Source organism: Myxocyprinus asiaticus, chromosome 29, assembly GCF_019703515.2.
Source record: "Myxocyprinus asiaticus isolate MX2 ecotype Aquarium Trade chromosome 29, UBuf_Myxa_2, whole genome shotgun sequence".
NCBI classification, from domain to species: domain Eukaryota; kingdom Metazoa; phylum Chordata; class Actinopteri; order Cypriniformes; family Catostomidae; genus Myxocyprinus; species Myxocyprinus asiaticus.
Genome location: NC_059372.1, coordinates 23,485,493 through 23,773,850, shown reverse-complemented (window position 1 = coordinate 23,773,850; position 288,358 = coordinate 23,485,493). Strand labels below are relative to the sequence as shown.

The 288,358-nt window shown below is 40.0% G+C and overlaps 2 protein-coding genes across 5 annotated transcripts; one reads left to right on the top strand and one right to left on the bottom strand.

Moving 5' to 3' along the window:
* The first annotated feature begins 85,937 nt into the window (after nucleotides 1–85,937).
* Nucleotides 85,938–210,230, top strand: samd11 (sterile alpha motif domain containing 11). 4 transcript variants are annotated; one of them, XM_051662998.1, is made up of 14 exons: nucleotides 85,938–86,629; nucleotides 87,584–87,675; nucleotides 113,610–113,782; nucleotides 136,440–136,549; nucleotides 151,205–151,393; nucleotides 152,950–153,042; nucleotides 182,262–182,417; nucleotides 191,163–191,307; nucleotides 199,661–199,776; nucleotides 202,603–202,681; nucleotides 203,067–203,764; nucleotides 206,541–206,617; nucleotides 207,089–207,199; nucleotides 208,565–210,230. In XM_051662998.1, the coding sequence occupies exons 1-14, from the start codon at nucleotides 86,173–86,175 to the stop codon at nucleotides 208,805–208,807; spliced, it is 2,739 nt and encodes a 912-aa protein (XP_051518958.1). In that variant the 5' UTR covers nucleotides 85,938–86,172; the 3' UTR covers nucleotides 208,808–210,230. The 4 variants fall into 4 exon arrangements, with proteins under 4 accessions (XP_051518958.1, XP_051518957.1, XP_051518960.1 ...); XM_051662997.1 differs by having other exon boundaries at nucleotides 85,941–86,629; nucleotides 206,541–206,665; XM_051663000.1 differs by lacking the exon at nucleotides 85,938–86,629 and adding an exon at nucleotides 86,681–87,380 and having other exon boundaries at nucleotides 206,541–206,665.
* A 9,182-nt stretch (nucleotides 210,231–219,412) lies between these two features.
* noc2l (NOC2-like nucleolar associated transcriptional repressor) lies at nucleotides 219,413–287,953 on the bottom strand. The gene is made up of 19 exons (XM_051663001.1): nucleotides 287,886–287,953; nucleotides 287,257–287,382; nucleotides 286,910–287,111; nucleotides 286,570–286,695; nucleotides 280,280–280,400; nucleotides 280,085–280,178; nucleotides 279,873–279,951; nucleotides 279,348–279,458; nucleotides 279,099–279,212; nucleotides 276,638–276,826; nucleotides 276,398–276,537; nucleotides 275,916–276,027; nucleotides 266,096–266,209; nucleotides 261,429–261,530; nucleotides 256,094–256,237; nucleotides 236,814–236,927; nucleotides 231,568–231,688; nucleotides 221,477–221,566; nucleotides 219,413–219,757 (listed from the first exon to the last, which is right to left on the bottom strand). Exons 1-19 carry the CDS (start codon nucleotides 287,903–287,905, stop codon nucleotides 219,627–219,629), a joined length of 2,250 nt encoding a protein of 749 aa, XP_051518961.1. The 5' UTR covers nucleotides 287,906–287,953; the 3' UTR covers nucleotides 219,413–219,626.
* Nucleotides 287,954–288,358: the final 405 nt, after the last annotated feature.

Here is a 288,358-nt window from a genome sequence, read left to right as displayed (position 1 = left end):
GGAACCAGGTTGTTGCACTCTATTAAACGTGATGTCAGAAGGGGAAATGTCACAGCATAACAGAGTTAGGCAGAAGGTGCAGGGATAAAGACAAATTGTGTATTTTCTCAGAAATGCATTTTTTTTTTATATAAACTACAAAGACTGAAAGCACATTTTAATTTCAATGAAAGTAAAATTGTAGAATTTGATTTTGTTATTATTTCTTATGCAAATTAGTTTCCTTTGAATATTCAAATGAAAAATAAACATTTAAAATCAAATGAGCGTTATTTTGCATTGTACACCAAACAGATGACACAAATGTCACTGTTTCTTGAGAATGACTCATCTAGTCATGACTTTGATAAGTTTCAAAACTGAACTAATATAAACCTGTGCCTCCAACTGACTCCCAGAGGTTGTGTATCTTTCATTACTTGCCACTTCAAAGCCAATAAGATTTGGAGTGGCGATTTCAGACAGCTCTTGGTCTTTAAGTTTTGTGTGCAATTTCTATCAGATAGTCTGTGAACATGCTGTCTGAGACTACAATAAGGGTCACCTTTTGCAAACTATTAATTAATGTCCTAATCTTTTAAAAAAAATAAATTAAAAAATTATTGCATGATACCAAATGATCTCTCTTGATATTTCAAGAGATTTGTACTTCTTTTTTTTATTTTTATGTTGCTATACTATATTGACGCCACCAGAATATATAGGCCACCAGTGGTCTTAAAGTGAATTTTTCCTCTATCAGAACAGGGAAGTTGTGAGAGCTTTAAACATATCAAGATATGCAGAGTGCATAGACATAATTTCCACTGGAATTGTTAATGAAATATCTGTGTTCACATACTAAGGCTTAGAGAAGTGCCTAATTTTATTTTTTAGGAAACATCAAACTAATCATCACAATTCAGGAATCTCACTCTTCCAGAAATATTTTTATTATGTGATATCAATTTACACTTAATACTCCTGTGCTCTCTAATGCAAGACAGTATTCCAGTTTAATAACTACATCCTAGGATTAGAGGTGGCAAAATTGCAGTGATCAGATGCTGTGTTTAATCCATGAGATGATGTTTTTTTTCACAGCCTCAGTGTAGCAGATCTGTGGCCACACTGCACACCAAACCCCAGAAGACGTGTGAGTCAAATCTCAACAGTCTTGTGTATTCAGAGGGAGGATGGCAGAGTAAACATCTGCTTTTGAAATGAACACTGAGCTCTGTGCTCCCTGTGCAGCCTGCAGAGAATATCATTTCTGAGTGAGGGGCTTCCAATTGGAAATTCAAACATGCACAGGTTGCTTATAATGTAGAGAAGAATGAGAGATCATAATAATCACTAATCAGGATTATATGCAGCATAGATCTGTCCAACCCTGACAAAAATTACTAGGGTTTATTATATTATAATAGGGGTTATTATTTATTATAATAACATTAACTGTGCTAGCTATGGTAATTTGCTGAAAATATTGTTGATTTATACTAAATATCATCGTAAAACAGGCCAATCACTGAATAGCAGCCAATTGCTGAACGCACTGCCAGTGCTACAGAAATAAGACACTCAGCTTCGCCTAATTCAAGCAGGTGGTATTGATTATCATCTGCCGAGTGTGCGGTTCCTTGAGGAGCTAGCAGAATAAAAATTGATTTATTAGTTAATGTTTCTTTAATCTCATTGTGAGTGTTGTGCATAAATCACAAAAACCACACACACACACACACACACACACACACACACTCACACACAAACATGCCCTCTGTGGACTTTATGTTGATGATAATAAAGGGTTAAAAGAACTTCAGCTGCATTCTTATTGTCTCTTATTTAATTTTAATTAATTATCACACATTATACACTTGCACATATTCAGTGAAATTCTTTTTTTTTTCACATATCCCAGCTAAGCTGGGGTCAGAGTGCAGGGTCAGCCATGTTACAGCGCCCCTGGAGCAGATAGGGTCAAGGGCCTTGCTTCAAGGGCCCAACAGTGGCATCTTGGCAGTGCTGGGGCTTAAACCCCCAACCTTCTGATCAGTAACCCAGAGCCTTACCCGCTGAACCAGCGTTGGTCAAGGCTGATAAAGCACACCCAATCTTACATGGTCCTTCGAGCCGGAATCAGAGCTTTCCACAGTTAAAGATATGCAGCAACTAGAAGAACTTCCAGTTCTGGAGACAGACAACAATCCTGCACATCTACATGACTATGATTTGATTGGTTATACCCTTATCACCACCTACCTATTCCCACGCCAGTGCTGCTTCATCAGATGAGGATGTCAGAGTGGATTTTCAACAGACAGCAGCATATGGCAGTGATTAACATAGTCCACCTCAGTGGTACATTACAGATCAATGGGATTATCACATGGAAGACCTTCGTCAAGAGAATGCTAATTTGAGAAAACTCCAAGAGAGTCTGCTTACTACAGATCAGCAGCTAAAGGAGGAACTTAAAAAGGCTAACACTCAGAACATGTCCAAGATAGCCCAGCTCCAGTCACAAGTACAGCTTTTACAAAACGGTAAGCCCAACAGCAGCAGATCACCAGTTACCATCTCCAGTTCCATCACCTCATCAGTTTAAGATACCTGACTGTCCAAGACCTGTGCCAGCCCCAAGGAGGCCACGACTAGTTGTGACCACTCCAGGAGATAATAGTTCCCGAGCACAGCATGGCATATCACCAGTTAGTAGTTCAACAGGAAGTCAAAGTAGCATCTCCTCTTCAATAGAGGACAACATGAGAGACATGTGTCTCAGCCCCTTGCAGCACAGAACAGTTAATGCCAGTTCACACAACGTGAGACAGACTAACTTGAGAAGAGATGGACGACATTGAGCCAAAGCAGGAAACAGTGGTGATGTCCCATATCCTTCCATGCAACCTCAGTCTGTACAAAGGCATAATCAGTCACCCAGAGGTAGGAGGCAATACAACTGTCCAAGTCCACCTTCTACCAGCCAAGAGAGAATTTATCACAAACCTACTCCTACCATACCAAACTTAATCCATCCAAACCCCAGAGAGTTTACACATCTTAAGATTGCTCTGGACGAGGGGTCACGTGATGCCATGCAAGGAGCGGACATGTGATCGACGAGCTCTGCGCACTTTGTTGAATTTTCGATTATTCTCATGTTATAATCTGGTGAAATTTGATACACCCAGTTACACATTTGCCCTTTGTTGCAAAACATGGCAAAGAAGTCAAAATCCTCGGGCTCTGGAGACATTAAAAGACACTTACGTGTTCAGGATGAAAGCCCCGACAGGCCTGTGGACCAGGGACTCAATTTGGGTGGCGCGGTGGGAGAAGGAATCCAGCGTCAGTTGTCCAACATGTCGGTGATGTTGACGAAGATTCTTGCTGACTTGGAGGATCTCGCTGTAATACGTCGATCGATTACGGCGATGGAAACAAATTCTCTGAGTTAGCTACAAGAGTGACTGATGTTGAAAAACGAATCGATTTTCTGGAATCTTCCGAGAGGGAATTAACCGTTAATCTGCCCGTGACCAAAGTTGATTTGGAACATCTCCTTGACAAGATTGAAGATCTTGAGAATAGAAGCCGCAGGAATAATGTTCGAATTGTTGGAATTCCTGAGCATGAGGAGGGCAGAGATATGGTGAAATTCCTAGACAAGTTTTTCCCGAGTCTGCTCGACATAACAGGCCACAAGCTGGAAATCGAGCGAGCTCACAGAGTGCCGGCTTGGAGATCTGCTGAGGGAGAAAGGCCCCGATCGATTCTGGCCAGATTTCTGAGATCATCCGATAAAGATCTTGTGTTGCGCCAGGCGAGGAGCAAAGGGAAGCTTTCTTGGAAGAACCATAATATTTTCTTGTTCCTGGACTTTGCGAGTTCGACAAGAGAGAAACGCGATCGGTTCAAGGAATGCAAGAAACTCTTACATCAGAAAAAGATCTCGTTTGCTCTAATGTTTCCTACCAAACTGAGAATAGAAACGAAGGTCGGTCGCAAAGTATTCACATGTCCAAATCTGGCAAATCTGGCAGTGTCTGAGTAAACCATTGGACGTTTCTCATGTGAGTGAGCCTGACTCGCTGTACTTACTCTTGAGGAAGCTGGGTGACATTTGGGTTTTTTGCGTTGGCTCCGCCATGCGGCTGGAGCTTGTTTTGTGAATAACACTTTCCTTAAAGAAACTTTTGCATTTAAGTTTCCAGACAGATTGAGAGTGGACACTATGGATGACCGCAAAATATCTACATGCTCACACAAAGGATGTCTTTTATAAAGCTGACGGATTGTGTAAGTCATGGTATATACTTTTATGCAGCCTCTGAGTGAATTGACTCGATCACCCGGGGATGATTCTTTTTCTATTGGTTCCGCCTAGCGGCTGGAGCTTGTTCTGTTGAATAACATTCCTTTGGAACAGCTGTTGATTCATCTGTTCGTTCTTCGTGCTTATTCCTCCTGCTGGCTGTGGTTTGTTTTGTTGAGTTTTTTTTTTTTTTTTTTTTTTTTTTTTTACGAGACATTGGAATGATTACGTCATCCGTTGAACTCATAACAGCTAGCTCACTGAACATTCATTTGTCTGTCCGAGGATTCTGAATGGTTTTATATCAGCTGAAATTTGTTTTGTGGAAGATCACACCTTTGAGACTTTGAGAATCTACACATTCTTTGTGTTCATTCTTCCTATTGACTGGGTTTATTTCACAAAGTATTTTCTGTTATGTAATTAAATTGAGCAATCCGATGGCAAAAGTTGTCGTGGGGACTCGAGGGCGTTCATGGACCTTTTGAGTTTAGAGGGATTGTCACCAGTTGGCGCTGTCGTGCGCGGGATTAATGCGCACGGTTTTCTTTTTTCTGTTTGTTTTGTTCGGGGGGATGTTCGGGGGTTGATTGTTTCACTAATGGGGAATGTGGTCTTCATAATTTTGTTTTTGGCACACAATTTATATTTTCTATTAAATCAATATGTCAGTTGTTAATATGAGTGTACTATCTCTCTCCACATGGAATGTGAATGGGTTGGGGCACCCCATAAAAAGAAGGAAGGTTATTTCTTTTCTTAAACGTAAGAAATATGATATTGTGTTTCTTCAAGAAACACATCTTTCCCCGCAGGAAGCTGAAAAATTTGGGAAGATATGGGGTGGACATGCTTTCTTTAGTGCTGGCTCAAGTAAGAGCAAGGGAGTCATTATATTGATATACAATTCAAATGTCTCAAACAGATTAAAGATAAATTAGGAAGAGTAATTATTGTTTTAGCTGAAATTCAAGGGCAAAGGATGATTTTGGCTAATATTTACGCACCTAACGCTGATGATCAGGGCTTTTATATAGATCTTGAAGGGATGTTGCAAACCGCTGGCACCCCTCATGATATAATATTGGGAGGAGACTTCAATCTTTTGATGGATTCAGTCCTTGATCATAGTGAAGCAAAATTATGTAAGCCCCCTAGAGCAACACTGACGCTTCACAGGATGTGTAAAAATCTTGGTCTTTTGGATATTTGGAGACTTTTGAACCCATCTGGTAGAGACTATACATTTTTTTCATCAGTCCATAAGATTTATTCTAGAATAGATTTTTTTTAATATCCAAATCCCTAATTTCATCTGTTGTTGATTGCTCAATTGGAAACATTTTAGTCTCAGGTCATGCCCTGGTGAGTTTAGAGGTGATGCCACATATAGAGAAAAAGAAATCATATAGTTGGCGCCTTAATGTATCCCTTCTGCAAAATCCTGATTTCCAACAAATGTTAAAGACTGAAATCAATGTTTATATGGAGACAAACTGGTCCTCAGTATCCTCTGTGGGCATGGCTTGGGAGGCACTTAAAGCAGTTCTTAAGGGCCGGATCATACAGTATGCCTCATTCATCCAAAAATCCAAAGCACGAGAACTCGTGGAATTGGAAGGAAATATTAAAAGTGCAGAGGCAGAGCTGAAGCGCCGTATGTCAGCTGATGGCCTCAGAGAATTGACCCGATTGAAATATAGATATAATACTATTTTGTCACAGAAAGTGGAGTTTTGGTTATTCAGGGCAAGACAGTCATACTTTGAGTCGGGTGACAAAGCAGGGAAGCTTTTGGCTAGATATATAAAGCAGAGAGAGTCTTTTTCTACCATTCCCTCAGTGAAATCTGCTGGTGGTGAAATATTTACCTCAGCCACTGATATTAATAATGCCTTTAAAGAGTTCTATATTGATCTTTATAGTTCCACGTCTTCGTCTACTGATGAAGATATACTTTGTGGAACCATTAGATCTTCCTAAACTGACGATTGAGCAAAAAACTCTCTTGATTCTGAGATAACCTTGGAGGAGCTTGATGAGGTAATTAAGTCCCTACCTACTAGCAAGGCTCCGGGGCCAGATGGTTTTGCCGCAGAATTTTTTAGATCCTATGCTACAGAACTGGCTCCACTTTTGTTAGAAGTTTATACTGAATCATTAAAGAATGGAAAGCTTCCTCCAACCATGACACAAGCCCAGATCAGTCTGATTCTTAAAAAGGACAAAGATCCAAGTGAGTGTAAAAGTTACCATCCAATTTCCCTGATCCAATTAGGGAACAATTTTGGCTAATCGATTAAGTAAAGTTATGACATCTCTTATACATGTAGATCAGGTGGGGTTTATTCGGGGCCGCAGCTCTTCTGATAACATCAGGTGTCTCATCAATATCATGTGGTCAGTAGCGAATGATCAATCACCAATCGCTGCCATCTCACTTGATGCTGAAAAGGCGTTTGATATGGTAGAATTGGATTATCTTTTTAAGATTTTGGAAATGTACGGGTTCGGGAGTACATTTATTGGTTGGATTAGGTTGCTTTATAGACACCCTGTAGCGGCGGTACAAACAAATGGATTAATCTCAGATTATTTTACTTTGAATAGGGGCACTCGGCAGGGTTGCCCTCTTTCCCCTTTATTGTTCTGTCTTGCCCTGGAACCATTAGCAGCTGCGATAAGAAAGGAGGATGATTTTCCAGGGGTGGCGGGAGGTGTGCCGCATAAGCTTCTGCTTTACGCAGATGATATTTTGTTATTTGTCTCTGAGCCTACTGGATCTTTGCCTTGCCTCCACAGAATTATTAATTCCTTTTCCAAGTTCTCAGGATACAAAGTCAATTGGGCTAAATCCGAAGCTTTGGATTTGACAGCGTACTGCCCAGTAACGGCTTTTCAGCCAGGTGCCTTCCAGTGGCCCAAACAGGGCATTAAGTATTTGGGGATTTTATTCCCAGCAAATTTGTCTGATTTAGTTAGTGTTAATTTTGACCCTTTAATAAAAAGGTTTTCGAGCGATGTCAGCAGATGGGCTTCGTTACATTTATCGATGATTGGGAAGGTTAATGTTATTGAAATGAATTGTATTCCAAAATGTAACTACCTGCTACAATCTCTCTCTGTAGATGTCCCCCTCTCTTATTTCAAGGAATTTGATAGCATAGCGAAGTCCTTCATTTGGAACGGTAAACGTCCCAGATTGCATTTTAATAAGTTACATAGGCCGATAGACAAAGGAGGGCTAGGCCTACCCAAGATTTTGTTTTATTACTATACGTTCAGTCTCAAACATTTGGCTCATTGGTCACTTCCACCTGAGAGAGCCCCTCCCTGGTTTGATATTGAACAGGCAGTTCTTGCTCCTATTTCGCCATTACAAAGCATCTCTATCAAACTAATCGTAAAAGTTAAGTTACACCCGTTATTTCACATTTACACTCGGTATGGACTAAAGTGTCCAGATTGTTTAAATTGGACACTTATTTAAATGCTGCCTCAAGCATATGGCAGAACCCAAGACTATGTATTGGCAAGTCTCCTTTCTGCTGGCCGGAGTGGATTGTGAGGGGGGTTGCTACACTCGGTGACCTATATGAAGGTGTTGTGTTGAGGTCATTTGAAAACTTGGTCCAACATTTTGGGATCCCCAGACCTCAGTTTTATAGGTATTTACAACTGCACCACCTGCTTTGCACTATTTTTATCTCCCTAAGGAGGCAGATGCTTTGGGAGAGGTGATTGCGGCTTTTGGAAATGGTCATGAGGCATCAGTGTACTACTCCCTGTTAATTCAGAGTATGGGGGACGGAGCCTTAACTTCTCTCAAGAGAGTATGGGAGAAAGATTTCAACTTGGCTTTGGAGGAAGGAGTGTGGGCTAAGATTCTTATAAATGTTAAGTCTGCATCTAGTGATGCAAAGGTGCGTCTTATACAATTCAAAATTTTGCATAGATTTTATTGGACCCCCTCTAGACTGTATAGGCTTGGTCTTAAAGACACACCCACCTGCTGGAGATGCCAGGACATGGAGACATGGCCCATGTTTTTTGCTGGTGTATTGAGATCCAAAGATTCTGGTCGAAGGTTCAGAATTTTGTGTGTGACATGGTGGGCACTCAGGTTTCATTTTGCCCCAGACTTTGTGTTCTGGGTGATGGGGCGGTCATCGATGTGGGGGATGGCCATATAGGGAACTGGGTTCTGACATGTGTGATGATCGCCAGGCAGGTTATTTTGAGGGGTTGGAGGTCAGCTGGTGCGCCCCCATATCCGGAGTGGTGCACAGAGGTGGGGAGGGTGGCAGCTTATGAGGAGGTGTCATCTAGAAGACGGGGTGGCTTGGATAAGTTTGTTCGGAAATGGGGCAGGTATTTGGAGTTTTTGGAGGGCTCTTGGGTGGGGTGTGGAGAGAGTAGTGTATTATAGTTTGTATGATTATTATGTGTGTATGTATGTATGTATGTGTATATATATGTATATGTATTTATGTTTGTATATGTATGTATGTATATTGACCACAGGGTTGTTTTTTGGGGGGGGTGGGTTGGGGAGCGGGGTTGTGGGGTTTAAATGTTGATTTTATGTATATATATATATATATATATATATATATATATATATATATATATATATATGTTTACAATTCATTGTCAAAAAAATAAATAAAAAAAGATTGCTCTGGACAACCTTCTACCAGTTGATGCGACAGAGTGCTTTAAATTCCAAATCTTGCTAGATCATGTCAAGCTGGAGGAGGTGCTGTTAATTGCAGAATCTTACAGTAGTTGTTGTCATCCTTATACTAACACCATGAATGCTATTAATCTACAGTATGGTCAACCGCATCAACTAGCATTACAGCGTATAATGGAATTAATGGATGGACCAAACATCCTTTCTGGGGACATTAAAGCCTTTAGAATGTTTGCTGTAAGAGTAAGGTCACTGGTGGGCATGCTGAGACAGCTAGGGAGTCCAGGTATGGTGGAATTAAGATGTGGATCTCATGAGACTAGACTGCTGGGTAAATTACCACATGATTTAAGATCCAGTTTCCGTATATATTTGTCTACCCACTCCAGGTGAATATCCCTACCCTTCTCGACTTTGCAGACTGGTTGGAATATGAGATCTATATGCAAGAAGATACCACCCAGTATTTAAGCAGTTCTAGTAAGAAATATCCAAGCAAGTCATCTTGGGACTGGCTGAGAAATGTGAAGATCTCAAGCAAAGGAACGACAGTTCTACTTGGCACTAAGAAGGCATCTCCAGCTCCTACACCACTTGTCATTACAGGCAAAACACTGGCCAAACCTTACTGCCCCTACTGTGAAAACAACAAGCACTCATGAATAACTGTACAAATTTCTCTCAACTTACCAAATCAGAAAGGCAGAGTTGGATTAAGTCAGAATCGATGCTGGTGCTGTGGAAGGAGCCATCGATCTTCAGAATGCAATCTCAAGATGTGCTGCAGGATGTGCAACAGTCGCCACTTACTTGTTCTGCATGAGGTTAATGAAAGCAACTGTGTGAAATCTGTGAATATGGACGACAAGGACTCACCTGCTAGCCCTTACATGGGAGAGACTGCCAATGAAGTGCTGTTCATTGACAAGCCACCAGGAAGTCAAAAGGTTTTATTGAAGATAAGTAGAGTCATTCTTAGGAATGGAAATCAAACCATAAATGCTTACGGCAAAATAAGGCCAAAACAGCTAAAATTGGAAGGTCAGCCAGAGGACCTGCCCCTACGCACAGTCAGACAAGAGGTAAAGGCATGGGGTGGCTGTCTCCTTCAACCTTTCACTGGCTTGCCAGCCAAACAAGGTGTATTGCATTAATCGGGCCTTCACTGCTACAGAGTTAGGACTTACTGTACACTCACACCCTATCAAGGCATTACAGAAGCAGTATCATCATCTTAAAGGACTTCCGTTACAGCAAATTGTAGAAACTTATCCAGTCTTGCTCTTTGGATCAGATTGCCCTCATCTAGTTATCCCAATAGAGCCAGTCCATTTAGGTCCACCAGGTGGTCTGGCAGCTATTAGGACTCGACTTGGCTGGACATTACAAGGACCGGTCCAAGCTTTGCAGCATAACTTAACAGAGCAACAATGCCTCTTTACCACAACCTTGTCTCTTCCAGTCTCTCCGCATGAACATGAAAGTCTCTGGCAGATGGATGTACTTCCTTGGAGGGATGAAAAGACCAGTACTCGGATCACATCAAGATCAGCAGTCACTGCAACTACTGAACCAGAATACGATCAGAGTTGAAGTTGATGGTGTCCAGCATTATGCAACTCTATTGCCCCGAGTTCAAAACATGCCCTCTCTGAGTGCACCTAAAGAAGCAGTAATGCCACAGCTAAGAAATACTGAGCGCCATCTCCGTAGGTCTCCTGACCAAGCAGCTGCTTACCAGGCCGAGATTCAAAGACTGAAGCAGGCAGGCTACATCATCAAATTGCACTCAGGAGCTGAAGACACTCAGAGGAATTGGTATATTCCTCCTCATATAGTCCAACATAATGGGAAAAACTGTTCATTCCAGTTTAAAGGTAACCTCAATGAGTTGTTACTTCCAGTACCCTCACTAAGCTCCTCTCTGTTGGCCATACTGTTACGATTCAGAGAACATTCTGTCGCCATCAGTAGTGACATTAAGGGAATGTTTCACCAGGTTAGACTTCTCCATGTTGACAAGTTGCAAAGGATCTTGGCCAAAGGAGGCTTTGAGCTCAGACAATGGGTCAGTAATGTACCCTCAGTCATCAGACATTTACCAGCGGTGGCAAAATCAGATAACGCAGAGCAGTGGATAGCTCAGGGTCATGTCGACACTCAGAAATCAGTACTTGGACTTCAATGGAACTGTCAGACAGATACAATGACTTACAAGTTTTGCCATTAAGTCACCATGCGCAGTATCTACAAAGTGCTCGCCAGCCAATACGATCCTCTTGGCTACATCATCCTGTACACCACTTGTGCCAAGATAATAGTTCAGGGGCTGTGGGATAAAAGGAGAGATTAGGATTATCCCAAATTGCCTGAGGATTAGTATAAACCGAGGTCCTTGAGGCATGGCCTGGTGAGACAGGGTGTGGGTTATGGCCTGGCGAAACAGGGTGTGGAGCATGAGACCAGGGTGGAGCCAGTGGAAGGTGGAGCCGTGAGAGGCTCAAGGGGCAAAACTGGAGAACTGGGAACCCGGAGAGTAGCCAAAGACTCGTAGGGCCAGGGTGGAGCCGAAGGCTCGGAGGACCTGGACAGTGGAGCAGAGGCAGGCCTGGACTGTGGAGCAAACTGAGGCATGGCTGTGACATGGCATGGAGCAGGCTGAGGCGTGACTGTGACATGGCATGGACCAGACTGAGGTGTGGCTGTGACATGGAGCAGGCTGAGGCATGGCTGTGACATGGCATGGAGCAGACTGAGGTGTGGCTGTGACATGGCATGGAGTAGACTCAGGATCCGGGGCAGAAGGTGGTGCAAACTCTGCGACCATGATGTGGCACTCTGGCTCGGCGATCATGACGTGGGACCCTGGCTCGGCGACCATGATGTGGGACCCTGGCTCGGTGACCATGACGTGGGACCCTGGCTGGAGCAGACTGAGGCGTAGCTGTGACATGGCATGGAGCAGACTGAGGCGTGGCTGTGACATGGCATGGAGCAGGCTGAGGCATGGCTGTGACATGGCATGGAGCAGACTGAGGTGTGGCTGTGACATGGCATGGAGTAGACTCAGGATCCGGGGCAGAAGGTGGTGCAAACTCTGCGACCATGATGTGGCACTCTGGCTCGTCGATCATGACGTGGGACCCTGGCTCAGCGACCATGATGTGGGACCCTGGCTCGGTGACCATGACGTGGGACCCTGGCTGGAGCAGACTGAGGCGTAGCTGTGACATGGCATGGAGCAGACTGAGGCGTGGCTGTGACATGGCATGGAGCAGGCTGAGGCGTGGCTGTGACATGGCATGGAGCAGGCTGAGGCGTGGCTGTGACATGGCATGGAGCAGGCTGAGGCATGGCTGTGACATGGCATGGAGCAGACTGAGGTGTGGCTGTGACATGGCATGGAGTAGACTCAGGATCCGGGGCAGAAGATGGCGCAAACTCTGCGACCATGACGTGGCACTCTGGCTCGGCGACCATGACGTGGGACTCTGGCTCGGCGACCATGACGTGGGACCCTGGTTCGGTGACCATGACGTGGGACCCTGGCTCGGCGACCATGATGGGGAACGCCATGACGGGGAACTCTGGCTCGGCGGCCATGACGGGGAACTCTGGCTCTGACGGTGGACGGCTCTGACATGGCAGTCAATGTAGGAGTGCATAGTTCCTCCTCAGCCACTCCTACAGTGAAAGATCAATGAACTGAGCCAGACTGGGGGTAATACGACTGTCAGGCATCAGGGAGGAGACCGGCTCATTCAGCCCAAAATGGAAAATGTCCTTGAGGGCAATATCATTAAAGTCCACCTGGCAGCAAAGTCCACAAAACTTCTCAACATAATCCTCCAGGGGACAATTGCCCTGACGTAGACACAGGAGCTGGACTGCTGGGTTCATAGTTAGGAGTCAGGTATTCTGTAACGATCGCTGGCAATGACAGGCAGACGAAGACGATGATGATGTGAAGAACCCAAGCGCAGTTTACTTACAGTGGCATCCAAACGTGAAACATAACAAAACATAAACATGTACTTGACTATACTTGACTAAACTTGACTTGACTTGACTTGACACGACGCTATGCAAACAATACCTGACGCCGAACAATGGCAAACATCAGGGCTAAATACACAGACACGGGTAACAAGTAAACAATACAACCAATCACAAGACTGAACTAATAATAAGACAATGAAACATGAACCAATGACATAACAGAACTGATAACAAGATAAAAAAACTCATGAACACAAACCAATGAGAACAAAACACATGGAACAAGAGAGGAACACATGAGGGAACAGATCACATGACATGGCAATGAAACAGGAATTAAACTTTCAAAATAAAAGACATGAACACAAAACATGAACAAAACACATAAACGTGACACCTACCTTATAGCCCTCAGGCGTTTCATAGCTCAAAGAGGCAAGCCTTTTGAGCTTTTATCAGATCAGGGCAAAATGTTAAAGGAGGAGAAAAGGAACTGAAACAAACATTCGACGCACTAGCTCCAGAACTGCAAACCCAACTAGCAAGCTAGCAAATCTCAGATGCTTCAGACTTGGACCCCATTACCCATAATTCGCTCTTGGTGGGGTGGCCAGATTCTTCACTTCCTCAAGTCATCTACCCTCAAAGTGAGCTACTTAGTCTACATAGATGGTGTCACAGCCAGACCCTCGCAGATCACTTCTGGAAGCAGTTCATTAAGTTCTACTTACCTAGTCTCCAGACTCGCAGTAAGTGGCAATTGGAATCACCAGACATAAAGGTGGGGACTACAGTGATCATTGTTGACCCTCAGCTCCCTAGATCACTCTGGCCAATACGCCAGATCTCATGAGTGTTTCCTAGGGTGGACAATTGAATCAGGACTGCTGAAGTGAAAGTTAGAGCCAAATTTTATGTACAGCCTGTAGCATGTATTGTACGGTTGCCTGCAATACTGGACTGAAAGGTAGAATTTGGCCTTTTTATTGTACAGATTTCTTACAGAAATCTGGGGGCGGCTGTAAAAAAGGCCAATCACTGATTGACTCTGTGCATGAGACTTGTGCTGATTAGCAGCCGATTGCTGAATGGGCTACCAGCGCTACAGCAATAAGACACTTAGCTCTGCCTAATTCAAGCAGGTGGTATTGATTAGTGTCTGCCGAGTGTGCGGTTCCTCGAGGAGCTAGCGGAATCCAAACGGATTTATTAGTGTCACATTTATGTGTTTTGTTGTTGTTTTCATGTCTTTTATTTTCAAGTTTATTTCCTGTTCAGGTCATGTGGTGTCACGTCATGTGATTTCCTGTTCCCTCATGTGATCTTGTCATGTGTTTCCCCTGTTCATGTGTCTTGTTTTCATTTGTTCATTATTTGATTACTTTGTTATTAGTCTTGTCTTTTCATTGGTTAAATTTAATTTAGTCTTGTTAACCATGTCCTTGTATTTAAGCCCTCATGTTTGCCATTGTCTGGTGTCAGGTATTGTGAATGTAACTTTGTTGTTTTGTTCAAGCCAAGTCAAACCAAGTCAAGTTTATGTCTAGTCCAGTGTAATTCAAGTCAAGTTTTGTCAAGTCTAGTTTTAGTCAATTCAAGTTCATGTTTATGTTTAGTTCACGTTTGTAGTCAGGGTTTTGGGATTCCACATCTGAAAAATAAACTGCACTTGGGTTCGTCACTTCATCATCATCGTCTTCATCATTGTCTTTGCCAGCATCATTACAGAATACCTGACCTACACAAGATGAACCCAGTAGTTCAGCTCTTTCGTCTACGCCAGGGGAGTCGTTCCGAAGGAATTCTGCGCTCTGGCCTGCATGGTGGATTTTAATGAGGTGGCCCTCAAAGACTGTTTCCGTTTTGGGCTGAAAGAGGCGATTTCCTCTTTGATGCCTGACGGCCGGTGTGCTGACGGCCTTGCTCGGTATATCGAACTTGCCCTACTGATGGGTGGTTCTCCATTCACCGTAGGGGAGTCACCTGCCACGGCCAATGAGCCAATGCCCACGACTGACACAGCCAACGAGTTGGAAGCCTTGTCCATCCCAGACCCGGCGTTGCCAACCTCATCTGTCCCAGAGCCAGCATTGCCAAATTCAGCCATCCCGAGTCTCTGTCTATGCCCACGACCACAGAGGTCATACCTGAGTCTCTGACTACGCCCACGACCACAGAGGTCGTTCCTGAGTCTCAGTCCATGCCCACGACCACAGAGGTCATTCCCGAGTTTCTTTCTATGCCCACAACCCCAGAGGTCGTTCTCGAGACTACCAGAGCTCTGCCTTTTACGGCTTCGCTCCTTGAGCCTACCACGGCTCCGCCTGCCCCAGCTTCATCCCTTGAGCCTCCCATGGCTCCGCCTTCCACAAGTTTGCTCCAAGTCATGGCCGCCAAGCCCGAGTTCCACGTCATGGCCACCAAGCCCAAGTTCCACGTCATGACCGCCAAGCCAGAGTTCCACTTCATGGTCACTGAGCTTATGCCACCTTCTGCCCTGGATCCTCAGTGTGCTCCAGGCCATGTCACAGCCATGCCAGAGTCGGCTCCAGGCCATGTCACAGCCACGCCAGAGTTGGCTCCAGGCCATGTCACAGCCACGCCAGAGTCGGCTCCAGGCCATGTCACAGCCACGCCAGAGTCAGCTTCAGGCCATGTCACAGCCACGCCAGAGTCAGCTCCAGGCCATGTCACAGCCACGCCAGAGTCAGCTCCAGGCCATGTCACAGCCACGCCAGAGTCAGCTCCAGGCCATGTCACAGCCACGACAGAGTCAGCTCCAGGCCATGTCACAGCCCAGCCCCAGACTTATCCATGCCATGTCACAGCCGATCCTCAGTCTGCTCCATGCCATGTCACAGCCGATCCTCAGTCTGCTCCATGCCATGTCACAGCCGAACCTCAATCTGCTCCATGCCATGTCACAGCTGAATCTCAGTCTGCTCCATGCCATGTCAAAGCCAAGCTTCAGTCTGCTCCATGCCGTGTCACAGACAAGCCCCAGACTGCTCCATGCCATGTCACAAGCAAGGCTCTGCCCCACGGTCCAGGCCCGCCTCTGCCCCACGGTCCAGGCCCGCCTCTGCTCCACTGGGGACCTCCATCCCTGCAGCTCTGCCTTGGTCCTCATCCCCATCGGCTCCACCCATCGAGCCTCTCAGGTCCCCACTTTCCCTGTTCCCATGCCCTGTCTCGCCAGGCCACGCCCCATGTCATGTCTTACCAGGCCACATTTCAAGGACCCACCCACCCCCCCAGCTCCCTAATTAACTTTGCTAATATGTTTTGGGGCATCAGGAGCCGCCCCTAGAGGGGGGGGGGTATGTCACGTTTCTGTGTTTTGTTCTTGTTTTCATGTATTTATTTTCAAGTTTAGTTCCTGTTCAGGTCATGTGGTGTCATGTCATGTGATTTCCTGTTCCCTCATGTGATCTTGTCATGTGTTTCCCCTGTTCATGTGTCTTGTTTTCATTGGTTCATTGTTTGATTACTTTGTTATTAGTCTTGTCTTTTCATTGGTTAAATTTCATTTAGTCTTGTTATCTTGTTTATAGTTTAGTCTTGTGATTGGTTGTCTTGTTTACTTGTTAACCATGTCCCTGTATTTAAGCCCTCATGTTTGCCATTGTCTGGTGTCAGGTATTGTGAATGTAACTTTGTTATTTTGTTCAAGCCAAGTCAAATCAAACCAAGTCAAGTTTATGTCTAGTCTAGTTTAATTCAAGTCAAGCTTTGTCAAATCTAGTTTTAGTCTATTCATGTTTATGTTTAGTTCACGTTTGTAGTCAGGGTTTTGGGATTCCACGTTTGAAAAATAAACTGCACTTGGGTTCGTCACTTCATCGTCATCATCTTCATCATTGTCTTTGCCAGTATTGTTACAATTAGTTAATGCTTCTTTAATCTCACTGTGGGTGTTGTCACAAAAACCACACACACACACACACACACAAACACAGAGATACATGCACTCTGTGGACTTTATGATGGTGATAATAAAGGGTTAAAATTACTTCAGCTGCATTCTTGTCTCTAATCGGACATCTATGGTGAGCTAGTCCCCAAACGGCTTCCCTAATTGGTCAAGGCTGATAAAGCACAACCAGTCTTACAATCATATAATCAGAATCAGAATCAGAATGAGCTTTATTGCCAAGTATGCTTACATATACAAGGAATTTGTCTTGGTGACAGGAGCTTCCAGTACACAACAACACAAAAACAGCAACAAGACTTTTAAAAAATAATTAAAATTGAATAAAAAATAGATAAATATTGAAAAGAAAAAAGTGTATATATAGAATACACAATAGACTATATATACAGGTGCATCTCAATAAATTAGAATGTCGTGGAAAAGTTCATTTATTTCAGTAATTCAACTCAAATTGTGAAACTCGTGTATTAAATAAATTCAATGCACACAGACTGAAGTAGTTTAAGTCTTTGGTTCTTTTAATTGTGATGATTTTGGCTCACATTTAACAAAAACCCACCAATTCACTATCTCAAAAAATTAGAATATGGTGACATGCCAATCAGCTAATCAACTCAAAACACCTGCAAAGGTTTCCTGAGCCTTCAAAATGGTCTCTCAGTTTGGTTCACTAGGCTACACAATCATGGGGAAGACTGCTGATCTGACAGTTATCCAGAAGACAATCATTGACACCCTTCACAAGGAGGGTAAGCCACAAACATTCATTGCCAAAGAAGCTGGCTGTTCACAGAGTGCTGTATCCAAGCATGTTAACAGAAAGTTGAGTGGAAGGAAAAAGTGTGGAAGAAAAAGATGCACAACCGAGAGAACCACAGCCTTGTGAGGATTGTCAAGCAAAATCGATTCAAGAATTTGGGTGAACTTCACAAGGAATGGACTGAGGCTGGGGTCAAGGCATCAAGAGCCACCACCCACAGACGTGTCAAGGAATTTGGCTACAGTTGTCATATTCCTCTTGTTAAGCCACTCCTGAACCACAGACAACGTCAGAGGCATCTTACCTGGGCTAAGGAGAAGAAGAACTGGACTGTTGCCCAGTGGTCCAAAGTCCTCTTTTCAGATCAGAGCAAGTTTTGTATTTCATTTGGAAACCAAGGTCCTAGAGTCTGGGGGAAGGGTGGAGAAGCTCATAGCCCAAGTTGCTTGAAGTCCAGTGTTAAGTTTCCACAGTCTGTGATGATTTGGGGTGCAATGTCATCTGCTGGTGTTGGTCCATTGTGTTTTTTGAAAACCAAAGTCACTGCACCCGTTTACCAAGACATTTTGGAGCACTTCATGCTTCCTTCTGCTGACCAGCTTTTTAAAGATGCTGATTTCATTTTCCAGCAGGATTTGGCACCTGCCCACACTGCCAAAAGCACCAAAAGTTGGTTAAATGACCATGGTGTTGGTGTGCTTGACTGGCCAGCAAACTCACCAGACCTGAACCCCATAGAGAATCTATGGGGTATTGTCAAGAGGAAAATGAGAAACAAGAGACCAAAAAATGCAGATGAGCTGAAGGCCACTGTCAAAGAAACCTGGGCTTCCATACCACCTCAGCAGTGCCACAAACTGATCACCTCCATGCCACGCCGAATTGAGGCAGTAATTAAAGCAAAAGGAGCCCCTACCAAGTATTGAGTACATAAACAGTAAATGAACATACTTTCCAGAAGGCCAACAATTCACTAAAAATGTTAGTTTTTATTGGTCTTATGATGTATTCTAATTTTTTGAGATAGTGAATTGGTGGGTTTTTGTTAAATGTGAGCCAAAATCATCACAATTAAAAGAACCAAAGACTTAAACTATTTCAGTCTGTGTGCACTGAATTTATTTAATACACGAGTTTCACAATTTGAGTTGAATTACTGAAATAAATGAACTTTTCCACGACATTCTAATTTATTGAGATGCACCTGTATATATACATACATATATATATCATATATATATATATATATACACACACACACACATACATACACATACACATGTACATACATATACACACACTCACACACACACACACACACACACACATATATATATATATATATATATATATATATATATATATATATATATATATACATACATACACACATACATACACATACATACACACAGAGATACACATACACACATACATATACATATACACATATATGAATATATATATACATACATATACATACATACATACATACATACACACACACATACACATACGTAGTGCAAATCTAAATACAAATCGGTTATGTTCAGTGCAAGGGAATGTAATGGCAGAAGAGGTAGGATGTGTTGGATAATATAAAAAGACTAAGCTGTGTATTGCACATTAATTATTGCTCAAAGGGTCAGTTTTAACTGTTCATGAGATGGATAGCCTGGGGGAAAAAACTGTTCCTGTGCCTGACGGTTCTGGTGCTCAGAGCTCTGAAGCATCGGCCAGAAGGCAACAGTTCAAAAAGGTAGTGGGCAGGGTGAGTGGGGTGGGGGGGGGGGCAACCAGTAATCCTCTCAGCAGTCCAAACTGTCCTTTGTAGTCTTCTGATGTCTGATTTCATAGCTGAACCAAACCAGACAGTTATTGAAGTGCAGAGGACAGACTCATTGGCCGCTGAGTAGAACTGTATCAGCAGCGCCTGTGGCAGGTTGAACTTCCTCAACTGGCGAAGTAAGTGCAACCTCTGCTGGGCCTTTTTCGCAATGGGGTCAATGTGGGTCTCCCACTTCAGGTCCTGTGAGATGGCAGTGCCCAGGAACCTGAATGACACCACTGCTGCCACAGTGCTGTTTAGAATGGTGAGGGGGGTCAGTGTTGGGGTGTTCTGGGGAGTCCACTATCATCTCCACTGTTTTGTGTGTGTTCAGCTCCAGGTTGTTTTGACTGCACCAGCCAGCCAGCTGTTTAACCTCCCTTCTGTATGCAGACTCATCGTCATCTTGGATGAGGCTGATGACAGTGGTGTCATCTGCAAACTTCAGGAGCTTGATAGAGGGGTCCTTGGCGATGCAGTCGTTGGTGTAGAGGGAGAAAAGTAGTGGGGAGAGCACACATCCATGGGGGCACCAGTGCTGATTGTACAAGTGCTGGAAGTGAATTTCCCCTGTCTCACAAGCTGCTGCCTGTCTGTCAGAAAGCTGGTAATCCACTGACAGATAGACGTGGGAACAGAGAGTTGGTGTAATTTAGTCCGGAGAATAGCTGGGATGATGGTGTTGAAAGCCGAACTGAAGTCCACAAAAAGGATCCTTGCATATGTCCCTGGTCTGTCCAGATGTTGCAAAATATGATGCAATCCCATGTTGACTGCATCATCCACAGACCTGTTTGCTCGATAAGCAAATTAAAGGGGATCTAGAAAGGGTCCAGTGATGTCCTTCAGGTGGGCCGACACCAGTCTCTCAAATGACTTCATGACCACAGACGTCAGGGCGACAGGTCTGTAGTCATTAAGTCCTGTGATTTTTGGTTTCTTTGGGATGGGGATGATAGTGGAACGTTTGAAGCAGCATGGGACTTCACACTGCTCCAGTGATCTATTGAAGATCTGTGTGAAGATGGGGGCCAGCTGGTTAGCACAGGATCTAAGACATGCAGGTGAAACGCCATCTGGGCCCTGTGCTTTCCTTATATTTTGTTGTTGAAAGACGTGGCTCACATCATCTTTACAGATCTTAAGTGCAGGTTGAGTAGCAGGAGGGGGGAGGAGGGGGGTTGCAGGAGGTGTTGGTGTTTGTGTGAAGTGAAGGTCAGAGTGGGTGTGGGGTGTGAGATTGGGCCTTTCAAATCTGCAGTAGAACACATTCAGGTCATCAGCCAGTTGTTGGTTCCCTAAAGGGTTGCGGGTAGGAGTCCTGTAATTCGTAAGTTGTTTCATGCCACTCCACACTGATACAGGGTCGTTAGCTGAAAACTTGTTTTTCAGCTTCTCAGAGTATCTTCTTTTAGCCACACTGATTCCCTTATTCAGTGTGTTCCTGGCCTGATTGTACAAGACTTTATCCCCAACTCTGTAAGCATCCTCTTTGGCCTGACGAAGTTGCCTGAGTTCCACTGTAAACCATGGTTTGTCGTTGTTAAATGTTAAATAAGTCCTAGTAGGAATGCACGTATCCTCACAGAAACTGATATATGATGTAACAGTATCTGTGAGCTTGTACAGGTCTGTGGCTGCAGCCTCAAAAACACTCCAATCAGAGCAGTCAAAGCAGGCTTGTAGTTCCAGCTCTGCTTCGTTGGTCCATCTCTTTACAGTCCTTAATACAGGCTTAGCAGATTTTAATTTCTGTCTGTAGGTTGGAAGAAGATGAACCAGACAGTGATCAGAGAGTCCCAAAGCTGCTCTAGGAACAGAACAATATGCATCCTTTATTGTTGTGTAGCAGTGATCCAGTATATTTCTGTCTCTGGTTGGGCATGTAATGTGCTGTTTTTATTTGGGCAGTTCACATGTGAGGTTTGCTTTGTTAAAATCCCCAAGAATAATAATAACTGAGTCCAGGTATTGTTGTTCTGTGTCTGTGATTTGATCAGCCAGCTGTTGCAGTGCTGTGTTCAAACACGCGTTTAGCGCGATATACACACTCACCAGAATAAACGAGGAAAACACCCGCGGCGAGTAGAAAGGCTAACAGTTAATAAAGAGCGCTTCCAAATTAGGACAGCACATCTTCTTTAACACCACATCTGTACACCAACTTTCATTGATGTAAAAGCATGTTCCACCGCCTCTCGCTTTCCCTGTTAACTCCACGATGCGATCCGCTCTGAACAGCCGAAAGCTCGGCAGATGTAACGCGCTGTCCGGAATGGCTTCACTCAGCCAGGTTTCTGTGAAGCACAAGGCAGCAGAGGTTGAAAAGTCCTTGTTTATGCAGGTGAGGAGAAGTAGTTCACCATCTGTAGTAAATATAGTGTGGTAAGAATGTTGTAGAGTAATATTAATACTATTAATAGGAATATTCAGGGTTCAGTAGAACTTAAGCTCGATCGACAGCATTTCTGGCACAGTGTTGATTACCACAAAAATGTATTTTGACTAAATAAATAAATAAATAAATAAATAAATAAAAAATAAAAAACCGGCAAAAATCTCGGTTCCAGTGAGGCACTTACAATGGAAGTGAATGGGACCAATCCCTAAATGTTAAAACACTCACTGTTTCAACAAGTCATAAACAATATGCATTTTAAAATGTTTTTATTGTGATAAAATCACTTCGCTTACTTACCTTTTCTGTCTAAAGTTATAACCTATATACTTTCTTGCCATGAGGATGTAATGTCAACAAACCCTAAAACAACTGTAAAAATTATGATTTAAACTGTACAGCTCAAATAATACATGAGTTTTAACAGAATAATTTATGTAAGTGCTTTTGTAAAATAATAAGCTTCACATTTCTGCCTAAAATCCCATTTTTGTGGTAATCAATATTATGCCATAAATGCTGTCGATTGAGCTTAACTTGAACCCAGAATCTTTCTTAAATATATATCTACTGGGGGAGTGAGTGAATATAAGGTGATTAGAGGTAAAGACACTTTCTGATATTTTATAATTTATGCTTTTTTTCCTGTTTTGTTTTTTAATATAATCCAAATATCAATAAAAAGCAAAAAATACTAATATCATCCCATACTATTTATTTTTTTATTTTTTTATTTTTTCAAATTTTGTACATAATAATGAAATGTTATTTTTATGTACTGTAAGTAGTAATGTACAATACATACATAGAGTACACAGACTATGTGATAATTTAGCTTAAGTGTTCCACTTTATCAGTTTTCCCACTTTACATGTATTCACCATATTTAATTTTAAAGTTTCTAAATGTAGTAAGATTGCTGTTTTTCCATTAGAAAAGAAAAAAAAAACTGTTTGTTTTATATCATAGTTATGTTGATTGAGCCATTGTAATTAAGAGTCATCTGTAATTTTACCTGTTGTTGCAATGGTCATGTTACAAATAAAAACATAGCTAAATGGTTTATAAATGAATTATGGTACTTTTTTTTTTTTTTTTTTTTTTAAATGAACAAATTATTTGTCATCACCCACAACATAAATAGTAATGGTGTTCAGTGTGGATGGTAAAATATGGTCATGTGCTGGGAATATGACCTAAACAGACAATATATGCGAATTCATCAATTGTTTACATTGTGCCTGTACAACTGCTGTTAAAAATCCACTTCTAGTGTCAAGTTACAGCTTTGGTTTTTATTCCACAAAAGCCACAAATGTTTGTTGAGTTTTGCGCCCTCTGGAGACCGCTAGAGGAGCTGCATCGTGTGTTACTGTAATATGGATCTCTTCCTGTTTAATTCTGTAAGCAACGAGAACTGACATGCGCTTCTGTCTGAGCAAATAACATTCTCACAGTCTGACAGGAAGCTCAACAAAACACAGTAGCAGCACTCGGGATAATCTAGAAAATCGCACAAATGCTGCCATTTATGCCACTTTTTTAAATATAAGAACAAAATCCTTTGTGCTATCCTTGTAACTGTCACACTCTTCAACATCTCGTCAAATATGATTTCATTCTGTTAGACACTTCACGTGACTGCATTTAAATTGGACTGTGAGCGCCCTCTAGTGGATTATAAAACACATGGCAGATAGATAATAATGGATGTAATGATGGTCATGTATGATAAGTTTTGTTATATTATGATTATAGCACGATTATTAATGCAAAATTATGCTGAATTTAGGTCAAAATGGTGATGGTTCACCACAACACCTCACCACCCCATAATACTGTTTTCTTTTAACATCAATACTCATTGAATTTGTATTTTGATATGGTTTAAAGCACCTTTGTCTCATTGTATGCTTTTGCAAGTGCCTGGGTTATAACATACTGTTCATGATTCAGTGTGGATCTCACTATTGTGTAAACTATGTTGTACAAGCAGTAATCAGACTCACTCACACCCGTCCAAGTCTTTGAAGCCAGGTGGGTCAATATTGAAAGAAAAGAGAGCCTGTAGATTCACAATAAACAGAGGAATTTGTTTTACCATTTTCCACTTTACATTTGACAATAAGGATCACAGGAACCAGGATTCCTCAACAAAATGGTATAAAAATATTTAAAGTTGAAGTATGTAAGTTCTGCGACACTAGCGCAATAAACAACCTTTTTAAAACTTCTCTCTGAATACACCCCTCATCTGCCGTTGGTCACACAAAGTGATAGTTCTGCCCCCAAATCATGCCATTGGTTGAGTAATGTTGTTGGGGTGGATCTAGGCGGGTCTCTCAAAACAAACAGAACAATTTTCATAGCGCCACAGAGACACAGTGTTTACAATTTTCGAAAAAATTAACTTCTGAATGCTTAACTTATAGTTGTTTCTGCATATTAAACTGGAATAGGTGAAATTATTTTAACACAAAGTTACATACTTCAGCTTTAAAGGGATAGTTCACCCAAAAATGAAAAATTTATGACCCACATGTCGTTCCAAACTTGTATGACTGTTTTCTTTTGTAGAACACAAAATAAAAAGTTTTGAAGAATGTTCACACTGCTCTTTTCCATATAATGAAATTGAATTGGGACAAGGAACAATCAAGCTCCAAAATGGACAAAAACGCATCATAAAAGTTAGAGGTCGACTGATAGTGGATTTTGCCGTTACCAATAATAACTAAGGTGATGGGAAAGGCTGATAACAGATTAATTGGCCGATAGATTTTAAAATCTATTTACAGAATGTATATATATATATATATATATATATATAAAATTGTTTTTTTGTTTTTTTTTTTGCCTTCCTTACTATGATGGTTGGACACAGACACTGAGGCTACAAGAGTCCAAAAATTAATACCCAAATCCCAATAACTAGAAGAAAATTCAGATTTGGTGCATAATGCCTGACTTATACACACTGGGGACTCTTATTTTGAAATGACAAAGACTTGTTCCCATTACAATACTCTATATTAAGTATTACCCATATTAAGCTTTTTATAGCCTATGTATTTCACCAGATTAGGTTTAATAAGTTAATTATTATTTACAAGATATGAAGTTGGAGATATGATGTATGTGCTAATGGAGTACATTTCCATAAGTCCCATATTTCTTTGCATGCCCTCGCTTCAGCTTAATACACTTGATTATCTAATCAAAATAACAAAATATGCATTGAACTGAGGATAAATATAAGATAAATATTGTCAGTGATTGTTTTTATTTCACCTCTAGAGGCCGCAGTTATTCTGTAGAACCAAGCCGTTATAACTGTCAACTCTTCCAGCACCGGCCACAGAGGAACACAAAGGAAAAATAAAAACCTATTGGCATAGATTTTAGTTCCAAAAAGCAACTATCGACACAGATTAAACGGTCTACATCTAATAAAAGTAGTCCATACAACTAATGCACTTTATTCCAAGTCTTCTGAAGTCAAATGATATTTCTGGTATAATCTTTATTATACCAGAATAAGATCAGTAACACTTCAGATTCACGAAATCTATTTTCAACATTCTCATCTCTTCTCTATCCTCCTCCACCACATCCCACTACTTCTCTGACTGCTGATGACTTTGCCACATTTTTTACTGACAAAGCAGCGAGCATCAGCTGCCAGTTCTCTACACCTAACACCCACAGCAACTCTCTTCCAACATCCCATCCTCTGTTCTCTTCTTTCTCCCCTCCCTCCGAGACTGAAGTCTCCAAAATGCTTCTTTCTAACTGTCCTAACACCTGTCCACTTGACCCTATCCCCTCTTATCTTATGCAAGCCGCCTCTCCATCAGTCTTACCCGCTCTCACACACATTATCAACACATCTCTCACAACAGGAAACTTTCCCAATACATTAAAGCAGGCTCGAGTAACACTACTGCTCAAAAAACCAACACATAACCCGACAGTTGTCATCAACTACAGACCAGTCTCTCTCCTACCTTTCCTGTCTAAAACTATTGAGAGGGTCATATTCAACCAGTTGTCTGCTTTTCTCACACAGAACAACTTACTCGACAGACATCAGTCTGGCTTCAAAAAAGGACACTCAACAGAGAATGCCCTCTTGTCAGTAGCTGAAACCCTGCGACTGACAAGAGCTAACTCCAAATCATCCATCCTCATCCTCCTTGACTTGTCTGCTGCTTTCGACACAGTGAACCACAAGATTCTCCTGTCCACCCTCTCTAACCTGGGCATCACAGGAACAGAACTTAGATGGGTTGAATCATACCTCATTGGCAGATCTTTCAAGATCTCCTGGAAAGGAGAGGTGTCCAAGTCACACCAGCTGACCACTGGTGTTCCTCAAGGATCAGTGCTTGGACCCCTGCTCTTCTCGATATACACAACATCACTCGGACCGATCATTAAGGCACATGGCTTTTCCTACCACTGCTACACAGATGACATGCAGCTCTACCTGTCATTCCAGCCTATTGAGCCTACTGTTTTAGCTCATATCTCTGCCTGCCTCTCGGACATTTCGGCCTGGATGAAGAAATGCCACCTTCAGCTCAACCTTGCCAAGACAGGACTCCTCGTGATCCCAGCCAACCCATCTGTTGACCACAACCTCACTAATCATCTTGGTTCAACTACACTAACACCAACCAGAACAGCTCGGAACCTGGGAGTTGTGGTAGATGACCAGCTTAATTTGACCGCCCACATCTCATCAACCGCCCGGTCTTGCAGATTCACTCTCTACAACATCAAGAAAATCAGACTTTTTCTGTCTGAATATGCTGCACAGCTCCTGGTCCAAGCTCTGGTCATTTCAAGACTGGACTACTGTAATGCTTTGTTGGCTGGCCTCCCAGCTCACACAATTAAGCCACAGCAGATGATCCAGAATGCAGCAGCACATCTGGTCTTCAATCAGCCAAAAAGGGTTCATGTCACCCCACTCTTGATTTCACTTCTTGTGGCTGCCCGCATTAAATTCAAGACTTTGACTCTGGACTTCAGGACAGCCAATGGAACCACACCCTCTTACTTCAATTAACTTCTCCAGGTCTATGCTCCAACTCACTCTCTGCGATCTATGAATGAGCGGCGCCTGGTGGTCCCATCACAAAAAGGCTAAAAGTCTATTTCACGATCTTTCACTTTCTCTGTTCCACTGTTGTGGAATGAGCTTCCAACCTCCACACGATTTGCTGATACCATCTTAACATTGAAGAACCAGCTGAAAACACATCTGTTCCGAGAGCACTTAACCAATCCACACTAATTGCACTTACTATTGAACTTAACTTGCACTTATTGTACACACACACAAAAAAACAAACTTCTGTCTCTTTCTTCGGCGCTAGCACCTATACTACTCCAGCCACCTTAAGAGCTTGGCAGTACAACACTGTAGAGGTTGTTGAACTTTGCATGACTAATGGCTTGTGATGTTCCTCATTTGTAAGTCGCTTTGGATAAAAACATCTGCTAAATAACTAAATGTGAAGAATAGACTGAAATTTAAGTTGTTATTAATTGAAAATCTTGCCTTGAAAATTTTGCTTAACAGCCGTGGTCACCATTCACTTTCATTTTATGGAGAAAAAAAAACACCTTAATCATTCTGCTATAAATAACTCTTTAATGGTCCATGGTACAAAATCATATAGGAATCGATAGACATGACGGTGATAAAAAGATTTTCATTTTTGGGTGAACTATTCCTTTCTCCCCAGTCCCGCAATGCCAACCCAGATAGCACACGCACATCTCCGATATGTCTGTTTTAGATCTTTTTATCTGGAAAGAATCACAATCTAATTAACATCTGCTAAACATCTTAAAAAGACAAAAATTACAAACATTCTAAATCATAAACGTCTTAAAGACATTTGCTGAATGTCTTTTTGACAACCGAGACATACTTATTGGTATAGGTCTTATAGACGTATTGCAGATGAGCAAACAATGTAAAAAATACATCTTCCAGATGTAAACACACACACATACACACACACACACACACACACACACACACACACACACACACACATCAAATAGACATCTGGATGATGTACGTATGCTATCAGGGAATCAACAAATAAACAAAATGTATAAATGTTAAACCTTTACAGACATGTTAGCTATGGTTAGACAAGTGGATACAAATGGCCATGATGAAGCTTTTCTTGTTGCTGAATCATTCATTTAAAAGCTGCTTGTGTAAACACTGATAATGGCTTCTCAGTTGACTAGACCTTGAGCAAACAGAGAGGAGATGTGTGTACTCTGTGGCCGGTTATTATTTAGCTCTGCTCTGCAGATCTCTGTGTGGGAGGTTAAAGAGACATGGTCCTCCATTTTGAATGTGCTGTTCTCTGAAAGGTGGGAGAGAGAAGATTCAAGCACATGTTTACTTTTCACACCAGCGAAGTTTGTCACTCTATGCAGATTTTCACTCCGCTCCATATAGTTACATAGAAATATCTACAGTGAATATAAATGTTTCTTGTTATGCTTTGCTCTAAAATATGTAATTCGCTAGATATTGATCTTGTGTAAAGCTTGTGTAGAGTAAAACTTCGTTGTGACTGTGACAATATTTTTACGTGTGGCTCCTTGCATTTATCGCTGCAGTTCTGATGTGAAATGTCCACTGTACCCTAAACCTTAAAGGGATAGTTCACCCAAATATAAAAATGCTCTCATCATTTACTCAAGATTTTTAAATCAAATCAAAATCAAATCACTTTTATTGTCACACAGCCATATACACAAGTGCAATGGTGTGTGAAATTCTTGGGTGCAGTTCCGATCAACGTAGCAGTCATGACAGTGATGAGACATATACCAATTTACAATAACATCATATTAACACAGCACAATTTAAAGTATAATATATACATATTTTAGAAGAATATCTCAGCTCTTTTGGTCCTCACAATGCAATTGAATGGGTACCAAAACTTTGAAGCTCAAAAAATCACATAAAGGCAGCATAAAAGTAATAAGACTGAAGTAATATGATAGGTGTGGATGAGAAACAGATCAATATTTAAGTCCTTTTTTACTATAAATCTCCATTTTCACATTCTTCTTCTTCTGTTTTTGCCCATTTGCATTCTTTCTGCATATCATCACCTACAGGGCAGGGAGGAGCATTTATTGTAAAAAAAAAAAAAAATGTGGATAATGTATGTATCGCCTTACAAGTCATGCACTATAATAAAAGTGTTTTGATGTTACAAGATAGCATTGTGTGGGAACAGGGCTAAAAGTATGTTTTTTAATCGATAATCTGCCGTTTTACACGTGATTTGTGTGAATAGGAATAAAAGTCATTGTTATTTTAATGGCTCTTGTAACGAGCCACGTATAAATCATTTAGCAAATATTTAGGCATATTAATGTGACTATGAGACCAGGCTGATTTTTTTTATTTGTGAGCAATTTTTTCTTTTGAGTCGGTTCTTTTCAATGTATCGATAAAATAGATTCACAAATCGGTCTGAATGATTCATTGGTGGGTCAGTCTGAATTAAAATGACTAAAAAAAAATCTTTATCCAGTAATACAAATGACTGGAAAGGTAATTGAAAAGTCAAGGTCAAAAGTAAAAAAATTCCTATATAGCTCAAAACAATTCAGTAAACAACAAAAATAGAAAGTTAATGTATAAAAAAAATTCAAACCATTGTTTTGGCAAACAAATATTGTAATTACTTAATTTAATAATGACATTTAAAACACATGTGACAACCTGCCCCGACCTGACATTTATGAAATATCTACCTTCATTATACAGCTGACCAGTGTCGTTTTGTTGTGTTCATTTGTTTATCCAACAACTATTACAAAAATATAATGATATTGAAATTTTTGTTAGAATTTACAAAAATGACTCTAATTCAACAGCATTTTGAACTATGTTGGTATGAAACCAACATACAAAACCACTGCTAGAGAAAACACATATTTGCGCAATTGAACTTTTGACACAACACAATATAATTACCGAGATCTGATTTTGTCTGTGTGCTCATCTCTGCGCAACACCACTATACTGTATGTGCGTGTTAACATCTCGGCCAGTGCCATAAAATACAAGAGAGGATGTTCTTCACATGCCGTACACTCACTGTGTGTTTGTGTGTGTGTGTAAGTGTAAGTGGGAGTGTGTGATGTGAGTGTGTTTTTACTGGGTTATTTCCCTGGCTGGCTGATTTGATTTGATATTGGAGGGTTTGTGCTGTGTGAGCACATTGCTTGAGGGAGGATAGGCTTGTAATGAGAAAGTAGTATGGGCCGGCCCTGTAAAACAGCTCCTGATGGGTCTCCTCAGCACATTTAATGAGGCCTGGACTCCCTCTGTTCCCTAGACAACACGATTCCCTGCAAAACATGGAGAGGAACCATGTCCTGCTGTGCCACAATCCTCCCCCTTTGTATCTATGTGTCTATTACAGAAACTCATCCAGATGCTCTGATTTGAAACTACTTGTGGAGGGACACAGGCTTCATGTTTTTATGGTCTCAATACAGGGATGTTTCATTTGAATTTGGCTGTATAGATATACTCTTGAGGGTTCTGGCTGACTGTGCTTTCTCTGTGTAAACAGGTGTAATGTTTATGGTTTTGGGCCTCTGGCGGAAGGCATATTTGTTTAAAGTATCACTGTGAACCATTACCTTAAATGTTTACTAAAAAGTGAGGTTTGGAGGGGCATTAGTATGTGATCAAAAGTGAACAAATCCATGGATTGTATGCCATGTTTTAGAGTGAATGAAATCAGGTTTCCAAGTATTTGATACAGTGCTTCAAGCATAGTTGGAGAACTAATTTGCATAATAATCTAGGGAGTAAGAATTTTTAAAAAGTGTATGCAGCTCTGTACTTACTTTACATACAAATATGGCTTCTTTTAATTCTAAGGGTCATGAAAAACTAAATTATGATGAGTTTTCAATGCAAAACATTATACCATTATAAGTGGACCTCATGGGAAAAATATGTAATAAGAAATGTATGATATGAGCCCTTTAAATAAAACTTGGATAAACAGAGATTGAGACAGTGAAATACTTCGCTGCAATTCGAAATCCATAATAAAGTTATTCAATTATACCTGTTATTTAGTCAACCTGATAACAAACAACAAACAAACAACAAAATAAGTTTTAGTCAACCTGAAAGGGATAGTTCACCCAAAAATGACAATTCTCTCATCATTTACTCACCCTCATGCTATCCCAAGTGTGTATGACTTTCTTTCTTCTGCTGAACAAAAACAAAGATTTTTAGAAGAATATCTCAGCTCTGCATCCATTCAATGCAAGTGAATGGTGACCAGAACTCCAAAAGCAGATAGTCAGCATAAACACAATCCATCAGACTCCAGTGGTGACATCAATGAATTCTAAAGTGATCCAGTTGGTTTAGGGTGAGAGCAGACCAAAATATAACTCCATTTTTACTATATAGCTTGACATCAGCAATCTCCTTGGCGATCATGATCACTTCCTTTAGCGCCATCTAGCACTCTGTGCATGCGACAAGCACTAGGGAAGTGTAATCGAGCTTGAACTCATGATTGTGCCTAAAGACTTCAATGACAAGATGTACATTAAAAACAGGAGTTATATTTTGGTCTGTTCTCACCCAAAAACAACTGGATCGCTTCAGAAGACATTGATTAAACCACTGGAGACTTATGGATTACTTTTATGCTGACTTTATCTCCTATTTGGAGTGCTGGTCACCATTCACTTGCATTGAATGGGACTGCAGAGCTGAAATATTCTTCTAAAAATCTTAATTTGTGTTCAGTAGAAGAAAGAAAATCATACACATCTGGGGTGGCATGAGGGTGAGTAAATGATGAGAGAATTTTCATTTTTGAGTGAACTATCCCTTGAATGTTACAAACTGTTATAGTTGTTTGCTGCCCACATACACATTCATTTACAGCCTTTTTGCAATCTTGAATTACATTATGACAGGTTCAAAAAACAATCTACACTAATGTGCCACACATTATTACACTGTTATGGTCAGACTGAAATGATCAGGGACCTTGTTAGAAATAAACTTCCGTCACTCTTTTCTAATGCTTACTTTCTAATTACTTTCCGAAGTATGTGTAGAGCTGTAGGTACTATACACACTGCCAGGAACAGTACAAGGGTTGACAAACCCACATTTAGTTCTTCTGGGTGGGCTTTCTGAACACAGAATAGGCGTTATTGACATGTAAATGCATAAGAAAATGTGTGTGTTAATTCCAGTCTCTGACTTTAGAAGGATTTCAGAATTAGCCATATTTGCAGCTCAGTTTCAATAAATGTTCATATATATATATATATTATTTTTTTTTTTTTTTTCAATTGTCAATTACTTTTGTCTCAAATTTACATAAATACAAATAAAGAAACCAATAATTCAAATATCTTCAATATGTCTTAAGGTTGGCATGTGTGTTCTAGTTTTCTGGTATACCAAAGTAAGGCCACCAGATGGCATCATATTCAAGGAATAAAAAAGAAAATATGACAGAGGCATATGCCTCAGAACTTCTTTTCACCACAAACTGAACTGCTGAACGTGTCCTCATCTGCTCTCTGACCTGACTCTCACTATTACCTTTCCCTTACTTCCCAGACCAAGAGCAGACTGTTCTGTCATGTCTAGAACAATGCTGCCCCTTGTACAGTTAATAACTATATTTTTTCACTTTTTTTGTGACTGTACAAAAAAAAAACAAAAACAAACAAACAAAAAAATACTTCCCCAAAACAAACACGTTTGTCAAACTGTCAAAATGCTTATGTACTGTGATTGTTCAGGATGTTTTTTTTTCCCAAGAAGAAAAGGAAAAAGTTAAACTAAACCTACATTACAATAAACACATTTTACAGAAACAATAATGTACAAATAAAAACAATGTATAAAAAGGTGTGTAGCCAATTACACAGGGATTTGTAATAGGATACATATTTGTTTGACTTTTCAAGATTTGTTCTAATTTCCTGTCTTAGTTTACAATTTATTTTATATCTATAACTAGATGGCGCTAGAGACACATGCAGCATCTTCCAATCTAAATCTGCGTTTACATTTGTCCACACCAAGTAGCTTCTGTGCCACCATGCTGACTGGAAATACATAAATCTTTATTACATGGTTTTCTTGTACCAACGGAATAAAAATAGAAATAAAAGAAATTTGAAACATTGTGACCACAAAAAACATTTAAGTGTATATAGAAGCGTTAAACAAAATGTTATGAGAAATATGAAGATAAACTTAACTGGTGGGTTGGATCCTTCCAACTTCTGACAGGGCCGTTTCTAGCTATAAGCAGTATATTAAGAATATTAAGGCCCCCGAGCCACCAGGGGGCCCCACAAAGTAAGATCAAAATTATTATAATTGTTTTTTTTAATATACTAAAAGCCGCGAACTGTTCATTTATAATTACATTTTTGTGTTTTGTGTAGTTAATATATTCCAATTTTAAGTTAATATAAAAAGACTGTATTGTGGTGTCATTCATGGGATCTCAAAGTAGAATTTCGCTTTGGGGCCCCATATGCTCAGAAACGGACCTAGGTTCTGATATTACCCATGTAATGCAATATCATCAGTATTTGATGCACACTGTTAATGCTTACACAAGCTATTAATTAAACACATTAAAATCATGTCATTATTTTGTCTTCGGTCAAACAGTTAATAATATCAGAGTATTCAATAACTAAGAGCTTTCAAACAAGATATGATAGCAAGCTTACATGCTGATGGTAACAGTCACAAGTCCTGACTGCTTTATGTAAACAAAGCACAGAATGCTAGTGTTGTAAGTTCAAGATTCAATTTTTTTTCATTCAGCATTTCCACAGGTTTACAAGAGATAGAAATTGTTCAATAAAGAGCTAAGATGGCAACAGAAGAACTCTTACTAATGGGAGAAACGTCAGGTAAACATTAGTGTGCCAATAGCCATTGGAGAGAGGAGGGGGCATAATGATAGTGAACGGAGTTTGTGTTACAACAATCTGTGAATGACTGATGAATGCAGTTATGATGGCTAGATAGCGTTGATATCCGATCAATGCGTCCCCGACTACCTCGGAATCAGGACAAGCAGATCAGAACACATTCCGATCACAAAAGCATTTACACTTGTCTATTCAATGCATATATGGACAAAATCCAGATACAGGTCGCATTTTAATGGCAAGTGTAAATGTACATCAGCAGCCATTTGATGCATGTTGTACATTTTACACTGCGAAAATAGCGTGTATTCGACCAAAATTCCAATATTATCAGCAAGCTGAGTAATATGTAAAATGGTGTCAAAAAAAAAGTTCCTCAAGAAATATGTATGACTGAACCTGGCGTCATCCATGTTTCCTGTTCTTTCTGACAACAAAGCACTTGAACGCGACATACTTGTATTTACCACTTAAGAAGTCAGAAGTAGGATAATTCCGATAGCACATTATTTGAATTCAAGTGACTTTGCCCTGCACGCGGGTATCTGTGTGTGTGTGTGTGTGCGTGTGTGTGTGTGTAATTTCTCCTCGGGGCTTGTCATAGTTAAGATGTGCATCAGCTTTGCTCATTGTAAGTCTTTAGTTTTAGTTTCACCAGCAATCTGCATCACATAAATGAAGAAAGAATTTCTGTCTCTCCTTCAGCGTGCACTGTTTCATAGTTTATTATTATTATTTATTCTGCAACGTGAGCTCTATGCAAAACTTGGTAGCAGCTGTTATATTTGTCTTTTTCCTTATGCTGAGATTGCTGACGTAGCACTGTTTGGGTGGAGTAAAGTTTACATGTGTGGCTTGAACAGCCATATGCATTTACACTTGACCGAGTTTCGTCTGGAATGCGTCTTAAACCACCTCCGGAGGTGGTTCATGCAAGAAAAGATTCTCACAGTGCTTATTTCACAACAAACAACTTTTAAACTGACAGTTATAAGGTGAGGTCCTCGTGATGTGTGTTACCTGTAAGAAACAATGTCCAACAGGTGCAGTTTCTGGCCATGTAATTGATAGCAAGCTGGTAACTTCTTGGATCCAGGTTTCGACATTGTGAACCCAATTTGCATATCATGCAACTGTTCCATCCATATGGTTTCCTTTAATATAATTAAATTACCCAGTGACATAATAATGAGATAGTAAATACAACAGGTACTTATACAACAGTTTCTGCTCTCTAATCTGATTGGACAAGCTCTGTTATAAATCTATAATAATATAAATTATGTTAAATTTAGGACCTCATTGTATCTAAAATGTACTTTTTCCTTGTTTGTATAAAAGCAATTTCACTCAATCATGCTGTTGTACTGAATATCAGCACAACTGTGTTTACTTAAGGCCTGGAGCCTACAGCTGAATCACACCTGTGTTAATATTAGTCCAACTGCACTCTTACTTGTGTGATATTAATGAGACCAATAGAATTGAATTATGCAGAATTTCTAATTTCCTGGAGTTTAGAGTTCGCTTTATAGATGAAGGCCTGATGAAGATGGGTGCAAAGAGAGGGAGTGAGGATGAAGTGTTTTAGTTTGGTGGGTGTGTGTGGGAAGGCTGGATAAATGAGGACTGGAGCACAGGTGTGGGGGTGAGATTAGGTTCCTCGGGCAGATCGGTTCTCTCTCTAACAGCCTTGTGTTGTTCTTCTTTTTGCTTGTGTGGAAGTTGTGAAGGCACCCTCTGGATTGCCTCACTGCCGGAGCATGCCGGACCCTGTTATCTGGCTATCCATCTATGCTATTGATTTTCTTTTTTTCATCTTTCCCTTCCCTGGGCTGGTGTTTGAGAGCAGAGATAGGAAGCTGTAGAAAAAGGCAGGGAGAGATCTAAGAATGTTTCCAGGGGGTCGGGGGCTGAGACTGGCAAGGTTTGCCTGCCCTGGACGAATCTCTCCAAGCAAATGTGTATGTGTGTGCGCGTGTAGGCCTGTGTATGTATCTATTCTCTTCCTCTCTCTTTTTTTTCTTTACTCCCTCACTCCCTCCAGGGAGTAGCCGCCCCCCCCCCACCCCCAGAGGCACCTACACCGCACACACTCCTGGCGGTGCTTAACCCCGCCCCCCACCACCTCGCTCTCTCCCGCCCGCCTGCCTGCCATCTCCTCTCCCAGGGGGCGTCAGTAGTGCTGCCGGCTCATCCCGTGATTTTCAGAGATTTGTCTAAGTGAGAAGCAATTAGTGTGGAAGGCCATTAATGTATGCATGCTCCTGCCGACCTCCGGCTTGCTCAGGGAGAACCGGGGGTGGCGTGACTGCAGGGCTCTGCAGTCCTCTCCCATCGTTTCATTGGCAGGAACATACCAAGACACCAGCATTCCACATTGCCACCTGCCTCCTTTGATTTCTATTAAGGAGATAATTGCTGTTTGTCTTGTGCTCTAAACTGTCTTGTTTCTTTAGAGCCACAATTGCATTAGTAAAACCTGTCTTTTGTTTAAAGATGAAATGTGTAATTTTTTTAAAGTTAAAATACTTCCTCATATCCCATCTTAATATGCAGGGACAACTATAAGTAAGCTATTCATAGGATGATTCTCTTGAAAAGTGTAAACACTGTAGCTTCGTGGTCCAAACAAAACATTGCTCTGTTTATTTGAGCATGGCCCCATGATCCGAAAATATAACGCAATACTAACTGCAAACATTTTTTTACTCCGGTAATGTTAAACAAGCACAAGGAACAACTTTTTTAGTATGTGTAGCACTTTCAGTTGAAAAGAGTTGTCCGACTTGCGGTTCTCTGACATTAAATTATTATTTATTTTTTTAAATACAGTGTTTAAAATGTGACGCCTCCTCAGCTCCCCAGCCATTATGGGACAGTAAAGTGTTTAGTGTATGCGTACTTTAGAATCTCGCCGGAAATGTTAGGTCATAGGATTTGGACATTCTACTCCATTGGCATACTATATAATAGGGAAGTATGCATATTCAGACACAGCTTATGATTTATTTATTTATTTATTTATTTTGCAATTCCTTAAATGTAATGCTTTAAAGTCACCTATCTGCCAATGGTAGAAAAAAAAAACAGATAGTCCCACCACAAACTCAAGGCATTAGTTGAGCCAATATTGCTGTTTCAGGCTGGTTGGTACGCTCAAACCACAGAGCCACAGTCTTTATACTTTTTTGGGGAAATCAACCAACAAAAGGTTTACTTTTAGCTGCCTCTGCATAATCAGCTGGGATAGGATAGAGAAAGTATTTGACCATAGTACAAATTGCACACCTCACTTTTAAGCATTGACTAATTGCTTTGAGCAGACTGTGTGTACACTCAAAAAATAGCTCTTTGGCTGAACATGTTTTAATCATGGACAGTGGTTGCACATGTTTAAAATGAGTTTACTTCATTTAAAATTACTAAGTAATCTCAACACAAACACTATATTTTGAAAGAACCTAGTTTAATTGAGTAAACACAACCAAATTAGGCGTGTCAAAGTGAAAGTTAGCATGCTAAACACATGCTGGTTGGAAGCACTACAGAGTGTATTTTAGTAACTATGCTATAGTTACCACAGTCTTTGCTCAACAAAGCAAGCAATCCATTTTTTCACAACATCTACCTGTTCTCATCATTAGCTCAAGCTCCACTCTTCGCCGTGATGGTAACCCCCAAAACCCCAACATAACAGAAACTCTTCTAAATCTCAACATTACAAAAACTGAAGCACTTACAAGTATCCCCATTTATATTAATCTTGCACTAAAACACATAAAATAACACTTAATTTGAACATTTATTCTCCTTATCGAGTCCCAAGCAAAGCTCATTAACACCGCAAAAAGTATTCATGTAGTTCCAACTCAAATGTTCTAGAATTGTGTTGCTTTGGTTCATTGTAATCAAGTAAAATTGAAAAAGCAGCAAATTTAAAAACATTTTGTGTGTGTGTGTGTGTGTGTGTGTGTGTGTGTGTGTTTCATGTTAAGACAACCTGGCACAATAGTTGAAGGGTTTCCTGCAAGCCCCCACACACTTTCCATTGCAGATGATTATCAGCAGTAAGCAAGGGCATGGAAAAGCAGTAGGTGTGGACCGTGTACGGGTGGTGGGAGGGTTCCCTCTGAGACCTTTTGTGGTGGTGTGTGTGCGTGGGGGATATTCTTAGTTCTGGTTTCGCTGCCTTACGTGTCTGCAATACAGGCAATAGTTCTTGAACACATACAGAAACAACACACTTTCGAATATATCCAGTGAGCTCAAGGCCTCTTACTGAAGTCAGGCACTGTATCTGTTAGGAGCATGCCACTCCTGGGTGGCTGGGCTGAAGTGTTGGTTAATTAAAGATAGAGTAATTAGTGACAGTTCTTACAGCAGCTTTTAGGAGATTGATAAGAGGGTAATCCTTTGAAGTAAGGCTGAGATCGAACCAGTCCTTGGTGAGGCTGTTCTCCCCTCGCTCAGTTGGAAGTGCAATCTAAAAGAGCAGGATTTGCCTTTTAAATGTGTATGGCAGGACATGTTAAGGAAAACAAGCTTTTTGTAACTTGATCACTGTTAATTTATTGAACAGAAACCTTTACAAATTAGTTTAATTATTGTTTGAAAGAGTTATGATAGTTGAGATTTCTGTAAGCCCTTTTTTACTATAAATTCTCCTACCTGCCCAGCATGTGCCGATATGCACGAAGAATGCATATCACCAAAAACAAAAGAATGTGAAAGTGAAAGTAGAGATTGATAGTAAAAAGACTTTTGATCTGTTTCTCACCCATACTTATTATATAACTTCTGAAGATATGGATTTAACCAGTGGAGTCATATGGATTACTTTTATGCTGCCTTTATGTCCTTTTATAGCTTGAAAGTTCGGGTCAACATTCACTTGCATTATATGGACTTACAGAGCTGAAATATTCTTTTAAAAATCTTTGTTTGTGTTCAGCAAAAGAAAGAAAGTCATACACATCTGGGATGGTAGGGATGTGCCCGAAGCCGAATACCTTATTCGGAAAGGCACAAATAATGACTTCAAAACGAATAACGAATTCATCCGAATAATAGAAAAATATATGGAAGATTGATCATCCAACGAGCACAGGAATTACGCAATATTTTAAATAAAAATATAGAAAATTACAAAACGATGAGTCTGTGAAACCAATATTACTACAATGTAAATCTTATGAATGAAAATGCGCACATCTTAATTGTGCACGTCTCAGAAATCTAATCTTGTCATGAGTAACGTTTACTAAGACACTATATTATACACATTTTCCACTTTTTAAAATGCCTGTTAATACATAAACACCAAATGTTTCACACAATTCACACATAAGGATTCATAAACCAACCTGAGCGCGATGTTGAATTCCTGACCAGAGAAGTGATGATTTTATAGCGGAGCTCGTCTGCCTGTCTCTTAAAGCTGACCACATTTACATCCATATCGCCAATGAAGGTAATTGCATGGTTTATCCTTCATCCCCAAACAGTTTAAATGCCCCACAGAGATTTAAATACTTGTAGGCTAATATCTGTTTCAGCAGATATTAATCTCAGAAATACCAGGCGAAACCAAAGTTAAAAACACATTCCACAGTTAATGTAGCCTACATATTCAGCTTCATCTGGTGAGACAATATAAAGAATATATCAATAAGGTTCACGTGACGCCATGCAAGAATCGGACGTGTGAATGGCGAGCTCTGCGCACTTTGCTAGTTTTAACACTTTTAATGACATAAACCTGATTCTATACACTCTGTTCCATAACTGTTCTAGGAGGACAATATGTCAAAGAATTCAAAATCCTCGGGCTCTGGAGACATTAAAAGACACTTATGTGCTCAAGCTGACGCCCCCGAGCAGGCCGCGAGCCTGGGAGTTGACTTAGTCGGGGAAGTGCGGGAAATGCAGCGAGAGATGCTGAACATGTCGGCAATGCTGACGAAGGTCGTTGCTGACTTGGAGGATCTTGCTGTGATACATCGATCGATCAGTGCCATGGACGCAAAGTTCACTGAGGTGGTTACAAGAGTGGGGGATGCCAAGAAACAGATCGATTATCTGGAGTCATCGGATAGGGAATTATCTGCTAATCCGCTAGGAACCAAGGTGGATTTGGAGCGTGTCTTGGAGAAGTTGGAGGACATGGAGAACCGTAGCCAGCATAATAACCACCGTATTGTCGGAATTCCTGAGGCCGAAGAGGGACAGGATATGGTGAAATTCCTAGATGGGCTCCTTCTGAATCTACTTGACATAGCAGCCATAAGCTAGAAATCAAGCGAGCTCACAGCGTTCCTGCTCAGCGATCTGCAGAGGGAGACCGGCCCTGATCAATTCTGGCCAAATTTCTGAGATCATCCGATAAAGATCTTGTGTAACATGAGGCGAGGAGTAAAGGAAGGCTTTCTTGGAAACACACCTTCATGGATGAATCTACATGCATCTTTATTCCACCTATTGGCTGCAGTTTGTTTTAGAGATTATATTTTGCCATGTAATTCTGTCTCACAGAATTTGTATAGAAACACCGGACTTGAGTAATCCAACAGCAAAGTTGTCGCAGGGTTTCTCGTAGGCGTGCATGGACTGTTTGAGTTTGGAGGGATGGATGCCAGTTGGCACTGTCGTGTGCGGGGTTAATGCGCACGTTTTTCTTTTATCTGTTTGTTTGGTTCTGGGAGATGTTCGGGTTTTGATGGGTGCACTAATGTTGGAATGTGGTCTTTATAGTCTTGTTTTTGACACACAATCTATTTTTTCTTATATGTCAAAATGTCAAATGTTAATATGAGTGGATTGTCTCTCTCCACGTGGAATGTGAATGGGTTGGGGCACCCCATAAAAAGAAGGAAGGTTATTTCTTTTCTTAAGCGTAAGAAATATGATATAGTGTTTCTTCAAGAAACGCATCTTTCCCCACAGGAAGCTGAAAAATTTGCGAAGATATGGGGTGGGCATATTTTCTTTAGTGCTGGCTCGAGTAAGAGCAGGGGAATCATTACATTGATAAGAAACATCTACAATTCAAATGTCTCAAACAGATTAAAGATAAATTAGGAAGAGTCATTATTGTTTTAGCTGAAATTCAGGGGCAAAGTCTTATTATGACTAATATTTATGCACCTAACATTGATGAACAGGGATTTTTTTATAGATCTTGAAGGGATGTTGCAAGCCACTGGCACCCTCATGATATAATATTGGGAGGAGACTTTAATCTTTTGATGGACTCAGTCCTTGACCATAGTGAAGCAAAAGTGTGCAAGCCCCCTAGAGCAACATTGACGCTTCACAGGATGTGTAAAAATCTTGGTCTTACAGATATTTGGAGAATTTTGAACCCATCTGTGGGGGGACTATACTTTTTTTTTCATCAGTCCATAAGATTTACTCTAGAACAGATTTCATTTCATCAGTTGCTGACTGTTCAATTGGAAACATTTTATTCTCAGATCACGCCCTGGTGTGTTTAGAGGTGTTGCCAAATTTCAGTAGTTTGTATGTTAATGTAATCTTGTGTTGAAGCAGTAAATGTATTTGGCTTGCTGTCCGTATACTGGAGGGCTCGGAGCTCGAGACTCGACTCGAGTCCTGATTACCGCCCCGGACTTTACTTATTTAGATAATGGATCTAGAGAATAGGTGGAGATGGGGTGGAGGTGGGATGTCAGGAGAGTTGTCACAGGAAGCAGGTAAGCAGTAGCTTACATACTCCTGCTCATGGGCTGTGATTTGTCAGATTAAAATTAACATGCTCCTCCCGAACCTCTGTTAATTAACTCCATTTCAGTAGTTCGTATGTTAATGTAATCTTGTGTTGAAGCAGTAAACGTATTTGGCTTGCTGTCCGTATACTGGAGGGCTCAGAGCTCGAGACTCAACTTGAGTCCTGATTACCCTCAAAAAGGCGTGAAGATGAAACAGTACCATGACTATGGCAGGAAGTATTTAGGACAGCAAGCAAGCAACAATTCCATTTGGTAAATTGGCTTGGCGGATGCTCCTGAATTGTTCCCCCCCCCCCAAAATAAATTGTACAGAGGGAGTGCTTTAAGCATTTGTTTGAAGGTGCATTCTTGAACGATTGCTGGTTGAGAGGGCTATGCTGCGATTCGAACGAGAGACCACCACTCGTCATAGAAGTGGGTGGGCTCACGGTATGCGAACAGGGAAGGTGAAAATGAGAGTTGGCTCATGCTGCGTTCGAAAGGGAGGGCTCACACTGCGATTCAAACAGGAGACTGTTCTAAGAGAGAGAGGTTTAGCTCATGCCGTTTGAACGGGTAAGCCCAGCAAACAGTTGAACGGGGAAGGTGAGAATGAGAGTTGGCTCGCACTGTGTTCGAAAGGGAGGGCTCGCACTGTGATTTGAATGGGAGACTGCTCTATAGAGAGAGAGAGAGCGCTCACGGCATTCGAACGGGTAAGCCCAGCAAGCAGTTGAACGGGAAGAAGGCTTGTGCTGTGTTTGAAAGGGAGGACTCACACTGCGATTCGAACGGGAGACTGCTCTATAGAGAGAGAGCGCTCATGACATTCGAACAGGTAAGCCGAGCAAGCAGTCGAACGGGAAGAATGAGAACAAGAGGTTGTTTGCGCTAAAAATGCTGCTGCGGCAGTAAAGTGGGCCTCCTGCGGGAGCAGAGTTTAAAGCACCTCTGCGGCAGTGGATTGAGTATTTGGGGGCATAGTGAAGGAGCTCCTGTGGGAGTACTGCTGTGTTTCCATTGCTGTAGATGCACTTCTATGAAAGTATGGAACTTAGACATTGAAAGCGCCTGTGGAGAAAATATTAACAACTGTGTACACACAATTGGTATGGGTGGGGCACTGTTGCTGTGGTATCGAGTAGGACACAAAAGACTTGATTAGATTTATTAACACTTGTAATGGAAGCAAAGGTTAGTATGTACTTACCTGTAATGGAGCAAATGGTTAGTTAGGAATACGTAAATGTATTACCTTTATATACATCTGTATGGGAAGCAAAAGGTTAGTTATGGAAAACGTGTCAATTACGTTCATATGCAGCTTTGAGGAAAGCAAAAATGTAGTTAAGAATACAACTTTATTACATTTGTCATGGCGGGGCACTGTTGCTGCAGTATTAATTAGGGCACAAAAGACTTCATTAGAATCATCAACACCTGTAAGGGAAGCAAAGGTTAGTTTGTACCTACCTGTAGGGGGAGCAAATATTAGTTAGGAATATGTACCTTTCTATACGTCTGTAAGGGAAGCAGAAGTTTAGTTATGGAAAATGTGTCAATTACATTTATATGCAGCTTTGAGGGAGGCGAATGGTTAGTTAAGAATACAACTTTCTTACGTTTGTCATGGCAGGGTACTGCTGCGGCAGTATCAAAATGTGAAAGGGGTGATGCTGTAGCATAATTGAGAGTATGTGGTCAATGCTGCGGCAGAATAGAGCGTGGGCGGCGCTGCAGCACATTATCTGGTGGGGCACTGTGGCTGCAGTATCAAATAGGGCACACATAGTTTATCACATTTAGGCACACCTTATTGTGTGTCGGGCTCATTTCGACCATGAGCAAAGAACATGCCAATGCCACGGTTAACGGGAAAAGCTAAAAGGCTCTTAAGATTACTGCACCACCACTGCACTCGAACAGGAGAGCTCATACTGCGTTTCGGACGGGAGAGCCCACGGAATGAATGACATGAAATCTCACACTGCATTCGAATGGGAGAGCCCACCCTGTGATTCGAATGGGAGAGCCTGCATTGCGGTCGAACGGGAGGGCCCACACTGCAATTCGAACGGGAGAGCCTGCGACCAATGCGCTGAGGCTCACATTGCATTCGAATGGGAGAGCCCACACTGCAATTCGATGGGAAAGCCTGCATAGTGTTCGAACGGGAGGGCCCACACTGCATTCGAATGGCGGGTGGCACAGAGTTAAGAACATTTCTGAATTGCTGTTTGTGATGGGTATATATTTATGAGCAGTGCCCCTCGAGTTTTAATAAGAGGAAACATAAGAGGAAACAGGAAACATGATTGCAGTGTTGTGGGAGATTTAGTGGCAAGGCCTGAAAGGTTTCACAGTTGCGGAACCTGGAAAAAACACATTTGCGCTGCTTTGCGGTGTGGTGGAAGTTTGTTGCACAGTCCGAAGGACACCACAGTTGCGGCACCTGTACAGCATGTTTGCGCTGCTTTGCGGTGTTGTGGGAGTTTGTCGCATGGTCCGAAGGACACCACAGTTGCGGCACCTGTAGATCACATTTGACTACTTTGTGGTGTCATGGGGGTTTGTTGCATGACCCAAAAGACGCCGCAGTTGTGGCACATGGACAGCACATTTGTGCTGCTTAGGGATGTGTTTTTTTTTTGTTTTTTTTTTAGCCGAAGGCAGAAGCACCACAGTTGTGCTTTCTTAACTAAAATGGTTGCCATCTTTGGCTCCTTGGTAGGTAATGGTGAAGTCTTGGAAAGACTTTATTTGTTAATAAAGATGCATTTAGATCCTCATTCCTCGCCTGCCTTGTCACAATAATAAAACAAAATCTTGGGTACGCCAAGGGCGTCCCCCTGCGGTGACTGCACCTGCTCCGCCGCAGCCCGCCCCTTCGGCCCGGCCATGGCGTGGAGCCCACCGCAGGAAGCAGATGCCACCCTTCTCACGACCGGCTGCCAAATACCCACGAAAGGCTTCAAAGTGCCCCTGAGACGGGCGACCCAGGGTCGATGAAACCCACTGCCTTGGAGCTGGTAAGAAGACCACTCCATCCCCCGGTGGAGGGCTGGGAGGAGAATCTTTTGTTGCCTTTTCATTTGATTTCGCCACATGCCCAAGTGGCTGCGGTACCCAAAAGTTCAGCAAAAGAGCGGTTTCCTCGTTCCCCGGGTCACGTACCCGGTGTGCACGGCCGTCATCTTGACCACATCCACCTTTTTATCCTTGCAGGATTGGCGCTCCAGCGGCAGTCTACCCGCCCCTGCGCGCCCAGCTGTGGCACAGATCCGCCCCCGATGTGACAGTCTCCACGGGTTGCGAGGACAGTCCTCTTCCTCCCCCGTCCCAGGCTGTTCCGGGGGTGGTCACAAGGAGCCAGGTAAGTGCTTCGATGTCTCTAGACTCAGCACGGCCACGACAAGGTGTGGCACCTCGAGCTCTGCCCCGCCGCGAGGTCCCACCTGCCGGTATGTCTGATGAGATTGTCCCTTTGTTCCCCCTTGCACGGAGCTTTGATGCGTGGCTTGCGCTTTCCAATCCATCACGATGGCTGATCCGGACTGTCCGACTCGGCTACGCGATTCAGTTCGCCAGGCATCCACCCAGGTTCAGCGGTATCCACTTCATCTTGGTGAAGGACGAAAACACTGCTACCTTGCATGCGGAGATCGCCACCCTCCTACGGAAGGGTGCGATAGAACCTGTCCCTCTGGCCGAGATGAAGAAGGGGTTTTACAGCCCCTACTTCATCGTATCGAAAAAAGGTGGTGGGTTGCGGCCAATCTTGGACCTGTGAGTACTGAACTGGGCTTTACACAGACTCCCGTTCAAGATGCTAACGCAAAAACGCATTCTGGCGAGGGTCCGGCATCAAGATCCTCCCTTTCGGTCTGTCCTTATCCCCTTGCTTCTTCACGAAGGTCGCAGAGGCAGCTCTTGCCCCGTTAAGGGAGGTGGGCATTCACATTCTCAACTATCTCGACGATTGGCTAATCCTAGCTCACTCTCGGGACATGTTGTGTGCACACAGGGACTTGGTGCTCTCGCATTTCAGCCGATTAGGGCTTCGGGTCAACTGGGAAAAGAGCAAGCTCCTCCCGGTTCAGAGTTTAGAGTTGGACTCAGTCTCGTTGACAGCACGCCTCATGAACGAGCATGCACAGTCAGTGCTGGCCTGTTTGAAGGCTTTCAAACAGAAAACAGCGGTTCCACTGAATCTCTTTCAGGGGCTCCTGGGGCATATGGCATCCTCAGCGGTGGCCACTACGCTCGTGTTGATGCATATGAGACCGCTTCAGCACTGGCTTCAGACTCGGATCCCGAGATGGGCATGGTGCCACGGGATACATCGCGTGGTCATCACGCCGGTCTGTCACCGCCTCTTCAACCCTTGGACCAACCTCACGTTTCTACGGGCAGGCGTTCCCCTAGAGCAGGTCTCCAGGTACATCGTGGTCATGACAGATGCCTCCAATACGGGCTGGGGCGCCATTTACAATGGGCACGCAGCTGCCGCCTTGTGGATGGGCCCACAGCTGCATTGGCACATCAACTGCCTCGAGTTGCTGGCAATTCTGCTTGCCCTGCAGAGGTTCCGGCCGTTGATCCAGGGCAAGCACGTGTTAGTTCAGAGAGACAACACAGCAATGGTAGCATATATCAACTGCCAAGGCAGTCTGCGCTCTCGTTGTATGTCACAACACGCCCGCCGTCTCTTCCTCTGGAGTCAGCAGCACCTCAAGTCGCTACAAGCCACTCACATCCTGGGTGACCTCAACACTGCAGTGGACACACTGTCATGGCAGGTTACCCTCAGGGGAGAGTGGAGACTCCACCCTCAGGTGGTCCAGCTGATCTGGAGTCAGTTCGGACAGGCACAGGTAGACCTGTTCGCCTCCCAAGAATCCTCCCACTGCCCGCTCTGGTACGCCCTGACCAAGGCACCTCTCGGTATAGACGCACTGGCACACAGCTGGCCCCCTGGACTGCGCAAATATGCGTTTGCCCCAGTGAGCCTACTTGCACAGACCCTGTGCAAGGTCAGGGAGGACGAGGAGCAGGTCGTCCTACTGGCCCACCCAGATGTGGTTCTCGAACCTCACGCTCCTCGCGACAGCCCCCCCAGGTGAATTCCACTGAGGAAGGACCTTCTTTCTCACCATCTGGCACCCGCGACCAGTCCTCTGGAATCTCCATGTCTGGCCCCTGGACGGGATGAGGAAGACCTAAGCGGTCTACCACCCGCAGTGGTAGACACAATCACTCAGGCTAGGGCCTCCTCTACGAGGCACCTGTATGCCTTTAAGTGGCATCTGTTCACTAAGTGGTGTTCTTCCCGATGGGAAGAGCCCCAGAGATGTGCAGTCAGACTGGTGCTTTCCTTCCTGCAGGAGAGGTTGGAAGGGGGACTGTCCCCTTCCACCTTGAAGGTGTATGTAGCCGCTATAGCAGCACACCACGACACAGTGGATGGTAAGTCCTTAGGGAAGCATGACCTGATCATCAGGTTCCTGAGAGGAGCCAGGAGGCTGAACACCTCCAGACCGTGCCTCGTTCCCTCATGGGACCTCTCTGTAGTTCTTCAGGGTCTACAGAGAGCCCCCTTTGAGCCTTTGCAGTCAGCTGAGCTTAAGGCACTCTCCTTGAAGACTGCCCTCTTGACTGTGCTCACTTCCATCAAGAGGGAAGGAGACCTGCAAGCATTCTCTGTCAGCGAAACGTGCCTGGAGTTCGGTCCGGGCTACTCTCATGTGATCCTGAGACCCCGACTGGGCTTTGTGCCCAAGGTTCCCACGACCCCTTTTAGGGACCAGGTGGTGAACCTGCGAGCGCTGCCCCAGGAGGAGGCAGACCCAGCCCTGTCGTTGCTGTGTCCGGTGCGCGCTTTACGCATCTATTTGGATCGCACGCAGAGCTTTAGGATATCTGAGCAGCTCTTTGTCTGCTTTGGTGCACAGCGGAAAGGAAGCACTGTCTCCAAGCAGAGGATCGCCCACTGGCTCATTGACGCCATAGCTATGGCATATCATGCCCAGGACGTGCCGCCCCCGGTAGGGCTACCAGCTCATTCTACCACTGGTGTAGCGGCCTCCTGGGCCCTGGCCAGGGGTGCCTCTCTAACAGACATTTGCAGAGCAGCGGGCTGGGCAACACCCTACACCTTTGCGAGGTTCTACAACCTCCAGGTGGAACCGGTTTCATCCCGTGTAGTGGCACGCAATACAAGTGGATATGTCCGGGATAGCCGGCCGGGTGTATCGCTTGCACATAGTGCCTTTCACCTCCCCTGAGCTGAAGACGTGCACCATTAACTCCCAGTAGTGTTCACAAACTATGTTCCCTGGTTAACTTCCTCCGAGCCCTGTGGCAGTCAAGTATTCGGAGAGACTCACTGCCGGCCCAGTACATGTGCTAACTAAAAGCCCTATTCTGGGGTAGGTGCTCCGCATGTAGCGGTTCCCTGTAGGTAACCCCATGTGATGTATATCTTCCGCTAATTCGTTTCCCAGTTGGCAAACTGCATCTTCTTTGGGCAGAGGCCCCTCTGCCACAGTCTTCATGTTTGTAGTAACTCCTCCCCCGTTGGGTAGGACCTACCATGAGACTTCTCCACATGACATACTTCCGACATAGTTCGGCAAGACCATGTGACGTATTTTCCACTTAAATATCCCCCCTCTCTCTGGGCGAGGTGTGGTCTCCGTGGTGTTCTCCCCTTGGGAGGAACACCCCCCGACTTGACCTGGTCGCCCCAGTCGGATATTCCCTCTTTTTTAAGGGAGTGGAAAAAAAGAAGGGGAAAAGAGGCCACGACTGGGCTAGCCTGTCTCTATCTTTTGGGTAGTCGACTTGTCCCCAAAGGGCCATTTGACACTCATAACTATGTTGGGGGAGGTTACGTGTCGGCCTGGTGCACTGGCTACGAGGCACACAGTTGTCTGCCCATCACACACCGCCAGTTCATGTAACACAGTTCAGCCAGTTGCGGCGTTTTGTGTAGGGACCCCTAGTGTCACTACATCGACAGAACGTTGAGTGAGTGACAGATAGGGAGCGTCATGGTTACTTGCGTAACCGCCATTCCCTGATGGAGGGAACGAGATGTTGTGTCCCTCCTGCCACAACGCTGAACTACCCGCTGAAATGGCCAGACCCTGTCTCGGCTCCTCAGCATAAAACCTGAATGAGTGGTTGCACGCCAGCTCCTTTTATACCCGTATGTCCGGGGGAGTGGCATGCAAATACCACTCGCCAATTTTCATTGGCCTTTTATCAAAGACCAGAGGTGTCTCGGGCTCCCAAGAGTGACCCCTAGTGTCACTACATCGACACAACCTCTCGTTCCCTCCATCAGGGAACGGAGGTTACGCAAGTAACCATGATGTTTTATTATTTGTAAGTATTACTACTAACTGCTACCCTGTATTTAATAGTAAGTCTATGACTTTGTCATACAGGTTTGGAACAACATGAGGGTGTGTAAATGATGACAGAATTTAAATTTTTGGATTAACTATCTCTAATACTGTTTTATAAGTAAAGCCATGTTGTCTTGACCATGATTATTGCTTTGAAACAAGTTGAATGAGGTGTGGAATAAACAGCTATGAGAGGTGCAAGCAGAAGACAAACCAGAGCGGTAATGAGTCGTAATTGGCCTAGAGGTGTGTATCCCAGGTGGTTCCTCACCTTGCCATGTTTTTAAATGCTGTTGTACCTGAGGTTGCTAGTGGGGCTTGGTGGGGGGCGAGATCTGCTCCGGCACCATCTATAAAGCAGCAGCCGCAACATGACACATATGCTGCGGGAGGGATTTAATATAGTCCACACACACACACACACACACACACACACAAACAAAGAAACCAGAGATGTAAGTATACACTGCCAGCGTCTCACAGTTAGGGGATCTGTGCAAGCATGCCTGTACATGTTCACCCTTGCCATGCTCACCTCAAACATGTGAAAATCAACACACATTAGCTCACTTATCATTTAAAGCTGAAGTATGTCATTTCTGCGTCACTTATGCCACAAAACGGAATTGCAAAAATAAACGTTTTCAAAACAGCTTTCTGAATACACCCCATCTGCCACTGGTTAAACAAAGTGATAGTCCCGCCCCCAGCTCACGTCATTGGTTGAGTAACGTTGTTGGGGCGGGTCTAACCGGGTTGCTCAAAACAAACACAGCAATATAAAAGTGCCATAGAAAACAGTGCTTAAAGATTTTGAGAAAATTAAACTATGAATGGTTTGCTTATAGTTGTCTCTGCATTTTAAGCTGTGATAGAAGTATTTTATAACAGACAAAGTTACATTACTTCAGCTTTAAGGCAGGCAGTCATCATTACAGCATGCACACTACGTTTCACTAAATCAAGAAATGGCCAATTTAGGTGAGAATGAGAAAACCAACAAATACACATTAAAGCATTCCAATTAATATAGAAATTAGGGCTGTCAATGGATTAATTTTTTTAATAAAATTAATTACATGACATGACGATTAATTAATTGTATTAACCGCATATATAAATATTTGCTGAGAAATTACAAAATATAAAAAACAGAAATTCTGTATATAATTATAGTTATTTAAATAATTATAAATAAAATTTATATTATAAATATAATAATTCAGATGATTAAAATGCACTACATTATTGTGGCAGACGAATAAAGCAATGATAAGAAAATACAAAAAGTGTCTTTAAAAGTCAATATATTATTTATTTCTGTATTATATTGAACATGAGCCTATCATTGGCCTACAGTTCACAGCAATCCACTTTGCACTTAAATTCGTAAATCTGTCTGAGATAGATTTATTATAAGGACTTTTCTAAGGATGCCGAAAACAGGAGGTACTTCTGAATATTCCTTATTACAATCCTGGTACATGATTAATTGCGTGAATTTTTTAACATGTTATTTTTTATATAATTTTTCAGACTAAATTAATGGGTTAAATTGACAGACCAAATAGAATTGTATTCAGAGAATATAACAGTTAGCTTTGGTCCACTTATCTGGACAAACAGCGTTCCAAGAGTACTGATGTTTAATATAACAGCACTGGGTCAATTCACTGTTTGTATCTCTCTGCTTGCATTCTTGCTTGTGTGATATTGTTACATACACTATAGAGAACATTAAACTGAGTCTCAGATTTTGTGAAGGTCATGTGCACATAGGGCAGGAGTTGCAGTTCTGTCCCAGCCAGTGAGGAGGTGATCTGATCCGCTAAGAGGAGCGGAGAGCCGCCCTGCCACACCACACAATATTGACAGGTTAAAACCTGAGGGCTCCTGCAGGATATGAACATCGCTGGAGGGGGGTTACTACCATGTGCCGTTTCAGCGTGTGTTTATGTGTGCGGGTAAGGGAAAAAGAGCTAGAGAAACAGGACAGAGGAAGGTGAAACCTCTACGGTTAACTTGATGCATGACACATTATATTTGGGTTATTCGAAGGTAATGTGTTTGAACAGGCTTCTTGGCAGAGAGTGGTGGTACCGCCACGGATCAGACAGAATGCCGTGAGGCTGCAGGTTGGGTGAGGATGGGTGGTGCTGAGCAGCATGCACCGTTGTGCTTGTTGATGTTCAGATGGGGTTGACCTTTCCCTGACTCCCCCCACCGATCAATGACCTCAGCTTAAATTTTAATGAGTTTTCTGCCTTGTTTCAAGAGAGGAAGGAAAGCAAAAAATATAAGGTGCCTTGACTTATTGTTATTGATAATAGCAAAAATATGAACAGATTTTTTTTTTTTTTTTTTAATATGGGGGGGGGGTGGGGGGTGGGGGGGATGTTTGTATCTCCACTGAGACTTTTACCACCATAATTGGTAAATACACACAAAAAATAAAATAAATAAAAATAAAAAACACCACACCTGATATATCATCAGCAGTAGGAACATACACTGAAGTAAATAAACAAGAAAAACATCCCGCACACTGCTGCTGCTTGTGATTAGTGTACAATTTATTAAACAATGTGTCGGTAATGCAGCCTTCGTCAGGATTTTTTCTTGCCTATTTACCACCATAATGGTGAAATTGTGTTAAAAGGCACTTTTAAAACTGTGTCTGTGTCTATTATTCTATGGCAAGGTTTTTCAACTTGAGGTCAGCGGACCCCTAAGGGCCCATGAAAGTAATGCAGAAGGTCTGTGAACTGATAAACATATATGTACATTTCTAAAAAAATAATGATAGGGGGAAGAATTCTGGAAACCTGCATAAAAACAATAGTTGGTTTTGCAATTCAGCTTTAATTGTCAAACTAGGTCAATATTAGTTTAGCATAATGTTATACAATTATTTAATATAATAAATGGAAGATATTATGCAGCAGGGCTATTCAACTTCATCAATAACTGGGCCAAATGGAAAAATTATTTGGGGCATGTGGGCTAAACCAGAATATTTTGTCAACAAAAAGCTTCTATCGACAGATAACAGTTCTATATGTACACTGGTGGGCAAATGTTTGGAATAATGTACAGATTTTGCTCTTATGGAAAGAAATTGGTACTTTTATTCACCAAAGTGGCATTTAACTGATCACAGTGTATAGTCAGGACATTAATAACGTGAAAAATTATTACAATTTGAAAAAAATAAATTCAGAACTTCTTAAACTACTTCAAAGAGTTCTCATCAAAAATCCTCCACATGCAGCAATGGCAGCTTTGCAGATCCTTGGCATTCTAGCTGTCAGTTTGTCCAGATACTCAGGTGACATTTCACCCCACACTTCCTGTAGCACTTTCCATAGATGTGGCTGTCTTGTTGGGCACTTCTCACGCACCTTACAGTCTAGCTGATCCCACAAAATCTCAATGGGGTTAGGATCCATAACACTCTTTTCCAATTATCTGTTGTCCAATGTCTGTTTCTTTGCCCACTCTAACCTTTTCATTTTGTTTTTCTGTTTCAAAAGTGGCTTTTTCTTTGCAATTCTTCCCATAAGGCCTGCACCCCTGAGTCTTCTCTTTACTGTTGTACATGAAACTGGTGTTGAGTGGGTAGAATTCAATGAAGCTATCAGCTGAGGACATGTGAGGCGTCTATTTCTAAAGACTATAATGTACCTATCCTCTTGTTTAGTTGTACATCTGGCCTTCCACATCTCTTTCTGTTCTTGTTAGAGCCAGTTGTCCTTTGTCCTTGAAGACTGTAGTGTACACCTTTGTATGAAATCATCAGTTTATTTGACAATTTCAAGCATTGTATAGCCTTCATTCCTCAAAACAATGATTGACTGATGAGTTTCTAGAGAAAGCTGTTTCTTTTTTGCCATTTGTGACCTAATATTGACCTTAAAACATGCCAGTCTATTGCATACTGTGGCAACTCAAAAACAAACACAAAAACAATGTTTAGCTTCATTTAACGAACCAAATAGCTTTCAGCTGTGTTTGATATAATGGCAAGTGATTTTCTAGGACCAAATTAGCAATTTAGCATGATTACTCAAGGATAAGGTGATGGAGTGATAGCTGCCTGTCTAGATTTGATCAAAAATTACTTTTTTCAAATAGTGATGGTGCTGTTTTTTACATCAGTAATGTCCTGACTATACTTTGTGATCAGCTGAATGCCACTTTGGTGAATTAAAGTACCAATTTCCTTCTGAAACATCAAAATCTGTACATTATTCCAAACTTTTGGCCACCAGTTTATATATATATATATATTACTACATTCCTTGCACCTTGAATGCACGAGAGTGTTCACAACTTAATAATTAATTAAAAAAACAGTTTTCAAACATATTTTGAAAATGTATTTTAGAGGTAAAAAATATTTTTAACAAATATCATGATTTTTTTAGTCAAGAATATTAAGTTTTCACAGTGTTGCACCAAAAGTCCTCAGGGTTTTTAATTTTTTTTAAATATATATATTTTTTTTGCTTTTACAAACAATCCTAAAGGAGTTCTCTCTGTTTTATGTTTTCTTTTTTCTTTTTTGGTCACATGATGACAAAATGGCTACCTACATGTTGGTAACACCACAAGACTTTGATTTGGTTACAAGATTTTAATACAATTCAAGTAATTGTTTTGTGTGAGTTGCATTTGTAATGTATTTTTAAACAAATTAATAGATCTGGACCAAAACAATTTTTTGTTTTACATCACTGACCCATAATATATTATTTACAATATTTTATATAATACAGTAAATCGTCTGATTAGTATGGCAAATACTAATGCAAGAGTATTGCAACAACAAATAGCGCCTCTTCACATAATTCTTTCTTTCACTATGGTTATAGTCTTGTTGCATAAAAAACCCACTGGTTGAGATCGAGTTGCTTTCAGGAGTTCACCACAAGTACTTGACTGTCCATTCTTGTTGGAACTTCTTTTCATTGGAACAAAAAAATATTTTGTGTTTGTTTTTTGTTTTTTGTTGTTGTTTTTAAAAAAACAAAAAAAACACTGATGAAACTTCCATCAATTTGACAGCGGAACAACATATCTGGTCTGTTTCTTTACTTTTGAAACATTCCCGCTGTAATGTATGTTAGGTATTTAGAAGTAAGAAAATTACATTTTAAAGGTGCAATCAGGGCTGCGTTACACTTCAAAATTGTACCCCCTTCACTTGCTAACTTTTTTATTTATTTATTTATTTTTATTGCCAAGGTATCATAGAAAACATACATGAACAGAGAACAAATATAAATGTACAGGCTTAACATAAATAATACATATAAATAGGAGTGAAAAGCACTAGTTATAAGAATATAGAGTATTACATCTCGACCTTTAACAAAATAATTAAAAAAGGTAGCACAGGTTTACTGTCTTAAGGGCTTTGGAGTTATTTGAAGGTGAAATAGTTGGAATGTACTGCTCGATTTCTTTTTCAAAAATAATAAATAAGGGATTTTGATGACTGAATTTAATTCGATGAATGTGAAATTTGGCAAGCAACAATAAAAGATTAATAATTAAGTACTCATTCTTTTTTGTTTTGTTGATGCTATAGAAAGCAAACAACACATCCTTAAACAATATTGAGAAACTCAAAAGCAAGTTTCGGTTAATAAACTTACAAAAATCAATCCAAAATAATTGTGTATAGCCTAAGGACAATCCCAAAAACTATGAAGTGCAGTTTCACTGGGGGCAACACAAAAAGAGCAATTTGTGTTTATATCTATTTAAACCTTTTTAAATATACTTTGACTGGGTAAAATCTATGTAATAATTTAAATGATACTTCCCTTACTTTGTTAGTTATTATGTATTTAATAGGCAATGTCCACACTTTTTTCCAATCAACATTGCTAACAAAGTTCTCCCAATATGACACCACAAATGGAATTGTTACAAGATCTTTTTGGAAAAGAGACCTAATTCCAAAATTATGTGATGAAGGATGTGATAGAAAGCACAGTTTCCCAATTGGGGTTTCAAGTGGATCAAAAGGAATAGGTGAAAGGCTTGGTGATTTAACAGTCTCCCGTAGAAGCATAACAACTCCCTTAGGAATAGCATCCATAACAATGGAGAATTCTTTAGGAGATACCGGGAAATTAAATTTAGATGAAAAAAACTCTGTATAGTTTAAAATAAGACCTTTTGAATTAAGTAGTTAGAAAACAGTCAAAACTTTTTTCGTTTACATATAAACGGTCTAATCCAATTGATTTTGAAAGTGTTATTCAGAGATGAAAATCAAGAATATTCAACCCCCCGTATTCATTGGTACATTATTACAGACTTCTTGATGTAGTGGGTTTTGTTTTCATATAAAATTAAAGAGGATTTTATTGATTGATCAACAGTACATATTTCATTGTCTACATACAGAAAAAGAGCAGCATAAGTAAACCTAGCGATGCCCTCAGCCTTAGCAAGCAATATTCTACCTCTCAAGGTTAAATCTCTCTGCAACCACAAATTTAATCTTCTTTGGGCCTTTCTTTAACCGGGTTGAAATTCAGGACACATCTATTATCTTGATTTTTGGTGATCACAATGTCTAAGTATGTAACTTGAGATTTAACTGGAATATTATAAATAGAGGGGGCTACACAATCTTTTACAGCCATAAACTCACATTTATTTATGTTTAAATTAAAGCCTGAAGCTTTAGAAAATATTTTAATATGATCAATTGCTAAAGGGATTTGAGAAGCATCTCTTAAAAATAAGGTGGTGTCATCTGCTAATTGACTAATACCCTCGCTAAATTCACTCTGTCTCGGATGTACGTCATCGCTTACGTTGCGAGAGTGTCCACTACTGGCGGAACCAGTGCAATGGGTTTAACTGGAACACCTAAGCCCTTGATCACTTTGAAGGCTTGTGCCAATTTGTGGAATTATTTAGTGATTTGTGCACTTGAGAAGACAAAGTTTTTGGAGATTGATGCAATCACAGGTTCAGGTAAAATTTAGTCATAATTTCAGACACTTATGTAGAAATATTGTCTGTTAAGAAAAAAATATCTTTTATTGGAATTAATGTTAGAAAGGATTAATCAAATTTTATAAATACGAAATGGTAACATTACAATGAACATATAGGCTATGGCTGTGAATTAAACAGTCAGTTTAAGGTAGCTACAAGTGTTATGCTGTTAAATCTCAGTATAACTTTTATAAACTGCTTAATTGACCCAACTTTACTTCCATCATACATTAGAGTTGTTTAGTGGTGGGGAAGTTTTAGCGGATCTGTGCTGTGATGTCACAATCGAGTTGCACTGTGGAATATGGAGCTCCCTGAAGCGTACATCTGAGCTCGCTCCCTCGGGCAAAATTGAGGGGTTGAGGGTCTGTCAACAGAAACTTCTCTCGGCCACTTAAAGGATTAGTTCACCCAAAAATTATAATTTTCTCATTATTTACTCACCTTTAAGCCATCCCAGATGTGTATGTCTTTCCTTATTCAGCAAAATGGAAATGAAGATGTTTATAAGCACATTTCAGCTCTTTTTGTCCATACAATGAAGGCGAATGGGTGCCATGATGCTGCTGGCTGTTTGACGGTCCAAAAGGCAAATTTAGGCAACATAAAAGTTATCCACACAACTCCAGTCGATCAACGAATGTCTTCTGAAGCAAATCGATAGGTTTGTGAAAAAAATAAATCAACTTTTTTAACTTTTAAAAATGCTTCCTGCTACCAGTCGACCCATCACGGATTTGTCGTTTGACAAAAGTGCAATGGCACGTTCACGTGAGGAGTCGAAAGCGTGCGCTTTTTATACAACAGAGGAATGAATGTCACGCAAGAATTAGGTTATTTCAAACAGGAATACAATGCTGGCAGGAAGTAAAGATTTAAAGTTAATATATTTTAATTATTGAATTGTTTCTTACACAAACCTATCGATTTGCTTCAGGAGACAATAACTGATCGACTGGAGTCTAGTGGAGTACTTTTATGATGCCTAAATATGCCTTTTGGACCGTCAAACAGCCAGCAGCCTCACGGCACCCATTTGCTTTCATTGCATGGACAAACAGAGCTGAAATGTGCTTATAAAAAACGTAATTTCGGTTCTGCTGAAGAAGGAAAGACACATTTATGGGATTAAAGGTGAGTAAATCATGAGAGAATTGTCAGTTTTGGGTGAACTAATCCTTTAACTAAATGGAACGGACTTCAAAAATGGCGGCAGGGATTCCCCTGAGGGAAAGTGATTAAGGGAGTTAGCGAGTGGATGTTTAAAGTGAAGTGGAACAAAGCCCATGAATTCTTTTGAGTATGTCGAAGTGGCTTTCATTGGCTTACACTGACACCTAATGGCTTGGATGCTGCATCATTCAAACACAGTAGTTTTCAGTTATCAATGCCATTGTAGAAATTCACTATGCACAGTAAACCAGGATTAATTTAATCCATGAATGAAAGTGTCCAATAACAGGGCAGTTACTGAGATTAAGTGAGTAGTATTTGTCTGGTCATGTGATTCTAACATGACAGCCCCCATGAGGCCCTTTGCCTCATGTAGAATAAAAGCTTTTATAAGGTTACTGATATGACTGAACTCTTCATCTCATGAGTGGTCATGATTTTAGACATTATTTTATATATATATATATATATATGCACACACTACCGGTCAAAAGTTTTGAAACACTTACTCATTCTTTATTACAATTTATTTATTTATTTATTTATTTTTTAACATTTTAGAATAATAGTAAAGTCATCAAAACTATGGAATAACATAAATGGAACTATGGGAATTATGTTCAAAACTGTGTTATATTTTAGCATCTTCAAAGTAGTCACCCTTTGCCTAGAATTTGCAGACATGTACTGTTGACATTTTCTCAACCAACTTCTTGAGGTATCACCCTGAGATGCTTTTTAAACAGTATTGAAGGAGTTCCCATCTATGTTGGGCACTTATTGGCTGCTTTTCTTTATTATTTGGTCCAAGTCATCAATTTCAAAAACTTTTTTTTAATCACATTTTAGATTTATAATGAAATAAATTAATATGGTGGCACAATTATATTTTTGTCTACAAAACTAATTTCAAACATTTAAGCATACGCCTTCAGATCAAAAGATTTTTAAGATCATGAGAAACATTTCAGTCAAGTGTTTCAAAACTTTTGACCGGTAGTGTATATGTTTCAAAATTACTGTTCATTTCTTTTGAAGTAAAACTTTTTAAATGAGGAAAAAAATTACTGAGTGAACCTTTAAATAGTTCCTGCAAAAACAGAACAGGAAGAGAGAAAGGAGTCAGGATTTGGGGAGAGAAACGAAAGATGTCAAGTGTTGTCCAGTGGAATATTTCATGGAATACTATTCATTAAATCCAGTGGCGGGCTGTGCATTTATAGTCTAGGCCTTCAGTGTAATTCATGCTGTTAAGAAAACACAGTTTTACAATGAATAAGACACCCTATGCCTTTGGGCATCATACATTATGTTGCAGCTAACTAATAATACCAACTGACATTTTAAAAACACGTCCACGCACGAAAGCCAGAACTTGAAACAACACTTAATGCTCAAGCAAGCCTAATGTTAACTGAAGCATGACTGTTTTGTGAAATTAATGTCTCTTGAACAGACATTCAAAAATCATAATTTTTCATATGAATCTACCAAGGAGGTCTATAATACCTGGAAAAATCGATCTAATAATATTTGCGATTTAAATGTTGCTTGCAATAAATGTAGTTTCATCAGGGTACACAGTTATGCTGGGTTCCATTCAATTTGGATGAGGGATATTCCTATTTGATATCTCCGACCATAAATGCATTCCATTCCTCGGTATTCTGAAGATGACGTGTAAGGAAAAAAAACTGCAATGCTCCCGTTAGCTTAGCAGGGGTTTGACTCTCATTAGAGATGTCTCCTAGCAACCCAACTGATAAACGATGCTGCAGCGCTAGCATATGTGCTTCAGGTGTATGATTATCAAAAGAGATTATAATGTTTTATACACCTGTTTCTGCAGGCATTTGTTAAACAAGCTTTAATATCATGTAATGTGGAAATTAATTCATTTATCGATATTACTTAATAAAGTGAATGTTTACTTACTTTGTATATCTTCCTGAGTGTCGACATTTTTGTGTGACATCATGCACCTGCATCTCAGCGAAATCAGAGTTGAGAATTTCTGCATGAGCCTACAAGTTGTAATTCTGACTTAAAGATGCATTCCATTGCACTTTTCCTAGTAAGAAGTTGTAAAATCCGACTTTCCGAGTTGAATGGTACACAGCACTACTTTTTAAAAACTGATTCGACACTGAATGCTCCAGCAGCCTAATTTACACTTAGAAAACTCCTGATGTTGCTATAACAATGCAAAAAGCACTTACCAATTTGCTTGAAGTGAAAATCAGTCCTTCTTTCCTGTTTAATAAATTAAGCAATCACATGGTCATGCAGAACATCTCCTGTTTTTAAATCCATAAGGATATCTTTCTCAGTGGTGATGTGGCAGTGACAACGCTGTCAGCAAGATCTCGTGCTCTTCGCTTTCAAATTTCGTACATCACTTAAAGCATGATTGCGTCACTCAAGGCCAGCTAGAAGGCCTCAACTGGGACATATCCTAAAGATCACACCCACCAAGAACAATAAATCAGTCTGATTGGATGATGAATCTGACAATCTGACTTTAGTTGCCCATTCATTTGCACTGTTGAGGGATTCTGTAGAAATTCTGTAGGCCTGAAGGGGTGGAGCTTAGACTCATGCCCTTTTTCGGGCATGCGATTTGTGAAACAGCTGTCACACTTTGCTTGTAAGCATCGAGGAATAAATTCTGACTGGATAAACTTTTCATTTTTCTCTATTTGTTTGTAGATTAATTAAGAGTGGAAAGCGGTTAAAAATACATAGGCAAAAAGGTGATTGAGAATGAAATTATGAAAAATATTTCTTTACTTGGCATGTTAGGCCAGCAGAGAAGGCTTTGCTGGCCCTGAGAATTCGCCACTGATTAAATCGGGTGACAAGATCACAAGACCATAAGATCACAGAGAAGAGTAAAAACAAAATGCCAAGAATCAACAACACAGTGCTTGGTACAAGTTCTTTGTGCAAAAGGAATGCAGGCTAAGAGAAATAACTGACCACCTCACACGGGCCACTGAAATTTTCAAACGGGCCGGCAGTTGAAAAGGCCTGTTAACAGTGTTACCAAGAAAATCTCTCATAGTTTGGATGGGGGGTCCCTGAATCAGAAAAGATCCCTGGACTATTTCTTGTAAAAGATATATAGTAGTTCTGTAGATGCAGACTTTAAGTCCACTCTCTATGTGCTAATAGCTCTAAAATGTTGATTGTGGTGGAAATCATGTAGATCAGTGGGAGGCTCATATAGTATGAGAGTGGTCTATGTGGCCATTGAGTTTTTTTTGTGAGTATTTTTATTCTTTGTTTTGTACTTCATTGTACTGCTGATGCAGGTGTGGGTTGCAACGTGATTTTCCATGCACCGATGGAGATCTGTGTGTGTATGATAAAAAGACTCCTCGCTTCAGCAGTAGGCCTCAGCAAGCTGTGGGGCAGACAAACTGGCTCCTGAGCAATCAAAGGAGAGTGCAATGCATTCGTGGGGGTGTTTAAGTGTCTCCACCGACGCAGGCAAGCCCTTCTGTTGCCTGCTCGTGTTCTATTTATACACTCCTGACATTTTCACTTTTACGCTTGTCTCTCCTCCTCATTCTCACTTTTGTTACCCACAAGCCCCAGCCATGGTGCATGTTTATAACATGTGTGTGTGTTTATGTGTCTAAACACGCACCCACAGACTCTAGGGTTTCCCTCCAGAGTGTGTGTAGGTGCAGCGCACATTTTGCATTCCACGCCCTACATTCTCGAGGGTCACACTTTTCCACTGCTTATCGCTGGGGAAGCTCTTCGCGCAGAAGTGCGATTGCTCAATTACGAAAACTGTGGTTGCGACATCCACCGAGTGCAAACGCACTCCGCTCAGTGCTAAACGTGGCTTTTACATTCACTGCTATTTAAGGACAGACCAGTGAAGTCCTCTTTTGTTTTTAAATTTACATTTATTCATGTAGTAGACACTTTTATTCAAAGTGACTTAGAAATGAGAATAATACAAGCACGAGCGATAAACCAAAGGAGAGCAAAAAAACAAACAAAAAGAAAATTCTGTAATCTCTTACCCTAATATTGCTTCAAACCTGAATAACTTTCTTCCATGAAACACAAAAGGAGATGTGAGGCAGAATGTAAGCCCCAGTCACCATTTACTTTCATTACATGGAAAAAAGATATGGAAAAAAAGATGCAGTGAAGATAAATTGTGACTGAGATTAATATTCTGCCTAATATCTTATAAGGGTGAGTAAATGATGACAGAATTTTCATTTTTGGGTGAACTTTCCCTTTTAGGAGGTCCACTTTTTTCTGAAAGTAGTAAAAGTGATTTACTGTGTGCCACTATAAAATTAGATGTTATGCAGTAGAACATTTACGTTAAAGCCTTTCTGCTGCGATTAACTGCTGTAGTAGTCTTGGGAATAAACAAGAACTATCTTCACAGGTGGTTCAGACCTCTTAACCACACACACATGCAGATGATATTAGAACAAGTGCCACATGTGTGTCTGTGTTTTTCTCCTCAATCTTTCTTGAGCGGCGTTTGACTTGTGAACCGTGGCCCAGGCGGGCAGGAAGCGCGTCATGGTGCTAACTGGAACCAGATGTCAGAGGCTGCTGGGGATTCTCACAATGGAACATGCTCGTCAAAAGGAAACTTCTCTTTCCTCCTTGCTCTCTTTCTCTTTTTCTTTTTCTTTTTCTTAGCAAGTATCAAAAACCCTACTTGTTTGGTTTCTGATTGATCACTAGAAACTTGACTGTCACCACCACCATGTAGATTTGATGAGAGGGAGAGAGAGATAAAGCAAGATGGTATAAAGTGGTGGAGGTTTAGCTGGTCCAGTTAGCTTAGTCCAGCTGCTGGTTGATATCATAACTACATCATTATGTGGGCAAAAAGTATCTTTCTCCATTCAAAATTAGCAGTGTATTCTGTCTAAAAAATTTGCTTGCAAGCAACAAATATATCACTAATATTTCAGTATATTATGGTAGATGTTTTACCTTTTTTGCAATTATTTTTGGAGGGCTCTTTAAAATGTGAAATGGACTTATATTTTAATTTTTTTTATTCAGAGTGACTATTTGCTCCTGCAACACAGCGCAACTATTTGCACTCCAATAGTCTGGTGGAAACACAGAAATTGAAGACAAACTGTGCTCGTTGCAGTGGCGTGGGTTGTTATGACGGTGTGGATGTGTTTTTCTCATACAGACGACCCGGGTTTTAATCTGCATTTTGACACAATTTTTTCCCATGCTGTTTCCTGTTTCCACTTTTAATATTTCCTTTAATACTACTTATAATAATAAATCAAATGAATATAAAGGTTGATTTCCTTGCAGTGATATGGTACAAGGTCAGGGAGTTTAGAGAAAGGTTTGATCCAGGTAAAATTAACTATGATTTTACTTTAGTACTATGGTAGTAACCATGTGTTTTGGTGGAAGCCATAGTTTCAATGCAATTAGCCATGGTGTTACTACAGTAATATGGTGTTAATATAGTAACCATGTTTAATATTTCAGTAACTATGATTTTACTAAAAAATACCATGGTGATACAATGGTTACTGTAGTAAAACCATGGTAATCATTTGTAAGGTAAGGTTAGGATTAGGTTTATGGGTAGGGGTTGGTGTAGAGTGTCTGTGGGACTCTTAATAAACACAATAAGCACACTGCAGTGATGCCCATATACTGTATGTTAGTATTTCATTAGGGGTGCAAATAGCATCTAACACTATTTGCACTTAGTGCAAACAAGATGCTTTTTGTTGCTATTTACTCTTAGTGTAAATAGCTGCTGCCTTATTTAATTCCTGTGGCTCCTGATAAATTAGTTGCATGGCATTTACAGCTCAGATGAATGGCCTTCCACATTTCCCTTGTGCAAAGATGGCAGATTTCAAATTGTGTACTTCTGCAGGGTCCTGAGCAACTGCCATTAAGAATGGGAATGCGAACAGATATCTTTCTCCAGTAAATAATTAGGAATTTTCTACCGTCAGGCCGAATGGTCCTTATTCCGGGCTCGTTGACTCTGTTACGGTTTCTTTTTCCATTGAGCTGCAAAATCAGCATTAGAATGGACTGACTGAACAAGTGAACAATCGTGTGTCGCCATGTCACTAAAACTGTTCCACCATTAAAGCTTGGTTTTCTGTTCTGAATATGGTTATCTAACCATGCTGAGACATCCGGAGCCAGGAATGGTTTGTAATCGTACCATACCGAACCATGTTCAAGTGGAAATACTACTCGAACTGTCACCGTGCTCAGAAATGTTTGGCCCGATGGTGGAAAAATGCTTACAGATTTCCTCGGATGGGATAGGGGAGAATGAAACCACGCAGGACTGGAAAATCAAGGAATATTTGCCTGACCCCTCTCAGTGATAGACCATAGGCACCAAAGACCTGACACTTGATTTTAATTATTTATACTCTATAATTTGAAGACACACCAGACTAGAGAGTGTAAGAAAGGATGGCTATAGGAATGGATCAGACATGATTTATTATTTTTAATGGTTATGATTTCGTCTTTACCTCCCGTGCTCAGTCGCTCAGCATTATGTCATTTCCTGTAAATGTTTGGACATTTAGAAGTTTTCTTCAAGTTTGAATTTCGCTATCACTGTCTCTCTCTGTGGGCCTGGCTGGTCAAGCAGTGAATTGGCCTCCTCTCAATGCCCCAAGGCATGGCCTGCCTCCACTCCGCCTGACTGCATACATAGCCGCTCGCAGGCATGCTGCCAACTGTGTCCTCGGTTTCAGCCTTACCAAGCTGCCAACCTCCCATTGCTTCCCTAATGTCCTGCAATGCAGTTTTCCAGAATTAAGGGCACCAGGAACATTTGCATCTCAGCACAAAGAAGGTTATTTGTTCTGTGAATATTTTAATTGACAATACATTCAGAATCCTACTATATAACATAGAATGAGTGGCACATTTTGTGTGCATCTCAGGCTAGTTTTAATACAATACCTGTAAGAATATTAAGAAGCAAAATAGTATTTTAAAATCTTAAAGCAACCTGCCATTACAAAAATGTACCAGGGCAACATAGTTTCTGCAAGGGGGTCAAGGTTTGGCTGGTTGGGCAGTTAGCCCTTGCTGGTAGATGCCGTAACTACACCATTTTATGGGCAATAATCATGTTTCTATGTTGACAGCCATTAAGCTGTAATCTGAAGAAATAAAATGGTCTGCAAGCAACATATATACACTGCCTGGCCAAAAAAAAAAGTCACCGTTTGGATTTAAATAAGCAAATACTTAAGAGCCTATGATTGGATTATTATTGCAGTGACCAATATGTTTCAGCTGCCAACAATTCTTTTAACCCTAAATGATGCAGTCTGTAGCTTCTCATTTCTTAAACAACCATGTCGGAAGACGTATCTGATGGTTGTGGAAAAGATGTTACTGTGTTTCAGAAGAGGCAAATTATTGGCTTGCATCAAGCCAAGAAAACAACTAAGAAGATTGCTGAAATCACTGGAATTGGGTTAAGAACTGTCCAATTCATTATAAAACCTGGAAGGATAGTAGTGAACCGTCAGCTTCACAGAAGAAATGTGGATGGAACAAAATCTTGAATGATCATGATCGGAGATCACAAAAACGCTTGGTGAAGTCACATCTTAAAAAATCTACAGTAGAACTCACGGCTATGTTTAATAGTGAAAGTAAGAGCATTTCCACACGCACAATGCGACGAGAACTTACAGGATTGGGACTAAACAGCTCTGTGGCCACAAGAAAGCCATTTGTTACTGAGGCTAATCTGAAAAAACGACTTCAGTTTGTTAGGGAGCATAAAGATTGGACTGTGGAGCAATGGCATCATGTGGTCTGATGAGTCCAGATTTACCCAATTCCAAAGCGATGGGCACGTCAGGGTAAAAAGGGAAGCGCATGAAGCAATGCAACCGTCATGCATAGTGACAACTTTACAAGCCTCTGGAGGCAGTGTTATGATCTGGGGTTGCTTCAGTTGGTCAGGTCTTGGCTCATTAGCATTATGTGGCAATAAAATAAAGTCAGCTGACAATCTGAATGTACTGAATGACCATGTTATCCCATCAATGGATTTTTTCTTCCCCTATGGCACTGGTATATTCCATTACAACAATGCCAAGATTCATCAGGCTCAAACTGTGAAAGAGTGGTTCAGGAAGCATGACGAATAATTTTCATACATGAACTGGCTACCACAGAGTCCTGACCTTAACCCCATTGAAAGATTTTGGGATGTGCTGCAGAAGACATCATCAATACAAGATCTCAGCCAAAAATGTATGCAACTCTGGATGAAAATAAATGTTGTGACGTTGCATAAGGTTGTCGAAACAATGCCAAGGCAAATGCGTGCCGTAATCAAAGTTAAAGGCGGTCCAACGAAATATTGCAACTTTTTTTGGCCAGGCAGTGTATTTTTATATATGTATTTATATATTTTATATATTTCATTATATTATAGCAGATGTTTAACCAGTAGCAGAGGGCTTTTGGAGGGCTCTTAAAAGAAATACATTTGTCCCTGTCTGCTGCCTTTGACATCAGAGCTCATGCACTTGTAGGACAGTTGCTAGTGAATGGCCTGGGATTGCGGTGCCATAACCCAATCAGCATTGTCAGGACATAATTTTTCTCCTTTGATATCATTAATTCCATAGTTATGGTAATACTATGAATATCAATATTCCATAGTTCCTACAGTGATTGTTACTAAGATAACATTACCTAGTGTTGCAGTTTGTTGTCGCTGTTGAATAGCGGAAGAGAAGCACAGAGGCAAAGCTCTTGGGAGCGCACATAAACGTCACATCCTTTGGATTTTTCCGGCAAAACCGACCTGCTCCCTTCGTATGAAAATCAGTCTACAGGCTTTAATAGGCAACCTAGGAAGTCCGGGAAAAGCTTATTTTTTAAGTTGCGTTACAAGCCGTTCACACATTGGCAAAAAAAAAAAAGGTGAATATTACATGAAACTTGTTACATACTGCACCTTTAAGGGAGTAGGAACATTTTTTGCATACTTCTCCATGAAAGAAATCTCTTACAGCTCCTTTAAGTATATTGCATTGCGTGGGGCGCGTTTTTATGGAAACAGCGTATTTACAATGCAAGAAAGTGAAAACTTCTGAAAGTGAAAGTGTAGATGTACTGTATAGGACTTAAATATTAATCTGTTTCTCACCCACAACTATCATATGGATTAAACCACTGGAGTCGTATGGATTAATGCTAACTTTGTGATTTTTGGAGCTTCAAAGTTCTGGCCACTATTTACTTGCAATGTATGGACCTACAGAGCTGAGATATTCTTCTAAAAAACTTTGTTTGTGTTCAGCAGAAGAAAGTAAGTCATACACATCTGAGATGGCATGAGTATGAGTAAATGATGAGAGTATTTTCATTTTTGGATGAACTACTCTTTTAAATATATGTTCTGGATTAGATTATTCACTTCTTCTAGAATAGATGTTACTGCTTCTGTTTGTGCACTGCTTATATCTTGCAGTATAATTTTTTTTCTCGTCATATTTTCGCCAACAGTATGTTTTAATTAAAACTGTTTAATTATCGTCATGATGCGTCTTTTTCGTCTCGTATTCATTATCGTTGACAAAATAAATAAATAAAACATTGCCAACGTACATTTTCTTCAGTAATTTCATTGACAAGATTTTTTTTTTTTTTTTTTTGCGTCTCATGCAGGAGTGCTGGATTTGTTAGGCTCTGTGCTAGTTAAAAGACTTTCTTGGATGCTTTTACAGTAGTAAGACAGTAACTGTTGTAACTATGAGATTTTGGCAGAAACTATTTTTGTTAGGGTGTTCCTAAGGACTTAATTATTGTACTGTTTGACCATGTGTGTTTGATTGAGGGCAGTGTGTACAGCTGTACAGCCTTGCAACATTATGTATTAAAATATATAGTATATTGTAGGTTTAGTCAGTGATTTAACCCTGTAGAGTTTTATGAGGTGTTAAAAGTTCAGTGAATGAATGAACTATGCTCTCTCTGGCCCTACTCTTTCAGACAAATGCTCCATGACCTCTGTCTCCTCTTTTCTCTGCCCAAGGCTGATCTGTGGGCAGCCTGCCCTGTGGAACGCTTCAGTCCCTTGTCCCTCTAGATCGATATTCATCTGCCTACAATGAGCTATGGCTGACCTGTAAGTGACCTCACCATGTGTTGAAACTGGATTCATTTAATGTATGGAGCAGAAAACTGGGAACCACGTTGGTTGGCTTGGTGTGTTTAAAATGACATGTTTGTGTGTCTGTAAAAATGCAGCAGTTCTGGCTGGTGGAATATGGTGAGCATGGTTGCCCACAGAAGGCTGCATGTTATGGTGCTAAGCAAAGTGGAATTGAGCAAACAGTTAGAAAAAATTAACATTGTTTTGGCAGTTCAGGGGCTGGACCCAGCACCAGTGATAGAGAGGAGGGGGAGAAGGTGAAATAATCTTTGAGGGAGGGGTTTAATGGGTGGTTCAGTATGTAGCCACAGTGGTGATAGCTGTACCACTCTGCACCAGACCTGCAGCTAAATCCAACATTCCTTCAGGCTGTATATCCCTGGGTTTGGCATTGTAACCACTTTTCAAGGCTGTATAAATGAGCAGGTATGAGAAGAGTGATGGTGTCAAGGCAAGGATAAATGAAAAAGTATTTTGACGTGTCTGTGTTTAATATTGTTTTATGTGTTTTTTAAGTGTTCTTATTTGATAGATAACTAATCGATTAGTCAATTATTTCTTCCATTAGTTGACACACTGGGTCTGTGTTGACTAGTCATAGGTCACATGATTTACAGTTGCGTTTGTACTATGGCGACAGCAGGAGGAAAATTCCTCTTGTCCACAGAGTGTGTCCCAGTGTAACGGGATGTTATTAATTTGAATAATAACTAGTTACAGCCAAATATATTTGGAATTATGCCAAAGCGATTTGCATTTACAAAGCACATTATGTGCATTCCACACTTCGTGTGTTGTGGACATCAGAGATGGTCTGAAGTTAGGGATGGGAATCGTAAGGAATTTTAATGATTTTGGTTGCGATTCCAGATCCTTAATGGTTCCATCAACGATTATTTTAGTACTTTTGAGGAATAAATATTTGGAAATAAGAAATGCAATTTTTATTGAATTTACTCTCCTTAACAGCCTGATACCAAGTGATGAGATAATTTCATATTTTAACAAAACAGATTCTTGCCAAAGATGTGTTTACACAGACTTTTTAATTAAGATTTAAACAAATTCATTAATTTTATTATATTTAAATCATATTCATTTTGATAAAATACAACTAATTACAACAAAACACATAATGTGTAACTTCAACTACACATTGTAAACAATCAAAATCACTGATTAAAGTCTCACAAGCATAACACATACAGTTGAAGTCAGAAGTTTAATAATAATAATAATAATAATAATAATAATACGTTTAATTTATATAGCACTTTTCCCGAGCTCAAAGGGCTTTACATGCAACAACAAACATAAATACATCAAAACAAAACACAAAAACAATAGTCCACACAAACACAAATCACTAAAACAATACAGTCCACAAAATCACAACATAACAGTCCAGTAGTAAAATGTATAGTCCAAAGTGAAAATGTGGATGTGCACAAGTCCGATCAAACAGTTCAAAAGAAATGAGCAGAGGGGGGAAAAAAATGACATGACCCGATTTGTCCCTCGTGGAGTGGATGGAACCAAGCAACCCACATCTCCCACACCACAGAGCCAAGATAAGTACAAACTCCAGGACACCAAATGGCGAACGGGAATGCACAATGATGACAGGCACCGTGCCGCAAAATACCTCTGTAGCAAAGCACAGCTGCGCCGTCCACAGCAACCGCGCTGCAAACGCCGCCAGGTAGGCAGGCCGGTGGAATCAGGTAGACCGGGTAACACACTTTACCAGGCCGGTGAGCAGAGCAGCCCGCCCCCACACACCAGCAGGAACCATGAAAACTGGCGAAAGTCCATTGGAATTAAATAAAAAAAAAATCAATTTTATAGGTGTGTGAAACGAAAGGGAAAAAAGTGCATTTAAGTAAATACAACAATGAGACGAAACAAAACTAAAGACAAACAAACAGCTCCAAAGTGAAGCGGCAGCCAAAACGCACACAGTGTACTCACACTGGAAACACAAGCCATTAAACACAAGTGTTTAATGACTTCAACACTTAGGCTGAAGTCATTAAAACAAATTTTTTAACCACTCCACAGATCTCATATTAGCAAACTATAGTTTTGGCAAGTTGTTTAGGACATCTACTTTGTGCATGACACAAGTAATTTTTCCAACAATTGTTTACAAACAGATTGTTTCACTTTTAATTGACTATATCACAATTCCAGTGGGTCAGAAGTTTACATACACTAAGTTAACTGTGCCTTTAAGCAGCTTGGAAAATTCCAGAAAATGATGTCAAGCCTTTAGACAATTAGCCAATTAGCTTATGATTGGAGGTGTACTGAATTTGAGGTGTACCTGTGGATGTATTTTAAGGCCTATCTTCAAACTCAGTGCCTCTTTGCTTCACATCATGGGAAAATCAAAAGAAATCAGCCAAGACCTCAGAAAAACAATTGTGGACCTCCACAAGTCTGGTTAATCCTTGGGAGCAATTTCCAAATGCAATTTCCAAACAATAGTACGCAAGTATAAACACCATGGAACCATGCAGCCATCATACCACTCAGGAAGGAGAAGCATTCTGTCTCCTAGAGATTAATGTAGTTTGGTGCGAAAAGTGCAAATGAATCTCAGAACAACAGCAAAGGACCTTGTGAAGATGCTGGAGGAAACAGGTAGACAAGTATCTATATCCACAGTAAAACAAGTCCAATATCGACAAAACCTGAAAGGCTGCTCAGCAAGGAAGAAGCCACTGCTAAGAGTTTTCTTACGTTTCAGTGTGGACGAAGAGCATTTTGAAAATGAAAACAACGTTTTCAAATGTTTTTGGATTAATGTGAACGTAGCCTAAATGTTCACATACAAGCCAAAAATATTTTCTGCATCAGGCTGGCAGAAACTAGAATCGAGTGGTACAGGACTGTTTTTGCACCGTTTATGACAATGCAAGCTGCTTAAATCTGACAATTGAGAAATCCGTGCTTTCCCATCTCACCTGCATCTTCTCAGCTGCGCAAAAGTTCTCTACACTCACACACTCTCCGTTAACACAGCTATGGACTTGCCAGAAACAAAAAAGACAGCTAGTTCTGTACAGTGAACTGTATATAAGGTGAACACTGACATACCAACTGGTCGACTACTTTTTTGGATGAATAGTGAAAAGCAGTAGTCGTGCAAGCCCTAGTGCTCATTCATGAAAGATAAGAGTTTCTAATGTTAGCATGTTAGTGCGCGTGTTCAGCAGCAATAGGCCTCTAGTATGGTGTGGTGATTTAGACTTATCCTGTTCCCTGCTGCAGGCTCATGGTGCGAGCTGCTGTCACCGCTAATTGAACCCTGTAGGTGAAGTAAGGATGGAGGGAGGCAGTTGTAGAAAGGAAAAAGCCGGGACAAAAACCCGGGTGAGGCTGTAGTGCCCCTGGGGTTTTGGTCCCTGCATGCCTCCTTCCCTCGGTCTAAATTTCTTGCCTGGCGCTCCAGGGCTTCCCTCTGTCTCATCTGCTGATAATTGGGCGCTGTAGCTACACAGCACACTTATGAAATATAGATTTCTTCTAAAAAAGAAATTGTACACAAAAAGCTCCCTTAACTGTTAGTCTGAGGTTGTTAGAAACCGAGCATCTCTGCACTATACACATTGCTTGCACATAATTCTGCTACACAAAATAACAAGATTGCAAAACAGAAGCAATGCAGACATTACTGTAAACTAGTGTCATTGTGTAAAGTGTTACCATTAGTCTGGCTTGATTCACAAGGGGGAACTAAAGCTGGTAGCTTATCTGTATGGATTTTTTCATTGAAATTGCATTTAAGTTAATTTTAATGTGCCTATTTTTCCATAAATCTGCATACAATACAATACAATGGCTCATTAGCATCTGACACGCAATCCTGACACTAGTGTGCTCCCTGTTCTTATTGGTCCACAATGAGATGATCGTGTCATACAGTGATGTATAGACCTTACAATGGATACTTTGAATACATTTTCTCAATTTCATTTTCTATGGACCACCAGGGCTTTGGTCAATATCAATTGCAATGCCTGGCTCCGGGCAGACAAATTCATTTAAATTACATTTACCATCGTAGCGACGTTGATTTATAACGTTGTTTTCTTTCCAGCGCCTTCCCACTCCCATTAATCACCACTTGCCTACCCGTATGATCTGCAGTTCATCTACTTGCCAAGCAGGATTGCTCCGCCGAGCATTCCTCCGCCTTATCCCCCACCAGCAGCTCCTGAGACCACAGGGAATATTACTGTCCTTAATTCGCACCCCATCTTTCCACATTTACTCACAACAATGCTAACTTTCGGGAATGCTAACGTGACGCAGTTCCTCACTTCCCACATATCTCAGTCTGGAGGAGATATAAACTTCATGTGATATAGTGGACTGGTTGTGCTAAACCGTACAGCTGACAAATTCAGTCCTGTTGAGCTCATTTTGTAAACACCAAAAGCACACTGAATGATTATGGAAAAACATTTATGAATGTGTTGGAGCTGCTCTAAATGGTATGCACACACAGACACATACTGGCTTGGTCATGTACATGCTATGTTACTTTCACAGATGTCTCCTTTCACTAGATATGCATGAAATTCCCATTCCCAATTCAATAGCCATCCAATAAACAACTTCATTACATATTTATTAGGTTTGGCTATTTGCTTTGCCTCATAAATACTGTAGATCTTGTTATGGTTTGTTAAAACCGCATACAAAGTGCTACCCTCTCTTTATTTACCATTTGGTAACAATCAGTCTGGTACAAACTGCACCTATTTTGGATTGTCTGGAAATGTTAAAGACACTGTCTCTCTTTTCATCAGTGCTTCCTCCTCTGTATTTCAGGGTGAGTCAAAGTCTCAGAAGTTGTCTAAATATGTGAAAGGGTGCCATTCCAGGACGAGTGCTGCTGAGCTAGGCTGCCACTGGCAGTGCTCTGTTTACAGAGTTCAGGCTTGTCCCCACAGCTTGGCAGCTGCAGCCGGATCCTGCCGCGCTCTCCCGCTGCCGTCCTGTCTCATACGTCACGTGAAAAGTGGAAACTGCGTACACATTTGCCGGCACCCCAACAGTTTCCAGAAAAGGCTGTGATTCAGGCCTCCAATAAAACAAAATGCTGCGGCCCAGACTGGACAGATTAAAAGTCTTGGACAACATTTTGATTACTCTGTTTTGGGTGTTGTGGGAAAAGGATCAGGTTTCAACCAACATTAGATACTAAAAGAGTGTTGGAGTAACCCGAGTCATTTGTCACTGGATACATGTACTTAAGATAAAGTTATGGGAATCCTTTAAAGTTATTTTGAGTGTACTAACGATTGCCTAGTCACAGATGGGAGAAAAAGAGGTGCACTGAATTTATGGTTACGAAGACCTTGGATCATCTTCCAAAATGAAGTTAAATAGTAAATATTCAAAATAATTTATTTCCTGGAACTTTCTGTGACCTAACGTGCCAAACTGCTTCTTCTTTCCGATATATTGCTTCCTTGTCAACTTAAATCAAAAAATAGATTCCACTGAACTTTGGCCTACGGACACCTAGCTTTTCTTACTTTGGAAAAAGATTTTGAAAATCTATATTTCACCTGAACCAGGGCTTAAGATGCTAATAAGATATGTATAAATCTGATCTGAAAACTCCCAAACCATGAGCCATGAAGGTTTTTATCCAGTGCTCGAATTGAGGGGCCGGGACCCCTCTTAAGAAGTCAAAAATAGACTTGGGTGTTTTGTTGTATTTGTACTTTAGTTGAGATAATAATAACAAACACCATTTAATTTACGCAGTTGGGATACGGTACATTTCGTGAATTATTTCTCTACAGCGCAAGCGTTTTACTCGCATTTGTGAGTGAAAAGTATTGCTTGCGAATGTAGAAAATTATTTGGGTGCACTAGCGTGAGTAACAGCTGAACTAACGCCCAAACCACCTGAATTAAAACTCCCAAATGTATCTTCCCTCATATACCAAATACATTTAAAAGAGGTGCGTTAGTTATTTTTGCATTAAAAGCGCTTTTCTTTCACTCTCACATGACTGAGATCGCTGTTCTCTCCCTCTCTCTCTTTCTTTCTCTTGCAGGCAGAGACCGAGGGAGACATGTGAAGATGGTCGAAGATAAACATTTGCAAATCCATAAAATTCGCGATAACAGTAAACAGCATGCCAGCATCCTAGTCTAACTCAATGTGATATGCAAAATCTCAAACATAAAAAAAATAAATAATTTTTTTTTTTTTTTAAAAACATGAAATGTCACTACCAATAAGAGTCTCTTTGCACAACTGCGTGAGGATGAATTTACATCCAAATTTACAGTATTCTGCTTCTAAAGGCGGTTTTACACGGGACGCGGTGGGCGGTAGGCTTTCTCCAATCACATTAGAAGCGGTGCGAAACACACCAGTAGAAGTGCAATAACTGCTTCTGCTCAGATACTGGGTCTATGAGGCGATTACTGTAAATATTGTATTAGATTTCATGTAAGTGATTGCACTTAAATAAAATGCCACTTTTTTTTTTTTTCATAAAATGCGTTATAACTATAAATATTGTAATAAACTATTTTTTAGATTAATGTAAAATTATAGTATCAAGGCTAAACAATGTAATTGTAAATATTGTTGGCGTCTTGCCACCTGTCTCCAAATGTTATGAGTTCCTAATTTCTTTATTTTTTAAAGACTAAAGAAACAGACTGCATTTTATTTCATATTTGTATTGGCAAATTGATATAGTATAACATCACATCAATAATTAAAATGGGAGGGCTACAAATGAACATTCAAAATCAACAAAACACTCTGCCAATCACCTGCCTGGGCAATTGTATTTTGTTTATCTAAAGTTGATGTTTCAGACACCTGTTGCAGAACAGAAAATTAAAGTATGGTCCATGACCCATTCGTATACATCGCACAGTCGTCTATTTTCCAAACATAAGCTATACATGTTTCCGTAGTCTGTTTTCACCTGGTACACCGACTCGTCCACTCACAGCTTCCCATGAGGCTCTTTTCCTATTTATGTCTATATAAACGCTCAAAGAAATGTTATATAGCTCAGGAAATTCAGCAACAGCGAGTATATTCGTCTCCATGTTGTTTTTGACTATATAAAAGTTAAATGTCGTTTGATTGGTTGTGAATAAATTCAGCTCTGATTGGTCAGTGACAAGCGGCAGCCACGGAGAGATAAAATATTTTTATTTTTAAAATACTTTTTTTAGTCGCGCGCAACAAAGTGACAGGATTCTCGTGAACGAGCTTGGCACCGCTTTGGCTGCCGCATCCGTTTTGCCGCCTACCGCGTCTCGTGTAATACCGCCTTAACGCAGGTGCGCTGGCTGTCGCGTGGGTGAGTCACTCAGCACGCCCTGGATTCAGACTCGTGACTCCAGAGGTTACAATGAGGTGTTTACAATGGATGTGAATGGGACCAATTTTTGGAGGGTTTAAAGGCAGAAATGTGAAGCTTATAATTTTATATAAGCAATTAGATTAATTAATTCAGTTAAAACTCATGTATTATTTGAGCTGTAAAGTTGTTTATATAATCATTTTTATAGTAATTTTAGGGTTTGTTACAGTATAAGTTGTTAAATTGGCTATAACTTTACACAGAAAAAGTTGATAAGAGATTTTATCACACTTAAATCATGTTAACATGCATATTGTTTATGTCTTGTGGCTATACTTTTGAAATACTGAGTATTTTAATGTTTATGTATTGACCCCTTTCACTCAATTTTTCCTTTTTTTAAATACATTTTTATTTTTATTTTTTTTGGTAATCAATATTATACCACAAATGCTGTTCATTGAGCTTAACTTGTATTGAACCACTATTGAAAATTAACATTCTTATTATTATTTACTTGCCCTAATGTTGCTTCAAACTCATATGACTTTCTTTTTTCTATAGAACACTAAAAGCAATCTTTTTACGGCTTTTTGCCATGTAATGAATGTGAATAGGCTGTCAGACTCCGGGCTGTCAAGCTCCAAAAATTACAACAAAAATAAATAAAATTAAAATAAAAACCCTCCTTAAAACCACAGTAAAAGTAATCGATACGACTCCTGCACATATGTCAAGTCTTCTGAAGCCATGCAATCAACTCTGTGTAATGAACAGACTGAAATTTAAGTCACTATTCACTCTCAAATCATTGATGAGCTGAGTATGTGCTGCCAAAATCAAATAATTCGACTACCATGCAGGTATGACATCATGACGTTTGGTCACGAGACAAGCAAGAACCAATAATGTTTGATGTTATTGCCTTTCCAACCTGGACCATAGTTGCCATATTTGATTTTGGGACTGAAATTTCAGTCTATTTAACACACAAAGTGATCATATGGCTTCAGAAATATTGTGCATGTGTCATATCGACTACTTATACTGCGTTTTATTTTTTTTATTTTTCTTCCCAATTTGGAATGCCCAATTCCCAATGCGCTCTAAGTCCTCATGGTGGTGTAGATACTTGCCTCAATTTGGGTGGTGGAGGATGAATCTCAGTTGCCTCCATGTCTGAGACAGTCAATCTACGCATCTTATCACGTGGCTTGTTGAGCGCGTTACTGCGGAGACATAGCGTGTGAGGAGGCTTCACGCTATTCTCTGTGGCATCCACGCACAACTCATCTCGTGTCGCCCCACCGAGCTTCGGAACCACATTATAGCGACCACGAGAAGGTTACCCCATGTGACTTTACCCTCCCTAGCAATCAGGTCAATTTGGTTGCTTAGGAGACCTGGCTGGAGTCACTCAGCATGCCCTGGATTCGAACTCGTGACTCCAGGGGTGGTAGTCAGCATCTTTATTCGCTGAGCTACCCAGGCCTCCTATACTGCCTGTTTTATGGTGTTTTGGCATTATTGGAGCTTGACAGCCTCGAGTCACTTTCATTATATTGCAAAAGCCATGTTAAGACTTTTGAAAACATTTCCTTTTGTGTTCCACATAAGAAAGAAAGTCATACGGGTTTGGAATGACATTAGGGTGAGTAAATAATGACAGAATTGTAATTTGTTTTTGTGAGCTATACCTTTAAGGAAAATACTGTCATTCAGTATTTTTAGGACATCATGATCAAGATCAGTGGTCTCTCTCTCACCATGGACTGCTGTGCTAATGCTGGGTGAAATTATTCCCTATTCTCAGTTTCTATGTATTCTTGTATTAGATTCAAAGCAAACACCAAATGTAAGAGACGTGGCCTATTGGTTAGTGCACATGGTCATCTGAGACCTTGAGCCATGGTGCTCATGTAGACAACCCAAGTTCAAATCAGCTATAATTCCCAGTTCTGTTTCTGTCCTCCCTCCATTATCTTTATCTTTAAAAATGGCAAAAAATCAAATAAATGAAAAATAAATGAAAAATCTATGCCACTCAATGTTTTTATGAGTGAAGTCTGGCAGGCAGTTAGCCAGTCTGTGAGAGAGAACCATACCCAGCTCACTCAAGGATGGACTAGGGTTTCTTCAGGAAGTGCAGCTTCTCCCAACGCTGGACAGATGAAAGAAAAAGAGCTCTATCGATCGGCTTCTGGTGGGAGACTGTCCTGCGGTGAAAGTGAGGCCGAGCCGCTGAAGAGGAAGAGGGGAACTGGAGGGGTTCTTAAGACCTCTAAGGGCAGATGAGCGGGGATGTGGGGGGCATCAACCCCCTCTCCTCTTTCTGCTGCTCTTGTCTACTTCCACAGGGCTTTGGAGTGTGCAGTGTAGTGTTGCTGATGAGAACTGTCGGCGCTGAGCTTAACTGCTGAAGGTCAGAGAAACGGCTGACCTTAGGGATGCTGTGCCTACACACCCACACATGCTGGCCTCACATCAGAAAACACTCACTACACTAGCTAAACACAACTTGGGTACAATTCTGTCTTGAGATATGAACCTTTTTATTCCTCACGCAAGAGTTGTTAAATATTGTTAAAAAAAAACATGTTGTAGAATTTTTTTTAAACAAGTTTAAAAGTTTAATATTCTATTAAATTTCTACTGTATATTTTAATATAAATATTATTATATTATGAAAGAACATATTTTAATACATTTATTCTTGTAGCATTAATAAAATAATATTTTAGAATAATTTTTTAACATGTATAATATAATAATAAATAATTAAAATATTTATGTATTTTTTAAATAGATACAAATGTTTGTGAAATATCACAATAATATAAAAATATATTAATGTATTTTACATTGTAATATTTTAAAATAATATTAAATCTGACTAAATATTATTGTGTGAAAATGTTATTATAATAATAATAATATCATATTTTGTGATCTTTGTGATTTATTTATGAATAAAAAATATCTATATAATAAATACATTTAATATTATATAAAATAATATAAAATAAAGTTATAAAAAATATTTTTACATTTGCAGAGCTCAATTTAATATGTCTGCAATGTATACAATAAACTCGCTGTCAGCAGTCAACGAGGCTATTTGGGCCTTTACCTCAAATGTTTTATTTACTTATTTATTTTTTTGTTTGTTTTTTTGTTCAGTGCTCTACACCAGTCTTTTGTAAAATTACAAGTAATTGGGAAATGGGAAATTACAAGTAATTAATTGTTCATGCTAACCATTATTTGTTGTGATGTATGGTGATTCAGACTCCACACAAAGTGCACATTTGTGTGCCTGAAAAGGCACTTTATATTTTTATTTAAAGACAATAAACTTTCTTAAACCTCTCAGAGTTATAGCTAATATTTTCCAGTGCATTACTTGGATTTAAATATTATGATGTCACTATGTATGATATACCTTTTAAAAGAGGATTTTTTTGTTGTTGTGTTGAGACCAGGGACTAAAAATGAAATATTTTTTATTTTGGTCCATTCTGATCAGAAACTATATGTTTTCATTCTGTTTCTGGCATTCTGCAGCCTCGTTTCCAAATGGTAACCGGTTAAAACGAAACAAAAGAACCGCGTGCCTAATTTTTTTCGGGCAACAGAAAGTGGTGTAATTCCGAAAATTTACTGTGATAAACCCTTTCTTTTTTGGTTTCATAAAAATTATTGGAACAAAACTAACCGGTTATTAACCGCTCACCAGTATTTAAAAATAACGTTTCACTGTGGGACAATTGAAAGGAACTTTATTTCCATTTTCGTTCTGTAAAAAGTTTCATTTGTTTTCATTTTAGTTCCTCGAACCGTTTTAGTCCCTGTTAGACATTGCAGACCTTACAATTCTGTACAGTAGGGTCCACTATTCCTCCATTACCCTCTGCAGAAATGTAATTAAAGATAAAGAAATGATTGAGTTGACTAGAAACCAAATTACCTCACCCTCATTTTAGTGGCAAAACCAAAACATACACTCACACACATAGTGAATTCATTTACCTGCATAGCCCTTTCTGATATTTCTCAATATCACGTACCCCTATGTAACATCTCTCCTGGCGTGACCAGCCTGCAGAGCCAATGTGCCCCGAGGGACAAATCGGCCTGGACGGCATGCTAATTGAAATGTGTCGGCGACTCATTGACGTCTTGGCTCTTGTTTCAGGGCTATTTCAAACCACAATGCTGATTGCTGGTTTCAGATCACGCAGGGAAAAATCAATATGGCCTGAGAGATCAGGAACTACTCTTTGCAGGTTTAACTCTTGCCAATAGCATACAGATGTGCCAGCCAGTGTTATGTGCTAATAAAGTAATACTACCCGTGCATGTGTCGCCACAATCTTATTTGGACATTTCAGAGACCTTTTCAGTCCTTCGTTGCAGAAACATAAAGTGTATCTTTCTTTTAAAGAAATGTTCAGTAGTAAATAAATATACAATTTTCGAACTGTTATGCTTTTGCATGTGATATGAAACCAGGCCTACAGTATCTGTATGAGCATGTAGCTTTTTTCCACTAAATCTCTTAATGATATTTTCCAATAAAATTTTTAATTTAAAGCTGGATTTCCTTCTTGGTATAGTGAAAATGGCAACAGACAGCTTGTTGCCCTACTGGTTATCTCGAAGTAATCCTGCACATTTTCACACTATTGGTGTGGCCTAAATAAATGGCCCATAAATGCAATTTTGTGGAGGGCTAACTGTTGGCTTTTCTTTGATACCCTCCAAATATGGTTGGACCCTTTGAAAAATGGATTGCAGATGAGATAAGAAATAAGTTATGTTCTTATCACAGCTTTGCACAAGCACAGTAGCCTGTGAAACTTGTGTCCATAAGTCCCATAAAACTCCCAGAGTCACATAGACTTTTCCAGAACAATGACATGGATACTCAAGCCATGCATGCAAACCTTTGGCTATCATTGACCAAATACTGTTGGTAATGGACGTTAACTCGTGAGATGATCTGTGAGTATATTTATACACTGTTTCAATGTAAAGATCACATTCACAAGTGAAGATTTTATGCATACTGTAGCTAATTTAAATGAAATAAAATGTTTTGGCATACAGCTGTGACCATAGTAGATAATATATAAGTAGATAAGTGTCCCAACCTTGATAACAGAGCTGGTGTTTATGTATGTGTAAGTGCTTGCATTTGCTCTTGTCCACGAGGAAGAGTAAAGGAAAGTGTTTAGGTAGGACAAAAAAGGAGGTGGGGCCACTTCTGTCGCAGTTGACAGCTATAGACGCTGGTCTAAAATAAGTATCCTCCCGGGTCACCACCCTGTCCAGCATGGAAATAAATCCCATGTGGAATAGGACCGCCGGTTGGTATCACAGACTGATGACTCCTGGCCCCCTTAGATCTCCAGAGAGCAGTGCAGGGCGCCGGCACAAAAGCACAACCCTGAGGAGAGGCTCATGGTTTTACATTACACAGCATCACTTTACTGGTTCTAGAGGAGCTGGTAGCTCTTAAAATCCAATAGAAGCCTCCTTTTATTATAATGAGTAGAAAGTCCAGATAAAGACCAAGCATCAGACTCTATAATAGCCTACTATGCAGTATTTACTTTTATAAAGGCATAGTGGCATATTAGTAGATTATAATAATTAAAATGAAAAGCTATAAATAAATAAAACTATAATAATTTAACTTTAAAGATGTGTATTTAATAACTAATACAGTGTGTAAAGGAAAAATGTTGATCTCTTTTTTATAACCGTTAATTAATAAAAGAAGTTGGATCTTTTCACTATGGAGTTAATTACACTCGCTGCCTTTTTTGGCTGTTTTAATGTTGAACGGCGGCGGAGAGAGAGACGCCGTTTTTTTCCCATATGGGCAGGCCTATATATTTTTCAGCTCATGTCTGAAAGGCTGGCTCCAAGCATTAGGGGTGGGCTCTCGCTCTCTGATGGTTTTCCAGTGAGTATTTGTCAGGTCAGACTGTGCACCGCCCGGCGGTCTCCGCTCCTCTCCCCGGGTTATTTATTACCTCTCTCTCCCGCCGGCAGAGCTGTGGCTCCGGGGCCGCTGCCAACAACGGCGCGGAGGCGGGGAGTATTACAAGGGGGTTCTATACAGACGACAGATCTGTGGACATCGACCTACACTGAGACAGTATAGAGAAAACAATTTATTTTTAACATGACACACTGAAGATTTTTAATAATAAGCAAACCAACAGAAATGTTTTGATGTTTATTTATTTATTTATTTAAACTTAACCAAATGGCAATTAAAATATTTTCACAAACGTTACAAATTACATTAGTGTGTTGATCAAATTGTCAAGTGCCTCATATTGCTGGTAGTTATTTTACAAATATGTAAAGCAGTGCTTCTCAAACAGGGGGCCTCAACAACTTCCATGGGGGCCACAAGATGACTCAAAAGTTATGCTAAAAATCTAAATCAAGAGGCCTCCAGCACATTAACGGACAGTTACTAAAACTTCTGTAATCACAAAATTAATTGTGATTGGGGCCTTGGGGTCAAAAAGGTTTAGAACCACTGATGTAAAGTATATACTTTTTTTGCAAGCCCACATATTCCTTATTTAAGTGGTAAATAAATATTCATAACATGGTCACATTGTATGACTTAAGAAATTATTACTTATGATTAGGGTTTCATAATTTCTGTGATTAATAGTTGACTGTTTAATGTGTTAACATAATTAATGCAGTATCCTTTTTGTTTTGTTTTTTTCACTTCCTGAAGCTTCACTAATGTTTTTCCCCATTTCTGGTGGCTAAAATTGGCATATATAAATTTCCAGATGTACACACTTGACACGACTGCACATCCTAGCATAGAAACTGATTTTGCGGAGCAGTGCATGCTTATTCATTACTGGTGATGCATGTCCTGGGCATAATAAACATGGAAACATATTTACTGTATGGAGAATGGAGACTTCACCCGTAAGTGGTGAGTCAGGTGTGGGAGAGATACAGGCAAGCTGCTGTATCCATTTGCATCATCTAAAAACGCTCACTCACTGTCATCTGAACCAGTGTTAGAAAATGAAACTGCGTGAGAGAGACCAAGCGTGTGCGTGATAGAGACAATACGGCAGCCAGAGAAAATTATTGTTTTGAGATTTTAAACTTCAGCAAATTAAACTTCAACATTCAATTTGTTTTATATCTGTATGTATAATGTCTAATAATCAGTGTTGGGTGTAATTGAATTACAAAGTATTTAGTTACTGTAATCAAATTACTTTTAGGCACAAAAAGTAGTGTAACGCATTATATTTTAAATTCTTGTAATCAGATAACAGTTACTGACTTTCTACTTGGGTTACAAATATTTCTATAAAAAATATTATTTATGTGTTATACAATTAAAATGTGAATTCATATGTTCATATGTTTTTGTGACAGCTGAAGTGTCTGACAATGTCCAAGGAGAAAATATAAATTATTTTGAATTTGTTTAGCAGAAAAAAACAAAACAAAAATGTATGTGACGTGTTTAAGAAAGTAACTTAAAAGTAAAGTAATTTTTTTAGTAACATACCCAACACTGCTAATAATGCATTGGCAATGTACAAGTTTATCTTGTCAGTAAAGTTTGATAGGAATTTTATCTGCCGATTTGATCCTATTACTACACTAGAAAACACAGAAGATTTGCCAAACTTTTAATTACAGTTGTGCTCAAAAGTTTGCATACCCTTGGAGAATTGGTAATATATGTACCATTTTTAAAGAAAACATGAGTGAGCAGGCAAAACACATTTTTTTTATTTCTTATGGGATTCATATTCAACTGTAGATTATAACAGAATGGCACAATCATAAAACAAAACATGGCAACAAAGAAAAAAAATGAAATGACCCCTGTTCAAAAGTCTGCATACCCTTAGTTCTTAATACTGTGTATCCCTTTAGCATCAATGACAGCATGCAGTCTTTTGTAATAGTTGTCTATGAGGCCCTAAATTCTTGCAGGTGGTATAGCTGCCCATTTGTCTTGGCAAAATGCCTCCAGGTCATGCAAAGTCTTTGGTCGTCTTGCATGAACCGCACGTTTGAGATCTCCCCAGAGTGGCTCGATGATATTAATTAAAGTATTTTAATCGATTCACAGGCCTAACAATAAAAGGCCTCTTAAAAATGTATTAAAAACTTTGACACCAAGGTCGACTTGATGAAGGCCAGTATGATGTAAAGAAATGCTTGAACTACATTATTGTAATATCTATTATCTATACAGCTATCTGAAATTTTGGCACATTGCTACAGTAAATGAATAGGTCAGAAACCAAAACTATTATGAATAAATAAAAGTATCTACACATTTACTGCTTGTCTCGAATGTATATACTTCTCCAACTTACAGTTTCCTTATCATATTCTCTTCTTGTAAATGCATAAATGGGTTTCAGTCCTTAACCCCCAGGAAGATTGAAAATCAGTTCTTTGGGCCTGCATTTACCTGCATTTACCTGCTCCTAACCACCATGTCAACTCCACCATCTCCTGCTTAAGTTATCATTGCCATAACATTACCATAATTGTTTTTTGGAATACTGTGTAAAGTTGACAACACCCCCAATATCTCATGATTGTGATAATGTTAATAACTACACTTCTGTGCTCCCGTAAGGCTTTTCATACCACATCTACTACTTACAGATTAATAAATATAATTGATATCTTACTGTATTGACAACTTTATGAATTTTGATATGTAGTTATTTCCATGTAAGAAACAGATGACCCAAACTTTACATAATAAAAAGCAGAAGTAGCTTCAAAATCCATGTTGTGAAAGATGAAACTATAACATGCACTGTGTGAGTGGGTGGCACTTTCATTTTGATGAGCAAGAGGAGGATGCCACAGGACTTATTCTGCTGAACTGTCGATAATGTGGGTGCTGAAAGTTCAGGGGAAGCCGTCCTGAAGCCAAACTGTGGGCTGAATGCTACGTTATCATTTGTAAATTTAGGGGAACCCCTCCTTCGTAAATACTGCACTTTGAGTCCCTCATGACTCACTGGTGGTTATAAAGTAGAAGAGAGCAGGTGTGAGGGGGCAGGGTATCCCCATGGGGGATCCTCACACTTGGGGTTTAAGGGAGCTCCTGAGGTCTCTTAGAACCTTTGACCTTTAGATTGTTTCCAGTTTTCTTGTGATTTGTCTCTGTGGGGGCGATTTTGATTTCTAGATTTTAAAAGTGCATAGAAAGTCTTGGTGTATTCAGACATCAGTGTAAAGTCAAATAGATATGATAAACACATTGCCACATACACCTGCATTGTTAGTTGGGTAACGTAATTGAGTAACATACGATTCCACTCTAAACTTAGCTGTCTATTGTGATTAGTATGCAAGTTTCTTTCTTTTTTCATTCTTTCTTTCTTTGCTCTGCTTGTTTTCTTAAAGGTTGACAAAGTTTATCAACAATAGCAATAATCATCACATTCTTAGCCTAAAAATATTTAGGCAGTATATGAAATTATATTTTGTTGATAGAAATTATATTTTAAAATTATACAAATCATTATCGACTAGTTTTTAACTAGTTTCTAATATGTAAAAGATTACATATTGTAACTGTAAAATGTAACTTTTTTTTAATGTTGTATTTTTATTTTTAGATAGATGTTTTACAGAAATAACAACTTTCATATAACATAAATTTCTGACATGACTTAAGAAAGCAATTCATTTTATATTGCATAACATCTCAAGTTGATTTTGTTTGAGAGAGTAGAGCAGGGGTTTTCAAACTTTTTGATGCCATGGACCCCCAAATCTGATGGTCCCCTTGCGAGGGACACCCTTCCTAAAATATAAAGCCAGCTATATATTCCATGTATAAAGACCCATTTATACTGCATGAGATAAGTAGTAAGCATGATAAAGACATGTTGTTTTCAAAATTAAATAATCAGCTTTTATATTTTCATTGTGCTAACCCCAGCAAATGAAGCATATATAGTTTTTTTTAATATTATCAGGAAAATATTTACTTTTATTAAGTTGACAGTGTATGTGTTTTAAACCCACTATTGGAATGTATATAAAACCGAAGAGAAATATTTTAAATTAAAATGTATTTGTATAGTGCTTTTCACATTAAATACTATTCCAAAGCAGCTTTGCAGAAAATATTGTCTTTCAACCCCCAGCAATCAAGCTAAAGGCAACAGTGGCAATATGCAGATTTGTTTTGATTTTTTGCTGTTAAAAACAATGCCTGTCAATGCAAAAAATAAATAAATAATAATAATGATTAACCCTTAAATGAATTCCTCAAGTCTTTAGTGACCAGGGACCTCATTCCATCCCCTTTACCTCGTCCTGTTTTGGGTTATGGCCCATACCTCTTTACAATTCCTCAAAGTTTCTCTTGAATAGTGTAACAATAATAAAATAAATAATTATTAATAAAAAAAATATAAATAAAAAAATAAATGCCAAAATAAAATAAAATAAATAAAATAAAAAAATGTGTATACCAAAAGCCCGGAGATATGTAAAAGTGTTGCGATATAAATATGCGCATCCATAAATCATAGTTGAGAAAATGCATATGTGCAGCTTATGTGTTATGTGTAGCTCAATATGAATTTAACAGTAATAATGCAGGTATGTAATAATGTTTGGTGAAACACCCATGCATTTAAAGGAATATTTTGGGTTCAATACAAGTTAAGCTCAATAGACAGCATTTGTGGCATAATATTTATTACCGCAAAAATGCATTTTTCATTTATTTTTCTTAAAAAAAATAAAAAAACCACAAATCTGGGTCATAGTGAGGCACTTACAATGGAAGTGAATGGGGCCAATCCGTAAACGGTAAAATACTCACCATTTCAAAAGTATAGACACAAAATGTAAACAGTATGTGAGTTGACGTGATTTTAGTGTGATAAAAACGCATACTAACCTTTTCTTTGTAACGTTATAGCCAATTTTACAACTTCTTTGCTATGACGATGTGAAAAACCCCCTAAAATGACAGTAATCGTTAAAGCATGTTCACTGTTAATATCTGTTGGAGATGTCAGGTATTAGTCCGATTAGATGTGGTGGGCAGGAGCGCGGCGAGACCCGTCACGCGAGTAGTGCAGAGAGGAGAACAGTGAAGTGGTGAATGGCAATCTGTCGCTGAACTTAAGCGCTCTGCTGTCAGCCAGCGACGTGGGAGTCGCGCGCAAAGCACACCGGCGCGAGTGGAAGTCTTGAACTCGCCAACTCCGCAAAGAGGGACACAAGTTGGGACGCATGAACTGCTAATCACTCGTTACCGGCGCTACGCTTCGGGTAATATGCCTGCCATCAAAAAGGAGAGACTGGATGGAGAAGACATGGCATTAGCCGCCTTCAACCAGCCCGAATATCTGGCCCCTTTAAATGCCACTGCTATCCCCGTGGTGACCCCTCATCCGCCGCCGTACGACCATATTTTCGCCCATCATCACCGCGCGTACTTGGGGCTTCAGGACAGCGCGCTGCATCAACAGCACCTTCACCATCACCCGGACGACTTCATGCTGGAGAGGTTCTCCTCTATCCCGGACTTTCAGCCGTTTTTCGACAACGGGGAACCTTGTATCGAAGTGGAATGCGGGGAAAACAAAGCACTATTGTACATTAACAAACTGTGCCAGGGCAGCAAAGGGCCCTCCATCAAATACCGGGGTGAGTGGCTCACCCCAAACGAGTTCCAGTTTGTCAGTGGAAGAGAGACAGCTAAAGACTGGAAACGGAGCATAAGGCACAAAGGTAAGTCGGGACAAAACCATGTGCTGCCTTTACTGGTCATGAATGGACATTATGTTTGAACGATATGGAATGCTATTTTTTATTTGTTGCGTTGTTCTTTACAGTGTTTTGTAAATAAAAGGGGTACTACTTTAGTGATAACGAGATATAGCGAACACTTTTTCCTGAATGTCGAACGCCACATTCTAAATATTCTCGATATTAGATATTCTAAAAACGTATCGACCTAAAACTTACCTTAAAACACTCAAACTGAAATATATGTCAACATAAAGTTGTTTTTGTAACGAAGTGGAGTAGATACAGCGGCACAGTATCAACCGTTGATACGGTTTGATTTTATTTGTAACATTTCTGAGGTAAAAACACAAGTTCCGAACGTGTTACATCATGTGAATAACGGCTTTTATTTATTTATTTATTTTGTAATGTTTACATGGTCCGTTTTTGTAAGGTTGCTTGAGTTTACTTTCGCGGGTGTCAAGTCTCCTTTCTGACGACAGTTTATTTTCGTTAACAGACTCATTTTGGACTCGTGTACTCAGTTAACTCTGTGCCAGTAAAGAATGATGTAGTTTCTGTGTATCGCTTTTGGTCACTTGCATGAGAGGATATTTTTTAAGTCTTTTTTTTGTTTTTGTTTTTTTTGGACATGGCGATATTGTCCCGCCGAGTGTCGTGTTGTGGACGGATGAGTTTGACAGATGTATGAATGACCGGTAGAGCTGTGGAAGTAGTCATTACTGAAGAGGTGTATTTGGCGCATATTGCACTTTTTGGATGATAATCTGCAAGAACGTCCATTACTGAAGGACTCGTTTGAAAAACTTTGAATTTTGACATTTTCTTCTCTTTCTGTCTTTTGTCAGGGTATTAGATTCTTCTATAAGGTACTTTTCGCATGTGTGCATACATTCTCCAGGAGTTTTAAAAGCTGTATTTCTGTATTTTTAGGGAAAAGTCTAAAGACGCTTATGTCCAAAGGAATCTTACAGGTACATCCTCCAATCTGTGACTGCCCTGGCTGTAGAATTTCATCTCCTGTGGTAAGTGTTCAATTCAGTATGGTCCACATTACTTATTATTATGGATGGTGTGCACTGATTTTGTGTATTTTAAACATGTCAATAATTTGTTATTTATCAATCTGCCACTTTAAGTCGATTATTCAAATGCTCTATGCAGTGCATTACAGGATGACAGAGTTTGCAGGCTAAAAATGTCACACATATAAAGCATGTGAAAGTTACTCAATGGAAAGTCAAGCAGTGCATGACTGCCTGCTGCATATGAATTATGCGGTTTGATGCTTTTCTCTGAATTATATTAAAGCTGTTCAGAAAGACAGTGACTTGCTGTTTCGCGCTGTCACGGTTGTTTCTCGGAAAGTAAATAAGGACCAAGTACAAGGAAATGTGAAATGTTTGGAATTGTTTGTTTTGGCTGCAATGTAAGGTCATAGATTGTCTGTAGTAGATGTTCAAGCAAAATATGCCTCATGCTTCTTATTTTCACTTTTCCAGGGATGCTTCATCGATCATGTAGACGACAAATCTAATTCAGTGTCTATGAAGATCAGAAAGAAATTGGGAGTTGTTGAAAAATTAATCCTTACTAGAGGGCATTTTTGTGGCATTTTTGGTCTGTTTCTTTGGCTTGCGTATGACAGGGCAAAGTCACGGACAGGGATCATGTCCTAAGTTAATCAGTAATATTATTAGCTGATATATGGACTTTCATGTCACTTTATTACCACTCTACAGCATCTCCCACCTCTAACAGAAAAATCAGCATTGTGCATTGTGTGTGTGTGTGTGTGTGCACCAAGCGGGCTATTGGTTGTCTGGTTGCTGAATTTGTCCACACAGGTGCTCTGTTTTTATCTAAACTGTGCGTGTCTGTTGCCACCTCTAACAGTTAATCTGGAGGGGAAGGGTGTAAGAAGCTTACTGAGCTACTGAACCTAGCTACCGGTGATTACCAAGGCAGCCGCATGCAAAGTGAAGACACTTCAGATAAGCTGGAGGTGTTTGAGGGATGCAGGTAAATTACTGAGGAGGGCCTGAGCCATAGGGGATAAAAACCTAATGGCTTAGTTGTTTGGGGCACTTATAGTACCTCTCTCTGTGGGCATTAGAATCTCATGGAAGCTGATTTTGGAGATGAAGTAAAGGAGGGTTGTCACTGGTTGCGTCTGATGAATGTCTTATCATTCACAAAGTGAAAGGGTTATCCAGTGTACTGTGCTGCCTTATCATCTGTTAATGCTGCGATGAATCAAACCCTAACTTAATTTTTTTTCCATTTAATTTGTTTAACTGCTATCTGGGATCAGATTATTTAGAATTACACATAAACTCTTCGGAACTTTGAATGTTTTACTTTGAAAACATTAAAATTTTAAATGCTGTGACTTGATCTGCCATGTTTCAGATTTGACTGCTTTGCAAGGAGGATTTGTAATTGATCTTCTGTTTGCACTATTTAGGTAACCTTTATTGCCCTTTGACTATCACTAGACAAGAAAAGTATTAATACATCATATATGATGTTTAAAAAATAACTTACCCCAAAAGTAATTCTGTCATCATTCAATCACCCTCATGTTGTTCCAGACTTGTATGACTTATGTGGAACACAATAGGACATGTTAATTGCATTTTTTTTTCTCCATACATTGAAATTGAATGGTGGCTGAGGCTAGCATTCGGGTCATACAGCTTTGGAACAGCTTGAGGGTGCATAAATGATGACGTCGTTTTCATTTTTGGATGAACTATCCCTTTAAAGCTGAAATTTGTAATTTCTGCACCACTGAATGGAATTGCGAAAATAAACCTTGTTTTCTAACAGCCGTCCAAATACACCCCTTGTCTGACAATTATCAAACAAACCAATAGTCCCACCCCAAACTCACGCCATTGGTTGAGTCCATGTTGTTGTGTTGGGTTGGACAGGTTGCTCAAAACAAACAGAGGAATTTTTTTAGCACCACAAAGACACCATGTTTACAGTTTTTGAGAAAATAATACAAATGGCTTACTTATAGTTCCTTTACATAATAAAGGAATAGTTCACTCAAAAATTAAAATTCTTTCATCATTTACTCACCCTCATGCCATCCCAGATGTGACTTACTTTCTTTCTTCTGCTGAACATAAACAAAGATTTTTAGAAGAATATTACAGCTCTGTTGGTCCATACAATGCAAGTGAATGGTGACCAGACATTTGAAGCTCCAAAACATAAGGCTACATAAAAGTAATCCATATGACTTCAGTGGTTAAATTCATGTCTTCAGAAGTGATATGATGTGTTGGTGAGAAACAGATAAATATTTAAGTCCTTTTTTATCATAACTCTCCACTTTCACTTTCAAAATGTGAAAGTGAAAGTTGAGATTTATAGTAAAAAGGACTTAAATATTGATCTGTTTCTTACCCACACCTCTCAAACTTTACCAATTACATGCTGTTTTAAAAGGAAAGAACCGTCTGATCTGAAAATTTGATAAAGTGGATACATATATAAGCTCGAGAACTTCACAGATCTTCTTCAGTGTGTCTAATATCAACATGTAGAGAGCCAGATGACTAGCACACATATCAGAAGCTGAACTAAAACAACTGATAATTTTGCTCTCTTTGTTTTTTCTGACTTCTTCGCGGTTTATTATCATGCAGTAACACAATGACAGTGATTGATGTATGATGTCAAGATATCAGAGACACTCCCCTCCAAATCCGAAATCCTAAGTGTTAAAGGAATAGTTCTCATCATTTACTCACCCTCATACCATCCCGGATGTGAATTACTTTCTTTCTTCAGCAGAACACAAATTAAGATTTTTAGAAGAATTTTTCAGCTCTGTAGGCCTTTGCAATGCAAGTGAAAGGGTGCCAATATTTTGAAGCTCCAAAAATCACAAGTCAGCATAAAAGTAATAAAAAACTTCAGTGGTTAAATCAAAGTCTTCAGAAGCAATTTGATAGGTGTGGGTGAGATAGACATTATTCATGCAAAAGCCCACTACTGAGCAGGGAAAAATGGACTTCAATATTGATCTGTTTCTCACCCACACCTATCATATCACTTCTGAAGATATGGATTTAAGCACAGGAGTCTTATGGATTACTTTTATGGTGCCTTTATGTGATTTTTGGAGTGTAAAAATTTTGGCACCCATTCACTTGCATTATGTGGACCAACAGAGCTGAGATTTTCTTCTAAAAATCTTAATTTGTGTTCTGCAGAAGAAAGAAAGTCATACACATCTGGGATGGGATGAGGGTGATTAAATGATGAGAGATTTTTCATTTTTGGGTGAACTATCCCTTTAACAGGAGATGCATTTAAGTGACCAGGTGTAAACAGCGATGTGTCTTGCCTGACCACATGTGATTGGATCACCCAAACGCATCTTAATACTAGGTGTAAACAGTGCCTTAAATTCTGTGTGTAAAACATACGGGTCAGGAGTTCATTCATTTGTTATTATAGCCTAGTACTCTCTTTATGTAGCCATGGAGGAGCTCTGTAGAATGCTAATGACTGTTGTCAAACAGGTCTTCCATTGGTTGGACAAACAGATAGTCCCACCCCCAAACTCATGCCATTGATCATATCACTTTTGCCATATCGTGCCGCGCAAACAAACAGAATAAAACAGAAAGCGTCACAGAGCCACAGTGTTTACAGGAAACTTCTGTGAAATTAACTTTTCAATGGCTTACTTATCTCTGCACTTTAAACTGAGATAGAAGAAAGAATTTTAACATTGAAAAAATGACAAACATAATTTTTAAGGGCCAGGCAGGTTTCTAACCAGACAAACACTTACAGTACACACACACTTTCTCATAAAAGTGCTCATACTTTCACACAATACACTACATAAATCTTCACACGTATTAATGTTTCTGTATGAGAGAAATACTGAACATTAAGAATACAATTAACACCCCTGTATTAGATAGTGCACTTACGTTTTTTAATGTACAGTCAAAAACTCACACGTTCATGTTTTCAAATAGAAGAATTCTTCCAAAGTGAACTTAAAAGGCTGATATGCACCTTGTGTCTTATGTTTCTTATGGCATCCTTTGATTTCAGTACATTAGTAAAATAATACATTTGTTTGCATTGAAGGGAAGAGCTCAAAATAATTACCACAGAGTATATAAAGTTTTATTTCTGACATTTTGACCTACCAAGACTTTGAATCATTCTAAAGAGCTCAGTACCATCTTTCACCTCTCATTACTCTGTAACCACATCTTCAGCAGCTTTTTACCCCTAATCAGAGGCAGGACATGGTGAAATGTCTATCAAGTTATCCATCTTGGCTCCACTCCGAGTTCATGAGTTCATCACAACAGTTAGCTTAGGAGTTATATGCAGGCTGTGGACTGTTGTGAGGTTCTTTATAACCTTCCTCTAACAGATCATATTTAGATATGCCCTAATGCAGAGTGCTTGATATCATTGAACCATTGTTTGTATGTTTCAGTGTGGACTGATAGATGTTCACGTGTTGGTCCCTTTAAGTGTCAGAGCCACTCAGCTGGCCTGGCTGTTGTCTCCCAGGAGAAATGTGCTTCCTTTCCCCTGTTTTTTCAGCGGAACTAGTGGAGGCTGGCAGGAAATTACGCTCCGCTCCGTCTCGTAAATATCTCTTCGAATCAGGGCTTCCCCCCACTGCGTACTGGGTCATTATAAAAAGTTGTCAGTGGGGGGTTGGGAATACGGCTGGTTAAAAAACATGGAGGATAGTGATGTTGCAGTCTAAACATTTCAGAGTTGGTCCTTCAAAGAGAACAATCTTAGCTGTTGTTGATGTATTCATTGTACAGCTAACAACCCGCAGAAGTTACCCAAATATACTAAATAGGTCCACTGCGTAGTTAGAGTGGGGGGAAAATTTGATGCTTCAAAGAATTTTACCTCACAATACAGTATCAATATTCTCATGCCAAGAATTAATATTTTTAGTAAAATATTTTTGAGGAAAAAGGAGAGTGACCACCATTCTGAGAACATGTGTGAGAGGACAAAATATACTGTAGCATTAAAGGAATATTCCAAGTCCAATACAAGTTAAGCTCAATCGACAGCATTTGTGGCATAATATTGATTACCACAAAAATACATTTCGACCTTCCTTTTCTTTAAAAAAGACAAATCTGTGTCACATTGAGGCACTTAGATGGAAGTGAATGTGGTCAAAACATTAAAATGTTAAAATACTCACTGTTTCAAAAGTATAGCCTGAAGATGTAAACAATATGCATGTTAACAATAACATGATTTTAGTGTGATAAAATTGCTAACTAACATTTGCTGTGTAAAGTTATAGCCAATTTTTACCACTCATTGCCATGAAGATGTGATTCAACAAACCCTAAAATCCTAAAATGACCGTAAAAATTACATGAGTTTTAACAGAATTAATATAAGTGCTTTTACAAAATTATAAGCTTCACATTTCTGCCTTTAAACTGTCCAAAAATTGGCTCCATTCACTTCCATTGTAAGTGCCTCACTGTACCCTAAATCTTTGCCTTTAAAAAAAAAAAAGGGACGATTCGAAATACTTTTTTAAATACTTGTAATCATCATGCCACAAATGCTGTCAATTGAGCTTAACTCGTATTGAGCCCAGAATATAAGTCAACATACAGTCAATTATTACTATTCGATCAAAATCCAAAGTCTGAATGAGCTAACAAAATAATTGTGCAAAGCACCGATGAACAATGCAGATAAAAGTGAGTAAAACATCAGTTTTCAATAACTACACATTAAACATAGAAATCGCAATATTATCGTATCGTCCGGTCCATGCTGATTCCCAACCCTACTGTATAGTGAGTTGGCCAGGGAGGATATATTAACATTTACTTTACTTGCCACTTTTCTATTCCACATATTCCAGATCTACTAAACTAAATGCATGATGACATGATAGTGCGTTTGTAAAAACTGTTCGTTTACTAAGTAATTTAGGTGTTGTTTGTTCGATTTAAATTCACTGTCGGCAGTGTACTTAGACTGTAATATTTTTGCTATAGAGTGTGTGGTATTAGCTGAGGTTTGTCAGCGTTGGCAAACGCACATTTGGCAAAGCGTTGCTGGAGGGCTGGGTACGGGCAGGAATGGGGGCTGACGCCACACAGTCTCACAACAGCTCCCTCACTGTGGGGGGTTAGACTGAATGTGTGCGTGTGTGTGTATATGCCATAGGAGGGTTTGTGTAGTGGTGTGTTTGTATCCCTCATGGAACCGAGGCTATGCTGCTATGGCAACGGCAGGATCCCTCATCAGGACAGAAGCGAACAGCCAGGCAGACTCTGCAGTGTGTTGCATTCATGAATTACAGCAAATTAGAGCCCACCAGAAAAACGCACCAAACACACAACAGGCATTTTCCGTTTATTTTATTAGCCATTTTCGCTTCAAACTGTGATTTAGCTGCCGCAGAGATAAACGTTTTGAAGAGCACTAACAATTTTTTCCTAAAAACAAACAGGTGAGACATTAGTTTCTAATTTAGTTTGTGTAGCTCTAAAACCATCAAAAATCCTTAAGATCATGTAGAGAAATTAATCAGGAAATGTACAATCACTAAAGCTGGTGGAGTCAGTTAGGGGAACATGGTGCAGGAAAGGTTTACAGGCAGGTGGGGGAAGGGTGTGTGTGTGTGTGTTTGTGTGTATATATATATACTGGTATCAGAGCTTGGTGTGTCTATGTGGGTGTTGGTGGGAAAGGTACACGGCTTATCTATCAGCTCATGCAGCTGATCATTACAAAGCCACTAGGGCTATATAAGAATACACGCTTTCCTCCCAAATGTCACTTTTTACATACAGTACAACTGACCCTGTTCTACTGTCAGCTAAACAAATACACTTTGAAACACTCACTGTCTCAGGTTAATCCAGCATATATTTTTCCAGCATAAGTTATTTTTTTTAAATAATAAATTATAAATGATAAAAGGGCTATTTGCATTTATTCATTTAGCTGTCACTTTTATCCAAGGCGACTTACAAATTTAACATTAAGCAGTGTCCTGTATTGTGACATGCTTTACACCTTCTAAAACTACAGAATTTTTCAAATTCTTGCATAAGTATTATTAAGGATGAATGGGAATTGTAAGGAATTTTACGATCCTGGTTGCGGTTCTGATTGCTCTTAACGATTATAATTCCTTAACGCTTCCATTTGAAATTCTTACTTATGAGGAAGAAATAGGCCTATTTGGAAATAAATGCAATTTTAATTGCATTTACTGCCCTCAGCAGTCTATTGCCAAATGATGAGATCATTTCAGATTTTACTGTAAACCCTAAAGTTGTCATTACGAAACATATCAAGTTGTCTTAATTAGGTATTACTTGAAATGTCAAGTTTTGGGCTCATAACTCAAATATTTGAGTTCATTAAACTTATTTGTTTTAAAAATCCATAGACTTTAGATTTTAATTGTTAAAAGTGCTGTAAGCGATTTTAGCCGTGCTAAAGGTATATATGCATTTATGTGGAGAAATACGTTTATTTAATGACTGACCTAGAATCAGTTATCATCTTTACTTGAGCTTTGCTATTGTTTGATCTAAAATGTAATCAATTCAATTCAAATTATTAACAGTAGAAACAACAATATTTAAATAGCAAGTCTGAGTTAAGTCTACTTGCATCTTAACTCAACTTAAATATTTAAGTTCACTCTACTTGAACATCAAGTTAATTGAACTGAAATACTCAAGTTTTGAGAGACCCCCATTACTTAGTGGAATTAATTGAGGGAACGAGTTTACTCAATCAGATGAGTGTGATAGACTTATTAGGGTTTTCAGATATAATGAATCAGAGAAAAATTTAGTAAAATTTTTGCAAAAGGAGTGTTTTTAAATGACTTTTTGTGATTAACATTTTTATTGATTCATACAGTAAATATAAATAAAGAAAAGCAAAAGGTATATACATAAAATTAACATTTAACCCCCATTATTACCCCTCCCCATCCCAATCCCCAACCCCGTCCTGACCCTCAACAAACATCCCTGTGGACACACATGAGTATATACACACAAAAATACAAAAAACAATCAAACAAACAAAAAAATATTTAAATAATAATCACACAAATTTATACCTATACCTCTCCACTGCCCCTCCCCAAGAGCCCTCCAAAAACTCCAGATAGTTGCCCCATTTCCCAACAAACAAATCCAAGTTACCTAGTCTTCTAAATGACTTCCTCAAAAGCCGCCACCATCCCCATCACCGTGCACCACGCCTGAAATGGGGTGCTCCAGCCGACCTCCATCCCCTTAAAACAATTTGTCTGCCGATCATTACACTGGCCAGAACCCAGTTTCTTAAATGTTTATTCCCCACACCGCCTCATCGCACAAAACACAGAGTCTGGGGCAAAACGAAATCCGAGTACCCAATACGTCACACATAAAACTCTGAACCTTCAACCAGAATTCTTGGATCTTAACACACCACCAAAAAACATGGGTTGTGTCTCAATCTTCTGAATGACATCGCTAGCAGGTGGGTGTGTCTTTAAGACCAAGCCTATACAATCTAGATGGGGTCCAATATTATCGATGTAAATGATATTATCGGCTGATATTAGCCTTTCACCGATATATCGGTATTAGCGTATATTTTACCAATTTTTAGAATTTGTTGACAATGTATAATAATAATGTCAAATATTATTTGATAAAAATATTTGTTTAAGAAAACAGACTTCTGAGTACCTTTGCATAGTCATATCGGTGCAAAATCGGTGCACAATCCACATAGAAAATGTCTGTTTTCATTCCAGCTCAGAAATTAGCTATATCGGTCACCATATCAGTAATCGGTGAATTTTCCCCCTCTAAAATCGGTATCATATCGGTCTCAAAAATCCCATATCGGTAGGGCTCTAAGGCGGACTTGACGTTTTTTTAGAATCCTAGCCCATACTCCCTCTTCCAATACCAAGTTTAAATCTTTTTCCCATAATCTCTTGATAGAAATTAAAGCTCCATCCCCCAGACTCTGAATTAGCAGGGAGTAATACACTGATGCCTCATGTCCTTTTCCAAAAGCAGTAATTACCATTCCCAGAGTATCTGCCACTTTAGGGGGGTGTATGCCACTCCCAAAAATAGTACAGAGCAGGTGGCACAGCTGTAAATACCTAAAAAACTGAGATCTGGGAATCCCAAAATGTTGAACCAAATTTTCAAAAGATCTAAACACTCCACTATCATATATGTCACCGAGTGTATTAACCTACCTCACAGTCCCCTCTTACCAGCAGAAAGGGGACTTATTAATACATAATTTTGGGTTCAGCCATATGCTCGAGGCAACATTTAAATAAATGTCAGAATTAAACACTCTGGACACTTTTGTCCATACCGAGTGCAAATGCGAGATAACGGGGTATAACTTAACTTCTCCGGTTAGTTTAATAGAAAGGCTTTGCAATGGCAAAATAGGGTCAAGAACTTCCTGGTCAATACAAAACCAGGGAGGGGCTCTCTCAGGTGAAAGCGACCAATGAGCCAAATGTCTGAGACCGAATGTATAATAATAAAACAAAATCTTGTGTAGACCTAGTCCACCTTTGTCAATCGGCCTATGCAACTTACTGAAATATAATCTGGGACATTTACCATTCCAAATGAAGAACTTCGCTATGCTATCAAATAGCTTGAAATAAGAAAGGGGGACATCTATAGGGAGAGACTGTAGCAGGTAGTTGAATTTTGGAATACAATTCCATGTTTTAACATTAACCTTCCCAATCATAGATAAATGTAATGAAGCCCACCTGCCCACATCGCTCGAAAACCTTTTTATTAAAGGGTCAAAATTAACTAACTAATTAACTAACTAAGGAATTAATAATTCTGTGGAGGCAAGGCATAGATCTAGTAGGGTCAGAGATTAGTAATGAAATATCATCTGCATAAAGAAAAAGCTTATGCGCCACACAAATCATCCTCCTTTCTTATCGCAGCTGCTAATGGTTCCAGAGCAAGACAAAACAATAATGGGGAAAGAGGCCAACCATGCCGGGTGCCCCTATCCAGAGTAAAATAATCTGAAATTAATCCTGTCTTTTGTACTGCTGCTACCGGGTGTCTATAAAGTAACAATCCAACCAATAAAAGTATTCCCAAACCCATACATTTCCAAAACCTTAAAAAGATAATCCCCTAAAATAATCTACCATATCAAAAGCCTTTTCGGCGTCAAGTGAGATGGCAACGACCGGAGTCTGATCATTCGCCACTGACCACATGATTTTGATGAAACTCCTAATGTTATCAGAAGAGCTACGTCCCAGAATAAACACCACCTGATCTATATGTATAAGAGATGTCATAACCTTACTTAATCAGTTAGCCCAAATTTTTTACAATATTTTAGTATCTAGCTGGATCATGGAAATTGGACGGTAACTCAAACACTCGCTTGGATCTTTGTCCTTCAGACAAATCAGACTGATCCGGGCTTGTGTCATGGTTGGTGGAAGCTTTCCATTCTTTAATGATTCCATATAAACTTCTAGCAAAAGTGGAGCCAATTCTGTAGCATAAGATCTAAAAAACTCAGCAGCAAAGCCATCTGGCGCCAGAGCCTTGCCTGTAGGCAAGGCCTTAATTACCTCGCCAAGCTCCTCCAAAATGTTTTGCTCAGTCGTCAGTTTATGGAGTTCTAATGGTTCCACAAAGTTACTAATATCCTCATCAGTAGACGAAGACATGGATCTATAGAGATCAAGATTATTAATATCAATGGCCGAGGTAAATATTTCACCACCAGCAGATTTCACTGAGGGAACGGCAGAAAAATACTCTCTCTGTTTTATATATCTAGCAAGAAGTTATCCTGCCTTGTGCCCCGACTCAAAGTATGACTGTCTTGCCCTGAATAGCCAAAACTCCTCCTTCCAGTGTTATATCTGTATTTCAATCGGGACAATTCTCTGAGGCCATCAGACGATATTTGGGGCTTTAGCTCTGCCTCTGCACTTTTAATATTCCCTTCCAGCTCCACGAGTTCTCGTGCTTTGGATTTTTTGGTGTATGAGGCATACTGTATGATCCGGCCCCTTAGAACCCCCTTAAGTACCTCCCAAGCCACACCCACAGAGGATACTGAGGACCAGTTGGTCTCCGTATAAACATTGATTTCAGCCTTTAACATTTTTTGGAATTCAGGATTTTGGAAAAGGGATACATTGAAGCGCCAACTATATGATTTCCTTTTCTCCATATGTGGCAGCATCTCTAAACTCACCAGGGCCTGATCTGAGACTAAAATGTTTCCAATTGAGCAATCAACAAAAATGAGGGTCTTAGATATATAAAAAAAATCTATTCTAGAATAAATCTTAAGGACTGATGAAAAAAATATGTAGTCCCTACCAGATGGGATCAGAAGTCTCCAAATATCTGTAAGACCAAGATTTTTGCACATCCTATGAAGCATCAGTGTTGCTCTAGGGGGCTTGCACACTTTTGCTTCACTATGATCAAAGACTGAGTCCATCAAAAGATTAAAGTCTCCTCCCAATATTATATCATGAGGGATGCCAGCGGCTTGCAACATCCATTCAAGATCTATTAAAAGCCCTGATCATCAACGTTAGGTGCGTAAATATCAGCCAAAATAAGACTTTGCACCTGAATTTCTGGTAAAACAATAAGGACTCTTCCTAATTTATCTTTAATCTGTTTAAAACATTTGAATTGTAGATGCTTACTTATCAGTGTAATGACTTCCCTGCTTTTACTTGAGCCAGCACTAAAGAAAACATGTCCACCCCATATCATCCCAAATTTTTCAGCTTCCTGCGGGGAAAGATGCATTTCCTATAGAAAAACTATATCATATTTCTTACGCTTAAGAAGAGAAATAACCTTCCTTCTTTTTATGGGGTGCCCCAACCCATTCACATTCCACGTGGAGAGAGACAATCTGCTCATATTAACATTTTAAATATTGACATATGAGAAAAAATAGATTGTGTGTTAAAAACAAAATTATAAAGACCACATTCCAACATTAGTGCGACAAGAAAAACGTGCGGATTAACCCTGCGCATGACAGCACCAACTGGCGTCCATCTCTTGAAACTCAAACAGTCCATGCACGCCTACGAGAGCCCCAGCGACAACTTTCCAGCCGGATTGCTTCTAAAGTCCGGTGTTTCTATACGAATTTTGTGAGACAGAGTTACACAACAACAGATAATCTATAACACAAACTCCAGCCAATAGGTGGAATAAACACAAAGAACATGTAGATTCATCCACATAACTGTCCGAAGGTGTGTTATTCCACAAAACAATCTCCAGCCACTAGGCAGAACCAGCACAAAAAGAAACAAAAAAGGTGCTCAGTTCCTTGAACAGTCAAGTGAGTTCAGTGAGTCGGTCCATTCGGCTACAACGTGAGTACCACAAAATAACTTACTCCATTGACTTTATGAAGGACATCGCTTGCTGGGGACATGTAAATGTTTTATGGCCAGCACAAACAAAACAAAACAAAAACAAAAGGGGCCCTCAGTTTCCTCGGACAGTCAAACGAATGTTCAGTGAGCCGGCCCATTCGGCTGCTACATGAGTGCAACAAATTACCTAATCACTCCAATGTCTTGCAAGAAATACTCCACAAAACATACTCAAGCCAATAGGAGGCATAAGCACAAAGAATGTGCAGATTCATCCACTCAACAGTCCCGAAGGAGTGTTACTCCACAAAACAAACTCCAGCCACTAGGCAAAACCAGCACAAAAAGAAACAAAAAAGGTGCTCAGTTCCTCGAACAGTCAAGTTGAATGTTCAGTGAGTCGGTCCATTTGGCTACAACGTGAGTACCACAAAATAAATTACTCCATTGACTTTATGAAGGACATCGCTTGCTGGGGACATGTAAATGTTTTACGGCCATCCTTAGCATCTATTCTCAATTTGGCCAGGAACATCAGTGCAAAAGCGACCTTCCATTGATGTAAGAGTTTCTTGCATTCCTTGAATCGATCATGTTTCTCTCTTGTCGAATTCGCAAAGTCTGGAAAAAAGAAAATGCTGTGGTTATTCCAAAAAAGCCTTCCTTTTACTCCTCGCCTTGCGCAACACAAGATCTTTATTGGATGATCTCAGAAATTTGGACAGAATTGATCAGGGCCTCTCTCCCTCAGCGGATCGCCGAGCCGGAACCCTGTGAGCTCGCTCAAGTTCCAGCTTATGGCCTGTTATGTCAAGCAGATTCGGAAAAAGCCCATCCACGAATTTCACCATATCCTAACCCGCTTCGGCTTCAGGAATTCCGATGATTTGGACGTTATTCCACCGGTTACGGTTCTCCATATCCTCCAATTTCTCACAGACGCACTCCAAATCCACCTTGGTCGCTAGCGGATTAGCAGCTAGTCCCTTCTCCGATGACTCCAGATAATCAATCCGTTTGTTGACATCCCCCTCTCTCGTGAATTTTGTCTCCATGGCAGTGATCGATCGACGTATTACAGCAAGATCTTCCAAGTCAGCAACGACCTTCATCAGCATTGCCAATATGTTCAACATTTCTCACTGAATTTTCCGCACTTCCCCGACCAAACTCGATTTGTGTATGGCCTTCTCAGGGGTATCAGCTTGAGAATGTAAGTGTCTTTTTTTCTTTGATTTTCTCCCTTTTTCTCCCCAATTTCGAATGCCCAATTCCCAATGCGCTCTAAGTCCTCGTGGTGGCGTAGTGCCTCGCCTCACTCTGGGTGGCGGTCTCTGCGTCTGAGACCATCAATCCGCGCATCTTATCATGTGGCATGTTTAGCGCATTACCGCGGAGACATAGCATGTGTGTAGGCTTCACGCAATTCTCCGCGGCATCCACGCACAACCCTCTACGCGCCCCACCGAGAGCGAGAACCTCATTATAGTGACCACGAGGAGGTTACCCCATGTGACTCTACCCTCCCTAGCAACTGGGCCAATTTAGTTGCTTAGGAGACCTGGCTGGAGTCACTCAGCACACCCTGGATTCAAACTTGCGACTCCAGGGATGGTAATCAGCGTCTTTACTCGCTGAGCTACCCAGGCTCCCGCTAAGTGTCTTTTAATGTCTATATATGAAGTTCAATGGAAAGGAGGAGGAGAGAACCAGCTTAACAATATAAATAATAGTTTAATGATTAACTTAAACAAAAACACAAACACATGCCGGGCAGCTGCCCATAACTCTCTCTCTCTCGAACCGCTGTCTCTGGTCGCCTTTATCCCTCTCGAGGTTGATCAGCCTGATTAGGGACCAGGTGTGCAGAATTACGGCCTGGCCCCGCCCTCCGCCCTGCCACAGTCTCCAGAGCCTGAGATTTTTGAATTCTTTGACATATTGTCCTCCTAGAACAGTTATGAAACAGAGTGTATCGAATCTCACCGGTTTATACCATTAAAAGTGTTAAAACTAGCAAAGTGCGCAGAGCTCGCCGTTCACACATCCGAACCATGCATGGTGTCACGTGACCTCCTTTTAAATTATTTTTTAAAGATTTTTTAGAGGCATGCAATCCAATAATTAAAATTCTAAATCAATTTGTGCTAACATATTTTATTCATTCAATTTTTAAAATATAAAAATCCATTGATTACAACAAAACTCGTAAACTTTAACTACACATTGTCATATGATCAACCAGTCAGTAACTGCACTGCCTGATTTAAGTCTAGGAGGCTTGAATAAAACATTACATAACACTGTAACAGTTCTTGGTTTATTTCAAAGTTGGACTTCTAGGTCAGTGAGATTAATTTAGGAACTTCTCTGACTAAAGTGTTTTTGATTTACTAAAAAGAACCGGCTCATAAGAGTCTTTCTTTCGGGAAAGGCATTACACTGACTGCGCTGTGTGTTTCGCGCTATGGATTCTAGAAAAGTACAAAAAAGCTAAATGTTGTATATGTGAGGAAATTTTAACCTGAAATTGCAATGTTAATAAAACATACATGCCCATGTAAAGGGCCTTTTACAATGACACATCCTTGTTCTAAAAATTCTAGACACAGCGCCACAATTAGAGCAGAATGCAGGTCTTGAGATGGGTTTTTAACAGTTAAAGTTCTTTTTAACTCAACACAGTCTACAAAACGTGCCGCTCCTGTGCAAGATGCTGAAATAACTGAGACACGGCACAACGGTCAAAGACATCTGTCTAGCACATGCTTACATAGGAAAACAAGTGAAAAACAGGATGTCCGGACACAGAAACATGGTGTGAACAGCCCCTCACTTATCAATTACCCATTATTATTAATACAGTAAAGCAGTAAAGTTGGAGAGGAGCAGAATGTATGTTATACTGGTTATACTGTGTTTATGATCAATTTATATAGTATGATTTAACTTACTTTATTTTAAATGTGTCCTACAAAATTCCATCTTTCTCTTAATTTCTCCACTCCTCATTCATCCATACTTGGTTCCAGGTCATATTTGTGGTCTCTTGGGAGTGTGGTGGGGTTAGTACCTGTCCATAAAGCTCTCCTGTGACTGTCTTTTTTTGGGGGGAGGGGGGTGGGGGGGGGGGTCTCAAAACACAGGCAGAGAGATCTTGGCATGCATGGCTGGACTGTCACTGACCTGCCCGCGCTGGTGAATGCTTCACTGAGCTGACATGGCCCACTCACCCTGTTGGTCGAGGGGAAGTTGGTGGGGGGTTTTCTGGGTTGAGGGTGGGTGGGTTGGTAGCAGAGTTGGTAATGTTCTTCAGCTATCTCTTATTTTCCTATGAAGGCCCAGTCATGCTACATAGTAACACTATATTTCTGTTGTTTTTTCTGGCAACAAAATAAACTAGTGTAATTTTATAAGCTTTAACATTTTGGGTTGGTTTAAATGGGGATGGGGGGGTGGTGTTTAGCTCTGTTATTGTTTGGCAACTGCAAACATGCAAAAAAGTTGATTATATGCAGTCACATGGTTGTAACAGAAAACTATGGCTAATTTGTGGCAATCTAGAAGAAGATATGCATGTGTTCCCAGAGAAGTGTGCACAAAAAGTACATCCCCCACTTGCCCCCACCCCCAGCTTGTGCCAAATCTGCCCAGCGTCCCGCCTCCACACTTACGCACAGCACGGTAGCGGCACACACACAGAGGTTAGAGCAGACAGACGCATGTCTCATTAAGCATTCGTTCCCCAGGGACAGTGCTGGGGGAGTGCGCCACAGCTGCAGGAATGTCATGAGCTGCTACTGCTGTTTGTGTGTTGTGCGTGTGTACCTCAGCAGAAGACCAGTGCACATTTAAAAAAACACTGCGCCAAGAAAGTTTCTCTCAGCTCTTCCATAACATCCTTACTGTCATCCCTGAGCCAACAAGAAAAACTTGAGAAAGACTTCAGAACTCAGAAATCATATTAGACTAAAACATATTATACAGTTTGTTCCGTTCCTTTGTTTTGAGTGGACAAGCAGTGTTTCTAGAGTGCTGATATTTATTATAAAAGCACTGGTATGCTTCACTGTTTGTTTCACTGATTGTCTGTGTTTGCCACATACCAGGTAGACCAGTCTGTGCATTTCTTGTAGTTTCTTGGTCCTAGATGCTGAATAGTCTATACAGCATTCTAGCCGTGTTAAAGTGCACAGTATAGTTACAGCTATAACGTGAAATACCTGTTCACATAGATTTACCCTGTGTCAGAATATGCATTCTTTAGTATTATTTATTTAGTATATATACTTTAGTAGGGCTAAATAAAATCGAAATCGCAATATGACAGTGTGATTATCAAACTGCACGTGCTGCGTTTACTGTATGTGCGCAGGTCTGTGCTCTGTAGTGTTACACCTATTCAAAGCACGCATGAGACTAATGAACTGAGCGTGTTAAATTTAAAGCACTCTGGATTCACTAATTGCACATTTGTGTAATTCCGAATATGCTTGGCTGCTATAAGTTACACCAGGTATGTGTGGACAGAAGAATGGATGAGAGAATTTCTCTTCCTTCATGTTTTCCGTCATTGTACTGCCAAAATAAAAGCTTCTGCCTAAATAAAGTCCTGTTTAGCTATACCGCATGCAGGTTAAGAAACTATTACATAAATATGGTACTGTTTTATAATAATAATAATAGTTGTTGTTGTTAATATTATACAAAAATATATTTCCATAATAATTTCTTAACCTCTTATTGGATTCCAAAAATTAATGACGAAAACTGGGCTGAGACATTATCACAATAAAACAGGTACACAGTGAATAGATACAGATGTTTTTTCCTCTCTATGTTTCACTGTATTTTTTACTATTTCCTTTTTTTTTTTTTTTACTATCTGTTTTTTTATTTTTTTATTAAGAGGACTCAAGTGTGAATACCTTTTTTTGAACAGTAATTCTACTGGCAGCAGAGCATGTTTTCCCATGACTTAATTTTGGTCAAAAGAAAACACTTTCTAGGTTCAAATATATTTTTTTTTAATCACATCACTGTTCAAATAGCAATTGAAATTAGGCTTGGGATCGATGCCTTTTTTATGCATCAATAATCGGAAGAGTCTTTGTCTCTTCAGACATATTTCTCAACACAACTTTTGTAAAGTGTGTAATTAAAAGGGGTTGCACACCGGACGCATCTGGCAGACGACATTGCGCGTTCTAAAATTCAAAACTATTTATTTTCTACAAAGGTACGAACACACCGCCAACGTTCAGCGTCAACATTCTGCAGCGCCACGGAGCTCAACTCACATAGTTTTCCATAAAATTAGACCAAAATCTTTGTCAAAGGACAAAGTTTAGTTACTCAAGCCATCACTGGATGATCTATTGAGCCTACACAAAGTATTTTAAGTTACAATTATTTCGTTTTGTGGTTTGACAGCTTGAATGAAAGATCTTTTCAAGGCTACATACAGAGAAATTGGATAATAAACGTCGCCATTTCTAATCATTCAGTTTGCGCAGTTACACCAGTTTCACTAACCTGCAAAATCAATGTCACTGTTCACTCTTGAAGAAGTACAAAAACCTTTGTGACTTTGGACTGTAATCTCCTGTGCTGCATCAGCTCATCCTGTGTGTGTGTGTGTGTGTGTGTGTGTGTGTGTGTGTGTGTATGTGTGTGTGCTTCAGTAAATGGTTTATCGTCCTCTTGTGGTCTCCCAATGCAATTACACCAGATTGTTAAACAGATGGCCAACTGAGTGAATGGGAAAGCAAACAAATTGGGCTTCTAATTTAAATGTCAGCTAGTTTAACCGATGCCTCAAAAATATATAAATAAAATAATGTGCTGATCAGTAATCAATATATTGATAATTTATGACATTTCTAATTGTAATATTATCCAAATCGTTCAGCCCTACTATATAGTATGCCAAAAGCAGTATATAAATTGAGTAGTATGTCCAAATCCTCAGTATTCATAAAACAGTGGGTGAGAAATACCCAAATGACCTACTGCATCCACCAAGATTCTGAAGTACGCATCCAATTGACACTTTACCTCATAATACCACTAAAGCTAAGGAGACGAAAATGCTGAATTAAAAAAACAGCTGAGAACCGCAAGTCAGACAGCGCTTTTCAACTGTAAGTGCTATATATAACAAGAAAGTTTTTCCTTATGTTTGAATTGTTAAAATTGTAAAAAAAAATGATCAAAGCCAGTGCAAATTATTTTTCTATATTTGAGTCACAGGACAATGTCCTCTTTCCCATTTGAAGTATGGGAATGTATTTTTTAAAATTTATTTATTTTATCCCCTTTTCTCCCAAATTGGAATGCCCAATTCCCACTACTTTGTAGGTCCTTGTGGTGGCGCGGTTACTCACCTCAACCCTGTTGGAGACTACACGTCTCAGTTGCATCCACTTCTTAGACAGTCAATCCGCGTATCTTATCATGTGGCTCGTTGTGCATGACACCGCAGAGACTCACAGCACGGGAGGCTCATGCTACTCTCCGCGATCCATGCACAAATTACCACGTGCCCCACTGAGAGTGAGAACCACTAATCATGACCACGAGGAGGTTACCCCATGTGACTTTATCCTCCCTAGCAACCGGGCCAATTTGGTTGCTTAGGAGACCTAGCTGGAGTCACTCAGCACACCCTGGATTCGATCTCGCGACTCCGGGGGGGAATGTATTCTTATTACTCACCTGCATACCTAAAGAACATACTTTTTTATGGCCGTGAAGTACGTTCTTCATCAAATGCATTACATACTCTTGACAGTTATGCGAATTCAGATGCAGTTCCTTTATACCTGCATTTCAGCGCAACACCCATAAAGGCCAGCTATTAATCGTAGTTTACATGAAATGGACTATATCTTCCAGTGAAAGGATGGCACTTTTTTAATTGGCTTAGTAAAATAACGTTTTCATTCGTGTCCTGCATTATTTTATTATGTAGTAACTGTTTTTAATAGCTAAAGGGTGTTGTTTGGCACAATGCAAAGGGGTATGCCTGCAACCACTTTTAGCCGTGATTATATTCACATTATAGCTTGGCCTCTTGTACCTTATTGGTTGGTTAATTAAAATTCTGCATCAAAATGTTTCTTTGTTCTTCCTCTGCTATTATTTTAGTTAATGAAAAATGATAGTTTGGTCTTGAACAGGGACTTGCATCTCTCAAAGATTTTACAGTGTGTCTTCTTACAGTAAAATTTGTCCTTGCTCTGTTACAGCCCAGTATATCATTAAGCAAACTTTTTGGCTTGTTTTGACTTATCTGAGTAGAACTACTATGTGGTAATTCTGCTGTTTCTTTACTCCCTCTGGTGAGGTCTTATCTGTGAGGACACCTCACACAACATCTCTCATAAGTTTAAATGTATTGACTCATGAGTTTCATGGGGCTTAAGACAACAACCAACCAAGTTCATGCCTCAGTTGTATCAGTTTGAGTTTACGTGTGTTGTTTTGTATTTGAGTGCGTGTGCTTTTTGTACGAATGTAAATATAGCTTGTCTCATTGAAGGGCAGACATTAAGTGTGGGAGGGCTTATTCATAGAAATGGTGCTAAAAGGAAATTCATATTCAATATTTTTTTCCATCCCCGAGTGACAGTGTGAGTGTGTGTGAATGTGTGTATGCACATGTAGGCGGGAGTTGAAGCCCAGTTTTTTTATGTTTTTGTTTTGAAACACCCTCCCTCTGTGCGGAAGTGTTACCGGAAATAGTGCACAGCCGCCCCCGGTTCTGCGTCAGTTACGCTGAATAAAGTGAGGGGGTTGGAAGGGGGCTTTCCAGGAGGACATTGAGAAGGGTGGGGGTTGCTTAGGCGGAGAGGATGAATGGGGGCAGGGAAATTTGTGTGGAGGCCTGTCTCGGCTGAGGCCATGTGGGTAACAGACGTCTATCAACGCTGACTTTATCAGATAAAGCATCACTTGTGCGGCTTACAAACCAGCACACTTCATACATGACTACCAGTGGCTGTTAACAGCTCCAAAACACTTACCGCAGGAATTCAGTGTCAGAACATGAAGTTAATAGAGTGTGTTTGTTTGTTTGTTTGTTTTTTTCATCTCGGTTTAAACAACATTTAAGTTTAAATAATATTTGAAAATCGTATCTGTCACTTATGGCGCTATTACACTGGAGCATTTGGTGTAGACCCACATGTACATTTACATTTATTCATTTAAAAGACACTTTTATCCAAAGTGACTTACAAATGAGCAACACAACATGAACAATTCCCGTTTGACATAGTTTCATTTGGTTGAGGTGAAAGCGGTTTTCCGAACTCAGGTACACACCAACGAATGGTTCCATAACAAACATATGCTTGAAACCATAGTCTGCGCTATGTTTCATTCAAGGATGCACCAATACCACTCTTTCTCTTCCGATCAGATTCCGATATCGGAAATCTCAGTATCGGCCGATACCGATCCCAAGCCGATACCAGTGTTGTTTATTTGCATAATCAGTTTAGAATATCTTTACATTATTGTGTGGAACTAATTCTTTAATATGTAAAGAAACACAAACCTCTAACTACACATTATTTCAATATAAATGTATAGCTTAAGAAAATCTTTATTATTAACTAGTATACTGGATAATGTAGCAGCAAAATTAACAGTAATTCCAGTCTTCAAGTCTTCAGTAGAAAAGAAACCAGTGTTTTCTTTTTTGTTTTTCAAAAATGTTTCAACTTGCATCTGGACTTTAAAGGATTCAGATTTCTTTTTTGTTCAATTTAGTTGTAAGACATCAGTCCACTTTTCATTCACACAGTTCTTCTTTGGAACCCATTCAACTTAAATATTGTTATAAATTGCAAACAAATATTAATGATGACAATAATAATAATAATAATAAATTATTATTAATATTATTATTATTGACTTTTAATTTTAATTTGAAATACAACAGTAATACATTTAAATCGTGCACTTTTTAAACCCTCACGCTCTTATTTTGACATTCTAAATTCTCCAGGAAGTCCTGTATGTGTCTGTTTGTAGGCAAGTTCACATTAGTGTAATTCGCTTCTTATTCAAATTCTGGTAAAATGCACCTCCGGTGCCGTTCTAAATGCATAAGTGAACTGAACTATTGAGCATCTACATCTGAGATGCTGTTCTTGAGTAGCGCTCAAATATTGCACACCGCTGTGAAGGCTAAAAATAGCTGCAAGTGCATCACCAGCCTGTGCGTGAGTTTGTGTCAACAGAGCAGCACCATTCACTAATGCGCTGGCGCTGTGCATACTGTATATTTACTTATTAAACACAGCCTTTTGTGATTCAAAGAGCTATCGCACATCTTCAAGTGGCTTTGAATAAAATGCACGATTCATATGAACTGCTTTAATTGTGGTTTTTTGGTTCTTTTATGTCATTTTTGGAGCTTGAAAGAACATGACTAACACACAGTATCGGATATGGATCGGGCTTGTCGGACCGATACCCGATTCATATAAAAGCTTCAGTATCGGAGCCAATACCGATCCAGGTGTCTTTTCCTGGAGTAGTTACCTAGATACAGTGGTTCTCACAAATGTACCGCAGTTCGGAATCAAATAATACAATATGAAAAGAGACCATCGGGGGCAGGGCAAGGGGGTGGAATCTAACTCGAGTTTGGACCAAGCAATCGAAACAAAGTGTGAAAACATCCTCAGTGTTTTGCTAAACTGTGATAGATCCAATTTTCCAGACTACAACACAGATAGCGAGAAAAATCTGCTTTCTCTGCAAAATGAAAAAAAAAGAAGACTCATGGAAAAATGTGTTTGCAGCCTGCCCATCCTCAGGGATGTTTTCATCTTTTTCTCCCTTTTTTCCCCTCTTTCTTTTAATGTATGCCACTTGAGAGAATCCGGAGGGGCTGCACCTGTTTGCCTTTTGGCTAGTCTCTCCACCTCCTGCCCTGGCCTGCCACTCATGCCTCGGCTCTTGTGGGATGCTCTGCATATGTGTATGCGTGCGTGTGAGCTTTGGGTGTGGAGGAAGGATAGCTGCAGGGCTCTACAAAGTTTGACAGAGCTGAGATGCAGTCATGCTCACACACACGCATACACCACCCATTCTCACATACACACTTATTAGAAGGATTTCAAAGCGATATCCATTCCTCTGGATCTCTGAACAGTCCTGTAGCGTTTTTCCCTATCTTAGGCTATGTTGGGAATAGCAAACTGCTATACTACTCTTACTATTGCTGCAGTATATACTGCCTTTCAAAAGCAGTAACTACAATTTTTTTGTCAAAATTTAGTTATTTGGGTGTCTTAGACTACGATCTGTCCTTTGACAGATGGGTTTGGTTCAACTATGCTCAGATTCATGTAGTTACTGTGTTTTGGATTGGTAGGGCAGTATAGTATATATACTGTGTTTCAGGGTTGGGAGTAACGGAATACATGTAACAGGATTACGTATTTGAAATACAAAATATAAGTAAATGTATTTCACTACAGTTACAATTTAAATCATTGGTATTTAGAATACAGTTACATTCAAAAAGTATTTAGATTACTGAACAGATTTCTTTGCATTTTGTTGTCATTTGTTTCATTTAATATTTAGTCCTTTCAGATGGAAAACATTTATCCATATAAATGATGCGATCCAAAGTGCATTTGAACAGCGGTGAAACACTTTCTTATGATGTGTTACATTCATACGAGCAGACAGAGAAGTAAGTTTGAAGTAAATTTGGAGCAGAAGAAATAGAAATAAACCTTGTGTAAATTGTCAGCTTTACGCTAAGCTAAAATGCTATTTCTAGCCATTTTACATGCACATGTTACCAGGCACGATCATATTTTTTTTAATCAAGAAAATTCACGTTGGATCATAATTTATTTTTTCTAGTAAGACCTTTGATATTAGGGCAAACATTTTATTCTTGATAATCATTTTTTTTTATTGTTTTCCTGTAAAAATATCAAAAAATCCTTAAAACAAGATCAATTTGATTAATCTTGTTTTAGAAACAACACTGCATAAGATATTTAGGTTTTTCAGAGAATGTATTTTTAACATGTGTATTATGTCTTACTATACTGGCAGAGTTCTTATAGTCAAAACAAGCGAAAAAATCTACCAGTGCTGAAGAAGTAATCCAAAGTATTTAGAATACGTTACTGACCTTGAGTAATCTAACAGAATACGTTACAAATTACATTTTACAGCATGTATTCTGTAATCTGTAGTGGAATACATTTCAAAAGTAACCCTTCCAACCCTGCTGTGTTTACAGTATATACTTTAGTTGTATACTGTGCACAGTATGCAAAATTTCTTTATTTGGACTACCAAATTTTAAGACAAATGTAAGTTGATAACTGGACTCCACTTGTTGTGACAAACATATTGAGTTCATGTGATTAAATTGTAGCATACTACTGTTTGGAACATTTATACTGGAATAATGCCTACTACTCACTATTTTTAAACAATAGTAGGCAGTACAAGTATACTGTGTACTGTATGCTGCGCAGTATTCAGTAAATAGTAAGCTAGTATTCTATTCCAAACATAGCCTTTCCCTCCAGATCCTCTCTCTTCCTCTCTGTTCACTCTTGAAAAAATCTGCACTGACCCCTTCAGGTCACATTAAAGGTCGCCCAGCTTCACACACTAAACCCTGAGGGCCCCTCATCCTCTTCATCCCTCGCTGTCTTTAGATGTCTGATGCGGGGAGAGGAAGAGAAGGAATCACTATTACGGCTCTCTCACTCACCCATCCTCCATCTCCGATCTTGTGGATCAATGGTCTTTCCCTCTGCATGGCTTTCTCTGACTGTTATTTCCATAGTTCAGCGTGTCGTGCATTTCCTCCCTTCATTCTGTCATTATTTCCTCATGATACGTGACCCATGATTCATGATTCATCATTGTTTATGAGATGGCTTTTGAATCAGAAGTGCCTGCGATGTGTGTGTGACCTGTGGGGCTGAACTGCATGGTTCACATGACAGTGGGAGTAATTGGAATGACAACTTGCTGGGTTTTAGTGGAAAAACAGTCAGGACTAACTAGCATTGTGCTCTGGCGTGGACAAGCCTCATAGCTTTTGATTGTCATTCTCTTCTTATAGACAATATCAAGAAGCGCTGAATTTTTGGGTGGTTTGATGTAGAGGAGTGGTCAAAAATCTGGGTTACAAACTAAAAAGTTGCAAGTTCAAATCCCAACAAGGGGCGATCCATGAACTTTCACCTTCTTTCCCTGTAATAAGGCTGTTTCTGTGTGGCTTTGTTATGAAAGTGCTACTTTATAGTAACTATGAAGTCAATTTACTATTCTGCTGCACTAACTGTTGCTAATTGTAGTCTTTCGTGAATAAAATAAAATGACAACAAATATAAATACAACTTTAATCCTTTCAAAATGTTTTTTTAATGTTTTAAGATGCCATGAAATCAAATTAGAGTTTTGTGTCCACGTGTGTTTTCTTAGAGGCCATGTACACTCACGGAGCACTTTATTAGGAACACTATGGTCCAAATAAAGTGCCCGTCATGGTCTTCTGCTGTTGTAGCCCATCTGCCTCAAGATTCGACGTGTTGCGCATTCTGAGATCCTATTCTCTCACTACAGAGTGTACAGAGTGGTTATCCGAGTTACTGGAGCCTTTCTATCAGCTCAAACCAGTATGGCCATTCTCTGTTGACCTCTCTCATCAACAAGGCATTTCTGTCCGCAGAACTGCCACTCACTGGATGTTTTTTGTTTTTAGCACCATTCTGAGTAAATTCTAGAGACTGTTGTGTGTGAAAATCCCAAGAGATCTGCAGTTACAGAAATACTCAAACCAGCCCGTCTGGCACCAACAATTATGCCACGGTCATGATTGTTTTTTCCCCATTGTGATGGATGATGTGAATATTAACTGAAGTTCTGGACCCGTATCTGCATGATTTTATGCATTGCACTGCTGCCACACAATTGGCTGTTTAGATAATCGCATGAATAAGTAGGTGTACTGGTGTTCCTAATAAAGTGCTCAGTGAGTGTATATGCTAGTATACTCCTAAATGTTGACAAAATTCACTTTTAGTAGATATAGCATATACATTTAAAATGTGCATTGTTTCTCTTCCAGTAAAATAGACTGAAAATATCGATGAGACATGTTGCACTACACAGATTTTTATCCAATCAGATGCTCTTTAGAATGAGAATGCCCATCCTGAAACCGACAAGCAAGTAACAAATTATGGTTCATGGCTGTGATGTAAAAAAAGCCTATTTGAAAAAAGGGATAAGCCCTTCAATATGTTCTGCCCAAACTTTGTGTTAAAAAAAATTTCAACACTGGACAAAAAAACAGTTGATGTGATCACCAGGCAATTTTACTGGGTCTTAAAATTTAGAACAGTGTATGATGGATCTTGAGCATCAGCCAGCAAGATTGGGTAAAGCTGTTCCCAAAATCTCAGTCTGTCTGTCCCTTCTGTGCTCCTGCAGAACCGTGGGCGACTGGCAGAAAAACGCACCATTCCATTGCCACCAACACGAGTGCCCAAAAAGGAGCTGGCATCCGTTTTCAGCAGTGACGATAGCGAGGGCAGCGATCGTGCCAGTGGAGATCATGCAGACATCAAACAGGAAGAGCTGCATTACTCTATCATGAGAAAGAGGTGAGATCTTGTGTACAGTATGAGTGTGAGAGAGTGTGAGTGGGTGAAAACCGAATGCCAATCCTAATGCCAATACCGCCAACCCTGGCCTGCAGGAAAGGGGTCGGCTATGCCTGCTAAAAGACCAGTATTTCTATCAGGAAGACTCACAGACTTGAGTAATGATTAAATGACATTTATTCGATGAATGTGAAATAGGAATGTAATGTCTCTCTTTGGCATAAGCCCCGTCTGGCAGTCCGAAAAAGTTGTACTTGGAACCGTTAGATTCTGCCGGAGATAGGAGGCAGGGGAGAGGAGCCTAACCCCGTGCAGAACGGGACTAAACCTGTGGTGGTGGGGTGGTGGAGGTTGCTGTGTTAGCACACTGAAACAGCAGTGTGATAGATTGTAAGCAGACTTATAAAGCGATGGCTGACACATGATTGGCTAGGAGTTACCTAGCTAATGGTGCGATGATGTACAGCTGCGAGTCTTCCCGCTAGAACTATGCTGCGCTTACATTTCTGGTCACCTGCATATGTTGTGCTTGGGATGCTGGTGCCTAGCATGGGATGCCCACCCAGGCTTCTTAACGAGCTTCACCAACAAGCTTTCCTTGGCAAACCAGCTTCATTAGTGTACAACATGGCAATGTTAGACCAGCACCAAACCAGCATAAATTATGGAAATTAATTCTGGTCTAACCTGGTCTTTTAGCAGGGATATCAGACATCACTGCACCACAGAAAAGGATTTATAGACACCTCAGGTCTTTACCCTTATAGCCCCCTATTTTCACACACACACGTACAAACTAAGACACCCAAATATACTCATTGGCACTATACGGATGCACAGAGGGTGTGCCAGCTCTAAATACTCACGCCTGTGAACCCACATAATACATAGACAGAAATAAACATGGGAACTTCTTACCAGCTATGTGAAAAGTGATATAGTTGAAGAGGTTTTTGCAGCCATGTGGCCACTTCTTAATGCCACAGGTCTCTGAACAGTTTAAGAACAGCCACCTGATATGTTCTCCCTGTAAAAATTATGTTATGCAAAACTTTAATGTCAATTTATGTCTGCTTCCTAGACACATTCTGCCTACAGTACATCATGATATTGTGACCCATCTTTGTGAAAGACTCTCAAGTTTATTTACCGTAAAGGCTCTGTTTGTTTCAACCTACCACTAACAAAAAAGGACCATCCCTGCCGAAAAGATGTATACTGGTGTGCTGGTGTCCCCACCAGGCTTCAAAGCTTGACCAGCAAGCTGAACTAGCTTTATATGGTAATATGTATATGAGCTGATACAATATATGCTTAACAAAAGCATAAATATGGTATATACTATATCATAGTACCATGATTTAGCCACCTGATACCATTACTGTACCATTGTACCAGCAGAATACATTAAGCCAAGTCATTGTGAGGTTTACACTATAACTGCCTGGCAGTTTATTATTAACAAGCTAGACTCACAAGATCTACTTTCCATGAAAATAAAACATATCTGGTTATGTGTTACAAGTTCCACACCTTCATCTCCAATCAGTGCAAGGGAAATTAAGGAATTGAGTGTTCATTAAATCTTCATGAGCTGTGTTTGGCCTCTCTCCTCTCTGGCACACAAGTCTGAAGAAGCTTATTATCCTGTGGTCAGTACAGCAGTGAGCTAAGTGCAGTGGCTAAAGTGATCAGGTTTTCCGCCTTCATTTCCGCTCTGCCTAAATGCATTACAGGTGATAACTAGCCAGCAGATGTCAGCCCTGGCAGGTGAGTCTAGGGAACTGCATTTTTGTCAAACCATCTTTGCTCTTCTACTAAGGAGCTTGTTGAAAAGCGTGGCCTTGAGGTTCTAATCTATTATTAAGTTTCCTTTAATCACTACTAGAGCATTCCTTTCAAAGTGAGCTGTTGTTTTGAGACTGTCTGAAAAAGGATGCTTTCGGTCTTCGGAGTAAGGTTGCTCCAATACCAAAATTTTGGCTTCGGTACGATACCAGCCCTGGTAACTTGATATCGATACTAACGCGATACTTAGGCAACAAATAAAAAAAAACTCTTTTTGATGAAATTACACAGAAAATGACTTGTCTAAAAGAACTGCATAAAGTATTATAGATACAAATTATGTCTTTTCTGTTTTCTGGATTCCACGTTAAATGTTTTATTTAAATGTTATGATCAAATTATATTTAAAATACATACTGGCCCTGTCCCATACCCACACTTGCAGTTTTGGCAACTTGAGTGTGCGTGTACGCAACAGGAAGTAAGTCTTCAAGACTGTTCCATGTCAAAAAGCATACCAAAGCTCAGTGCACTTAACCCACAATAAATCCACACTAGTGCGAATACCACTTCAGAGCGGTCTTTCAGGATAAGTGTATCCCAGAGTTCATCACGATCAGGAGCCACACCCCGCCTACCCGAGCGATCTGTGTATTTACGCCATGATGACGTCAAGAGAAGATTTTCAACATAAGTTATTATAATTAGATAGTGAAACGTAAGTGAAGCATATATTTATTTTAGTATAAATGAAAGTATTCAACATTATATAACATGTTTGGGATGACTTAATATCAGCATCATAATTACAAAATATTATTTATGTGTATATTTATATACCTCTTTGTTATCCTTCTTGCCCAGTAATCACCTTATTTTGTTTGTTCTTGCCTAATACTGCTGGTCATTTTGGTCATTTATCAGCCAGTGTGGCATACAATATACAGTCTAGTATATTTTTAAAATTAAAAAAGTATCAGCTACTACCACAGGTTCTTTCTCATCTTTATGTATTTAAAATACACGTTTTAATGCTTTTTATTTGTTGTATGAAACTACATATTGATAAGTTGTGTAAAGCAGTCTTAGGTCATCTTATATAAATGACAAGCCAAAGCATATAATTTAAATGGTTTGTATTAGTAGCTATTAATGGATCGCAAAGGTTTATAGAATAAAGTTTGTTTTTAAAAAAAATCTTAAAAACATTTTTAATGCAGTGTATTGAGAAACAAAAGAAAATAAATTGCTTATATTTCATATTTTACAGCAGTTATGGACAACGCAATTTTACATTTAAAATGATTTTAATTGGCAAAGTATTGAAAATCAAAATGAGTAAAAATAATTATCTTTTACAATTATTTTCACACAATAAAACATTATAAAAAAATTTACCTACATATTTTCTACAGCACAATACACTTCCAACAACCAGTATGTATGTACCAATGTATTAATAAATGAAAAGATGGGTAAAATGTTCAGGTATTTATTATTTTAAGTAGGCACTGTTCCCAAAAACAATCAGTCTTCAGCTGAGTGAAAATACAAAAACAACTCTTAAGTCTACGAGTGTTCCAACATGCAATCAAAAGTCATACACACACTCACAGTCTTCACTTCTACTTGCACACTAGTGGCCAAACACTGGAAATACGAAAGACAAGTGGTTAAGTAGGCAAGACTAAAACCGCAAGTGGGGGGATTGGGACAGGGCCACTGTACAGCTTTAATTAAATGAAAATATAATACTTTTCAACAATATATATATATATATATATATATATATATATATATATATATATATATATATATATACACACACACACAAATGTTTGGAATAATGTACAGGTTTTGCTGTTTCGCAAGGAAATTGGTACTTTAATTCACCAAAGTGGCATTCAACTCATCACAAAGTATAGTCAGGACATTACTGATGTAAAAAACAGCACCATCACTATTTGAAAAAAGTTATTTTTGATCAAATCTAGACAGGCCCCATTTCCAGCAGCCATCACTCCAACACCTTATCCTTGAGTAATCATGCTAAATTGCTAATTTGGTCCTAGAAAATCACTTGCCATTATATCAAACAGTTGAAAGCTATTTGGTTTGTTAAATGAAGCTTAACATTGTCTTTGTGTTTGTTTTCAAGTTGCCACAATATGCAATAGACTGTCAAAAATGGCAAAAAAGAAACAGCTTTCTCTAGAAACTCGTCAATCATTGTTTTGAGGAATGAAGGTTATACAATGCTTGAAATTGTCAAAAAACTGAAGATTTTATACAAAGGTGTATACTACAGTCTTCAAAGACAAAGGACAACTGGCTATAACAAGGACCAAAAATAGCCAAGAAAAAGACACTTTTGAAACAGACAAACAAAAAGAAAAGGTTAGAGTGGGCAAAGAAACATAGACATTGGACAACAGATAATTGGAAAAGAGTGTTATGGATCTTAACCCCATTGAGCTTTTGTCGGATCAGCTAGATTGTAAGGTGTGTGCCCGACAAGTGCTACAGGAAGCGTGGGGTGAAATGTCACCTGAGTATCTGGACAAACTGACTGCTAGAATGCCAAGGATCTGCAGTACAATTGCTTATGTGATATTGCTTACAGATAATAATCTAATAATATAACCATTCAGGATGTACTCACACTAGGCGATCTGTACCATGCCCGAGCATGTTTGACCCCCTAAAGTCTAGTTTGTTTGACTAGTGTGATCGCTGTGTACTGTGACCAGGCATGGTATGCTGAACTGTGCCTTGGCCCGCTTGAAGAGGTGGGCTCGGGCACGGTTCAGTTGGCTCAGGCATGGTACGCATCTAGTGTGATTGCTAACCATGACCGAGCACGGAACTCGAAACATGACGGCAATGATGAGACTGGGCATAGGGATCACTTTGGTCTATGGCAGAGGTGCAGTGTTTACTGGAAATTTGGGTAGACGAGAGTATACAGGAACAACTGGTTACAACACACAAGAACACACAAGAACTCAGAGATATTTGGTAAAATTTGCGACTATCTTCCTGTTCGTGGATACCAAAGAACCATTGAGCATTGACGTGATAAGCTGAGGGTTCAGTATCTGAAGGTACAGGATGCACTCCTTCATGCGGTGGAGCCATTGGAGCAGGGCGTGGTCCGAACAGAGGGTGAATGCTTGTCCCAACAAATAGTAGCGGAGAGTGAGGACCGCCCACTTGATTGCCAAACACTCCTTCTCTGTGGTGCTGTACTTAGTCTCTCTCATAGAGCTTTCGACTAATGTACAGCACCGGGCGCTCCTCCCTCTCCACCACTTGGGACAGAACAGCACCCAGCCCCCTATCCGATGCCATTCCAGAGCTTGGTCCGTGCACTCGAAGAGCTCCAGAAAGGCCTCTTTGCCAGCGTCACATGGGGGTTCACTGCTGCCGGGGTCGCAGCGTGCATCCCCCCCCGGGGTACCAAGCTCCGCAATGCCCGTCGGTCCTCTTTTTGGCCTCGAAGGAGCGCCTCGAAGCGCTGTTGCTGCTCCACCCGCAGATCAATGAGGGCCTGATGTTGAGCCTGGTGGATGCTGGCGAGAGATCGGAACACTTCCTCCAATGGTGAAGACGACTCCATAGCAGCATACCTTCCTCCTTATCCTGGGTTTCGGCACCAGTGTAACAGATGTTTGTATTTGGATCAAAAGAAGGAAGTGGGACACGGCGATTCCAACTCAGGAATGTCTTTTTATTAACAGAAAATAAACACGTTCCTTTAAAGCGCAACGGTGAAGCTTCAATTTAAACACTCAAATGTTGAAACACGTCAGCGGCCAACAAACAAACAGATTCTCAGCTGGGCTCTGTCTCTTTTGGTGGACTGGGCCGTCTTTTATCTCCCCCGACTCTCACTGTGAACATGGAAATGGTAATTAGTCACAATTCATCTCAGGTGGATGTCCTTACTGCTTTCTCTCTCCCAAGATGGATGCTTGACCACACCCTCACCTCCACATATTGTTACTATGAGTATTATTGCGACTGCTTTGAATATCACACTTTTATACAGTAGTAGCAATTTTCTGTCGAATTGTCTTATATTTCACGCAATCAGTTGAACAGAGCTCTCATTCCAGTGGGACTTTTATTTTGAAAGATCTTTGAAGTTCTTCCTGTTTGTGAAGAGTTTGTTATATCAAGCTTCCTGTGACTCACAAGCTGTAATCTCTGAGCTGCAATGGAGAAAGAATTCATTTGAGAGTTCATAGCCTTTTATACACTCAACACACTGATCTGTGGTTCTGCAGATGGATACGTTTGGACACACTGCATGAAAATCAAGCATTAGTAGTGTGCGTGCCTGTTTGTGTGTGAAGGAGATGACAGGGCAGAGAGGCACTTTTTATTCATACTGTTGCGCGCTGCACATGTGACTGTATATTATTTCATTAAATGACATCCTTCTGCTGTTTAATTATCACACTTGGCCATATAGAGGCTTTTATATTATTATTTTCAAATGGTCTTTGATTTCATCTCAAAACTCTCAAATTACATTACATTTTGCTAATGGCAGCATCCTTTAATATGGTACCGAAATGAACAACAAGATGATATCGTACCATTTTAAATGTTTTGGTATCGCAATATTTCGTTAGTATACCAATAAAAATGTCTGCTAACTTAGCCCCTGCCAGACTTTCTTAGAGCTACCATTGATGCATATAGTGATAATATGGCTCATTTGGTGGTGTTTCTGTAAATATTTATTGTAATAGCTGTAACTGTTTAGGTACAGTGGCCTCAAAAAGCATTTGAACACTTTTGGACACTTAAGTTACACTTTAAATGCTGGATATTCATTGTGTCATCTGCAAGCAAATTATGCTAAAGCTTTTCTCAGAACTAACTTTACTTTTCCAAGCAATTTTTGCAATGAATTTTAACCAACTGGTATCAATGCCTGTTTAGTGGATGCATAAAGTCACTTCCCCTTAGGTCCACACAGGTGTCCCAGCAGAGTAACCACAGGGGTTGTTAATCACATTAACCATGGACATGTTTCACTAATGTTTGACAACCATAAAGTGTCTGAATACTGTTGTCCTAATTTTGAGCATTATATCCATTGTTTTATCATTTGAAATGAGCTTCATTTTGTTTAAACGTTTTGCTTAAAAAATATGCTTCATACATTTTTAAATAGCTTTTTTTAATTTTACTTTATTGGGACATTTTATGTGATTTTATTCCCTGTGGTAAATAGGGACTGAATTCCAATGGTTGAGTCATTTGTGTAAGAGGCTTGGGTTTATGCCCATTGGTGTTAAGTAGTAAATTTGGGTCAATACACAGCACTGTCTAGGCTGAGTATGATTACAAATACATACTTTCAGGTCAGCATAGGGAGGTCATAGCTGGATCAGTCCATTTTGAGAAGCCCAACAAGCTAACATGGGATGTTTTTGAAATAAGGGTTTTTTATTCTCATTAAAACATCATAATCAAACTTTTGGCCAAGAAGTAAAATGAAGGAGCATTTGCTGTGCAGATACCAGATGTTTCTAGAACAAATTTTGAAAATGATTATGTTCTTGATCTGTACTTCTGGAATAAAGGAGGGCTTTTAGCTCTTACCTTGGAGTGGATCAGCCCTGAATGCCCAGGCACATACATAAGCCCTCATCTGGGGCAATCTTCAAGGCTTTCTTGGTCACTTTGTGTACTCAACCCCGAACCACTGGCTCCCAGCAGCCACTCTCTCTGTGACAGTGAGGACGGCGCGGAACCAGAACGCCAAGCTAACCTTATTACAGAGAGTCTCCCCCCAACACTTCAGATACCCACTCATGAAGATGCTAATGAATTTAAAGAACACTTATGACTAATATCTAGGGCTTTTACCCTGTTAAAGGCGGCGGACTGCGAGGAGCCGAGTCTCTCCTCTGTTCCGGGGCCGCTCACCTCACCCCTACTTTACTCAGATGAGGATCTGACCGAAAGAGATAATGGGATGTTCAATCTATGAAATTCAATTTCCATTGAGCTGGACTGGGTAAGTGAGTTGTGGAGGGGTCTTAACAAATTGGATTTAGTCAATGGATGGTGAAGGATTGGGAATTATTTTTTACGTTTGAGCTTATTTACGCCTCATCATTGCAGTTTATATAAGTGTTGTGATAGAATTGTACATAGCGTTTCTTTAGTCCAAATGTATAGCCTATACTTTATTCAACATTTTGACCAACGGTAGGGTGAATTAGGGTAATCAGGGACATTGGGTAATATGGGACACCTAAAATCTGATATGTACAATTTTTGTTCCATCACAAGCAATTATATAGACATTAGTATAATTTAGCTAGGTTGTCATGTGATTGAGGTCTCATTTGTTGGCCTGAAGTGTTGGAGTGACAATCACAATAAATTCTAGAAGTTGAAAGTTAAAGAATTGACCAGATTACCCTAATTCACTCCATTTTAAACAAACAGTAGAGAAAATAATAGCAAATTTACCAATTCTAGTAAAGTTAAGTGAATATTCGGTCACACTAAAGTGCATGTTCAGTTTTCAAGGGATTTCCCTCCCCTGCCGTGAGAAAAGCCTGTACACTTTGACACCTTAAAGAAGACTCTCTATATCTTTTAACCAGATTAATGTTAATGGCCAGCAGGTTTATCTGAGATTAGTCCTCAGTCCTTCTGTAGGGATTCAGACCTTTCCTGCTAAGCAAACATGTGGCGCATAGGTTGAAACATAGCCACTTGGCTTGGTCGGTTATATTCCTTTACCTTAGTGATTTTGTTTGTGGAGAGTAGGGCCATGAGTAGAATATCAATATAAATATCATAGAACTGTGTTTCCCAAACTTCTTTGTCTTAAGTATCAACACAGCCCCATTAAGTACCCCAGCAAACACTACATGCATTCCTTTAACTAATATTATACTGGATATTGTTCAGCATTATGATTAATATTATTATTAAGTCATTGTGTGAAAAACAGACTCTACAAGTAACAAGTATTCTGATATGAGTTTCATTCACATAAATTTATAAAACTTAAATTACACACATTATTTTGTTTTGTTACTTAAATAGGAACTTTAAAAAATCCTGAGATGAATCCCAATTATTTATTTTAATCTATTGACAGCTCTAATATTTTTCTTAAGATTTGCTTTATACTGTAGGTTTAACAAAGTAAAATTGTAATCTTTCCCCTAGGAGTACCCCACGAAACCTGCAAGTACCCCTTGGGTTACACATACCCGTGGTCGGGAATCATTGTCAATTGACCACGTTTACATGCACTTATGAAAACTGATTATTCCAGGGTTTTTGCTGTAAACGGCATTCTGAAACATCATTTGATAAGGCAGTTTTCTTTTCGCCGCTTAAGGGCTTTAGACAAAGCGATTTATCTCACCTGAGTTTCTCCTCGAGAACACTGCTTATGCGGTCATGTAAACACATAAGCGGCATTGTGATGGGTGTTTGAAAAGTGCACGTGTGTGAACAAAGCAAATAACAAACGTCATAGAATGGAGCCCAACAAAAAGTCAACACAGCGTAAAGAATTCAACATTTCTGGGAGTACAGTGTGAAAAGCACATACACTATAAAATATAAACATTTGTAGACACCAAAGTAAAATATCGACTGTCCCTCACATAAGCATATATGCGCTTGTACATTGGGGGAATCCCAGAGTTTTACGTAAAAGGGAAACCCCACTATTGCAGCACAATTCCGCTGCATGTCATGATAGAAAGTTAAGGAAATTAACACAGCAACAACTCTGGAATATCTGGAAGTGAAGAAACAGGAAATAAAATAGCAAAGACTTCATTGGATGCCACGTTTGTTATTTGCGCAAGCGTTGCAGGGAAATTATGTTGCTGTGGAAAAATCTGATTCACTGACCGCTTTAGAAGTAAACTGCGTAAAAATGACGTTTTGTCAAATAATTAGTCCTCAAGGTTATGCCAATCATTTCCTGAAGCCTACCTGTGCGCAGGTGTGTCAACACTAGGGCTTTGAGAAGTGCTGACTGCTTGTCTGGGTAATTACTGAGTAACCATCATGGATTATATAAGATAGTATATGTACTCAGAGGACAACCTGCTAAGAAAAGCCTCCAAAAAAGATTACCCATCCCATATTACTGAGTGAAATTATACTATGTAAAAAATCTGGCATGATCTTTTGTTTAAAGCTGGCTGCAATTTAACTGTTGATCATCTTTTGAATGTATCACAATTTTTGTTGATTTTGATTATTTACCACCCATGGAAAAACTTAAGTGTAAAAGCATAAGTGGATTAGATGAAGGAGTGGAGGAGGAGGCAGGTTGATTCCAGAATGACAGACCCTCCCCTTTGTGCATGAGGGACAGGGAAAGGAAATAAATCTGACAACTGTTGCACCTGTCTGGATAGAAAAACAGTTTGTCCTCTCCCGGGTTTCTGTGGCCTCTACAGAGAAAGGCCTGACCTGTCTGCGTTAAGCATTAGAAACGTTTGACCAGCAAGGCATGCCGTCATCTCCTCTGGTGGCTGTCTGGACCTGAATGTAAGCACTCAGTTAGCCAGAAGTGGGAATCAACTGGTTCAAGCTTCAGGACCGAAGCCAACCCAAACCAGCTTCTTTTGTACACTGTGACTGGCCAAGGTCTTAAAATGCTGGTATGTACAGGGAAGGGCATTTTCATCTGATGGTTAAACTGTTTTTGAAATTATTGCAGTATCTGTCGGACACAGTGCCAACAATGCTGCGACAGACAGTGTTTGTAGTGAACATGTTTCATATTTTGTGAAATTTTAATGTACAGCAGAAAACATACAAGACCCACATGTAATACACTTACAAGGAACGACTAGTCTCCAGGCTGTAAATCATTTTCCTGTAAAGGTACAGTATTTTTGAGATTTCAAAAACAATACGTTTATGATGAAACTTAGCTTCACAAATAAGTGGCACATAGGCTGAAACAGCTCCTATGCTTGGTCGTTTAGATTTCCTTTTCTCACAGATTTCATATGTGAAGTTTGAGGTTTTCAGGTCTTGAGACATTAAAATATTTATAAAAATATTACTGAAAATCAGGTTTAGTTTAGTATACTAGGTTAAATGATGAAGCCTAGCAAGCAAGAAATGGAGTGAGCATCAGGATACCTTTCTTTTTGCATGAGTTTTTGATTTTTGGTTGGTTGGTTTTTAGATGGTCACACAGGTTTAGAAGGATCATTCCTAATCGACTCATTTGTGTGGTCCACCGTTGCTCCAAGAAATGATGTGTACTCAAAATTTGACCTCAAATGATGTGTTCCATTCATTCATCTTTGTTTTGTTAAGGCATTTCCTTGTGCAGTTCTGGAGCACTTGCACGACACACTGCTGGGAAGGGGACGTGATGCTGTAGGATTCCTGGAAAGAACCTTCTCTTAAAGCAATAATTAGTGGTTGGGTTCCAGTTCTAGAACTTTTAGAATGTTTAGGGCTCTTCCCAAGAAACAGCTGTGGGCTTACTTTTGTACAGTTTACTACTTTACAGAGAAACGTGGGTTCTTTGAAAGCATCTGCGAAGAATGTAAATGTATTGCAGTGAATGTGCATCTCAACTCACTGCAGTTCCATTGTCTGTCAAGTCAGTGTATGTAGTTAAAACAGTGAAGATGTTTTAATCAAGTGTTGTTTTCCTGTTAGCATCTTCTTTGATTGACTTAGCATCAACCTTAAAATCAATGTCATTAATGTTACATCTGCAGAGGCCAGCTGTCTTTAAATGGATGTTTCGCTAGACATCGCACAGCTCTCAGGCTTTTTCCACAGTTCACATTCTCTAATTATACGTACAACACCGCAAAGCAGTGTTCAATGTGGTGAAATAATATTTTGTTTCACTGCTACTTTTCTGGGGTTCCAAAGGCTTATCGACCTCCCATCAGCTTTTATAAGGCAGAAACAACAGGCAAAGCTCTGGAGAACACACTGCACTCTCATTTATTTATGTATCTATTTCGATATTTATTTATTGTCCCCCTCCGCTAGCTGAGGCCTGGCTGATCGGCCTATATGTGAGCAGAATAACAACAGATGTTTTTTGTTTTATTTTATTTTTTTAAAACAGAGAAATATTGTTTTTTTGTTTTTTTTTGTAAGTTTTGATTTTTCTGTCTTCTCGAGAACAAGTTACTTTCATAAAAGTATACCATATTCATTATATGTGTGTGGACATGAGATTGGCATCCACAGAAATGCACTGTCAAAATGTTTTCATTTAACACCTTTGTTTCCATCGATTTAACTCGTCACAATAATTTATTTCATTTTTACTCAATTTTAGGAGTTTATTAGAGTTTCAACACGATTTTCTTCATCAGTAATTGCATTCAAAGTGGTCGAAAAAGTGCAATGATCATTCCTGCAGTTTGTAACAGTGGAACCACTTTGGTTATACTTTAAAAAATAATGCAGCATTAAACTAAATATATATGTATATATATATATATATATATATATATATATATATATATATATATATATATATATATATATATATATATATATTTAATGAAAGGTTTTAATTTTGGTGGGTAGAAGTTTTTTTTTTAAAGTAACAGCTACATTTGTAGCATTTTTTTAATTTTTTTTATTTTGTTTCCAGTGCTAAATAAAAGTGTAAAATGTCTGTCACTTTATGTAAAAAGGAGGTATGCTCTCCTCATGCCCTCCCACTTTCTGCTTGGCACCACTTGTTTGTGTGTGTGTGTCAGGGTGAGACTCTCCGCACTGTGTTCAGTAATGGTGTAAGCCCTGGCGTCAGGATGCCCGGTCTGCCAACTCTCTGTGTGACCTCTATATCTGGCGCCAGCTCTTGTCTTCCATGTAACTGCAGGGGCACTTATGCTGGCACTATCTTTCTCCTCTGCCACGAGGAACTCCAGATCTGTCTAATGGGCTGCCACACTGTTTTAAACTCAAGTCAGTTGTGAAATACCTGCCATTTAGCAGCCAACCCTATGTGTGAATAACAAATAAGCAACAGACAAGTAAGAAATGTCTTAAAGGTATAGTTCACAGAAAAAAAAATTATAATAATTTCACTCTCACACAGTTCTAAACATAAAGCATTGTAATGTTTAGCACATACAGCTACCTACACTGTGAAAATATTTTGTCGGTAACCTAAAAGACATATCTCATGTGGTAACATCTAAATTAAAAATATTATTTAATATGACTGAACTAACCTGACTATTTTAGGTAATCCAACAAAAGTCATTTTTAAGTGTTAGATCAGGTAAAAATACCTCCTTAAGGTAACAACTGCATGTTACTACTTTTTACAGTGTGTAGAAGGATTGCATCCCTTTAGCAGCATTTGAATCTCAGTTCAGACTTAGACAAGCAAAGCTCTATGCAGGTGTGCAGCTGGTTTTCTCCACATTCAACCGGAAATCCTACTCCTAGGCCTTGTGCTCCTACAGCAGACACACGTCAAGAACAGATGGAAGTGTTTTCAGCTGTGTATGTGAGTGCTGTGGTGAGGAAATGCTTCTGCTACCAGTAACAGCACAGTTGATGCAAAAACCCATATCTTTTTGGCATCAGAAAGACGTTGTTCGTAGTGGTATCACAGATTTTCATTTGGTTGTAAAGAACTGATTCTGAAGCTGCTCTAAATGTTCTGATTTATTTTTTGCCACTTGCCAAATATGGGGATTTACATAGAAAACATCTCTAGCACAGCACCAAGTGTAACTTTTTAGACAGGTATGTATTGAAAGAATTGTTAGATCCTTACTGGTCCATCACATCTATTTCCTCTTTACTTTTGCTCCACCCACATTTTTGTAATATTCTGCCATTTTTCACTGATAGAGTTAGAACTGTTTGTATAACGGGATGGTACACCCAAAATGGAAATTCTGTCATCATTTTTTTACCCTCATGCTGTTTCAAACCTGTATGAATTACTTTCTTCAGTCACCATTCACTTTCAATGCATCTTTTTTCCAAACAATAAAAGTGAATGGTCACTGATGCAAACATTCTGCCTAACATTTTGTTGGAGAACTGTAGCTTCAAGAATTAAATAGACCCTAGTGTATGTGTGTTGTACATGTATATTAAAGTTATAAGCCCCCAGAGGCTCTGCATTACATTGATTTTATCACAGGTAAGGGGTGTTTTTAAGAAACAACACTTGTTCCTTATCCATGGTAAAATCACTGTATCTGACTCAGTTGGCTTATTGCTTTTATAAAAAGGCTAAAACAGAAATATGATAAAAGTAGTGCTGTCAGTCGCTTAAAATTTTTTATCACGATTAATGGCAGATTTTAAAAGTACTAAAATTTGACACTAGATACTTTTCTTGGCAAAATTAATTTATATTTAGGAAAGAAAACAAAACAATATGTAGCAATATAATGCTTTATTAACATTTTCCAAAGAAAGCCTTCCACAATATACACCGCGTGCACAATTATTAGGTAAATTGTATTCCATTAATTTTATTGTTGAACAAACAACAATGCTCTCAGTCAATCCAAAATGTTATTGAACCTCAAACCTGAATGTTTAACAAAGAAAAAGTGAGTTTTGTCTTTCTCAGGGGGATATATAAGTGTGCACAATTAGGCAACTATTAGTGTGCACAATTATTAGGCAACTAAATTACAAAAATAATTTCTCCCAACTCAATTGTTTATTTTCATTTTTTAGAGTAAGTGCAACAAATAAGTAACACAAAATGACAATTAAATAAAATTTTTGGCCTTTCAAAAATATTCAGTGACCAATATAGCCACCCTTCTTTTCAATAACTGCCATGAGCCTTCCATCAATGGAGTCTGTCAGTTTCTTGATCTGTTCACGATCAACTTTCGCTGAAGCAGCAACCACAGCCTCCCAAATGCTGTTCAAAGAGGTGTATTGTCTTCCCTCACTGTAAATCTCACGTTTGAGAATGGCCCACAAGTTCTCAGTAGGATTTAAGTCAGGTGAGGAAGGGGCCAAGTCATTATTTGGGCATATTTGAGGCCCTTGCTGGCTAGCCAAGCAGTGGAGTACTTGGATGCATGTGATGGAGCATTGTCCTGCATAAAGTTCATGGCCTTCTTGAATGCTGAGGACTTCTTCCTGTACCACTGTTTGAAGAAAGTAATTTCCAGAAACTGGCAGTAGGTTTGGGAGTTGAGTTTCAGTCCATCTTCAACTCGAAAAGGTCCAACTACCTCATCCTTATTGATAGCAGCCCATACCGGTACCCCTCCTCCACCTTGCTGGCGCCTGACTCGAACTGGTGCCCTGTGTCAATTAGTGATCCAGCCATGGGCCCATCCATCTGGTCCATCAAGAGTCACTCTCATTTCATCTGTCCATAAAACCTTTGAAAAATCTGTCTTCATGTATTTCTTTACCCAATCTTGACGCTTCAACTTGTGAATATATGCAGTGGTGGTTGTGTTTCAGCCTTCTTGACCTTGGCCATGTCTCTGAGCACATGACACCTTGTACTTCTGGACGCTCCAGGTAGGTTGCAGTTCTGGAATATGGTGGCACTGGAGGATAATGGGTTCCTGGTTTAATTCTCCTCAAGTCTTTGCAGTTAATTTGCACCTTTTCTTCTCCATGCGTTTTTTGCGCCCCAGTTGACTATTCGCAACAAAAAGTTTGATTGTCCGGTGGTTACGCCTCAATAGTTTAGCTATTTCAAGAGTGTTGCATATGTCTGAAAGGCATTTTAACATTTTTGACTTTTCAGTGTCAGTTAAATCTCTTTTTTGACCCATTTTACCTTGAGGTAATGAAGCTGCCTAATAATTATGCACACCTTGATATAAGGCGTTAGTCACTTTTGCCACACCCTCCCTCATTACACAAATACATATCACCTGAAAATGATTGAATCCAATAAGCACTGAAGTTTATATGATTTGGAGTTGGAAAATGTGCATGAAAATAATGATAAGATCAGAATACTCACTTGCCTAATAATTGTGCATGCAGTGTAAAGAGAATGCACTAAAATATAATCAATTCAAGCAACAGTAAACATTTCCCAAAGTCTAATTGGGAGGTTGACTAATTGAAAGAACTAGTCCCCACATAGGTTGCATATTCATTGCAATGGACATTAAATCCCATAAACTGTCATCCTCCAAATATTAATTTGCTGGTAGACTGTGGCTATCAACTTTGTTTGAAGCTGCGTTCATGATTCATGTCAAAGCGACAATGTCAGCATTGTGCACCGCTTTGAACTCACTGTGAAAAGCGCTGGCAAATAAAAACGTCTCATTCTGCATTTTGGTGATAGTTAAAATTTGGTGTGCTTCTGTGGTAATTAAAATATGCCTTACAAAGGCTGAAAAATACTTGATTTCTATCACAAGTCTCTTCTGGGCTTGTTTTGTACATCAAATAGTGTTAAGAGCTCCTTTCTCCATAATTTTATCACTGACAGGGAAGCACTGTCAGAGATTATTTAATTTTTTTTCGAGATAACAACCTCTACGGCTCTATCATAGGAGAGAGCATAATGGTCAAATAGCGTGTTAAGACAGGTCCGCCCATAGAATGTATATGGATCCGCCGCGTTATGCTATTTTATCCTAAGCTTGAATTTTCTCCTAGGTAGAAGGGCATCAGTTTGCGCATCAGTGTAATGACTCATTACAAATGGACACATTACAAAGTTTAATCACAATTAAGAACAATTAACGCGTTAAACTTTTTAAAAGAATCGCATGCGTTAACGCGTTTATTCTGACAGATCTAGATAAAAGACATCCATGTTCAATCAGTTGAAATTAATCAATTTCACCTAACATAATTAGTAAAGTTTAATTAAAATTTAAATGATCACAATTAAAAACTCTTCTGCCAGGTAATATTGTTAATTATCCTAATTCTAGGCTGTTTGTAGCAACTTGGTGCATTAACAAAAAATAAGCAGTCACAGGTGTAGGAACTGTCTGTTGTATAAATTGTAAATTAATATGCCAGACATAACATGATTAGTTTTTTTCCTAGTTGTCTGCTGGTGTTATTCACATAAAGTGTATCAAATTGAAATGAGGGGATTAAAGTTTGGTTATCCTTACTATTAAGCATTACTTATCTGGGTAGCATCAGAAGGATCCAGTTTATAATATTGCATGTATTTTTTATTTATTTTTTTAATCTGTAATGCTCAGATGAGTGTGTGTCCTTTCTCAGTGGGTCATATCTGGGGCAATGTGTCTGTGTGCTTGGTGGGGAAGCGTAAGAGGTATTGACCAGTTTAGGTGGAGATTATGCTGATCGTCTTCACTGTGCGATAAGCCGCAGCTCATGTCCTAAGCGGAGCTGTCAGGTCCGCCCTGTGCTCCCTTGCGCGAGATTGCTGACTCAGGTGGCCGGGTCTTAGCTCCAGCCCTGACGCAGATTATGACCTTGGCCGCCAGTCGTGGAAGGCCTCATTAGAGGCCCTCACCAGGACAGCCCAGAAAAAGTGTGCGAATTAACCCGCTAACAATGTCCTTGCTTAGTGGGCTCACTGCAGAGCCTCCGTCCATGGATAATAGCCTTCCTTAGCTGCCAGAGCGAGAGCTGCAGAGATGGAGCTGTTGTTTGGACCGATGCCCTGTTAATGGGATGGAAAGGGGAACTTGGATGACCTATAGAGAATGGCGGAGTTGCTTCTTAGATAAAGGTTAAATGGACCTTTGGACTATATGTAAAGTAGTATAGTTTCATGAGTGTTTTGGATTTTGTATAGTGCTGTTTCCAAATGAATAAGAACAGTTAGAATAAATTTGGAATAATATTTACTTAATAAATTATGTGATTTAATATTAATAATGTAATTTTGTAATTTAATAATGTGTATTTTCCGTAGCACTTTAGCTCTGTAAGCGATGTACTTATGTTAAACAGTTCCTTTATAATTTAATTAAATTGAGCATACAGTATTAGATGCAATAACTTGGTATATTTAGGGTAAATATAGAAGCCAGAGATGCTTCTTTTATTGATTATTTTAATCTCATTCATTTGTTTTAATCACCTGGGTTTTCCGATCATAGATTTGTATTCATAGAAAATAGTGAGTGATTGTCTTTTTGCTGTAGTGAACCGATCAGTTGCCTGTGATTATGCTCTAGATTATCAGTATATCATGTTTAATAAATGATTATTATTCAATAAAATTAGTTTAATAATTGACAGTAACGTTGCACAAATATTACCAACATTGTAAAAGGTGGTAACGTACAATTGTTACCCTAAGGATGCTTTCATTGGTGTAGGTTGCCTTAAGGCCCATGTATACTTCTTTTTTCCGTGTTCCAGATTGGATCGCGCCCGGACGACTGTGTTGCCTTTTAAAGTATTCTTGTCTGACCTCGAGTGAATACGAACGTTTTCAATGCATGCGCATTACAGCTGCTTTGTGATACTCTTTTAGTACAGTCAATGGCTGGTGCATGCAATGACGATGCACACAGACGAGGACCGCATCCACGGGTCAAGAAAATTTGAGCGGCACACGGTCAAGCCGCGCGGTTGTGCTGATGACAAAATTTGTGTCAAACATACTGTGCGTGGAGCGATCCGCAACTCGGACAACGGAAGTATACTCTGGCCTTTAGTCATGTTACAATTTATTTGTGACTTGAATGAAACAGGTAATTTAGATTGTACCGCATGAAGCAAATTATTTTAGGTTACCTGACAAAAAACATTTTACAGTGAAAATTGTTAGCAAACACTTGATGATATCATATATCATTTATATGTAATAAGCACACTATATATTGCTATATACTATTTTGCTTATTTTGTGGATGCTTTAATTTATGTAGATACACTATATTGCCAAAAGTATTCGCTCATCTGCCTTTAGACGCATATGAACTTAAGTGACATCCCATTCTTAATCCATAGGTTTTAATATGACGTCGGCCCACCCTTTGCAGCTATAACAGCTTCAACTCTTCTGGGAAGGCTTTCCACAAGGTTTAGGAGTGTGTTTATGGGAATTTTTGACCATTCTTCCAGAAGCGCATTTGTGAGGTCAGACACTGATGTTGGATGAGAAGGCCTGGCTCGCAGTCTTCGCTCTAATTCATCCCAAAGGTGCTCTGTCGGGTTGAGGTCAGGACTCTGTGCAGGCCAGTCAAGTTCTTCCACACCAAACTCGCTCATCCATGTCTTTATGGACCTTGCTTTGTGCACTGGTGCGCAGTCATGTTGGAACAGGAAGGGGCCATCCCCAAACTGTTCCCACAAAGTTGGGAGCATGGAATTGTCCAAAATCTCTTGGTATGCTGAAGCATTCAGAGTTCCTTTCACTGGAACTAAGGGGCCAAGCCCAGCTCCTGAAAAACAACCCCACACCATAATCCCCCCTCCACCAAACTTCACAGTTGGCACAATGCAGTCAGACAAGTACCGTTCTCCTGGCAACCGCCAAACCCAGACTCATCCATCAGATTGCCAGATGGAGAAGCGTGATTCGTCACTCCAGAGAACGCGTCTCCACTGCTCTAGAGTCCAGTGGCGGCGTGCTTTACACCACTGCATCCGACGCTTTGCATTGCACTTGGTGATGTATGGCTTGGATACAGCTGCTCGGCCATGGAAACCCATTCCATGAAGCTCTCTACGCACTGTTCTTGAGCTAATCTGAAGGCCACATGAACTTTGGAGGTCTGTAGCGATTGACTCTGCAGAAAGTTGGCGACCTCTGCGCACTATGCGCCTCAGCATCCGCTGACCCCGCACTGTCATTTTACGTGGCCTACCACTTCGTGGCTGAGTTGCTGTCATTCCCAATCGCTTCCACTTTGTTATAATACCACTGACAGTTGACTGTGGAATATTTAGTAGCGAGGAAATTTCACGACTGGACTTGTTGCACAGGTGGCATCCTATCACAGTACCACGCTGGAATTCACTGAGCTCCTGAGAGCGGCCCATTCTTTCACAAATGTTTGTAGAAGCAGTCTGCATGCCTAGGTGCTTCATTTTATACACCTGTGGCCATGGAAGTGATTGGAACACCTGAATTCAATTATTTGGATGGGTGAGCGAATAGTTTTGGCAATATAGTGTATGAATAAGTAAGTAACCTGTGTCCCGTAGCTGTTTCGCACAGCTGACCAATGGAATTCTTGCAAGTTTTCTGGATTTTTGGAATAGCAAGTGAATTTGCAGCCTGGTTCGGTCATAGAGAATAAATTCCTGTATGAGCTGTGTTTGTAGCTGAACTCAAAGTGTGGCAAGCTGACATTACTGAGAATCGGCCTGTAATCTATGCACTGTAAAACTAGCATTTCAACTGACACAAACAGCAGTGCCACAGGCCCAGCACAGCAGAGGGCAAAATGGGCTAACTGTGGCCTGCAACCGCCCATAAAAACGTCCCTCAGACCTCCCCTGACATTAGTGCATCCCAGAGACTGCCAGCCATGGAGAGATATGCATCTGATATTTGCTAAAGGCTAATCGGGCATTTGAAATCATTATGCGTTATAATGCGATCAGAGCTTTAATCAGATTGCATTAAAATACCTTCATGACACACTTCTTCTATCCGTTTCTATAGAGACAACATGGCCAAAGCAGGACTAACAAGGGTTAATGAAGGGGTGGATGAGTGACAAAAGGATGAGAAGGGGAGGGAGGTGGGGGAAAGGCCTTGTCCAGTCCTAATCTGTAAATCCTTCAGTTGGCCTTGAAGGGATGAGCAGACAGAGGAAGACAAGTGGGTAACCAGGGCTGGGAGTGTTAAATATATGTTCCAGTTTAAATTTGTAATTACTTTCTAAAAATGTTATCTGCAATGTTATCAAAAAACCACAATATGGAAACAATGTTATCTGATTACTTTTAGTACTTTTGGATTACCTCAAGGCCACTTATGCAAATAAAGACAAAATTGATATGGGAGCAGGGGCACATTTTATTTTGTGATTTGATTAACTGGACCTCTTCTGCTCGGCAGTGATATCGTGCATTCATCAGCATTGGTTTAAAGATCAGAAGTGATCAGAGGTGATTTAAACATATTTTTCTATTAGCGCTTGGGCTGTGTAAGTGAAAGTGTTTATGTGAAACATTTTATTTAATATTATTTAGTTTAGCATATTCGGTTCAACAATGGTATATTTTAGAGAAATGTATTAGGAAGCTGGAAATTATTCTTTTATTGATTATTTTAGACTCATTCATCATTTTAATTATCTGGGAGTTTGCCAGATTCAAATTAAATGAAATGTTTTCTGATCATAGATTTTTATTCTCGTAAATGTAGTGCAAGGGGCAGAATGGAGAACTGCCATGAATAAAAAAGTGGAGTACGTCTAAAAAATGGTATCCTGCTAGTAATAGCCATAAAAAAAAACGTTTCAGAAATCTGATTACGTCTTGCTTTAAAGTAACTATAACAGATTACAGTTTCCTTTTTTGTATCCTGATTATGTAACAAAGTTACAAGTATTCTGTTACTTTCAAAAGATTAGCATATGGCAATCCTGGTCTGGGATCGGTTTGTTAGCCAGCTGCATTGGACTTGATCACAAAAAACTCGGCTCTAAACAGTCAACAGTTTCTTCACTTGTCTAAAATAGCTGACATGAATGGATCTCTGATTGCATTTAAACGATATAAGATTGCATAATATTATAAAGCTACTTCATCTCCAGGGTGTAAAATGCTTCCATAAATATCGCAAAAATCGGGTACAGATTTTATTATCCATTCCAATTTCTAAAGCCACACGCTCATGTTGAATGGTAAACAGCCCCTAATATTCACCACTTATCAGGTTCCCTTTATGAAATGACAGATCACTAGAGATTACACTCATCCCCCCTTGCCTCTTGTATCTCCAGAGACCTGAACGTTTTCAGCAGTGCGATCATAAAAACCATAATCACCTGGTTTTAAGCTCATAAACTGCTTATGAGTTGAATTTGTTGATCAGAACATCTTAAGATGGAAGATGAGACTGGATGAAACTCAAAATTGCTTGACGCAGGAGTCTGTCAGTGCTCATTATATGCTTAAAATCCAAAAGACAATGAACATAGAAGCTGGGTTAAAAAGCCAAAGGCACAGAGTGTTTCAGCTTTAAGGGATGAAACCTGATGTGAATAACGACGGAGTACACAAGGTTGGCTGTGTTTGATTGGCTGTTTGGGTTGTTAAAGTAGTTTAGTTTTGGAATCATGTTTTGTTTATGTCCTTCATCTTTTATTGCATTGGTAAGTATGATCATTTCTGTCTTACTTTATTGGTAGTAGACTGTATATATATTTGTGTCTCATGTTTAACTAGTGCATGATATTGAAATTCTGGTCTGTAATTAGTTTCATGTTATGGCTGATAACCAATTGGAAATATTAAAAATCCAATTTATTTTCTCTAAACAATATTAAAATCAGTAGTTTCAAATGGAGGTTATCCCACATTTCAAAGTAACAATAGTAAAAGTTTTGTAAACTTTTTGCAAGGAATGAACTCATTTTTATGCATGAACGAACACAGCTCCGCCTTGTTACATGTGCACAGTAACTCATTTTGAATTGCGCTCTTAAAGGGACGGTGCTGTTAAAGGGAGAGCCTTCTTCAAGAACTAGTGGTCTTAAAGGGTTATATCTCTGTTGTAAACTATCACTATCTTTTTAAGTTAATAGCAAAAGTAATAGAAATCTAAAAACAAGAGTCCACAATTAAATATCCAATATCAACCAATAAATAATGATTATATGCTAAATGTGTGAGTGAACTGTTGCTATGTGTTATTACTCTGAGATTAGAAATCTTTTGAAATACTAACCCTGCCCCTCTCTCTTTCTCTCTTCTCGCTCTTCTGTTTTGTTTTCTGAAGTCGGGACAGTGACCTCTCAACGATCATCTCCAACCTGCACCACACCCGACAGCACGGCATGCCCGAGGGCCAGCCCTGCTCCGACCTCAGCCTCGCCTCCACCCACTCAGGTAAGACACATCTAGAGACAGCACTCCTGAGACAGGTACACATTTATTCAAAACATGATCACAAATACATGTTTTGGTGTGTCATAGTCCATTTGTTTATGGCCCTTTGAGTGAAAACAGTTAATGGAGAGTTAAAGATATAGTTCACCCAAACATTTTAATTCTGTCAACAAATACTCACTCTCATGTCATCTTGAAGAATGTTGATACTGCTCTTTCCCATACAAAGAAAGTGAACGGTGACTGAGGCTAACATTATGACTAGCATCTCCTTTTGTGTTCCACGAAAGACAGTAAGTCAAATGGGTTTGGAACATGAAGGTGAGTGAATAATGACAAAATATTTCATATTTGACTAAACTATCCCTTTAAGGGACAAAAGAAGACCCTGTGACACATCCAGAAATATAATGTTGAACTGCATTGAAAAATGATTTTCCGATTATGAAAAATTAGCAGTATCTGCCTTATATACATCTTAATTTCAATATAATTTGTTGCTATGATCTCTCTCTCTCTGTGTCTACATTATGCTGTTTTATTACTGTTGTACTTTGCAGTCTTTATCCTTTGATTGATGTAGAACAATTAAACTGACTGCGTGCTGGTATTTTAATTGGGTGTAATTTGCATGATTGAGGGTGGTAAGCTCATTACTTATCCCATTGTGGCCATCTTCATTCCATTACTTAATGCTCTTGTCTACTCGTCTCTTAACACACAACTTAAACCACCGTTAAAACTACTCTCAGTAAATTGCCTTATTTGTCATTAATCCCAGACTAAACAGACAGACTACTGGACGGAATACTATATACTAATCTTATTGATACTTTAAGCACTCATGTGTGCTGTTGTCATTGCCCTTTAAATTATAATTCATATTTTATAAGTAATTATATATTAATACAGTACTTTGTATTTTATTTCATATTTATGTTTTTATACTTGTATTATTTATTTATTTTTTCATAAGCCATCTGCAAATGACTGACCATTGCTAAATAAAAAAGGTTTTAAGAATGCGGAAAATTGAGTCTGAATTTTTAGATACAGTAAATGCGATCTACTTCACACTAAGCCCTTAAATGAATATTCTGGGGTTAATACAAGTAAAGCTCAATCAACAGCATTTGTGGCAAAATGTTGATTACCACAAAAAAATTATTTAGACTCGTCCATCCTTTTCTTTAAAAAAAACAAAAATCAAAGTTACAGTGAGGCACGTACAATAGAAGTGAATGGGGCCAATTTTTGAAGGGTTTAAACAGAAATGTGAAGCTTATAATTTTATAAAAGCACTTACAATAATTCTTCTGTTAAAACTCATGTATTATTTGAGCTATAAAGTTGTTTTAATCATTATTTTTACTGTCATTTTAGGGTTTAAGAGTTTGCTGACATTACATTGTCATGGCAACGAAGTTGTAAAATTGGCTGTAACTTTACACAGAAAAGGTTAGTAAGTGATTTTATCACGCAAAAATCATGTTAATGCGCATATTTTTATGTCTTGGGGCTACACTTTTTGAGTATTTTAACATTTATGGATTGGCCCCATTCACTTCCATTGTGAGTGCCTCACGTGAACCTCGATTTTTTGCTTTTTTTAAAGAAAAGGAGCAACAAGTCAAAATTATTTTTTGTGGTAATCAATATTATGCCACAAATGCTGACGATTGAGCTTGACTTGTATTAAACCTGGAATATTCCTTTAATTATTACAAGTTGGTTACTCTAGTTAGCTTTGGCTATAGTTGTTGTTAACTTTTATTTGTAGTTGTAAGTAACTTTAGATCTTTAGTTTTTTAAGTGTACATAGTACAACCCCAATTTCGTTGGGACAGTATGAAAAATGCTAATATAAACAAAAATTGATTTGTAAATTATATTCACCCTTTGCTGTATTGAAAGCACTACAACTACACATTATATGATGTTTTACCTTGTGAATTTCATAGTTTTTTTTAATGTACAATAATTTCAAATCAGATGATTTCAACACGCTCCAAAAAAGTTGAGACAAAAGTTTAAGGCTAATAACAATTTGACGAGTTAAAATAACAAGGCAATGTGAAACAGGAGATTTTAAACAGGACAATCGTGTCATAGTATATAAGGACCTCCAAAAACAGCCTAGTCCTTCAAGAGCAAGGATCATTCGACATTTGTCAATTTGCCAACAGATGCTTCAGCAAATAATCCAGCATTTTGAGAACAATGTTCAACAAAAAAAAAATTGTAAGGATTTTGGGCATTTCACCCTCTACAGTGCACAATATATTTAAAAGATTCAAGGAATCTGGTCAAATCTCAGTGTGTAAAGGGCAAGACGAAAATCATTTCTGAATGTGTGTGATCTCTGATCCCTCAGACATCACTGTCTTAAAAAATGGCATTCATCTGTAATGGATATCATGAACATGAGCTTGGGGTTACTTTAGTAAACCTTTGTCAGTCCACTCGCTGCTGCATCCACAGATGCAAGTTAAGACTTTACTATGCAAAGCAGAAGCCCTATACATCAACACTGTCCAGAAGCATTGCTGACTTCTCTGGGCTCGGTCTCATTTTAGAAGGAAAGTAGAACAGTGGAACCGTGTTTTTTGGTCTGATGAGTCCTCATTTCAAATAGTTTTTGAAAAACACAGCCGTCATGTTCTCCAGGCCAAAGAGGAAAAGGACCATCCAAGCTGTTATCAGCATCAGGTTCAAAAGCCAGTGTTTGTATGGGCCAGGGGTGTGTCAGTGCCCATGACATGGGTAACTCGCACATCTGTGAGAGCACCATGAATGCAGACAGATATGTACACATTTTGGAGCAGCATATACTGCCATCCAGCACCATCTTTTCCAGGGACATCCTGGAATTTTCAAACCACATACTGCCCAGATTACAAGTGCATGGATGTAAAGTGGCCATATGTGAATATATGCCTCTCAATCCTATTACAGTTGCACTGGCCCTGCCACTGTAAGTCTTAAGCCAGTGTCCCACTCCTCTACATGTCTCTGATGTAATTGCCCCAAAGATGGATCAGATGACCTCTATTTGTCTGGATCCTTAGACTGGACTAGAGATCTAAATTCTAACTTAAAAACAAGACTAGTGTAATCTCTCCTAATCTAAATTGAAGATGCTCATTTAATCATAATCTTAATTGAGAAGGACACAAAGGAATAAGAGCGGAAGCCACCTGCAGCATGGCTGATGACCAAAATCTGTCAGTTTGAGCAGTTAAAAGAGGTTTAAGAGGTGCTGTAAGCAGCTAGACTTGTGTCTGTAAACAAGTCCAATCCGATCGCCCCGCGTGTCTAATTCTGTCTGACAGTGAAATTAGAGAACCTGGGCCAGGTTAGGGGTCGAACAGGGGTAAAACAGGCCCAGATTGAAGTGCCTTGGTTTCTTTGTGCTTTTGTAAAGTCACGATATGATGGGTTATTTCTATAGTTAGTAATTTACTTAAGATATTCGTTTGTTTGTAAGTACATGCTCAGTTGTATAAGAAGACTTTTTCAGTGGCCATGGAGTGGTATTGGATTTACATAGCTGCAATACTTGAGCAAAACTAGACAAATTAACTAGCCATATTGTGTCTAAAGTTGAAGTTAAATAAAGTGTTGTATAAAAACAATATTATACTTGCAATTGTGCTGTACTGTTGTACTGAAGTCATGCTGTTTGCTTAATTGATTGCTAAATTGCAAAATACAGGATGCTGGACCTATCAATATGTAAAATGTTGACCTTATAAAAGCTTGAATCATAGACCTAAGTGTTCATTTTTCTATGTTCAGCTGCGAGACTCCCAACAGATTTTTTTGTTCTGTCACACAGTCTCTTTTACTTTCTTTCAAGTCTGACTTCTTCTTGGGTATGTGGTTGAGCGAGAGAGAAAGAGAAGAAAGGGTTGGAAAAGTTCAGAACAAATGAACAAGCAGAGTGTCGTATGGTATCAAGGGAGGGTGGACTGAAGCGCGGAGTCGCGAGACAGGCGGAGAAAGAAGAAGCTGGTCACCGCTTTGGAGTTGCTTTGCGCCGGAGAGGCCTGTTAATTAAATCTGAGGGACAGACATGAGAGCTGACCCAGGCGTCAGCCACAGCCAGTCAGCGACGGAGGAGAGGCGGCTCCCCCCAACACACCCCCTCCCTTCCTCCCTCCCATGTTCGTCCGGCTAGTCTGCCGGCCTGCTGGCCCCAGCAAGGGATGGGGGGAGGGCAGGGCGCCGGCAGTTCGTCTGGCTCCCTGTGTAGACTCCTAAACGTGGCTTTGCGGTCAGACCAGAGACTCTTAATAGGCATATAAGGTGTTTTTGCTTTTTTCTTCTCGCTCTTCCGCTCTCTTGCTCTACTAAAGGCGAGAGAATCTACATGTGTCTGTGTATGGACCAGAGACAGGGAGTAGTATCCCTGAATTTATATACTGGTAAGCAGTATAACAAAAATATTATGTCACAATATGAGTCATTTTATATGTATGTATCAAAATATAGTTATTTTTGCTGTAAATCCAACCGTAATATGTTTTATATATTACATAACCATATACGCTGTAATGTCTATTTCCGGATTGAAAAGTACTTCTTGTCATTTAATTATATTCTGTTTTAATTTAGAATTTGATGGGCACAAACTAAAAGATAAGATTATAACAAATCTTTAAAAAAAAATACAACAATTGAATGATAAACCTGGTACAATTTTCACACTATGTAAGACTTAAAGCTGAAGTATGCAACTTTTTCATTGTTAAAATATTTTCTTCTTTCCAAGCTTAATATTCAGAGACAACTTCAACACTTCTCAAAAACTGTAAACACTGTGTCTCTGTGTCACTATGAAAATTCCTGTGTTTGTTTTGAGAGACCCGCTTAGACCCACCCCTACAACATTACTCGACAAATGGGCGGGAGTTGGAGGCGGGACTATCTGACTGTTTGAACAACTGCAGATGAGGGGTGTATTTGGAAAGCTGTTTTGAAAACATTTTTTTTTTTTTATTCTGTTCAGTGGCACTAGTGGCACAGAAATTACATACTTCGGCTTTAAGTTAAAAACAAAAGATTTAAAATATTAAAACTAACATTATAAAATGGATAGTTAAGAATCAAAATTCTGATATGCATTTAAAGCTGTTGGCAGATATCAAATATACACACATCTGTGACCACAAATGATGTTACCATCATTTGAATTCTATGTGAATGTGTTAAGCCATGTTTCTTGACAACCTACAAACTACGCAGTTGCGCTATGTCTACACCAGATATGTTTGCCGTGGCTCAGTGCGTTAAAACTAAATAGTTTCCATTATAATCAACTAAGCTGTCTACACTGTAAGTGGCCGTCTGCGACACAGGGCAGATTACAGTTTTCTTCTTGGTGTCGGATATAATGTATCATGGTCTAAATGTTATAGCAGAATCTCTACTGGCATGGTATATATCATTATACTGCCCAGTCATACAGCAGTGTAGCTTCCATTGAAAAAAAAAAAGGTTATGTTTATTTAGTTTTCCATAAATCTACCCTGTGCTTAACCATTAATACACTGTGATTTTTTTTGCATATGTAGTCTGTTCAGCAATTTACTCATCCAGTTGTCACCTTTTCCGTGGTCTTTATTTTTCCCTTAAATTGCGCTCTCTCTGTCTTGTTTTGTTGTTTTTTTTTTTTTGTTCTCTTTCCCATGATTTTGATCTCTTTCTTTTTCTCTCTTACGCCTCATTTTCCTGTCTCTCTCTCTCTCTCTCTCGCTCCCCTAAATAAGGCTCTCAGTGGGAGAGCGGCAGCAAAGGGGGGTGGTGCTGAATCCCCTGGGCTGGCGGAAGCACCACGCTGTTTTCCCCCTCCCCCATAGCCAATCAATGCCAGCCTTTCAGTTCTGGCCGAGCCCCGCAAACAGGGGGATCAATAAGTTATTAGCACCATTCTGTCAGTTGTAATGTGGAGATTGATTGGAGGTTGGAGCTCCGCCGCACCGCCCGCCACTTCCCCTGCCTGATAAAGATGACAGATTAAGGGAATAAGAAAAGGGAATTATGGAGTGTGGCCTGTCCAACCTGTCAGGAGCCAGAGAAAAATTTAGGGAGCAAAGGAGGAGAAAACCAAGAGCCTCCTCCTTTGCTCATTTAGTTTTTTTTGCAATTTTTTTTTCCGTCTATCCCTGTATCCCTATATGAAAGTTGTGACATCGCTATAGCCCGGCTAGGCACCTCTCAGTGTTTGATAAGAGCTGAAGTTTGAAGGAATTAACGGCAGTGCTGGCGACAAGCGTTGGGAACACGGTTGAGGCACGAGGCAGCTCCAAGCCTCCCTGTTTGGGGTTAAATGTGAGCAGCGCAGCTTTAAGAGGCAACATTTAATTGGTATTAAAGGCTTTCCGCCTTAAAATCTCTGACCCTGAGGCAGACAGGCACTACTGAAACCCTGTCTCTCCCTTGAGCGTGCTGAGAGAGACAGAAAGCGTGCAATATTCTCGCTACTGTTGAAGATTTTTAAACACTCTTTGAAGCTCTTTTTGGAATTTATTTTTTCAGTGATCACTAAGTTTCAGAGTGAGAAGAAATTGAAGTGTGTGTAACATATTTTTGGTAAAATTACCCTTTAAAATTTTGTATAAAAGACAAAGGCTATGTTCAGATCTAATACCAACCTAATGCTTATTGCTTACTGAATACTGTGCAGTATACACTGAATATGGCATACCGAATACATGAAACAGAAAGGCTACAGTATGTTAGAATTGCATACTACCATACTATTAGTCAGTGTTGGGTTTAATCCAGTTACAAAGTAATTAGTTACTGTAATTTAATTACATTTGAAGTAAAAAAAGTAGTGAAAGTAAAATGCATTGCATTTTAAATTCTTGTAGTCAGATTACAGTTACTGAATTTCAATTAATGTAATTAATTTTAAGTATATTGTAGGGTTGGGGGGCCTGGGTTGCGAGTTTGAATCCAGGGTGTGCTGATTGACTCCAGCCAGGTCTCCTAAGCAACCAAATTGGCCCGGTTGCTTGGGAGGGTAGAGTCACATGGAGTAACCTCCTCGTGGTTGCGATTAGTGGTTCTCGCTCTCAATGGAGCGGGTGGTAAGTTGTGCGTGGATCGTGGAGAGTAGCATGAGCCTCCACATGCTGAGTCTCCACGGTGTCATGCACAACGAGCCACATGATATGATGCACGGATTGACTGTCTCAGAAGCGGAGGCAACAGAGACTTGTCCTCCGCCACCCGGATTGAGGCGAGTAACCGCGCCACCACGAGGACCTACTAAGTAGTTGGAATTGGGCATTCCAAATTGGGGAGAAAATGGGATAATAAAAAAAATAAAAAAATAAAAAAAGTATATTGTAGGGTTATGTTTATTTATAATATATTATTTATATTGAATACATAAATTATGGCCCTGTAACAAGTCATTGAAGGAGAAATGTTAGGTGCTGAATGTTTTATTGCGTGTAACAATGAACAAGAAAGAAATATAGACATTATTTAGAATTTTTTGAGCTGATTTTTTTTTAAAGTAATTAGTAATGTGATTAATTTTCAATGAATTAATTAGTAAAGTAATCTGAAACAATTTTAGAGAAATAATTAGTAATTTGTAATGGTTTACTATTTTTAAGTAACTTACCCATCACTGCTATTAGTATTCAGTATGCATTCTGTGCACAGTATGTGCATTTACTGTGTGCTTGGAATATCAAGATATTACCTACGTAGATATATACCCAGATGTGCAGTATACAACAGAGCTTACTTTAAGAAATACTGTATCTCACAATGCAATGCACTTAATTTGACCTTTCATTTCCTACGTGACAAATGACCTGAAAGCAATATCAACTGCAGTTTTTAATTGCCTTCTTGATGCATTATTTGATCGGACTGCCAAGATTTCAGACATTAAGATGCAAAATTGGATTAAAAATGTGAAAAATAAGTTTTTTAATAAAAACGTTTTAATTTCCAAGATGATTACTGGATTGCACTCGCTAAATTAAACCTGCAACATAGTGAGGACATGAGGCAACAATGTAGCATACAACTGCTTGAAAAGTTAATCGTTGCATATTTTATACTTTATTTAAATAGTTGGCAGTATACATACTACACGTATAGGTATATTACAGACCGGGCCAGTGGGGCCAGTGCCCAGGGGCCCTTGACTACCAGGGCTGCAAGGTCTGGCAGCCCATCAACTTTGAAAACAAATGTAGCATACAACTGCTTGAAAAGTTAATCGTTGCATATTTTATACTTTATTTAAATAGTAGGCGGTATACATACTACGCGTATAGGTGTATTACAGACCAGGCCAGTGCCCACAGTGGCCCCTCAATAGGGCACTGTGACTATGAGGGCCACCAGCCCGCTTATAGGACACTTTTGCCTTCATGTTTCTAATTAAAAAAAAAATTTTTTTTTTTTTAGCCACTCTTTAAAAATTTGAAATTTGAATTTTCTGACTATTATTTCATATAGGCTTTATAAGGTTAAACTTTATGCTTTGTATGAAAAGTGCTGTCGAAAAAAAATATTTAATTGCTATAACTGCATTTCTCCCCAATATTACAAAAAATAACTGGGCTTAGGTTGTTGGTAAAAAGAAGATATTGATATTTTATTTTGTGATGTACAAAAGTACTGACCTACAAATTAAAAGTTTGTCGAGACAAACTATATGTTGGTTTAACAAAACCTTGTCTGAAAGTTTGAAGTAGTTTTAAATGCTTGAAGTTAAAAATTTTACAGGTCTTGCAGTAAGAGAAAGAAAGAGAGCATCTTAAAGCAGATTAAAGGGCTTGTGTGTAGGTTTTGATAGCTGAAGTTTGAAATCATGAACATTACAAAACAGACTCTTAGATCATTGAAAAACTCTGTTAATATAATCTACTCTTACATTTTGGCTTACATGATGCCTTCACAGGGCTTTTCAATGGGAGAATAATAAAGGTAGCCAGGCTGTAGCGTCATTGCTAACAGAATTTACAATAAAATGACCAAATGACCACTATTTTTGTGCCCCACACCTTTCAGCCCTTTGAAGCTCTTACAATGGAGGGTAAAGTCTTTACAGGAAATAGGGAATAGGGATGATCACTTCTGAATGGAATGCACCTCATCATTCAGATGAGTTAGAAAAGATATAGCAGCACGAGCTGCCTGAACTTCTTTTCACCAAACCCATATGTACATGCTGTGGGAGTCTATTTGTTAAATTCTTTATATTTAAAGTGTTTGATGAAGTTAAAATATGTCGTAATGTATTATTGCCCCTTTAAATATATGCATGTTTCACATTTATTACACGTTTTGTTACATTCTTGTTTTTGTATGCATAATTTGTAGTATTTACAAATATTTACATTGAGTTACATTATGTATGACATGGGTATTCAATTAAAGTTCTAAGAGGTCTGGTCTCTACATTTCCTTCCCAGCAAATGTCTGGACAATAACTTACATGGTGTCAGTAGTAAGTATACTGTAGCTATGAAATTACATAAGGAATGCTTAATCAATTTGATGAAATAGTTATTATAAATTTACAAGTTGGCAGAAATAGTACTTTGTAAAAGAAAAAGGAAAAAAATCATAAAGTCAAAACAGTCTCTTCAAAATTAGGCAAGGATTATGACATTGGGGCCCCAGAGACAAAGCCAAAGTAGTGGGGTTTGGGGGATCTCCTACAAAAAGATTCAAATATTTCAATTACTTCATCAATCGAGTGCACTTTGATATGTATATTAAAAGATAAAATCTCTGTTTATTTTGAAGCTGAATGACAGCAATCCAGTGTTTGTGTTTGAATATTTTTAGATACCTAAGGGGCAAAGCAGGCCTTATGACTAAAGAAAGATACATTATGGGGGTTCAGGGGTATCCCCCGAGACAAAATGTGGACAAATGTAAAAGTCTGAATGGACCGTTTTTATATTTTCCTTGAAGTGAAAATCTACCAACAACAAACAATGTACATCATAATAGTAAAGCTTAAAATACTGTTATCTAAAGTTAAGTAGGCCTATAAATGGAATATAAATATCAAATAATGGAAACATTCTCATGAGAACTCCACTATACTACTAGTAATATAAAATTTCTGGATGTTTTTCCTCGCCATCTATGCCAGAGATGATGGCATCTTTGATTAATTTTCACAAAAGTAATTTGTGAAATACTTTAAACATGCTGATCATAATAAAGGCAATTTTAGACGAAAAAAAAAACGTCATTGTTTAAAGGCACTCAGGAAGCACGTTGTCCTGTCACAAACCTGGTTTAGCTGAACGGTCGGATTCATTTCAGACAGATGAAGTTCACTTTGCTTCATGTGTGTTTTAGCGAAAGATGCCAGTATGCTCACTGTATTTTTCTGCTATGGTCAAATACACGTGATTGTATAGGATGTGGATCTCGTCACGAGACTAATTTGCATAAATGCATGCGTTTGAATAGGCTGATGTTTCTTCACCACTGCTAGAGACAGAGAGGCTGCGCTGCACTTGGTAAGTGGTGCCCATTCGATCATGTTTGAAAACTGTCTGAAATTAATTTATTGGAGGGGTTAGACCTAAAAGACAATTGGCCCCAGGCCCTTGCTAGTCATAATCCGCCCCTGACTATGCAGTAAGGTGTATGTTAGTATCCCATTCCAAGCACAACCAGGAAGTTAAATTCAGACTCTGTCCAAAAAGAAACAAATGTGAGAAAAAAATATGAAAAAATGTTGATGCAGGCACACAACAGAGAACAATAAATGGATAGAAGCAGAGAAGAGTGAGTGAATAGTTAATGTGGAAGTTTATAAGGAGAAAAGAATCTGGCGGAGTGAGTCAGTGTCGCTTTCTGCCTCCAGCTCCTCCATGCAGAATAACAGCCGAACTTACACTTCTTTTGTTGAGTCCATTACTTCAGCTAGAAACCAAAGTGCAAACAACAGAAATAGTGTGGTCCGGAGCCAGGTTTCCTCTCTTCCTGCGCCGATGCCACGGGCATACTGCCCTGCTCGAAACTTCTCCCTTTCGCTTACGAAAGAATTCTGTAATGCAGATCACTCAGTCATGCACTGTCAAATCACATCATCAGGATTTAAAGGTTTTTAAAAGTTCTGTTTAATCACTTGAGGGGTTTGATTCAGAGGAGAGAATGGTATGTGAGTTTTAGCTGCACTTCACTCTGAGTGACAGTTGATTTCAAACTATGGAGATGGAGGTAGAGATGGAGAGGAACTGGACTGAGCCCAGGGCTTTGGGAGGGTTGGCAGGCAGGAAGTTGCCTGATAAGACGCAATGGAGCTTGGAGAACAGGCTGGGCTGGAGATGGCAGCACTAGGGTGGCTGAGCCCTGTGGGAAAGACACTACTATGAAGTTAGGGTCAAACAGAGACAGAGAGAAAGAGAGAGGGGATCAGTCTGTGCCAGCCTAGCTACTACAGAAACCAGGGGGTGCTGTGGTTTTATTGTAGTATTTCCCAACTTTTCATGTCTTGTACTGCCATAGCACTGTCAGTAAAGCTCAAATACCTTCACATTCCAGTCTCTCCCCTGATTCAAACCCATTTTAACAAATATTATACTGTGGCCGTATTACAGGAACATTTTAGAATCATATATTATCTGGTTAGTAACCATGGCGATTTCAGAATCCTAACTTGAACTTTTCAGATCTTAATCGTCGTGTCGGAATAACTGAAATTACGAGATTTCAATTTATTAGTTTCTATGGCAACACTCATAACGCCAAAACGGCTTTGTTGTTGATAACAACAGTTTATTTGTTAGTACATCAATTCATGAATTCACCTCTATATGTTGTTGCAAAAGTTTTAAGAACAAAAAAGCGCTCCAGGTAACAGTGGCATAACAAAATGGCATATGAAACAGAAATATGTGTTCACTACCTTCAAATGTTGAGGCCGCTGCCATTTTGGCTCTTTTACATGACGTCAAGACAGTCAAGTTGGAGCTTTTAAAGAATTCTGAGTTTACAACTTGTAAATGCGAGGTCTACGAAGACGTTAACGCATTTTACAAGTCGTAATCTCGTAATTACAGTTTCGGACATAATGTGAACGCGCCATAACTTAATATAGGAAGTTTCTGAAATGCAGACCCTGGATATCATAAAGCATCATCATTAGTATTGTTAAAATGGCCATTATTACAATAGGTGTATTTCCACCATTGGGCTGAACAGTTCTGAGCAAACGGTTCCAGTTGCACTTCCACTTGAACACAGTTCGGTAGGGTACGTTTACAAACCGTTCCCCGCACTGATTTCTCAACACAGTTAGCTAACTAGACAGAGAACTAGGCTGGTGGAACAGCTGTACGTGGCGTGGCGACATATGATTGGTCACTTATCAGTTATTTTCATTTTAATCCTGATTTTACCACCCCACAATGGAAAAAGAAACCTTAACCATGTCAACGAGCCCACATTGGTTTAGAACAGCATGATTCAACAGGGCTAACCATTCAACCTGATAATGGAAAAGTGCCTAAACACTCACTTTTAAACTAAAAACAATGGCTGTGGATGAAAAACAGACTCACCAAGTAGTAGTTTGAGAAATATAGAATCTGTTATTTTATTTCTGCATTTAGTTTGATATTTGTTTAATTGGTTTAAGATATTTGATGGGATGAAAATAGGAAAGAGCATTGTGTTGTTGTGGAGAAATGCGAGCACTGTTGCAGAAATCTACTTTTGTCTTTATTTATACCCACAATTGTGCGTATATATATGAGTGTCGTCCACACAAATTGCCAAACCAAAAACATACACATATTTTTTTTTTCTTAAAAAAGGTACTGTATATGTTAAGTATATGGTTGGGAATCACTAGTTTATAACACTATTCATGTTTTCTTACCCATTTTCTCAATTATTTGAAGTGTTAACTTAAGCTGTCTGATCACGTTCAGAGCTCCCTTTGGCTCATACATAGACAGTAGAAGCCGATCACTATAATTTTACTCTTATGCAATAATCATGTCAGTTCCTCATGAAGATAGAGAGTGGAAAATAATTGAATATGCCAAGGGAGATTCTTCACCTCAAAGATTGTCGGTGGGAGAAAAAGAGTTGAGGAGACAGACGGAGGGAGTGTTGTTGTTGTCTTTGGGCGGAGGTTAGGAGAGGAGATGGGGGCCCATTAGAGAGGCCCCTTTTTCTCTTTGGAGTGGGATAGACAGCCTTCTCCCCCCCTTGGATGATACATCAAACAGCGTCATTATTAAACCTCGTTCCCCACAAAGACTTCCAGACCGAGCACTGCCTCTCCAAAAGCTCTTTCAAGTGCAGGCTTGCTTTTCTTTCTCTCTCTCTCCAGCACTCTTATCAGAGAGAGGGATGAACAGAACACTTGGTGTCAAGAGGCAGGAGGAGAGGAGGGGTGTGAGAGGAGTTTGTACTTTTGTGTTGGAGATATATGAAGGTTCAGCCTCCCTTGGTTTTGTTGCCATGTTAGAATCTCCACATTTTACACCTTTATTTGATGTGTAGAGCTTTATTCATGGATGACAATTAAGGGTAAGGTAATTTGTAGAAATGGCTTCCTTTTAAAGAGGATGTGTGTAATTGTTCATCCCGACCAGCCCGAAATAGCAACACTGGCTCAATGCAATTGAGTTTGGGGCAGGATGATCTGTTTGGCCAGCCGATGACAGATGGGAAATGTCTGGGAAACCTGCTTGAAAATATTCATTATTTTTGCATTTCCTTTTGGTGACAGAATTTACATACTTCAGCTGATAGTTCACCCAAAAATGATAAGTCTCTATTATTTACTCACCCCCAAGCCATCTGAAACTCATATTACAAACATCAACCATTATGTTATCTCCTCGATAGCACCTTTTTATAAGAAATGTGCAACAATATGTAGGCATATGTCGAGCTGTAACGTAGCTAAAAGTTAACATAAGTGTCTGAACATATTTTAGTGTAGCCTAGACTACCTGTAGCTGCTAGTGGTTCCCCCTCCTCATGCGCCACTTGTGCAGATGATTACAGGGGACACAGGATCTAGTGTTCAGGATGGGGATGCACTCCGTCATGTCATTGTATTCCAACTTGAAGCGCTTTTGTAATTGTCACCGAATCGTGTTCTTGAAGGAGCAAACAGCAACCAGGTCAGATGTCCAAACAAACAAAGTTGTGCTGATCATGTTAAAAGTAACTAACTAGTATTAGTGGGTGCCCTTTTAAATGATTATGCATAGCACTAGTTATATTTAAAGGCCACTTTGCATATATTGGAGGTTACTGTAGCATCTGTGTCATCTTTATCAAAGTACATTTTAACCACTTCAATCTTTCAGTGCAGAGACATCGGCCTTCTCACCCCACTGACAAGTTTCTGAAATGTAGGATGGCAGGGGAAGAGTAATTTATATTCATGAGTATAGCAATGTGACGAGGAGGAGGGCATGGCCGGGCCAAGAGGAAGCACGCCCGGTGCTGAGTTGCCCAATCAGCAGGAGAGAGATAAAAAGAGGAACTGGGGACGCCAGAGGGAGAGAGAGATGCACACAGCAGTGTTTGTGTGCGCGCGCTGTTATGTTAAGTCTTCCTCAGAGTTTTATTAAAAGTCTGTTGATTGTTATCCGTTTCCTGCTTCCTCCTTTCCCGAACAAGTAGAGAGATCTGTACACTGGTGCCGAAATCCGGGACTGGAGGAAGATGCAGCGATCCTCCACGACGCTTGGCGATGGCACTGGATTCCGCCTCCTGGCAGCCGGCAGCGTCTCCTCCATCCCCTGGTGGACGGCAGCGGTTCCTCTGCCTCCCGGTGGACGGCAGCGTGTCCTCCGTCCCCTGGTGGAGGTAACGGCTCCTTCTTTTATCTCTCTCCCACTGATTGGTCAACTCAGCGCCAGGCATGCATCCTCTTGGCCCGGCCTTGCCCTCCTCCTCATCACAAGCAATAACTGATGGCACGATTCAGTAATATTCTTCAGGAAAGCGCTACCTGATTGGTCAGAGTAGCTATAACCCAACCCCTAGACCTAAAGTCTTCCCCTGCCATCCTACGTTTCGGAAATCCACCACCCGCTGTATTTCCTACATACGCCTTTTGTACATCACGTGGATGCTGCCATTATGTCCTTTTTGGAGCTTGAAAGTATTGGACCTCATTGACTTAGATTGTATGGACAAAAACACATCATACATCCTTCAAAATATCTTTCTTTGTGTTCTGCAGAAGACATTTTTTTGGGGGGCAGAGTGTTTAGGTCATTTTTATATGTACATACAATAAGTGGCGCAGAAATTACACACTTCACCTTTAAAAGGTGCATACGATGTTCCTACAGATGTGTGTGTTTTACATAAAAAACATTAGCATAACCTTTTTTTTTAAATGCATAGACCACATACAATAATATTTAAGTTAAAAAACACAAAAACCAGGATAATCTGTGTCTACTTTTATTGCACAGTCCCATTAATTCTAAAATCAGACAGCAACAAACAAACAACGCAATGCAAAAGGAAGAGCATAACTCTGCAGCTTTGACTTTTTTACTTTTTGTGGTGCATGAGGGCAGAGAGAGAGAGAGAGAGAGAGTGAGAGAGAGGAGAGTGCAATGACAAACGGTCTCTTCCTTCCTGCATGCATGCAGCACCATGCTCTCAGCAGCACCCCTCCCAGTGTGATTAGCAGGATATTGATTTGAGATGTGTTGTAATCGTACACTGGACACCAGCAACTCACTAGTGTGATGCATTAGGCTTGTGCAGACAGCCTCCACTCTTCTAGATAGAAAGAGAATGAAAGGGGGGAGGGAAAGAAAGAGTGAACGAAAGGAAGGAAGAGATTAGCAAAAGGTGTGAGCATTATATAGACTGCAAACAGCAAGTGAGAGTGAGAGAAAAGGCAAAAAAAGGCATAATAGTGTGACAACAGCTAGAGAGGAAAGTGCTTCTGAAAATGCTGCTTTCTTTCCTTCTTTTTTGCACTGTTTTTCAGTATTAGGCCGGTATGAAGACCAGGAGTGTTTGTATACATAGACAGAAAGATAGATAGTCAAAAAGACAAGAGATAAGAAAAAACAACAGCAGAAACAGAGGTAGAGTGCAAGAGGGTGAGTGCAAAAGAGAGAGGGAGTGTGTTTGTGCGAGATAGGAGAAAGGGAGAGAGAGAGAGAGAGAGATAGAGAGAGCGCAAGCAAAAAATCTCCCGTTTCTGCACATGGCTGAGTAAGAACCAGATCTGTCATCCACGCTGGCACAGGGCCTTCTCATCTCACCGTATCTTCAGTCGCTCTCTCACAGCTTCAGCATGTATGCAGGTACAGAGCCAGGCAGGAGCCGCATACTGAGGGGTTTAGGGGCCGTCTGACTGTATTTGAACACCTTTCTCTCTTTTTTCCCCACAGATGACATACTAGGCAAGAGGAGAGCCTACTCCCCCAACAGCAGCAGCGAGTGCCCATCTGACAGCAAGAAGTCCCGAAGCGTGTCACCTAAAGGTAGGGGCCCCTCTTGAGAAACGTGCGTGTGCTGGAGATGATAATGTGGTACAATCAGAGCTGTTTAACCTTAGCACATAAAATGGAGTAGGTGGGAATAGACAGGTTGAGATTGAGTGAGAGTGGAGGGAAGGGGTGGACAGATAGTAAGAGGAGGGTGGAGAGAACAGCACTCAATGGAAGAAAGACATCTCCCTCCTCCTCTTAACATATGCAGACACTCTTCACTGTGAGTTCACAAGTGCAGATATGCATCACTAATTTGCATGTTTTAAATGTACAGATGTATGTTCTATAAAGCACTTCAGTATAGACTAAGGAAATCATCTCCAGTGTTGGTGAGTAACAGAATACATGTAACGGGATTATGTATTTAAAATACAAAATATAAGTAACTGTATTCCACTATAGTTACAATTTAAATCATTGGTAATTAGAATACAGTTACATTCAAAAAGTATTTTGATTACTGAAGAGATTACTTTGCATTTTATTGTCATTTGTTTCATTTAATATTTAGTCCTTTCAGATGGAAAACATTTATACATATAAATGATGCGATCCAAAGTGCATTTGAACAGTGGTGAAACACTTTCTTATGATGAGCAGACAGAGAAGTAAGTCTGAAATAAGTTTGGAGCAGAAGAAATAGAAATAAACCTTGTGCAAATTGTCAGCTTTATGCTAAGCTAAAATGCCATTTTTAGCCATTTTACATGCACGTTACCAGGCACGATCATATTTTTTTATCAAGAAATTCATGTTTGATCATAATTTCTTTTTTTCTAGTAAGACCTTTGATATTAGGGCAAAATCATATTCTTGATAATCATTTTTGTATTATTTTCCTGTAAAAATATCTAAAAATCCTTAAAACAAGATCAATTAGATTAATCTTGTTTTAGAAACAACACTGCATAAGATATTTAGGTTTTTCAGAGAATGTATTTTTAACGTGTATTTTGTCACTGTACTCTCAGAGTTTTTACAGTCAAAACAAGTGAAAAAACTACCAGTGCTGAAGAAGTAATCCAAAGTATTTAGAATATGTTACTGACCTTGAGTAATCTAACAGAATACGTTACAAATTACATTTTACAGCATGAGTTCTATAATCTGTAGTGGAATACATTTCAAAAGTAACCCTCCCAACCCTGATCATCTCTTTATCTTCTTGTTGTTTTCTTTAAATATGAAGTTTGTAATTTCTTCTATCCCAGCTTGATTTGTAGAGACAACTATGTGCAAGCCATCTGTTGATTAATTGGATAGGTTGATCCCTGTAAACATAGAGACGCTATCAAAATATTGATTGTTGAGCATTCCGACCAGTTGGGGGCAGGATCTGTTTTCTGACCAATGGAAGACGGGGGGAGTGTTCGCAACCTGGTATCACAGAATCGCGTTAGTATAGCTACATTTTTGAAATTTTTTAGAATCCTAGCCCACACTCCCTCCTCCAATACCAAGCCAAGATCCTTCTCCCACAATCTCTTAAGAGAAGCTGAAGCTCCGTCCCCCAGACTCTGAATTAACAGGGAGTAATACACCGATGCCTCATGACCTTTTCTGAAAGCAGTAAACACCACTCCCAGAGTATATGCCGCTTTAGGGGGGTGTAAACCACTCCTAAAAACAGTACAAATCAGGTGGCGCAACTGTAAATACTTATAGAACTGAGATCTGGGAATCCCAAAAAGTTGAACCAAATTTTGAAAGGATCTCAGCACTCCACTCTCATATAGGTCACCGAGTGTAGTAACCCCCCTTCTAATCCATTCTGACCAGCAAAAAGGGGACTTGTTGATGCATAATTTGGGGTTCAGCCATATGCTCAAGGCAACATTTAAATAAATGTCTGAATTAAACACTCTGGACACCTTTGTCCATACTGAGTTCAAATGCGAGATAACGGGATGTAAATTAACTTCTCCGATTAATTTGATAGAAAGGCTCTGTAATGGTGAAATAGGGGCAATAACTTCCTGTTCTATACAGAACCAGGGAGGGGCTCTCTCAGTTGGAAGCGACCAATGAGCCAAATGTCTGAGACCAAATGCATAATAATAAAATAAAATCTTGGGTAGGCATAGCCCACCTTTGTCAAATGGCCTATGTAACTTATTGAAATGTAATTTAAGGTGCTTACCATTCTAAATTAAGGACTTCGCTATGTTGTCAAATTGCTTGAAATAAGAGAGGGTGACATCTATAGGGAGAGACTGTAGCAGGTAGTTGAATTTTGGAATACAATTCATTTTAATAACATTAACTTTCCCGATCATAGATAAATGCAATGAAGTCCACCTGCACACATCGCTCGAAAACTGTTTTATTAAGGGGTCAAAATTAACTAACTAAATCACACAATTTTGCTGGGAATAAAATGCCCAAATACTTAATGCCCTGTTTGGGCCACTGGAAAGCGCCCGGCTGGAAAGCCGTCGCTGGGCAGTACGCTGTCAAAGCCAAAGCTTCGGATTTAGACCAATTGATTTTGTATCCTGAAAACTTAGAAAAGGAATTAATAATTCTGTGGAGGCAAGGCATAGATCTAGTAGGGTCAGAGACGAATAATAAAATATAATCTGCGTAAAGCAAAAGCTTAAGCGCCACACCTCCCGCTACCACCCCTGGAAAGTCGTCCTCCTTTCTTATTGCAGCTGCTAATTTTTCCAGGGCAAGACAGAACAATAATGGGGAAAGTGGGCAACCCTGACGAGTGCCCCTATTCAAAGTAAAATAATCTGAAATTAATCAATTTGTTTATACCGCCGCTACAGGGTATCTATAAAGTAACTTAATCCAACCAATAAATGTACTCTCGAACCCATATATTTCCAAAATCTTAAAAAGATAATCCCATTCTACCATATCAAACGCCTTTTCGGCATCAAGTGAGATGGCAGCGACCGGACACTGATCATTCGCCACTGACCACATGATATTGATGAAAAGCCTAATGTTGTCAGAAGAGCTGCGGCCTCTAATAAACCCCACCTGATCTATATGTACAAGAGATGTCATAACTTTACTTAATCGATTAGCCAAAATTTTTGACAGTATTTTTACATCTAGCTGGATCAGGGAAATTGGACGGTAACTCTTACACTTGCTTGGATCATTGTCCTTTTTAAGGATCAGACTGATCTGGGCTTGTGTCATGGTTGGGGGAAGCGTTCTGTTCTTTAATGATTCTGTATAAACTTCTAGCAAAAGTGGAGCCAATTCTGTAGCATAAGATCTAAAAAATTCAGCTGCAAAACCATCTGGCCCCGGAGCTTTGCCTGAAGGCAAGGCCTTAATTACCTCGTCAAGCTCCTCCAATGTTATCTCAAATTCAAGAGAATTTTTTTGCTCAGTCGTCAATTGTGGAAGTTCTAATGGTTCCACAAATTTTCTAACATATTCATCAGTAGATGAAGATGTGGAACTATAGAAATCAAGTTAGAACTCTTTAAAAGCATTATTAATATCAATGGCTGAAGTAAAAATTTCACCACCAGCAGATTTCACTGAGGAAATGGTAGAAAAAGACTCTCTCTGTTTCATATATCTAGCCAGAAGCTTCCCTGCTTTGTCCCCCGACTCAAAGTATGACTGTCTTGCCCTGAACAACAAAAACTCCACTTTCTGCGACAAAATAGTATTATATCTATATTTCAGTCGGGTCAGTTCTCTGAGGCCATCAGACGACATTCAGCGCTTCAGCTCTGCCTCAGCACTTTTAATATTCTCTTCCAACTCCACGAGTTCTTGTGTTTTGGATTTTTTGATAAATGAGGCATACTGTATGATCCGACCCCTAATAATCGACTTAAGTGCCTCCCAAGCCACGCCCACAGAGGATACTGAGGACCAGTTGGTCTCCATATAAACACTGATTTTAGTCTTTAACATTTGTTGGAAATCAGGATTTTGCAAAAGAGATACATTAAAACACCAACTATATGATTTATTTTTCTCTGTATGTGGCAACATCTCTAAACTCACCAGGGCGTGATCTGAGACTAAGATGTTTCCAATTGAGCAATCAACAACAGATGAAATGAGGGATTTATATATATATATATATATATTCTAGAATAAATCTTATGAACTGTTGAAAAAAATGTATAATCCCTACCAGATGGGTTCAAAAGTCACCAGATATCTGCAAGATCAACATTTTTACACATCCTGTGAAGCGTCAGTGTTGCTCTAGGGGGCTTACACACTTTTGCTTCACTATGATCAAGGATTGAGTCCATCAATAAATTAAAGTCTCCTCCCAATATTATATCATGAGGGGTGCTAGCGGTTTGCAACATCCCTTTTAAGATCTATAAAAAAAGCCCTGATCATCAGCGTTAGGTGCGTAAATATTAGTCAAAATCAACCTTTGCCCCTGAATGTCTGCTAAAACAATAATGACTCTTCCTATTTTATCTTTAATCTGTTTGAGAAATTTTAATTGTAGATGTTTATTTATCAATATAATGACCCCCCTGCTCTTACTTGAGCCAGCACTAAAGAAAACATGTCCACCCCATATCTTCCAAAGTTTTTCAGCTTCCTGTGGGGAAAGATGTGTTTCTTGAAGAAACACTATATCATACAGTGCATCCGGAAAGTATTCACAGCGCTTCACTTTTTCCACATTTTGTTATGTTACAGCCTTATTCCAAAATGGATTAAATTCATTATTTTCCTCAATATTCTACAAACAATACCCCATAATGACAATGTGAAAGAAGTTTGTTTGAAATCTTTGCAAATTTATTAAAAATAAAAAAACGAAAAAAATCACATGTACATAAGTATTCACAGCCTTTGCCATGATACTCAAAATTTAGCTCAGGTGCATCCTGTTTCCACTGATCATCCTTGAGATGTTTCTACAACTTGATTGGAGTCCACCTGTGGTAAATTCAGTTGATTGGACATGATTTGGAAAGGCACACACCTGTCTATATAAGGTCCCACAGTTAACAGTGCATGTCAGAGCACAAACCAAGCCATGAAGTCCAAGGAATTGTATGTAGACCTCCAAGACAGGATTGTATCGAGGCACAGATCTGGGGAAGGGTACAGAAAATTTTCTGCAGCATTGAAGGTCCCAATGAGCACAGTTGCCTCCATCACCCATAAATGGAAGAAGTTTGGAACCACCAGGACTCTTCCTAGAGCTGGCCGCCTGGCCAAACTGAGTGATCGGGGGAGAAGGGCCTTAGTCAGGGAGGTGACCAAGAACCCGATGGTCACTCTGACAGAGCTCCAGCATTTCTCTGTGGAGAGAGGAGAACCTTCCAGAAGAACAACCATCTCTGCAGCACTCCACCAATCAGGCCTGTATGGTAGAGTGGCCAGACGGAAGCCACTCCTCAGTAAAAGGCACATGACAGCCCACCTGGAGTTTGTCAAAAGGCACCTGAAGGACTCTCAGACCATGAGAAACAAAGATTGAACTCTTTCAATCTCTTGCCTGAATGGCAAGCGTCATGTCTGGAGGAAACCAGGCACCGCTCATTACCTGGCCAATACCATCCCTACAGTGAAGCATGGTGGTGGCAGCATCATGCTGTGGGGACGTTTTTCAGCGGCAGGAACTGGGAGACTAGTCAGGATTGAGGGAAAGATGAATGCAGCAATGTACAGAGACATCCTTGATGAAAACCTGCTCCAGAGTGCTCTGGACCTCAGACTGGGGTGAAGGTTCATCTTCCAACAGGACAACGACCCTAAGCACAAAGCCAAGATAACAAAGGAGTGGCTACGGGACAACTCTGTGAATGTCCTTGAGTGGCCCAGCCAGAGCCCAGACTTGAACCCGATTGAACATCTCTGGAGAGATCTGAAAATGGCTGTGCACCGACGCTCCCCATCCAACCTGATGGAGCTTGAGAGGTCCTGCAAAGAAGAATGGGAGAAACTGCCCAAAAATAGGTGTGCCAAGCTTGTAGCATCATACTCAAAAAAGACTTGAGGCTGTACTTGGTGCCAAAGGTGCTTCAACAAAGTATTGAGCAAAGGCTGTGAATACTTATGTACATGTGATTTTTTTCGTTTTTTTATTTGTAATAAATTTGCAAAGATTTCAAGCAAACTTCTTTCACATTGTCATTATGGGGTATTGTTTGTAGAATTTTGAGGAAAATAATGAATTTAATCCATTTTGGAATAAGGCTGTAACATAACAAAATGTGGAAAAAGTGAAGCGCTGTGAATACTTTCCGGATGCACTGTATTTCTTACGCTTAAGAAAAGAAATAACCTTCCTTCTTTTTATGAACCCATTGATATTCCATGTGAAGAGAGACAATCCACTCATATTAACAATTGACATATTGATATAATAATAATAAAAAAAAATTGTGTGTCAAAAGCAAAATTATACAGACCACATTTCCCACAGTCAAACCCTGAACAAAACAAACAGAAAAAAGAAAAACGTGCGCATTAACCCCACGCACGACAGCGCCAACTGCCGTCAATCCCTCTAAACTCAGAAGGTCCATGTACGCATGCGAGAACCCCCGCGACAACTTTGCCATAGGATTGCTCAAGTCCGGTGCTTCTGCACAGGTTTTGTGAGGCAAAATTACATAACAGAAAATACTTTGTAAAACAAACTCCAGCCAATAGGCAGAATAAACACAAAGAACAGTCTTGAAGGTGTGTTCCTCCACAAAACAAACTCCAGCTGATATAAAGCCGTTCAGTTTCCTCAGACAGACAAACAAGTGTTCAGTGAGCCGGCTGTTATGAGTGCAGCAGATGACGTAATCATTCCAATGTCCCTTAAAAATACTCCACAAAAACAAACTCCAGCCAACAGGAGGCGCAAGCACAAAGAACGATCAGATTAATCCACAGCTGACCCAAAGGAGTATTATTCAACAGAACAAACTCCAGCCACTAGGCGGAGCCAGCACATAAAGAAACAAAATAGGCATCCCGGTTCCTCGAGTCAAATTCACTCGGAGGCCGCATAAAAAAAATACATCATGACTTACTCAGACCGACAACTTTATAAAAGACGTCCTTTATGTGAGCATGTAGATATTTTGCGGTCATCCATAGTGTCCATTCTCAATCTGGTCGGGAACTTCAGTGTAAAAGCGTTCTTCCGTCAATGCAAAAGTTTCTTGGAGTGTCATGCCACAAAACAAACTACAGCCGCTAGGCGGAGCCAACGCAAAAAGAAACAAAAATGGCACCCAGCTTCCTCGGACAGTGAGACCCTGAACAGCGAGTCAGTCCACTCACATAAGAAACGCCCAATGGTTTACTCACCCATAGTTTGTATGAAGGCCAGTGCCTTTTTGGGGCATAAAAATACTTTGCTGCCGTCCTTGGTGTCTATTCTCAGTTTGGCCAGAAACACCAGTGCAAAAGCGATCTTCCATTGATGCAAGAGTTTCTTACATTCCTTGAACCGATCGCGTTTCTCTCTGGTCGAATTCGCAAAGTCCGGGAACAAGAAAATATTGTGGTTCTTCCAAGAAAGCTTTACTTTGCTCCTTGCCTGGCGCAACACGAGATCTTTGTTGGATAATCTCAGAAATTTGGCCAGGATTGATTGGGGCCTGTCTCCCTCAGCAGATCTCCGAGCCGGGACTCTGTGAGCTCGCTCGATTTCCAGTTTATGGCCTGTTATGTCGAGCAGACTCGGGAAGAGCTCATCAAGGAATTTCACAATATCTCTGCCCTCTTCGTGCTCAGGAATTCCAACAATTCGTGTTATTCCTTAGGTTCATATTTTCGAAATATTCAAGTTTTTCCAAAATGTGTTCCAAGTCTGTTTTGGACGCGGGCGGATTAGCGGATAATTCCCTTTCCGAAGATTCCAGATAATCGATTCGTTTTTCAATTTCTGTCACTCTTGTGACCAATTCAGAGAATTTTGTTTCCATCGCCGTAATTGATCGACGTATTACAGTGAAATCCTCCAAGTCAGCAACAACCATCGTCAGCATCACCGAGATGTTGGACAGTTGACGCTGGATTTAATCTCCCGACGAGCTTTCCAAATCGAGTCCCTGGCTCACAGTCCCGTCAGAGGCCTCAGCTTGAACACGTAATTGTCTTCTAATGTCTCCAGAGTCTGAGGATTTTGACTTCTTTGCCATGTTTACCTGAAAGAATAAATATGTAACAGGGTGTATCGAATCTCACTGGATTATAACATGAAAATACTTTAAAAAAAACTAGCAAAGTACGCAGAGCTAGTCGCTCACACGTCTGCCCCTCACATGGCGTCACGTGACCTCAATATAATGCTTTATTAACATCTTCCAAACAAAGTCTTCCACAGTATAAAGATAGAAATGCACTAAAATATCACTAATTCAAGAAACATTAAACGTTTCCCAAAGTCTAAGTGGGAGTTTGGCTAATTGAAAGAACTAGTTCCCACATAGGTTGCATTTTCATTGCAATGGGCATTAAATCTCTTGAACTCTTATCTGCCACAAGGAGGCTATGTGGCTATCCGCTTTCTTACAGCAATCGTGAAGCTGGTAATTAAAATGTTCCTTACATAGGCTGAAAAAAACTTGATTTCAAACACAGTGTTTGTGTGTGTTTGTGGTATGTGCATCAGTGTAATGACTCCGGGTGGACACATTACTAAGGTTCTGCCCTCCCAACAAGTTTTTATACTGGTTTATACTATATTAATGGTAAATGCATTAATCGCGATTAAGAAAAATTAACACAAACTTTTGATTTAAACGCGTTAATTCTGACAGCTCTAATATATATATATATATATATATATATATATATATATATATATATATATATATATATATATATATATAGATAGATAGATAGATAGATAGATAGATACACACACACACACACACACACATATGTTAGTCTTGGGATCTATGCTTTTTTTACGCATCTACATCATAATCAGAAAAGTTCCTCGATGATTATCAATATATATCAGCATTTTTTCAGATATAATTAGTAGGGCTGCTTGTTGCACAATAGTCTTTGTCTCTATAAACATATTTCTCAACACAACTTTGTGCGATTGGAAGGGTAAATTAAAGGGGGGCACACACCAGGCGCGTCTGGCTGATGACATGGCACATTCTAAAATGAAACAATTATTTTCTATGAAGGTATGCACACATACTAGACACCTACAACTCCAGAGGCAGCTCAAAATTCTGCAGTGCCATGGAGCGCAACTCACATATTTTACCATTAAATTTGACCCAAGTCATTATCAAAAGAAAAAGATTATTTACTTTAGCCATCACTGGATGATATTTTGTGTATAAGTATCTTTCATATAGCTTTCACAATGTATTTTCAGTTACAAGTATGTCTTTATTACAGAGAAATTGCATAATAATTTCTTATCATTCAGTTTGCGCAGTTACACCAGTTTTATACACTAACCTACAAACTCATCAACGTCACTTTGTTCATTCTTGAAGAAATACAAAAACCTTTGTAAATTTTGTGTGTATGGTGACTAGATTCACAACTTCGGACTGCCACCTGCACTGCATCGACACGTCCTTCAGTAATATGTACATCTTTCATCTAGCAAAAGGAGGAAGTCAAACATCCCCTTCCTACATCTTTCTCTTTTCCTTCACTTGCTCTCTTTTTCTCTATCTAACAAACTGCTTCCGGCTGATCACAAACTCCTAAACTGGACTTCTTGGGTCTGAGCGTGCCATAAGAGTTGTCATTATGGACAGCCAGATACACTAGGGGGAAGGAGTGTTCTTGTTCTAGAAAGCATTTGATTGGACAAAGTTTCTAAGGCGCTTCATGTCGTCATGAAATGTATCTAAAAAAAGATATTTTATAATAAAATTATGATATTTTATATAAAATTTTGTCAGCATTTAGAAGTACACTAGCATATTGATGACCTTAAAGGGAATAAATATAGACTAAAAGTCACAGGGACTTTAACTAAACACACTCACCTTCACCCAGAACTGCACAAAAAGTATCCTATGTTCAAGCATCAGTGATCTAGGTCTGTTTAGACTTTGATAAGTTTTGTATGAAATTTTGGTTTTATACTGTTTTAGCCTAGAGCATGGAAGTCGACTCTTGGGGTGGACTTGTTTGTTATTGTTGTTCTAAACAATGAAACCCAGTAACCGAGAGCCAGTATGCAATGATTCTCTAATGTGACTTAGGAAATACTGTGTTTAGCCCTTTTTGGGGTGGCATATAACACATGTCTGTCCATCATGACAACTCTTATGACACGCTCAGACCCAAGAAGTCCAGTTTATGAGTCTGTGATCAGCCGGAAGCGGTTTGTTAGATAGAGAAAAAGAGAGCGAATGAAGGAAAATAGAAAGATGTAGGAAGGGGATGTTTAACTTCCTCCTTTTGCTAGATGAAAAATTTTGTGGTTTCTTTTTACTCTCATGGTAAGTCTGTGTGATAAGCAACATTTTTTTTTTGTTTTTTTTTTTTTGTACATTTGGAGATCATTTAAGCCTCTGGGGGTCTGAGGGTGTTTTGGGCCCTGGAGAAGTTTTGACATGCCTTGACATTTGTGCTTTTTTCAGTTGCTTAAAAACATATTAATGGCTAAAGTCTGATAACACTGTATTCAGCACAAACTGGGCTACAATAATATGTGAACAACATGTATGTTCATGTTTGTATTTTTGAGAAAATAACGTTTATGTGTGGTTTTTGAAAAAACAAATATTTTAAGTCACTGAAATAAGGCCATATAACACATACTAAACATTTGTTCACAAGACTTTTGAGAACTGGATCTTGTAGCCTAGAGTTTTTGCTACAAAAATGATGTGAAACCATCCTGATCACTCATTCTCTACAAAACAATATAATCATTTAACTTTTGTAAGACACTTTTAGTGTTAGAAAGGACATATGCAAGGAGGCGTGGATGATCATGAATATTGATGTGATTCACACCTAAGGAGACAATGACCCCTCCCCTGAGAGAAAATAAATATGAAGAGACTTAATGATTGAATGTATTGTTTGTAGCTTATTCACAAAATCAAGTTTAAGTTAAAATAAGTAATCTGACTATACATTTTCTTTACATAAAGACTTTACTTATAAACTTTAGACCTACACTACCGTTTAAAAGTTTTAGATCAGTAAGATTTTTTAATGTTTTTAAAAGAAGTCTCTTCTGCTCACCAAAGCTGCATTTATTTGATCCAAAATACAGCAAAAACAGTGATTATTGTGAAATATTTTTACAATTTAAAATAACTGTTGTCTATTTGAATATATTGTAAAATGCAATTTATTCCTGTGATCAAAGCTGAATTTTCAGCCTCATTACTGCAGTTTTCAATGTCACGTGATCCTTCAGAAATCATTCTAATATGCTGATTTTCTAATATGGGCATATTTACAGCACATTTTACACATTTACACCCGAACAGATATTTGCAAGCATAAACTTCGTTGATGAGGTAGCATAAACACTAGTTCAAATATAATCTAAACATTCATATTATTTTTATATCATATTACATATCATATTTATATCATACAGCATACAATTTAAATAACCGCTTTAGCTGAAACAACATTTAAATGTAACTAAAACTTGCCTATTAGGACATATTTCAAATTTCAATACTTTGAAAACTGGCTGGCAAGTCTGGAAATAGTCCAACTAGTAAAATATGTCCATGTTTATATAAAAAAGCATGTCAACTAATATGTAAGTAAAACTAAATGACTTACTCATCTGAAATTGTACCCTCGGCTGGATCAAGTCGCTCTTCAAATGTTCCTCGTCGGATTTCCATTCTTCTTCTGAGGAAAATGTGAACTCTTCGTCACTATCCAGGAGCTTCCTCACCTGTGTAGGGTGCCATCTTCCAAACGCGCAGAAAAGTGAATGAACTTGATGTTTTTTAAGGCACTGTTGGGGGTGTTTACCATTTGCATTGATCGCCTCAGCACATTACTGTATGAATAGCGTGCTCTGCTGGTGGATGTGATCTCATTAGGGATAATTAGCTGAGCCAGGAGAAACTGTACATCGCTTTGTTTCATACAGATTACATTGCAGGAGAATATTTGTTTTAAATTTGAATTGTTTTATTTAAAAGTAGACATTTTAAGCTTTCTTTAGACATATGTTTCATGTTTGTGTGATAAATATTAGCAGATTTTCAGTTCATTTTTGTGACGTGTTTCAGAAAGATGCTCGCAGAGACAGAGATGGCTGAAAGCGCACCCTGTTTATTTTCTTTATTTTACAAAAGCACAAGGTTTTGTTGTTATTGTGAGTGTACACAAATAAAAGTAGACCCTTTATAGTCTCTAATGATGTCTTACACTTATCTGTATGCCCAAAAATGATGGAGTATTTTAAGTTGTTTCCGCTGTTATGAGGAAAAATCCAGCAGGACGCGCCGGCGCGTCCGTCAGCCCCAGAGGGTTAATGTAACTTTTTGTACAATTAGGGGGAAGCAATCAAGACATAAATGTTAAATCCAAAGTTTTAATCAAAGTCTAAATGTTCAAAATCTAAATGTAATCGTAATGCTAAATATTACAACCTGAACTAACAAGGTGGAGCGGTGCAAAAGAGAGGCAGCAGAAATATCAGGCAAACTTTGTGACAAATATAATCAAGGTGTGATTTAGCAGGAAGAGTTGAACAGGTAGCGAGAGCTGGACTTAGGCTATTCATAACACCAGATTTACCAGTGAGGAAAAATAGGTGCAAACCTACATGGCAAAATTGTTTATAGTTCACGCAAAAACACAAATTCTGTCATCATTTACGCACCCCTATACCTTTCCAAATCGGTATGGCTTTCTTTCTTGTGTGGAACACAAACTGAGTTATTTTCCAGAATGTCCTGAGTCAGACTGCTCTTTCCTATACAATGAAAGTAATTGGGGACGGGGTTGTCAAGCTCAAAATATGGCAAATAAACAAAAAAGGACCATAAAAGTAGTCCACATGGCTCATGTACTAAATTCTAAGTTTTGATAACTTTGCAAATGACAGTCTAAAATTTTAATTATTAATCTTCCCCTCCACAATAGCATGCAAATCTCATTCATATTTGCATACAGTTTTGATGCATCAAGATGTGTCATGCCAGGTTTGACGTCAGTGACACCAGGCATCATTGGTTCCCTATCTGTCACTCACTCGACGTTGGTGTCGATGTAGTGACACTAGGGGTCACTCTTGGGAGCCCGAGACACCTGAAAATTGGCGAGTGGTATTTGCATGCCACTCCCCCGAACATACGGGTATAAAAGGAGTTGGTATGCAACCACTCATTCAGATTTTCTCTTCGGAGCCGAACGGTCATGCTCGCTGAGCTGAATACTACTGTTCATTCACCTGCTGGATCTGACGGCGCATTTCAGCGGCTTCTCCCTCCTCTGCACTGGTGCACTGCAGAGAATGCCCCTGGGCGCTTCGGCAGAAAAACTAGAGAGTATATTTTCTGAAAGAGCATTTTTCCCCTCTAAAAGAGTATATATTTCTCTAAAAGAGCGCACACACGGAACATCTTTTTAAAGACGCGTCTTTTTAAAGATGCTTTTCCGATTGTGTGTTATTCCTGGTTGTGCTCGTTATCTCTCGCCTTCTAACGGTCACGATCACTGTCTTTCGTGTCTGGACACTGCTCACGCGGAGACAGCGTTCGTGGATGGTCATGTTCTCATTGCGAGAATATGTCCGTGGCAACGTTGTGGTCGCGGCTCGCCTTCGTAAGAAAGCGAGCCACCCAAGAGGCTCCCGCCTCGGTCCTTTTACCCACGGGTTTGAGGCCAGCGCGGCTAGCACTGGGGGCGATTTGGGGACCCCAATGGGACCGCCTCCGCCGGGTATCCCCCCGCGGACCTCCCATTCCCCAGCACGCTCGTCTGCCCCGATCAGGCTTCCAGGTGAGTCCGCTGGCTCGTCTCACGGCGAGTTCGACCTCTTATTCGGAGCCCGCGAAAGTGATGAGCTCTCGAGTGCAGCATCGGAGAGCAGGCTTGTCCAGTCGGAAGCCTCAGCTGGGCTCCTCCCTTCGGGGTCGATCGCCCAGTCACAGGCTGACGCGGAGATGATGACATGCTTTCCCGGACAGCTGCGAGCGTCGGTTAGAGTGGATTTCACCGCTCTTCCCTGAACCCTCGCGGCTCGGTGATTGGTTCCTGGGCTCGCGGCGCCGCTCAAAGCCATGCCCCGCCCCGTTCCTTTCTTCACGGGAGGCACTTTTTACTGCCCGGTCCCGATCTTTTCAGCTTCCCCGCTCTCACTACCCTCAATGGTGGGGCGGCCAAGGGTTATTCGGCAATCCCCCGGTGGATAAAGGCGCTCGCGGTGCACCTATGCCCGCAGAGCGCCGCCACCTGGCGCGGGTGCCCAAAGCCCCCGTCCAAGGCCTGTAGGTTTATGTTGTCTCAAACGGTCAAAGCCTACGGTGCCGCTGGACAAGCCGCCTCCGCCCTGCACGCCATGGCTCTCCTGCAAGTCCGCCAAGGCGCTAAAGGAACTGCACGAGGGTAGTTCCGCCCCGGGATTAATGCAGGAACTGCGCTCGGCGACCGACCTCACTCTCCGAGCGATGGAGGTCACGGCGCGGTCTCTCGGGCGGACGATGGCCACACTAGTGGTCCAGGAGCGCCACCTTTGGCTCAACCTGGTCGAGATGGGTGAGGCCGATAGGACACGATTCCTTGCTGCCCCCATTTCCCAGGCGGGCCTATTCGGCGACACCGTCGAGGACTTTGCCCAGCAGTTTTCGATGGTAGAGCAGTAGATGGATGCTAGCCGGCTTATCCTGCCCCGACGCGGCTCAAGATCCCGCACCCCATCTACTCATCGCCGAGGGCATCCTCCTGCGGTGACTGCACCGGCTCTGCCGCAGCCCGCCCCTTCGGCCTGGCCCCGGCATGGAGCCCACCGCAGGAAGCAGACGCCACCCGTCTCGCGGCCGCCCAGAACCCGTGAAAGGCTTCAAAGTGCCCTTGAGACGGGCGACCCAGGGACAACGAAACCCGCTGCTCTGGAGCTGGTAAGCAGATCTTCATCTTTTTGTTACCTTTTGCATTTAATTGCGCTGCATGCCCAAGTGGCTGCAGTACTCAAGAGCTCAGCAAGAGTGGTTTCCTTGTTCCCTGGGTCACATATCCGGTGTGTATGGCTGGCATCACGACCACCGTCCACCACTCCATTTGGCAGGTTGGCGCTCCAGCGGCGGTCTCCCGCCCTGAGCGCCCAGCTGTGGCACAAATCCGCCCCCGATGTGACAGTCTCCACGGGTCACGAGGACAGGCCTCTTCCTCCCCCGTCCCAGGCTGTTCTGGGGGTGGTCACAGGGAGCCAGGTAAGTGCTTCGATGTCCTCGGACTCAGCATGGCCACGATGTGGTGTGGCACCTCGATCTCCGCCCCGCCGCGAGGCCCCACCTGCCGGTACATCCGATGACATTGTCCCTTTGGTCCCCCTTGCACGGAACTTGGACGCATGGCTTGCGCTTTCCAGTCCGTCACGAGGGCTGGTCTGGACCGTCCGACTCGGCTGCGCGATTCACTTCGCTGGGCATCCGCCCAGGTCCAGCGGTGTCCACTTCACCTTGGTGAAAGACGGAAATGCTGCTACCTTGCACGGAGATCGCTACCCTCCTACGGAAGGACGCGATAGAACCTGTCCCTCCAGCCGAGATGAAGAAAGGGTTTTACAGCCCCTACTTCATTGTACCGAAAAAAGGCGGTGGGTTGCGGCCAATCTTGGACCTGCGAGGACAGAACCGGGCCTTACACAGACTCCCGTTCAAGATGCTGACGCAAAGACGCATTCTAACGAGCGTCCAGCATCAAGATTGGTTCGCGGCGGTAGACCCGAAGGATGCGTACTTTCATGTCTCGATCCTTCCTCGACACAGACCCTTCCTGCGGTTCGCGTTCGAGGGTCAGGCGTATCAGTACAAAGTCCTCCCTTTCAGCCTGTCCCTGTCTCCTCACGTCTTTACGAAGATCGCAGAGGCTGCCCTTGCCCCGTTAAGGGAGGTGGGCATTCGCATTCTCAACTATCTCGACGACTGGCTAATCTTAGCTCACTCTCGAGACGTGTTATGCGCACACAGGGACCTGGTGCTCTCACACCTCAGCCGACTAGGGCTTCGGGTCAGCTGGGAAAAGAGCAAGCTCCTCCCGGTTCAGAGCATCTCTTTTCTTGGTTTGGAGTTGGACTCAGTCTCCTTGACGGCTCACCTTACGAACGAGCGTGCCCAGTCGGTGCTGGCCTGTTTGAAGGTGTTCAAACAGAAAACAGCGGTTCCACTGAAACTTTTTCAGAGGCTCCTGGGGCATATGGCATCCTCGGCGGTGGCCACTCGGGTTGATGCATATGAGGCCGCTTCAGCACTGGCTCCAGGCTCGAGTCCCGAGACAGGCATGGCGCCACGGGACACACCGCGTGGCCATTACGTCGGTCTGTCACCGTCTTTTCAGCCCTTGGACCGACCTCTCGTTTCTACGAGCAGGTGCTCCCCTAGAACTGGTCTCCAGGCGCGTCGTGGTCACGACAGACGCCTCCAAAACGGGCTGGGGCGCTGTTGGCAACGGGCACGCAGCCGCCAGCCTCTAGAGGGTCCGCGGCTGCGTTGGCACATCAACTGCCTCAAGTTACTGGCAATTCTGCTTGCCCTGCGGAGGTTCCGGCCATTGATCCAGGGCAAGCACGTGCTAGTTCGGACAGACAGCACAGCAGCGGTAGCATATGTCAACCGCCAAGGCAGTCTGCGCTCCCGCTGTATGTCACAACTCGCCTGCCGTCTCCTCCAACGGAATTAGCAGCACCAAGTCGCTGCAAGCCACTCACATCCCGGGCAACCTCAACACTTCGGCGGACGCGCCGTAACAACAGGTTACCCTCAAGGGAGAGTGGAGACTCCACCTTCAGATGGTCCAGCTGATTTGGAGTCGATTCGGTCAGGCACAGGTGCACCTGTTCGCCTCCCAAGAATCCTCCCACTGCTCGCTCTGGTACGCCCTCACCGAGGCCTTCCTCGGCATAGACGCGCTGGCACACAGCTGGTCCCCTGGCATTCGCAAATATGCGTTTTCCCCCAGTGAGCCTGCTCGCACAGACCCTGTGCAAGGTCAGAGAGGACGAGGAGAAGGTCGTCCTGGTAAGCACCCTACTGGCCCGCCCAGACGTGGTGCTCGGACCTCACGCTCCTCGTGACAGCTCCCCCCGGGCAAATTCCCCTGAGGAAGGACCTTCTTTCTCAGGGAAGGGGCACCATCCGGCACCCGCGCCCAGACCTCTGGAATCTCCATGTCTGGCCCCTGGACGGGACGCAGAAGACCTAAGCTGTCTCCCACCTGGGGTGGTAGACACGTTCACTCAGGCTAGGGCTCCCTCTACGAGGCGCCTGTATGCCTTTAAGTGGCGTCTGTTCGCTAAGTGGTGTTCTTCCCGTCAGGAAGACCCCCAGAGGTGCGCAGTCAGATCAGTGCTTTCCTTCCTGCAAGAGAGGTTGGAAGGGAGGCTGTCCCCTTCCATCTTGAAGGTGTACGTTGCTGCCATAGCAGCACACCACGATGCAGTCGACGGTAAGTCCTTAGGGAAGCATGATCTGATCATCAGGTTCCCAAGAGGCGCCAGGAGGCTGAATCCCTCCAGGCCGCGCCTTGTTCCCTCATCGGACCTCTGTAGTTTTTCAGGGTCTACAGAGAGCCCCCTTTGAGCTTTGCAGTCAGCCGGGCTTAAGGCACTCTCCTTGAAGACTGCCCTCCTGACTGCGCTCACTTCCATCAAGAGGGTAGGTGACCTGCAAGCGTTCTCTGTCAGCGAAACGTGCCTGGAGTTCGGTCCAGGCTATTCTCACGTGATCCTGAGACCCCCGACCAGGCTATGTGCCGAAGGTTCCCACCACTCCTTTTAGGGACCAGGTGGTGAACCTGCAAGCGCTGCCCCAGGAGGAGGCAGACCGGTGCGCGCTTTACGCATCTATTTGGATCGCACGCAGAGCTTTAGAATCTCTGAGCAGCTCTTTGTCTGCTTTGGTGCACAGCGGAAAGGAAGTGCTGTCTCCAAGCAGAGGATCGCCCACTGGCTCACTGACGCCATAACTATGGCATGTCTCGCCCAAAACATGCCGCCCCCGGTAGGGCTACGAGCCCATTCTACCCATGGTGTAGTGGCTTCTTGGGCCCTGGCCAGAGATGCCTCTCTAACAGACATTTGCAGAGCAGCAGGCTGGGCAATACCCAACACCTTTGCAAGGTTCTACAACCTCCGGGTGGAACCGGTTTCGTCCCAGGTAGTGGCACGCAACACAAGCGGATAAGCCCGGGATAGCCGGCCGGGTGTATCGCTTGCACATAGCGCCTTCCACCTCCTTTTGAGCTGAAGACGTGCGCTGTTAATTCCCAGTAGTGTTCACAAAAGTTGTTCCCTGGTTGACTTCCTCCGAGCCCTGTGGCAGTCGAGTTTTCGGAGAGACTCGCTGCCGGCCCAGTACACGTGCTAACTAAGAGCCCGGTTCTGGGGTAGGTGCTCCACATGTGGCGGTTCCCTGTAAGGCTAACCCCATGCGATCTATATCTTCCGCTAGTTCATTTCCCTACTGGCAAACTGCGTCTTCCTTGGGCAGAGCCCCTCAGTCTCCATGTTGTAGTAACTCCTCCCCCATTGGGCAGGATCTACCTTGAAGGCTCTCCACATGGTTGGAAAGACCATGTGATGTATTCTTCCACTTAAATATCCCCCCCTCTCTTGGGGCGAGGTGTGGTCTCCGTGGTGTCCTCCCCTTGGGAGGGACACCCCCCGACTAGACCTGGCGGCCCAGTCAGATAATCCCCCTTCTTTTTTAGGGAGTGGAAAAAGAGAAGGGGAAAGAGACCACGACTGCGTTAAGCCTGTCTCTATCTCTGGGTAGTCGACTTGTCCCCAAAAAGGGCCTTTCGACACTCATAACTGTGTTGGGGGAGGTTACGTGTCGACCTGGTGCGCTGGCTATGAGGCACACAGCAAGTCTGCCCACAACACACCGCCAGTTCACGTAACACAGTTCAGCCTTGTGGCGTTTTGTATAGGGACCCCTAGTGTCACTACATCGACACCAACGTCGAGTGAGTGACAGATAGGGAACGTCATGGTTACTGGTGTAACCTCCGTTCCCTGATGGAGGGAATGAGATGTTGGTCCCCCCTGCCACAACGCTGAACTACCTGCTGAAATGGCTGGACCTTATATCGGCTCCTCAGCATAAAAACTGAATGAGTGGTTGTATACCAGCTCCTTTTATACCCGTATGTTCGGGGGAGTGGCATGCAAATACCACTCGCCAGTTTTCATTGGCCTTTTATCAAAGACCAGAGGTGTCTCGGGCTCCCAAGTGTGACCCCTAGTGTCACTACATCGACACCAACATCTCGTTCCCTCCATCAGGGAACGGAGGTTACAACAGTAACCATGACGTTCTTGGTTGTTATGTGACCAAGTGTTATTGTTGTCTAACTTAGTACAACATATATTGAACATGCATTCAAATTTGAATTTGCAAAATCATTTAATTTGTTAATTGTACACATTTTCTCAAATAAACTAAATGTGTGATTTCGGTTTTGAAATAAATGTTATCAACATTATATTCAATTTCATCATAGTGAGGTCTTTCTCTTAACGCTTGTTTGAGCTACATCTGGAAAAATTTTGACATTAAATTTTACATTAGAAATGGTAACACATCAATATATTATTTTGTTGTTCAGTTCAACAATATGATAAAAAAAATATTACAGTACTATATCAAGTATGTTTTATATGTATAGTATACTGTATGTCACAACACATCCACACCCAGCGATTAGGCATCTGAGCTCTCTGTTGTTTGGACAGTGTTTTATTTTGAAGCTTTACCTTCTCATCACTATGTAGCACAAACAGCACAACTTCTGCACTGAGAATGATAAATCAGTGTTATGTGTGTTTTAACCCTGTAAATTACAGTTGGCTTGTGTCGGTCGCCCGCTGTGGATTAGCATGGCTTTGGAACACCGCTGATCTAATGCCTTATGTCTGCGTGTCTGTGATCCACCACCACACCACACCCAAACAACATAACAATGTGTATAACGTGTGTGGCTTTGTGTGCATGTGTGTGTTGTTTGAGAGCTCAGCAGCTGCTGCTGTCTAAGGTCTTACCTCCCAAACATGCACAAACACACACACACACACACAACCACATAAATTGCACACAAAAGTGCAAATACTTGCACACATATACTGTACGCACAGCTGGAGGTCAGCACAGATCTCAGGGCAGGTATTACCTTTAATGACTAAAGCAAGACAAAACAAAAATGCAAAAGCTGGACTTAACACAAACTGTTCAGTGATACAGGCAGCAAGACAAGCAGCTTTACACTGCAGATACCTTCATGTCTCCTGTAGCAGTGAATGCACCTTTTAGGGGTAAATCATACCAACCATGGACTTACTATAATCTTACATACCACAGAAAATGCCACTGACTTCTATTGTTTTTATATAAAGCTAATTATATTGACTACCGACTAACCCTGATCCTACCCTTAAAAGAAAACTTTTTGCATTTAGAATTAAAAACAGAATATGCTTTATTTATATATATTTTTTTAAATTCAGGACGTCCCAGAATGTCCCCAAAGCGAGGTTTTGTCAGACTTAGCTCACTTCTAGGGACAGTTTCTACAACAGAATGTCTTGGTCACTCTTTTACATGCAGTGATATAATGAGGACTGAGGCTGTCAAGCTACAATAATAATTGTAAAAAAATCACCACAAAAGCACCATAAAGGTATAGCTCCATATGACTTATGTGCTAAATTCCAAATCTTCCGAAGTCGTACATTAGCTTTGTGTGCTGAACAGAATTTCACTGAAAATCCCTCCACCAAAGCACTCTCTTGTAATTCTTCATTTTGAATATGTATACCTTTGCTTACTGTCTTTTTTCTGTTTTTTTACAGAAATATTGAGTGTGCTTACATGAACACCAATACGCTAATAACTACCAAAAATCAGCTTATTCCAAAAATCAGACAGCAAATCTCTGCTGTTGATGTCAAAACGTAAACAGGCATGTGTACAACACTTGCATACATTATATAAGCTAGCTTAAATGAACGCACATACAACACAACTGTACATACAGTGCCTCAAAACATCATACACTTGAGCACACACACACACACACACACACACACACACACACACCTGAAGCCTCTCGAGTGGATCATCTGTCGTTTGGCAGAACACACTACCCCCTGATCCCCTGCGCTGGGCCGCACTGCTCCTGTTCGCCTGCCTGGGGTGAGGCTCAGGTTTCAATGAGGAGGGTAAAATATCCCCCCTTCCACCTCTCTTCCTCCACCCCTCTCTACCCCAAGAGTCTTTCCCCATGTGCTGGCTTGAGTTACTGCCCCGTGTACTGCCTGCTCCAAAAGAGAACCACACATACCCCTCTCTTTCACTCACTCACTCACTCACGAGTTCATATTCAGACAATCAGTTTCCAAAATGTACTCACTTGCCAATGGTGTGTGAATTTTGAGAATTGTCCAGCCAGAAATATATCGTACTGGCCATAAAACTGTATTTTGCTTTTTTATTTTTTATAAAAAATATATATTTTTGTCTTTATGACAATGAGATTATTTTGCTGTTTTTCCTTGTATAATAGTAAAAAATAGTGCAGGCCATTGTATCACTTGCAGTATTATGCACAAGCTAGTCTCTTGTCTCTCGGTGATACTGCACAGAGTTCCTAATACATCATTATGGTGGTTTAATTAGGGATGCACCGATATGAAAATGTTTCAGAATCAGAATCAGCTTTATTGCCAAGTATGCTTACAAATACAAGGACTTTGTCTTGGTGACAGGAGCTTCCAGTGTACAACAATACATAAACAACAGCAAGACATAGATAATAATAAAAAATAAAAACGAATTATACACATACGTACAGACACACACATACATACATACACACATACACATGGGTAGTGCAAATCTAATACAATCTGTTATGTACAGTGCAAATACAAATCTGTTATGTACAGTGCAAATGTTTTTGTTTTTTTTTCTCAGAGGAATGAAATGGCAGAAGAGGTTGGATGTGTTTGATAAATATAAAAAAGACTAAACTGTGTATTGCACATAGTTTTTGCTCAATGGGGCAATTTAACTGTTCATGAGATGGATAGCCTGAGGGAAAAAACTGTTCCTGTGCCTGACGGTTCTGGTGCTCAGAGCTCTGAAGCGTCGGCCAGAAGGCAACAGTTCAAAAAGGTAGTGGGCAGGGTGAGTGGGGTCCAGAGTGATTTTTCCAGCCTTTTTCCTCACTCTGGAAATGTATAGTTCTAGAAGGGGGGGCAGGGGGCAACCAGTAATCCTCTCAGCAGTCCGAACTGTCCTTTGTAGTCTTCTGATGTCTGATTTCGTAGCTGAACCAAACCAGACAGTTACTGAATTATAGAATTAATGGATATCATACCGATATCTAAGAAGTCAAAGTCTGCTGGTTTCAAAGCATTTTGGATGGTTTCCCTCATCATGTAGCCTATAGGTAAGTGACATTTTTACAACTGTCACATCCGTTTATTGCGGGTTTTCCGCATTAACATGAGAATGAGAAATTACATCATGTTCTTAGGAGTGCCAACCCTCCATATTGTGGCTATCATTATTTCTGAATTGTGAGTTTTTACAAAGTGTGTTACTAATGAATTATAAATCAATCATAATTTTTTCATATCTGTGTTTTCATGCTTATAACCAATATGCCGATGGTTTTAATCTGGTCAGTAATTAGGGGGCCTGGGAAGCTCAGCAAGTAAATACGCTGATTACCACACCTGGAGTCGCAAGTTCGAATCCAGGGCGTGCTGTGTGACTCCAGTCAGGCTTCCTAAGCAACCAATTGGCCCGGTTGCTAGGGTGGGTAGAGTCACGTTGGGTTAACCTCCTCGTGGTCGCTATAATGTGTGGTTCTCGCTCTCATTGGTGAGTTTTGCGTGGATGCCGTAGAATAGCATGAAGTCTCCACACGCGCTATGTCTCCACGGTAACATGCTCAACAAGCCATGTGATAAGATGTGAGGATTAACGCAGAGGCAACTGAGATTCGTCCTCCGCCACCCGGATTGAGGCGAGTCACTACGCCACCACGAGGACCTAGAGCGCATTGGGAATTGGGCATGCCACATTTGGGAGAAAAAGGGGAGAAAATCCCAAAAAATAAATAAAACAAGCGGGTCAATAACTGGCTGATAAATATCAGCAACTGATACATCGGTGCATCCCTAGGTTTATTGCAACAAATATTCCATGTATACAGTATGTGTTGCTGCATGTAGTTCTGGGAGAAAAAAACTTTAGTCGTCCTAGATAAAGTTTTTATGGTAAATTTTCTGCTGAGGTAAAAGTTGTTAGAGTCACGACAGATGTCTTTTTAGATGACAGATGTCTAGAGTATGAATAGTTTTTCCGTGTGCTTTTCCGTCTCACGCATGGTCGAGAGCTCAGACTTTCAAAGTATGCTCTTTCGACTATGAACCCAAATGGGCGCATTTGTCGCATGCGCACTACGACTACTTTGTTATAGTCTTTCAGCACAGTAAATTTCAGGTGCATGCACAAATGATGTACAAAGACGTGGACCGTCCACGTTTCTAGAAAAACATCATGGTTACTGGTGTAACTTCCGTTCCCTGATGGAGGGAACGAGACGTTGGTGTCGATGTAGTGACACTAGGGGTCACTCTTGGGAGCCCGAGACACCTCTGGTCTTTGATAAAAGGCCAATGAAAATTGGCGAGTGGTATTTGCATGCCACTCCCCCGAACATACGGGTATAAAAGGAGCTGGTATGCAACCACTCATTCAGATTTTACACTGAGGAGCTGATATAAGGTCCGGCCATTTCAGCGGGTAGTTCAGCGTTGTGGCAGGAGGGACCAACGTCTCGTTCCCTCCATCAGGGAACGGAGGTTACACCAGTAACCATGACGTTCCCTATCTGTCACTCACTCGACGTTGGTGTCGATGTAGTGACACTAGGGGTCCCTATACAAAACGCCACAAGGCTGAACTGTGTTACGTGAACTGCCGGTGTGTGGTGGGCAGACTTGCTGTGTCTCATAGCCAGCACACCAGGTCGACACGTAACCTCCCCCAACACAGTTATGAGTGTCGAACGGCCCTTTTTGGGGACAAGTCGACTACCCAGAGATAGAGACAGGCTTAACCCAGTCGTGGCCTCTTTCCCCTTCTCTTTTTCCACTCCCTAAAAAAGAAGGGGGATTATCTGACTGGGCCGCCATGTCTAGTCGGGGGGTGTCCCTCCCAAGGGGAGGACACCGCGGAGACCACACCTCGCCCCAAGAGAGGGGGGGATATTTAAGTGGAAGAATACATCACATGGTCTTTCCAACCATGTGGAGAGCCTTCAAGGTAGATCCTGCCCAATGGGGAAGGAGTTACTACAACATGGAGACAGGGGCAGAGGGGCTCTGCCCAAGGAAGATGCAGTTTGCCAGCAGGGAAATGAATTAGCGGAAGATATAGATCGCATGGGGTTAGCCTTACAGGGAACCGCCACATGCGGAGCACCTACCCCAGAACCGGGCTCTTAGTTAGCGCGTGTACTGGGCCGGCAGCGAGTCTCTCCGAAAACTCGATTGCCACAGGGCTCGGAGGAAGTCAACCAGGGAACAACTTTTGTGAACACTACTGGGAATTAACAGCGCATGTCTTCAGCTCAAAAGGAGGTGGAAGGCGCTATGTGCAAGCGATACACCCGGCCGGCTATCCCGGGTTTATCCGCTTGTGTTGTGTGCCACTACCTGGGACGAAACCGGTTCCACCCGGAGGTTGTAGAACCTTGCAAAGGTGTTGGGTGTTGCCCAGCCCACTGCTCTGCAAATGTCTGTTAGAGAGGCACCTCTGGCCAGGGCCCAAGAAGCCGCTACACCACGGGTAGAATGGGCTCGTAGCCCTACCGGGGGCGACATGTTTTGGGCGAGATATGCCATAGTTATGGCGTCAATGAGCCAGTGGGCGATCCTCTGCTTGGAGACAGCGCTTCCTTTCCGCTGTGCACCAAAGCAGACAAAGAGCTGCTCAGAGACTCTAAAGTTCTGCGTGCGATCCAAATAGATGCATAAAGCGCGCACCGGACACAGCAACGACAGGGCTGGGTCTGCCTCCTCCTGGGGCAGCGCTTGCAGGTTCACCACCTGGTCCCTAAAAGGAGTGGTGGGAACCTTGGGCACATAGCCTGGTCGGGGTCTCAGGATCACGTGAGAATAGCCCGGACTGAACTCCAGGCACATTTCGCTGACAGAGAACACTTGCAGGTCACCTACCCTCTTGATGGAAGTGAGCGCACCTGATGATCAGATCATGCTTCCCTAAGGACTTACCGTCGACTGCATCATGGTGTGCTGATATGGCAGCAACGTACACCTTCAAGGTGGAAGGGGACAGCCTCCCTTCCAACCTCTCTTGCAGGAAGGAAAGCACTGATCTGACTGCGCATCTCTGGGGGTCTTCCCGACGGGAAGAACACCACTTAGCGAACAGACGCCACTTAAAAGGCATACAGGCGCCTCATAGAGGGAGCCCTAGCCTGAGTGAACGTGTCTACCATCGCAGGTGGGAGACAGCTTAGGTCTTCCACGTCCCGTCCAGGGGCCAGACACGGAGATTCCAGAGGTCTGGGCGCGGGTGCCGGATGGTGCCCCTTCCCTGAGAAAGAAGGTCCTTCCTCTGGGGAATTTGCCCGGGGGGAGCTGTTGCGAGGAGCGTGAGGTCCGTGAGGCACCCTACTGGCCCGTCTGGGCGGGCCAGTAGGGTGCTAACCAGGACGACCTTCTCCTCGTCCTCCCTGACCTTGCACAGGGTCTGTGCAAGCAGGCTCACTGGGGGAAAACGCATATTTGCGAATGCCAGGGGACCAGCTGTGTGCCAGCGCGTCTATGCCGAGGAACCGTACACACCGGATACGTGACCCAGGGAACAAGGAAACCACTCTTGCTGAGCTTTTGAGTACTGCAGCCACTTGGGCATGCAGCGCAATTAAATGCAAAAGGTAACAAAAAGATGAAGATCTGCTTACCAGCTCCAGAGCAGCGGGTTTTGTTGTCCCTGGGTCGCCCGTCTCAAGGGCGCTTTGAAGCCTTTCATGGGTTCTGGGCGGCCGCGTGACGGGTGGCGTCTGCTTCCTGCGGTGGGCTCCACGCCGGGGCCAGGCCGAAGGGGCGGGCTGCGGCGGAGCTGGTGCAGTCACCGCAGGGGGATGCCCTTGGCGATGAGTAGATGGGGTGCGGGATCTTGAGCCGCGCCGGGGCAGGATATGCCGGCTAGCATCCATCTACTGCTCTACCATTGAGAACTGCTGGGCAAAGTCCTCGATGGTGTCGACGAATAGGCATGCCTGGGAAATGGGGGCAGCAAGGAACCGTGTCTTGTCGGCCTCACCCATCTCGACCAGGTTGAGCCAAAGGTGGCGCTCCTGGACCACTAGTGTGGCCATCGTCCGCCCGAGAGACGTGTCTTGTCGGCCTCACCCATCTCGACCAGGTTGAGCCAAAGGTGGCGCTCCTGGACCAATAGTGTGGCCTCTGGGGTGGCTCGCTTTCTGCATCAATCTCGGGGCGGAACTACCCTCGTGCAATTCCTTTAGCGCCTTGGCGGACTTGCAGGAGAGCCATGGCGTGCAGGGCGGAGGCGGCTTGTCCAGCGGCACCGTAGGCCTTGGCCGTCAGAGACGACGTAAACCTACAGGCCTTGGACTGGGGCTTTGGGCACCCACGCCAGGTGGCGGCGCTCTGCGGGCATAGGTGCACCGCGAGCACCTTTATCCACCGGGGGATTGCCGAATAACCCTTGGCCGCCCCACCATCGAGGGTAGTGAGAGCAGGGGAGCTGAAAAGATTGGGACCGGGCAGTAAAAAGTGCCTCCCGTGACCTTGTCAGCTCTTCATGCACTTCTGGGAAGAAAGGAACGGGGCGGGGCGTGGCTTTGAGTGGCGCCGCAAGCCCAGGAACCAATCACCGAGCCGCGAGGGTTCAGGGAAGAGTGGTGAAATCCACTCTAACTGACGCTCGCAGCTGTCCGGGAAAGCATGTCGTCATCTCCGCGTCAGCCTGTGACTGGGCGATCAACCCCGAAGGGAGGAGCCCAGCTGAGGCTTCCGACTGGACGAGCCCGCTCTCCGATGCTGCGCTCGAGAGCTCATCACTTTCACTGGCTCCGAATAAGAGGTCGAACTCGCCGTGAGACGAGCCGGCAGACTCACCCGGAAGCCCGATCGGGGCAGACGAGCGTGCTGGGGAATGGGAGGTCCACGGTGGGATACCCGGCAGAGGTGGTCCCATAGGGGTCCCCAAATCGCCTCCAGTGCTAGCCGCGCTGGCCTCAAACCCGTGGGTAAAAGGACCGAGGCGGGAGCCTCTGGGGTGGCTCGCTTTCTTACGAAGGCGAGCCGCGACCACAACGTTGCCATGGACATATTCTCGCAATGAGAACATGACCATCCACGAACGCTGTCTCCGCGTGAGCAGTGCCCAGACACGAAAGACAGTGATCGTGACCGTTAGAAGGCGAGAGATAACGAGCACAACCAGGAATAACACACAATCGGAAAAGCATCTTTAAAAAGACGCGTCTTTAAAAAGACGTTCCGTGTGTGCACTCTTTTAGAGAAATATATACTCTTTTAGAGTGGAAAAATGCTCTTTCAGAAAATATACTCTCTAGTTTTCTGCCGAAGCGCCCAGGGGCATTCTCTGCAGTGCACCAGTGCAGAGGAGGGAGAAGCTGCTGAAATGCGCCGTCAGATCCAGCAGAGGTGAATGAACAGTAGTATTCAGCTCAGTGAGCATGACCGTTTGGCTCCGAAGAGAAAATCTGAATGAGTGGTTGCATACCAGCTCCTTTTATACCCGTATGTTCGGGGGAGTGGCATGCAAATACCACTCGCCAATTTTCATTGGCCTTTTATCAAAGACCAGAGGTGTCTCGGGCTCCCAAGAGTGACCCCTAGTGTCACTACATCGACACCAACATCGAGTGAGTGACAGATAGGGAACTAGGCTGCACACTGACAGTTTGCCTGTACTGTGCTGGTACACGGAAAACCAAAGTATACTTTAGCCTTGAGCAGGGTTGGGGAGTAACGGAATACATGTAACGGGATTACGTATTTAAAATACAAAATATAAGTAACTGTATTCCACTACAGTTACAATTTAAATCATTGGTAATTAGAATAAAGTTACATTCAAAAAGTATTTTGATTACTGAAGAGAATACTTTGCATTTTATTGTAATTTGTTTCATTTAATATTTAGTTCTTTCAGATGGAAAACATTTATACATATAAATGATGCGATCCATCGTGTATTTGAACAGCGGTGAAACACTTTCTCATGATGTGCTACATTCATACGAGCAGACAGAGAAGTAAGTTTGGAGCAGAAGAAATAAAAATAAACATTGTGTAAATTTTAGTTAAAATGCTATTTCTAACCATGGATCATCATTTCTTTTTTTCTAGTAAGACCTTTGATATTAGAGCAAAAATCGTATTCTTGATAATAATTTTTGTATTGTTTTCCTGCAAAAATATCTAAAAATCCTTAAAACAAGATCAATTAGATTTATCTTGTTTTAGAAACAACACTGCATAAGATATTTCGATTTTTCAGAGAATGTATTTTCAACATGTGTATTTTGTCTTACTGGCAGAGTTTTTATGAAGTGAAAAAAACTACCAGTGCTGAAGAAATAATCCAAAGTATTTAGAATATGTTACTGACCTTGAGTAATCTAATGGAATACATTACAAATTATATTTTACAGCATGTATTCTGTAATCTGTAGTGGAATACATTTCAAAAGTAACCCTCCCAACCCTGGCCTTGAGTAGATGGTTTGTGTGTCTTTGAATCACTGAGTGAGTGTCAGTCTATTGTTGTTACAATTCGTTGCATTTCCTTAGAAAGTTACTGATCGAACTGACAGAACTAACTCCATTTTGTTTACACACCAAAGCCAATTTTTTCTCACTTGTTTTTTAACCCTTTTTTAAACCTTTGTTAAATTTTTCGACCCTGCATGTACTCCTTTATTGTAATAACAACACTCGCACAATCAGTTACAAGCTTACACAGAGGTAGTTTTTTGGAACAGCTGATTTCATTTTGGTTCTTCTCGTCCCACAGAGAACTCTCAAACGCCTGCGCTGGAGCCGGGCTGTCACATGACCCCCGAGGAGCACTACAGGCGCATGATGTCAGCTCTGAATGAGCATGGCTCTTACGAGGAGCAGCAGCAGCGCCTGTACCAGCTGGCTAACAACATGGGCGTCCCAAGCCACGGTGAGTGTGTGTGTATGCAAGCCTGTTTCTGTACCAACTCTAATTGGCCATGTAGTCTTTTTCCTTGATACCACACAAACAGCTCGAGCTCTGCTGCAGAGATTACTGACAATTCTATTTGCGGTCCCAGCCCACCCAATAGTAGGATGTCAGAGTGGGTGATCTGCGACTACTGCCACACACAGTAGTAAATAACGCTGCCATTGGGCCCTGAGGTTGACTGGATCGATTTGGCCCTGTGATTGGCTGCAAGCCAAACCTCTATATTACCAACACCATGGAAAATGCACCTTTTTTCTTCTTTCTTTTTCAAATGTATGGTCATTGATGACGTACAGTGGTTACATTAACGGAAGTGATGAAAAAAAAACGTTTTGAAAACTGAAATCTAAAATAAACATAATTTTATTTTATATGTTTGGTTACATCTTAACTGTGCTCTAATGCTTTGTTGTCTTTTTTCACTCAGAAAACATTAATTGCCTGCAGCTTTTATGGCTTTTTTCAGTAGCATAAATGTAATCAATCTCACATTCTAAGAGCATATGACTTTAAATTTTATTTGATTGTTAATGCTTCTTAATTACTGCTTGCAAATCCAAGGGGTGAACGCTATAAAATATTTAATTGCCCCTCTCCTACATCTGTAAGAAATTAGTGCCACTTTATGTGCCGTTCATGTCTGGTATTTTATGACAGCAGTGTTGCGCTCTCTGTCACCTCCACATAATAGTTCCCTGTTTTGCTATTGCACCAAGGCACGTTGTAGACAAATACGCACACAGCTTGCTGGGGTGTCAATTCCCTTTCCAAATCTGTCAAATCTTCCTCTTGTCTCATAATTTTCTCTTGCTTTCGCTTTCCAGCTCTACTTCCTACTTCCTATCTCACTATCTCTTCTCCCCATATCCACCACAACTACCCTCCCAAAAAAAAGGTGTGGTTATTTGTGGAAAGGAATTTGAATCTGTAAAGAAAAGATTGGGCGTTTACCCTCTGTGGGAAACCCAGAAGCTACATGATTTGCAGGGTCACCATCGGCCCCTCCCCCAGATTTCTGAAAAAATGTCAGGTGTATTGTTTCATAATGGTTGCCGTTGAAAACAGACTCACCAGGCCAAGGTGTTGTTCTTCCCCTGAGGAATGCAAATGTGCTGGCTTACCCTTGCATGCTGAGCTCATAAGCCTGCGATAAGGCCATGCCAGTCAGCCACTGCCAACAAAGTCTGGCTGCCGGGACTTTGATGAGCCAGATACGACTCTCACCTTTTCACCCAGTGATCTACTGCAGTGGTTTTCAACTAGTTTTGCTTCATGACCCAGATTTACACTGCACATCAAGGAGACCCAACATTTTTCTCGTAAAAAAGTAAACAAAGTAAAATCAAACATTAACACATTTAAAATGAACATTAAATAAACTGCACAGGGGAAACAATTTGCTAAATTAATAATAATACATTAACAGTTTTGGTCTCTAAATGTGTCTTGAATTACAGTGGTTTCATGCTCTCAGCAGCAAATAATTCAAAGCTTCAAACAAATTGTGGTTAACACAAGCCATGTTTTTCCTTGATGCAATTGAAATCATATTTAATCTGGTTTGTATTTTTTCCTTGCATAGTTTTGTTAATGGATGAGGGGATATCAAGCAACCTGCGCATGTTGGCATCTGCCTAATTTGTGTAGTTTCTACCAAGTGACTTTTATCAACAAAATACTGCTTGAGTTTGTGAATGTGAAATGAGTTTGTTGGTGAAATGAGTTTCACTGGAACGCACAACCATTGACTTCAACAACAAATATATGGGAAGCATTTTCTTTGCTTGTTCAAAGCTAAGAATCCTGTTTATTTTTCTCTCTTAACTATACACAGTTATATGGTTAGTTGCACCTTCTTTTGCATTTAGCATTGTATTTCTCTGCTGTCCGCAACCCTCTCAGAATAGATCCACCAGTTAAGAACCACTGGTCTACTTTATGCATCTGCAAAGCATCTGCAAAGTTTTCCATTGTTTCTTTGTTTTAAAGCTTTTACCTGTTTTTTAACCTTTCTTATACTTTTCTTTAGCCCATAGATGCTCAAATTTGCCAGGCAGATTTTCACATCGTGACAAATTTGGTTCCTCTTGTCTGTCTGTCCCAACATAGTTTACTCGTTTTTTTCCTTTGTCCTCAAGTTGCTTTAATTTTATGTTCGTTTGTTTTTTTTGTTTTTTGTTGTTGTTCTTCAGCTCCATGGCTCACACAGAGCTGCTTTTGACTTTTCGGGAGTGAGTTTTCAGCAAAACCTCTCTGGCGCAGTGAAGCGTCAACCCCAGCTGTGTTTCTACCTCTCTTCTCTTCCTTCACGTGCTTCCATCGCATCCTCTCCCTTTTGCTCTCTCATTTGAGATACATTCTTTCTTTCCGGCTCCTTTTTTCTTATCTCTGCACCTTGCTTATGCCTCCTCCTTTATACCCCAACACTCAGCCCACCCTACCCCCTCATGCGTGCCTCTGAAGTGTGTCTGGAAGTGTTGATGCAGTGCTGGGTTCTATACTGTAGATGCTTCAATGGCCCCTTGACATAGGCAGAGAGTAGGGCCGGGCCCCTCTGACCAGTCCCCCCCAGACATACGCACACACTTCTCCAGAACTCTCCACGCACAGCCCTGCTTTTATATTCTCTCTTTCTTTCCTCCCTCATTCTTTCTTGCCTGGATCCCTGCAGAGCATCCTTTCATGTGTTTGAAGTGGAGGCCCTGAAATGAAAGAGCCGAGAAGGAAGCATGGATAGGTTTGTGTGAGCGTGTGGATTTGTAAGGGGGCTATAAGGTGTTGTGCACCTTTAGCTACGGCCATGTGGTTGCTAGGACCTTCAATACACACACACACACAGACACAGACACATAACCGTCTCTCCTCATTCCTCTTGTCTTGCTTGATTAAAGGAATGGAAGGGAATTAAAAACTCAGGAAAAAGGAAAACTCCAAAGACCACTGCTCTTGGATCTGTCCTCCACTTTAACACCTCCATGACAGCCTGCAAGAATTCCAAATGAGTTCTGCACCTGTTAGAGGCTCCTGGCTCATGTGGACCTGTTGTGCCATACAGAACCTCTCAAAGAGTAACAACTGCATTTAAATGCAGGAGTCAATCCCTTAAATTATAGTTCTGTGTGTGTACGAAATACAGGAGTCACTCTTGAACGCACAATGTTTGGCATAGTGATAGCAATGGTTTGGTGTCTATAAACAAGAAACTTGGGTGTTAATTATTAATGGATGTAAGTTATTTTTGAGTGAAGAAATATTTGCAACTAGAGACGTGTTAATGGCAAGCCATTTTTAGTAAACAGCTGTTGATAAAAGCACGGTGTTTTGTTTATGTTCTTTAAGCTACTGCTTTTAAACAGCTTTTTAAATTATTTTAAAAAAATCCTTCATTACAAATCCTATTACAACTTAAAAAAACTGTAATCCCACTATTGGGTATAACTTTATACAGATAGTAGGGGTGTGCAGCGAAGCCATTATCTGTATTTGTATCTGTATCTGTTCATATGACAAAATTATCTGTATCTGTATTCGGATAGAACTGTGTGTGACGGGACTTAAATCGGAAGTGCGTCAAAACTAAATGTAATTTTAAATTTTACTCTTACATTTATAGTTTATTTGAATAAAATATGCCTTGTATATGCCTTTGCATAATAATAGCCTAATAATAATAATAAATATTATTATTATTATTATTATTATACAACTATTATTTAAATAAATATTATTTTATTATTTTTTTCTTACTTGATGAAGCTGAATTTATAGGCTACATTAACTGTGGAATATTTTGTTAACTGTGGTTTCTCCTGGTATTTCTGATATTAATATCTGCATGAAACCGAATTTTTGTTTGTCTGTGCATATATAACAACAATATTCTGGAGGTGTCAAGCAAAACGTGAAATGTCAAACACACATTTTGCAGTGAATAATAAATACAAATTCAAACATTAAAAGAAATGAAAATAAAAACAATATAGCCTACAAACAGGTGAAAATCCCATAAATCTATCAGGAATTTTTATAAGACACCATTATTTAGTTAAATAATAATAATAAATATAGCTGCAAGCAGCAATTATCAGGGTTCAAGCACTGTAGGGCCTTTAAGCCCATGTTCTGGACCATAATAGGCATTTCTCACACATTATGCAACAAAGACAATGCAATAATTGCATACAAAATGTCAACTCAATCGGAAAAGCGGTAACATTGTTACATCCACTTTAAAATGTTGTCATTGTTATAGTGCCCCAAGTGGCCGAGCCCCATTTCTTTGTATGTTTGTCCTCAGAATGAGCCCTTAAATAAGTGTGCCAAATTCGTGACAATATCTCATTCCATTTAAGAGTTATAGCTATTTAAGTACCAGTGGCTAAGTCAACTACTTATATTTTGCATTCAATATTTTGGATAATTATCCATAAATAGACTCCAGAGAATCTTGTGGCACTTGTTTCATTGGGATTGAGCAAAAAAACCTAGGACTAGTTCGCAAATATCTCAAATATTTAACGAATGGTTTGACAGACACCATTGGTTCTAGAGGCAAAGTTGTTCAGAATGAGAAGAGCTATCATATGATATGAATTACTTGTGTTTTTTAAAACACTGCGTTATATACAACCGTTAACGCACAAAAATCGTGATAGCACGACCCAGTGGCTGATTTTAAAAACTTTGCACAGACCTCTTAGGCCAAGTGTCAAATAGCTACCACCAAGTGGCAAAACTGTGCAGACAACACCTGCTTCCTATGTTTTCACGTATCGTAGCTAACGTGAATCGAAAGTTCAAACTTTTTTTAAATAATTATTGATATTGAGACTCCATAGAATCATTTGGCATTGGTTTGGTCCCGATCGGACGAAAGGCCTAGGACTAGTTCGCAAAGGTATGTTTTGTAAAAAAATTCAAGATGCCGGAAATGAAATTGGAGACATACATTTTGTTCATCTTGAGCCACAGATTCCATTGATATAAGACACTTGAGTCTGTGACAAATGGTTCTAAATGTTTTTGTTTTGCTCACTATAGCGCCACCGTCTGGCCGATCGGGGTGAAACTTTGTGCCTGAGTAGTGACAGTGAGTACTACCTTCTGACCAAGTTTCATGTCTCTACACCTTACGGTTTGGGCTCCACAATCAGTTTTAAGGCAGAAAAATAATAATAAAAAAAATCTGAGCAAAAACAATAGGGTTTCTAGCACTTCGTGCTTGAACCCCTAATAATAATAATGTTACATTTATATAGCACCTTACAGTGTAACACAGTTTAAAGAAGAAGAAAAAAAAGACATGTTTCAGTTTCTTCATTTTACATAAGGAGGAATATTCCTAATAGATGAATACTCTATGGAGCATTTAAACCTTTATAGAGCATTTTAACTTTTTTGGAATAAAGTCTTAACCAGATAATTTCCTTTATCGCTGATGCGGACATAAATGTGATCAACTTTAAAAGACGGATAGATGAGCTCCGATGTGAAATCATCACTTCAGGTCAGGAATTGAACATCGTGCTCAGGTTTAGGCTATAAATAAATACATAGGAATCACGTGTGAATCGTGTGATACATTAACATAGACATTTCAAGAAGTGGAAAGTGTATATGATGTCGTATCTTAATGATACACTTGAAAAGATCCAGATGTGCACAATTAACAGAGACGGCAAACAGTCGAGACCGCCCATCCGATCTGAAATCACAATGTGCGCATTTTCATTCATAAGGTTTTCACTTTAGAAATATTGGCTGCACAGATTCATAAATTCTTTGTAATTTTGTATACGTTTATTTAAAATGTTGCTTTGTCCTTGTGCCTCTTAGATAATCAGTCGTACAAATATTTTTTATATTATTCGGATGAATCCGTTATTCATTTTGAAGCCGTTATTCGGCTTCGGGCACATCCCTAACAGATAAATCATGTTAACACGCATAATGTTTATGTCTTGTGTCCTACTTTTGAAACAGTCTATATTTTAGTGTTAATGGACTGTCCCCATTCACTCCCATTATAAGTGCCTAACTGTAACTGCGATCTTTGCTTTTTTTTTATATAAACAAGGGGCGAGTCGAAAGTATTTTTGTGGTTATCAACATAATGCTACAAATTCTGTTAATTGAGCTTGATTTGTTTTAAACTGGGAACATTCCTTTAAGGATTCCATGCGAACACTGACTGCAAATCCAGGGTGTGACAGAGGATGCAAGGCGAGTGGGTGGGAAACAGTAACACGGGTGTCAAGATGTCACTATTTGGATGAGTGGTGTGCTCATACAGTATGTGCAGCCCCAGGTGAGCCAGTGCAAACTTACTGTGGTGCAGGTGGAAGAGAATAATTCATCCCTGGGCACCAAGCAAGAATAGAGTAGAACTGAGAAAAGGGGATTGAGGGCTGCTTGAAGGTTTTTTTGTTTTTTTGTTTTTTACTGTTTTATAATACAGTATCATGTCTACGGACAGACTGATTTCTCTGGTCATCTGGAATGAGCGTGTGACCAAACAAGCAGCATTTTTGATTTTCCATGGTGTAGATTCTTCCTTTTTTTTCATTCTCTCATTTTATTCCCTGTCACGGGCTGTTAGATGTTTGTCCGCTGTCAGTCCGGGCGCCTGCAGGGCAGTGCAATAAACAGATCAATACAGCGGGGCTGTAAACATTAATATCTGTCGTGGTGCCTCCGACCCGATCACTCTGGCCCACACGCCGGCCTCGGAAATGGCCGCCAGCTCCCAGGGGAACCGTCTAATTAAAAAGGGCCAGAGGAGAGAGCGAGGGAGAGGAAGAGAGAGAAGCATGCTGGATGGATTTTCTATTTAATACCCTTTCATTAGAGAGTGTGCTTCCTGTTGTGACACTGTTAGTTTGGTAATGTTGGGAGATTGAATGGGCTAGTCAGACATCACAGGATCAAGGAGGAGACCAGTGGCTCATTTACATTTTAGTCACAGAGAAAACATGTTATCTCAAACACACACTAAACATACTCTCTTCCTGTAAGGTAGATTTTTGGCTTTATTTTATTTTATTGGCTTTCATTTGTGGTGCTTGCCAAGTAGGCTTGGGATCGATGCCTTTGTCACGTATCGATAATCAGAGGATTTTCCTGATGATTATTTTTTAAGATATACTGTAAATAGGGCTGCTCGTTGCACAATGGCCTTTGTCTTTTCAAACATATTTCTCAACACAACTTTGGTAAAGTGTTAGCGGCAGGGTTAATCAAAGAGGGTTGCACGCCGGACGCGTCTGGCGAACGTCATAGCTTGTTCTAAAATTCGAAACATTTATTTTCTACGAAGATACGCACACACACACCACGGGCTCGCCGTTTCTGGAGGCTGTTAAAAATTCTGCAGTGCCACAGAGCTAAACTCATAGTTGTCCATTTAATTTGAGCGTAATCATTATCAAAAGACATAGATTATTTATTCTAGTCATTACTGGATGATATATTGTGTATAAGTATCTTTCATAGAGCCTACACAATGTATGTATTTTCAGTTACAAGTATGTCTTTTCGGGGTTTGACAGCTTGAAAGAAAGACCAATTCAATGCTACATACAGAGAAATTGCATAATAACTGTCGACATTTCTAATCATTCAGTTTGCACTGTTACACCAGTTTCATACACTAACCTGCAAACTTATCAACGTCACTTTGTTCATTCTTGAAGAAGTACTAAAAACTTTGTAACTTTGGACTGCCACCAGCAGACCTTGTGGCCTCCCAAAGCTATTACAGTAGACTACACTGAGTGAAATGCAACTGGCAGTGAATTGAAAGCTCTCAAATTAGACTTCTAATTTAAATGTTGGCTGATGTTAATATATAGATGCCTTAAAAATGTATTGATAAAATAACATGCCGATCAATAATCGATTATCCCACACTATCTGTAATACGGACAAAAATAAGCCACGAGTCATGTGGCTTGGTGAGAAGTGGATTGCTATTTCTTTTCTACATAATCAGACAATTTTTGCCTAGTGGCAGTAAAACAGGCGGAAAAAAAAAACGTAGACTTACACTGAAGGAGTGACACGAGCCATATCTACTGTAGGGACCAGAATATCATAGAGACTTGGGGGCCGGCTCTTTTGACTTTGATGAGTAAGCAGCCATCTAGTAACCACCCACAACACCCTAGCAACCGCATCGCAATGCACTAAAAACCACTCAGAAAACCTTAGCAGCCACAAGGCAAGGCCCAGGCAACTACAGTACCTACATTTTCTTCATAAAATGTACAAATCTAGTTTATTTTGATATGTTACTTTTTTGTCTTATATAGTCCATTATGGCTCTATTTTACCATATTATCTTTACCACCAAATCACCAATTTCATGTTGAATTACCATGAACAATATACTTCTGCATATTTGCACTCATATTCGTCCCTTCATTGCTTTATTAACAATGAAGTCACATGAACAAGGGACCTTAGTGTTATGAACAGTAGCTCTGTCTAGCTGTATTCTTTTCTTAAGTGACTTAAAAGGACACATTTTTGGGTGGAATGTAAAGTCTTGCTCATTTGTCAGCTCACACATCCTGCTCTAGGATTCCTGGAATGAATCTTTTGGATTCACTACGTTGATTCTGAGCTAGACTGACAGATTTGGCGCTGACAACACAGACCGGTACAAGTTCCTGGACTTAACCTGTCTGTTCGTTCCATTCACAGAGCTTTTGCGTGTGCGTCAGGAAGCCATGGCTGCCGTTAGAAGCCCAGGTGGAATGGAGGCCCACGTCCCGACTGCAGGCAGTTCCTCCAGCCAACGACGCAAACAGGGCCTACCCCAGCACAGAGACACACACTTCCCTGAGCGGTAACACATATGCACACACACAATCAAAACTTAATCTTACTGATAGAATATCTTTTACACATTTTAACATCATGTACACTTTTACAGCATACTGTTTTCAGACCATGTCCTAACTATCCTCGACACAAAGTTTCCAGCATCAAGTATTTTTTCTGTCATCACTGAAGCTCAATAGTGCAACAAAATCACAGCCAATCAGAATATATATGATGTTTAATAGAGCATTTAAAATGGTTTGTAACTTCTTTTTTTAAATCATGTACAATTGCCCAATATTAAGCTGGTAGGTTTGGCTTATGGCTTCAAACTCTTTATTGAAGAATTATTTGAAATCCTTATGGAGAAAATGAATGGGAAAAAAATACTTCCAGAATTCCGACTGCTAAAAAAGTGGGCAGTCACTGTTGTGCTTTATATATGTGGTTATATGAAGCAGAAACTATATTTTACTGTGGGTGGAGCTACCAGGTGCAAAGTGACCGAAAAATATTGTTGTCATTTGTCTCTTGTTAAGTCAAATTTAAATAGGAAGAGATATTTATCGCTTGTTGCTTTATCACTTTATCACTGGTATGGTACATATACTATATATATATATATATATATATATATATATATATATATATATATATATATATATATATATCTGTACCATACCACTAGTGCTTTCTTGACTCTAGATTGTGGGGAATGGTAAATGTAAATGGGATCATAGTGTGTCTGTTAGTGTGTGTGAGTTTTTGTTGATAAATGCTCCTCTGCTGAGTGGAAACCTCCGAGGCACATTCTAAGACCACGGATACCGGAAAAATGCTTCACTTTAAAATAACATGAATATTTTACATTAATGATGAAGCCAACATCCGATTCTAATGAATACTGCATGGATGTTGGAGTGGGTGATGTCCCGAAAAAAAAGAAGAGAAAAAAACTGAATTATGCACCAAAATAACAGAAGAGGGAAAAAAGGGAGGGAAAATGGAAGTTGCTGCAAAGGCCATTGAAAGGCTAGAAAATCCACTTAATGGGATGTGCCAGTGGGTATGACCTCTGGGTATGACCTCTTTGCATCCCTGTTCGATTTGATCTTGTCAGGAGGCATTTATAGTGCTCAGGACAGAATGGGTCGCTAGGACAACACACGCTGTTCCCCTCCCTACTACATTCCCCCTCTCCCACAATCTCCCTCCTCCTCTCCTCATCTCAGCAAGGCCACGGCGCTGGCGGCACTCCCCTCCGCCTCCAAACAAAGCCTGCCAGTGGGAGTAGGCAGGTAATTGCTTGTCGATTATTTATGTGGCGCGGGAAGCTGGAGGATCGATAATGGGCCAGCGAGGCAAGGCGGTAGGGAGGAAGTGAATTGGGAGGGGTCACCCCTCGTGGGTGGGGGAACTCTGTTCGGTTCCTGGCCCAGCGCAGCATCATGTCAGCAGCTCAGCGTGTAGTTTTGACCAGCCAGCTCGCGGTAATTAGCCACACAGGACCACTGATGTTAACGAGGCCTGCACACTTCCTAGGTTGTGGGTGAAAGGAGGGAGGGAGGAAAGTATGTTTTTTTCACTTGCTCCTACACTATCATTTTTTTTGTTCATCTGTTCTTTAACCCTTTGTTTTACTGCAATCTTTGTGCTCAGAAAATGTAAAAAAATCTAAAACTTATAATAAGACTTATAGTTATAGTTAGACTTATAGTTCAGACTCTAAATTCTGATTGGAAAGGCCGTGTTCAAAGATGTTGTAAAATAACTAACGCTGCTTCCGAATGTCCATACTTCCCTATTATATACAGTAGTATGCCAATAACAGTATGCCAATGGAGTAGTGTGTCAGAATCCTCAGTATTCATGAAAGCAGTAAGCAAGAAATACCTGGATGATGTACTTTTTCCGGTGAGATTTCGAAGTGCGGATTGACTGAACACTTAACGATCCCATAATCCTCGGGAGACATCACGTTCAAAACGCTGGATTTAAAAGAACGGCGGTGAACCACGAGTCGGGCGGCACTTTTCAACTGTAAAGTTGTTGAAAGTTGTTTCTTGTGCTTAAATGGTGCTTGTTTAACAAAACCTGAGTGGTTGTTCTTCTTACGCCATATATTTGGGTCACAGTTCAGATATTTCTTGAACTATACTACATGGTGGAAGAATTGTTTATCCTATCAGTAATAACAGTAAAGTGTATAATTTCTGTGCCACTAGTGTCACCAACGGAATTAAAAAAAAAAAAACAAGGCTGTTTTCGAAAATCTGTTATTGGTTGGCCAAACACATAATCCTAGCCAAAACTCATGCCATTGGTTGAGCCAATTTTGCTGTGTCAGGCTGGTCGGGAATGTTTTGAAAGCACCACTGATTAAGCTGGAATAGGAGATTAACATTATATTTTAACATTGAAAAATAGGACAATTTAATAATAAATATAACTGTTTATTGAACATTGGTTTATTAAACATTGGAGTCTTTTATTTAAATTGATGTTGACACTGTTTTATGAAAGCAATAAACCACTGGAGTCCAAGTGTTACAGTGATTTTAACAAAGAACAGGAGGGTTTAGGCACTCCGCTTCATGTGATGCCTAAGAACATGCCTTACTTGTGATAAAATCACTGTCATGCACAGCCTTTCATGGCTTATTGCTTTAGCAGCTCATGGGCTGCTTCCCAACAGTGCTGTCCTGGAGGTTTGGATGGGCTATAAGCTTTTAACACTGACTCTTGTCTGACTTCGCTTACCCCTCATAAAGCATAGACAGAGAGCCTGCCTGGCTAAAATAGTGGGCTGAAACCATTCCTCAAGCTCACCTTCTTATTGACTCTTCATAATTGATTATCCGACGCCCATTAGTGGCTATTGTTAAAAACAAATCATTACCAAGATCAATAGTCTTGCAGCCACAGCCAGCTATTTGTCTGGGTTTAAATGGCAGATTGCATTTAGGGAATCTGCAAGGCAGATCCTAATGTGTTTGGCATGTGGGGCAGCGCTAGCAACAGACAGTGGTCTGGGGGGGGGGGGGGGTGGTGAGCAAGAGCCTTATGCATTTTAATGTGCTTCCTGTGCAAATGTGCTCCCGCCTCGAGTCGAGGCGAGGCGGGCGCGGTGTGGCAAGCGGCTAATCCCCCGTGCTTGTCTCATTAAGGGCCATCCTGTCAGCTCCGCTCTGCTCTCTCTCTCTCTCTCTCTCTCTCTCCTCTGGCCAATTCGGAGCTTTGCCTCCGCCTTCACACATGCACACTCCACACTGCCGTTGCTTTCAAGCAGGGAACGACGCCGCTGCCACTCTGACAGGTCGTCACACATGAGCAAACACAAGTGGCGTCGACTTGCCCTACCGCCAGCTATGTTGCAAGACAGCTAGAGAGATTGACAGATAGAGAGAGAGAGAGAGAGAGAGAGAGAGAGACAGGGCAGCGCGGAGAGACGAAGGCAGTGCTCAAAAATGTAGAGGTAATTAAGCCGGTAAACTGAACTGCAGTGAATGTGCCATAAATAAAGGAAGCAAAATTTTAACATGCTTTTTTAAAGCTGCAGTTTGTAATTTTTTCGATGTTAAAGTAATAGTTCACCTACGTATGAAAATTTTGTCATCATTTACTCACCCTCTTAACGATCCAAACCCGTATGACATGGACCACAAAATTAGATGTTAGACAGAATGTTAGCCTCAGTCACTATTCATTTTCATTGTATGGAAAAAAAAAGATGCAATGAAAGTGAATGGTGACTGAGGCTAACAAATTTTGTGTTCCACGTCATACGGGTTTGGAATAACATGAGCGTGAGTAAATGACAACAGAATATTCATTTCTGGGTGAACTATCCCTTTAAAATGCTTCCTACCTAATGCAAAGAGACAACTAAAAGTAAGCGATTCATAAGTTTGAGCGGGCCAGCCACTGGCGCAACATTTACAATACACCAGTTATATTTAATAAATAGACAGTGTGTTAGGTCATGTAAAGCCTCAAACATTGTTCTTTTATCTAGGAAAGTTCATAGCAGTGCTGTGAGTTTGGGGCGAGATTATCTGTTTGTCCAAACTGTGGTAGATGGAGGGAGTGTTTGAGAAACCTGTTTGGACACGGTCATTATCGCAATTTTGTTTGGTGCCGCTAGTAGTGCATAAATTACACACTGTAGCTTTTAATTAGGGCTATTGACTTAATGCGTTAATTTAGTGTGATTAAGTATATGAAAAATAATGTGTTAAATTTACCACAATTAATCATGCTCCCAATGCGTACGTAAAATTTAGTAATTTAGCGAAAGGCAGCACAGCCTTCCACAGATGCACTTTTGCACTTAAAGACAGCTTGACCAAGCACAACAAATACAGTGATCTCGAGGTGTGTTTTTCAACGTTTCAGACTACATTTAACTTGACACAGCATTCTAAAAACACAGCCGTATGACTAGAGATGCTGAAAACTAGTGAAACCCCATGCAACCAAAGTGAGATGCTCCGAAAGTGCCCATCTGACCGAGTACATAGATCTACAATTAAAAATAGCTCAGATGGAAGTAGGCAAACAATGGGGTTTTGTAATCAATGACATGGAAATAAAACAAACAATATTTTGACTTTTAAGCCACTTTTTGTATTGTAGAAATGCTTAGTCTGGTGCCACACTATATATACAGTATATGATGTAATGTATGTGAATTATCTTAAAGGTGCACTCAGTAATTATTTCCTCAAAAAAGTTTAAAGACAAAAGTTACTGGGTGCAGCTTTAATTATAATAATAATTATTTATCACTGTATATTTATCATTATTTTTAATATTATATACTAAATTATCTATATTTGGGGGCCCTTCTCAGTAAATATTGATATATATATATATATATATATATATATATATATATGAGATTAATCACGATTAATTATTTGGCACATCATGTAATTAATTAAATGTAATAAATTTAATTGAATGTTTAGTTTTTAATATTTTTTAATGAAAATAGATGTTTAAATACAATTATAGACTCTGCCCTGCACTGTATTTCCCTATTTTTCCTTGTTTTCTCTGTTGGCCCCAGTTTTCTCTTTCTGTGGGCTTAAGACCCAGAATGAAACAGTTAATGCTTGCCTCATTCCAAAATTGCTTCCTATAAAAGGAGAAGCACGTCTGCCGGGCACGTCTCCCCATGATTACAGCTAATTACCATCGAGCAGACGCCTCGCGGCCCCAGTCATGCAGCTTTAATTGACCGTTATTCATCTGTGGGCCGCGCAGGGCGGCGCAGAGTTTGGCAGGCCTGGCCAGTGCCGCCCGGGCTAATTGTAAGGCCTGAGGGATTAGGCCAGGTGATTACACACTTCACAGTGTAATTACATAAGCATGGCTGGGCTGCCGGCCCGACTCCTGGCCCCAAGGTCACACGCTGCCTTCTTCCAGATTAATTGGGAGCTGCCACAGAAGTGCGAGGCACCGGTGGAAAGCGGTTATACGATTAGCATTAACATTTCAACAGCGGCACAATCGATCGATGACCCCCACCCCGAGCACCCCCAGCCCTTCATGTCTCTCCCCACCTTTCCCCCCAACACACACTCTTTCCATTTCTCTCCCTTTATCTTTAGATTTTTCCTTTCTTTTTGTTCAAGGATGAACACACACAAGGGCTATTTAGTTTAGAAATGATGTAAAACACATCACACACATGTGATTTAGAGCACAGCAAAATATGGCTGAATGAACAAATCATTCAGACTTGTTTTTTGAACCAGATAAACTGATACATTGAAAAAATCTGACTCAAAAGAATGATTTGTTCACAAATCAGATAGCTCTACTTTTCTCATGAACACACCAATGAGAGCTACAGCGGATGTCAAGATTTTCAGTGAATAACAACCTAAATTTAAATCGGTTTCTCAGACTAAGCTATTGTATGGTTTCAAAAGACTTGGAATATAACACATGTAGGCTGCTTTTGTGATACTTCTGCATCCTTTTGAAGCTTGAAAGCTCCAGTCCACATTCTTTGTAATTGCAAGGAGTAGAGCGACCATTACATTCTTTAGAATGTCTCCTTTTGCGTTCCACAGAAGATCGTAAGTCATTTGGGTTTGGAATGACAATAGGGTGAGTAAATGATGACAGAATTTAAAACTATCATTTTAAAAAGACACTGAAGATCTTAGGTGCTACACTGCTGCCTGGATTTCAACACCTAACCTCTAGTATTTGACTCTCCCTGCTCCTTTCCTCACAGCAACCTGGAGAGCATGTCTTAGTATTTTTCCCTCTATCCTTTTCCCTGCTTACCCCCTCCTCTCATTTTCCTTCTCCCCCGCCAGGGCTCAATAAAGGCAGTCGCTGTATTGTATGCGAACAGCCTGTGTTCTCTGCCTGTACAAAAGGAGAAAAATATAATTGAGGCTACGTGACACGCCACCTTTTTATTGGCAGAATACGGCGGAGAGAGACAGGAGGGGGGTGGGGGTGAATTGGGGTGGAAGAGGAAGGACTGTGTTAATTAGTGGGTGCTTCAGCCTGTAGCCCGGCGAGGCTGGGGGCCGCCCCAGCTGTCGGAGTATGACATGCTCTTATTGTGCATTCAGGCCTCATTACCAGAGTGGCAGGGCCACAGAGCGAGGGAGAGCAAGAGGGAGGGAGAGCGGGAGCGAGAGAGAGGAGTTGATGGTGGAGGTGGAGGGGGGAGGCCCAGGATACAAACAGTGCTGCTGTCCGCTGCGTGACAGGACTGATGAGGGGCTACAGTGGCTTGTATACACTGGAGAGAGTGATAAAAAAATAACATGTGGAAGGGAACATAGCATTACCATAACACCACATAACTGTACCAGACTGTGCACAACCTGTATCGTTACCAAAGGCAAAACACAGTAACTATACATTTTGATTATGATCTGTCCTAGATGGGTTTGGCTCAACTATAATCAGATTCAGAGAAAACAGTGAGTAAAAATGGCAGTGAATACAAAAATCTACTTTATAACCAAAAAACTTTTAAGCCATTTTTCTCAGTTTCAGTGCTGGCGTAATTGCTGTGCTTTACCTTTGTAGGGCACCATATGAGATTATACAACCCCAATTCTGAAAAAGTTGAGACAGTATGAAAAATGCTAATAAAAACAAAAAGAAGTGATTTGTAAATTATATTCACCCTTTGCCATATTGAAAGCACTACGACAACACATTATATTATGTTTTTTTCTTGTGAATTTCATTGTTTTTTTTTTAAATGTACAGTAATTTCAAATCAGATGATTGCAACATGCTCCAAAAAAGTTGGGACAGTAGAGTGTTTACCACTGTGAAACATCACCATTTCTTCTAATAACATTTATTAAGCATTTAGGCTCTGAAGACACAAGTTTGTTAAGTTTAGAATTTCCCCCCAGTCATCCATTATATAGGTCTTTAGCTGCACAATTGTATGGGGTCTTCGTTGCCATATGATGTGCTTTATAATGCACCACACATTCTGAATTAGAGACAGGTCAGGCCATTCTAGCACCCACACTCTCTGCTTACACAGCCATGCACTTGTAATGCATGTGCAGTATGTGGTTTGAAGTTGTCCTGCTGGAAATGCAGGGACATCCCTGGAAAAGACAGTGCTGGATGGCAGTATATGTTCCTCCAAAATTTTTACATATCTGTCTGCATTCATGGTGTTCTCACAGATGTGCGAGTTACCCATGCCATGGGCACTGACACACCCCTGGCCCATACAAACACTGGCTTTTTGGCCTGACGCTAATAACAGCTTGGATGGCCCTTTTCCTCTTTGGCCTGGAGAACATGACGGCTGAGTTTTTCAAAAAACTTTTTGAAATGTGGACTCTTAAGACCAGTCAGTTCCACTGTTCTACTTTCCTTTTAAAATGAGACCGAGCCCAGAGAAGTCGTGTGAAGTCGGCAAGTGGTGTTGACTAACAAAGGTTTACTAAAGTTATCCCAAGCCCATGTTCATGATATCCATTACAGATGAATGCCGTTTAAGACAGTGATGTCTGAGGGATCAGAGATCACGTGCATTCAGAAATGGTTTTCGTCTTGCCCTTTACGCACTGAGATTTGGACAGATTCCTTGAATCTTTTAAATATATTGTGCACTGTAGAGACTGTACAAAATGCCCATAATTACTGCTAAGCCACATAACCATACAAGACTGTACAGTAAATGGGGAGTAAAATGGTTAGTGAATGCCATTTTATGATGACTTTTAGCAGGTTGCCAAAGATACACATCCAGTTCCAACAGTATTCAAACACTGAATACGGTTGCAGTGCTATTGATAGAAGATGTCGATGTGCGAACGGTAGAAAAACAGTAGCAGTTGGTTAATAATGGTGTTTTTGTGTGTACACAGAGACATCTCGCACCCTCCTCCATTGCTCTCCCCGCAGAATGCTCCTCACATCGCTCTTGGACCTCACCTGCGTCCCCCGTTCATGGGCATGCCTTCTGCCCTCTGCCAAGCCCCAGGTAAGCTTTACCTCTGCCAGATAACACACCCTCATATTAAATTCAAACTTTCTTAAGCTAGGAGTTTATGTAAAGGACTATGGGTTATTTTCCACAAATACGCACGTTCAAGAAAAGGCTCTAAAATCAATACTGGTTTACAGTAGATATTTGGAGCATACAGTAGCCCAAAAAAGTATTTGGACACTTTTGAACACTTAAGTAACTCTTAAAAATGTCTGAATGGCATTTGTTAACTAAATTTCAAAGAAAGTGGCATCTGCAAACAAATGATGATTCTAGAGCAGGGGTCTTCAACCATTTTCAGGCCAAGGACCCCTTGGTTGGTAGAAAGATGGAGCCGGGACTCCCGTTACATATTGTATAAAATTGAGTGTTTTGTTTTATGCCTATAAAAACTAGTACGGTAGGCTACCATATTATTGTATATACATACTTCATTATGTTTACATTGCAAAGCCATTGAAATAATCATTAAATACTGCCCTGCTGAAAAGACCACCCAGCCTGGTCATAGCTGGTCATGCTGGTTTTAGCTGGTTTCCAAGCCTGACCAGCTAAAATGTGTTCAAAACTCCTCTGAAACCAGCTAACTGACCAGCCTGTCTAGGCTGGGCAGCCAGCTAAAACCAGCCAATCAGCTTAGGCTGGTTTTAGCTGGTCTTTTCAGCAGGGTGTATAACAGGGGTCTGCAACATTTTTGACATGCAGTGACATTTTTAATTTCCCTTGTTAATCCCTGTACCAAACCTTCTCCAAAAAAGAAAAAAAGACAAACAGATAGTTAGACAGACAGACAGACCCTGTCCATGCAGAATAAAACAACTTTTATAAGGTTACTAAAATGGAGTCTTCATCTCATTTGAGTGGTCGATTTTATACCTATATTTCAAAATTACAGTTCATTTCATGGAGTAAAAATTTGTAATGAAGAAAACAATGAGTGAGTGCACCTTTAATTATACTGATTTGGGAGTCACTGTCTTGTGTGTGTGGAACATTAAGGTCTTGTATGCCAGCTTGATAATCTCAGCGGTAAATTTACACCAGGCAAGTGAGCTGTTGTTCTGAAAACAAAAAGTAACTAATAATAAAAGAAACTGTAGGCTGTCATCTGCTCATCCGCACAGCGCGACCAACGCAAACAGACACGTTTACTCACGCGAGTCTCCACTGCAGCGCCGCTGAACTTGATGTGCGTAATGCTTTGAGCGGCTGGTGATGAGCAGTGGTTGCGTAAATGGTTTGTCCGCAATGCGCGTTTCTGCTGACTAGCGCAGTTTAGTCACACTTTAAGATTTGGCACGCAGGTGCAAGGGACTTGTCGATAACATGTGGATGGATTAAAATACATATTCCTCTCTCACACTATTGTCCGCGTGCGAGTGAGTGATTATTACAAATGCCAATGGTGGATCAAACAGAAATTTGCGGACCCCCTGCGATACCACAAACCCCCTGTTGAAGACCCTTGTTCTAGAGCTTTTCTCACAACTCTCTTTTCTTAGCCATTTCATTTTCAATCACTTTTAACCAACTGTTGTCAGTGTGATTTTGAGTGGAAGTCAGTTCCCCTTAAGTTCACTGTGTTACCAATGATGTAGTTTATACATTAATTTTAGACATTAGGGCTGGGTAAAAATAGCGATTTTCCGATGCATCACGATCTTCGTTTTAACGATCTACAGTGCGAGTAAATCACTCACATATGCGACCAAATCTCATGCTATATGACTAAAAATGTCTTTGATTAGCCATTGGCTGGTAAATGTTCAGATTGCACTCACCAGTGATTGAGTAGTATAGTGGAGAAGTCATTAGCACTGAGGTCCTTTTTACTGCATGTTGAGAGTAAAAGTTTGGTTAAACTCGTTCTGTGTGTCCAAAGAAGAGATCCACGGATCCATTTGTCATTGAATATATCTTTTAATACCCCCCCTTTTTTTTTTTTTTTTACAGTCAGTTGTTGATTAAATACAACAACAACAAAATAAAAAAAGAGAAACATTTAATTCTAATCACACATGGATGCACTACAGAAACCATGCACATCCTCTCGCTCACTGGCTGAAAGTCTTAAAGAGACAGTGCCGATTTAGCACATGTTCTACATATCAATGTAAATACTACTAAAAGCACAAATTATGTAAGTAAACAATAAACATAGCAAAAATATATATGCAAAATAATATATGCAATTTCAAGACATTAATTAATTAATGGAATAGACTGAATTTGAACATATTTCGAAAGCTAAAAAGTGACCAATTTGTTGAAAAACTCATGATAAAATATAATTTGTAAAATTAGTATTTTCAAATTGTACCTAGAAGGGGTCCCTAGAAGATTCCTTTATAATTAAGAGTATTAGCTGAGAGAAAATGTCTTTCATATGTTATCAAAATGGACATTGTAACAGAAATATACCCAATCGAATCGAAAGCTTGTGAATCGAATCAGGAATCTGTATCAATACCCAGCTCTAATAGACATTAGATGTTTTTGTGCTATATATATTTAAAATAGATGCCACATGGTTTATCCAAAGCGACTTACAAAATGAGGAAGGATACAACATAAGAGATTCACCTTAAGGAGACAATAACATGAAAAGTGCTGCAATACAAAATTTTAATTGTATTAGAAAAGTACAAGCCAAGACAGAGATTAGAGTGCAAACAATAATTTTTTTATTTTTATTATGTATTTAGAAGCTTAGCTTATCTGTGTATTTATTTTTAAAGTATAGTTTTATTATTTTGTATGAATATGTAAAATATCCCTGTCCTGCAAGATGGAATGTTCTCTCTGTGTTTTGTCCTTTAGGCTATGGTTTCCTGCAGCCTGCTCAGGCAGAGATGTTTGCACGTCAACAAGAGATTCTTCGTAAACAGAACCTTGCTAGGTAATGAATTATTACAGAATCGCGCCATGGAAAACCTGAAAATATCAAGGAATTTTAAAATTTCAGGCCTGGAATTGTCATTGGAAATTCAAAGAAAATTCTATTGAGAGTATTTGTTTTTTCTAGTTTTCTTAGTTCTAAACCATTTAATCAGCTAGAAATAGCTTTTTTATTAATGTAATATAAAACTATTTTTAAAAAACCTCAACCAGTAATCACAAGTCATGGAAATTCATTGGTCAAAAGGTGTGGGAACACTGGATTGATGATGCACACAAACACTGTGATCTGGTTCATGATATTATGCAGTAGTTAAAAGCTTTTCTTAGGAAAAATGTATTTTCAAGTGGCATAGTGCCTCTCTGATCGCAATTTTTTCCTCCAGATTGGAAATGTCTGCTGAGTTGTTGAGGCAGAAGGAGTTAGAGAACCTCCACAGGCAGCGACTGATTTCTGACCCGCTGGGCCTGCATCCCGGGCTCCCAGCTGAACACCCTGCCCTGCGCAGCCTGCAGGAAATCCCAGAAGGCCACCCGCTCCGAGAGGAGCTAAATCGCCGCAACGCCATGCTGGTTTTACGCCACAACAACACCCCGTTACTCTCCCTCAACCACCAGGGGGCAGCAGCGGGCACTTCCTCTAAAGACCTCAGCAACAGGAAGAGCCTGAGGAAAGGAGGACCACTCAGGGGGGACCAACAAGAGAATAAAGAGATGGAGGGATGTACACGGGACGAAGACAACGAGGGACAGGACGAGGACATGAAATACTCTGAGAATGATGCAGAGGTTGAAGACAGGCCAGAGAGGTCTTCCAAAGCAGATGGACATGGTCTCAGTTCAGATGTGTGCCAAGGCAAGGATGTGACCAAGTCTAATGAAGGGGTGAAAGAATTGGGAGAGGGGTCGGGCAGGCTCAGTGCCCCTTGTAGCTCCACTGGGCCTGAGTCACCAACCCACCACCTCTTCACATCAGGAATGAGCAAGAGTGAGGCCAAGTACCTGCCACCAGGAACTATGCCACCCCTGCCCGGACAGACACTGCCCTTCACCTTTCCATACACCAGCCCTTACTTTCACACTGGTGAGTTTACAGCTCTATAATGTTCACGATAAGTTAAAATCCCATCCAATGAGAGAAACTGGCTATGTCTGAAACCCAAGGCAGCTGCCTGAGCGCCTCACTGCCCAGTCAGTCACTGGCTTAACAGGCAGCGTTTTATTTATGAAGTTATGGCCCAAAGTTTCAGGCTGACTTCCAAGCAGGGCTAGGCGATATGGCCAAAAATATTATCACAATATTTTTTTTCATATCGTTCGATATCTGTATTTATCAAGATATGCATTTCACACCATTAATGGGGAAGAAAATGCATTCCACATGTTTGTTAGACCTCAAGATTAAATGTAAACATAACTTGTTTGTTTACAAGTAAACTCCACAGGGTAAACAACCTTTTAATTTGAAGTTCAAGAAGTATACTCAGTTTAGGATTTAATCCTACATAAGTGTTTGACATCTTTTCGCCACAATTTTATCGACTTCAGTGAGCGTTTGACTCCTCATGGCCATTCATTTTTAAGTTTCCAAAAATGTTCTTCCTGCTTTCAGCCCGACGCGTGTCAGCTAAGTAACCCGTACCTGACGTGTATGCTGAAGTCTTAAAGTAATTAAGTCCGCTGAAAGACTTTTTCGCCTGTATCAAATAATTAATGGATGTCACAGCGCTATAGATCATGAAAAAACGTTTAACTAAATAGAACATAAATAAACAGCAATGGTGTTGATGTCAGAGTTGCTGTTGTGTTCAGTCAACAACTGTATTGCATTGTCAGGGTAGTCTTGTTCGGTACACAACGATATCATATTAGCGGGATAGCTAGCTAGCTGCGATTCAGTTAGCTAGTTGTGTGTATAACTGCCAAACTGCTTGTGTTTTTAGGGACACGCACCTGAATGCCTAAATGTAGAACATAGGCTAAATATATAGAATATTACTCAAGTCTATCATTGATATCAAGGATTTTTTTATTCTAAATATAGAGCTTGTTATATCACCGAGCCCTATTTCCAAGGCACTATAACTTCATGTCTAATTTTCTAAAACAAATTCAAGTGAGCTTTAGAGATGCCCAAGCAGTATTTAGTTACTAAAATGCCTTTTTCTTGGCTAAAAAAAAAAAAAAAAAAAAAAAAAAAGGAAAAGGAATGGGCCATTTTTATTCTTTCAACCAAATGCTGAACCACACACATTATTGTGAGATACCATAGGCATCTAGGGTGCCTTAAAAACAGCCAGATGTAGGCATCTTAATAGACAGGATGTTATGCAAACAACCTTTTTGACGTTCATCCTTCGGATACTGCCCGTTAAGGCAACATTTTCGGCTTTCAGACACAGCCACTGTCTCAAACTTTATTTTAGAGGCATTCATTTCCATATGTATCTTTCCTCCAATGCCAGCTCTGCAACTTTACTTTAAAAAACACATACACTCAGTGCAACCATAAGCCTGTTCTTCAACAAATTGTAAAGGTATCTGGAGCTTAAATAGTATTCATTGTCCTTAGAGAGAGAGAGAGAGAGAGAGAGAGAGTGTGAGTGAGAGAGTGTGTGTGTGTGTGTGTGTGTGTGTGAGACAAACAGCCCAAAAAAGCAAGCCCAGAGCACATTTTAATGGAAAATGAGCCTACTAATGAGGAAGTGACCAACTCAGAGAGAGGCTGGATAAACCCTCCACAGGCATTTCAGTTAAACCTAAACATACACACCACATACAAAAACATGTTGGCTTTCACATGCAAATGGACCAATATACCAGATGTTCTAGAAAAGTCCTATCATTTTTACTCACCCTCATGTTTTTGAACATAATAAAAAGGTTTTTACCAGAATGTCCAGGCTTCTCTTTTCTATAAAAATGTACGTCTATGGCGATAACAGCTGTCAAGCTCCAAGAAAGTACCATAAAACACCATAGAAGTGTTCCATACGACTCGTGTTATATCCCAAGTCTTCTGAAGCCATATGATTTATGCTGTCATTTTTATTTGTATAGCACTTTTCACAACACGTTGTTTCAAAGCAGCTGTACAGAAAATAATGCTGTAACAAAATTATGTGACAAACAGATCAAAATTGTATTATTCACTGAAAATCTTGCCTTTCGCATGTTCAAATCTGGTATGTTCATGATACACACAAGCACTTCTTTCTTTGCATACAGCCACACAACACAAGCACAGCAAACTCAGAAGGGGTAGAAGAAGCAGGAGAAGATGATATCATGAACACTTCATGTTTGAAGTTTGGAACCGTGAAGGATATTTGAGATCTAGTGCTGAAGGCAAGATTTTCAATGAATAGTCAAACTTATATTTAAAAAGAGCAGCCTGAACATTTTCACTAAATATCTTATATTTAGTGTTGCACAGAAACAACTTGCATTGTGAACAACATGAGAGTGAGTAAATGATGACAAAATGTAAATTTTTGGGTGAACATCCCTTTTTAGAGGGATAAGACTTATCCCTTAAAAAAATACAATATATATCAACATATCAGAGAAGCACATAAGGTTTAACACTTCATTAATATCTAGTTATATTAGGTGAATAACTTATGTTTTTGTCCCCACCCATCTCAGATGAGTTTGAGCAACCTTAGCCATCTGAAACTCATTACCTGCAGTGTCTCTCTCCAGCTGAGACCTCCCCCAGGAAAGAGCCCTGCCGCTGACCTTTACTAAACTCTGTAATATGCAGGGTTAAAAACAGAGCGCTGTGTAGGCACAAGCGGGGACAGGGGGCTTTCTGTCTCTAATGATTTCTGTTTCCTCTCGGCCCGCCGGGCCCACAGGCGCCATGGGAGGTCTTTTTGTGGATGGAGAAGAGGCAGGGGCAGCCGAGGACATCAGCAAGTGGAGTGTGGAGGAGGTGTGCAGCTTCATCAGCAGCCTAGCAGGCTGTGGGGAGTACACACAGGTGAGGACAAGAGCAGGAGCAGAGCGTTGGATGCCTCCACTCCTCTCCCCTGCCTTCAACAGGGGATATTGGAGATTTACAGCACAGAACGAAGATCACAAGTGCTGCAAATTTGTAGATGACATTTGACTGAAATAGCTTGCTTTAGTTTTTTTATAGTGTTCTTTAAAAAGTTAGAAGGCCGCTCTGCGCTGCTCTTATCTTTCTCACTCACAGCTCTGTCGTCTCACACATTGCACCACACTGGATTAGAGTCTGTCGCATGCTCAGTGCATCACCTAAACCCCACCGTCGACTGCAGCACACCACATTTCAGTGCTGTGTGTGCATGAGCCTCCCCATGGATTGAGAGTTGTGTGAATTGTGTTAACATAGAGTGAATTGGTTCATGAACGTCAGCTGAGGTCAGATCGTCTCTTCCAGGTGTTCAGAGAGCAGGCCATTGACGGTGAGACTCTTCCATTGCTGACAGAAGACCACCTACTCAACAACATGGGTTTGAAACTGGGGCCTGCACTCAAGATCCGCTCTCAGGTAAATAAATGACCTGTTACACAAAACTCATGACCCTGTTTACACCTGGTATTAAGATTTGTTTCGGGTTATCCGATCACAAGTGGACAGCGCTAAATACAGGTATAAATGGAGTCCAAAATGTTGTTATCTAATCACTCAAACCACATGCAATATTACGCAGCATGTAGTATAAATGGTAATTCATCTTGATGCGTCCAGACGCCTGTCAATCAACCACTGCTCTAAAACAAGGGTTGTAAGTTTGTTCAGGCTTAAAACAAGAATACACATCCGATCTGGAAAAAATAAACCAAAGAAAGAAAAAAAAAACTTTGTCTTGTGCATTTAATTTTAACACTCTTGCTAGTTTCATTTTTTTTACTTACAATGTACTGGATATAGTACATAACAGCAAAGGAGATTTGTCTTTTTTTTTTTTTTTTCTGAAAGTCATGAAAATTCTGTATTGTGTTTAATAGAATTCTGTGGTGGAAATGACATTGATGGAAATTACATTTTTTAAGTTTTTTCAATAAAAAGGCAGACTCCTCTGTCTTGATAAGACTAATTTAACAGTTAATATTTTATATATCCTACATACATAAAATTAAATAATATTTTCACACTTTTTGCATAATTCGGCAAAATTACAACCAATAATAATACTCTGCTCACTTTGTTTTCTTCAAACATCACTTATCTCATATTTCATCTTAAGCATGCTCTTCATTGGCACTTTTATTTTAAACTTAGGTAACAAGTACACAGTTTAAACTAAGGTGACCTTAATTTAAAAACAACAAAAAAGTTAGTTATAATAAATATCTGATAGTTTTAATAAAAATGAACCTCTGGAACATAAAAATTGCCCGAAGTTGAAGCAACACTCACATATGCAGTGGCACAGATCATGTGAAGCAAACAAATATAAAGAATTCTGCCTGAAACATTCTAGTATAACTGGGATTAAAATTCTAGTACGATTGGAAGAAATGGTGCGGCAATTTTTTCGTGCTTTATCATGAATACATGGTAACACACTAATATAGTGACCTTCCCATTGACATTTGATCACAAGTGGTCACAGGAGACACACATTACTACAAGGTGTATCAGCTGACAGTGATTGGATCACCCAAGATAGATCTTAATAACAGAGGTAGAGGCAAATACAGCCTAGAGTCTCCAAATACAGTTCTCACAGTAACTGCATACTTTAGTTTTGCTTTAGTTGCGTAATCACTTTTTGTTATTAATTTATCTGAGCAGACTTGAAAGCAATCCAAAAACATTCATGTTGTATCATTAGTACTCTACATCCTTGTGCACTTCCTGTTGAATGTGTGGTTAGAAATAACGCTGGCATGTGGCTGCTTTCCTCAGGTGGCGCGACGTATTGGCAGAATATTCTACATGACCAGCTTCCCGCTGGCCCTCCCGCTGCCGCCATCTGCTCTGCGCTCCACAGACAGAGACCCCCTGCCCGCAGAGACCCGCCCTCCTTCCACCGGCAGCACTTCCTTGCCATTCAGTGTGCCCCCTCTCGCCTGCCGCGCCTCCCCCAAGCAGGAGAACGGAAACTCCTCCACAGCGGGAGCCTACGACTCCACTAAACCTCCCTCATAGAGTTGGCCATTAAAACTCTTGACTGCTTCTCCATATGGTAGAGGCAGTGCTCCAAGGAGGAGGTAAAGACAGAGAAAGGGCATGAAGGGGGCCCTCTCTGATCTATTCTTTCCTTCCTATTACCCCCTCCCCCCCACCATATACCCCTCCAAAAATAAAAAGCAAGCTTAAGGACCTTTACGCAGAGGCACTTAATCGTTTTAGGAAAAGTGTGGAGAAATGTGCAGAATGAAGAGAGACAGTGATGAAACAATGCAGGCTGAAACAGCTCCACCCTTCGCAATGGCTTAGAGAAAGCTAAAAAATCCAAAGATGTGCAAATAGGGACAAGAAAGGAAGTTTTAAGAGTGTGCGAGAGGACAATGCAAGTAGACAGCTGCTGTCAAACGGCGTGCCAGAATTCAGCTATGTGCAAGGTCAAAATGGACACGGTTGGAAAGCATCCTTAGCTGATGTGAGCTCTTGTGGTACCCAACAGAACTTGGAAAGGGACATTCTAACATTTCAAATTCTCTGGAGTTGGTTTAGCTTTGAGAGACTAAACCATCAAAAGAGGAGTCAGTACAAACAGGATGGAACTCATTTGCAGTTTTAACCAGTGCAACTATGCATTCCACAGTCCAAAACCAAAGATTGGATGGATGTGGAATTTTTAATGGAGATCAAGCTTTGATTTTGCCAGTGATGAAAAAAGGTACACTGATACAGGGAGGTGGATTCGGAAATGACCTCAAGAGATGTGGAAAGCACTTAAACTTCATGTGACCAAATGCCATGAGCCAAAGCAATGGCCCAACCGCTCACCTGACGAATGTCTGGGCCCCATTTTACTTTCACTACTGCGTAAAAGAAAAATTGAGGATGGATGTACCGGTATGCCCGTCCCAATGCCAGTCCACAGATGGAGGTCACAATTACTACTGTGGGAATTGTTATCCTGAATTGTACAGAAACTTGCTCAAGATGAAAATATACTGAAGATGAAATTAGTGGTACATTTCATTAATTGTAGTTGCACGAGTTTAAATCTTTATTACTGACAAAATGTGACCGGCTGACTTGGTGGCACTTTTTGTTCGACATTTTCTGTTTGCTGTGTACTCCAGTTGTAATAATCATGAGCCCCACTCTTAAATGTCACTTCAGCATATAAATGAGGAAAAAAGTAATATTTATAGGAATTTCTGTTCGAGCAACAAAATGTAATTAAATTGCCCTTAAATTGAACCCAAAGAACAATACTTTTCTCTTTGTTGCAGGGAAATAGAAGGCACAAAGCTCTATATGCAAATCCTTGAAATTGTTTGTTTTTAAATATGTAAGCAATTAATTAAAATTGTCTCTAGATTTCCCATCAATGTTTTGTCTTCATCCTATTTTTCTATTCTCCATGGGGCGAAATAAATCCTATTGAAAACTTTCAGATGCTTTCCCCTCGTTTTTCTTTGGATGATGTTTATTTCCAAACTCCTCCACAATAGGGCAGGGAGTGGTTGCCCCAGTGGACGGGAAAGGCAGGGTTCAGGTCAACAACAGCTGTCAGAGCGTCAGGTTCAGTCGCAGGCCAGGGCCCCTGTGGCCTCTGTCTCTCACCTAACCCGAAAAACAACTGACTCTCAGGGACCATCCACCCTATAAAAAAAAAAAAAAAAACTCTTTTACTGCACCCTGTGACTGCCAGCACCAGGTGCTGTGTGTGATAGACTGTGCACAGAGTGATAGACGAGTAAACCTTTTACCCAGTCACAGACTCTGGCATGATGCATGCTGCAGCTCTAGTGGAAACAGAGTTTCTTCTAATGCAGCCCAGCTGACGTTCACTCATGGTGGCCTGAATTTAACTTCGCCTGGAGTTCTGTAAACCTCCTAAAGCTGGAAGCTAGTATGGAAAGAACGAAACAGAATACACGTCAAAATATGAGTGCACTCACACTGCCATTATGCAACAGAGAAAATGCTAAAGCAATAAACAACAGCTGTTGCACTAGGCAAGAAGACCCAGTTGTGAGCCCAACACAGGATGATTTTTAAAATTTAGTAATAACAGAGAGAGTCTTTTTCTACCATGAAATCAACAGTAAAATCTGCTGGTAGTGAAATATTTACCTCGGCCACTGATATTAATAATGCCTTTAAAGAATTCTATCTTGATCATTACATTTCCACATCTTCGTATACTGATGAGGATATTAGAAACTTTGTGGAACCATTAGAACTTCCTAAACTGACGACTGATCAAAAAAATTATCTTGATTCTGAGATAACCTTGGAGGAGCTTGGCAAGGTAATTAAGGCCTTGCCTACAGGAAAGGCTCCGGGGCCAGACGGCTTTGCCGCTGAATTTTTTAGATCATATGATACAGAACTGGCTCCACTTTTGCTAGAAGTTTATACAGAATCATTAAAGAATGGTAAGCTGGGGGCTTGGGTAGCTCAGCGAGTAAAGACACTGACTACCACCCCTGGAGTCGTGAGTTCGAATCCAGGGCGTGCTGAGTGACTCCAGCCAGGTCTCCTAAGCAACCAAATTGGCCCGGTTGCTAGGGAGGGTAGAGTCACATGGGGTAACCTCCTCGTGGTCGCCATAATGTGGTTCTCGCTCTCAGTGGGGTGCGTGGTTAGTTGTGCGTGGATACTGCAGAGAATAGCGTGAAGCTTCCACACGCGCTATGTCTCTGTGGTAATGCGCTCAACAAGCCACGTGATAAGATGTGCGGTTGACGATCTCAGACACGGAGGCAACTGAGATTCGTCCTCCGCCACACGGATTGAGGTGAGTCACTACGCTACCATGAGGACTTAGAGCACATTGGGAATTTGGCATTCCAAATTGGGGAGAAAAGGGGAGAGAAAAAAAAAGGGAAGCTTCTGCCAACCATGACGCAAGCCCGGATCAGTCTGATTCTTAAAAAAGAACAAAGATCCTAGCGAGTGTAAGAGTTAACATCCAATTTCCCTGATCCAGCTAAACGTTAAAATATTGTCAAAAATATTGGCTAACCGATTAAGTTACGACATCTCTTATACATATAGAGCAGGTGGGGTTTATTCTGGGCCATATCTTTTCTGATAACATTAGGCTTTTCATCAATATCATGTGGTCAGTGGCGAATGATCAGACTCCGGTCGCTGCCATCTCACTTGACGCCGAAAAGGCGTTTGATATGGTAGAATGGGTTTGGGAATACTTTTATTGGATGGATTAAGTTACTTTATAGACACCCGGTAGTGGAGGTACAAACAAATAGATTAAATTCAGATTATTTTACTCTGGATATGGACACCCGGCAGGGTTGCCCTCTTTCCCCATTATTGTTCTGTCTTGCCCTGGAACCATTAGCAGCTGCGATAAGAAAGGAATTTTCCTGGGGTTGATAAATAATAGGGATATAAATTATTCCATGTATTTATGTTCTGTTTGTCTAAGTTTGTTAAAAAATAACATAAAAATCTTAAAGGGATAGTTCATGCAAAAATGAAAATTATGTCATCATTTACTTACCCTCATATCATGCCAAACCCGTATGAAGGATTTTCTTTCATGGAACACAATAGAAAACATTTATAAAACATTGTTGATGCTGCTATTTTCCATACAACATCTCATTTGTGTTCCATTTCATACAGGAGTGCAAGTAAATTACAGAATTTTCATTTTTGGGTGAACTATCCCCTTAAGTTCCAGTCAAGTAATTTGTGCCCACAGAACTGAACAGAAAGCTCCTCAGAATTCTGCAGAATTGGAACATCTGTCATTCATAGTGATATACACATCCAAACCATGTTTATTACATATTTTTCATAATTTGAAAATGCTTTTAGCTAACATTGAGCACATTTATATGCACAATGATGCTTTCTAAACCAACGTTTGTGGTCATGTAAACGCCTTAAGATAATTAATGGTTTAAACAAACAGATTTTTGCCCATTATCCCACTTTAGCATAGCATCTAAACACATTTACTGCCATTCTTACCAGCTAATCCAATAACTGTTTGAGTTGACAAAAGCAGAGAATAACCCGATAATTTCAAATGTCGTGTAAACACACTTTTCTTGCATTGTTTGATTTTTTTAAAAGCTGATTTTTGCATGTAAACACTCAATGAGTAGCGGTGGGTAAAAATATAGATTTTACGATGCATCGAATCGGTCTTTTACTTTATTAGCAACCTTCTACTACAATGAGATGGAATCATGCGCATTTGAAACCAAATGTTGTGCTATGCGACTAAAATGTATATATTTCGCAACTGGCTGGTAAATGTTTATATTTCACTTACCAGTGATTGTGTGGTATAGTGGTTGACTATTCAGCAGAGAGATCCTTTCATTGCGTGTTGAGAGTAGAAGTTGTTCCGTATAATGTGCGTTCAAAGACCAGATTCTCGTGACCCATTTGTCATTGAATCATGTCTCTTTTAATACCCTTTCTGTTCTTACAGTCAGTTGTTGATCAAAAACAACAACAAAGAAACACTCAATTCTATTCACGCATAGGACAGATGAGATAAAGCCAATCGAGTCTCTCTCTCATCAACATTCGCTCATTTACAGACGTTCTTTACAGAAATGCTGGTTTTCTTAAAGAAAAAGTAGCGGTTTTTAGTAAGCGTTCAACAAATGAACGTAAATACTACAAATTACATAATAAATATGTAACAAAAAATAATATATGCAATATATTATCATATTTATTGACTTAATACATGGATTTGTTCATTTTTAAAAAGCTCAAATGTGACTGTGGCAGCCAAGGTGTGGTCGAATGTCCGTCGGGAGAGAGAGAAAGCGGTAAGGGCGCTTGCACCTGAGCTAGATTATGTGTAACACTGGTCTCTAATTCCAGTGAGCATGGGGAGAGCGGCATATAAGCAGCCACACCACCAGCAAAGAGGGTGAGAGAGTCTGGCACAAAGAAGGCCATGGTGCTCCTGAAGCTGTTATGTTTATGAAGCTGATGTGTTTAAGTGACTACGTGTTTATGAAGCTGATGTGTTAAATGCCTACCTGCCTGTGAAGCTGATGAGTTTGTGAAGATGCAAAGCACTGAAGTGGCCTATTAAAAGTCCTACCTGAGCCAGGAAAAACCTGCTTCCCTGTGTTCTCCTTCCCGCCTGTTGTGAAGCTGTTCTACGCTGGTGCCGAAACTCGGGATCATTGAGGTATGCCCCATGGAGCCCTCCCAGTTGGCCGAGATCCTCCAGTCCCTCGCCAGCCTACATCAGAACCACCAACAATCCCTGCTTGAGCTCCACCAAGACCAGGATCACTGCTTCTTTGAAATCCTGCGAGCTCAAGCAGAGGACCATCATGCGATCAGGAGACTTCTTGGACAGGAGAGCGCCCCGGCTGCGACCCCGGACAACAGTAGCCCCCTGCCCCCACCCATGCTCCTGAAAATGGGGGCGGAAGATGATGCAGAGGATTTTCTTGACCTTTTTGAGCAGACGGCTGAGGTCTGGAGCTGGCCGCGTGAACAGTGGGCGGCCAGCCTCCTTCCGCTCTTGTCTGGGGAAGCCCAGCTTGCTGCCCAACAGCTACCGGTGGCTAACCTCCTAGCCAATGATGACCTGAAGGCGGCCATCCTGCAGTGGGTGGGTCGAAGTCTGGAGCAGTACCGACAGCTCTTCCGGACCTTGAAGCTGGGGACCACCCGTTTGCCTTTTCCCAACGGTTCTGAGACGCGTGCCGGAAATGGCTGCTGGCGGGGAACCGCAACGTCGTGGGAGTCATCGATCAAGTGGTACTGGAGCAGCTTATCCTTCGTCTGCCAAAGGGAACGGCGGAGTGGGTCCAGTGCCACCGCCCGGCGTCGTTCCTGTCTAAATCGGGGAGGACCATATGGTGGCATACCCGAGGGCGGAAGAGCCCTCTTCTTCTCTCTCTCCCTCTTCCACCTCCCCCTGTGTGTTCCCCCCTCCCTTCCCACTCTGCTCTCTCTCCAGAGCCCATTCCTGCGCCGCGGAGGCGAGGAGCTCCGCCACCGCGGACAGTTCCCCGAGCGAGGTGGGGGACACCCCTCTGCCCCTACAGTGCCCCGCAGCTCTCCCCCTCAGGTGGAAGTGTCCGCTGACGCAGGTGCGGGCATGGAGCCTGGGCGGGTCTGCTGGAGTTGCAGGGATCCGGGACAATTCCGGGATCAATGCCCTGTGATGGAGCTGGGAATGGTGGTCCGGATCCCTGACACTGCGCAGGCTACCCCCGATTGGGTCAGAGCGTACCGGATACCGGTAAGTGTCAAGGGGGGTACTCACCTAGCATTGGTGGACACGGTTTGTAACCAAACCACTATCCACCAATGCTTGGTTCAACGTGAGGCTTTGGGCACAGCTAAAATGGTGAGAGTGAAGTGTGTGCATGGGGTATTCACAACTACCCTGTGGTGACCCTTGTAATTAAATTTTGGAGAACAAAACATAGAGTGGAGGCCACGGTTAGTTCCCGCCTCACGTATCCGCTGATTTTGGGGACTAATTGGCCTGAATTTAGAAATGTATTAAAGGGAATATGCGCGGATGGGTCCTGCACTAAAGCAATGAGATGCGAGATGTGCGATGCTCTGGCAGGGGAGGCAGAGCCAGGGCCGTCTTTGTCTGCTCCACGTCAGGATGATCAATGGTCAATAACTCCAGCCGGGTGTCGCCCTTTCATATCCTTATTTTGCAATTATAAACGAGTGGTTGTATAGAGTGACGCAGGATGCTCAAACAAGGAAGATACAACCCAGCTCTTAATACCGCGGAGCTGTCGGGAAATGTTTTCTAGGCGGCTCATTATAATCCCATGGCTGGTCATCTAGGGGTAAGAAAAACACTGAACCACCTAATAGCCTGTTTTTATTGGCTGGGCATTGGCAGCGATGTCCGCAGGTGGTGTGCGGCATGCCGTGAATGCCAGCTGGTGAATCCACCGGCCACCCCAAAAGCACCATTGCGCCCTCTTCCACTGATCGAGGTCCCCTCCGAGAGAATTGGAATGGACCTCGTCGGGCCATTAGAGTGGTCAGCACGCAGACAACACTTTGTATTGGTCCTAGTGGACTATGCAACGCAATATCCGGAAGCAGTGCCTTTGCGCAACATCTCAGCACGCAGTGTTGTGGAGGCACTCTTCAAAATAATCTCCCGGGTGGGGATTCCGAAAGAAATCCTCACTGATCAGGGCACAACTTTTATGTCACGAACACTACGCGAGCTTTACGAATTATTGGGCATTAAATCAATCCGTACCAGCATTTACCATCGACAAACAGATGGCCTGGTGGAGCGATTTAATAAAACCTTTAAAAATATGATTCGTAAGTTCGTGCACGAGGATGCTAGAAATTGGGACAAATTGCTCAATCCCGTTATTCGCAGTACGAGAGGTCCCGCAAGCCTCCACAGGATTTTCCCCATTTGAGCTGCTATATGGGCGGCGCCCGCGCGGCGTGCTTGATGTAATGCGCAAAGCTTGGGAGAAGGGACCTTCAAACAGTAAGAATGAAATTCAATACGTTCTTGATCTTAGAGCAAAAATCCACACTTTGGGGCAACTAACACAGGAGAATTTGCTCCAAGCTCAAGAACGACAGAGCCGACTGTACGACAGGGGAACGCGGCTGCGGGAGATAAGGTACTCGTATTACTTCCCACATCGAGCTCCAAATTACTCGCCAAGTGGCAAGGACCCTTTGAGGTCACACGACGAGTGTGGGATCTCGATTATGAGGTAAAGCGAACCGACAGAGGGGGCGCAAATCAAATATATCACCTCAACCTCCTGATACTGTGGAGGGAGGTGGTCCCTGTGACGTTGGCTACGGTAGTCCCGGAGAAGGCGGAGCTCGGGCCAGAGGTGAATACAAAAAAACAATCATTTCACCCCAGTCACTTGCGGAGACCACCTCTCACTGTATCAACTCGCAGAGGTTGCCAAGTTGCAAAAGGAGTATGCAGACGTGTTTTCCCCTTTACCGGGTCGTATGAACCTCATACAGCACCACATCGAGACCGAGCCGATTGCCCGAGCACAAAAAGAAAATTGTCCGGGAAGAATTGGATGCAATGCTTGATATGGGGGTAATAGAGGAATCCCACAGCGATTGGTCCAGCCCGGTCATTCTAGTTCCTAAGAGTGACGGGTCTGTACAGTTCTGTGTGGATTATAGATAAATCAACGCGGTGTCTAAATTTGACGCATACCCAATGCCTCGCGTTGATGAGTTGCTCGATCGGTTGGGCACTGCTCGATTTTATTCGACACTGGATTGGACAAAGGGTTATTGGCAGATCCCCTTGACACCAACTGCCCGTGAAAAAACAGCCTTCTCCAAGCCGTTTGGATTACACCTAGTTGTGACGCTTCCGTTCGGTTTGTTTGGAGCCCCGGCTATGTTTCAGCGTCTCCTGACTTACGCCGCTGCCTACTTAGACGACATAATTTACAGTAATGATTGGCAGCGGCACATGCAGCATCTGAGGGTGGTTCTGAGATCGATGAGACGAGCGGGACTCACAGCAAACCCCAAGAAGTGCGTGATTGGGCGGGTGGAGGTACGGTATCTGGGGTTCCACTTGGGCCACGGGCAGGTGCGTCCCAAAATTAACAAGACTGCGGCGATTGCGACCCACCTGAGTCCCAAGACCAAAAAGGGGTTAGACAGTTCCTGGGGCTGGCTATTATAGGAGATTCGTGCCTAATTATTCGGATGTCACCAGCCCGCTGACTGATCTCACTAAAAAGGGAGCTCCTGACCAGGTCCAGTGGACGGAGCAGTGTCAACAGGCATTTACGCAAGTTAAAGCAGTACTTTGCGGGGGGCCGCTTTTACATTCACCCGATTTCTATCTCCCTTTTGTCTTGCAGACGGACACTTCAGACAGAGGGCTGGGGGCCGTACTCTTGCAGGTGGTGGAGGGAGAGGAGTGCCCAGTGCTGTACATTAGCCGTAAGCTCTCACTGAGGGAGACTAAGTACAGCACCGTAGAGGAGAATTGTGTCACCATCAAGTGGGCGGTCCTCACTCTCCGGTACTACCTGTTGGGGCGGGCCTTCACTCTCTGCTCGGATCATAGCCCACTCCAATGGCTCCACCACTTGAAGGATACCAACGCGCGGATCACCCATTGTTATCTGGCTCTACAGCCATTTAAGTTCAAGGTGGTCCACAGACCGGGAGCGCAGATGGCTGTCGCCGGCTTCCTTTCCAGAAATGGGGGGGAGTGGTAGACAGGCCGGAGTCGGGCGGTGGGGATATGTGGTGGTGGGGGCGTGGTCGAGCGTCCGTCCAGAGAGAGAGAATGCGGTAAGGGTGCTTGCACCTGAGCTAGATTATGTCCAACACCTGTCTCTAATTCCAGTGAGCATGGGGAGAGCGGCATATAAGCAGCCACACCACCAGCAGAGAGGGTGAGAGAGTCTGGTACAAAGAAGGCCACGGTGCTCCTGAAGCTGTTACGTTTAACCTGTTATGTTTATGAAGCTGATGTGTTTAAGTGACTACGCGTTTATGAAGCTGATGTGTTAAATGCCTACATGCCTGTGAAGCTGATGAGTTTGTGAAGTTGTAAAGCACTGAAGTGGCCTATTAAAAGTCCTACCTGAGCCAGGAAAATGTAGTTAGTAAAATTTATATTTTTGTAATGTACCTAGTAAGAAGGTCCCCTGCATAATTAACAGCATTAGCTGAGAGAGAATATCTTTCATATGTAAGGAAAAGGAACATTATAACTAAAATATACCCATATGAATCTATATTGAATCAAAGTCGGAACTGAATCAAGATCTTGTGAATAGGAATCCAATCGGGAAATCTGTATCAATACCCAGCCCTATCAATGAGTGTAGTATGCTCAGCTTAACACATTTTAACATATTAACACATTTTACCTTGTTAAAATCCATTTGACCACAAATTCAGCATAGAAAATGCAAATAAGGTCTGCTAATTTCCTGCACCATATCTTGAGCTGTGTGGAGTCCTGGCAGCTTAAACACTGCTTAAAAACTTTTCAAAAAAGCCAAGCCAGCAGAAAGTTTTGTGAAAGCACTGAAGGAGAAAAGACGTTTTGGCGAGAGAACAGGCTGCCCTCTGTTTCTTCTCCTTCGCTTTCCCCACCTGGGTAGCATAGTATGGCAGTGGATGATACGAGAGTTTGGCAGCCTGGTGCTCCGGGCCAAACCCTCTGCCTTCACCTCCCTCCTCTGAGCTGCCCATTCAATGCATTTAAACACAAGCAGTGCCTTATTTCAAAACACTGAGGTGAAAATAACTTTTTTCCCCACCCCTAAATGTAGAGAAACACTATAATCATTCTATAAAATTCTTGATTTTTGTTTTGTTATTGTAGATGAAGTGTGTAACTTCAGCACCACTAGTAGCACCAAACAGAATTGAACAATAATTGAATAATGAAATATAATTTTTTAAGTGGCTTCAAACACTCCGTTTCAACAAACGCCATTAGCTGTGACCCAACCAGGCTGCTCAAACAAACAGACTGTAATTCCGTTTTTTGGCCACTGGTAGCACATAAATTACACACTTCACCTTTAAGGAGTAATTATTGATTGTCACACTATACATGTGAAAATTGGCTGTAAATAATAGTTTGAAAACTTTTTAAAAATTTTTTTTTAAGATCTTTAATTTGATAGAATATGAATTGTTAGAAGATGAATTTAGAAGTCTTTTTGTTTTGTTTCACACATTTAAAATACAATGGTGCAAAAGGAAACATCACTACAACAGAGGCTGTACATAGCTCTCAATAACGGTGCCAGTTATGCCTGGATGTGAAATAGAAATGTCAGTCTGAAATAACAATGTGACTCTAGTCCTGATCAGAGAGCTCCAGGTCCTCGACCATATCATCATCTCCCTGTGCCACCTCCTTCAGCTCTGTGCTCAACATCTTCCTCTGTGCTTTAACTTCAGAAGACGAGGGCTTGTTTTGGTCACCATCTGAGACAGATAATGAAAGAAATTGAAAAGAGATAAAAAAAAAATTGGAAAATAAGTCTCTCTCTCTCTCTCTCTCTCTCTCTCTCTCTCTCTCTCTCTCTCTCTCTCTCTCTCTCTCTCTCTCTCTCTCTCTCTCTCTCTCTCTCTCTCATATATATATATATATATATATATATATATATATATATATATATATATATATATTTATATGCCGATCAGCCACAACATTAAAACCACCTGCCTAATATTGTGTAGGTACCCCTCGTGCCGCCAAAAGAGCGCCAATCCGCATCTCAGAATAGCAATATATTCTATAGATGATATTCTTCTCACCACAATTGTACAGAGCGGTTGTCTGAGTTACCGTAGACTTTGTCAGTTCCAACCAGTCTGGCCATTCTCTGTTGACCTCCCTCTTCAACAAGGTGTTTCCATCCGCAGAACTGCCCCTCACTGGATGTTTTATGTTTTTGGCACCATTCGGATTAAATTCTAGAGACTGTTGTGCATGAAAATCCCAGGAGATCAGCAGTTACAGAAATACTCAAACCAGCCCATCTGGTACCAACAATCATTCCATGGTCCAAATCACTGAGATCAAATTTTTTCCCCATTCTGATGGTTGATGTGAAAATTACCTGAAGTTCCTGACCCGTATATGCATGATTTTATGCACTGCTACCACAAAATTGTCTGATTAGATAATCGCATGGATGATTGTTGGTGGCAGACGGGCTGGTTTGAGTATTTCTGTAACTGCTGATCTCCTGGGACTTTCACACAAAACAGTCTCTAGAATTTACTCCAAATGGTGCCAAAAACAAAAAACATCCAGTGAGCGGCAGTTCTGCGGATGGAAACACCTTGTTGAAGATGGAGGTCAACAGAGAATGGCCAGACAGGTTCGAACTGACAAAGTCTACGGTAACTCAGATAACTGCTCTGTATAATTGTAGTGAGAAGAATATCATCTCAGAATGCTGTTCTGAGATACGGGTTGATGCTGTTTTGGCAGTACAAGGGGGACCTACACAATATTAGGCAGGTGTATTTAATGTTGTGGCTGATCGGTGTACATGTATACACACACACATATGCAGTACTGTGCAAAAGTCTTAGGCAGATAAGATATTTCACAAAAATATTTGTCTTAAGATAGTTATTTATATCTTCAGCTTTAGTGCGTCAATAGGAAATATACATTTTAGACTCACAAACATTAATTTTTCAAATAGAATAGAAGAAAAGGGAGCCCTGCAACAGAAGGCATGGCCCCTGCAGAGCCCCCCACTGAACATCAAATCAGTCTGGGATTACATGAAGAGACAGAAGCAACTGAGACAGTCTAAATAGATAGAAGAACTGTGGCAAATTTTCCAAGGAGCCTGGAACATCTTATCTGCCAAAAACCAAGAAAAACTGTGTCCAGGTGTACCCAGGAGAATTGGTGCTGTTTTGAAGGCTAAGGTGGTCACACCGAATATTGATTTAGCTTTTTATATGTTTACTGAACTTTGTATTATGTTAATTGATAAATGAAACCATTTATGGCTTTATTTTAGAAGACATCCTCACTATGCAACATTTTTCACAAGTGTCTAAAACTTTTGCACAGTACTGTACATATCTCAAGATACTTAATATATTTATACATTCATTTATACAGTGAGAGAATTGTTAACAGGGAAGATCAAATAAAATAAAACCAGATATATTAACCTGAATCATCCTCTGAGGTGTCCACATCCTCATCAGCACTCAGGTCTGAGAGGTCCTCAAGACCTTCTTCATCAGAGTCGCCCTGTTCCTCTGTAAAGAGATGAAGTAAATGTCTTTTGAACAATCATCTTGATGAAATGAGGACAAAGAAAAGGGTGAACCAGTTTGAACTAAATTTCAAAGGGACAGTTATCCCCAAAATTAGAATTTTCATTTTTGGGTGAACTATCCCTTTAAGGCATTGTCATGACCACCTGTACAATCTTTGTAAGAAGCTTCAAAGAATTATTGAAGTACTAAAATGCTAAATAACAACATAAAAAATGTCAGAACCAATGGTTGATGCCAATGCCCATAAACTGTTCTTCTAGAAACTAAAATATACCACAACTGACCTACCCATGCTGCTCACATATAAGTGTTGCCACACATTTAAAAGTTTCTGTTTAAAATGACAAAAATAGAGGCTAGCCTCTGATGGAAATTTACCCCGGTAATTCAGAGGTGCATGTGTGTGGGAGTGTCTTGTACTCTCTGAAGAGGATGAGTTGAAATCCCTGAGCTTTGAAGTGGGATTTGATTAGATGCTGCCTGGGAGGTGAATGGCAGCACAGACACCTCCCCAGCCAGGCACCCTCCACCCTAATTACCCGACACACACTGGGGCCAGCCAGAGGGGGGAACCGAGTTTAACACCATGTGCACACCTTGCTGCCAACAGCAGTCTTATGCATCTTAATATAACCAGAGAAAGGCTGACCATAGAGCTCATGGGTTCAAAGAAGGTACAAAAGTCTACCATGAGCACAAGGAGAAGACTCTAATGACTCCCTGCGGGGTGATCAATAAGGTTAAAATGTAAGGAGGAAAACAATTCAAAGACATAATCAAAATGTTGCTCCCAGCACTGGAAACAGGAACACTGATGATCAGGGGCCGGGTTCATGAAACATTCTTAAATTTCTTCTTTACCATTTTCTTCATTTGTAACTTTTTTTTTTCTTCAATATCGTCGTAAATAACATCTTAAAGTTAGGATAACCTCACAGTTGTCTTAAATTCTAAAAGGTAAGATGTTTAATGAATTTACTGGGTTTTTTACGTTGAGTCTCAAGTCGCAGTGGGACGTAGAAATGTTATTTTAGACCGAAAAACGTTTTTGACTGTTTTGTGTTTAATTATATTTTTATTTTCAGCTTGTAAACCATGTAAATGTTATCACAAATTCAAACAATAAATGTTGTTTTGAAGCTTCTTAATGTGGGGACCAATCATGCTAATTCAAACAGATGCGCTACATATAGCGCTCTTTCTCCACAAACTTTAGAGTTCATAGAAACATAATAATTATAACATTAGAAAGCTGAGACTTTCTTTTTCACCCCCCATCCACATTCTTATCGGAGCTGGGCACAGCGTAGACAGCCTCCACCACCTTTTCCCATTTACCCACCTGTACTTTCCGACGTGACATTATTATCAAACTTCCCAAGGAAAACTATTTTCTTGGAGTAATTTCCTCAACAAGAACATCCAGCTCTTGTCTACTTAAGTTTTTGTTTTTTTTCCTTTTCCTCCATGACAAAAGTTATCAAATGATTAGCAGCAAGTAAATTCTCCTTTGACGGTTAATGTCGTTAAACTAACACATCTCACACACTTCATATTCAAAAATATTATCGCGAGGTGCTTGCTACTTAAAAAAAAAAAAAGGTTCATAGATAAATTAATCATTACAATTTACCAGATGTTCTTAAGAAAATATTTTAGAAGAATTTTTCAAGAATTGCACTTAGGAACATTCTTACGAACTTCTTATAATTCATCCTAAGAACTTTAATTTTTTTCTTAACATTTTCATGAATCCGGCCCCAAGGTGTTTAAAAAATGAGCAAACGCACATTAAGATGAAAAATGTATGCCAAGACTTTGAGAAAGTTGACAGCATTAAAGCGCATGGCACACTGAAGTGACAACACAAGACAAATTCAACAAGAGAATGTTTAGAGGACCCTGCAGGTACTGGTGCACGAACAAACTTAAGTTGAGAAATCACACCCATCAAAAGTACCTCAAAGTAGTGATATGTATGCCAAGAATTTGAGAAAGTTGACAGTATTAAAGCGCATGGCACACTGAAGTGACAAATTCGACAAGAGAATGTTAAGAGGACCCTGCAGGTACTGGTGCACGAACAAACTTAAGTTGAGAAATCACAACCATCAAAAGTACCTTAAAGTAGTGATAGGTGGATATATTAGCCAGCATAATTTTGAGATTACTGGCATCTGCTGATAACTGTGCTGCTTTGTTGATGACCTTCAGTCTGTTCCAAAATCTACTGATAGCCACGTCAATGGATAATGCACAATTTTGGTTTTTCAAATATATATATATAAAAAAATAAATAAAAATATTGTCAAATATGACTAAATTCAAGTAAAGTCATTTTTATTTGTATAGTGCTTTTCACACTACACATCATTTCAAAGCAGCTTTATAGAAAATCATAAAATCATATTATAAAGTTTGTGTAAAAGGATAAAGAAAAATAGCACATATCATTTGCTGTCATTGAATTATTTAGCAATAATAACCAGCTTATAAATTAATATTATACAACAGTTCAAGTCCTCGAATCTGACTGGATTCCAAGAGTGCTGATATACAGTCAAAAGCAATGGGACACTTCACTATTTGAATCACTCCGCTTCGGAGTTCGTGGCTTTCCAAATAGTGGTTTTGGATTTTAATTAATTGTTGATTTCATTCACCGGTTTATTCAGTGACTGTCTCTGGAGATTGCATATTTACGAACAAAAACAACCCTGTCGAACTACCATACTGGCATTTCGAAATAGTTCTTTTGGAACTATTTTTGCTGGTGGAGAAGAAATGCATGAACATAATGCTGCTTCCACGTGCTACTGGAATTATTAGTTGCATCCTTCTTGGGGAACTCTTATTTTGATACCGTAATATTTTCTCTGTGTACTGATACATTGATGTATATGACCAAAACAGAAAGCGCTAACAAGTTAGCTGCATTTCGAAAAATGAATAAAACCTATCATTCAATACAGAAATTGTACTCTCCACCATCATATTGAAGATTTATGTCTCCTCCCAACTCGAAAACATGGGTATCAAAATTATCTCTTGATTGGGGGGTTCATTTGCAACTTCCAAGTAGGAAACTCATTTTTAAGATAATTCCGATAGCACCTGAACACATTTTCTGTCTGAAGTTATTTTATATTATTACGCGGGTCTCTGGAATACTCTATTCTGATTGGTCAATGGTGCCATCTAGCGGTCTGATACTTCTGAGTATCAACCACACATCAGGGGATTAAGACGGGTCATCCTGTTACAACAAGTCATCTTCCCTACTTCTTGTATCACTCTGCGATCTCAAAAAGTAAGCAAATAAAATGATTTCAACTCATATCAATATTTCATGTAGAGGTCGACCGATGGTGGGTTTTGCCGATACCGATAACTATGGTGGAAAAACAGGCTGATAGCATATTAATTGGCCAATAGTTTTTAAAATGTATAATATAAATTAAAACTTTCTACAATGTAAAACAGTGCTGATTTTTAGTAAGTATGACTTTCAGTGGCAATACTTTAAACATTTCACCCACACTGGTAAAAAGCCTTTGCCATTTGAAATTAATGAAAATATTAATTAAAATATTACAGGTCAAATGTGTTTGTTGTTCAGCAGTAACATAAAACACTGCCTTACAAAGCCAAATAGCGACTGTATGCTTCATCGTTACTGACAATATTTTTTTTAATTTTATTTTCATATTAAATATATGAATGATCAAAAGTTTACATACACCTTAGCCAAATACATTTAAACTCAGTTTTTCACAAGTCCTGACATTTAATCGTAGAAAACATTCCCTGTCTTAGGTCAGTTAGGATCACTACTTTATTTTAAAAATGTGAAATGTCAGAATAGTAGAGAGAATGATTTATTTCAGCTTTTATTTCTTTCATCACATTCCCAGTGAGTCAGTTTACATACACTTTGTTAGTATTTGGTAGCATTGCCTTTAAATTGTTTAACTTGGGTCAAACATTCTGGGTAGCCTTCCACAAGCTTCTCACAATAAGTTGCTGGAATTCTGGCCCATTCCTCCAGTCAGAACTGGTGTAATTGAGTCAGGTTTGTCTGCCTACAAATTTTCTATCAGATTGGGGTCAGGGCTTTGTGATGGCCACTCCAATACCTTGACTTTGTTGTCCTTAAGCCATTTTGCCACAAATGTGGAGGTATGCTTGGGGTCATTGTCCAATTGGAAGACCCCTTTGCGACCAAGCTTTAACTTCCTGGCTGATGTCTTGAGATGTTGTTTCAAAATATCCACATAATTTTCCTTCCTCATGATGCCATCTATTTTGTGAAGTGCACCAGTCCCTCCTGCAGCAAAGCACCCCCACAACATGGGATAGTGTTCTTCAGATTGCAAGCCTCACCGTTTTTCCTCCAAACATAACAATGGTCATTATGACCAAACAGTTAAATGTTTGTTTCATCAGACCAGAGGACATTTCTCCAAAAAGTAAGATCTTTATCCCCATGTGCACTTGCAAACTGTAGTCTGGCTTTTTTTTATGGTGGTTTTGGAGCAGTGGCTTCTTCCTTGCTGTGCAGCCTTTCAAGTTATGTCGATATAGGACTCGTTTTACTGTGGATATAGATACTTGTCTACCTGTATCCTCCAGCATCTTCACAAGGTCCTTTGCTGTTGTTCTGGGATTGATTTGCACTTTCCGCATCAAGCTACGTTCATCTCTAGGAGACAGAATGCATCTCCTTCCTGAGCGGTATGATGGCTAAGTGGTCCCATGGTGTTTATATTTGCATACTATTGTTTGTACAGATGAATGTGGTACCTTCAGGCATTTGGAAATTGCTCCCAAGGATGAACCAGACTTGTGGAGGTCCACAATTTTTTTTTCTGAGGTCTTGGCTGATTTCTTTTGATTTTCCCATGATGTCAAGCAAAGAGGCACTGAGTTTGAAGGTCGGCCTTAAAATACATCCACAGGTACACCTCCAATTGACTCCAATTAGCCTATCAGAAGCTAAATTAGGCTTGACATAATTTTCTGGAATTTTCCAAGCTGCTTAAAGGCACAGTTAACTTATTGTATGTAAACTTCCGACCCACTGGAATTGTGATATAGTCAATTAAAAGTGAAACAATCTGTCAGTAAACAATTGTTGGAAAAATTACTTGTGTCGTGCACAAAGTAGATGTCCTAAATGGCTTGCCAAAACTATAGTTTGCTAATATGAAATCTGTGGAGTGGTTAAAAGTTAAGTGTATGAAAACTTCTGACTTCAACTGTACAAGAAAGGGAGAGAGAATAACAGATAGAAATAAAATCAACTCAACTTTTTAAAGATAATTTTAGAATGGCATTGTATATATTATATGTGCCCAGGCTCACATGAACACAATGTATTATATAACAATGTGGCCTCTCATGAATATCAAATTTATATTTCAAACATATATATTTTTACCATGCTTTTACATTTTTTTGGTACATAACTATGTCATAAAATTAGGAAGCTTGGACAGAAGTTCAAGTGAATGGCCGAGCAAATGCAAAAACTCCGGCAGCATTTATGGTTGATTTACTACTGATGATTTCTGCATTGCAGCATTAATTCATAAATTACTTTTTTCATTTAAAATAGCATATTAAAAGGAAAGGTAAGCAGTTTCCTTCCATGACTTTGTTCGCACCAATCGAACAGCTAATGTTAGCGTCCTCTCCACCTTGTCGGCAATGCAATTCTCCAGTGCAGCAAGTAGTTATAAACAAATTAATTATCAAACCACCTTTGGTTGTCTTAAATGACTGATTTATTGTACCATGACAATAATAATAATAATAATATTGCATATATATCTTAGCTTTTCTCTGTCAATGTTTCAAACAAGCTTTTGAAGCATCTGTCTCTATAAATAGCCTAGTCACGTTGCAAAACAAACTCCACGCGGAGTCACTGATTGTTTTTTTTTTTAACCTCTTAAGGGCGGCGTTATATTGTTGAACCAAGGAGTTCAGTGGCCTCCAGCGCCGGCCACGGAGAAATAAATCTATAAATAACTATCGGAAACTATCGGAGTTGATTTTTGCAGATAGTTAAAAAATGGCCCTGATTAATTGGTAAATCTGATATATCGGTCGACCTCTAGTTTCATGTCCATTTATTAATTTATTTCGCAAGTATTCTTGTAATTAGCTGGATAATGAGCAATCATTCAGTCATTTTTATAAAATAAACACCAACAGAACCAACACAAACCGAAGGTGCAAATCAGCTGTTCAGCAATTTCCTATTTTTCACATAACAATTTCAATGCAAATCAATATTTACAGCTCTGGAAAAAATTAAGAGACCACTCCAAATTTTTCTTAAATCAGCATCTCAACATGTATGGCAGCTATTCCATTCCAGTGTCTGTTGAATTACAACACAAGCACACCTCATTCTTCTTAATGAGGTACTGATTAGGTGATCACCTAAACCAAATCTTATTTAATAAGGAAAAGTATAAAAACCACTGCTGTGTTCATCACTATCCTCTTGCAATAGGACCAGTTTGATGAAAAACAGTGCTAGCAGTAACTCAAAAGTAATTGGAATCAAAAAATAACTACTGACCATGCCAAAAGTGTTGAAAAGAAAAGTTTTCAGTGAGGAAAAGAAAGGTTCAATTCTGGCTTTACTTGCAGAGGGATACAGTGAGCATCAGGTTGCTTGCTTCCTTAAAATTTCAAAGGCGGAGGGTTCATAAGAATAAGGTCAAGCAGCAGACATGGGGGACAACAAAGCTACAGACCGGCAGAGGGCAAAAACTACTCTCCACTGAACTCATTCGAATGTCACTCAACAACCGTAGGATGACATCAAGTGACCTACAAAAAGAATGGTAAATGGTAGCTGGGGTGAAGTGCACAGCGAAAACGGTTTGAAACAGGCTCCTAGGGGCAGGGTTGAAGTCGTGCAAAGCTAGAAAAAAGCCCTTCATCAATGAGAAGCAAAGAAAAGCCAGGCTGAGGTTTGCAAAAGACCATAAGGATTGGACCGTAGAGGACTGGAGTAAGGTCATCTTCTCTGATAAGTCCAATTTTCAGCTTTGCCTAACACCTGGTCATCTAATGTTTAGACGTTGTTCAGCAAGGCTGGAATCAGACTGATTCGTCTTTGTGAAGGATGCATGAGTCAAGCCTCGTACAAGGTTATCCTGGAAGAAAACTTGCTTCCTTCTGCTCTGACAATGTTTCCCCAACTCTGAGGATTGTTTTTTCCAGCAGGACAATGCTCCATGCAACACAGCCTGGTCAATTAAGGTATGGATGGAGGAGCACCAGATCAAGACCGTCATGGCTAGCCCAATCTCTAGACCTGAACCCATTGAAAACCTCTGGAATGTGATCAAGAAGATAGATGGTCACAAGCCATCAAACAAAGCCGAGCTGCTTGAATTTTTGCGCCAGGAGTGGCATAAATTCACCCAATAGCAATGTGAAAGACTAGTGGAGAGCATGCCAAGATGCATGAAAGATGTGATTGGTAATCAGGGTTATTCCACCAAATACTGATTTCTAAACTCTTCCTAAGTTAAAACATTAGTATTGTGTTGTTTAAAAATGAATATGAACTTGTTTTCTTCAAATTATTCGAGGCCTGAAAACACAGCATTTTTTTATTTTATTTTGACTGGTTGACATTTTCTGCAAATAAATGCTCTAAATGACAATATTTTTAATTGGAATTTGGGAGAAATGTTGTCAGTAGTTTATAGAATAAAATAAAAATGTTCATTTTACTCAAACACATACCAATAAATAGTAAATCCAGAGAAACTGATTTGGTTGTATGGCCATTTACATATTTTTTGGCAAGCAGTCTTGTAATAAGCTGGACAATGAGCAGTCATACAGTCATTTTTGCTAAATAAACACCAACACAACTCTGACGCAAACCGGAGGTACAAATCAGCTATTCAGCGTGCTCTACTCACATGATAACAATTTCAACGCAAATCAATATTTTATGTCCATTTATTTTTTATTTGCTTGCTTAGTAGCCATGTAATAAGCAGAATAATGTACAGTCATTCATCCGGTTGTTATCGCAAAATAAACCCCTTCAGGGTGATACAAGACTGCTCCACTTTGCGTTGGGGTCCTTATAACCCTGTCAGGGTTTATTTTGCAATAACAACCAGCTAACTGTACATTATCCCTTACTTATTTACTTGTTTGTTGAACCGTTCTATAAAAGCTATTTCACACTTGCAATCACACTGTTCCGTATACCTGCGTATACCGTGCTGATGTACGGAACAGCAGCACTCTTGCTCATGTGATATAGCTTAAATATCTGACATCGGTAACCCTGCAATCTACATACTGCCAACGGCCATTTAAAAACTCTATCACCACCTAAATGTAACCTTTCTCAAAACAAACACCAGCAGAGCCAGTCACGTCTTGAACACTCATTGTCAGAAGTGGTTACATCCACTGTACTGAAATGTAAATATTGGGATTCATATGAATGTGTGTCCACACCTAAAATAACCGTCTCTACCTTCCACCTTGTCCTTCCCTGCCCTCTTCTCACCTCACAGCAAGTATTTCTACTGTTGTTCCAGCTACTTATACTAAATCTGCCAGAGATAAGTCCCTGAACATCTACCTACTTCTGAAAAAAACTTTGCCATATTACAGCCATGAAAGAAATGGCAGAAAAGAAAATGACTTAAAGTGTCAAAAACTCAAATTAATTATCTAATGTCTGGTTGGGTTTGGTAAAGGGGATGTACAGTACAACACATAAAAAAGGGCTTTTTGTTTGACAATATACAACCAAGACCACAAATGAATATATTACAGGTCATGTGACTGTGTTCTCCGGATGTAAGCGCTAGGGAGTATGGGGGCAGTTAAGCCGTGTGGTGAAGGAGCGGCCACTAATATCTTTCCAAGTGAATGTTTTGAATTACAAACCCCCACTGGGATCCAAGCATGTAAAAAAAAAAGCTTCCTGTAAGAGCAAACAGTGAGTGAGTAAGGGAGAAAGAGTGAGAGAAGAGAGAGAGAGAGGTTTGTAGGGACTCCACACAATGAGGACCAGATGTAAAAAAGAGCCCTTCCTCTCGCCTCCCACCTCTCTGGGACTTTTTCTGTGGCTGTCGGCCCACGGGCGGCGGGAGTGGGAGAGTGTGGCATGTGTCTGACACATGACCCAGTGCCGAACTCCAGATATAGAGTTAAAGAGGAGAGGCAAGTGCATGTCTGACAGCTGACCGACCCTCCATAGAGCTCCATTCACACTCACACAAATACTGGGCTCATACACATACACTAGTGAGAAATTATTTTTTTTATGTGCAATACAGATCTTAAGTCTGAGTTTCATACTGGTATAAAACCCCCATTTCTAAATAATCAACATAAACTGCAAAGATAATTCACCTGAATGGACTTGAACTTTACAAAACAATGATATTAAAAGAGAATTGCACTAACAGATCTTTTAAGGTTTATATAGTCTTTTAAATGTGTTTCAGCAATACTGAGACTAATATCTGAGGCGAGTATCTTCAGACAGCGCAGCGTAACGGACTACAGCCTCCCAGTGACAAAGAAAGGCATTACAGGCAACACATATGCTTCTCAGCATTGTTTGGGATTTTAAAATGTCCACATCAAATCGCTTGAAGACGAGCCCAGTTTTCTTTCCTGTGCTGATATTTTTTCTACTGAAAGGCTTGTCCTTTTTTCAAATAGCTAATAAGCTTTAGTTATGTCACAGCCCTGAACCATGATTTGCTACTCACTAGCAAATTAGTAGCAGTTGGTATTGGGGGAGCATTTTACCTAGCAAAAATAAATAAATCAGTGTAGTGCAAGATGAGTTATAAATTTTTTGGGTCAGTTTTCCCAGTAGAAAGACTCTAAATTCTAACTGCGTATATCTGGTAATATAATTTTGGTGGAAACAGGGTAATGTAGTGTAAAATTAAATATGAAGCTGTTACCTTTGGATTTGAACAGATCATCATCACTATCTGATTCAAAGAGACCCTTAAACTCCTTCTTGTCAGCTTTCTTCTCTTCAGCCTTCTTACGTTTGATTTCAGGGAGATTCAAATCCTCCATCTAAATTAAAAAGCCATGGAAAAGAAAACAAGTGAAGAGCCTTTAAATACTTGACAACAGGCAGAGTGTTAAGTATGTAATTTTTAAACACTGTCATTAAACTAGCAACAGCAAAACATTGCACAGATAGAAAATGCCATTAAAGAAGATCATAACTCTGAACAAATGGTAGGCATTATGCTGATTGTGTGCTTTTTTTGTTTCAGAATCGATTTAGACTGAATCTGACTGAGACATCTAGCAGCAGTGGAAATGTTTTTTCCTAGTTTATGTACATACTCTATGTACTGCCTTTATCTCATCTCGTTTACATCAATGTCAAAAAATGAGAAACTTTCATTGCTGAGTCAGCATTTTCTCTCAACATCAACAGATGATTCAAATTAGCCTGAACAACATGGATTTATATATATATATATATATATATATATATATATATATATATATATATATATATATATATATATATAATAAAATTAAATAAAAAAAATGTATTGAATATTTGGGACTCAAACCAAAAACCACAAAAGCCTAATAAAATTGTTAGTTTAAATTAGTTATATATAAACAAGAGAATCCTAAAAAATTATACTTCAAAAATGTGAAATTGTCATGCAACAAAATTAATCTGCAGTATAAAGAAATATATTGCCAATAGGGATTTGAAATTTGACTTGAACTCACATGAGAACTGACTTAGACTTCGACTCTATGCTAGAGACTTGAACATGTCTGTAATGGATAATGCACCATATTATTTTAGTCAATCTTGAGTAAATATTGTGCAAACAAATAACTTGAATTGAATATCTGGGACTTAAACAAATAACCACAAATATGTAATAAAATAATTCTAAATTATTTAAAAATATATATATTCTTCCCTACAATGATAATGAAATAAGTGTTTGTGTGTGTGTGTATATATTAAAGGAGGAAGTTGCAGAGGCAGGAGGAAGGTGGGGGAGGGGCAGTGGTAATCAGATCTGAGCTTGGGGACTCATGGATCAAAGCCTGGGACGCAGCCCTGAGCGCTATTATACTCTTCCTGTAGCACTAGCCCTCCCGCTGCCTCCGCCAATCTGCCGCTTCCTAGACGCCAACACTCCGCCTGGTGTCATCTCCATTATCTCCCTATGGACACGCTCCAGCTCCATCTCACACACACACACACACACACACACACACACGCACGCAATAGGTGCTTTAACAGTTCCAGTGCAACAATTTTTACAAAGACAATCACATCTGTGTCTTTCATTTAAAACTAAGAAAGGCTGGCTTTAAATTGTACTGAGATGTTTTTAAGACAGCATTCATAAGATAAGCTGTATGAATACAATTATAACCTGAATCTGTATGCAGATCAATCTACAGTTCTCTAAAAGGCAAAATGTTTTGCTCACTGCTAAAATTTGGGTATCTAACGTAAACAGTTAGGAAATAGCAAAAATCCATATTTTCAAAATGACTAGCTGACTGATCTGTCTTAGGGAAGCCCTTTGTAATAAGTAGTGCCCGACCAATATATCGGTTGGCCGAAATTAGCCTTTCACCGATATATCAGTATTGGCGTATATGTTTACCGACAGGCGCAGATATGAAAACTTTTTTTCAGAACATATAATACATAAAACAATGCTTTAGAATTGGTGTCATTACGTAGTTTGTCCAGCAGAGTATGCTCCGACTCCATTGTTTACAGAGCTGACTCTGAGTTGACCGTGGCTCTGCACACAGTGCAGAGTTCAGCGGTGTCTTTTCGGTAAATTGCGAACTAGTTTGTGAAATACATACTGGAAAGTTATTAAAACAATGACCCCATCATTTTATATAACTAATATAATGTTAACCCTGTCCCTGACAACCATGTCACTCATGTTTATCACATCTGTTTGCTGTTAGCCAGCTATAGTTTGTCAGTGCAGTCAGTAATGTAGCATATTGAAAGGTAAACATCAGAGCATCTTTTTGCAGCTCAGCAGACAACGGTGCGGTGGTGGATTGTGTCTGTTGAGTGTTGATTTCACGCTATGTTGTAACCTAGTTGGTGAGACACAATGCTGGAAAGTAAATAAAGTCCATCTTTTGCTCTCTGTGGCAACAAGCTTATAGCTAACTAGCTAACCACATAGCTACTTTCATTGTTGTCAGCTGAGTGGAAGCTAATGAGTAAACATGTATTCACCAAACTGTTTTGTTCAGGATTCACTGTTTGGTACCCCCTTCAACCGAACAATTCCAGTCATTGTATTTATAAAATGTAATATTTAAAAGTCTGGTTTTCCAGACATTAAAATATGAAACGTAATAAAAGTAGATTTAATAAATAGTATATTTGCCCTGTGTAAATAATAATATATAGGAACTGTATCTAAAATAAATAAGGGGTGATAAATAAATACTAATACAACAGGCTGGAAAAATAGACATTTATTCATTTTAATATCCTATATATGTTTTGAATGTGTTGAAACTTGACACCGGGCGACGCACCCTGAAAACTGCACCGCTACATCGGTTTCATACTGAAGAGCCGCTTAAAAGTACGTTTTTTTTCTCTCTCTCGTAAAGGTAAACGAGTGTAAATGGCAACAACATCATATATGTCAAAAAGACTGAAGCCTGTCAACCAAAACATGAGCTCATTGATGTTATTAAGTGAGTCTGCTTTTTTATTCCATCAGTTGCTCCTGGTCAGAGGCTTCCATAAATATTTTGTTTATACGTAAGGTTACGTCCTACATAAATTTAATGGTGCAACGCTCAAATATTTAGTAGTGCATAAATTTTGACTTAGTGCCCATTTACGCCACAACTAGGCTAAGTTGTAACTTGGGTATAGCTGGTGCAACCGGCCCCTGATGTTTATTTAGCTATTTATTTTATTTTTATTTATTCATTATTTAAATGGTCAGCATTTTATGGATACTAAACAGTACTACTGATGTTTATTTAGCAATTTATTTTATTTGAATTTATTCTTTATTTTAATGGTCAGCCATTGACTGATACTAAACAGTACTGATGTTTATTTAGCTATATATTTTATTTTTATTTATTCTTTATTTAAATGGTCAGCATTTTACTGTTACTAAACAGTAATACTGATGTTTATTTAGCTATTTATTTTATTTGAACTTATTCTGTATTTTAATGATCAGCAATTGACTGATACTAAACATACAGTACTGATGTTTATTTAGCTATTTATTGTATTTTTTATTCTATTTAAATAGTCAGCAATTGACATACTAAACATACAGTACTGATGTTTATTTAGCGATTTATTTTATTTGAATGTATTCTTCATTTAAATGTATACTAAATGTACAGTACTGATTTTTTATTTTATTTTTTTTATTCTTTAAATAAATGGTCAGCAATTGACATACTAAACATACAGTACTGATATTTATTAAGGTATTTATTGTATTTTTATTTATTCTTTATTTTCTCTGTTCATTTCTAGAATTTGTTGACAATGTATAATAACAATGTCAAATATTCTTTGATAAAAATATTTAAGAAAGCAGCCTTCTGAGTACCTTTGCACAGTCATATCGGTGCAAAATCGGTGCACAATCCACATAGAAAAGTTCTGTTTTCATTCCAGCTCAAAAATTAGCTATATCAGCCACCATATCAGTAATCGGTGAATTTTCCCCCTCTAAAATCGGTATCGATCTCAGAAATCCCATATCGGTCTGGCTCTAGTAATAAGGCTGATTAAGGATGGTTATTCCACTGTCTGAGTCCTATTATATAGTCCATTCCCTTAAGCACCAGTGATATAAACAAAGATTGCATATTCTTAAGAAGTTGGTAGAGTAAAAGAACTGTATGCAATGATTTTAAAGAATAGAAATGTGGGTTTACGTTCTTTTGTGCATTAACTGCGTCCTTGATGAATGTCAGGCATATTTCTATGACAGTGACATGCTCGTTTTATACGCATTGAAAAAGTGATTCTCATCAGAATTTTGATGTATGCTCCGTTAAATGATAGAGAATGTAAGCATTATTAATCATCTTCAGAAACACAAATCATGGCTAGTATTAACAGTGATTGTACAGTGACGTACTTCACTTCTACCAGTCATATTAAATTCATTTGATGAAAAACAAAAAAATTAAACCAAAACTATTTCTAAATTCAAATGAAACTTTAACGAAACAAAAATATAATCAAAATAATGAAGTGGTCAACAAAAAAAAAGAAAAAAAAAAACATACTAAATCCAAACATTTTACTCTTTCCAACTTCTTCCACTGGCCCACTTCTGCAGTGACATAAAAATCACTACGACAACAGATGGAAAAATATCAATATAAATTAGATCGTAAATACAATTGCAAATATAAACATAATAATAACTGAAAAATAAACCATGACCTTTAGATAGTTTAACATAAATCTATTTTTTTTTTCTTAAAACGGCTATGACAATGATTGTCAGGGACATTAACTTTATTATCACCTGTTGATGGAATCTCCAAATTGCAAATGCAGATACTGAATTTGGACTTTGCACCGAGATAAGACGTGGTATTGAAACGTCTTAGAGCAATTACCTATTTTTTTTTTTTTTTTGGAAAATAGCACTTTGCGACACTTCATTTACATACAATACACAATCTGCGCGCATACACCCACAGGTAGTGCAAACTCTCCCACCTACAGCCACTTGCACTTTGTTCTGGCACGAAAATTGCACTTTGAATTAGCGCTCTCACGAAAATTGGATAAGACGTTGCGCACATTCGTAGTGCTGCGCTTTGCGTACTTACAAAAATAGATGTGTTTCTTAGGGGGCGTTTACATGGTATTTTAACTTGATACTTGATGGAGCAGCATGAGGCACGATGCAACAGCCAAAGAAAATGTCCATCTGAATGTGTATGGCGGTAGTGCTGGTGTTTAAAATAGAAAGAATTTAAAAGACGCTATGTTTCCCAGAGGGTTTTACTGTGCAAACTTTCTAACAGCATGCTAATTAATGCACCGCACAGAAAAAACCTAGATATACTAGTCAACCTCACTAATTGAAGTCAGTTGTTGGATGACTAGCTGACCATCGTGACCCATCCCTAGTAATAGTTGCTGAGTTTTTAGCATTATTACCCTCTCTTTTCCAGAAATCTCCAGCTGAATCTCCTTTTCACGAAGTTTCTTCCACTGGCTGTAATATTTAGTGAGGGGAGTGCCTTCCTCTACTACCTGCTTCTCCCAGGCCACCTGTAAACATACACAAGCATTACTACATGTTCAAGCATAAGGGAGCAGAAAAAAGTGCAGAAGAATCTCTCTCAAGACACATCATTAACAACATACAACATTAAAAAAGTGTAACTTAAAAGTGCAGTTCTAGACATGACAAGAACACACAAGTCTCTTTGATTGTGAGTCTATAGCCCCTAAAACAGTTCAGGCTTATAAGACCCTTTTAGAAAAAATGGCAAAAGAAAGGTAAAACACATTATATAATACAACATACAATCTATTATACAAAAACATATCGACAATGCCAATATCATTTTACAAAACTTCAAGAACAGTTCTGTATTCCATCAAATCAATACCTGCAATATTTACAGTTGAAGAGCTCTGTCCAGGAATTTCTGAAAGGTGATAACTTTGAGTTTATTACACCTGCCCTGTTTCAATTACTTCAGGAAATATTCCACCATAGTCTCTAAAATCTACAACAAACTTCTTAATTCAGATATAAGTTCTCAACTACCCATATCATCATGGTGTCAGGATCTACAAACTACTAAGCAAGATTTAGACTTGAACACTATCACTAGAAATACATTCACCTATACTTCCAATTCCAAGCTTCAGTTACATTTGAAGTCAGAAGTTTACATATACTTGGGTTGAAGTCATTAAAACTAATTTTTTAACAACTCCACAGATTTCATATTAGCAAACTATCATTTTGGCAAGTCGTTTAGGACATATACTTTGTGCATGACAAGTAATTTTTCCAACAATTGTTTAAAGACAGATTGTTTCACTTTTAAATGTCACAATTCCAGTGGGTCAGAAGTTTACATACACTAAGATAACTGTGCCTTTAAGCAGCTAGGAAAATTCCAGAAAATTATGTCAAGCCTTTAGGCAATTAGCCAATTAGCTTCTGATAGGCTAATTGGAGTTAACTAGAGGTGTACCTGTGGATGTATTTTAAGGTCTACCTTCAAACTCAGTGCCTCTTTGCTTGACATCATGGGAAAATCAAAAGAAATCAGCCAAGACCTCAGAAAAACAATTGATGACCTCAAGTCTGGTTCATCCTTGGGAGCAATTTCCAAATGCCTGAAGGTACCACATTCATCTGTACAAACAATAGAACGCAAGTATAAACACCATGGGACCATGCAGCCATCATACCGCTCAGGAAGGAGACTCATTCTGTGAGATGAACGTAGTTTGGTGCGAAAAGTGTAAATCAATCCCAGAACAACAGCAAAGCACCTTGCGAAGATTCTGGAGGAAACGGGTAGACAAGTATCTATATCCACAGTAAAATGAGCCCTATATCGACATAACCTGATAGACTGCTCAGCAAGGAAGAAGTCACTGCCCCAAAACCACCATAAAAAAGCCAGACTACAGTTTGCAAGTGCACATGGGGATAAAGATCTTATTTTCTGGGGAAATGTCCTCTGGTCTGATGAAACAAAAATGTAACTGTTTGGCCATAATGACCATCATTATCTTTGGAGGAAAATGGGTAAGGCTTGCAAGCCGAAAAACACCATCCCAACAGTGAAGCATGGGGGTGGCAGCATCATGTTGTTGGGGTGCTTTGCTGCAGGAGGGACTGGTGCACTTCACCAAATAGATGGCATCATGAGGAAGGAAAATTATGTGGATATATTGAAGCAATATCTCAAGACATCAGCCAGGAATTTAAAGCTCTGTCGCAAATGGGACTTCCAAACCGACAATGACCCAAAGCATACCTCCAAAGTTGTTGCAAAATGTCTTAAGGACAACAAAGTCAAGGTACTGGAGTGGCCATCACAAAGCCCTGACCTCAATCCGATAGAAAATTTGTGGGCAGAACTGAAAAAGCATGTGCGAGCAAGGAGGCCTACAAACCTGACTCAATTACACCAGTTCTGTCTGGAGGAATGGGCAAAAATTCCAGCAACTTATTGTGAGAAGCTTGTGGAAGGCTACCCAAAATGTTTGACCCAAATTAAACAATTTAAAGGCAATGCTACCAAATACTAACAAAGTGTATGTAAACTTCTTACCCACTGGGAATATGATGAATGAAATAAAAGCTGATATAAATCATTCTCTCTACTATTATCCTGACATTTCACATCCACATGCAGGATCATTAGGTTTTGCACAAGTTTTTCCTCAAACCTAAGCTGATAATATCATGTATAATGAAAAAAAGATATATTAAAGTCAGAAAATGGACTCAAACTTCGAAAAATCACATACATGCGCATATTTGGAAATTTACCGGGAAAATAAAAAAAAATGGCACACCATGTCACAAATGTGGCCGACACCTGGTCTAAAGCCTTGACATCTTTTTCTGGAAAAAGCCGCTTAAAGGCACAGTTAATTTAGTGTATGTAAACTTCTGACCCACTGGAATGGTGATATAGTCAATTAAAATTGAAACAATCTGTTTGTAAACAATTGTTGGAAAAATTACGTGTGTCATGCACAAAGCAGATGTCCTAAACGACTAGCCAAAACTATAGTTTGCTAATATTAAATCTGTGGAGTGGTTAAAAAATGAGTTTTAATGACTTCAACCTACGTGTATGTAAACTTCTGTCTTAAATTGTGGAAGGATCTATCCTTTGAACTAAACAGGGTTCCAACTCATTTTAACCAAAGAATTTCCATGACTTTTGGTGCACAACTTCACACTCAAACAGCAAAAATAAGTGTCTAGTAAAAGGATAAAGGGGCAGGGAAGGGTGTAAGAGAGGGAATCTATGCCAAACGTTCCTTAAAGGTCTTGTGGATGATATTGATCAGTTAAAATTTGATTAGTTGACCTCCAAATCCAATAGACTGTTATAAATCTCAACTTCAGACTACAGTTATCTAAACTTGTTAATAACAATTTGCAGTGGTCTGTAGGCTAGTGAAAAATTATCAAAGAGGGAAAAGGGTGAAATATGATATTTCAATCATGAAACAAACCCAGACAAAGCTAACAGATGTGTACACGACCAGTGAACTCGCCGGGAAACAGAAGGCTTCAACCTTTGAAGCATCTGTTCTTGTGCTGCTGCTTGTGTTCCGTAAGGAAATCCTGATGTGATCACTTCTTGTGCTACGGTTCTAATACTAAAATAAACTACTATAAATAACAACACATGCACCATGTTAGGGCAAATGCACCAGACACATTAAGCTGTAGTGCTCATGGGGGTGACACAAGTTTGAGTCTGTCTTGCCAGGTGTCCTGATCTAATTTCCTCGGTCTCTCCCAATAATTTACTTTCTCTCTTCTAAATCAATCAACTATTCACAGTAAACCACAAATTTGATTGGACAAGCTGACTCAAGTTAAATCAAAGCAATGCTGATATTCAGTACAACAGCACTCTTGCTCATGTGATATCGCTAAAAACATAATTTCACCAGTCTAAAAACCACAGATCTTTCTGAAAGAGTGAATTATTTAACTACTCTGTAGAATGTGTCCTAGCATGGTAATATTAGAGCTGTTGGAGGCACTGGCAAGACCTGCAGAGACAGAAATTTGTTGGTTGAAAAGATCCATGGGGCGGGCGGCTTTATGCAGCTGTGCTGGTGGCGGTGCTGGGTGAGAAGTCTGCCACGCCACACTCATTACTTAGGGACATCTTTCCCGCTGACCAGAGCCCGGCAACAGACGCGCCCCTGCATGGTGCCATGCTGTCTGCATGCTCTGCGCTACCACATATCTCTCTCTGGCTCAACATTACAGAGAGAGAGAGAGAGAGAGAGAGAGAGAGAGAGAGAGAGAGAGAACCCTTCCACCCCTCCATTTCAGTTTTAAATGGCCTTAAATATTTATTAGAGGCACGAGTCGGTCCAGAGAGAGCGAGGGGAGGAGAAATGAATGTGCTGTGTGTAGGCAGGGGTGACAAATGAGAGTGGAGATGGAGATGAATGGAGCCGAGATCTCGACCCAGAGAGGAAATGACTTCTCTCACAACCTTCACCCCTGTGGTCCCCTCATTTCTTTCGATACCACAGCAAAAACGAATGTGGCATTGAACACACTCATTTTTAAAAGTTCAATATTAATAACGAATTGCTACGTTTAATACAAAAAAAGGCATGTAGCCTTCAATTATTTCTCAATTAATAAACACTGCTTCAAATTTTTCCAGTAATTTTCCAGCAAAATGTTATTGTCGCTACATTGGATACCTGTTACATTTCATATACATTTTTTGTCATTTGTCAACAATTTTAATTGATTCCATACATATTTAAACAAACAGTAAAAGAACACATGGAATCAACTTTTATCAGTTATGTGCCCACCCATAACCAGATTTGCTTTTGAGTTGCTTTTGAAATGTATTCCACTACAGATTACAGAATACATGCTGTAAAATGTCATTTGTAACGTATTTCGTTAGATTACTCAAGGTCAGTAACGTATTCTAAATACTTTGGATTACTTCTTCAGCACTGGTAGATTTTTTTCACTTGTTTTGTCTATAAAAACTCTGACAATACAGTCAGACAAAATACACATGTTAAAAATACATTCTCTGAAAAACCTAAATATCTTATGCAGTGTTGTTTCTAAAACAAGATTAATCTAATTGTTCTTGTTTTAATGATTTTTTGATATTTTCACAGGAAAACAATTAAAAAATGATCAAGAATATAATTTTTGCCCTAATATCAAAGGTCTTACTAGAAAAAAAGAAATTATGATCTAACGTGAATTTTCTTGATAAAAAAAATATGATCGTGCCTGGTAACGTGCATGTAAAATAGCTAGAAATGGCATTTTAGCTTAGCGTAAAGCTGACAATTTACACAAGGATTATTTCTATTTCTTCTGCTCCAAACTTACTTCAAACTTCTCTGTCTGCTTGTAAGAATGTAACACATCATAAGAAAGTGTTTCACCGCTGTTCAAATGCACTTTGGATCGCATCATTTATATGTATAAATGTTTTCCATCTGAAAGAACTAAATATTAAATGAAACAAATGACAATAAAATGCAAAGTAATCTCTTCAGTAATCAAAATACTTTTTGAATGTAACTGTATTCTAATTACCAATGATTTAAACTGTAACTGTAGTGGAATACATTTACTTATATTTTGTATTTTAAATACGTAATCTCGTTACATGTATTCCATTACTCCCCAACCCTGCCCATAACCAAACATACATCCTAGTAGTCAAATATTGGCTGTGTCTCGTTTGGAAGTATGCGTCCTCCGGAGGTTGCATTTGTCGGCCGCATACATCATTGAGGCTGTCTCGTTTCAGAAAAGCGAGTAGGACACTTCGAATGCAGCCTTCAAATGTGACCTTCTTTCACAGGAATTCGGAGGATGCATGAGGTGTATCCTTCGTGGGCACTCATAACCCACAATTCTTTGCTTCAACGGAAATGTCTAAAAAAAAAAAAAAAAGGCCAATTTGCCCATAAATATGGTGTTCAAAGGCAAGGAATGTTAATTCCCAAGTTGAAGTACCTCAGTAGATGGGTGCAGAGTATATAATATGTATAATTATATTAATATATAATTAAAATAAAGTATTAGACTAAAAGTACACCTGTAAAATCTATTTTCTTTTCTCTTTAAATCATTATAACTCTCCTACAATGTACCTCATACATTCCCTTCCAGAGGGACTTTGTTCCCTTCTCACTCAAAGCACTCGCGCTTGCTAAAGAGTGGCGTGCTGTCATAGCAACCATGTTACGTTACGTTTCCGTTTGTCCTACGAAGGCCGTCTCGTTTAAACGAGTATACTGCAGCCTTCAAAGTACGCATCCTACCTAGCATGCAGCCTTCCAAACGAGACACAGCTATTGAATAACAACAGACACACATATAAACAAACGGTCCAAAGAAAATACTCGATGACATAACAAAAAACATATAAAATTAACCAATATAAAAAAAAAAGAAAAAGGGTTCCACATATTAATTTTAATCAAAATTGTCCCTCTCCACTGCTCCTACCTGGCAACCTTCTAGGAAGGACATATAAGTGCCCCACTTCTTCCCATATGCACCCAAACTGCTCAGCCGTCTATGTGACATCTCTTCAAATACCGCCACTCTGCCCAACTCGATGCACCACTAATGAAATGAGGCCGGACCAGCCGACTTCCATCCCCTAAGAATTACCTGCCTGCCAATCATCACGCTGGTAAGGACCCAGTTTTTTATATGTTTGTTTATTACATTTATACCCAAACCGTCACCCAAAATACAGAGTCTGGGGAAAAATAAAATCTGAGTGCTCAAGACCTCACAGATAAAATTCTGAACCCTTGACCAAAACTCTTGAATCTTAGCACAGCACCAAAACACAAGGGCTATGTCCCCATCCTCCAACTGGCATCGCCAGCAAGTAGGTGTGTCTTTAAGGCCAAGCCTATACAATCTAAAGGGAGTCCAATAAAAACGATGCAGAATCTTAAATTGAATGAGGTGCACCCTTGAATCCCTAGACATAGACTTGAAATTGTCCTACCCCATTCTCCATAATCCAGTACTAAATTCAAGCCTCTCTCCCATAACTTCTTAAGAGATGTTAAAACCCCGTCCCCTAGACTCTCAATTAGCCAGGAATAGTACGCTGAAGCTTCATGACCTTTTCTAAAAGCAGAAAGTACCATCTCAAGAGTGTCTGCCGCTTTAGGGGGCTGCGTACTACACCCAAAGGTGGTACAGAGTAGATGGTGCAGCAGTAAGTACCTAAAGAATTGAGATCTGGGACTCCCAAACCGCTGTATTACATTCTCAATGCTCCATTTTCATACAGGTCACCCAGCGTAGCAACACCCTTCTCAATCCGTTCTGTCCAGCAGAAAGGGGACTTATTAATGCATAATTTAGGGTTCAACCAAACACTTTCAGGTAAATGTCCGAATTGAACATGCGGGAAACTTTTCTCCACAAGCAAGATAACAGGATGTGTTTTTACTTCTCCGGGCAGCTTGGTAGAAAGACTTTGCAATGGCAAGATAGGGGCAAGGACCTCCTGTTCGATAAAGAGCCAGGGAGGGGCTCTCTCAGGTGGAAGCGTCCAATAAGTCAAATGTCTGAGACCAAAAGCATAACAGTAAAACAAAATTTTGGGGAGACCTAACCCACCTTTGTCAATTGGCCTATGTAACTTACTGGAATGCAACCGAGGGCGTTTACCATTCCAAATAAAGGATTTAGCTATACTATCAAATTGTTTAAAATAAATGAGGGGAACTTCAACAGGGAGAGACTGTAGTAGGTAGTTGAATTTTGAAATACAATTCATTTTTATAACATTAACCTTCCCAGTCATAGATAAATGTAGTTATGCCCACCAGTCCACATCACTCGAAAACCTTTTTATCAAAGGGTCAAAATTAACTAACTAAACCACTCAAAATTGCTGGAAATATGCCCAAATACTTAATGCCCTGCTTGGGCCACTGGAAAGCTTGTTACAGGGAAGTACGCTGTCAGAGCCAAAGCTTTGGATTTACACCAATTAACTCTGTATCCTGAGAACTTCATTTCATTTTTAAAATTCTGTTAATTACTTAAAAAGCTTTGAATGGTCTAGCTCCATAATATTTAAGCAATCTCTTATCACGGTATATTCCATCACCTTCACTACGATCACAAAATTTTGGCCTATTAATAATACCTAGAATATCAAATTCCACAAAAGGAGGGAGATCCTTCTCCTATTTGGCTCCTAAACTATGGAACAGTCTTCCTGTTATTGTTCAGGACACAGACACACAATCTCAGTTTAAGTCTAGAATAAAGACTCATCTATTCAGGCATACACCTAATTTATCCATCAACTCAGAGTTATGCTGCATTAGTCAGGTCTGCCAGAAATGGAAACACATCTCATATTTTAAAAATCTGCTTTAAAGTGAATGCCATCTATATAAATATTATTATTCAATTTGGTTCCCTGTCTCAACTTCTGGATACATATCAAGAGGTTACAAGATCCTGCTCGATGTCCTACTCCCACCGCTATGTGTCGCTGAGTGCTGACTACTAACTGCAGCCTATGCCAGCCAGATATCACTTCAGTCTTCTACGATGGACTTCACATAAGATGAACTGCTACCAACTGAAGCCGTAAAACATGGGATACTTCACTGGCCACTGCCTGAACCTTGGACTTAGGATGACCTTCACTGGAAATGAACTGCCACAAGCTTCCAGCCGGATTGCGATGCCCCTCACTGACCTCTGCCTGCATCATCTTGGTCAAAGGATAGACTACACTCTCTTAAAATGGAATATATGGAAAATAATTTAATTGGCAACTAAAGCCTTCATCAGCCAAATAACAAAAGACAATGCATCTGTGTGCACTTCCACAGTTAATTCAGGATGGACTTCAAAGACTTTGTAATTAATCTTACAGTTCATTAAAAAAAAAATCTCTCTCTCTGTGTGTGTCACACACACACACATACAAATTAGAGGTCGACCGATAGTGGATTTTGCCGATACCGATAACTAAGATGGTGCAAAATGCTGATAACCGATTAATCGGCCGATGGTTTTTAAAATTGATTCATAGAATTTTACAACATTTTCTTTGTTGGCACCAGAGTACAAAATGAATAAAATCCCAGATGTAGTTTATTTTTCAACCAATAATAATCAGAAAAATAGTAGATTGAGTGCAAAACATTACAAATAAACAAGCCTGAAACACACCAGGGACTCTTATTTTTAAATGATGGAGCCTTGGCTTTTAGACACGATGTATGTGCTGATGAGGGACGTTAACATATAGTAAAATTTTTCTCTGCATGCCCAATTAAAAAACATAATTATCAATGGAACACGGAGGAATAAAACAAACTATCGACATAGATTTTTGCAGATAACCGATAGTTCTAAAAAAGCAACTATCGACACTGATTAATTGTAAAACCGATATATCGGTCTGCCTATAATATACATACAAACCCCTTCATCTGGTGAACATAGGCCTATAGGCTATAAAAGGTTTAATTTGGTAAATACTTATAGAGCATTGTATTGATTCATGTTGATTTTGACCGATAAGAGTCCCTAGAAAAAAGGAAAAAAAATCTTTATAAATACTACCAGATAAGGGGAATATCTGAAAATTTTGACAGGCGATTGCTGATATTGATTAATGATGATCGACTGTTGATGAACTACTGTTCATGTAGTATTTATCAGTAGTGGTCAACTGATACAGCTTTTACAATGGCCGATACCGATGAAGATGATCAATGGTGAATATAAATGCAGATAACCATAATACAATTGAACAACAGCAAATCAGGTGTACACAACATTTCTAAAGTGAAATTTTATGCAATATTTACAAAAATTTGCATAAACTTAAAAATAAACGTAAAAAATGGAGTGTTGACTAGAGGTCGACCGATAGTGGATTTTGCCGATACCGATATCTAAGATGGTGGAAAAGGCTGAAAACCAGCAGATCGTTTTTAAAATTGATTCATAGAACAGGGCTCGACATTAACGCTTGTCTGGGACAAATGGATTTTTGAAGGGGCAAGTGAAAGAAAATTTTACTTGCCCGATCAGACAAGCCGACTGATTAAAACGTCAATAACAAAAAAATAACCTGTGTCACTTATTAGAAAGTTCATATTCTTATTCTGCTGTTGAAAGTAACCCAGAGCACATAATTGTAACGGGGTAAAAGGGAAAGTAGGCGGCGAGAACCGGCTTGACAATATAAATAATTGAACTATTAACTTAAAGCAAAAGACATACAACTCAAACGCATACAGGGCAGTTGCCTGTAGCTCACTCTCTGCCGAACTGCCGCCTCCGGCCGCCTTTATCACTCTCGTCGGCTTGATTAGCCTGATTAGGGTCCAGGCGTGCATCATCACCCTCCTCCTCACCACAGTAATATTATAATTCACTAGCGATCTAGTAACAGCTGCGCCCTATTTGATTGACAGGCGGCGTATGTGTGTGTGTTGAACATGCGCGTGTGTGTTTGAAAATGCTCGTGCTAATGCGCACCTGAATGGTCAAATACATTTCAAAATTCCACCAAAATGCCCATCTTGGTGAGCTATTCATGTAAACACAGAAAATGATGTCTAAAGTGAATGTAAACAGTGGAGAAAAAAGCGGATTTGTATTAAAGTGCCGGACTTGTAAGTATAAATGTAAGCTAATAGACCTGCTGCTGTCTAGTGTGTCATTATTAGGGGTGTGACGAGATCTCGCGATATTAAAACGTGATAATATTTCTCGTTGAGGTGAAAAGCTGTCTCACAATATCAGCATGACGGAGTGTGAGGCTGAAATTAGCATAGAAGATGCCCCCGCCACTTTTAAATCATTTGTGTGGCAGCATTTTAGGTACCTGGTGGAAACAATAAACGGCGACAGAGTGACAGACAAGACACGAACAAAGGCTGTGTCTCGTTTGAAAGGTGGCGTCCTCCGGAGGTCGCATTTATCGGCCGCATACGTCATCGAGGCTGTCTCGTTTAATTTTTAATTTTTTTTGTCTTTCTTTTTCTTATTTTTTATCTATTGTCAATGCATTTTATGTATATGCACTTACAATTATAAAATTGTTAAACTTTTTTTATGCATTCCCAATAAAAAAATTACAAAAAATAAAAATGAAATGAGCCTCGATGACGTATGTGACCGACAAATGCAACCTCCGGAGGACGCAGCCTTCCAAACGAGACACAGCCAATATGTAAACACTGTAAGAAAATAGTGCCGTACACCGCCGCTAACACAAGCACTATGCAAAGACACCTACAGAACCACCGCAGCTCTCATCTAAAATCAACCAGGTCTGAAGAGACTCAGATGATACAGGAGAGAAGCCAGTCAGTTGAGTTTGTGGCAAAACCTTTTACAGTGCTTGCATATTGTTCTGTCTTTTACAGCATATGATAATTCATACTCAAAGTAGAACTGAAGTGACATTCATTACAAGATGATTAGTTAAAAAATTTCAAAATGCACCTGCACTGTTTTGCATTTTATGACTTTCAGTCAAATAAAAGACTATTTTTCAAGTCATATATACTACCGGTCAAAAGTTTTGAAACACTAGCCTGAAATGTTTCTCATGATCTTAAAAATCTTTTGATTTGAAGGCGTATGCTTAAATGTTTTAAATTCGTTTTGTAGACAAAAATATAATTGTGCCACCATATTAATTTATTTCATTACAAAACTCAAATTTATTTTAAAAAAAAGTTTTTGAAATTGATGACGGACCAAATAATAAAGAAAAGCAGCCAATAAGAGCCCAACATAGATGGGAACTCCTTCAATACTGTTTAAAAAGCATCCCAGGGTGATACCTCAAGAAGTTGATTGAGAAAATGTCAAGAGTACATTTCTGCAAATTCTAGGCAAAGGGTGACTACTTTGAAGATGCTAAAATATAACACAGTTTTGATTTATTTTGGATTTTGTTTAGTCACCACATAATTCCCATAGTTCCATTTATGTTATTCCATAGTTTTGATGACTTTACTATTATTCTAAAATGTGAAGAAAAAAATTATAATAAAAAAATGAGTGTTTCAAAACTTTTGACCGGTAGTGTATATAGCGTTAAAATATCGTCTCGTTCTCGTGAACCCAGTATCGTGTATCGTCTCATGAGCCAAGTGTATCATCACACCCCTAGTCATTATAATAATCAAACAACCAGAACAAGAAAACGAGAAAACACTCACTGCTCTTGACTGGGTAACTTTAGTAACTTTAAAAAGTACTTATTGTAGATCTCATTCCATTGAAGTGAGCATCCCTGCTGTTAATGATGGTGATGGAGGCTTTTCTTTATTTGACTACCATATGTAACATAAAATAATTATCATATGACAATAGTCTCCTCCCCAATCTAGTGCAGTTTACATTTCTGTTGCAGAGAATTGAGTTGATTGCATTGGTACACTTATTAGGTTGGGCATCAGTCATCATTTTAGAAAAATATACAACATAAACTTTGACATGTAACTTAAACATCCTTTTCTCTCTCTGGACAAGTACCTTTTTTACTCGGACAAGGGGATGACCAATTTACTTGATAGAATGTTACAACATTTTCTTAGTCGGCACAGATATAAGAGGCCAGAGTCCAAAATGAATAAAATCCCAAATGTAGTCACCCAAAAAATTTTTTTAATAATTATCAGAAATAAAGAAGATTTGGTGCATAACGTGGGATTTTAGACATTAAACAAGCCTGAAACACACCAGGGACTCTTATTTTGTAATGACGGAGACTTGGCTCCGTTATAATGCTCTATATTTAATATTTAACAAATTAAGCTTTTATAGCCTATATATTATTATTTTTACTCATAATATTGAATGTGCTGACTGGAGACGTTTCCATATAGTCGCATTTTTCTTTGAATGCCCTCGCATCAATTTAAAAAAACTTAATTATCAGAGGAACACGGAAATAAAAACAAATATCGGCAACAATCAGCATAGATTTTTGTCGATAACCGATAGTTCTAAAAAGCAACTATCGGAACCGATTAATCAGTAAAACCAATATAGCGGTCTACCTCCAATACAAATATATACATACATGTATATACACACACACACACACACACACACACACACACACACGTATACATATATATTTATATATATATATATATATATACACACATACACACAGCTCTGGAAAAAATTAAGAAATCGCTCCAAATGTTCAGTTTCTCTGGAATTACTATTTAAAGGTATGTGTTTGAGTAAAATTAACATGTTTTTATTTTATGTAGTACTGACAACATTTCTCCCAAATTCCGTACAAATACGTACAATGACCCTGCACTCTGACCCCAGCTGGGATATGTGAAAAAAAGAATTTCACTGTATATGTGCAAAATGTATAATGTGTGATAAATAAATATAATTAAAATTAATTAAATTATTAAATTCCAAATAAAAATATTGTCATTTAGAGCATTTATTTGCAGAAATTACAACTGGTCAAAATAACAAAAAAGATGCCATGTTTTCAGACCTCGAATAATGCAAAGAAAATATCATATTTCTCATTCATTTATAAACAACTTAGAATTCCTTGAAGCAGAACGTAATCTATGGGCAAGAGAGTTTGCTTCTGAACAAATTATTTCCTCCGACGTCTATTCTGCTTTAAAAGAACTAGATGTGAATAAATCGCCAGGTCCTGATCATACAGGATATTTCTCCTCCGCTGACGTATTTGTTTAATCATTCTTTACTTACTAACAATATTCTACGGATCTAGAAGTCAGCATTTGTAGTTCCTCTGTTAAAAGGGGGCGATCCTTCTTTAATGGATAATTATAGACCCATATCTAAACTTTGTATTCTCTCGAAACTTCTGGAAAATCTAGTTATCGAACAATTGACACGGTACCTAAACAGTCATAATATTCTATCTATTAACCAATCAGGATTCTGTAAAGGGTACAGTACTACTACAGCCATTTTAAAAGTCTTTAATGATATCGTGGAGTTGATAAACCACATTATGCTTGTTTCTTTATTGATTTATCAAAGGCCTTCGACACTGTGGACCATGACATATTATTAAATGGGCTTAGATGGGTAGGACTATCAGAAAATGTAATTTTGTGGTTCACTGCTTATTTAAAGGGAAGAACCCAATGTGTACAGGTGGAAGGTATTCAGTCAGATCCTATGGAGGTTGTTAAGGGAGTCCTCAAGAATCTGTTGTGGGGCCGCTATTATTCAGTGTATATATAAATTGTCTTGATTTTAATATTGATAATGCAAAGTTTTATTTTTACGCAGATGAAACTATTATTTATTGTCCAGCTCCCTCCAAGCAGCAATCTGTGGCTTTTTTACAATCTGCTTTTGATATCATCCAAAATAGGTTTTGTGCTTTGAAGCTGGCCTTAAATGTTGAAAAAACAAAATGCATGTTATTTTCAGACTCTAAAATTTCTTCAGAAAATTCCATCACTCTTTGGACTTCTCAGGGGAGTCAGATTACATCAGTGTCGAGTACAAATACCTTGGTATTATTATCGATAACACATTACGTTTTGGTTCAAATATTCATTATTTGAAGCAAAAACTCTTTTCATTCCGCTACTTTTTTACCAGTTTTTGTTTATGGGGATGTCGTGTATCAGCATGCTCCCTCTTACCTTCTTGGCTCTCTGGATGCTTTGTACCATGGAGCTCTGAGATTTATAACTGATTGTAAATTTTCAACACACCATTGTGAACTATACAAAAGAGTTGCTTGGCCTTTGTTGAATGTTCGAAGAAAAATGCACTGGTATTTATTGATATATAAAGCCATATTGGGTTATCTGCCCTCTTATCTTTGTTGTTTTATTCAACAGAAATTGCCTGGCAATTACTCATTACGTTCTCAATCAAGTTACAATCTTTGTGTGCCCATTGTCAGAACTGAGCTTGGTAAAACTTCCTTCAAATATGCCGCCACCTCGGATTGGAATCTTGTCCAGACAGAGATGAAGCTACAAAACTTGGTATCTTATAGTCATTTTAAAACTGTATTACGTAACCTAGAGAGTGAATTAATGGTGTGTAAATGTTTTTAACTGGTTGTTTGTTTTATGTTGGATTTGGTATTGTATGTTGCAACTTTGTTGTATAATTGTATATACAAACTTGGCTGCCTATCTTGGCCAGGACACTCCTGCAAAATAAATCTTTTATCTCAGTGAGTCTTTTTCCTGGTTAAATAAAGGTAAATAAAATAAATAATCAAAAATAAATATATATCACAATATAGTATTATATAAGGTTTTAAATCATTCTTACCATAATGCTAAATTTCACATTATGCCAAATTTTAGTCTGAGATGTTGACCAATATTATTATTATTAATATAAACTTTCCTCAAGAAACTCAAGATCTTCCCAAAGCAATACAACAAAGAAAATACTGCAAAAAAATAAATAAAAATAAATAAAAAAATCAAACTAAAATAAACACTTGTAGAAAATATCAAATTATGCAAACACATCTTGCAGAATATAAATATTAAATACTTAAATACTTCTTGCAAAAAAACGTATGACCGAATTAATGCATTTACATTACATGTATTCATTTAGCAGACGCTTTTATCCAAAGCGACTTACAAAATGAGGAAACATTCTCAGCAGCCTGCGGAGCGCATCTTTTGGCTTTTGAGGAAGTAAAACAAACAGCATGTGTTACGAGTGATTATAGTCATGTGACACAGTTTGCAGATGACATATTTCTGCGCTGTGTTGGCTTTTGTAAACCTACACTACAAATGTCACACCAGTTTTAATAAGTTCCTCTTCATTTTCTTGTATTGTTTGGGAGTAATCCCGTTCTGTAGAGATGTAGTGCGAATGATCCCGCATGGTGCTCTCCTATAAATACCGGGAAGTCTGCTGGACTCGTGCGCATTTCTGTGCTCCAGGTGAGAAGCATATTAAGCACTTATGAAGCACCAAGCGCGAGATGAATTTAATTGAATTTGCTTTGGCGGCTGCCAAAATTTTTTTTATACCATAAAAACTCTGTTCATGTTAAATTCTCTCAGTCTCACATGAAGCCCTGCCCACTGATAGATAAGCCCACGCTGCGCACATATTTACATATCACGATATAGCAAAATCTCTATCGATTGACATTTTATATCATCGCCACGATATATATCGTCATATTGCCCAGCCCTCCAAATAAATAAGCAGTTTGAGAGTGTAGTCACACCGACTCCATTCTCGATCAGATCTTTTTCTTCCGGATTCCGGTTAGTGTAGTTATTCTCCACAAATTCCACTATTAAACTTGACTTTTGAAAAAAATTAAGTTGAAAAAGCACAGACTGATGGCTTCAACAGAAGCATATACCATTAACAACCTCAGAGATCGAGGTAGATCTGTCTTTAAAAGTTTAAGTTGTGGTTAAAAATCAATTCCCCTATTAAAGAAATGAATGGGATTTTTACTTCCAGAACCAGACTGTTGTGCACTGCAAGGTGCGAGCTCTTTTCACAAAGCACGCACAAATTCACAATGCATTCTTATGCGTACCGATTGAGTTATTACTCTGCAATACTAATACTGCAGAAACACTTATTATTTAAGTATCAACTTAGTATCAAAGTACCAGTACTTTTGACATCTCTCATTACCAACCCAGTCAACACACACAGGCTCTGCTTCAATCAGCGACTGGTTCAACGTTAACAGATGCTCGCAAACTAAGCACTTAATGTCTGCTCGTCTTCCTCAGACTCGCTGAGAGAAATGGCATTAGAAAGCTTTCTGCTCCATTACTCCCTATCTGCTCTCATATCCGCCACCGATCCAGCATCAAGCCCCATGATGACTGCGGTCTGTATTTCTGTGTCACGGTGGCCATGTGTGTCTGTCTGAGGACCTGTTACTACATTTCCTGACCTACAGGTGGTGTGGTCAACCAGGCCCCAGGCCAACCACCACATGCTGGTTTCAACTGGCCACAGTAACACACACTCAGATGTGTTCACACTTAAATACACAGGGCTCTTGAACACACACCACTTTAATAGAGACTGTGGGCGACCAGCAGTCACCTGTGAGGGGACGGAAGGCCGGGTGTGTTTGAGGTGGGTGGAAAGAGGAGGAACTGTGGAGATTCCAGTCAGCGTTTGTAGTTAAAATAAACATCTCTCTGCCATGTCTGGTCTCAAAGCTTACAACTGTCTGACTAGAGGTGATGTTATAGTAACCACATAATTGGGAAAAACAGAGAACGAGAAAACCTTGGGTTGTTGGAATTAGTCAAAACAAATGGCTAAAAATGTTAAAGACCCCATGAAATCAGAATTATAGTTTTATGGCTTTTAGTCCATGTCTGTTGTGGTCATCTATCTGCTAGTGCTACTCCTTAAAGTTGATCAAAACAATATGAATTTAAAAATAAGTCTTTCTCTTCTGGGAAAATGGACCACAATATTGACATTTTGCGCTACGCTGCAAATTTTCCCCCCAAAAAACAAAAAAACCCACTAAATTTATTCATAAATAATATGTATACTAGGTTTGCCATGGTATACAATGTTACCGGTTATTCTCGGTACATAGAACAACACCGGTGCAAATTTTTTTTTACAGGTAATATGGGTAAACATTATGAAAGAAACTTAATGACAACAGTTCCTATATTAATTGCCACAGGAATAGAATTGCCTACATAAAGTCGCCTAACATGTTTGCAACTCATAAATAAAACTAAATGAATGCATTGAAAGCCAGATGTTCTTCATCAACATTTTAAAATGACTGTGTACGAGCACTTACAGAAGACGTTACTTTTAAATGACAGCGACAACTCTGCGAGGCGGGACGCAGTTGCCCCGTATTTTAGAGAATCACAAACTGCATCCAAACTGCACCCGAACATGTAGCAAATTTGAGAGAAATTGACACGAAACACCGACACCTTCAGCGTGAGTTAGAGATGCATCCAGCTGCAGACTCGCATCAGGTTCAACTATTGGTGAGTTGCATGCATAAAAACAGTGGCCCTAAAATGCCAAATTTAATTTTAGTGATACTGTATTAGCACATAAGCCAAATACTATAAACGGATGAGCCCAATTTTAAATGGAGTGTGCTTTTTGTTGAACTTTAAAAGCGGAAAATGCATATTTATTACAGAGAAGTAAACCCTTAACTGAACAAATACTGGCTCCATTGATTCGTTCTTTTTGGGAAAGGCAGTGTTTATGAGAAGGAAACATGGATAGAACTTTTTTTTCTTTCTCCCTGGTCTTACCCTTTTCATTTTAAGTGATGGGGCTGTTCGCTGTTCCGTCAGTGCTTTTTCAATTGTTTTCCAATGTTATTATGCTCTAGGTGGACCTTTTTGACAGCTGACAGCTTGTCAGTTAAAAAAGAACTTAAAAATGCGCCTCCATACACCTGCATTCTGCTTGTTGCATCTTACATTGTTTTAGCTCAAGGGTGCATTCACATCCGAGTGTCCAACCAACAGTATTACCGGTATAACCAGTTTTGAACGCGATACTGCACCGGTATGAAAATGATGACATCGTGGCATCAAATCTATTGTATACATTTACAATCTTATGATGAATAGAATATTTTTTTTGCCCAAACTTTGTAAACATGTAATTCTGGTTCTGTTCACTCCATCTCCCTCAAAAAATTCTCATTTTATTCCATTAGATGGCAGCAAGTACTAGACATTTTTTTTTTTTTTGTTCTCATCCAGACTTAAGTCTAATTTTTAGTTCATGCACCACCCCCATTGTTTCATGGACACATTTCCAATGATTTAAGAATGCTTTTCCTGCTGGACTGCATATTTTGTTCTGGACATCAAAGATATAACATTAGATTATTTACACAAATATGCAAACAGACAAGAAAAAAAACAAATTACATTTTTAAGGTAAAGCTGAAGAGGTAAAAAAAAAAAAGAAAGAAAACTTTGCTCGTCTCATTTGGCGAGTTCTAGAGCAGTTAGCACTTCAGTTGAGCTTAGACACATGCTACAAATAAAACATACAGAATAAAAGGTACAAAGTATACAGTGACCTTGTGGTCAAACAGAAATACATATCAAAATCTTTGACGTGATCATTCGTGGTGTATTAAAAAAAGTGCACAGAGTAAACTAAGAAAGATTTCTTAAAGAGTAATTTGTAGCCAATGAAATAATTCAGAGCACAGCATAACTGGAAAAATGTATATTCACTACAGAAATTTTCATGACTTTAAGATTTTTTTAATTTCCATGACTTTTCCAGGCATGGAAATCACAATTGAAATTTTCCATGACTATGGGAACCCTGTTCATGATGCATTAACTACCGTAATGTGATGTATTTCAGTGTGAAAAAGATTAAGAAGGATTTGTAGGGTTTCTATCCAGATTTGATTGGATTATGATCATTTTGCTATTATATTCCAGGTTAATCATATCTTTCCCCATGATATTAGAATCATTTTGATTACTAATACTGCTTTTTTTTTTTTTTTTTATAATCACTGACTAATCCTGCACAAAAAGACCAGGGACATTTTTTAAGAAAGTAAATAGGATAAATTTTGATAACATGTTGTCTTTCATCACAGTTTGTCAGATCACATGGCCTGGTGTGAACGGACTCAAACGTAAGCACACATGCATGTACTCACCACAGCCGTGGCATCAGCCACACCGAAAGCAGCTTTCTGTCTGCGTGCTGTGATGTAACTGCAGTTCTCCTGTATCTTCTCCAGCAGCTGCCGCATTTGCTTGCAGTAACTGGCCACTTTGCATTCCTTTAAGAACGCTTTCAGCTGAGGAGAAGAACAAGAGAGAGTGTGTGTGTGAGAGACAGTAAAGAAACAGTGGAGCCATGAAATTGTTACACTGCTGTGAACAAGTTAGAAGGAAGAAAAATATTATGATAGTTGATTCAAAACAACATAATGAATAATCCTTTGTCATAAATGCTATTAAGCAACAAGAGAGAATTCAGACTGCAAAGACAACTGTCTGAAAAAAAAAAAAAAAGAAGAATTATCACAGAAATTCTGTAAGTATTGAGCCACATACAGTAAAAAAAAAAAAAATGAAATGTTGAAAGTTTTGAAACTTGGTGAGTACAGAGTACATTTTTCCAATTTTTGCTGTATTTGGCGCTTTCTAAGTGATGTGTCTTTTAAAACTTCTGCTAAGAAAAAGTACGGAAGAGCCAGAAGTGGATATTATGAAATAAATCCAAATGGGCCAATGGAATAAAAACTTAATTAATAACCTGACTATTAAACAGCACTGAGTAGGGCTCAATTTTGGCCAGAACAGAGGATGTGGCCATTGTGTGTATGTGTATGTGTGTGTGTGTGTGTGTGTGTGTGTGTGTGTGTGTGAGGGCTGAAAGGAGTGATGGTGAATAGATGGGGAAAACAGCTTAATAAACAAAATAAATAATGTCTTAATAAAAAAAAATATGATAAAGTTTCTTAGGGTTAGGGGATAAAAAAAAATATTATTAGCTCAGTATAAAAACAATAGAGATAGTATCCACCATGATAGAAAAACAAACATGTGACATTTGCATGTGTGAACTGTTAGTGTGAATGCTGGCGCAAGTATTAAGGTGTTTTATAAGGTTGAGGTGTGAGGACTGAAATGAACTAGACTAAAGCATGTGAACGTATGTGTGTGTGTTTATGTTATCTGAACTGCATAATGTGGCACTGCCTTCCACACCTCTCAATGAGGATGTGAGCCCAGCAGTTGATGAACCAACATAAAAGATCAGGTTGCACAAAAACAATTAAATAATAACATTGCAACGAGAGCTATTACTGTAAATACAATTGATGTGCACACTCTATTCTTCTGCCCTGTTCAGCATACATGTTTGCACTGGGGCACATGTTTTTATTAGAAAGGAAAGAACAAGGAGCAGCTCTAACCTCGTGCAACCCCGCGTCCACATGCGTGGACACTGTATTTTGGCTTCGCTATCTGCAAAGCATAATTTAAATGAATGAAAACCGACTGAATACTGTTCACAAGACTCTCGACTGTCATTTAAAGGGTTAAACTTCTGCCGCACCAAGTCACGTGTCACAACAGCATGCTGTCGGTTTCCTTGAAGCTCTCCTATGGACGCAGTGCCTCCGATAAGAAATATTTTTATGTTTTTTCATTGAAACCTGTTTGGTTGTAAAGAGTAGCATCTCTAGTTTAGTTTGATATGCCGCTTTAAAAAAATCTGTTCATTTTTCACACGTCAGCACTCTGATAAACATGGTGTCTACCAGTACCAACACGGTTGTCACGGTACCAACATTTCAGTAGTCGGAACCGATACCAGTGAAATTTCATGGTTCTCGATACCAATTTTGATACCACAGCAAAAATATCCTAATATGATAATGTGCTATTGAACACATAAGTTTAGTTACTTTTAATAATTATTTTAATAATTATAATTATTTTCCAGAACGTTTTAAAGTTTAATCATCAAAACGGTATCTAATCAATTAATTCTGAAAACTTATAAGTGAAAATATAACTTTTTAACATATTGCATGTTTTTGCCAAACCTTTAGCAACAGCTGTCTTGCTAGTGATAAACTGATTCATTATCTTTATTATTATTATTACTACAGAGAATATTACATTTTACTATACAGTTGTATTATTAAAATATTTTTATTAAAATTTTTTTATTTCTTCAATTTCAAGCATCTAGCTTTTATTTTGAATCATCCTTTTATTATGACGCGCTTTTTGCTGGAAGCTTCACTTTTCCAGATAAACAGTTCGCAATACAGCGTAGTGTGATCACTGAAGACTTTTAAGTCACGTCTGAAATCTTTTCTCTTTACACTGTCCTTTGAGTCTGACAAATGAAATCTAGGGCACAGTTTTGGAGTGTTTGTATTTTAGATTACTGGTGTTTGTGTATGTGGTAATTTTGAAATGTTATGTTTAAAATTGTATTACTGTGAAGCACTTGCAAGCTGAAGAACACCATCCCAACCGTGAAGCATGGGGGTGGCAGCATCATGTTGTGGGGGTGCTTTGCTGCAGCAGGGACTGGTGCACTTCACAAAATAGACGGCATCATGAGGAAGGAAAATTATATATATATATAGTTGTTTTAAATGCTATATAAATAAAGTTGAGTTGAGATTAAAGCGCAAATGCTGTTATTTTAATTATATAAATATATATTTTACATGTGCTGCGTGGTTCACAGTGGATTAATGCTCTGCTTCTTCATCTCAAACATTGTGAATGATTCTCAAATGTCTGTGGAGTTTCCAGAGTATGGGCGGTCGGATTTATACATTCATTTAAAATACGCAGCTCATCCACGCTAAGATTGTAACCTTCAGCGGTTTAATAAATCACATTAGGAGATTAACTGTTCATTTCAGTGTAAAAGGAGCAACAGAGAATGCGTTCAAATTAAGCCTGTGACCATTTTAAAGCTGTCATGTGTCAGTCATACTGCGCGCTGGTATCGGATTGAGTCGGTGCTCTGTACTACCGGTACTGCAGAAACACTGGTACAGTTGTGCTCAGAAGTTTGTATACCCTGGCAGAAATTGTGAAATTTTGGCATTGATTTTGAAAATATGACTGATCATGCAAAGAAACTGTCTTTTATTTAAGGATAGTGATCATATGAAGCCATTTATTATCACATAGTTGTTTGGCTCCTTTTTAAATCATAATGATAACAGAAATCACCCAAATGGCCCTGATCAAAAGTTTACATTCCCTTGAATGTTTGGCCTTGTTACAGACACACAAGATGACACACATAGGTTTAAATGGCAATTAAAGGTTAATTTCCCAAACCTGTGGCTTTTTAAATTGCAATTAGTGTCTGTGTATAAATAGTCAATGAGTTGGTTAGCTCTCACATGGATGCACTGAGCAGGCTAGATACTGAGCCATGGGGAGCAGAAAAGAACTGTCAAAAGACCTGCATAACAAGGTAATGGAACTTTATAAAGATGGAAAAGGATATAAAAAGCCGGTTCAGTCAGTACGGTTCAATCACTTATTAAGAAGTGGAAAATTCGGGGATCTCTTGATACCAAGTCAAGGTCAAGATTTCAGCCACAACTGCCAGAAGAATTGTTCGGGATACAAAAAAAAAACCCCACAGGTAACCTCAGGAGAAATACAGGCTGCTCTGGAAAAAGACGGTGTGGTTGTTTCAAGGAGCACAATACTTGTTGACCCCTCTCCAAACATAGCGCTTATGGTTGTGACCATAAAGCTCTATTTTGGTCTCGTCACTCCAAATTACAGTGTGCCAGAAGCTGTGAGGCATGTCAAGGTGTTGTCGGGCATATTGTAACCGGGCTTTTTTGTGGCATTGGCTTCTTTCTGGCAACTCGACCATGCAGCTAATTTTTGTTCAAGTATCGTCATATTGTGCTCCTTGAAACAACCACGCCGTCTTTTTCCAGAGAAGCCTGTATTTCTCCTGAGGTTACCTGTGGGTTTTTCTTCGTATCCCAAACAATTCTTCTGGCAGTTTTGGCTGAAATCTTTCTTGGTCTACCTGACCTTGGCTTGGTATCAAGAGATCCCCAAATTTTCCACTTCTTAATGATTGATTGAACAGTACTGACTGGCATTTTGAAGGCTTTGGATATCTTTTTATATCCTTTTCCATCTTTATAATTTCCATTACCTAGTTACACAGGTTTTTTGACAGTTCTTTTCTGCTCCCCATGGCTCAGTATCTAGCCTGCTCAGTGTGGGAAATTAACCTTTAATTGCCATTTAAACGTGTGTGTCACCTTGTGTGTCTGTAACAAGGCCAAACATTCAAGGGTATGTAAACTTCTGATCAGGGCCATTTGGGTGATTTCTGTTATCATTATGATTTAAAAAGGAGCCAAACACCTATGTGATAATAAATGGCTTCATATGATCACTATCCTTAAATAAAATATTTTTTGCATGATCAGTCATATTTTCAAAATCAATACCAAAATTTCACAATTTCTGCCAGGGTATGCAAACTTTTGAGCACAACTGCATCATTACATCTTTTTTATTTTAGTACTGACTTGTAACCGAAGTACCGGTACTTTTGACAACACTAATGTCTACATATGTGGACACTGGCACTGCATTTCCTCAAAATAAATGATTCTAAATAACTTTCAACTCTTAACACATCTATGGTCATTAAGTTTCATTTTAAATACATTTTGTTATGTTTAATTTTGTTATCACTGTGCAACATGATTCAGTTCATTAGCATTAGTAAATTCATTCCTATATATTTACTGTGTATTTTCACATTGAGAATAAATGGGTTCATCCAAAAGCTGAAAAATGTTGCTTTCAGAGGCTTTATATGGAGTTAGGATGAAAATAAGGTGCATTTTGCACTGTTCTGATACCAGTGCAGACAGACAGCACACTGAAGGTTAAGCCATTCACTAAACAGTGAGCCAGGGAGCGTCCTATAGCTTTCTATGCAGCTAAGTGCATTCAATCCTAAAATCCAACCAAAAGTTCAGTTTCAGGCTGCAGATGATGCATGTACCACTCAACATGTTTGGCAGACGTGAGACAATGGTAATCAGTACATATTCAGAATTTTATAATGCTATATATTATTTTAACATGGTTGGCAGTGCTTGGATGATGCTGGACATTACTTTGAATAAGAATCATTTATTCAGCTTTACAGAGAATCAGCTGTCTGTAACGTCTAAATAAAATGAATAACCAACACTCCTGGAAATATAAACAATTTGATGAAAAAAATCTGACTTTCTATAGCTTAATGTTATTTCAAATTTCACAACATAGTCTCGCTGTCCACATATGTGGACATTGATTTTTAGGAAATCTATTTGCTCTAGAAAAACGTTTCTTTTTTTTTTTTTGCTTGTTTATTAGGTGCTACTAGTTTCAAATCAAAAAGGGAAATGGAAAATGCACACAGCAGTCATGCTCTGGTCTCAGGAGGCTAAGACAAATGAGTAGTACCTGAATGATGGTGGGCAGTGCCAGCTCTGGGAAACCAATGCTGCAGGCCTGTGTGTGGAAGTACTCCAGGATGAGATCATACAACTGCTCTACTAGACCATCCTGAAAAAGCAAAAACACAAATGTTCACAACTTGAACACACTGGATGCAATATTATGCTCCCTCTGTGCTATTTGAATTGTTGGTTTATATACATATACATAACTTGGAAAAATTAAACAGTGTATAAAAAAACCCCAGGGTGTTCATAACGTGTCTCAAATTGGAGTTGCAGCCTGGCGGGTTATGCTACAACAAGCTGTGCGGTGGTCTTTAAGTGAAGGTGGGTGCAGGTCTGGCTCAGTTTGTTTGCCAATGAGACTTTGGACACTAGATACCTGCGTACGGTTTCATTCTGTTGCGCCGTGTGTAACAGCCATACTCAGGCAACCAGTCACAGTAGTAATGATTCAGTCACAAAACTCTACATGGTGCTAACAGGTCCTTTGAACATGTAATCTGTTAGCCACTCAGCTCGCATATTCTATGGCCCAAGCTGATTGGTCCTGTAACATTTAATCTGTTCCCCAATCAACTTGTATGATCTCTCTTGGTCTAACATATAAATTGCCTCAGTTGTTTGCAGGTAAGCCTGGTTCATTGCAGCATGCTACGAGTTTTCTTTCTGTAACCCTCCCCCCCCCAGCACCATGTCTCATGTCTAACTGTGCAGCAGCATGTCTTAATTGCTCAACACAGTGTCTGTGTATGTTCAAGCAGTAGCAAGCATTTGTATTTGCAGCGTAAGCAGATCTAGTCTGCCAAGACCAAACCTACCAACTAGTTATATCCATTACAATACAATAAATTTATTCCAAGAGCTGTCATGACTGAAATACTCATAACTAATGTGCATTAAAGATGACACCTGTTCCTGTGGGATGCATACCCAGAAAAATAGTTTGCCAGTCAATCAGATTTCCCTTCACAACAATTGAAAATAAGAACCTGTCCCTGCCCACCTACAGAGTTCTAACATCTCTAACTCAGCAACTGGCATACACACACACTCCCACTTATCCGATCCTGGTTTAGGGCAGGGATCGGGCCTAAATCCTCTGCCCTACCTAAAATTCACAGCCGCAGCCACATTCCTCCACAGTGGAAGTAGGAAAGCCCTGCTCGTAACTGCTCTTACCAGTCAGGAAATATTTAAGATTCAGTAAGTCAGCCAGAGATCCCAGACAGCAAGGGTGGAGTGGCGTCTTGAGGGGGCCTGTGGCTGCGGTGTCTTAGCCCGGGTGAATGTATTGGAAAGCTTCCCTGTGCCAACCAGGAGAGCAGGATAATCCCTGCAGCTTGTGTGGCAATCCTCTTGGCAGCAACACAGCGCACAACGCTTTAGACTGTGTAGCAGCATGTTCAGGCTTTCATCTCCAAACCTCAATCCAGTTACAGACAGCCAGTATGAAGACATGACAGGCTTCTAACCCAGGAGGAGGAAATCCTTATCTTTCTCTGTTTCTCTGCTTATCTAGAGCAAAATCTGATGCATTTAAGTTGCTGTATTTTTGTAAGCACTAAGAGTACCATTACATTCCAAATGTATCTTTGTGTGTGAATACAGCATGATAACAACAGTGATATCTACGTAAAAATGAAGCATTCTGGTATGTCTTAATGAAGGATTAACATTGATTTTACAGTGGACAGATGAAGTTATAGTGATCTTACCACAGGCTTATTGCTTTTATAAAATACAGCAATATGATGAATACATAAAATGTTCAATAAACAGTTAAATTTATTATTATAGGAATAAACAATTCTAGCTCCAAGTAATGTAGCTGATTATCCTATCTGTAGGCTGCTTGCAGTTGACAATCAATGTTGCAACTAGGCACAACCATGCACAGATGTACACTTAGTCATTTTATAAAAGGCCTTTGCTTATCCAATCAGTATCGAGTTGGAACAATTCATTTTATTATGGTCAATATACACTGGTGACTGTATAGAACATTGGTGAAAGATCAGTTCATTGTAATGCATTTGGTGCAAACACAATGGTCTCCTTGATTTCATGAGATCAGGAGTAACTATATATCTTTACAGTACAATTTTCCATAGTATAAGCACCCATAATCCAAGATTTGGTGCTGAAAGCCAAATATAAACAAGATCAGTAATAGAATTCAATGATGCTCCAAAACCATTTGGCTCTGAGCTATAGCGGCCCTCCTCCGGGTCTACACATCATGCCAAATGGGCTGTTGGGTCATAGTCTGCTTTGAAGTCCTCACAAGTGCAGGTTCAGCAAAAGGGTGCAACAAGGGCACATGGCGACCACAGAGGTGGTGTTCGTGAGCACTTTACTGAATCATACGTACCTGTGGATGTATTTTAAGGCCTACAGCTGAAGTGTAAGTGGGACACCTTAGACAAATACATTTAAACTCAGATTTTCACAGTTTTTAATCGTAGAAAACATTCCCTGTCTTAGGTCAGTTAGGATCAATACTTTATTTTAAGAATGTGAAATGTCAGAATAATAGTAGAGAGAATTATTTATCAGCATTTCTTCCATCACATTCCCAGTGGGTCAGAAGTTTACATACACTTTTGTTAGAATTTGGTAGCATTGTCTTTAAATTGTTTAACTTGGGTCAAACGTTTTGGGGAGCCTTCCACAAGCTTCTCACAATAAGCTGTTGGAATTTTGGCCCATTCCTCCAGACAGAACTGGTGTAACTGAGTCAGGTTTGAAGGCCTCCTTGCTCGCACATGCTTTTTCAGTTCTGCCAAGACCTCAGAAAAAAATAATGGACATCCACAAGTCTGGTTCATCCTTGGGAGCAATTTCCTAATGCCTGAAGGTACCACATTCATCTGTACAAGCAATAGTATGTAGTATGTATATAAACACCATAAGTCCATGCAGCCATCATACCGCTCAGGAGGAGATGTATTCTGTCTCCTAGAGATGAACGTAGTTTGGGGCAAAAAGTGCAAATCAATCCCAGAACAACAGCAAAGGACTTTGTGAAGATGCTGGAGGAGACAAGTATCTATATTCACAGTAAAACGAGTCCTATATTGACATAGCCTGAAAGGCTGCTCAGCAAGTAAGAAGCCACTGCTCCAAAACCACCATAAAAAATTCAGACTACAGTTTGCAAGTGCACATGGGGAAAAAGATCTTAATTTTTGGAGAAATGTCTTCTGGTCTGATGAAACAAAAATTTAACTGTTTGGCCATAATGACCATTGTTATGTTTGGAGGAAAAAGGGTGAGGTTTGCAAGCTGAAGAACACCATCCCAACAGTGAAGCATGGAGGTGGCAGCATCATGTTGTGGGGGTGCTTTGTTGCAGCAGGGACTGGTGCACTTCACAAAATAGATGGCATCATGAGGAAGGAACATTATGTGGATATATTGAAGCAACATCTCAAGACATCAGCCAGGAAGTTAAAGCTTGGTCGCAAATGGGTCTTCCAAATGGACAATGACCCCAAGCATACCTCCAAAGTTGTGGCAAGATGGCTTAAGGACAACAAAGTCAATGTACTGGAGTGGCTATCACAAAGCCCTGACCTCAATCCGATAGAACATTTGTGGGCAGAACTGAAAAAGAGTGTGCGAGCAAGGAGGCCTATAAACCTGACTCCGTTACACCAGTTCTGTTTGGAAGAATGGGCCAAAATTCCAGCATTTTATTGTAAGAAGATTGTGGAAGGCTACCCAAAACATTTGACCCAAGTTAAACAATTTTAAAGCAATGCTACCAAATACTAACAAAGTGTATGTAAGCTTCTGACCCACTGGGAATGTGATGAAAGAAATAAAAGCTGAAATAAATCATTCTCTCTACTATAATTTAACATTTCACATTCTTAAAATAAAGTAGTGATCCTAACTGACCTAAGACAGGGAATGTTTTCTACGACTGTAGATTCTTTCTAAATGTCAGGAATTGTGAAGCAATGAGTTTAAATGCATTTGGCTAAGGTGTATATAAACTTCTGACTTTGACTGTAAAATCAGAAATCGGACACCCTAGAGCAGTGTTTCCCAAACTTTTTTGCCATAAGTACATCCAAAGCACCCACAGAAATTCTCAAGTACCCCTTCTTCGACACAAAAACGTGCACTAAAGACAAATATAATTTAACGTTATCATTAATACTGTATTACCCCTGATGTCCTAAATGGTAATTTCGCAAAATATGACTAGCTGATGCCAACTTTTACGACGTGTTTTTATAGGCAATTATCTTACTACATCAGCAAAAATCCAATATCTTTTTATTTCAAGTGCTTTTTTTTTTTTTTTTTTTAATCATCTTTCTTTATGAGGATGCCTTTTGGCTTGTCCCCAGCCCTGTGTTTTGAACTTTTCCTCAGGTTTTAGGAAATATGCACATTTTGATAAAAAAATAAATAAAAATAAATACATGGAAATAAAAGCTAGTATTTCGTATTTGTTCTCCCTTCGTATTTTTGTTGTGTCATGCATTTTGTTTTATAGGTTCAACAAAGCAAAATCAAATTATTTTCATGTACCCACAAAAGACTTTATAAGTAAATTACACATTGAAAATATTCAGTATACATGGTAAAATAGTTAAAGTATTTAAGAAAGAATTTATGGAGGTCTGACACTCAAAGGTGTGCAGGATCTGTCACCTTGTATGCTTTCTCTTGGAGATTGGTCTTGCTGAGTTTGAGGACCACTGCAAAATTGATGGGCTTCACACTCATGCGGCCTGGTTTCTTATTGAAGTTTTCCTGCTGTAGGATCTGAGGGGCACAGCAAACATATAGATACATCAGTCCAGCACATCACAGACATTTGTGCACAGAAACACACAAGAACACAAGACTGCAAAACCAGCCTACATATTACACAGACAAACACAAAACAGGATAAGAATGACTGAAGGGCTTTCTAACTCGTAACTTGCAGTAAGATGTAACTTGTATTTGTACAGTACAGTGCTGGGGAAGCTACTTTTTGAAACTATAGCTTCCTAAGCAACAACCTAGTCAAGCGTGTAATTTCTGTGCCACTAGTGCCACGAAATAAAATAGCAAAAATAAACATTGTTCTCAAATAGCTTTCTGAATACGCTTCTGTTGATCGAAATAAATGACACAGGTTGGCTGATATATCACAGATCCCGATAAATTGGCTGATATTTGGAATTTTTAAATGATCAACATTGGCTGGTTAATTCTTTCATTTGGCCAATTCCTTTTCCAAGTCGCGAGGGCATTGAGAATCACCTGCTTGATGTGAAGGAGCCGTCTGAGACATGTTAGCTACCGAAGACGATTTCTTTTTGTTGTTGCTTGCCATCATGTTACTACAATAACAGACCAGCGTACTACATTGAGCGTGTTTGTATGCACTTTCTTACACCGATTACACTTACTAAGCTGACAATGCGTCGTGTGGTCATGTAAACGCATTAAACGGCATTCCATTTTTGGTGTAAGATCGTAAACGGCGTAAGAATAAACCGGTCAACACGGGTAGATTTTTGACCATTACGCTGATTTCGCGTGGCATGTTAACGCCTTTGCCGCTGTTCCTCCTATCTTATCCAATGTGCGCACATTGAAGTCAAAAGCAGAGAATAACACGATTATTTAAAATCTCTTGTAAATACGGTTTTCTTGCTTTGTAAGATTTTTTTAAATAAGCTGATTTTTGGGCGTAATCAGCGTATTGGTGTGCATGTAAATGGGCTCATTGCCTTGTCTAAACTTTCCTGCACCTCAGAGCCGCGACAGATGCACCGGAGCTCATAATGTTTAGAATGCTCGCGTGTTTTATTCTCCCTCTCACTCACTCCCCAACAGTTCCCTGTAACTTTTAAATGTCTTGTCTAAAGATAAGGCAAATATTAGTGCCCGATATTATCGGCTGATATTAGCCTTTCACCAATATATCGTATATTTTACCGATATGCGCCGATATGAAAACATTTTTTCAGAACATATAACACAGAAAACAATGCTTTAGAATTGGTGTCATAGCGTAGTTTGTCCAGCAGAGCGTGCTCCGACTCCATTGTTTACAGAGCTGACTCCGAACTGACGGTGGCTCTGCAGACAGGGTGGAGTTCAGCGGTGTCATCACAGTAAGTTGTTAACTAGTTTGTTAAATACATACTGGAAACTTTATAAACAATGACCCCATCATTTTCCCTTTTCAATATATCTAATATAACATTAACCTTGTCCCTGACAACTCATGTCACTCATGTCTGTTAGCCAGCTATAGTTTGTCAGTGCATTCAGTAATGTAGCAGATTGAAAGGTAAATATCACAGCATCTTTTTGCAGCTCAGCAGACAATAGTGCGGTAGTGAATTGTGTCTGATGAGTGTTGATTTCACGCTATGTTGTTACCTAGTTGGTGAGACACAATGCTGGAAAGTAAAATAAACAACGTCCGTCTTTTACTCTCCGTGACAACGAGATTATAGCTAACTAGCTAACCACGTAGCTACTTTCATTGTTGTCAGTTGAGTGGAAGCAAATATGTAAACATGTATTCACCAAACTGTTTTGTTCAGGATTCACAGTTTGGTACCCCCTTCAACTGAACAATTCCAGTCATGTCATTTATAAAATGTAATATTTAAAAGTCTGGTTTTCCACCACTGAAAGTTCCCCTGAACTTGTACAGCAGAATACGGTGTTGCTTATCTGTTTATCTTGACTCGGCAGTATTAATATAGACAGAATTTGACTGATACTAAACAGTACTGATGTTTATTTAGCTATTTATTTTATTTTCATTTATTCTTTATTTTAATGGTCAGCATTTGACTGATACTAAACAGTACTGATGTTTATTTAGCTATTTATTTTATTTTTATTTCTTCTTTATTTTAATGGTCAGCCATTGACTGATACTAAACATATAGTACTGATGTTTATTAAGCTATTTATTGTATTTTTTTTTCTTTATTTGTTGACTATGTATAATAATAATGTCAAATATTCTTTGATAATATTTGTTTAAGAAAGCAGCCTTTTGAGTACCTTTGCATAGTCATATCGGTGCAAAATCTGTGAAAAATCCAAACAGAAAAGGTCTGTTTTCATTCCAGCTCAAAAATTAAATATATCGGCTACCATATCGGTAATCGGTGAATTTTCCGGTATCGGGTCTGTGTGTACATTTAGTTTGATTCGGTCTTTTGTGAGAAAATGCATTTGCTAATGCACACATGCCATCCGTGGTTGCTGGATTACTGTGTGTACAGTTGTTACAGTTGAAGTCAGAAGTTTACATACACCTTAGCCAAATGCATTTAAACTCAGTTTTTCATCATTCCTGACATTTAATTGTAGAAAACATCATCAGGTCAGTTAGGATCAATACACTTCAAAATAATAGTAGAGAGAATGATTTATTTTAGCTTTTCTTTCTTTCATCACATTCCCAGTGGGTAATAAGTTTACATACACTTTGTTAGTATTTGGTAGCACTGCCTTTAAATTGTTTAACTTGGGTCAAACATTTTGGATAGCCCTCCACAATCTTTTCTCAATAAGTTGCTAGAATTTTGGCCCATTCCTCCAGACAGAACTGGTGTTACCGAGTCAGGTTTGTAGGACTCATTGCTTGCACACGCTTTTTCAGTTGTGCCCACAATTTTTTTTATCAGATTGAGTTAAAAGCTTTGTGATAGCTACTCCAATACCTTGACTTTGTTGTCCTTAAGCCATTTTGCCATAACTTTGGAGGTATGCTTGTGGTCATTTGTCCATTTGGAAGACCCATTTGCGATGTGCTTCAACTTCCTGGCTGATGTCTTGAGATGTTGCTTCAATATATCCACATAATTTTTCTTCCTCATGATGCCATCTATTTTGTGAAGTGCACCAGTCCCTCTCGCAGCAAAGCACCCCCACAACATGATGCTGCCACCCCTATGCTTCACGGTTGGGATGGTGTTCTTTGGCTTGCAAACCTCACCCTTTTTCCTCCAAACATAATGATGGTCATTATGGCCAAACAGTACAATTTTTGTTTCATCAGACCAGAGGACATTTCTCAAAAAAGTAAGATCTTTGTCCCCATGTGCACTTGCAAACTGTAGTCTGGTGATTTTGGAGCAGTGGCTTCTTCCTTGCTGAGGAGCCTTTCAGGTTATGCCGGTATAGAACTCGTTTTACTGTGGATATAGATACTTGTCTCCTCCAGCATCTTCACAAGGTCCTTTGCTGTTGTTCTGGGATTGATTTGCACTTTTCACACCAAACTACGTTCATCTCTAGGAGACAGAATGTGTCTCCTTCCTGAGCGGTATAATGGCTGAGTGGTCCCATGGTGTTTATACTTGTGTACAATTGTTTGTACAGATGTATGTGGTACCTTAAGGCATTTGGAAATTGCTCCCAAGGATGAACCAGACTTGTGGAGGTCCACTTTTTTTTTGGCTGGTATGGCTGATTTCTTTTGATTTTCCCATGATGTCAAGCAAAGAGGCACTGAGTTTGAAGGTACGTCTTAAAATACATCCACAGGTGCACTGCCAATTGATTCCAATTAGCCTATCAGAAGCTAATTGGCTGATTAAGGGCACAGTTAACTTAGTGTATGTAAACTTCTGACCCACTGGAATTGTGAGGTAGTCAATTAAAAGTGAAACAATCTGTTACAATTGTTGGAAAAATTACTCATGTCATGCAAGTAGATGTCCTAAATGACTTGACGAAACTATAATTTGCAAATATGAAATCTGTGGAGTGGTTAAAAAATGAGTTTTAATGACTCTTTAATTTTTCAACCTAAGTGTATATAAAGTTCTGACTTCAACTGTATTTCCTTCTTTCAAATATATTAACAATTTCTTTGTGCAAATAAATTACAAAAATTGGATGACTAAACAGAAACTGACAGAAGAAACCATATCCATATAAAACAAAATCTTATTTTCTAAATATATTTTTCTTATTTTTACAAAGTTAAAAGTTATGTGTGAAATTGTGTGTAAATATATTGCTAAATAAAAGTTTATTCATTTAACAATTTTATGTATATAATATTTACTATATTAAATTGTGTGATAAATCGGCATTACCGGCCATATCGGCAATTAAAAAAAACCTATATCTGTCAACCATTACAAACAGATAGTCCCGCCCCCAACTCAAGCATTGGTTGAGTCAATGTTTTTGTGTCAGACTGAAAAGCGAACCACTTTAAACAGAAACAGTGTTTACAGTTTGAGAAAATTAACCTATGAATAGCTTCAGGGATGCAAAATCATGAGTGGTGAAAAAGCTGAGAAAGTCATAGCAGGTGTTCCAGATGTATAATTTATTTATTTGTTTTCTTTAAAGCTTTTTTTTAGTGCTTAACCCTAAAGATACACTTTCAAATTATTTTAATTTGGAAAATGTAGAAAATGTTACCAAACAATTTGGACAAATTAGCTTCAGGAAAGATGACTTTAGCAGAAAGGTGAGGAGTTTGCATCCCTGGGCTTACTTTTAGTTGTCTCTGCATATTAAGCTGGGATGGGAGAAAGTATTTTAACAGAAATACACCGTGAGCTCTAAAGGCATGGGGAATCTTGTGAAAATTAATGGCAAGATGAATGCAGCATGTTATCAGAAAATACTGGCAGACAATTTACATTCTTCTGCACAAAAGTTGCGCATGGGAGGCACTTGGACTTTCCAGCACGACAATGACCCTTAGAACAAGACCAAGTTGACCCTCCAGTGGTTACTGCAGAAAAAGTTGAAGGTTCTGGAGTGGCCATCACAGTCTCCTGACCTTAATATCATCGAGCCACTCTGGGGAGATCTCAAATGTGCGGTTCATGCAAGATGACCAAAGACTTTGCATGACCTGGAGGCATTTTGCCAAGACGAATGGGCAGCTATACCACCTGCAAGAATTTGGGGCCTCATAGACAACTATTACAAAAGACTGCATGCTGTCATTGATGCTAAAGGGAGCAATACACAGTATTAAGAACTAAGGGTATGCAGACTTTTGAACAGGGGTAATTTCATTTTTTTCTTTGTTGCCATGTTTCGTTTTATGACTGTGCCATTCTGTTATAACCTACAGTTGAATATGAATCCCATAAGAAATAAAAACAAAAATATTTTTTGCCTGCTCACTCATGTTTTCTTTCAAAATGGTACATATATTACCAATTCTCCAAGGATATGCAAACTTTTGAGCACAACTGTATTTACCTCCAAACTACAGTCAAGCTACTCTTTTGAGAAAGTAGTGCAAGTTACTAAAAAAAAAGTAGCCAACTACATTAACACTATTTAAGACAGCAATTTTGTTAAATACATTTTTGCACCAGTGTTTATCTGGCACCAAAACAATCATCTCAATAAGACAACATTAAACTTGAACAGATACATTTACACTAAATATAACAAATGAAACAAGAAACACCCTCATCTACTAAATAAGTGCATCAAAAACATAGCAAACAAAGAGCAGTATTTAAAGGAATATTCCGGATTCAATACAAGTTAAGCTCAATCGATAGCATTTGTGGCATAATGTTGATTACCACAAAAATAAATGTTGACTTGTCCTTCCTTTTTTTTTAAAAAAGCAAAAAGGGTTGCAATGAGACACTTACAATGGAAGTGAATGGGGCCAATACGTGAACATAATTTTTTTTTTTCAAAAGTATAGCCACAAGACATAAACAATATGCATGTTAACATGATTTTAGTGTGAAAAAGTCACTTACTAACCTTTTCTGTGTAAAGTTATAGCCAATTTTACAACTTCGTTGCCCTGACGATGTAATATCAACAAACCCTAAAACGACTGTAAAAAATGATGATTTAAACAACTTTACATCTCAAACAATACGAGTTTTAACAGAAGAATTGTTATACAGTATTTCTGCCTTTAAACCTCTAAAAATTGGCCCCATTCACTTCCATACTAAATGCCTCACTGTAACTTCGATTTTTGCTTTTTTTTTTTTTAAGAGGAAGGATGTCTAAATAATTTTTTGTGGTTATTAACATTATGCCACAAATGCTGTCAATTGAGCTTAACCTGTATTGAACCCGGAATATTCCTTTAAATAACTGACATAAACAAATCAAAGTTAATCTTTCCATGAACCAGTTCGTTCACTGTCCAAACAAACCGATTCACTGAAATGAATCAGACTAATATAATGTCAAATTACTTTACAAAACATCAACAAAAAACTGGAAATAGTATAGGGCTGGGCAATATGTAAATAATATTTTAGCGATAGCTGCCTTAAAAATATCGCGATATCCGATTACATCGTCAACCGCCCTGCCGAGAGTCTGTGAATTTTTTTGCTTTATTGATTTTGGTTTAAAAATGTAATTCATTTATTGAAACATGAAAAACATAAACAAAAAGACATTTCTAAATTCAAATTGCACTTTAAACAAAAAAAGCAATAAAATAACGAAGTGATTTAAAAAAATCGTATTTAACCGCCTCCCCAAATCCACTCATTTACCGTCTCCAGCGACTCCATTTGCCATCATGCAAGCATCCGTCAATGACACCAGGTGGAAAATTACTAATAGCCCACAGATTAAGAACTAAAGACACTTATAAATGTAAAGACAATAATAATCAAAATAAATAAGCCTAATAAATTCCCTAGTGTTCGCAAAATAAGATAATTTGCAGCATTCTCACAGACGACATTATTCTTGCAAACAGTTTTCAGACGAATGAAACAAAGTGTGAAAACTCTTCACATAAGCTTGTTCCACATGACAGGCTCGTGCTGCACGCCTCTGAGCAAACAGTGAATCAGGTGAATTTTTTCTTTTATTGATTTTGCTTTAAAATTTGTATTCACTTATTGAAACACGAAACACATTTCTAAATTCCAATTGCACTTTAAACTAAATGAAAAAAGCAATAAAATAACGAAATGATCAAAAAATCTTATTTAACCACCTCCCCAAATCCAACATTTACCATCTCCAATGGCTCCATTTGCATCACAGAACCCGCAATGCATACCAACCGCGAGGAAACTCACAGCACCTCCCGATATGATCAGAGATCATTTTCAGCATTCTCATAGACGACATTATTCTTGCAAACAGTTTTCAGACGAATGAAACAAAGTGTGAAAACTCTTTACAAGCGCTTGTTCCACATGACAGGCTCGTGCTGCATACCAGGGCCGTAGCAAGGAATTCTGGGCCCCGTGAATATATATTGCTCTGGGCCCCTTACCTATTAAAAAAAAATACAGTTTCAAATTTGTTGTGGGCCCCCCTGGACCTTTGGGCCCCTAGAATCATTACCACCTTTCACCCCACTAGCTATGACCCTGCAGCACACCTCTGAACAAACAGCGAATCAGACACAAGCATTGACGGCTTTTCTGTTGTCTGTTCTTAAAAATATAATAACGTGTGTTTCTTCAAGCGCATGTCTTTGTCATGTGTCACTCCAAGCCGTCTTACAGGCCGTCCGCCATTGCGGGTAGATGAGCAAAATTATCCGCACATGAAATTCCTGCATTTGGACAAGGATCTTGCGGACTAGATTCAGCTTCGTTGTATTTTGCGTGTGGCGGGTGCTAGTTTCACACCCTGGCTACTGTTTAATGTATTTGGCGACTTCCCGGATCCATGGTTTTGCCATTTCCCGATATTGTCGATCATCATCTGTTCACAATCGGCATCGGGATCTTTGTAAGACATCGTCGATATCCGATTACATCATCACATCACCCAGCCCTAACCTAGTAGTGAAGGAAAAGCAGCCCACAAGTGCCAAGCAGACATGAAAACTCCTTCAATACTTCAATAATGTTTACTTGCTCCCCAAAACTGATACAAAACTGTAAATTTCTATACAAACATTAATTATTGCATGAAATAATTCATATTTAATTTTAACAATTACAGCTCAGGCCACATTTTTCCACAACCAAGCACCTCATGCCAGCTAATCCTTGGCTCCCACACTTCGGTGGATAGTTGTGACTTCTCCCATGACTGTCTCAGTGTTTTCACATTGAGAACAGTTGAAAGTGCTTGGTGAGGTCATCTTGAGCCAGTAAGGTGTATGTGTGCGTGTGCACTCATGGACGGCCAGTCTGTTCAAACAGCAGATGTGGTGTCGGCCTGCGGGACACAGGAGGAAGTGGTGGCACATGGTCCCAACCTGATATGCTCAGGGGCCACTGCAGCAGGAAGCATGAAATCATAGAGCTCAGATAAAGAGAGAGAACAGGAAAGAGAATGAGAGAGATGCTCTACAACACACCATGTCGCTGAACACCCACTTTTAGCATGAGTGCGAAAACAGGAAGTAGACTGCATCACAAATAAACACACGGAGCAAAAAGGTGGTCGGTAGGAGTCGCCACACTGACAGAGGATGTGGTCTGCACAACATGTTTGAGAGCTGAGAGAACCACAGACCACCCTCAAACACACATATACGGACACACACGTACTCTCTCCCCACCCCAGGCTTTATCACAGTATGGTCAGGACTGGTGGGTGCTCGCAGTCAAGCAGTGACCACCCCCCATCCACCAGTCCTCCCTTCCATTGGTCTCGGCTGCTGTCACCTCCACGCTTCTATTCACACAACAGCTGTCACCACAGAGGCCCACGCCAGCCACACACAAATACACACATTTTGTCACTTGCCTCGTACTGTGGAAAATGTGGACCGTTTTTGACCTTTACGTCTCCCAAAAAAGAAGCTGCTTATCGTTCACACACATTTGGATGCACGTTCGTGCAAACCAGACACGCTGTTCTGTGTTGTCTTTAATCTATGAGCATGTAATATAAAGGCTGTTGACCGTTGTGGCATCTCGTCTTATCCTAGTGTATTTGTTTTTTATTTTCCATTATACAACAGTTAGTTTCGGTCTCCTAATCCGATTGGAGAAGCTACATACCAACAGTGATGATATTTAGAATAACTTCGCTGTTTGCATCTCTTTGCGGCGTTCCAGACAGGCTTTCAGTTTTTGATTTGCTCTGCAAAGCACTACGGTTAATCCTGCTTTGGCTACTTTTTCAGAACTTTTTTTGTTAGCAGAGCAAAAATAGACAAACTAACTGGCCATATTGTATCTTCTTTATAGATCTGTTGTATAAAAGCAATATCAAACTTAAAATTGTATTATTGCACCGAATATCAGCACAGCTGTGGCAATATTTTAAAATATAATGTTCGGATGACTTATCTCATTGGATACTGTGAAGAGAGAAAGAATTAGCATTAATGTACACCATATATGATCAAAATTGGAGAAGGTTCAGCGAGAAACATGGAGTCTTTTTATAGCTAACAGTCTGAAAATGAGACATCCGTGATGACAAATGCCGTGTGTACAGGGTTTACTCATGTCCAATCCATATCTACCCACACACAGAAACACCTGTTTATTTCATGCAGTCTGGTATTAGGGCATGAAATCAGATGAGTGATGGTGGCATGTTATGGCAGTCTCACCTCCAGCAGGAAGGGCAGGATGGGCACAAATGTCTTGGTGCGGCTGGAGAGCAGAATGAGGGCTCTTGCACAGTGTAGTCTCAGAGGATAGTACCGTGAGATGGGTACAAGCCTAAAAAATATACACAGACATCATGGAACTATTGATGACTTAGAGATTACCAGAAAACATTCAACTTAATATAAGTCTTTGTTAAGTAAAAAAGAAATAATGTAGTTTTTTTTTTCATCATGAGCTTTTTTCTTTAATGTTGCAAAAAAGTAATGCATTATTCAAGCCTGAAGACATCAATAGATGTAATAAACTGAACATGTCTACATACTGGGGACTGTAAAAATAAATGTGGTTAAAGGCACCACCTGCTGGAAATAACATTTCAAGTCAGTAACTTATAGTTTCCAGAATATTTAAAAAAAATACCTTAAAAAAATAAATAAAAATTGTCTGTAATACTGGTTGAAATTTCTTGCAAAACACATACTTGATGCATCCGATGATGACTTGACAAATTGGGTAAATCAGTGGCTCTAGAACTTCACTGGGGTAAATGGTGCTCAGCACTCGACACCACAGATACAGACAGTGCACATACTGCCAGTTATACACAGACTGATACATCTCCTGAGGACATACACACAAAAAAATAAGGAGACAATATCTGCTAAAACTTGAGGAAGCCTTTTCAAAAGACAAATGAAAACAGATCAAGACTTATAACTACCTTCTTCTTCATATTCATGGCATTTCTGAGGTGGATGGCGAGCTGACGGATGTAGATGAATGCGTGCTGATACGAAACCTGTGTGTCCAGTGAATACATCTCTGTGAGAGTCCTCTGCATGAAATTGATCATGGGGAGAGTGTTGGGCGACGTGAACTTGCAGTTCTTTACGTAGGCGATGTACATTTGCTGAACAGAGAAAACAAACAAAGAACCGTGTGATCTACAGAGATATATCGGTTTTATTGATTAATCTGTGCCGATAGTTGCTTATCGGAAATCGGTTAAGGGCAAAATTCTATGCTGAAAGTTTTTTCCCCCTAATTTTTTATTATTCCTCATCAATAAACCTAATCTAGTGAAATATAAACTATTTATAGAAAACTCTTCCTCTGGTGAATATTTAGGCTATAAAAAGCTTCATTTGGTAAATACTTGCATATAGACCAGAGCATTGTAATTAACAGAGCCAAGTCAAAAAAGAGTCACTGGTGTATTTGGGGCTTGTTTATACTCGTGCGACCCAGCGTACACGTGTGGACATTGTACTTTGGTTTCGCTATATGCAATGCATAATTCAAATTAATTTACACCGACTGATCTCAGTTCAGAAGATTCTGGGCTGTTAGTAAAGGGTTAAATTTTCGAAGCACTGAGTCATGTGATCAAACAACATGGAGCCAATCACAGTGGAGTTTGTCTTTGGGAGTAACACCAACAAAACTACATCTGATAAGAAACTTAATTAAGTTTACACCTGTTTGAGTCAAAAGATTAGAGTCTCTAGTTTCATCCGATATGCCATTTTTAAAATGTGAGCGATTTATCACGAAACGCCACGCTGCTAACACAGCGTACACTAATGTGTACTTCAGCACATTGTTTCCTTAGAAGTCCTATATTTACTGTGCATTATCACACTGAGAATCAATGGGTTCATCCAAAAGCTGAAAAATGTTGCTTTCAGAGGCTTTATATGGAGTTAGGTTGAAAATAAGGTGCATTTCAAACAGTTCTGAGACCAGTGCAGACAGACAGGACACTGGAGGTCATTCACTAAACAGGGAGCAAGGGAGCATCCTATAGCTTTTTATGCAGCTAAGTGCATTTACTCCTAAAATCTGACCAAAAGTTCAGTTTCAGGCTGCAGATGATCTTTGTACCACTCAACATGTTTGGCAGACATGGGACAATGGTAATCAGTACATATTCAGAATTTATAATGTATAATTTTATTTTAACATGGTTGACAGAGATTGGAGGATGCTGGCCATTACATTGAATCAGAATTAATTATGCTAATTTCTGATGTAATGTCTGTAACGTCTCAAAAACATGAATAACCAACACTCCTGGAAACAAACAATTTGATTAAAAAAATCTGACTTTCTATAGCTTGGTATTATTTAAAATGTCACAGAAGAGTCACACTGTCCACATATGTGGACATACATTTTTAGGAAAACTATTTGCTCTAGAATTTATTTATTTTTTTGTGCAAGTTTATAAGGTGCTACTAGTTACTAATGAAAAATGGAAATGGAAAATGCACACAGCAGTCACGTTCGGGTCTCAAGAGGATTGTTAAAAGTCCCACATTGTGCACCAAATCCTAATTTTTCTGGTTATTATTGGGATTTTGGTTGCACAATAAACTGCTTTTAGGACTTGTAGCCTCGATGTCTGTACACTTCATAGTAAGGAAAGACTAAGAAATAATTTATCATTCTACAAATTGATTTAAAAAAATGATCGGCCTATTAATCAGTCATCAGCCTTTTCCACTACCAGTCCACCTCTACTTCAAATGTACCAAAATGTAATCTTAACAGCTGATAATTGATGTTTAAAGAATTTTTAATAATTCACACAAATACTGAAGCTTTGTTTAGTCTTTAATTTTTGGTAGGTGTAAGTTAACTGAAGTATTGAAGAGGTCAAATGATTTATTAGTTTGTCAATTAATTGGAACCACATGTTTTCAAGATATTGATCAATCGTTCCTCAATGAATATAAAATAATTTCCATGTTTGTTACAACATTAGCATTATTTTAGTGAACTCATTTGACCACAGAATTCCCTAGCTGCTCATTTTGAGGAAATTATGAATATATATCAGTACCAAAAAATAAACAAATCAGTAATTAATTTCCAGAGTGAACTATTTTCTCATCAACCGTGAGTTGGTTCACATGAGGTGAACCACAGACACCCATTTTCATGCACCTGAGAAAACAGTCTTTACACTAATCAAACAAACTGAACTTTGAAGTCAGCTTGATCTAGATTTGTGCCGAAGGCACCAAAGACATAAAATCACAAAAATGTAATGGATACTCCACTAAATCTCCTGCTGCAATGCACATTTTGGTCGTAATTATTTAGTAAAAAAAAAAACAGGAAAGTAAATCCAATCACATATGAAATACATTTATGATGAGCTATAAAACCCAGCTTACCTTAATAACAGAGTTTAGATGGATGTCCTGTTTGTGGTGACAGATCTTGTTGAGAGCCAGGAAGGCCAGGACCCTCACAGTCTCCTCTCCAGTGCTCCACTGTTTGATCAGGTTCTAGTATCAAAAAGGGAAGGGAGAACACAACAAATGCTGTGACTTGTTTGTTTTTTCTGATTAGTAAACAACCATTTCAGGGCAATGAGAAATAATCTGGTCTTTAGGTTACTGTGAGTGTTTTGTACGGCTTACTTTAAGCAAGTTTCTGCACTGTTTTGGCAAACACAGGTAGTATGGCACCATCTGGTTGGCGTGGCGTAGAACTGCAGCTGTGACTGTGGACTGTGTTAAACTGGATAGGAGCTGTGAAGAAAAAAAATTTCATCCATTACATACATTTCATGCATGTTCGTCTTTAGCACCTTGATTTAAAGCTGAAATGTGTCTTTTTTTTTTTTTTTCAATCTTAAAATGTTTTCCTCTTTTGAACTTAAAATGCAGAGAAAACCATAAGTAAGCCATTTGTAGGTTGATTTCCCCAGAAACAGAAAACCTATAGGTACTATCAAAACTTTGCTGTTTGTTTGAGCATCCCAACTAGACCAACACAGCAATATTGGCTCAACTAATGGAACAAGTCTGGGATGGGACTATCTGTTTATAAAAGATGGGGGGGGGGGAGTGTTTGGGAAACCTGCCATTATTTTAGCAATTTCGTTTGGCGATTCTAGAGGCTTTAAATAGAAGCTTACATGGAACAATTTAAAATAGATCTACCTGAACAACACCAGATAGATACATCTTAATATCAATCTGAAGTTTTTGCCACCTGGGACTTGAGGATGGAAGTATTAATCTGAAAATATGGATAAACACAAAGTTAAAATGAAGGAACAGAACTGTCAACAATATAAGAAAAATGATCAATGCAGTCTAGATTAAGTGACTAGGAACAAGTATCTCACAAATGGAGGAACAAGAGCTCTCACTTCTTATGATCTTTCTCTGGAGCTTTCAAATTCAGCATTCTATTCAGCGATGTATGTATCTCCTGTATGCAGAACAGGATCAGCGAATTGAACACTGCAAATAAAACAGGAGAAAGATGGAGGCCGTGAGATGAGCATATTAAACATTTTATGTTCTGTAAGTGGGTGCTATCCATGAATACAATGGTCAGTTACCTGTGCTGTCTGAGATGGTATATCGACACAGCTCCTCAGAGTCAGACTCGCCTTTCGTTGTAGCCACAGCAGCCTTGAAGGCTTGTGTGATGTCCCTAATCAAACGTGATGTGGGCTCTTTCTGGGGAAAACAAAAATAAAAAAAATAAGAGAAACTGATAATAAACTAAACAGAACTAAAGCTACTTAAAACAATCAATGAAGGAACAAAATCGGAGACAGAAAAACACACATGACTCGCAAATTCTTATTTCCTTCACACACCTACAGTATACTGTTATTTTGCAATAGATGGACATATGGAGCAGGCCGATTAATCAGCATTTTGAAAAAGAAACTCTATGCCTTCTCAAAATCTTTAAAAAAAAATAAAAAATAAAAGAAATTAAAATGTTGAAAGTATGAGATTTATTCTTGGTCACAATTGTAACTGGTGGGAAAATACAGAGTTAGTGTGATAGTCATTTTGCTCAGTTGCTCAATAGGAACCAAATGAAAATTGTAAACAATAAAGTAACAATATAATTATTATTTTTTTTTCTATCAAGCTATTGTGGGGGGAAAGGGAATGACAAACCAATAATAACTGCATATTATATTTACATTTACTTTGTTTTATTTATTACAATAATAATATAAAACCAGCAATTTTATAATGGGAATCAATCAGTCACCTAATCAGGAAAAATCAGTTTTCTCACTGGTCACAATAGTGACCACTTCCATGTTTATTTGTGCTGTGAGCATAATTTATATTTGGCTATGCAATCTTATTAATAAATCAATAAAAGACCCTTTATACATTATATGTACAAAATATGGTAGTTGTAAGTGTATCATGACAGGTTTAATTTGCTTCCTTTATGGAGTTTTGACAGACATAATCTTTTGAGGAGCACAGTGAAATTAAATGTCTCTGGTCATGTACCACTCATGTAAAAATGTTCACATGAAATCATGACAGTCTGCACTGTCTTTTACAATTGACAACTCTGTAAATCACATCAACAACTCTTTTTAGACCCTTCAAATTTCAAACAACATTTTGGGCACAATTGTGGTACTGCCCTTAACATCGACCACCGACATGGTTCGGGACGGATGCAGGTTCCAGGTCCAGTGTGAATTCTCCAACTGTTCCATGCATTTCAACTGCAGAAAAGGCCATTCCGGGGCCGAAAATCTGGTTCTGCACTGGTCCCAAAAGCTTGCTGGTCTCTACGCAGGACCCGATTACGTAGGTTTAAATATGTCCCCAAAAACAAGAGTGAAAGCTGTATACAAACACACTGTGATGCACCATGTTTGTTTATGTTTGAGGTAGACACGTGAAACTACCACGTAGACCAGGGGTCGGCAACCATTTTGACATGGAGTGCCATTTTTATTTTCTTGGTCAATGGTCAATTTTCTTATTGCATTACGTGCTGTTCTGAAAGCAAAAAGAAACACGGAATGTAGGCTGTCATCCGCGCAGTCTGACCGAAGCGGTTAACAGAAAGTGAAGCGCTACCTGCTTGTGATGTGCAAATGGCTTGCACGTGCTGCACGAGTCTGTTGGGTATACTGCAGTCTTGTCACATTTTAACTTTTGTTTCATGAGGAAGGATTACATCAAGATGTAGATTGGAATGCAGGTGCGGAATTTATATAAATAAAATAGTCTTTTCCTATCTCGCTGTTGCTGGCGTGCCAGTGATTACCCCTCTGCGTGCCAATGCTGACACGTGTGCCAGAGGTTGCCGACCCCTGACGTAGACAGTAACCTGTTACGTCACCATTCGGCTCTCAAGTTAGTGGAAAAGCGCAGCCGGTTTATGCTCCAGATTGCCCCGGCCGTGAACCAATGGAGCACAGGCTCAGCACAAGAACCATCGCAATTTCAGTGGAAAAGGGCTAAGTGGGATTAAATGGGGTCCTGTAAGCAAGTAAAAGGTGATAAGGGGCAACTGCTCCCCCTTGTGTCAGTTCCAAAAACAACCAACAGCCAATGCCAATTGAAAATGCAGTTATTTAAGGCTGTTTTTTTTAAGTGAACTTTGAGTCAATTTTTTTACAACAAATATATTTTCAGCAATTTTGTGACTGTCTCACATATATCTGCATTCTGTCACCCTGCTAACAAAATAAAAGCATTAGGTATAAAATATATGTATACATATACACACTCATTGAGCACTTTTATTAGGCACACAATGGTGCTAATTAATTTGGCTCAGCGATCTCACACCGTAAACCGGACTTCACATTCCTCAATGCCGACCCGCTGTTTACAAACACGCAAGCGGAGCCCTTTGTCTGGGCAGCACGGCCGCGGAAACGCAGGAGGAAAAGGGGAAACAGAGCCGGCGTTCTCATCAGAGTAAGACGCCGCGCAAATCGACCCCCGCTACCCACTATTCTACTGGCAAATGTTCAGTCTCTGGATAACAAGCTCTGCGAGCTGAAAGCGCGTATCTCTTTCCAACGAGAGACGAGGGACTGCTGCGTTATCTGCCTTACGGAAACTTGGATGTCTGCGGAGATTCCAGACTCAGCCATTGAACCCGCGGGGTTTTCCATGCTCCGAGCGGACAGAGCGAAAGACCTCTCAGGTAAAACTAGAGGAGGTGGTGTATGTTTTATGATCAACAAATCCTGGTGCGATCAGAGGAACATACATTCTATCAAGTCTTTCTGTTCTCCTGATCTGGAATTTCTTATGCTTCTGTGTCGACCATTCTGGCTACCGAGGGAATTCACAGCGGTCATTATCACTGCTGTGTACATTCCCCCACAAGCCGACACAGACCAGGCACTCAAGGAACTGTATGGGAGTATAAGTGAGCAGGAAACCGCGCACCCTGAGGCCGCGTTCATTGTGACCGGGGACTTTAATAAAGCCAGTTTAAAATCAGTCGCACCAAAATATCACCAGCACATTAGTTTCAACACACGAGGGGACCGGGTTTTGGACCATTGCTACTCTCCGTTCCGGGATGGCTACAAATCCCTCCCCCGCCCACCATTTGGCAAATCGGACCACTCTTCCATTCTGCTTCTGCCCGCTTACAGGCAGAAACTGAAACAGGAAGCACCCACCCTCAGAACGATCCAGTGCTGGTCGGACCAATCAGACTCTACGCTACAAGACTGTTTTGATCGCACGGACTGGGAGATGTTCCGGTCCGCCTCTGATGACGACATCGAGCTTTACGCTGATAGCGTAATGTGCTTCATCAGAACGTGTGTAGAGGAAGTGATTCCGACCAGAACTGTGCGAATCTATCCGAATCAGAAGCCGTGGATCAACAGCGATGTTCGCGCAGCACTTAATGTGCGGACCTCCGCTTTTAATTCCGGGAACGCGGAGGAGCATAAACAAGCCAGTTATGCCCTCCGAAAAACTATCAAAACAGCAAAACGCCAGTACAGGAGTAAGATTGAAGGACAGTTTAACACCACCAACTCTAGAAGCATGTGGCAGGGAATTAACATCATCACGGACTTTAAAGGGAATAAAAACTCCGCCATGAACACCGCTGCCTCTCTCCCAGATGAGCTAAATACTTTTTATGCTCGTTTCGAGGGAAATAACACCGCCCTCGCGGAGAGAGCTCTCACGGCCGAAGCTACAGAGGTTAGTTCACTCTCCGTCTCTGTAGCGGATGTAACCCGATCCTTCCGACGGGTGAATATCCGCAAAGCCGCGGGTCCAGACGGCATTCCGGGCCGCGTCATCAGAGCGTGCGCGAACCAGCTGGCTGGTGTTTTTACGGACATTTTCAACCTCTCCCTCTCTTTGTCTGTAGTCCCCACATGCTTTAAAACATCCACCATTGTGCCTGTTCCAAAACAATCGAAAATAACTTGTTTAAATGACTGGCGTCCTGTTGCTCTGACCCCCATCATCAGCAAATGTTTTGAGAGACTAATCAGAGATTACATCTGCTCTGTATTACCACTCAATCTTGACCCGCTGCAGTTTGCTTACCGTAACAACCGCTCCACTGATGATGCCATTGCATCTACAATACACACTGCTCTCTCCCACCTGGAAAAAAAGAACACTTATGTGAGAATGCTGTTTGTAGACTACAGCTCAGCATTCAACACCATAGTGCCCTCCAAGCTAGATGAGAAACTCCGGGCTCTGGGCTTAAACAGCTCGCTGTGCAGCTGGATCCTGGACTTCCTGTCAAGCAGACGCCAGGTGGTTAGAATAGGCAGCAACATCTCCTCATCACTGACCCTCAACACTGGAGCCCCGCAGGGCTGTGTTCTCAGCCCACTACTGTATTCCCTGTACACACATGACTGTGTGGCAACACATAACTCCAATGCCATCATTAAGTTTGCTGATGACACGACGGTGGTAGGTCTGATCACTGACAATGATGAAACAGCCTACAGAGAGGAGGTGCACACTCTGACACACTGGTGTCAGGAGCACAACCTCTCCCTCAACGTCAGTAAGACAAAGGAGCTTGTGGTGGACTTCAGAAGAAAAGACAGAGAACACAGTCCCATCACCATCAATGGGGCACCAGTGGAGAGAGTCAGCAGCTTCAAGTTCCTGGGTGTCCACATCACTGAGGAACTCACATGGTCCGTCCACACTGAAGTCGTTGTGAAGAAGGCTCATCAGCGCCTTTTCTTCCTGAGACGGCTGAGGAAGTTTGGAATGAACCGCCACATCCTCACACGGTTCTACACCTGCACTGTGGAGAGCATCCTGACTGGCTGCATCTCCGCCTGGTACGGCAATAGCACTGCCCACAACCGCAAAGCACTGCAAAGGGTGGTGCGAACTGCCAAACACATCATCGGAGGTGAGCTTCCCTCCCTCCAGGAAATATATACAAGGCGGTGTGTGAAAAAAGCTCGGAGGATCATCAGAGACTCCAGCCACCCGAGCCATGGGCTGTTCTCACTGCTACCATCAGGTAGGCGGTATCGCAGCATCAGGACACGCACCAGCCGACTCCATGATAGCTTCTTCCCCCAAGCAATCAGACTTCTGAACTCTTGATCTCCCACGATCAAAATACATCATCCCTGCACTTTATTACTCTTTTATCTCACACCGGACTGTCATAAATTATATTACTGTCATTATATTATGTCTCTCTTAACAACTGACTATCAACCGACAGCCTGAATGTCAATACAGTACAATACTGTACATTCTATATATATACTTTTTTCATATATATTTTAATTTTTATTGAATAATGTGTATCTATATAGTATCTATATAGTAAAAAAAAAAAAAAAACACAAAAAACAAAAACAGCATATTGTATACTGTGCAATGTATGTTATTATTGTATATTGTTGAGTGTAATTGTGTATAACAGATGTTTAAATTGTGCTGTGTTAATTTGATGTTTTAAGTCGAGTTTAATTATGTATAACAGATGTTTAAATTGTGCTGTGTTAATTTGATGTTTTAAGTCGAGTTTAATTATGTATAACAGATGTTTAAATTGTGTTGTGTTAATTTGATGTTTATTGTAGATTGGCGTATGTCTCATCACTGTCACGACTGCTATGTTGATCGGAACTGCACCCAAGAATTTCACACACCATTGCACTTGTGTATATGGCTGTGTGACAATAAAGTGATTTGATTTTGATTTTGATTTGATTTAATTAAGAGCCCGACGTGGTCTTCTGCTGTTGTAGCCCATCCACCTCAAGGTTCGACATGTTGTGCATTATGAGATGCTATTCTGCTCACTACAATTGTACAGAGTGGTTATCTGAGTTACTGTAGCCTTTCTGTCAGCTCGAACCAGTCTGGCCATTCTCCATAGACCTCTCTTATGAACAAGGTGCTTTCATCCACAGAACTGCCGCTCACTGGATATTTTTTGTTTTTGGCACCATTCTGAGTAAATACTAGAGACTGTTGTGTGTGAAAATCCCAGGAGATCAGCAGTTACAGAAATACTCAAACCACCCCATCTGGCACTAACAATCATGCCACGGTCTAAATCACTGAGATCAAATTTTTTCCCCATTCTGATGGTTGATGTGACCATTAACTGAAGCTCCTGACACATATCTGCTTGATTTTGTGCACTGCTGCCACACGATTGACTGATTAGATAATCGCATGATTAAGTAGGTGTATAGGTGTTCCTAACAGTGTGCTCAGTGAATGTATATTGGTCGACCAATACTGTTGTTAAGCAGTCATGTTTACTGCGAGTAATAGGACGTGTTGACCACCTGGAAGTTCCTAATAAAAAAAATAAAAAAAAATGAACAAAGATAAGAATAAGCAATACAGAGAAAAGTCTTACTCTCAGTCCTTTTCTCCAGTTTTCAATCATTGCTTCTGTGACCTTGATACCTTCCTTAGACATCTTAGTCTTTTTTGCATCTTTTTTTTCTGATTCCTTGTCCTCCTCATCATCTGAGTTAGCATCCTAAAGTCACACAAAAACACAAGGATCTTCATAACCCAAAGAAAACAAGTGCAGTGGTAACATATACAAATCATGTGAATTGTATATAAAAAATGTAATTGAATACCTCTGAATTATAGCATAAATCCTCTGAAAAGTACATCACACTTGTAACAGAAATCATTTGCCTTATGTATTTATATGGCAAGTAGGCCAGTATGATAAGAAGACTGACCTCCAGTTGAGAGGGGAGTTTGTGGTACATCTCCTCTTCGTCGTCGTCGTCATCATCATCATCTTCTGAGAAATCAGAGTCATCAAAATTCAGGAGTGTCTGGTCATTTTGTTCTAAGAACTTGTAAAATTCTGGGTCTCGGCTCTTGAGGGCAGAAAGCTGGTCCTTGTGATCAGATGCCTTGCCTTGCTTTTTGACAGACCTGAGAGTTAGAACATTAGAATAACATTATGTAACCAAGTTTCTCTAATTATACCAGTGGTAAATAGAATACTCTGTAAACATCTGAAGCACTTAGCAGAAATGGAAATACAAACTCTTAAAACTTAAAAAGAGACCACACTCACTTCTTCTGAGGTGCAGGTTTCTTACTCGCAGTCTGTTGTGTTAAATCTTCATCCACAGAGTCATCTTCCTCCTCAGAATCAAATCCAGACAACATGAACTCATCTACACTGAGGTTCTCCAACTTTCTGCACATACACAGATAGCACAGCATTAAAATGAAATATGTTTAGAAACCGTGTTAACTTAGCCCTTTCAACCCAGTCTTCAGTAAGCACTAGTAAACTTAGAACACTAAAAAAAAAAATTCAAACTGGCCGTTCCCAAAACTGATCTCATGATCACGTATTACTGAACAAAACGTAATGGGAAATAATGTTGACACTCAAATTTAACAGTTACGTATTTGCAAATTATCTCTATATATGAAGAATGCTAAATTATATGCTGATCTAATGCGAGACTTAAGTGTTTTATTTTTAATTTGTATCATTATTGAGATTGATGAAGTTTTAGCTCATCTTCTGGGGCTAAAGCTATCTAGCTATCGTCAAGTATAAGTCAAATAATCATCTTAGGAAATAAAACTGAGCTCTGCCAACACTTCCAAAGATACATTCACTGTAGGCTAAAGCAGAATATAATATTTGAACTTGTGAGCGAGTTTAAATATCTTAGAACGGGAGCATACCTCTTGTTTTTCCCTGCCATGCTGGATGAGAAACGTGCATAGGAAAGCAATACCCACAATGCACTGATGTGAGGGGCTCAACTGAGTTGATCTTTTGTTTAACGTTGTGTTATCCGCAGAAACAAAAACGAAAACTGGTTCTGATTCTTATTCAATGTGCAAAACCGTTGTGGGCATTCCTGTTTACATTTTAAAGGTGCTGTAAGCGAATTTTTCATGGAAAAAATGTTTTTATGCAAAAAAAATTATGCAATTTTTTTATGCACAAAATGTCACTTCTCCCTGAAAGATATTAATGAAATAAGTGTCCTGAGATATCTCACAGGTCTCTATGACAGCTCTAGACTGTATAAATAGCAAACAAAAATGTGTCTGCCGGCCACTCTTTCTGCCTGTCAATCATTTTGCACATTCTCATAGTATTCTAGTTGCAGTGAATTATTGAGGCATAATGCATTTTTATGCCATGTTGT

What these genes read in the sequence shown, in the direction of transcription:
- samd11 (XM_051662997.1), top strand. Translation starts at nt 86,173, where the DNA reads ATGCCTGCCATCAAAAAGGAGAGACTGGATGGAGAAGACATGGCATTA. An exon ending in TCCTCCGTCCCCTGGTGGAG is followed by an intron (nt 151,394 to 152,949) that starts GTAACGGCTCCT and finishes TTTTCCCCACAG; the next exon opens with ATGACATACTAGGCAAGAGG. An exon ending in CGTAAACAGAACCTTGCTAG is followed by an intron (nt 202,682 to 203,066) that starts GTAATGAATTAT and finishes TTTTTCCTCCAG; the next exon opens with ATTGGAAATGTCTGCTGAGT.
- noc2l (XM_051663001.1), bottom strand. Translation starts at nt 287,905, where the DNA reads ATGGCAGGGAAAAACAAGAG. An exon ending in AGATTTCTGGAAAAGAGAGG is followed by an intron (nt 231,689 to 236,813) that starts GTAATAATGCTA and finishes TTTTTAATTTAG; the next exon opens with ATGGAGGATTTGAATCTCCC. An exon ending in TGATCTGTTCAAATCCAAAG is followed by an intron (nt 221,567 to 231,567) that starts GTAACAGCTTCA and finishes ATCTCTTTACAG; the next exon opens with AGGAACAGGGCGACTCTGAT.